We start from the raw sequence: 288,358 nt of genomic DNA on the forward strand, positions 1-288,358 counted from the left end.
ATGCACCATCGCATCGAGCCACGATTATAACCGAATTTAAAGCCAAAAGTACTATCGACAACCACCGTATTACCAGATTTAGCTCCGTGTGATTTTTTCTTGTTCTCCAAACTGAAATTGCCGCTCCTAAGAACCCGTTTTCAGCCGATCGAAGATTATCTATTTGACAAAATTCGCTGAAAGAGCTGAAGGCCATCCCAAAAAGTGCTTATGGCAAGTGCTTCGAGGACTGGAAAAATCGTTGTCATAAGTTTAAATATTTTGGGTTTTATTTACAAAGTCCAGGTACTTTTTTGTCTCAGAAAAAACTTAAAAGAAAATGACTGCAATACAAAAACCAAACATACGTCATCTACGTCCATTTCACACTGGGTAAGTACAATTTCTTCCCCCTTATTCAAAATTCCACTACCAAAACGTTCCACAACAAAAAGCAGCAACACTGTTCTCATATTTTCGTGTTTCATTTTCTGCTCGCGCAGCAGAGCCTCTCTTTGTTTATCGTGCGCGGCCGCCTCTCATTTGTTGTTTGTCTCTCATCGCAGTTGGTAGTTTGTGTTGATTGCGCCGCTGTTTGTTGGCGCTACGCGTTTTCAATAATTTGTTTTCAGCGACTCCTTTTAGCCAAATGCCGTTAGTGTTACACTAATTACAATGTGCAAAAGCGAAATAGTACAAAATAAATTGGAAAACAAGAACAAAACATAAATACATATTTTAATTTCGATATACAAAAACAAAGTAGTGCGATAAAAGTCGATGAGAGTGGTGAAAATAAAAACGAAAATCATAGTAATTTATAGCGGTAACCGATCGCGTTCACCTGCGCCAGCAGAAGTACACGCTCATTAGCTGCTTTCGCCGTCTTTCGGCGCAATCCTGTCATTTGCGAAGATTTGTGTGTTTTTGTAAATACTTTTTGTTTGAAATAATTATTTTTTGAAATAATTTTTTTGTTTTTGAGAATTGTTAAATATTTGCAAGCAAGAAAACAGACGAACTGCATTGTTTGGCTTAACTAAATAAAAAGGTGAGAAATGCAGAACGAGTGCAAAACAAAGTGAAAAACAAATTGAAAAGTAATACTCAGTGTTTATTAATAATTTCGCAGTCATACGCGGTGTTATAAAAATTAATTATCAACTGCTGCAAAACATACGCGCTGATAAACAGATAAAAAAGTGAACGGTATTAGGTACAGTGTGAAGAGTTGAGGCAGCCGCGTGTTGGCAGTGCGAAACCATAACGCTCGACGGCCTGATTGCTGTCGCCAATGGCAACAAAAAACAATAACATTACTTTATTATAATGAAAAAGTAAATAGTTGAAAACAGTAAAGAAATTAACTGTGCTCAACAAGTGTAACGAACGAGTCAATGCGCACCCTCAACACACTTGGCCTAAAAGCGGTTAAATAAACGACTTTACATTGTTTGCGCATATACTCAGATACGTACATATAATCTCACAAACATACATATATACTCATATGTTTATGTGTGCGTAGTATATACAAATTCGAAGCGATCGCGCAATAGAACGGAAACGGAAATTTGAGTTCCTTCCAAAGTGCTGCTGGTGTGTAAGGGAATTTTCGAACGATTCCTGAAAATAAATAAGCTCGTGTGACTTCTCAAACACTGAGCACGAATTTTTAATTGTAAAATATTTTACTGCATTTTACGTCTCTGCGACCGCTGTTACTCACCACCGACTTGTTTTGGCAGGCGCCGAACTGGTTTACTCCATTAAACTACGCTGAGAACTGCTCCCAAACAGTTTCATTCACAGAAAACCTGCAAATCACACAACAAAACTAAAAGAACAACAACACTGTGTGATCAACACCGCGATAAATGCTAATTGGTAAGCTGTCACACCTTGGCTGTTGTTGCAGCGCCGCCAGCGGGGAGAGCCAGAGCCCTTGATGTCTGTAAGTACAGTAGCTGCCAAAATAAATGAATCGCAGTTAGCAAGAATGCCAGCGTAAGTTATAAAAAATAAATACTACGCATAAATCAGCAACAACAAAATAAAGTGTAAAAGTAAACTAAAAATAAATATTTAAATAAATTCGCATAACAAATCGTCCAATGTATGCGCTTATAGTAATGCAACATGTGGCAATATGCTGATCTTGGCTTTATCGCCGTCATTCTAGCGTCGCGCTCGTTTCCCTCCCCGTCGTCGTCGTTGCCGTGCGCGTCGGTTTTGTTTTCGTTCGAGTCGTCAAATGACAAGAGTCGCGTACGCGTCCCGGTCTTCCGCGCCTAGTTTGTGCTTGCGAATCAGACGTTCCGCTGGATCGCTCAGCGCTAGCAAAATTTAGCAACAACTACAACAAAACCAACGTAAATTAACAACAAACACTGCAATTAGTTGTAGATAGGGAGCTGCGCCGTTATCGTTGTCGTCGCGGCGCCACGCTTGATCGAGCCACGCAAGGCAAGAAATTGAGCCCAGTTCTTTGTTGGCAGCAAAACGTAAATAAAAATACAACATAAATATAATAATAATAATAATAATAATAAAATGCAACAAATGCAGTGAATTTGAACGTGCATGCAACGAATAAGAAATATTTCGCGAAGTTCATATGAAATTGTGTCTATAAAATATTTGAATCAGTTATATTTGATGCGAAAAATATTAATAAAAGGCTCTGGTGTTTAAAAATTGTGTGTATTAGTGTAAAGCATACAGTGCAAAGCTTTGAGTAAAAAAATATTTTCTTAAAATAAAATAAAGTCGCGCAATTTCACCGTCTTCGTACGAAATGAAGATCAACACAGCGCAACACTCTCACAGCCACGTGATCATGTGGCTGACACTGGGATTATTCCTTTTGATTGCTGTCCCAGGCAGCGAGGGATCCATCACTGCTGGTTATGTAGATCATGGCGATATGAAAGGTGAGTGCGGGTGTGGTTGAATAGACACATATCAGTTAGAACAAAATAAGCAAAATATGAAACTTGGCTTATTGTCTATCAAATAGACAATTTAGAAAAATAGTTATAACAAATTTGATAGAAAATATTAGAAAATTCAGCTGTGGGAGGGTACTCACACAGAATATAGAAAATCATTTGGACCTTAGGAACAATAATAAGTAAACCTTAACAAGAAATTATCTTTGTAGTTAAATTTTATATTTACGTTCCTCTTCTTGGTCTATAGAGTTTTATATCTCAAGGATGGTATACATGTGTATATAGTTATTAAGTTTGACACGAAGTTTGTAACACTTACAATCCGAAGAAGTGTTGGGAACTTTAAAAAATATAAATGATCAGCATAATGAGCTGGGTTGATTTTGTCATGCCCTGCGGTCCGTTCGTCAATCCATTTTTATATACGCGAATTAGTCCATCCCTTCTTGAGATATCGATCTGAAATCTTGCACATTTCCTGTTATTCCCCAAAAAACTGCTCCTTTTTTGGAACCGGCGATAGGATATAGCTGTCATACAAACTGATCTACCAAAATCAAGTTATTCTATGAAGAACTGTTTTATTTGATATAATACATATCTTCATGAAATAGTGTTGTTGTTGTAATGGGTACTCAATTCTTTCTTTAGGATGGTAAGGAATATATAGACGTCACGGGGTCGCAACAAAGCGAGAGAGGTGTTAGATGAGTAGGGTTAGTGCGGTATGCAAAGAGGTGGAAAATGTGCGGAAAGTCATTGCACGCTGGACATACTATATATAAGATATATAGGGGTCTATTCTGGATAAGTAGGAGTTTAACCTGCTACGATATCTAGAACGAAGCTGTGCAAGGGTCACTCTCGTTTCTTGCGGCAACTCTAGCTTTTCGTCTGCAATGGGTCGAGGTTTAACTCCAAGTACGCCATTCACTGAAAGGTAGTCGGTCAAAATGTTGATGACTCCATTGCTGTTGATGACACAACAGCCGGTTCTACGTAACCGATCCTGGATGTTATCCGGCCAAGGGCTGTTAATTTGGAGAACCCCGATTAGATGAGTAAGTCATGAAATATTGTGTAACGGAAGGCTACAATCTTCGAACTTCGAAGATCGAACTTCCATAGCATAAACTGTCATACAAACTGAACAATCAAAATTGCGAAAAAAGGCTTTTTATACCTTTTGAAGGGATAAGGTACGCACCTATGAAAGGTGTTATAGCTAAAATTGCAGCGTAAGTTTTTATTATTATAAGGTAAAGTCTGATGGTTACGAGTATTCTTAAGACGAAAAGTGTAAATAAAAAGTACATTTTTTTTCTAAACCAATTTTATTAAAAACATCTTGCGCGTTACGATTGATATTTACTGCTCTTAAGTCTCTTGGTGATATGCTTTCTTAATGTTTTCCAACCGAAGAAACAGCCAAATTGCATAGCTCATATGATCATTACACAGTACTGACTTTAATACCAACCCAGTTATTACAAATCTCTGGTGAACATGCTTATTTTAATCAAAATTGTTTCCGTTCAAATCAAATTTCTTACTAATTATTTGGAAAAACTCATTAACTATACGTGAGTGCACTGTGTGAGATCCTTGCAACACACCCAAATCTTCTGCAGCATGCAAGAAGCAAAAAATTTAATATTTCTGATCTTTTCATGCCTATCTACACTGTTGCATGCCTCACAATCCCTTGCGATTGCGTGATTTCTCTAAACACTTCCGTATCTCTAAGCATCATCAACAACGTTTGGACAAATTGGAGGAAACCCGAACAACCCAATTTATGGATTTGTGTATCTTCAACGAAATCACCATTTTTATTGGAGAACACTGCACTTACATTCAGTACATGCATACGCAATCGATCGATCGTTTCGCCCGACAACCGTTGAAGATGAGCGACAGACGGCTGCATGCATGCGGCTTTTCTTCTAGTTACGAAAATTCATCATTAAGATGAACAGATCAGCAGATCATCGGATAAAAACTCAAGCTGTGAAAGGAAAATCTCACAATAGCAACAAAATCACGATGTGAGCAATCTCCTTCGGGTAAAAAAAGAAATTTGAAGAAAAATATCGATCTCGAAAAATACGAAATATCATAATGGCAAGGGTATGGCATCTGTTCCACTAACAATCTGCTGCATTTACCTTGCTTTGTTACGCTCCTTTTATTGCCATGTTGTGGCTCACCTGTGGCAGCAGCAGCGCAATACACACGAAAGGAACAGAGGGAGGACGATCGCAACTGCTTTCATAAACCAATAACAATGTAAATAGCAACCACCTTCAATACACGTACATTTGTTTGATCGCATGTGCGTTTGTTTGTATATGTGCAAGGGTACGCTGATTTCCCCTTCGTGCGCAGGTATGATTTACCTGTTCGCTGTACAAATTCTGGAATTTCTGTGCACACTGCAACGCACAGGTAGTTGTTGACCGAGTTGTTGTTGTATTTCGTTACTCGAAACAAACAGGATAATCGGCATTTTCACATTTACTTTTTACTTCTTCAATCTTTTTTCCGACTCATTTTTGTATATTTGCATTTTACTTTGTGGTCATTCGCCGGCTCGTTGATTTTCTAGTTTTTTTTGTTGGCTTTGTAAATGTGTGGGCTCATTCATGACTGCCTTGACTTGGGTTTTGAGCTCTATCGGCATTTGTATACACACTAGTTATTTGCTATGGGCATTTCTTTGAATGTGTTTGTACACACACACACACGCACATGGCTTGAAAGGAAAGTGTAAGGTAATTCATTATGTCGCTTGAAGTCTGCTGCCAACTGGATATTTATTCATTCATAGATCGCCACTTGTAGTCAACTTGCTTATTTAGTATTCCGCTCTCTATTTCGGATGCTCTTCGTGTTGGACCGTGGAGCTCCGGTTTGGTGTTTAGAGAATTTCAATTTCAGGGAAATTATAATAAGGAGTAGAAAGGGGAAAAACGTAGGAATTTCAAAAAAATAAAAATAAAAAAAAAATATAAATAAAAATTGCATATGTACAGTTAGTAGAAAAAAATTATTATTATAGTAAATTATATTTTTTTAATAATTAATTATGATATTATTTTTGGTAGTAAAAATATCTTTGATATATAGATGAAGGGATTACTAAATCAGTTTTCGAGATATCGATCTGAAATTTTGCACACATTCTTTTCTCCTCAATAAGCTGCTTTCCTGTTGGAAGCATCGATATCGGACCACTATATGACGTAGTTGCCATATAAAATGGTCGATCCAAATTAGTTCTTATATGAAAAACTTTTGTATTTAGTACGGTATCACAATGAAATTTGGTACAAATTATTACCTTATACAAAGCTATAATATTTCAAAAACTTTTTTAGATCGGTTCACTATAGCATATAGCTGTCATACAAACTGACCCTTGGAAATCAAGTTCTTGTAGGAAAAAGTTTGTTGTATAGTGAGATATCTTCTCAAAATTTGGCACAAGTTATTGTCTAAAGCTGCGCTATAATCTCCAATAAAATTGTTCCATTCGAATTACTATAGCATATAGTTGCAGTACAAACTGACCCATCAAAATTAAGTTCTTGTAAGGAAAACTTGCTTATTTGACAAGATATCTCCAGGAAATTTGGCATGAGTTATTGCCTAATACTACGCTGTAATAATTGAAAAAATTTTCTAGATTGAATCACTATAGCATATAGCTGTCATACAAACTGATCAATCAAAATTAAGTTCTTGTAGGATAAACTTGCTTATTTGACGAGATATCTTTACGAAATTTGGTATAGATTATTGCCCAGAAAGATCATACAATATCCAAACAAATTGATCAGATCAAATTAATATAGCATATAGCCACCATACAAACTGATTGATCAAAATGAAGATACACATATTTTTTACACTTTTTTGATGTATGAAATGCTGCTGCGAAGGGTTAACTACTGTTTTTTCTTGTCTTTTAATATATTGAATACATTTTTCTAATTTATATAATTTTTTTTCTATAAAAATCAAGTCCGTTAAGATTAAATATGACACACTTGGTCGTAGTCCGTTGGCTGATATGAAAGAAATTACTACCAAAAACTATTGGTTATAAATCAAATTAGTCACATTTCTAAGTATAACTGATTTGGTTTGTGTATTTGGTATATACATATATTTTTATTATTATTATATTTTATATTCATTTATATAATAAAGGGTGATTTTTTAAGAGCTTGATAACTTTTTTTTTAAAAAAAAACGCATAAAATTTGCAAAATCTCATCGGTTCTTTATTTGAAACGTTAGATTGGTTCATGTCATTTACTTCTTGAAGATAATTTCATTTAAATGTTGACCGCGGCTGCGTCTTAGGTGGTACATTCGGAAAGTCCAATTTTGGGCAACTTTTTCGAGCATTTCGGCCGGAATAGCCCGAATTTCTTCGGAAATGTTGTCTTCCAAAGCTGGAATAGTTGCTGGCTTATTTCTGTAGACTTTAGACTTGACGTAGCCCCACAAAAAATAGTCTAAAGGCGTTAAATCGCATGATCTTGGTGGCCAACCCATGGGTCCATTTCTTGAGATGAATTGTTGTCCGAAGTTTTCCCTCAAAATGGCCATAGAATCGCGAGCTGTGTGGCATGTAGCGCCATCTTGTTGAAACCACATGTCAACCAAGTTCAGTTCTTCCATTTTTGGCAACAAAAAGTTTGTTAGCATCGAACGATAGCGATCGCCATTCACCGTAACGTTGCGTCCAACAGCATCTTTGAAAAAATACGGTCCAATGATTCCACCAGCGTACAAACCACACCAAACAGTGCATTTTTCGGGATGCATGGGCAGTTCTTGAACGGCTTCTGGTTGCTCTTCACCCCAAATGCGGCAATTTTGCTTATTTACGTAGCCATTCAACCAGAAATGAGCCTCATCGCTGAACAAAATTTGTCGATAAAAAAGCGCGAAACACATTTCGAACCGAACACTGATTTTGGTAATAAAATTCAATGATTTGCAAGCGTTGCTCGTTAGTAAGTCTATTCATGATGAAATGTCAAAGCATACTGAGCATCTTTCTCTTTGACACCATGTCTGAAATCCCACGTGATCTGTCAAATACTAATGCATGAAAATCCTAACCTCAAAAAAATCACCCGTTATAATAGGTCACCATGCAATGACTCCTTTTTAGTCAACACGACAAAGTCAATACAACCTGGAGACACTAGTATATAAACAAATAATATTAAAGTCAAGCATTTAGGTACATTTTATATATGTATGTATGTAGCCGTGTGCACCTCGAGCTTATCATTCGTCTTCATATTAAGTAAATGCATGATAACACTGTTTACTTTTTATATGATACTTAAGCTAACACTTTTGTTGTTGCTCCCTCAACTGTTTTATTGGCCTCGTTAAGAGTTCGCGCGGTGAGTCAGCGCCGACTAGCAAGAAAGAAACTAAAAGCAGTAAGCAAACAGTTAGCAAGAAAGGGGAGAACAAACCAAGCGACAACAATGCTTCGTCTATATACGAGTATATATTTTTTAGCACAAAAGTAGACATATTTGCGCGGTGCCTTAATGCTGCCGACATAGATTTCACTTGCAACGTCTGCTGTGGCCCACCATATGATCTCGAGCGATATTCGAGTGGCGAAGTCAAAAACATAGCAGCACACATCGGAGAAAGCCACCTACTTGCCTTGGCAGCAGCGCGCTCGTATTTACAAAGTAAACTACTTATTGCGCTCATTAGGGTCGTCAGCGCTAACGTGACGCCGTGGCGGTTGCAGAATCAGTTCAGCTGCTGCTGGGCGACCGATCGTTTGCACTCTTCATAAATTTTGCAAAAGCGAAGCAGAAAGCAAAAACACACCAACAACCAACCGGCAGTAGTGACAGCACCTGCCCTGTGTTGTTGTTGTTGTTGCTGTATTTCATTCTGTTGTCACTGTGTTCGCATCTCACGGTTCACCTGCCGCGCCGCTGCCGCAGCAGCATGCAACACGATCGCTTTGCAACACACTCACGTACACGTCTGCCTCGTATGCGTTTGTTTTTGTTTTCTTTGTGTGTATGAGTGTGTGTGCATTTACACTTTTGCAAGACTACTTAGTCAAGCTGCAAACGCATTTAGGCTATGCTTTGCCGCATGTTGCAGTTGCATTGCGCCACCTGTGGCATGCTACATTCGTGTAATGTCATATGTAAGTAGTTGCAGCGTAGCCAACCCGCAACCCTGGCACCGCCACCTTCTCTGTTGCACGGTCTTTGCACGACGCCTCTCGCTTTTTGGGCGAACTTTGCATAGTCGGACGGACGGAGGGTCGGTTGTTTGAGCGCTTGAGTGCTTTGCTCAGCTGGCTTTTGAGTTGAGAGTGCCTCGCCACTGCTGGTAGCACTATCCGTTAGGGCATTGTTACCACTTATCGAGCTGTGGTTGTTGATACAAGCCATGCAACGAAACCCGTTCTTGCAAACAGAAACGTATACAATTTTATGTTTTGTTGTTGCTTTTGGTAAATCATCGTTTATTTCCAGCGTTTCGCAACAATAACAACACGCGACATTTAATAGACGATAAGATGTGACCAACAATTAGTTGTGTATTTATATACTGTGCAATAGCTTTGATCAACTGTTATCAAAGTTCTTGGTAAAATTTGTCGGTGAGAAAAATACTCTAAGTAATCTAGTAGCGAACAAAGTTATAAATAAATAGAAATCAATCCATTATTTTTGCATTAAATCGAAAGTCCACCGTTTCGATAACATATTGTCATTTTGAAGGTAATTTTATAATTCGACTCTTCTAGAAAATCTCGTCCTCATTGGCGAAAACTGGCATTGCGGTTTAATAAGCCCAATTTATACCAAAAAATCATTCGCCATAAATAGAAACAGCTCGTAAACACTACGTTCCAAATCCAAACTATAAGGCGGATGTGTAGAAATACGCCAATCGAGTTTCCGGCGTCTCTGGTGTGTTACTGTCTATGTGTGTGGCCTGGCGTTGTTCTGATGGAACACAATTCTTCTCTTATTGACATCTATTCACTCTTAGACGATAGCTTATTTCAGGCAGTTCAATGATTGATAGTTGAGCTGCAAATTTGCCAATCCCTCTTTCCCCGAGCCGATGTTCGACCATGACCGATTTAGTTTGACGTTGTCATAAATGACTATCCGTTACAGAAGTGGACCGATTTTGTTGCGTTTCAGAACGATTCCTTAATGAAAATTCAATCTATGAGGACTTTTGGTTTGACTCGTGATTCAAAAATCGAACTTCTTTTTATATCTTCTTCAAGTGGTACCTAACTGTGGAAAGGAAAGAAGATCCGACGTTTTCGAGCCAAATTTTGTTCCGCAATGAGTGATTTCTGGCTCACAGGATATGTAAACAAACAAAATTGCCGAATTTGGGACGAGGAGCAACTTAAAGACATTCAAGAGCTTTCATTTCATCTAGGAAAAACAACGGTTTGGTGTTGTTTGTGAATAATCGGTACATATTTCTTCAAAAATGCTGCCGGTAAGAACGTATCTGATGTCTGGAGTTGAAAATCGTGATCTCGGCGACATTTGGTTTCATCAAGACTGCGCCGCTTCCTGCACTTTGCATCAATCAATGAATTTATTGGAAGAACACTTTGTTGAACAGATAATTTCGCGTTTTGAGCCGGTATATTGACCACCCAGATCATGTAATATCTCACCGTTCAACTTTTTACTGTGGGTATATGAAAAGTCTAAGGTCTATTCGGACAATCCCTCTTCGATTCAGGATTCAGTTATTCCCTGTAACTAAGGATTTACTACAAAATAACTAAGGTTCTTAAAACCGATGTTAGTTACAATCAGTTTAAGAGAAGCTGGACTGGATTTAGTAATGTCGACAGTTTCAATTTAATTGTTTTCAGTATTGTTTTTCAGAAAAAAAAAACAACTCTTAAAAAATTCAGACGAAATTTGACAGGTGCATAAATTTGCCTGCACATTCCTTCACCTTTATTTGAGAGAACTAAAAAGAACAAATAAACAGTGACAGTTATTCTGCGATATTTTCGAATTTTGTGTACTTTTACCTCTGAATGCTCTAAAAACTATCAAATTACTGCGTGAAGAACCGACACTAGACTTTATCTATGGCTAGTGCGCCCAAGCCACCTTAATCTAGGCTGGCGAGTTATCATATTAACACAGTAATGCAATGAAACTCTAAGGAATGTGCAAGCCAAGATTTATCAGTTGCAAAATAAGCATTTCTATCTAAAAACAAATGCATAGATATTATTTTGGGTTCTTTAGCGACAGCAATAAACATATTTCATTTGGCACGTCCGTCTCTGTCCATACGCTAGCATTTTCGACGACTTGCAATTAATGCAATCTGATCGCAAGTCATTTACTGTAGAAAGGAATGAGGAAACTGAAACACTTTTCGTAATAAGCACTCTAAGTGTCTGCAGCTGATGAGTGGCCACTTCAAATGCCTTGCGGTGTGCACTTGTGCCTATTCCAAGTATTTTTTTTTACTAATGCGAGAGTACTAAAAGAAACTGACTTTCTTGGCCAGCAGGTACACGTACTCTGATTGCTCTTTTTTCCGCTTCATTACCATGCGGTGGTGTTCTTTTTCAGATTTTTACTCCAGCTGCTGTCCTTTTGGTGAAGAGTCGCCGGCAAAATGGCAAATTTCTGGTAGTACTTAGCAACGCAATGCGAAGGTGTGTGAGAATTATGAAAGATATCCAATTTCATTTCATATTTTCGGGTGAGGAGCGCTGAGCAATGAGTGCCAAGTCAGCAAGCCTGCGCTTAAGTAAGTATGCTTCTTCGCTACGCTGCCAGTCTGTGATTTACATACACACTCCTGTATGTTTGTCACTTCGTTGCGCCGTGTGTCCTTTTTGCAGGCGGATGTCTTGTCAACAATGAGACATCGTCCTGTTTTCTTCCTATCGGAGCGATTGTTTTTCTTTCGCCTTAAAAAATATGTCTGCCACATTTAGCTCTGCTATAAGCATAGTCAATGCATAAGCAGTTAGTCAGTGCGCTGGAATGCAGCACAGACCGGTAAATAGCGTCTTGCGTACTTAGTATACCGGAATGCGTGTCCTTTCAAATTATGCTTGCGCCACTTAAAAATCATGTTTCCTGCGTTGAAGTGCGCCTGAAGTGTCTGCAGCGAGAGGAAACAGAAAAAACAAAGCGCATGCTTGGGAACAGAGGGAGGAAAGCGAAGTGCTTGAGCATGTTGCATCAATTCTATTGAAAATATCCAAACACTCATGCACATCACAGCATGTTCGGTTTATTTGTTGTTGTTTCTGGCCTTCCTTGGCTATCTCCCCGTTTAATCGAATTATGATAAATAATTAAAAATCCGTAGATACCGCTGTGGCAAGCGCTCACCAACAGAAATCTAGAAATCTGCGAAACTCATTTCAAAACAAAAATCTGCCGCCGCATATAAACAAATATGTAAACGTCGAGATTTTCTTGAAAAAATCGAGAAAAAAAACAAAATTTTTACGCTCCATTTGCAGATTGGTACCATTTGTCTTCCCATTTTACCCCAATTGCTTTCAACACGTTTCGTTTTTTACGCTAAACACCCTCCCCAACGTCCATACGGATGCTGATCTATCAGTAATAGCACTTTTACAAAAACAAACAATTTGCTGACAAAGAAACTGAAATCGCATTCGCACAAATTAAACAATAGCGCAAAGAGAGAAGTAAGAAATAATAATAATTAAAAAACTACAACAACTATGACAGTGCACAACAAATAACACAAATGAAAGATACGTGAGAAACATATGCACACATATACCACATACATGTACATATGGTACATATGAGGACTTTTATTTTCGTAGCATCTTCAGCGCTACCATCAACCGCACTTCATCTTTGAGCAGCACACCAACGCCAATCGGAGATCGTTTGCAGCTGGCGCTTCGGCTGAACGAATTGAGCACAAGTACCCCAGTGAAGCGAAATGTTCTGAAGAAGAATTTTAGAATTAAGCGTGTTTTGAAAATTCTTAAGAAGAAGCCAATTTTAAGGGTCACACCTGGTGTGAAATTTGCGTTTTCAACTTTTTTGAAAAAAAAAAAAATCTTAAAGAATCGATATCTCAAATAGTCTCTAAGGAGTTACATGGGTTTCCACAGGTAATAAATAGCATTTTTCAAATTTTTTTTCTCATTTAAAGACTGAAATATTTTATTAGAATTTTTTATCGTTACAAACATACACTATTAACAAAGAAATTATGAAATTTTTTGAAAAAAAAAATATTTTAAACCCGGCCATTTCCGGTGACCCCTCGGAAAAAATGCGCCCTCGTTGGCAGCATAACTCTTTACAGAATCATAAAAATAAAAAGTGAAAAATACGTGTTTTATTTAAAACCTAAACTTAGAACTTGGGCGAAGGAAAAAAGGGACTAAAACTTGTATTTTTGGCAGAAATTTTTGCAAAAAATGAAAATTTCAGTAAAAATTTCGCGGCATTTTTTTTTCTAATAGTTCTAATCGAAAAAAGTCCATCATTCAAGTCTTTAAGAATTGTATCGCAAAGACCTGTGTAAAATTTCATGAAGATCGGTTGAGTAGTGCTCGAGGAGTCTTGACAGCGATTTCAAAAACACAGTTTCGAGAAAAACGCATGTAACCCGTTAAGAGACATACCTGGTGTGAGATTTTCGATTTATAACTTTTCTGAAACATACTAAGAGGTTAATCGATATTTCAAATAGTATTTAAGGTACAGCCTTCTAAAGCGTGACCGTTCAGTTCTGCCAGACCCATCAGTTTAACTTTAGAAACATTTCCAACAAATTTCCTTCAGTGATTACTTGGACGGCTATCTACAGCAATAAACAGAGAAAGTTAGAAGAATACTTGGACACAAATAATTTTAGGATAAATGAGAAGTGATATACTTCAAATGAGATCCGCATTGTCTTTGGAAATATGTTTATATTTTATCAGACCCCGCAAATATAATAATTTGGCATCAAACTAATAAAAACAATTTTATATTTCAATATATATTTTTTACATTTTTCTAAATATCCATAATTGTGATCGCTGTATGAGCATTTATACAAAAATCAGATTCTCCACAACCTGATTTATGGTTTACTGGGCAATGCCTTGAAATTTACACTCGAATAAACTGTAGTCAACACTGGCGGCAATACGCAAGCACGCACACTCCCACAAGTTTCTCCTACAAATATGATGCTTCTTTCGTCTCTGCGGCTGAGTGATCGTGTGAACGCCCCTCGTCCCCATCGCCACCTGGTGCACATACAAAATCAAGAGCCATAAATTGTTCAGGCCGAACGCATATGCTTACGAACCTATTGACCAATCGCAGCGGATCGTCTGCGGTATGGAGATCAATGCAAGTGCGCTGCAGCATTGGCGAACACGATCATTAACATTAGATATGCACATTATCTAACTAATATATACATACAGAAGCAGATATACATATATTTATAGCGATATGCATACGAATGCGAAGAGTTCTTCTAAAAAATGTGGCGCTGACAAAGCATGTGTTGGCGTTGGAACACACACACACACACACATGCGCACCCATACAGACGCTACCAGCAGCTGATTTGTGGGCCACTTGAGAACGCCAGTGGTCGGCTTCAATTGAGTGCACGATCTCTGGCAGCCAACCAAAGTCAGCATACATGCACACATGCACACGTATAAAGTGCGGTTGTATGCGTGTGTGAATTGATGTGCGTGTATGCATGCTTTGCAGCACAGCTGTGATGTGTTCTGAGCACATGTCTGTCTGAATTCGCGAATTTTTATCAATTGAAATAAATTAAAATATTTATACAAATATCTTCGAACATTGTTGTGTATGTGTGTATTTATGCAATTGTTGTTGTTGTTGCAAAGCTGGTATGCAAATAATTTTTATATTGGAATGCATAAATATGTTAATGATATTTTATTACTTAATATTGCTAAGCTCGAGCTCTCATGTGTGGCATGTTCGAATGTACTTTGTATGAATTAATAAGCGAATAAAATTAAAAAAAATAATACAAATTTACTTGCTCACGTATTTCAATGTCCTCATATCAATAGTTGGAACTATTTTCAGTAAATTGTTTTCTGTAATAAATGCTATAAGTACAAAATATGTTCCATTTACATTCACTTCTCTCGATTACATTTGCCAGTATGTACTTTTCTCTGTGTACATTCACAACTTAACACCCTTTTGTTCTTTTCTTGCTTTGTTACTTGTTATTTTTGCATAATATGTGCCTTTTTCTTATGACCTTTGGTTATTTGTCATTTCACTGATTTTTCTATGGAAAAGAAAATTTGTGTTGATAATTAACTGCCTCAGCGAAATATTAAGTGATATGTATTTACCTTCATGCACACGTTCATGATTTTTTAAGCATGATTTTATAAGGGCAGATCTGGAATATACTTATGTATACTCCAGTAACGATATCGAAAGGTTTGAGTCAGCAACCGATTTCTAGCTAATACTGTGTTTGAAGGGCATAAATTACCTTTTTTAATTAAAAAAAATTTCGTTATAAATTTGTATTACAAAAGAACTTCTAAGATCGTATTTCTATATGTAACATCCAACCTAAACAATTCCATATATAAAATGTCAATTGAATCATAGCCTCGGCCTACAAAAGTATGTCTATATATTTACCCGTGAGTGTTTATTTATACATACATAATAGTCATTTGAAAAGGGCCCGGCCTCCCATAGTAAAACGAATTCCTTTCAAAAGTGATACATTGATTATAGCGAGCCTCCAGCTTTTCGATAGCATTTTTGTAGTATGATTTGTCCTGTGCTCAAAATAAGTACCAGTTTCGGCGATCACCGCTTCGTTCGACGAAAACTTCTTTCCAGCGAGCATTCTTTTGAGATCTGAAAGCACAAAAGAGTCATTCAAGGCCAGATATGGAGAATACAAAGAATAAAGAAGCAATTCGAGGCACAATTCGTGAGTTTTTACCATTGCTTTTACTAACTTATGACACGGTGCATTGTCTTGGCGAAATAGTGCTGTATTTTTCTTCAACTGCGGCCGTTTTTTCGGCGAATTCGTCCTTCGATTAACGCTATGTAATAATCGCCGTTGATGTTCCTTCTATTTCACGGTAGCAAATAAAAATAACTCCAAGCGCTTTCAAACGCCATAACCTTTCAGCCAACTGTTGCGTTTTTCCATGTTTTGAATCGGGTTCATCGGAGTTAAATACTGAAGTCATATTTCTTCCATTCTCATATATGAACGCAAAAACCAGTAAAATTCTGCGGAGATGATAGTCCTGGGATGGATAAAAATTCGTGTCCGGTCCAGTTACGTAGACCCGACTCTCATGGAAACGACTCGACAACTCGTCGTTGTTTTTGGTCAAAAGTGAGCTCGCGAGGCACCCATTTTACACAGACCTTTCTTTTACCCAAACATTCCCGAGTGTCTGCAATCTCGATCAACTTCACTTTACGGTCACACAAAAAATTTTAGAGGCTTTTCCGATTTTTCGTCGGTAACAGCGTCTTTAGACTACCAGACCACTGTCTACATCGCCCTCGGTGCTCATTTCGCCTCGTTCAAACTCAGCAAACCACTTATAACGATTGATTTCTCTAGTGCAGAGTTCAGATAATGTTGAGCAATCCAAACCTTGGTTTCAACAGTATTTTTCCCTTACAAAAAGCTGGATTTTATCAACACGCGAAATTCATTTTTATCCATTTTTTCCCACATGACAAAAGTGGCTACACTGAAAATGATATAAAACACAAAATAAAGATCCGAAAGCTGTCTAATTTAGACACCTTTTTCAAGGTTAGGGCTAACTAAAAATCACATGGATTCATGTCTCAATTGGCTATTGCTAAAAGATATAAACTAAAGAAGTACAACCTTTTCCTCAAACTCTAGTAGGCTTCCTCTCTGGATTCATATGTGACCAGCAGCCAAAAATATTGACATAAACATCAAACTTTTAAACTCCTAATATACATACATATTTATGTCTAATTAGCATAGAGTAAAGTATGGAAGGTACTCGGCTATAAGCGGTGTCTACGCCAATAAAGAAGAAGAAAGTGTGGAAGGAAATTGTCGTTAGCATAATTAAAATGTTTTACAAACTAAAAACAATAGTGCATCTCGAGCTCAGCATTGATTTCATTAACTCACGGGTTACACCAACAAAGAGCACAAACGATTAATCTTTAATTAGTTCTATCTGCTAGCATCTTAAAATTTTCTATAATTTATGTATCCCTCTTTGATAGCCATTTCCTCCATTTGTATTCGTTGGTAAGCAGAAACCAACAGCAAGTTCAAAAAGTAAAAAAAAAATTTAAAATTGAAAAACAAAAACAAAATGTTAGAGCACACGTAATACACCGATAATAATCAAATAAAGCGTATCGTTATCGAAAATCGCCGAAATGTGTGTCGAATTCGATTGGCGCTGATGCAACAGATAAATGTGAACCGCGCCATAACGCAACACCAACAACAAGCAAACCGAATTACGTTGCCAAGTGTGCGAGTATTATCAAACACACTGAGAAAAAGCCGAAAACGACGAAAAAACGAAAGAAACGAGAGAGTTGTGCTATTGCGCTTCATTGCAACGAAATCGAGTTCAATAATAAATTTTTAATTGTTATTAATTTGATGTGAACTCGCTTCTGAATGGCGCAGGAACTGCTATATGGTTACTATATATACAGTTTATATGTACGAGTATGTGTGTTTGTATGTTTATGTCCACTCGCATTTCAGTATTTCGCTCACTTGTCAGCTTGTTAGCTTGTTTGAATGCTTTTTTCTTGTTTTTGTTTTTAAACATTTTGTTAGATACTTTCAACCGGTTTCGTTTCTCATGATTTCTCATGATTCACAATCACCATCATCATCCTCCTCATTATTATCAGCATCATATGATTGTCATTATATTTCTTTGATGTTGATAAAGAGGCTGTGGCTAGCAGTTTTGTTTTTGTTCTGAGTTGCCGGTGTTAGTAAGCTAGGATTATGATTTAACTAGTTAGTTAGCTGGTTGAGTGCCAGTATATCTATGTACGTATGTATGTATGTAAATATAGATGTATTCTCAGATATATTTAGCTAAACAAACGACTTCCTACCGGTGGGCCTATAATTGCTTGGCTGTTAAGCAAGCTACTTTGCAAATAGGCCTGAGTTGTCATTGTAAGTTGGATTTCAGGGTTTTGGTTCTAGCACTTGTGGGCTCCTTTTGTTGTAAGTGAGGCATAATCAGACCACTTTATACCTTGAATTTAGTATATCAAGTTTGGCACGAAGCTTGTAATACTCAAAAGAAAAGTCGGAGAACCTATCTTCTTCTTTATTGGCATCCCCTTCTCACGTTAGCTCGCCTTCAAACGGATGTTTTTTGGCTACCCAGAGATACTTGGTCTAAAACCGTAGGTCCTGACCTGCTTGAGCCATATGTCCTTTCTGACCACTTCCAAGTGAATGGCGCTCAGAGAACTTTCCTTCCTTGTGAGAACTTCGACATATGGCTCCATCCATCTTCCTATATGTAAAGGATTATCGTGCCCTGCCTAGCCAATTTAGCTATCCGTATCTCTGTATATAGGCGAACTAGTCTCTCAGTTTTTGAGAAATCGATCCGAAATTTTGCCCATGCCCTTTTCTCTCCAAGAATCTGCGCATTCATCGGATATCGAGCCGCTATACCATCTATCAAGTTCTTGTATGGCAAACTCTTTTGTTCGTGAAGCTTCGGTATTCTTTTCTAAATGAGAAGCTCTTTATAACTATATTTAATTTTAATATTCTAACTACTTTATTATTAATTGCTGCTCTGCAACACATTTATTATTTTCTATAGTTTATATTGTCAAATTTATTTTCACTTAATGCAACTAGCATTCGCAGGAAGTGTGTTCCATTAATTTTTATATGCGCTTACTCGTCGTAATAAATATGATATGACATGCAATTATTTTAAGTAAAACGTCATACTAAAATATAGAGAACAAATTCATTAAAACTATCCACCCATACAACGGTCTAGCACATATACACCCGCACTTATTCCACGACAGTCACTGAAATGCCTGCTACACACGGAGAGGAGGATCAGCACACGTGTTGCACAAATGAACATGAAATTTCACGGGCACACGTGCTAACGTTGTCATTTGTTTCAAGTTTTAACTGAACTGCGTTAAAATTTAGTGTGCTATGAGCATAGTATATGATCTAGAGTCAAAAATTCCGCCGTTGGGGTCGCTCCTTCTTTACGCGCTTGATATATGACGTGCGTGGTACGATCATTGTTGCCACGGTGGACGCCACGAAACAAAACTGTTGCGCTTGTTATGCAATGCTTCACTGAGTTTTGAGTTGGGTTTTAGCACCCATGTGATTACCCTTCCTTTGTTGTTCACAGTTTTCGTAATATATTTTTCATAGCAATAAGTGCTTTATATTTGGGGGATTTTATAGGTTACTGTATGGTTTCCAGATTGTCAAAAAAATGTTATCCAAAATTTTTTTCTAAAATTGTAAAACGATCTGAAATGGTATTAAGAGAAATAGTCAATAATTTTGTTTTGTGAAAACTGAGCACAACATCTCTACAAACTTTTTTAAGGCAAAATTTAATGGCAAAATTTGATTTTACCTTTCGTTGGTCGACTAGCTTCGGAAGGAGAATACTACGGAAGTAGATTTAGACAAATTTATGACTTTACAAAGATGAAATATAAGAACTAAGCGTTCAAAGTCTGTCAACTTCGCTTTAATTTTTTTGCGTCTACTTATCTAATGAACTAGTTGCTTTAAGCAAAGTTCATTTTACTGCAATCATTGGAGTTTTTACTTGTCGCTCAATAGGCGTACCCCCGGTAAGGCTGAAAATCTTGTCGGACCCAAATTGTTTGGAAGAAGGTGGGATGAAAATAATCAGGCACTTTTCCCACCTTTCCTCTGCCTTTGCCAGACTGAGATTGAAACACCACGATAGTCCAAACTTAGACAAACCAGGAGGTTTTGCGGAAACTGATATTAGCCACCTCAGCAGAATTGTCTACCACAAATTTATAGTCTTTTATCGATTTATGAGGGTCTTTATGATAAACTTGGCGTTGACGGTTCGTACAGGAGGAACAAATTCAGGGTGGATGGTGCTTTGATGTCAAAAAAGACAATGAGCATCGTTTTTCCTTTGGATTTGCTCATTCTTTCAGTCTTGACCATTGCAATTCGGAAAACTGTTTCTACTAGAAAACCAAATCACTTAGAGATAACATTTCTAATAAAAACTTTAAATTTTCTTATCTAAAAGATTCTCACATTAACAAAAAGTTCCAATTGGAATCATTCCAACTCAACACCGCTATAAGATTGACCCTGCGCTCACTCCCGCCAATTGTTGGCATTGGCTAAAAGCAGCGCTCGTTTAACTTAAAATATTCCCAGCCATAATTCAGCTGTGACAACAATAAAAGCTTTAAGCAGCAGCAGGAGAAAAAAGGCGATAATAACAAACGGCAATTGCGGCGACGCTGAAAAAATGTCAAAAATCAAACTTGCACTTGTGAGCTTGTCAGCTTGTGGCACGTTGAACAGCGCAATTCCACTAAATAAATTTATGAATGTATATACATACATACATATGTAGTGTTGTTGTTGGTCAGCGTTAACGTTAACGCTAACTGGTTGATTATATTGTTACCAAAGTGTTCGCAGTTGGCGGCTACATTGCCAGGGAGCTGGGCTTGATTGCATGGTCGGCGGCATGGCGGGCTGTCAGTCAGCGAGTTTGCCTTTCAACGCTACGCCGTTGTCATTATTCGCATTGTGTTGGCTGTCTTTTTATGTAGGCACGTTTCCACCAGGCTACTATATATTTGTTGTTGTAGTTGTTGTTGGCGTTGCTACTGAATATGCTAATCAGTTTTGTTAAGCAGTTTCTCTTTACTGTATTTAAATGTTTATCGCTTTTGCTTGGCGTTGTTGTTGTTGTTGCTCTTGTTGTTGGTTTTCAAAAACGCCTTGAATGGTGAGAATAAATATGAGACTGTTCACTCTGACGCTTTTGTTGAACTTGTACTTGCTTGTTGTTGCTGCTTTGAGCGCAGTTTGCTGCTTGCCTGTGAGATTGTGGAAAAAACTGTCAACGACATGCCTTCACAAACGGGCAATAACAACAACGCAAGCGCACATATTTCTTGCTATGAAAGTTGTTAATGTATTTTTGTTGCTGCTGTTGTTGTTTTCGATGTTTTTGATAAATGTTTAATGGCGTATAGATCGCGCGTCTGTCTATTCTTGTCATTACTGTGCTCGAGCCATTGCCATAAAACGCTCAACACCGACCATATAACCAAAGCTGCATTTAACATGCAACCAACAACAACAACAATGGTAATAACAGCACAATATGCGTTCATGCCACACGCTCGTTATTTGCTGATCGTTGACAAGCTAGCGCTGTTGTAGCGCTTTTATTAATAAAGCCTGTTGCAGCAAGAGAAAATGATATCAAATGTGTGCTTGAGTATCATTTTTGTTGTAAATGAACACTCACACACTTACATGCTACGATCATGTGTGAGCTCAGACCCAGCAGGACATCGGAAACACCATAATTAATGAAACTTGTTCAACTGGCGATGTGGAGAGGAGCTGAGTTTGTGGTCAACACTCGTTGAAATCTTGGAGAGTTGTTAATCGAACAAGCAACTGTCATAACTCAATTGAAAGTAGAACAAAAACTGGATAAATCAGTTGGCACATATTGGAATCCATATTTTTGACTAGCGGGACCGGCTCAAATAAAACTTGGAAGACAAAAATTACATAATTTTCATTAATTCACTATCAGAGAGTGGTGAATCGAACAAACTACCTTGCAACGCTGCACTCAAACATTCTCTGAAACATACGTCATGTTGCAATTATTTCTGTGATAAAGAAATTCTTTTTTCTAAAAAAAAAAATATTTTAGCAATCTCTTCTGAGTTTCGAGACTTCAATTTTCTTTGAAGAAGCGATAACTTACAGTTAACTCTTTAAAATCGAAAAACAAAAATATTTTTGAGAGACAATTTGAATCGAAGGTAAAATAAATTTGACTGTCGATAATCTGCTTAATAACTCTAATTTAGCATAAGCTTGCATTTCCTACAGGGCTTAAACGTGCCAACGTTGTGTGTGTTCGTTTGTGGTATTACCGTAATTGAACCTTCCCGGCGAGCGATGCACCCTTTTCTACTGCACAACATTTATATATTGTAACTTTTCAGCAGCACCAACAACAACCACACTGCACACTGCGGCGGCTGCACGCAGCTGTTGCATGCAACAACAAACCAACAACAGTAAAAAAGCATAAATATGTGCGTATGTATAGGAAATAATGCTATCAACATGAAAGCATCAGTGACAGCAGCAGCAACAACAGCAACAACAACAACAATAGCAATAAGTAATAGCAACAATGAAAATCACTGACCATAAAGAGTTGGCTGCCGGCAGATTGCCAAGCGGAAAGCAGTATCTGTGAGACCACATTTTCGTACTCATAGGTTCAATGCCAGTGCGGGTGATCGCACAACCACCACACACACACACACCGGCGAACACATATGAGTGCATGCACATATTAAGTTACTTGTTTCATTTTATGCGTTTTTTTTCTTGCTTCTTGCTTCTAAATTGCCAACATTCGATTAATCGCGATTCGCTGAGTGGCAGCTTACTTGCACGCTGCCTTGTTGTTGTCGGCCGATCAGCGCAGAAGATTTCTCGTATGTCAAAACTGTCGCCCATATGTCATGTTTTTACCATTTTTGGTGCCAGCACTTGAACTACACAGCGAACAACAACAGCAACAACACTTGCTCTGGTTATTTGCGCTTGTACAACCGAGATCGTAGTTGGGATTTGAGCTCCCATAATAGCCATACGCATGCGCACATACAAATATTCTCAGTTTATACATGCATATATGAGTTATAACTACTCGCCAGCGCTTGGTATTGTAGTCTGCGGTGCGATCGAGTTTCATGTGAGCCGCTTTGGTTGCACAACGATCACAGTTGTGTGTGAACTGTTACTCGTTGGCATCAACTGCTATGTTGCAAAGCCTTTATGCGCTCTTATGGACTTATACATTTATGCAGTGGCGATATGCTGCAAGTATTGCTTGTTAAGCGGCAGTTATGAGGCACACAAAATGGCTGAAATTACCGAAACAAATGTGATAACCGAATTGTCATATTAATAAAGCAAACGAGCATTCGCAAGACAGCAAAAACTTGAGGAATGGCTGAGAGAGTTGAGTCTGAGTAAGGTTACTTCCCAGAGAGAATAAGTCACCCTTGACCGCCAGGGTTGGCTTAAAAACGTTCAGGTCTCGGAATAGTATATTTTTTTGTAGCGACAAGATATATCTCTGAAGTAATTTGGAGGAATGTTGCCGAGATGACTGTTCTTGACCGGTTAAGAACTGGGAACTCTCCGGTTACATAGATCCGAATGTCGTGTGAGAGACTGGGCCAGACAACTCGTAGCAGTATAATCGACTAGATATTGAAAGCTCGGAGTACCACAGACCATTTATACTCATTACTCTTCGGAATTTGACCATCTACAATCGAGAAACCAAGGGTTTGAGATGAGAGGATCACTATTAATGTTTACTCGACCTTATACAATTGAGTCAGAGAGGAACTGAACTGAGGAGAACACGTCTAAGTTTTACTCAACCGTGCAAAATTAAGACACTGAAGGCCTGAATTGGTGAGAACCTGCTCAATTTTACCCGACCTTGCAAATTGAAACGTTGAGTGTCTTCTGCCAACCGTGGGACCATAGGCTTATATCTCAGAAACCTCAAAATCTAAAATTAGCTAAGTAAAGACAAAAACACAAAATCTTGCAACATTCACTTCAATAAATACTTGACATAAAGCTTATGTGATGCAGTAAGCAACTTCCAAGTTTGTCCGTCGCATATTAGAATAATTTGTTACTGTGCGCTTATTGTTTGATTGCCTGTGTAGTGTGTGGGGCTACCTAGGTCAGCCGCCTGATCGATGAATCATAACTGGCGTTTCATCAGACTCATGCACAAATAATTGTACCAACAACAAGATGAATGTGGATCAAATGTGTGATGGTGAGTGATGCTATTGCTGTTGCTGATGCTCGTGCGACGCGTCATGCATGTAAGTGACCCCATCGACGAGGGGTTAAATGCCTGAGTTTTATGAAATATCTAATAAAATGCAAGTTTGCGTTTGTGTGTGTGAGTTATTTGTATTGCCACTGCGCCCCACCGTTGTAAGCATGCGACACTCGCGCCATGTCAGCGGCGCGCTGTTGTTTTCTTAAAGCGCTTGTGATCTGTCAGCGCTGCTGTTTGCACGCATTTACGCATCGTTGAGAATGTGAAAACTTTTTATTATTCTAATTTTCATCGAGCTTAAATTGTGTTTATTTTGTGCTGGCGTGTGTGTGCGTTCGCCTATTTTACATTTTTAATAGCCTCCACTCTTGCTATCTTTGGCGCGCTGCTTTTGTCACTGTTATTGTAATTATGCAAGATCATTGCCACGATCTGTCAACGCGCTGTTGTCGCAGCGCTCTGACTGTCTGTCTGACTAATAGCCTTTGAACCGACACTGTTTGGTCTGCTGCTAAGCCGCGCGTTGCTTGAGCATACATGCGCCCGTTCGGTGGTGGCAAGAAGAAGCTGAGCATTGACCTTCCGCATTAAAGAAATTTACCTTGCCTTTTGACTACGCAGCGCATTAGCCCAGGTGGAGATGCGCTGAGTAATATAATTTTTTTGTAAAGCCTGCAAACACCTTCCGGTAAATGGTGGGCAAAAAAGTGTGAACAGCTATAGCGGATACCGCGCCACTGAGGAAGTGGAAGAACCAGCCGTCAGTGCCACCAACTAGCAGCAACCAGTTCTTGTCACTGCCACAGTGTTAGGAATTATTATTATATTTACGCAAATGTGTGCGTTACAGGCTTAAAAAGTCATCAGTGGTGCGCATACGTCCGGCTCGGTTGCGTTGGGTTCGGCTGAGTGGGGCGCGCGGTGCGAGGCGGCTTGTTTGTGCCTTGCCGCTTGGTCGCGGGATCAAGTTGGCCGCATAGGGGATTTTCATGCGGCGTTTGGCGCTTCTTGCCTCACTGGCGTATCAGTCTGCAACTTTGGCTTTTTTGTTGACATCGCGTCGCTGAGTTGTTTGTCGACAGCCAGTCAATATGCTTTTGCTTTTGCTATTCCGTCTTTTTTGTTACTCACACATCTTTTCGTTCTTTAAAAATGTGTTTAATTTGAATGCTAAGCGTTTGATTAATATTTTTGGCGGCCGAATATTGCGCAGAGCAGTCTAATGACATATTCTCATAGTCAAGTCTTCAGCGTTGAGATTATAGATTTTTTATGTTCTCAGGCTTAATTCTTTGATATTTTCTTCAAAAAAACTATGTTTCACATGACACATAAGACTGATCTGTGATTTTGATTTGAGTAGCAGTTGAGTGAGCGGAGAAGAGCGAAGGATTATTTTCGGCTTGAGTGATGGGTGTGAGTTTTTGCAGATACATACATTTTTTAACAGAAATTTTACATTTTTTTGCTAAATATTGAAATTAACTGTACTTTTTGGTTATGTATAAAGATCAGTTTTACTGCGAGTTAAGCGATCAAGTGGTTCTCCGTACTTAGGATAACTCTTGGAGGGATAGACTTTAATTTTTCTTCGTCTTGTGTCTTACATATATATCTTGATTGCTTGGGTATTGAGGATTAGATAAATAAAAGAGGATAGCATCACGACCCAAGGTCTATTGTACCTTTTCCTAAGTTACAACGACTCACCTAGCCCCAACGAATTGATAAATTCCAATATTTTGCTGGGTGCTATTGATGTGATGTGATCCCTATTTGGAAACATTGAACTCAGGCGTATATACTGCTCCTACAGACTTAGGTCGGGTTGTTTTTGTGGGGTGGGGATAGAGGACTGGGTGCATATAATAGCAGAATGCCCGATCTACTCCTACAATAAGGATCTGGGAAGTATGGGGACTAGCTAGACAGATGGCCGATAGTGTAATCTCCACTAGTCGGAATACCGAACAGTTAGGAACCAGAGACTTAATTTTAGTACCACGGGGGGCAGGAGCCCTTGGAGATCGCTCCAAACTGCTCTTGCGGACTGGTCCCTTGGTGAGTATCGTGGTGATTGAGGTTAAAACCCAAATACGCGAAGAACTGACACTTTATCAGTTGAATGTGGCAATGCAACTTGCAACCGGTTGCTGGACCCAAAGTACGGCAAAGGTTTTATATGGGCCTCGAACCCTACCAAGATGGTTAGTGAGCGAATTCCACACTGTCAGTTGGTACTGAAAATGCCTGGCTGTGCGTTTGAGCGCCGTGGGATAAGGTACCCACGTTAAACACATCAGTCGACACAGACTGCTGTGTAGTCAATTAGTAGGTGTTCTGGAGTTTCATACTCCAAGTCGGAGAACCGGCTATTCGCACCAGAAGCTAGACCCATGTTATATAAGTGTTTCTTGAGCTTACAAGGGCCAGTGTAGAAGGCGACAAGTAGCCTGAGCTTATCCCTTGGGACGTTTAAAACACTTAAAGTTATAAAAATGTATTGAGAATACTAACAACCGAAAATACGAAATAATTCTTCTGTGCTGTCGCAGACCTAATTGTTCTCTCGTAAACTTCCTTGTAGACAAGAAAATTAACGACAAATCAACGCCTAGGCTGAGTATAAATGGTTTATCACTTTTTCTGCGAAATAATTACTAGTTTGATGATAAAAAATGACACAATCGCTTATTGAAGCTTAACTTGCCACAAACCGTTATGTACGTCAGCCCGCGCTGAGGAAAGAAATTTTATACGGAATTTTGAGCAAAGTCAATAAAATTAAATATTTGCTTGAAAACACTCACCCAACTCACACAGATGAGCAGTGATCGAGGCGATCGAGACCAGCGTGACACACACACACACATGCATACACAAATGCAAACACAACAACAAATATGGTGCGCATGAGTGCTGTATTAATTAAAAGCAATTAAGTGGCAGGGCAGGCGTGTCATGATGCTGCTGCCGTTGATGGCGTAACAAACATTCGACAACAACAACAAAAACACTTACAACAAATAGTGAATAAAAAGCTGCAAACACCAAATTAACTGAAACATATCATAAACATAAATGCTCGAAAGCGGCTGGCGGCTGGCGTGGCCCAGTTAAATGCGGCGCTGCTGGTGTTTGTTTCGGTGTTTCGGACCATGCGACAAAAAGACGAAACTTAATAAAAGTGGGTGTCGCTTACAGTTGTGACGCGCAGCGCAGCGCCGCAATAAGCGTCAGGCGCGAATGCATGTGTATGACGTTATTTGTTGCATGCCACATGCGAACGAGCGCGCATTGGCAAAGTGAGCGCAACTTGGCGCATTTTATTTGTTTTTTTAAGCATGCAATGCGCCTGCGCATCAGTTATTTTGAAAGTTTTCCTCTTTCCGCGCGCTCAATAATACGAAGCGGCAACAACAATTTACAGCGAAACAGCAAAAAATACGAAGCTGCGGCGAGTGGCGTATGAAATTGTTGACAGCGGCGGCGGCGGCGTACATAACAATTTTCAATTGGTTCCGACGCGTTGGGCGAAATCCATGAATGGCTAAGCCGAATGGGTTGCCGTCAGCGTCGTTCGGTTGCCGCGTGGCCGAATGCAGTCGGTTAGTTGCGCCATTCACGCCGTTACAAATATGGTTTTAATTGCGGTTAATTGGGATTAACCGTCACTGACTGACTGGCGGACTAGCGGACAGGCGGACTTGGCTGGATGGGTGCTTGCTTGGCGGCGCGCTTAGTTGACTGCAAATAGTGTGGCACGTATTCGACATGCAACATTATTTGCGCGCAACATTTGTCTGTAATTTCTTTCATATTTCTTTTTTTATTTTATTTCAGCTCTTTGAAGTTATGCTTCGTGGAATTTTGAAAACTGATAAGGGTCGTGAAGTTGTATCCTTTCGCTGCAGCCTTCGTTCCTCTGTTGCAGGCGCAGTTGATTTGTTGCCTCCTCTTTCCGTTGCGTTAACTGTTACTTTTCATTTTAATAAATTATCAGCATAGTCGCCCTCTCATCTACTCATCAATTTCAGCGAGAATGTATTTTTATTGCAGAAAATGATTTGCTGCCGCACTTTGACCCAGTCTTCTGCGGTTTTACGGTTTTACGAAGTCGGTGTATTTATTTTTTGCTTGGTTCCTACGTTGTGTCCTTCAAAAAGTGTTTTTGCCTTACAAATAACAACAAAATACCAGCGCTTTCTGCTTTAGCAACTACTGAAGCGGGGTTCGCCCTAAACTTCTATCTACATACATACTTACATATAATTAAAAGCAAAATGTGGCTTGCTGTTACCGATGGACCGTCCGGTTTATTGCTCATTTTTTTGTTGCTTTTTCTTATTTTGCTGTTGTTTTTGCTTGCTCTGCTTTCTTCCTTTTCATATATATTTTCCTTTGGTTTATTTCAGTTCTCGTTTTACTTTCGTTGAGTGTTTTTCTGTGTTGTCTTACTCACCTTGTTTTCTTTTGAAACATACTTTTCGTTTTGGCATCGCTTTGCTTTGTTTGTTGTATGCGTACCTTTTTGCAGCCGGTTCGATTTCCTGTTGACGATCACAAAGCGCTGCGAGGATCGCACCGTGGCAGGTTTGCTTACCTTTTCATGGTTCGTACTCAATTCTTTCACTATGCAAACGTAAGGTAAAGATAAAGGTTGAATATATGTATGTACGGATGTGAAGATGTATATGAAAGTATTCGGTTTATGTGTTAAGAACTTTTTTTTTTGATATATCCGCATAAAATATATGAGTTTCAAAATATATTCATAAAAAGATATAGTTTATATATTTATTCCTTATGATCTTGGTTTTGTTAAACCTCTTAGTATACTTGGTTCAGATTTGTTCTCAAGAGCTTTTACTTTCTATTATAATTATGTTGAAACTAAATGTAGCCGAGATCGCGAGCATCAGCTTCAGGCATCAAATAATCGGTTCTCATTGTGCGGTAACGGTCGTTTTTGATGGTTACGATCTCACCGGCATCATTTTTGAAGAAATATAGATCGATGATTCCACCGGCCCACAAACCATCATTTCTGGATGAAATGAGAGCTCTTGAATCTCTTCAGGTTACTCTTCGGCCCGAATTGTTTACATACTTTTTGGGCCAAAAATTAGCCTTATTGCGAAACGAAATTTGGACCAAAACCGTCTTATATTCTTGGAACTATTCAAGAGCTCATAGAGCGAAGCGATGTCACTTAGAAAAATTTTTGATATCAGAAGCGATATTCTTAATTCTTTGTAAGTAAGTTTTTATCTGGACTTGAACTTGAAGAAACTTGGAACTTGAGGTCTACACTTAATACACTTGATTACAGCTTTAGCAAGGTATCGTATTTAGACCATTAATTGTATTAACATATTCTTAACCAGAAAACCACTAACGATCTTCAGCAGTCGCCATTCGGGGTTCTAAGTTTGAAGTTAGTTAGTTAATGCCCCACTGTGGCGAGCCTGAGACGCATTTGCTGCTATCGCCCACTTAAAATACCAAACAATTTGTCACCAACTGGCATTTTAATAGCATACATACATTATACAACAAAAACAGCAACAAGAGAGCTGGACTAAATCAGTTGCTGCTGGCTTTGTGCAACAATCTCTAACAGCAACTCACCTAATTATGTTGTATGCCACAACGGTGCAACCGGAAGCGTTATGAATGAATATGACACAGACACATACATGCACATATGCCAAAGATAACCAACGACAAGAATGGTTGCATTATAAAAAGCGCTCATTCACAAATACGCACACATACAGTTTAATGGCGTTGCGTGGAACGTGCAACACGTTTTACTACAAATTCTTTTTCTTTTGCATGTTTTTTCCACAAACACCGCTATTAGATATTCTGTTTTTTGTTTTTGTCATCGGCTGCTCAACAATAAGTTAACTGCGCCGGTGAGTGGCCAGCATCCGGCCAACACGCTGATGACCCAACAACCGGCCTCTCGTCGCGGCTCCTGTCAGCGCCGCTCACCGTTGCCGCACTGAAAATGTTAAAACGCGCCAGCAATGTTGGACAACCCGTGGCCTGTAGTCTGGGTGTCGGAAACACGTTTCTATTGAAAATCAAATTGACAAATAAATGTGGCAGCTTTGCATGTGTTGCATGTGTGCACGCATAGACCGGCCTAAACTCGTGTTTCTATGCGCTCTAACTTTGCATCCAAACTATGGCTTTGCGAACTGGCTGGCTGGTGGGCTGACTAACTGCCTCGCTGTTTCCTTCTGTTGGCTGCAAGCCCGCTTATGTAATTTGTGCGCCAAGTGCGAGCGGCCAGCAAAGCGATTAGTGTTGCCAGGCTGGTCATGATGACTACGCGAGGATGATGATCGGCACAAATACCACCACATATTTTTATAGACATGTGTCTGCGTGTGTTTGTGCCGAGTGCATGCCTTCAAATATGTTGTTTTGTTGCTGCTAATGATTATTTTGTGGTTTCTAGTGTGAATGCGCATGCGCAATTTATAACCCTTTCACTGTGTGGTTGTTGTTATTGGCTGTGTTGTTTTTCAATAAACCTAGATTTTTGTGGCGGATGTAATTTGAGGTTGGCGCGGATGTGCACACGCACATTTACTTATGCTTTTTAAAACACACATACTCACACATACAAATACATCTCTGTTGGCTGGCTGGTTGCTGTTGAACTGGGTGCCGCTTAGTTGCCCATTGCTTGGCTGGCTGCTTTAGGAAAGTGAACAGCAATTTTAGAAAAATGTGGCAGGAACTCTTCCGTTTCTAATTTTACTATATATTGTGGGTGTGCCCATCGGAGGAAATGGAGTATTAAGTTGTTTCTTTAAAGAAAATTGGAGTGATTATTATCACTGTCATTATATTAATATAATAATTATATCAATATGTATATTCTGTTTATAAAAGCTATTATTATAGTTACAGTTGAAGTTAGTGAAATTTAGGCTTCAATCCGAAAGCCTATAAAGATTTCATTACAAAATTTTACAAAATTTTTTAAAAATTACACAACTAATGTTACATGTTCTTTCTTTACAGGTGAGTCTTGCAATATTACACTCAGCAGATGCTAAAATTGGACTATGTATGTATGTCATTTTCTCTAAAAATATTTAAGATGGCTGCTTGTTATAAATATATAGATATATTTGCAGTGAAATGAAAGGTTAACTATATTCGATCATCCTAATAAAAAATTATAAAAAGTAAAAATTATTTTACAGAAGTTGATGGCGTTTTATCAAAGATCAGAACCTTAAATTTTGATTTTTAAGTTGTTTAACCATAAGTTTCACCAAAAACTAGAAGGTTATGTAAATTCATTCGGTCGATATGGGAGCGATGATTTTTTCGCCATAATAACTGGTGGAAGTAGTTTCTCATGATATAAATGATATAAAGGGTGATGCATAAAGAAAAAAACACAGAAACTTCAAATTTAATGGATAATGCTTATAATCATTCCAAAGAACATTCTTTGGAATTTATTTTCTGAAGATTATGTCTTTCAATTGTTGGCCGCGGCTACGTCTCAGATAGTCCATCCATTGAGTGCAGATTTCGATGACTCGTTCGAGCATTAAGACTGGTTTCTGGGGAATTATGCGATTGATGGTTTGCTCCAAAGGTTGAATCGAAGCGGGATTGCCCGTACACACTTAAGATTTAACATAACCCCACAGGAAAAAGTCTAACGGTCTAATATCACATGATCTTGGTGGCCAATCGACGGACCCAAAACGTAAAATTATCTGTTTACCGAAGTCCCAATAAATGATTCTGTCAATAGATCCATTGATTGATGCAATTTGTAGGAAGTGGCGCTCTCTTGTTGAAACCAAATGTCGCATAGATCATGAGCTTGAATTTCAGACATCAAACAGTCGGTTGTCATAGCGCGATAACGGTGCCCATTGACAGTTACGTTCTCACCGGCATCAGTTTTTGAAGAAGTATGGACCCATGATTCCACCGGCTTACATACAACACCAAACTGTGCTTTTTTCTGGATGAAATGGCAACTCTTGAATCTTTTCAGGTTGCTTTTCATCCTAGATGCAGGAATTTTGCTTGTTTACATATCCTTTGAGCCAGAAATGGACTTCATCGCTGAACAAAATTTGGCTCGAAAACGTTGGATCTTCTTAAAACCTTTCACCATAGAGCAAAGCGATGTTACTTGGGAAGATCAAGTTCTTCAGTTCTTGCAAAAACTATATTCTGTGTACTTTAAATTTAAGATCAATAAATAAATATATAAGTTCTTATTTAATTTTTTATACTTCATTAACTGCCAAACATGCTTATTTTCTATAACTCAGCTATTTTATTGATTTTATGTTCGTTTACCAGTAATTTTGACCAATTTTTAACAAATAATTTAAAAAATTGCTGGCATTGCTGGTAGACAAAATTGCTTTGTTTAATTTTCAATCGAAATTTCGGTTTTCCTAGGTACCCCAGTTTTTTCATCAAATTATTTGCAGCTGCAGAATTGATTAGGCAATCCGTAAGCAGCAAAAAACTTCCAAAGTTGCATTAGCAAAAACAAATTTTCATTTGTTTTTTAGCAAAGTCATGTGTGTCACATGGCATCTAGGTTGGCAACAACAAAAACAACACATAAATGTAATTGTAGCCGCGCCAGCAACACCAAGCGCTGCGCTGCAAATTACAATAATTACGGAATTTGTATTCGCTTTGTCTTTGCTTATTGTTGTTGTTGCTGCTGTTATTATATTGTTTTTGTTGAAATGTTGGTTATTTTGTATAAATGCGCGCAATACTGGAAAATTCGAAGCGTTGACACTTTTTACTGTTGTGACAGTTAATTTTGAATGTGTGTTCGTGTTTTTGTTGCGAATTGCAATTTTCACAAATTTCAATGTGATTGCGAAATGGGAGGTTATTAATGTGTTATTGTTTGATTGTGTTAGTTTCTATAGTTTCTAAATTAAAAACTGCTGGAATATTAAAAGTAAAAAAATCATAATTTCTTTTTTTTTATTTTTTTTAGAGATTATTATTTTAAATTAAATTAATTAATTATCAATTAATAAAAATTATAATATTTTTTTAACTGTTTTTTTAATTAAATTAATTTCATTATTATTAATAATTGGTTAATTTAATTAAATAAATAAAATCAAAGAAAATTGTTTAGAATTTTTTTTTAATTACATTAGTTATAAATTAAAATGATTAATTATTGAAAATTATAATTATTTTTTAATAATTAAAAAATATTAAAATTTAATTTAATTTAATTAATTATAATTAATTTTTTAATTATTTAATAAAAATTATAATCATTTTTTAGAAAATGTTTTAAATTAATCTAAAAAAATTATCATAATTTTAATTAATTTTTTAAATTAATTTAATTACAATTAATAATTAGTTAATTTAATCAAGAAAACCGTTTCTAAAAAAATTATTATATTTTTTAATAAATAATTAAAAAATTAATTATAATTAATTTGTAATAAAAATGTATATAAAATTTGTAAATTTCAAACCAGTTATATTTTCTATAGAAAAGGATTTCAGCATTACCATTTGCAATTTGCATGATTTCTGTTGCGATAAAAATAATTTAAATACATTTCATTGCGCTTTCATAGCTTAAAATTTCATAAAGTGCAGCTTTATTGTTTGTTTTTGTATATTTTTACACTGATCAATTTGTTTTTGCAGTAACTTTGTTTAATTTTCCATTTACGTTGACGATTTAGGCAATTTCCGTGGCGCTGTGCACAACCAACGCCGCAGCTGCATACAAAGACAGTTATATAAGCATACTCATAAGCGCACATATTGCTGCCAACCACTTAAACGTAGCAAAACCTGGCTTAATTCACAAGCCCAGCTTACTGACACGTCCACTTTATTATAAATGTATGTACATACATACATATATATTTTGCCGCTTTTGCGATTGCTCACATACTAACTTATAAACTTACTCTTGCCAACTTCACCTCTTCCCCCCTCATTTCGTTAATCACAATATTTCTTTTAACTTTTTGGCTTCTCTGGCTTTTGACTTCGCTAACTTGACTTTTCGCCTTTAGTTATGCGCTTTCGTTTCATTTCGTTTTCGCTTTACATTCGACAAGCGCGGGAATGCGTGTCTGCGTGTGTGTGTGTGTGGCTTTGTGTGGTTTTACCGCATCCACCATCCATCCGTCCAGGGTTAGTGCGCCGCCTGGTCAAGTTGTTGTGGTCAGCAGGGCATTGGTGGCGGCCGGAAGAAAACCGCCAGCAACAAGGCATGACACAGCACGGACCCGCATTCATTGCCGTCCGTCACTAACCTTTCAACTCCGCACATCATAACTTGATGAATAACCGACACAAATGCACACACAAATTATATTTCTATTTTGCTGAAGTATGTGTGCGAATGTGTACATGTGTGTGTGTAATGAGCACCGAACCGCACGCACGTTTTCCATCAGCTGCCAAAGCGCTTTTTCTTCTCATTCGCCGCGAATTAAAACCGCCATGTAATAAAAGCATAAGCGTACATGTGTACATATGTATGTAGTTGTTTGTTGTTGCAATAAAAAAATTCCTAAATAGCGGTAAGCAATCAACATTAACTGAAAATTACATCAATTCTCAGTTAATAAAAATATTAATACTTTTTGTCTGTATTCGCTCGAAAGCCAACCGAAGTTTAATATTTTTGAAATGTACTGTATACCCATTACATTTGTAACTGACGTTGTTACAGTAATAAAGACAGTTAGAAAGCTTTAACTAAATTGAAAGCCTTACTGTGTTTTTACTCTAGTAAAAATTCTCTCTGGAGATTTATTTGTGAGAAATTTTAGGGGAAACGCGTAAAGAGAGTATACTATCTGAATGAGGATGAGGTTTATTGCTTTAAGCTGATTTCGAAAGAGAAAAGGCTCAGTCTGTCACATTTTAAAACTTCAGTCTCAATGCAGTGAGAGCAACAAGCTATACTTGTTAAAATTCTTACCATAATACTGCCATCCTATAGAATACTTGTATTATTAAGTCAGAGTGTGATATATCTAAGCTCGTCCATTCCGCAGCTTCCACTAACATGGTACGACCTGAATTAACTGGTGTGAGTCGCCATATCATAAAGAAGTTGTCCTGCAAGGAAAAAGGAGTAGGCATTGGCAAGTTGGTTAGGGGGGGCAGGTTAAAATATGCTATTTACCGCCCTAGGGATAAACTCAGACTACTGGTCGCATTTTACACTGGGCACAGCAAGTTAAAGAAGCATTTTCACAATAATAGACTGCACAACAGTCTTTAGACGCAGGCTTAAGGCCCATGAATCCATGTTCTCAAATAGGGATCACATCGCTTCGCTAGCACCCATCTCTAGCTAGCTATCTCTAAAGTATCTATGCTGAATTAGGAATAGAGAACCATTATTCCATAAAACAACTCTTTATATGACTTCACGGGATCATTGAAGACATGCCCCGTTCTGTACGACTTTCGACCTCTTCAGTTGATGAAAATATTAAAAAGTGAAGGATGGTGCTTGAAAATCGTTACGCAAATGTTAGAGAGATGGCAAGATTGCTCGACATTCGTCACAGTATATTAGATGTCTTCGAACAAACAGAACTGTATTGTGGTTATTACTTTGATGGCGAACTCTTCTCTTTTCGTCATAGAAGGTTTTCCCAACATTTAGGTTTTGTTTTCTAGCAGCGATTTTAACCCTTAAGTTTCCGAAAAAAAAAATATTTTTTCATTTGTGATTATGTCAAAGCGCAAGGATAGGGAGCAGAGAAATGGCGAATCGAAGATAGCCCTCATCAGAGGCAAATGGAAATGATTTCGGTTGATTTCGTATGTACGAGTATTAGGCTGTCAAAAATATTTTTCACTCAAAGTTATACAAAAATCTCTTCAAACTGTCTTGAAAACTATAATCAATAGGAAGCGTGTGTGAGTTAGTGGCAACATTACTGAGACATATTTAATTTTTATTAATTTTAAGAATTTTCTTCGCGAGTTTGTATAGCAAGTTGTCCGATTTTTATCACTTAATGTTATGTCAACAAAATTATTATCTGTTCAACTTATGCCCACCATCAAATTAAGTGTTTCCAATTAGTTGCACATTACTGTTTCTATTGAAATTGGTTAATAAGTATTAATTACAAACACATTTAATAAGCAAACTATAAAGTGCAGTCATTTGTTCTGGAATGTTTTAATAACACACATTTGTTGCTTGCCACCAATAGCAACAACAACAAGAGTAGTGAAATTCGCTTAAATTACTTAGAAACCGCAAAGTGGTTGCATAGAATTTAGCGCATTTTAGCGTTTGACAGCTGCAATGTGGCCGCAATTAAAACAACAACAAACTGAAAACAACAACAACAATGCGCGTGTATCTGTGTGCTCGCGTATAATGATAATCATAACCGCATTAACCGCATTTGCACTCAGATAAAAGCCAAATTCATATGCAACGAAGAGGCGTGCGGCGCTCGGCAGCAACAACAATCGCTGGGTACGTCAGTTAATTTGGCCAATGAACTGCGCAGCCGTTTGTGCGTTCAACGTACACTGCTATGCGCGCTCCCAGGTGACTCTTGGCCAACAACAACAAAAAAATCAACAACAATAACAACAGTGGACGATTAGGTTAACAAACATTTTCGTGTTGATTAGAATTCAAGATAAAAAGCGGCGCATGACAAGTGGGCATTAAATAAACAAGTGAAATACTTGTAAAGAAATATTTTATATAGATAAGCACAAATGTATGCAGATAAAGATAGGTGGACTAAAGATACATATATACCTACATAAATACATATATGTATGCGCATGAGTATTACTCTCGAATCTAGCACAGCTTTTGAGTACACGCTGAGGCCTATAAATTTCAAATGCAACTGCATAAATCTTCCATTTCAACATTTTGTTGACAGTTGGCAACTCTATTGCGCACATGACACATGTAAAGACGCACACACACACACACAGAGTAGTAGGTGTGCAGCGTTCCGCCATTGGCCACTACCGCACGTCGCTGCGAGTGAATAAAATGCTCGCTGGCTGGTGCGCCGCAATCGGGCGGCACTTTGGAATTTGTCATGTCGATCACGTCGCCGAGCGCGCTGTTCGGCAGCTATCGGTAGTGATGGCGGTGGCGGCGGCAGTGGCAGCGGCATTGTCCAGCGCTCAGCGCCCCCAAACGAACAAATCGTATCAGCAGCAACAACAACGGCAACAAACAAAAATTCATGTAAAACTCACCTGGGACACAGTCGTCGGTTGAATGATTGCTGCCTGACGCTTATTGCTGTTCTGATTGCTTTGCTTGTTTTTGTAATTTTTTTCATGTTGTACAAAGTGCACTTTTTGATTTGTAATTCTTCGCTGCATTCATAAAATACTTAAAGTCAGAGATTTTGGACTGATTGCGCGGCATGTCAGTTGCGCATGCGCAGCGGCTGTTTGGCTTTTTTTTATTTCTTGTAATTTTTTCGGGTGAATTACCTTATGTGTGCGCGGTAGGCGGGTTTTCGGGGTATTTAAAGTTGCTATATGTTAATATAGGTTGACAATATATTATATACATTGCTGAGTGGTTTTCTTTATCAAATGCAATATTTTATATGAGCGAAATATATTTTTGCCTCTCCTTAGCAAAATATGCATACTTTTATGTATTTTCCTACACAAACTCACTGCAAACTCACTTTTTTGCTAATTTGCATTTTTCGCTTACAAATATGGTTAACTGTAACGTGCAGCAGAAGTCGATGTTGATGGCTATATATTTTTATATTTTTATTTATGGTCATTCATTTATTTTAAGTATCTTACCCATAAATACAGTTGTGGGGAACTTAATAAGAATGCTTTGATACAAATTTTAAATAGGACTTTAAAAATGTGTTACCTGATTCCTTATATGAAGAATTTAAAAAAAAAATTCATTATTCTCAACTTTAACTATGTTATAGTCATAACCTACATTTTTCGTCCAAGTTCTTAAGAATTATATCTCAAAGATCCCTGGTTCAAGTCTTTAAGAATTGTATCTCAAAGAGCTGTGTAAAATTTCATGAAGATCGGTTCAGTGATACTCGAGAAATCTCGCCAAACGACTTCAAAAACACAGTTTCGAGAACAACACGTTTAAAGACGGCGCACTTAACCTTGCTAGGCTCGAGCGAACGAATTCTCAAGGAAAAAACTACAAAACCGAATTAATATTACGACTATTTCTCGAATCAACTTGAAAACTTAGAACAATATTCTAAAGGTTTTATAGAATTTAATAAGACAATAAAAAAATCGATTTTTTAAAAGCCGTAAACCCATGTAGCTCCTAAAGAATACTGCCGAGTTTAAAATAGAGGTTCCGATTATATGAACCCGACTGTTGTAAGAACGTGCAGTATTTTCATCTCTTTTCCCACCATTCCTAGTGAATATCAATATTATACATTTTCATAAAATCACAAAAAAATATTGCTATACCCTGAACATGATGACGCCGAAGACGGTATAAAGTATATAAAAATGAACAGCGTAACAAAGCGAAATAGTCTCTCAAATTTTGAGATTTCGAGCTGAAATTTTGTGGATTTCATTTTGTCCCCAAGAAACTGTTCCTTTGTTGGAATCGCCTATATTGGCCCACCATAGCATATAGCTCTCATACAAACTGACCAATTTAAATCAAGTTCTTGTATGGGAAACTTTTTTGTTTGTCAGGAAATCTTCAAACAATTTGACATAAATTGTTGTCGGCGACAGTGCAATAATCTCCGAACATATCGTTCAGGTCGAGTCACTATGGCATATATGTAGTTGCCATACAAACTGACCGATCAAAGTGAAGTTCTTGTACAGAAAATTTTTTTATTTGTGAGAAATTAACAATTTGTCTTGTTTTTAGCGAGTTATTGTCAATTTGATGTCATAATTATAGCGCTGTTCTTATTCAGAATACCGCCATTGTACTTCTACCTTGTGCCATACATGTTCATTACGCTTCAACTAAATTACGCGACTTTATTGCACTTCTCCGCTGAGTTTGGACACACTCATTTATTTATTTACGTTTATTCTTCTATTTTATATTCCTTGAAGAAATCAAATACAGCTACATACATATACAAAAGTATATGTAATATACAGGCATATATTTGAGCCTTAGGCTGGGCTCCATTTACACGCTTATCGCGCGCTGAGACACAGTTTTGATTAAAAATTCTGCCGCATGAGCAAAATTTTGTTATTTTCAACAAGTTTTGTTATTGTTGTTATTTTATGTATTTTTTGACAATTTATGTTATGTGTGTTTGTTGTTATAATGTTGGCTTTGTTTTGGCTGCGCTGACGCATGTTGCATACATTTTTATGTAATTAGAGTGTGGAATTTAATTGAATCACACAAAAAACGCAGAGTCAAGTTGATTTTTGTATATATATATGTGTGTGTAATCGGTATGAAATACGTAGATACATATGTACGTACGCGTGTGCGCTCATAAAATGAGCACCACAGCAATTATGTTATGAGGTGTGTACGATACTGCGGTTAATATGGAAAAGCGTCTCTTGCATACTTATTACAAGCCCTGGTCCACAGCGACGCCGGCGAATAAGAACAGCAAAATAAATACGCAATAATTATATGTAAATGTGTGTGCGTGTGTGTGTGGGTATGTACATACGTGTGTTAATATTTGCTGGACTCACACCAATTGCGAGAGAGAGTCATTAAGAAATCCAGTGATGTCTTCAGCATGGCATAATTAAATAATTTTCGAAATGATTTATTAAATGTGTTGAAAGAAAAAAAAAACAACATTTCACTTGAAAATTAAAACACACCAACCTTTATTAAATTAGCTGCTTTCAATTGCTCTTTTAGGTTCCTCATGCTTTTATTCCATATTTGCGAAGCTGGATTAGAAGTAAGAACAAATTCGCGATTTTTTTTGGAAATACGTGCATATGTAAGCACTATATTATAACGGTAAAAACCTAAGTTCAATATTCTTTTGTGGCCTTCGCAAATTTAGCTTTGTATTTTGGCACCTTTGTTCACTAATGATGGTCAGAGTGATTAATGATATGGAAAATTAGTGATTTATTTAAAGTTTATTGTATTTAGGGAAAGAAACACTGTTGAAAAGATGACTAATAACACAAAGAAGGCATTAAGTCTTTGACACTCTGGGGCTTTGCTTTTTCAGGTGCTCTTAATTTTTCACTAAAAAGTTCAAAGCCGGCGAGTATTTCCATTGCTTATATAATTACTGATTTAATATTGGGTAGTCGAAAAAGTCTTTTCGTATTTTGTCAATAGATGTCATGGCAGTTGTACATCTCCAATATCTCTACGAGCTACTCCAGCCCGGTCGACCAACTGATTGTATATTGTACTGTCAACAACCGATGAGATTGAAGCAAGCAATCGAAAAAACGACCAGAACTGACTGGAAAGATGGCAAAAAGTTATTGACCAAAATGGAACATATTTGGTTCATTAAAGTTCATTATAAATATAAAAAAAAATAAGCTGAAGTTTGATTAGAAATACGAAACGACTTTTTCGACTACCCTTTTAGCTTTGTTTTCCTGACTGAGCTGATCCATCGAGTCGAGTTTTCTTATTATAGTTAGCATTGCTTATCTTATAATTTAAAATACCTCACCTTCATATAAAATGTTTCTCTGATTTTTCCTCAAAAATATGACAAATTACTCACTTCCAGCTTGTGTGGCGCATGCAACAGACTCATTAAGTTTTCGAAATGTGAAATTTTCTCCAACTGCCAGCAAAAAGCTACATTTAAATTAGAGCTCCTTAACACACAGCAAGTAGCTTGTAGTGTTTTGCTGCGCACCGCTACGAAAACCAGCAGCCAACTCGTTCCAAACCAATTACGGATGTGTCCACTTTGTTGCAGCTGAAGCTGTTGCTGTTTCTTGTTGCTGCCGTTGCTTTTACCTGTTACCTGTTCATATTCCCACGTATATGGTCTGGCAGCTTGTCATCATGCCGCATATAGTCACTCAGTCTGAGCGGCGGCTCCCGTTGGTGTTGCTGTCGCTGCTATCGTCGCGGCTGTTTGGCTGTGGCAGCAACTGTTGTCATGTCCTGCTGTCACCACGCTGCCATTTATTTATGTGGCATGTTGCTATTGCGGTAGCTATTGCCTTACCGGGCGCATGGTGCGGATACTCGCTAGGATCGCTGCTGTGGGCCACTTTTCACTTTTTTGGTGCGCGCATGCAGGCCAAGAAATATGACTGGACGAATTTGGTAATGCGCGCTGGCAACAACATCGATCGCAATCGCCTGCAATAGAGGCACGTCAATGGCGATCTCAATGAACGGGTGATAGCAGCAGCGATGCGTTTGGCGTTCGGCGATTGCGGCTGTGGCAGACGCTGACATCTTGGGAAATGGCGTTGTCAGCGTTGCTAGTCATTGATGAGCGATCTGCTGAACACATACATGTTGTATATACATATGTATAGAATCATATATACCGATCGATGCATGCTTTGCCTGCTTGCCATTTTCCCAGTTCTACTTCAGTGCCATACGCGATGATAGTTTGTTTGGCTTACACTCCCCACTTCTGACGTGCGTGGAAAGTTTTCAACGAATTGTCGCCGAGCGTTTGCCACAAAAACAATACCCTGGCTGCAACCACAACCGCTGTAGTTTTAATAGCCATCACCGCTATCAAAACACAGCAAATGAAACCATATAAGACGCTTGTGGCCGTTTTGTATTGCCACATTTAGAAAGTGGTTTGAAATGTTGCGTTTTTAATTAAGTACAATGAATTACGAAAAGAAAAAAAGCATCAGAAACAATGTGGCGGAGAAAAGCGTCGAAGCAAGTGGCAAGCGACAATGAAGATTTGCAACGATGAAGAGCAGTTGCGTTGATTTGCAACGCCTTTTAATGAAGAAAGTCACAGCGCACACTGCGGCGCGGGCAAATGGCAGGGTTTGAGGAGTGATGTGGAGTGCATAGGCGCGCGGGTGGCGGCCAGTGCTTTGTTGACGTCAATTGAAATGCGAGATTGTGCGAAACGAGGCAAGCAGTCGATAACGGTCACAGGCGGAGGCATACGCTCAAAGGTCTGTTGATTACTTCGAGCTGAAAAATAATAAAAAAGCAGCGAATGTGTGCTGTGAGCGCGGCCACAGAGCACATGAGTTGAAGAAATGAGTGCTGCAATGTAGTAGAGTGAGGAATAGGAATGTAAAGAAAATTTATCAATATTGAAAACTGTCTTTTGTTGAAAATTCTTCTAAAATTAGGTTCTTGTTAATGTATATCATTATCCGGCGTTCTAAGCTATCCAAGTGAGATCCCTGTTAGCATCGATCTCTTCATCTAACCTAAACTAATCTATGTTATAGTCTATAGCGAGTTCCAGAGTTAAAGCTAGGTTGAACTTATTGATTCATGCAGTTAAAAACTAATAACAGGAAGCGATAACTTTCTTCGCCAGAAATAGATCAATCAGTATTTCTCTGAAATCTTGACCGATCGCTTTCATGCAACGAATATTATATTTGTTATAAATTTGTTATAAATAACCTGTTTCATAATTTACATTTGCGCAAATTCTCTTTAAATTTGTAATTATAAACAACTGTGAATTTCTTGTTAAAAATCAACAAATTTGCAATCAATTTTTCATCGAATGATTGCTGCTTCTTAGAATCCGTGCAAACTCGTGCAAGCTCGTGCAAAACACATTGAACTGTAGGTGCTTAAAGAATACCCGCGTCGATGCATATGTATTAATGTCGCCAACTGATATTTATGAGTAAATCAGCTTTATTATTTATTTGCATAAAAAAAAAGGAAAATAAAAAACAATAAATTATATATATGTAACGCAAGTGATACGAGCCGTCTCCGAGATTTGGCAATTTGTGTACTTATTTCTGGAATATCTGAGATGTCGTAAATTATTTTGGACCTTATCTCGCATTAGGCGTTGTGCGTCAAGTCACGAAGCGAGCAGAAATCGACGAAAAAAATTCAACAGCGACAAATTTGACTGATTATAGAACAAAAATACAAATTTTGCTAAAAAAATATGAAAGATATTCCACATCATCCAAAAAATGAGAAGTTGATTCCGCTATCCCAAATTCCTTTTAAAAAGTAATGAATAAGTGGCGGCTCTCATAAGAAAAGGATATTACACCACTTTTGTAACACCTACAAGGAAGCTTAGGTATGTGAATGATGAGTGTGACAAGTTGAGTCTGTAGGAAAGTCCGTCTGTCTATTTGTTTATACTCTCAGCTTTCGTGATATCGATCTTAAATTTTGCACACATTTTTTCCCAAGAATCTTTCACATATTGCCCGTAGACATCGTCGGTAGGTGTATGGCTGCGAAAGTTGTAATCAGACTCATAGAATCTGGGTTGCTAAGAGAACACGAGTCTGAAAACTCGGAAATCCTCACCGCTCTGGATTCAAACCGGATCACTGGATCATGGAGTCGCCAAACCAAACACTGGAGGCTTCTTCTCTGCCTATGTACCTGCGAGGGATTTGTGGGTGGGAAGAAGCCGTTGGAAGAGAGGGACAGAGAGCTTTTTAAAGGATGGTTCAAAGCTTGAGGGGAAGGTTGGTGGAGAGATTTACTATCAGAAGCTTTCTATCAACTCCAGCTTTAGACTTCCTGACTATTGCAGTGTTTTCCAGGTAGAGGTAGCAGCCATTAAATTAGCAGTAGATTTATTGCTACAGAGTACAACCTCCTTCAGAGAAGTGACAATACTAGCTTTGAACTCATTAACAGTGCATTCAGTGCTAGTCAAGGAGTGCCTAACCTCGCTATCAATAACATCGAGTGTCTTTGTGATAAGACTAATAAGGGTGCCAGGCCACAGCGGAGCCGCAGGACATTGTAAAGCTGATGAGCTAGCAAGAAACGGATCCCTAGAACCGCTATCGGTAGAATGGGAGTGGGTCGATGCTCCCGTATCCTCTTGTGTTCTACTGCTAGATAGCTGGGCTTTACGGAAGCTTGGACAGCGCTGGGCCACCATCGTTAAATGCGTTGTCGCAAAAGTCTTTTGGCTCATCGATCGCTTAGTGACCTCTTTGCCCTGAGTAAGGCTAGTCTCTCTCTAGTTGTGAAGTGTGCAGAAGCTGTATGGAGGAAGATGAGGTGGAAATAATTCAACACTTCTATTTTGACTGTCCCGCGTTTGGGAAGCCAAGACTCAAGCACTTGAGAGCGTATTTGTTGTATGAGTATATATTGATTCAAATAGTGTTCATTTGACATACAAAAGTTCATTTAGTTAACTGGCAATCTGAGCTTTAATAAAGCATTTTTTTACAACTTAATAAAATATTATCAACGAAAATATAAAAATCAGAGTAACGAAAAGTCAGCAGTCTCATTAAAAGTAAAAAATATGAGAAGTATAGTTATAATCGAAAATATTTATATGTTTGTACTAAAAACTGAATAACATAATTATATAGTACTAATTAATATACATATATATATTTTTAATAAAAAATAATTTGTTGTTTTTCAAAATTTTCAAGCAAAATTAAGAAATTAAAGTAGAGCGCATGCCACAGCGGCGTGTTTACTCGCTGCTGAGCACAAAATATGCACGCATCACTGGCGCACGATCGCTGTACATTATCTGCGCTGCGATTTTGATGAGCTTGTTTGTACGTACTGGATCTGTCAGAGGTTATCAGCAGCGCCAGCAATGCCAGGAATGCTGTGCATGCACAGAATATTCGAATTTCATTTATTTTTATGTTTCTATATTTTGAAATAATCGCTGACTGATTACAAGAAAATTAAAGAGAAATGTTATTTTGTGCTGAAGCTGACGAAAATAAGCATGTTTTGTTATTGCAAAGCGTGTGTTAAAGTTACTTAACCCGATGACGCGGCAATAAATTGCTCAAGGCAGTTAAGCAACAATATTGTTGAAATATAAAAACAAATATGCAGCAGAGATAGCTGTAGTAATTACTGTATTTAAGCGAGCGCGGACATACCCTTACAAGCTTATACATTTCCATGTACTATATGTACAAACATATATTTACTATCACGTCAAGTTTTTACACCACCTTTGGAATCAATCACTTGCACTTGTCGTGTTTTCAAAACTATGTTTTGACTTTTCCAATTTGACGGCTAGAAATCGGGCAACGCTGATCAACAGCTAACGATCAGTGTCTTGTCATTTGTCAAAAAGTATATATAGGGTTTTTCTATAGGGCACTACAAAAATAGACCGATAGGGCAGCAAACAACACCATATATTTTCCTGGTCCTTTGGCATTCCTCTTCAGTAAGATTTGCTATTTCATCTTGGAAAGATAAACGATCCAACAAGGAATCGAAATTATTAAAATTTAATACTGAATTTCAGTGTCAGTGGCCTCAACCTTAAGAGCGTTACGTCCAATTTTTGGTCGAAAAATCGTTCTATCCGATCAACAATTGAGCAACTAGCGGAAAAATTTGAATCCACAGGCACAGTACATAATGTTCCCGTGAGAATATTACTGCCGCTAGCGTATCAATTGAGGAAGACCCAAATTAGTCTCTCACATGTCGTTCTCCGTGAATCGCTATCGCTCAATGATAACCGAGTATTTTTGGACCAAATTGGATAATATGCACTTGGACAATATGTGGCTCCAACAGAACGAAAACAAGCCACTCAGCGAATGTCAAAATCGATTTCTTGAAAACCAAGTGGGACTATCTATCCAGCAATATCGGCCGATTTATGCTTGAAAATCTTCGAATATTGAGTTCAGCGTCTGGTCTGGTCGAGTTCCATACATATTACACTTAATATTGTACAGTTAATGCAAAAATATTAGCAAAACCACAACAACCACTCATACCCTCACTCAAGCTCTGAAGAACTATGAAAGCGTGAGCATTCAACCACATACATATATACATATATGTACGTAGACAAAAGAAATATAACTTGATGAAGACGCACAGCAATTTTTATTGATTAAATGGAAGACATTGCGTCCTTTTGGAGCCGCGTTAATCATGCAACTGAATGACTTGGTGCATTGCAATTTTAAAGCAGCAACAAATAAGAGAAAAGGGTGCAAGCTCCAGAGTCCAAGTTGAAAATCAATCAAACGGCAGCGATTCGCTATCAGCCACGAATGGCAGTGGAACTCGTATTTTCCCAATTACACGATCACCGATCGCCCTACCCTGTTGGCGGCCAGGAAGCAGCAGTGGTGTGACCAAGGGACGTTGAAGCGATTGTGCATTTGCAATGACATTAATGACCAAGCAATTCATTAGCATTGTGGCGCTCTCTTGAGGCCGCAATGAAAGAACGCTTTTGTCTGCCGATCAGCATGCGCGCTATTGCTTGAGCCTCAAGTGTTTGCCATGTTGCAGTCCATAGGCGTATAATTGAAAAAATCTTTGCCATCGAGTTAGTTGCTTGGGCGAGTTCAATCAACTGTAACTAAGCTCAGCTGGGTGTTGCATTGACGCACATTAGCTGCTGCGTGCACAAGTGGCGTGTGTGTTTGCGTGCAACATGAGTTAACAATATCTATGCGCATAATTTGTGGCAACTTAATTACTACTTTTTCTGCATGGAATTCCTCAATGGAAGTTGCTGTTTTCACGATCATAGACAAAGACGCCTTCTTAGTGTGATCCTGCTGGCTTAATGTGCTGCCATTTAATCTCCATGAGTTGACGTTTTAATCTAAGCGCTTTGTGGAAACATAAACCCATCATTCTGTTGTTAGAAAAACCTAGAAATGTAATTGATAATTCATGGAAGACAATAAGCTCAATTCTTCTGGATAGCCAACTATAGCAATAGCTTGAATATTCAAGCAGAGAAGATGAATAGATATTCTGGCATCAATCATATTTAAAAAGTTTCAAAATAGGCTCCTTGTGCGTCGATGCAGCGCTGCCAGCGCGATTTTTAAGCATTGATGGCGTCACGGAAGGCATTCTCCGGAGCATGCTGCTTGGATCCCCTCTGTCATATCGAAATGCTTGCCTTTCATCGGCCTTTTCAGGCGAGGAAACAAAAAAGTCCGGGGGCCCACATCAGGGTTGGAGGACGGATACGGAAGCGTTGGGGTGCCGGCCTTGGTTAGGTAGCTGTTCACAAGAAAGGCGGTATGAGCCGGGTTGTTGTCGTGATGCAACTTCTAATCGGCTGCGATGTCTTGTCGGACCCGATTGACCTTTCGTTTGGGTATCTTCAGAACTTCCACGTAAAACGTTGCGTTGACGGTTTGTCCAGGAGGAACAAATTCTTGGTGGACGATGCCTTTGATGTTAAAAGAGACAATGGGCATCGTTTTCACTTTGGATTTGCTCAATCTTCCCTCTTTGGGCGAGGAGACGCCGGCGTGTAGTTCAGTGGATTAGGAGACAGCGGCTACGCTGGCAAAGTCATGTCGTTTGAATGGATGAAAACGCTCCAGCTCTAAAAGTATTCGGCGCAGTATCCGTCGGGGTAAGCAGAGGAAAAGAAAGGCCTCCACTCCGTTGAAAAGACGAGGTAGAGACGGACCTGGCTACACTTCCAATCTCCAATTTGAAGAACGATTGGCGCGCCTACGACAGTCGGGTCTACGTAACCGGAACGGACCCGTACCAATAAGACCAAGGACTGTCAACTCGGTAGCATTCTGCCGCTACAACAACAACAACAACTATTGGCGCGCTGTTGTAAACTCGGCTATAACCGTATAAGCAGAGTCTACGTCAATAAAAAAACGCGACCAAAGCCAGATTTACATTCCTTATCCCTAGATGATCCATAGTAAGAATCTCTGTTTCGAGGCTAATAAAATCAGTTCCCATTCTAAATTCTTTTGAAAGAAAAGTTGTTGCTGAATCACAGTACAACTTCTTCATTCCTCTTCGTTTATCAGTATTTAGTAAGGCTGGGTCTCAAGTATTTTTAAGTACCTTAGTTAGTAATTGCTCATAACCTATATATATACAGATGCAAAGGAAGAAAAGTGATTAAAGTCAATAGCAAATAATATACAGTTACACTAAATAATGGTACATACATATGTTCTTCCGCTTCTCTTATTCATCAAACAGAAAATATGCGTAAAGAGAGTTGCGTGGGAAATTCTTGCGCCAGATGATCAAATATTTGTCACACAAAAGGAAGAAACAGAAAGTATCTAACCAAATATGATGGCAAGGAACTAGGCAAATAGAGACATGCACTCACAAATCTACATATTTGAGTGCCAATTTACATACAGAAGAATTTCAAGAAGTCAAACGGCGGAGGCATTGAAGTGCCGGCAGGATAACCGAGGCCATCATTCATGCAACATGCACACATATTCAAGCACACATGCCGTTTCTATTGTACTTATGCGCCACTCGGCGAGCACTTCAAAGTGTGTAGGCACTTAAGTGGCGCATATGTATGGCGTTCTGTGCGCATATGTGCGCTTCTGATTGCATACGCTGTAGTTGTAGTTGTTTGTGCACTTTCGAAAGGAAATTCGAACACAGTAGGCAGCATTGAGACAGAGCGCGCCTCGCCTCCCTCGCCCGTACAAATCTTATCAATTTGCTTTCTTTCTGGATTTGTTTACCATGTGTTTGCACATCGCCGTGTGTGTACTTATGCATGCGCAAGAATCTCGTATGCAACATGCCTTCGCTTGCAGGAAAATATGTGGAAGTTGACGCTGGTGTTGCAAGCAGCCGTCGTCAGGCAATAGCTGTTTGGGAAATTCTCACGCTCTGCTAGCGGGCCACGCAATTTCGGTGCAACATATCTGCATTGCTGCAAGGCATATTCATTGATGCAGCGACGTGGTAGCTTCCTCAGTTCCGTTGTCTCTGTTGTGATTTTTGTTGGTACTTCTTTTGCTCACTTTTTATGCTGCCTTTTATCTGTAGCGGTTTTTTGTGGCATATGTTATTAGTCTGCGTGTTGCATGCTTCCCATGCCTACATACATATGCATGTGGATAATCGTTGCATTTTGTTATGCACCATATTGTTGCATGCCGCCTTTCTGCTGCGGTGGGTTGCATACAGCAGGCAAATTCTTGTAGAATTATTGTGTTTAATATTTTTTGTAAATTTTCTTTGTGCCTCGCTGGCACTCGGCGGCCACTTTCAGCTGGGGTGCGTCACTTTTTCGACGTGCTCGAAATATTTAATTAATAAATTCCAACAACAACAATGAAAAAATGAAAGATCAACAAATTCTTTGAAACTGTGCAGCTTTCGGCGCTCGTATGGCAACAATTTGTCGGCTGCTCGCTCTCGGCATGGCCAATGTGTAATTGATCGCTTTCAGATAAATATGTCAGCACCGCTCCCAACCACCCCTTTATCCGCAGTCGCAGTCGCATACCGTAACACCCTACTCGGCGAACGCTTGGCAAACTATTGAATTGTCTTATTGTTATTGTTATTGCTTTTCTGCTCTTTCGTTAACTTTTTATAATGCCATAAATTGTGTAATTCTTTCAATTGTTGCTTTGGTATTTCTGAAACTGTTATTAAGCCGCTCTTAAGTATAGATGTGTGTGCCTACACAGCAGAAAACATCAACGGGCCACCACCGCCCAGCTTAAAGCGACTTGGCCCAACCCAAAATCCGAGTCAAGCGCAGATCATCTTGAGCGTTGTAAAGAAAAGGGGCCGACGCCGACACCCTTCTTTCACTGTTTGTTTGCGCAGAGTGTGCGCGCGCCCGGCAACAACAACAACAATGGTGTATGGCACCAGCAACACAAATGATTTTAATAACAATTTGAGTATTTAATACAATTAAAAGTCATTTGGACGCAGGCGGCCTGCATGCACACGCCGCACCGCGCCACGACGCCCAGCACTGCGTGCGAAATGACGGCCAAAGTGTTGGCTTCACGCGCCCATCAAATTGAAATTATTTGAAAGATAAACACACACATACAAACATATCTGTGTTCAGCTTTAGTTTTCTTCGTCGAGTGTGTAGCAGCGCGCAACGCGTGCAACATGCGGCAAATTAGCTGCTCGACGCTTTATGCGAAGCTCTCGCCTGAACATTTTTGCGGTATAACCTTTGTTGTTGCGCAGCGCCTGAAAGTGTAAACAAAAGTTGTTGCCACCATGGGCTTGCGCCCAAGTGTAGCAGCCACACTTAAGCCGCTTACATTTGCTGCGGCGACTAGGCGTATTTTCCGCACACACTCATACTCATGTACATACAAGTATGAGGGTTATGCTTTTTTACGCCTATCGATATCAAAATGATTCCTTTCAGCTAGATCATACTCATATTTGAAGGGGTTTGAGATGGTGCCACAGTTTCTTTGTACGTAGATACATGCAAGTATGTACGAGTATGTTACTGTGAATTTATAGCGAAACAAATGGCGCAATATGTTTCACACCCCTTCCAAAAGAAAATTGTAAAAATAAAAACTTCAATTAGTTTCTAGAAATCAATGAATGAAAATTGATGGCCGTCAAATTCCATAAAGTATTTTAATAAGCGCAGGACAAACACAACTGAAAAGAATAATTATTAATGCCAGTAATATTGTTTAATTTGTATAAATTATATAAATATCCATAAACAATAAAAAAATCAGAATTCAAACTCCGAAAATTAATAAAAAATTTATTTTCGAAGAATAATTCGTACCAATTGTTGAAAAATAATCTCACTAGGGCTCTCTGTAGTAAATGGTAGTCATGGTTATATTAAATGCAAAGAAATTTATCATAAAAAATTCGAGAATCGTTGTCATATACATATGTATAATAACCAATATATAACCATTTTATAACCAAAACTCAAATTTGTTTTTATATGAATTTTATAGTAACCATATATGTACATAAGTATAACCATTTTATAACCAAAACTCAAATTGTGTTTCAATATGAGTGTATGATACAACCTTTTACTAACCGAAACTTAAACTTTGTTTCAATATGAGTTTATTATAACCAGTATATAACCATTTTATACCAAAAATATGAGTTTATGCTAACCAATATGTAACCATTTTATAACCAAAACTCAACTTTTTTCATTATGAGTGGTTTCTATTATAACATTATCAAAAATATAAAGAATCTTAAAGCGCCGTCGTTTTACAAGATCGATGAAAATCGCTAAACGAGCTAAAGATTCAATTAGCGGTATCATACCAAAACGTCATAGCCATAACCAAAATTCAATTGATAGGTATGGTTATGGTTATGGCCATGACGTTATAGTAGGACACCACTAATTGGAAACAGTGTTGTCCGTAAAGTTCGTTCGATATCGTTATGGTTAATGGCATCTATAATTGAACTAAATATAAAGGCTATCCCAAAAATCGGGTTTGAGTAGTGTTTCGACCATGAAAAGAAACGCTGGCATAAGTGCATTATATCGAATGGGGACTACATTAAAAGCGATTAATGTAGAGAAATGAATAAATATTATTTCAAAAAACGAAATTTCTGTTATTTTTTGAACACCCTTAGTATTTTTTAACTTAGTAAAATCGGCTGTTAAAATTTAAATGCGTTTTTTTCGTACCGCTGTTTTCAGAGTCGGTGAGAAAAACTTCTTCGAAAAGGCTGGATCAATGACCAAAAATATTCACACGGCCTTCTTAGAGGAAATCGAAGGAACACGATTTTAATAATATTGTCGTTTTTCTTAAATCATTGTGACGTGTAAATTTTTTGTCATAATGATAATTTTATAAGGATGTATATTTCTCCTTGAAATGGTTACCGGATACCTGCTTTCTAATGTAAAGTATATACAAATAACATTTCTTATCAATGATTAATGTTTAAAAATTAAAATTAAAAAAAATATAATTCAGAGCAAATGAAGTCATAATATTTATGATTTCAGCTGAACTTTGCGACAAAAAAATATATTTTTAAAAAATTTAATTTCGAATAAAATTTTGCTGAGTATTCAATTTAATTATGTTTGCAAAATAAATTGGCAATTTTTCACACCTTTGATGACCTCAACAGCCAACGCTGTTTACTGCTAAATGGCTGTGCGATAATTTCATATTAATCAAATTTTTTGCAATTAAAACATATGGCAACACATACACACACTCAAACACAACGCTAAACACAGAGTTAAATTGTTTGCAGTCTGCTGCTTTTTTATGATTCTTTTTTTAATTTTTGATTATAATAAATGGTGGGTAAAATTTCCGTACTCATCACATTGCTTTGTTATCATTAACATTTTTAATGACTTGCACGCGTTTAATTTGTGGCAGCAGCAAATTGATTGCATTTAAAAGGCACTAAAATTAGTCGATCCTTTGGGAGAGACACCCTTTATTCTGAAAACCCTTCAATTATTAGTTTTTTGTGTTTAATGAAAGTATCTGCAGTTAATAATTTCGCTGTATAGTAAAAAGAAATTATGTTTTCAGTTATTAATTGATTTTCAGGGTTCTTTAATTGACACACATTTTTGCTGTCGCTGTAGTAGTAATAAAAAGGCACACATTTATTATATTTTGATCCAAATGTATGTGTGTATGTTAATGTACATATTTGAAGAGGCCTAACAAAAAATATTTGTGTTATTAATTAATCTACGCACACAAACATATACATACATATATTCACACACGCACTCATGTAAGTTAACCATGAACGAAAACACAGCCGCAGAAGTCGCGTAATTGTATTGCCGCAAGTTTATTGTTGTTTATATTTTCTCGATAAAATATTCGTTTTTAAATTTTTCTCGATTTTTTTTATGATTGTTATTATTTTTTTAGTATATTTTCTTATCCCGATTCGTACTTTCTTAGTCTGAGTTTACACACGGACACGAGTGTGGCTCATTATCAGGAAATTCGCTCAAAGCAGACAATTTTCTGCATTCCATTTCATATTTTAATCGCAAATTCTTGTACTTTTCATTATCGCGGACCATAAAAATTTTTTTATACCCAGAACAGGGTGTATTAAGTTTGTCACGAAGTTGCTTTTTCCCAAAGGGAGTCCCTGTCAGGGAGTTGATTTAGTTATGCGCGAACTAGTCTCTCAGTTTTCAAAATATCTGTCTAAAATTTCGCACACGTCCTTTTCTCGCCAAGAAACTGCTCAGTTATCGAAACAGCCGATATAGGAAGACTATAACAGATAGCTGCCATACAAACTGAACAATCGGAATCAAGTACTTGTATGGAAAACTTCTTCATTTGATGAGATATTTTCACGAAATTTGGCTTGGATTTTTATACAAAGCTTCGCTATAATACTCGAAGAAATTGTTTAGATCGAACGACTATAATATATATCTGCCATACAAACTGATCGATCAAAATCGAGATAAAGAATTTTTACACCGTTTTATGCTATAAAAAGAGCACCTGTAAAGAGTATTCTAGTTTAATATACGAGTTTGGGCAACAAAAGTCGTCGTGTGTGAACGCGCACTGACGAATCATCATATATGTATGTATGTACAGTAACAACTGTTGCCACTTTTTGGCTTTACGTTTTCCTCGTTGATGTTTTAATTTCGTGCACTCTCGTGTGACTTTATCGCTTCTGCAGCTTCTGTTTACTTCTCCGCCGCAGTTGTGTTGTTGCTTTGTTGCTGCAACATTGCTCTTGCCACGCTGTGGTGGCCCCAAAAAGCAGTGCGAAAATTATGCGACATAATTGCCTATTTCGCACTTGTTGCTTTTTGTTGTTGCATGGGGATGCTGTTATGATTGTTGTTGTTGCTCGCTTTCGGCTGTGTGCCCGTGTGAACTTGGCTGAGCTGTGTGCTTCTGGTTTTCTTCTTTTTTTTTGTATTTTTTTTGTGAGCGTGTGAATTCGCGCACTGTCGCAATGTATGTGTGATTCTCATCGTTGCTCGTGTGTGTGTACTAAATCTATATATGTGAAAGTGTTACATATGTTTGTTTGTATGTATAAAAGAATTTGCATTTTTGCTGCTGAGCATGTGTTGCTTGGGGTGAAGTGGGTACCAGCTGTTATTTGTTTTCATTGTTCGGTAATTTTGTGGGTGTGTTGAAAATCTACTGGAACACATTCATATATACATACAAATTTGAATGATTAAGCAGATATGTGCTAAAAAATATGTCATTAGAATGTGATATTTTTAATCAAAACGAGAGAAAAATACTCAATCGCTCAGAAGAGAGTGTAATTTTGGAGTATTTGGAGGCTTTCTGGAAGTATTTCTGGAATTTTATTAAAAGTTTTATACAAATTATATCAAAAAATTCAAAAATTATGCAGGCGATTGCAATCCATCGACCCCGCCGCTTTGCTGTTCTTTAGACGAGTAATTGCTATTCGAACTTCTTCATGGTCGGGCAATGGAACTTCTGCTCCATCGTCATCGATTGTGGAATCGGGTTCGCCATTTCCTAGTGTAATGTTCTCTCTGCCATTCAGCAGGCTGGAGTAGTGTTCCCTTCATAATTTTAGTATGCTCTGAGCATCCAGATCTCCTTTGGAGGTTCTACAAGAGTATACTCCGGTCTTGAAACCTTCTGTTGCATCTCTTCGTGAAATTTTCGAGAATTACCCCTGTTGGCCAGCTTGTCAAGCTGTTCATACTCACCCATTTCAGCCTCATTTGGAGCTGTACGTAATGAGCTTGAAATTCCGTCCCACAGTTCCCTCATATCGAGTTGTTAACGAGTGCAGGAGTGGTAGTCGAGTAAAAAATCGTTCGGCTGTCTGTTACGATTGCAGCTTTTGGATGTCGAACATTCCTTACGCACGTCTAAAACACTGTATGCGTGTCTCTCGTCTATCATAACATGTTCGATCTGGTTGGTGGCTTTTCGATCCGGATCCAGGAAGCTTGATGAATTTTTCTTGCTGGAATCTAGTACTACACATAACCATGTTTCGGGCCCCGGCGAAGTCGATTAGCCTCAAAACATTGGGGGATGTTTCATCATGGAGGCTGAATTTACCGACCGTTGTGCCAAAATACCGTCTTTGCCCACCCTGGCGTTAAAGTCGCCAAGCACGATTTTGATATGGAGGCGGGGCAGCTCTCAAAGGTGCGCTCCAAGCGCTCATAGAAGATGAAGTTTATAAAGGGAAACATTGGATATCTTATCAAATATATGTACATACATATATGTTAGTTAATAAATGGTCGGTGTGATGAGCTGAGTCGTTTTAGCCATGTCCGTCAACCGTCTGTATATAAGCAAAATCAAGTCCTTGTATGAAAAAGTCTTTAGTTTGAAAAGACATCTTACCCGACATGGATTACTTTTCAAGCTAGCACCATAATATCCGAACATATTGTTCAGATCGGATAATTGTAACATTTACGTAGCTCCCATGTATTCTTGTATGAATGCTTCTTGTATGAAGAACTCTTTTATTTAAAAAGATATCTTCACGAAATTTGACAAATGTTATCATTCAAAACAACCGCATAACCTCTGAACGAGTTTCTCAGATCAGAGTACTATAGCTTATAGCTGCAATACAAACCGACCTATCAAAACCAAGATAAAATCATTTTATGAACATCAAGCCATAATAAATGCTCCTGTGGAGGGTATTATGTAGGTGAATTGAACGTTTTACTAGTTTTTATATTGTAATAAATTGAAAATTATATTTTAATACGTTTTATTTTATTATATTGTAGATAGTAAATATAAGTATAGTTTATATTAGTATTTGCATTCTAAGCCAATTATTAATAAACATTTTTTCTTGTTCTTTCTTTCAGGTAAGTCTTCCAAAAAGCTTCTCATGTACACTGTTGTGCAAAATTACAATTGGCGGGAGTTTTGCGCAGATAATATAGTCATCTAAACCCAGCTACATACAAATGTAAGTAAAATAGCACATCGCGCAATTACACACACACACACCTACATTCCCTTAAAAAGCGTAAAAAAAGACTTGCATAAATTTGTATAATGAAGTAAATAAACCTTTGGCCTTACCTACTTACACGGCGGCGCGCTTTAGCGATTTCCACAGAATTTCACTGCTGACTGTGATTTATTCGGCGATTCTCGCTTTGCTGCCATTCTCATTTCGTCTGATTCGGCATCATTTTACAAAAATTGTTATTTGCAATTTTCACTATAGTTTGCATAGTTCCGCGCATAGCTAGTGCTCATTACTGTTGTCATACATACCTACACATACCAACATATATACCTGTGCCGGCCAATGAACCACATTTCGCTGTAATCGACATTGTTGCCTCCCAAGCAATGTCCATATGAGTTCATATGTGTTTTAGGCAAGCGCTCGCTTTTAGCTAACATCGCATGTGTGTGTGTGTACTTATGTATTGTGTACATGCATGGCATCTGCTGCCGCTGACTGGCTGGCTGGCGTGTATGCTACCATTTTTTCACTTTATTATGGTCGCCTGCTTTTCGCACAATTATGGCCACGTGCGCGAATACGGCTCGACTTTTGATGCGGCAACAAATAAAGCAAAGCTACAACAACAACCACACCAACAACTAATACGCGATCTGCTGTAATGACAGCGGCAGCAACAATTAAAATAAGCGGCGCAACACCGATTTCATGAGTGGCGTTGTTGTTGCCGGCGTCCCGAACTCCACATTCACACTCACACACATACATTTAAAATATATATGCACTAACAACAAAAAGCAATTAATATTAAGCTCCAGCACTTAGAAAGCATTAAAAAATGATTTAGTGACGGTTGTGGCAAATGAATTGGAAGTTCAAGAGCACAATCGTTTGCCACGGATGTTGGCCAGGTTGCATATGGGGAATTTGCTAGGGGAAAAGCATTCAAATCACTGACTTATTATATACATACAGATGCATATACATACATATGTATGTATATCTACATATAAGAAAATATTTATTTTCATTAATTTTCTGGATATTCCGATTAGGTTAGGTTACAGTAACTAGTCCACATATAACTAGTAAGACCCGCTAAATATTGAATTTTCAGCATTTTCACGTATTTTAATAAAAATTATCGCCTTCAAAATAGGCTCCTTTTAAACTAACACAACACTTTTTACTAATAACCCTCGGCTGAGATGGTATTCAGTACCTTCAGCGAATTTTGGTTTATTCAGTTTTGGTTAATTTTTGTAGCGCCATTCTCTTCGTTGCTGGAACGTTTCGACGTAATACTCATACAAGTACAACTAAGAACGTATGATGCGTTGGCTGGATGTAGAGTTCTCAGCATCTCTTCTGTAACCACAGCTTGATGTCAGTTTTAGAAAATATAACGGTCTTTTGGTTCGAGACCATACCCGAAACTTTAATATTAAGGTCTTTAGGTCTGAGACTATACGCGAAACTTTAACCAAAATGTATATAGGCAATCCATATGGGTTGTTGAGATCCTTGCTATCTCGCTGATGTCAACCCGAAGTGTTTCAAGCACGATTTCTTTAACTATTGCAATGTTATCGAAACCTTTGTTGGAATCGCTCAAATGAAACAAATTTTCAATGACTTCAGTGTTAAGTTACTTTATGTTTCAATTCATTCAGTAAACTCGGTTCACATTACCTTGCGCCCCATTCCACCTGCTTTGGCCCACAATGCTTTCTCTACTCAGCAAGTCAGTACTTTAATTTAATTGTTGGATATTCCACGAAAAATCTACAAGCCGTAATGGATACATAAACAAGGGTATAATAAAATGCTCAAGCATTGCAAACACCTATAGATGTACATATGTATGTACATCAGAACACTTGAGTGATAGATGCACACAGACAGACATTTTTGGATACAAAGTATATATTTCGCTGATGAGTTTTACGTTTCGTTGCACAAGAACAGAACTTTCAGCAAATAGTCATACACACACAAATGGTTAAGTACATGGAATTAAGAAGGAGGCAACATTTGTTGGTTTAGTTCGGTAAACTCAGCGGGAAGCCATCTCAGGGAAACACACATATCTGCAAAAGAAGCAATTGCGGTTGGTGAAATGGCTTGTTTAGAAGGAAAACTACTAGATTTGAGAACACAGAAATACCTAATAAAAATATATACATTTTTTTTACCAAATAATTTGAAACTAGTTCATTTTAGACCACATTGTAACTAGTTATTTTCTAACTAGTTGTTTGAAAAGTGTTTAAATCACTATTTTATGAAAAAAATACAAATAGTATTTTTTGAACCACATTGTAACTAGTTATTTTTGGACTAGTTGTGTAAAAAGTGTTTAAATAGCTATTTATGAAAAAAATACAAATAGTATTTTTTGAACCACATTGTTACTAGTTATTTTTGGATTAGTTGTTGAAAAAGTGTTTAAATATTCATTTTGAGGAAAAATTCAAATCTTTGGTCTTTATACATGAAATACTTCATCGTTCAGAATTCCATCGAGCGGAGGTTATAGAGAAAACAAGCAGTGTTCGAAACTTTACTTTAAGAATAATGTTTGCTGGCTTGATTCTGTTATATTTTTTATGTAAACACCTTGTTTGACACATTTTAGTTGAAATGTTTCTGTAGATTTCCTTGCTTGATCGCTTTGTATTGCGCACACGTGCGCAGGCGCAAAGCTTCAAAGATCTTTGGCAGTCGAAGCTTACATATTTGCACTTTCCAAATACAACGCGCCACGAATTTCACTATAAACAATATTCGAAAAAGATTTTCTCACTCTAGTAAATACTACAAATATAAAAGTGGATAAATATTTGAAAAAATGATTTAAATGTTTCGGTTTGTATCATTTTCCATGTGCCTTCGGTAACCACAACAAAGCGTGGCAACGATAACAATCCATTGACACCTCTGCGGCTCAGTAAACTTGTATGAGTTCTCGCTTAAATAAAGAGTCATGTACCAGAATGTTTGCATATGCAACACAAAGGCATTTACTGTTCAGCGCTTTTTTGGTCGAAAGTTGACAACAAAAAAATTTTGTAAAAATGTCATCCTCCATCTTCTGCTCTCTGACACTTTTGTCTGATTTTTGACGCAGGCTTTCGTTTGTCGCTATTCTCTCGTATGCATATTGAACGCATTCGTTTTACTTCGGCATATGTATTTGTTGTCAATAAGCGTGTGCTTATTTATTTATTTGCTTAAATATATGTAAATGCATATGTACATACATATATACATATATATACTTATTTATACATTCTATATAATCTTTGAAACAATACTTCTGCGCTCAATCACACAATTCTGCAATATTGGCTGTTTTAAACAATAGGTACTGCATCACGTTGCATGCCACATGCCTTTTCTTTCAAGAACTGGAGACATCATTAACTTCGGCTGCACCGAACCGATAATACCCTTCACAAGTGCATTTCTTATAGCATAAAAGGGTACAAAAAAATGTTTAACTTGGTTATGATAGTTCAGTTTGTATGACAGCTATATGTTATAGTTATTCGATCTTAAGAATTTCTTCAGGGACTAAACGGTGTCCTTGTATAATAATAATGGCCAACTTTCATGAGGATATCTTGTCAAATAAAAAAGTTTTCCATACAAGCACTTGGTTTTGATCGTTCAGTTTGTATGACAGCTATATGCTATAGTGGTGCTATATTGGTGATTTTCACATATATACGGCCTTTTAAAGAAAAAAGAAAGTATTCAAAATTTCAGAACGATAACTCAAAAACTAAGGGACAAGTTCTCATAAACTCAAGCATAACTGAATAAACTCAAATCGTCGCGGTGATCGTTTATTTATATATTTGATGGGGTCTCCAACGTTTCATGCTGGAGGCAGCAAACTCAAAACACCCCATTCGGGGCATAAAAGGAATTAAAGCAACTCCCTGTGAGAAAATTTTCTTGTGACGAAATTTGAGTCCTGAGTTTCGAATTTCTCTGCGGGCAGGAAAGTTAGGTTCTTGCAACAATATTTGTCTAAAGTGCTAAGAATAACAATTTTGTTGCATTCATAATAATTTTCAATTATAAAATGCTTACTTTGGCCTCTTTGAGAATAATTAGAATAATTCAGTTGACAGTCATAATTTGAAATATTTGCTGGGGCACTACTATTTTTTGTCTTTTGTCAGTATATTGTTTGTGTTGACAGATAAATATTGTTGTGAGTGATCACTGTGCACCGGTGTCAATCAAATGCAAATATCAATTTTTTTTGCTGCCTCATAGGTGCCGTAGAGATTATATACTTACGCTTTGTACCTATATATTAGCCGTACCCACATGAATAGAACGTTTTCTGAGGGAGTGGCCGCATTGTAAATTCGAATTTGCACGCGATCATGAGCGCACAAGGCCAAACAAACGCCAACAAAGACAGCAAAGCAAGGGGAAAAAATAAAAATAAAAATAAAATAAAATAAAAGTGGCAATAGTGAAGTATGATTGGCGGCAGCGAAAAAAAGAGGCAAAAATCGCTAATAATTCAATAAAGAAATTAATAAAATCGAAAACAAGAAATTTAAAGAAAACAATCAATGGAAATCAAAGCTAATGTAAACAAAATCAAATGAAGGAAAATAAAAAAAAAAGTTGCGGCACAGCCAAGTGATGGTTAAAATGCATGATATTAAAGAAATGTTGACGCTCCGGGCCAAACTGCGATCAATCAAAAATGCCGAAATGCCAACACTCAACGCAAGCCAAGCGCTTACACATACATACTTACATATGCATGAATATGAACATATGCATGTGTGTGTCTAATCGCTACCAGCTAAGCTGGACAAGCCACTGTGTGCTCATGAATGAACAGAAAACTTTCCAAGTCTCAAGTCATGCGCCCGCAGCAAAACTATTCATTCAGCGGCGCGCCTTTGCATTGCGCTGCGCGACGACAGCTTCTTAGCCAAATCGATGGCTGATTGAGTGCTGTCTTAGCCAGCCCTGCTTGCTGCTCATGCTCGTAGCTGCCGCCGATATTAAGTGTGGCGGTTGACGACTATCAAACGGGCAGCACATTTGTGATTTTCAACGGTCGTCGGTGAAGGATATTGATGCTGATGCGCTGCTACTTGGTGGCAGCATCATTGTCTAAGCGGCGGCATGCATATACTTACATGTATGCATGTGGCAACATAAAAATAGTGTTGGCCATAATAAATAGTTCATTGTTGTTGTTGGTGTTTCAGAAACTGGTATTTGCTTAGATGCTGCGTCTACAGAGAGCCCGCTGACCGCTGTAATGACCGGAAGCTATTTAATACAGCGATTTTATTATTACATACTTCAAAAGTACTAACCTGTCGTGTGCGCCTGCGCGGTTGCTTGTGTGCTCTGCTCGTGTGTATGTGCGTTTATGACTCTTCCATTCAGTTAGTCACACATACACACAAACACACGGTAATACTTTGGCTCTTTATTAGCTGGTATTCCTGTTTTCCACGCGCTTTTCCACAGAAATAAATAAATGGCTTAGGTACGAGGGCGACTGTGCGTGTTGTGATATTAATGCTAAGGCAAAGATCATGATCATTTCGACGACAAAGTAAAGAAAACCCTTTAACATCGGTTGCCTCGAAGTTAGAATACCCTTCACAAATAAAGAAGTTTTCTTTAAAGAACTTGATTTCCACCGCTCAGTTTGTATGGCAGCTATATTTCAGATTTGTCCGATTCGTTCAATTTCTTCGGATATTACATCGATAACGTTGGCAATACTTCCTGCCAAATTTCATCAAGATATCTTGTCAAACAAAAAGTTCCATACAAGCTCTTGATTCCGAGCTTACAGTTTGTATGGCAACTATATACTATAGCGGACCGATCTTGACGATTCTGATAAATGAACACCTTATTGAGGAGAAAAGGATGTGTGCAATATTTCAGATCGATATCTTAAAAACTGTGGGAATTGTTCGCTCCTATACAGACAGAAGGACGTGGTTAACCTATTCAGCTCGTCACCATAATCATTTATAAATCTATTTTATAGTGTCCGCGACGTTCCTATGTGGTATTACAAACTTCGTGGCAAACTAAATATACAAAGTATGATAAATGTAATTGAAAGTATTGTTGAATCTAAAGCGCCTCTTTCCATTATGGAAACAAGTCAATGGCTTAGACTTCAAAAATAAGTAGTCACCCTCGTAAATACATATATTTATGTACTTGTATCCCTGTGTTACTGGTATTTTAAAGATTAAGAATTCCGTATACATATTTATAAACCTTTTAAGGTGTTATGTCAGCTCATAAAACGCTTTACCACCATTCACCTGTTGTTCTTAATATATTTTTGTGTTTGCTGCTGTTTAACTGTCATTGTCAGCTTTCGAACCTTTCTCCCATAGAAACCCATAGAAAAAATAATGCTTAGAACTTATTTGAAATAAAATGAGCTGAGAACCAAAAACTCATAAATTATAAAATATTTTTGTGCTGGCTGCTGCTCGCGACGCAGGCCAAAGGTAATCGCCGTCAACGATTATAGCTGAATCGAAGGAATTATGAGTGTGTTGATAAGCATACTGCGGCGTTGGAATTTTGAACAAAAAAATACTAAAATTAAACAGTGTTGAAAATAATAAATTGAAGCACATAAATTCTAGTAGAAGCTGATAAATAACTGTAGACAGTGTACAGTTAACACATTGACAATCGGCTCATCTGCAACTATATCATTAAAGCTAGACAGAGGGGTCAATACAGTCGCTCGCACTAATGCCAACATATTTACACGTCCCGTACTTTAAAACGCTCCATCAGCTGATACGCAGCGCTGAGCCCACGTAATATTGCCAGCGACTGGCCAATCTGTTTTTAGGCTGCGTGTTTATATATGTAATTGTGATGTTTTCAATTTTTTATACGCGCAGCATTAATCGTTCATATAAATACATATGCTTGTATGTGTGTATGTCTGTTTGTATTTTATGATTTTTTAATATTCAGAAATGATGATGCTCATATTTTCCATAAAATAACTATAAGAAGTTGCTGATTATTTTAATTGGCTGCACGAACTTATACACTTATGTATGTATATAGTATTAGGCATATCATACGCGCATATCTATAATATTTTTTTTTTTTTTTGGGAACTAAAAACTTCATTATTGATATTTTTGATTTTTTTTTGAACTGTGATCTTAAAAGAAAGCTTCAAACGAGCTCTAACTCTATTATCAAATTACCAGCATGCAAGCAACTTTGAGAGCAATCATTAAAAAATCATAAATTACAAAACCCATAATCATAAAATATTTACGCACTATTCAACTTATCGATAAATAAAAAACATACGAAAAAAATTTAAAAAAATTAAAAAAAAAAAATAATAAAATAAAATAAACTATTAAAAATATAATATAAAAATTTTGTTTACAATTAAACCCCGTTTCAGTCTCAATTCAGTTTTTAGTTTTTTTTTTCATTTATTATCAATTTTTTTTTTAATTTTTAACTCATGTAAACAAGCTGATACTAAATTGTTCCTGTTTGCGTAAATGGTGTAGAATTTTTATGTTTTCTTTTTATGAGTGCAAGGCATTTTTGATAAGAACTTAATAGTCGCATCTCAAAAGTAGTGAACTTTGGAAGAGGTTATATATTTTATGATTTTTCGAAAGGGTTATTTTTAAAGTAACCTAAGCTATTTCTCAGAACTGATTTTACTTGATTTGTTAAGGTTATGTAAATCAAATTTAATGGTTTTTGAGATGTTTGGAGAATAGTCTTATCTGAAGCTTTATATTTATTTAACGATAAAGATAAAATCGATGCTTTTTAACAAGTTTAAAAATTTTAGTTCTCGAGAAATTTTACCAATCGACTTCAAAAACACAGTTTCGAGAAAAACGCATTTAAAGACGGCGCACTTTGCCTAGCAAACCTCGAGCGAATGAGCTCTCAAGGCTGTATATCCGAAACTATTACTCGGATCAACTTGAAAATTTAGGACAATATTCTAGAGGTGCTGAAGTGTTTAATTAGACAATAAATTTTGAAACCCGTAACCCTTGTAATCCCTTATTAGATTACATACAGCTATGGACACATAAATAGCACACATCTGAATCCCATATTAATTCTAATTTTTTTAATCCTAAAGTAGCTGAACAATAAAAATTTGGTATGTATCTACTTGTCACTGTTAACATGAGCTTTTGGAACTGTTTAAAGCTGAATGTCCAAGACTATTACTCAGATCAACTTGAGAATTAAAAAGAATATCCCAGTGATGTTAAAGAATTAAAGAAAATAATAAAAAAAAAATATTTCTTTGAAGCCGCGAAACCCAAAGTCTGGTCCATTTTCTCAATGCCTGGTTAGCCGCCATCTGTCAGTTAAATTCTGGTTAACTTAACCAAGGCCCCTACGTTTGATAAAGAACATTTTTTTTAAACCAGAACTTAACTGAGCGATGGTTGCTATGCAGATCTAAGTCCTTTGGCAGTGAATAATAATCAATTTTGATAACTATTCATTCCATAATAACATCTAATACTTTATTGTGTTTGCTCTACACTTTCAAAATCACGCCAGTCAGTAGTATTCCGGCTTCCAGATACATTTAATCACTTGTCAGCATAAATTTCATATCTGCTCATTGAACAGTACTCATCAGATTAGCAACAATTTGAATCAAACAGTTTGAAAACTCTGGATATAATATTCAATGCGCACAATTATTAACTTAGCCAAGACAGACGCCTTTAATACAGTACCTCTAAAACATAGCAGCGATCGTTCCGAAGCAAGGTTGACTCGCTGAGTTAGCAAATGTCTACACCGCTTTTCGGAGTACTTATGGCGAACAAAGCTCTCAAACTGTAATTATATTTCCGTTGCAAGCGATCACAATTTCTCTTCATTTTTCACGATCTAAATACTGGCATTTTCAACATGTGTTTTCAAACTGTTAATAGAGAGGACAGTTGACAATAGTTTCCAACTGCTTGGCGGTTGTCTTTGCTAGAGAACTTCGAATAAAACTAGTGTCAGAGAATGCTAATAAATCATGTAAATAATCATTAACATTCTCTGCTAGTGTTGCTGTTATATTTGAAGAAAATGTAACATGAATACGCTATAATTTTTACAGTTAGTACTCGGTAGTTGCATTTAATATATAGGGAAGTTTCTTTTATCGATTTTAGACGCAATTTATTAGCAACTATTATTTTTTTCTTTAGCGTAAGTCTTACGCGTTGACTTCTTTTTACATTTATATAAAAAAGCGAGTAATTCATTCACATTGTACCTGGTCCGAAATTAGTCCAAATTTAATTATTATTTATTTTTGTATGGAGTCTCTAACGCATCTAGTTGTGGAATTCGGTAACATTGATGTTAATTTAGCGTCCATTATTTTTAGTTTGTGGCATAAATCGACCGTATGATCCCCCAACTCGTTGCATGTTGCAACAAATACCACACTTATTTGCTTTTATCCCATCTGCCTCTTGCAACACCTTTATTCCTTTGCTTCTCAGCCTCAATATGGCAACGTTTCTATGTACAGTGTTTGTTGTTGCACACGCGAATCACGATTTGTATCTACACAAACACAAGTGTTTGCTAGCCACAATAAAAGCAACAGCAACCATTTCGCACAAACACATGCGCACTCATGCCACTTTACTGAAGTCAAAATGGTTGTTGATAAAGTGCATTTGCTTAGAGTTCACGAAGTGAGCGAGTAAGTGCTGGCTCAGCACTGAAGTTGCTGCTAAAGCCGTGCACACACTGTTATGCACACATATAGTGTATGTATGTATGTACATGTAACCATAGAATGTATTTACCGTCAGTTCGTTATCAGTTGTGGCAGCCAGCGGCGGAGTATGGAGACTTCATAGTTGTGTTTGCCACTAAGCGTCAACAGCGATCAGAACGAGCGAAAGGAGTGACGAAACGACGACAACTTTCAAAAGTTCAGCGAGTACATACAAGCAATACCCAGTGGAAAACTGAAAGTGGCTCCAGATTGTCAAGAAACCTTATGTAGTAATTATTGTCAAAATTTATTTGAAGACATAGCATAAATTTGGGAGATTGGAACAATTAGGTTCGGAATATATTATTTCCAGTACTTCTTCAATAGCATCTGTTAAATTGTGTAGTATACATCTTGGCGCAAAATCTTATTTTTTCTCATACGAATGGAATTTAGGAAAGTATTGATTCTATTTCAAAGCATGCCTTTAGGAGTACTTTTTTTATTTATGAAATCTTCATTTCAGTATTCATATTTTATATACATCTTGGCGCAAAAGCTTATTTTTTCTGATACTTAAAAATGAAATCTTCTATAGAGTTGATTCTATTTCATAGCATACTTTTGGGGATAATTTTAATTTTTTTTTTAACTTGACAATATCTTCATTTCAGTATTCATATTTTATATTACTGTCTCCACACGGCTGGCCCATCGAAATACTTCTACTTATTTGAGAGTATGGACTTATCCACTTAATAAAGATAAAGTCTTTCAAAAGGTTGATATGTCACACCACAATTTTCTGTTGGGTTTAACAATTATTCACAGAATTCGCTTCGTGGCTTAACGAAAAGCCACATGCAGTCACGAATTGCAAATGTTCTTTGAAATCATTACCTCTGCGCTCGCCGCCAGGTCTGCCGCTGCAACTGTAGCATTAGCGCTCACTTTATTTCACATCAACGACAACGAACGCGTCGTGCGCACCTGGAATTCGGCTCCGACTTCGGCCTCATCTGCGGCTTATGTATAAGTCTAAACGCGGCTCAGCGCAGCATTAACGACGAAATCTGTGTGCGGATGCTGTGGTGGTGAACGCGCTGAAGTGGCTAACAAACACTTGAGATCAAGTAGATATAGAGAATTACGAAAAAGAAGAAACGACGTAACAAAGTAGAAAGAGAAAACAAAAATAAACCAAAATAAAAGCATGTGAGTGTATGTGTGAGCTGCTTGCTGTTACCATTTTCGGAGTGCAGTCAAGCATCTTGACCAAAATGAGCAACAATGGGGCGGAGAGCCGCTGACGCTCGGCTAGTGAGAGTAAATTCCGATGAAAGGTTGGTTGGCGCTCCGCTGGAAAGTTATGGGTATCTGTTCACTTCCAACGCCTCACAGTCGGTGCATTGGTATTAGTGTTAGATAAATGCACACACACACACACACGTTTCAGAATACAAAGACACACAGATACTCCCCACTCATTTTTACATATATTTGTGTTCACGCTCACGCACACACACATGCGTACATACAAACGGCAAGCCAAGTTGTTTTGACTTTTCAAACGAACGAAAACCGGTTTCGATTTCAGTTAAAAATACAAATAATCAGTTCCACAGAAAAGTACTAGTGAGCAAAAGTCAACAACAATAACAACACCAACAACAAGACTGGATAGAAATTGAGATTATTCAGCCTATCTCAGAGATATAAAGCGGGTTTTGTCTTGTTGTTGTAGTTCAGACCACGCGAGAGCGTTGGCTGGGATGAGCGTGCGTGGTGTGGCTCGGGTGGGTTTAGCAGAGGCGGAGGGGCAGTGGCTGCACGATATGGCAGCATCAGCAATAAGCACAACAGCAATAACAATAATAAACCAAACAACAACACATATGACGGTATGCTACTTATCCACACACACACACACTCAGGCCCAATAATTATATGTCTACCAAAAAATCGCAGTTATAAATATTAGCGATCTCCACGGCTTGCCCGGCGGCAGCGCAGACCAAGAGGACGGACAAGGATACAAGCAAGTACCCATCATACAAAGGCAGACACATACGTATGTACATATGTACGAGTATGCAGTTATGTATGTGCGTTCCTCATTTGGGTGTGTTGATGGAATCAGCAGTATGTTTTCGCCGAGAAAACAACAATCGAGCGCCAGCAGCAATCGCGCAATAATGTCGTATAAATTGTTGCAATATTTAAGGTTTTTTGTTTCCCCGTCTTGAAGGTGTTTGTATGAAGCATAAAAGCCCTGATATGGCAGAGAAGTATCTGTGCTTATAACTGCAGCAACATTAATAAAAAAATAGCAGTAATGTCTTGTTGTTGGCGGCGACAAAGGCGCAAAAGTGTCCAGCGCAACTAAGTTACGTATGAAGACGGGCAGGTAAGTAGGTAGAACAAAAAGATCGTGCCGCCGCCGCTAAAACCGAACTGTTTGTTTGGCGAGCGTGGACGCGAGATGGACAGTGGACAAAAATAGAGAAGTTATTGGCAGCAGTTTTTATTTGAAAATACATATGTTTTATTTTATAATTTGAAGAGCAAGAAGAAGAGATCAGCCTGTCTGTAACGTGTTTTTCTAAGCATTAAAAACGTCCGTCCTTTTAGAACCGCATATTGTCCAAGTCCTTTTCATCCAATTCGGTCCAAAAATACTCGATTCTCATTGAGCGGTAGCGATTCCTATTCATAGAAATGTGACGGTCTTGATCATCATGAAAGAGTACGGCCCAATGACGCCGCCGGCCCATAAACTACACCAAATCGTAATTTTTTCGGTATGCAATAATGACTAATGGAATTCGTGTGGATTGTTGCCTGACCAATTATCTAATGCATATTTTGCTTATTGACCAAGCCATTCAGCCAGCCTCATCGCTGAAGATGATTTTTTGATGAAAATCCGGATCATTTTCCAGTGGTTGCTCAGCTCAATTCACGAACATACGACGATTCTGGTGGTCAAGCGGCTTCAGTTCTTCCCTCAATTTGATTTTTTTTCGGATTTAGGACTAGGTCTTTTCGCAAAATTTGCCACAAAGATGTCACAGAGATGCCCAACGCTTGAGAACGACGTGTGTGGGACCTATGTGGGTCTTCCTCAATGGATGCGCTAGCGGTAGCAATATTCTCGACACTACAGGCACTTATTTTTCTCACGGCAGCCTGCAAATTCAAATTCTTCCACTAGACGCTTAATTGTTGATCTGACAGGAATTTGATGACCATAAATTGGATGTAGCGCTCTTAAAGTTGAGGCCACTGACCCCGAATTTCGGTAGAAAATTTTAATAATTTCGACTCTTTGTTGGATCGTATGTATTTACACGATGAAATGGCAAACCTTGCTGAATAGAAATGTCAAAAGAGCGGGGAAAAATGTGGAAAAAATATGCCGTCGTTTATTGTCCCTATCGGTCTACTTTTGTACCTCCCTATTGAAAAACCCTATACTACAAGTATAAGAAAAAAACTTTTCTTCGAATTTTTTTAAATATATTTACGAAATTTCTTTTGTTAAACCATTCTCAAAATACCTTTAATCTAAAATAGTTGCGTTCCAAGAATGTTTTTTTGGACCACTGTGCCTTCGTGATCAAATGTTTGTTGTTATTGTTGCAAGCGCATCATATATTTTTATTTGTACGTACTTAAACGTGTAATGATTGTGTAGACAGCACTTTGGGTGGAAGAAAAATAAACACGAAGGAAGACAATTTAAGAAGCAGATATGTAAGAGAGGATCTCCACATATCTTTGAACAAATTAAGTAAGGAAAAGAGCAAAATGATATACTTAACTTGAAGATTCATATGAATAAATGTTTGCATGTAGCAAACGCAATATTTGTACTAGGATTATGAGTCCATTTTGATGAACTGAAAAACATAAAAAACTAAAATTATCAGCTTTACAAATACGAAAATTTTTCTCCTCTTGCAATTGAATTATGTTAATTTCTTAAAATCATATTTAAATCGGTATTAGTTTTCGCCTCAGTCACCAACATGCATACATGTATGTAGGTGTTAAAATGTTTAGGTATTTTCCGCGAGTATTTTAACGTCAGACTGTAAAGGTTTTGGAAGACAAGTCGGTTGTCCAGATTTTACATTCTAATGATGCTGCATTCAAATATATAAATTTTATACCAAAGTCGTATGAAAGATCTTACTGAGATCAAACTATTCTTCAATAATACTAGCAATCATCGCTTCCATCAGTTTTCGCGCAGCTAAACCCTAATGACACAGGCCGTAGAACTAGACTGCGCACTCAGCAGCTTTCCCTACTATTATGCTTGTGTGTGTATGTATATGTGTCAGCGCCTTGATTTTTTCAACTCGGCGTAACTGCCAACAGTGTATTGTGCAACAGTAGCACAGAGCGGGTAATCAAAACTCGAATAAGAAGTCATAAATGCACACACTAACACACACAAAAGCACAACTAAAACATACAATCACACAACTGCGCATTTCATTGCTGTTGCATTGCGTTGCTCTGCGTACTTGTGAAGGCCGTCTAGTGCTTTGTTGTTGCTGCCACAATGCTACAGTGTAACACACAATCGATCCTTGGTACTCGCGGCCGCAGATCATAGTCCGTTGATTGCCTATGATGAGTTGATTTGAATGCGTGTGCATGTGTGTGTGTGTTTGGTTGTGATACAACTGAATATATGTACGTATGTAAATATGTTTCCATACATTTGTAAGTTAAAAGATCTTCATAGGTATCACCTATAGTGCTGTCGGCTCTAAAGCGCTTGGCGCATGCCGCAGAAGCACACAGAACTCGACAAACTTCCAACCAAATGTATTCTTACTTACATATATGTACATATGGATGTATGCATGTGTGTGTGCTGCACGTGTAGAAGACATTTACATTTGTATGCCTTGTTGTTGCGCACGTAATTATAAGCCGATTTGCATGGACTCAGCATGTAAATATACATATGCACATACATGAATGTTTTCGTATTTAGAAATCAGTAAGTAAATGATACAAGCTTCTTAAGCCCCCAGAGCCAGCTTACAAGACTTTGTAGATATGGCACATCTGGCTGGATTATAAAGAAGCATGCAGCCACCAATATATGTATGTACTTATGTGGCAGTTCAATCGTCTGAAGAGACGTCTGAGCTTAAGTTACGAATTTAAGAGGTCGGTCCTAACAGGGGCTTTTCTTGGACAACTTAGAACGTCGGTGCGTTATTGTACCTAAAACTGCCATAAATGTGATCAAAAGACCCATATACATAAAATCCGATAAAACGACAATCAGCCTAAGCGCTTTGAGTCTATACACTGTCTCTATCTTGAGATCTTCTGATTCGCCGAAGTTATGATTACCGAGGTTTTTCAACCTCTGGCTTGCAACTGTTGTACAATACTGATGATAATGTCTGAATAATTTAAAAACCTACAACTTTGAAACTTCCTCCACATAACTTTGGCAACATCCGGCAAGATTTTTAGCCTGTCCACATGAAAGCCTTTCCTAAGGGCAAGTAATTCATTAGATCTAAAATGCAGGGGATCTAGATCAGAAGGATCTCATAGCCACACAAAAACTGGTCGATGACCAAGCGCATGAGAGATCTATTGGTTCAGCGCTAGAACGCAGATGACAACGGAGATTCAACTCATACGAACTCCGATGTGAGTGGATAAGACATAGTTTTCAGTGGTTTTAACCTCATAATAGGATCCGCTACCTAAAAGAGCATAACATATCATGTATGTATGTTCCAAGCAAAGCTTTTAAAGGCAAATTTTTCATCTCACACACTCTGCCTCTGCTCCGCCTAATTCTTATTTATATTTATTAACTATAATGTATTATTTTGCACGCTGCGGGGGTAATGCGCTCGGTCGAAGGATGTTGTGAAACTTTGAAAAATTTAAGCAACCAGACGTTGAACGAAGCAAGTTAGAGTCCAAGCTCAGCTAAGCGCGCATCCTCAAACTAAGCAGACTAATAAGCGCCCCGCGGACCACCGACGCAGACCATTTTCCCAACCGCAAGTAAACGCACCGGGCTTAATCGCAACAAATCCAAATTGATGACAATGCCCGCAGACAACCGAAATTATGCAAATATTTCACGCGAACTCCGCCAGCGATTTCATTGGAAACGCGCGAAGGAGGAGCCGCACGCGCAGAGCGCTCGAGGGGGTATGGACTTCATTGCTGGGAGTGGATGTCGGCGAAGACTGGCAGGCAGCAGAAAAGCATAAAGAGTAAAGCAGTGCTTTGATCAAGCATTAAAGATCGTACTGGACAGCGCCGCAAATGAACAACGAAAGCAAGGAAGAGAAGTGAGCAAGAGTGAAGCGCCTGAGGAGTGTGGCTGTAAAGCTGAACCAATTGAAGCGAAAAGCAACTGAAAAGAAACAGCGAAAACAGAAACGAGATGAAGACAAATGAAGCGATAAGTATGACGTACTGTATTATGGCAACGGCGGCAGTAAGGGAGGTTGGTGGTATGGCATGGTCAAGCCAATTTGTGGCATAAATCGTCATGCTTTTGCAGCGCCGTGTTGTTGGAGCTTCGGCTGAGCACCGCCATGCGCTGCTGGAACGGATTAAATCTACAGTGAGTGCAATTCGAAATGAAAGGTGTAATACATACATACAACCATACAAAAATGCATACAAACAAGCTGCGAGATGCTGAGGCTGAGCGGCGTCGCTGACGAAGGTACGGCTTGGGTTTTGCTTGGACTGCTGCTGGGTTATGTCGTAAGCTTATCGCGTTGCAAATCTCGTGTACAATTGAAAGCAACTTCAACAACACTTAAACAACTGCAACAACAGCAACAACAGCGCAAACAACAATCAGCGGCAGCAAACATCAAATAAAGCGCGACTACAACAAATACGAAGCAGCGTGCATAAGAAAATGGCTTATATATATGACAAAAACACGGTTTACACATACACACAGACACACACACACATGTACTTACAATTTACAGTGGTTGCCAAAAAGCGCGACAATGCTGGACTCGCTGCAGCTACGCGGCGTGTGCAACATGGCAAAACATATGAGCGTCTCAAGTTACTTACATATTTATGTATGTACATGTGAAGCAGGGCAGGTAAGCAAATAAAAAACTCGAAAGTTATAGCAAAACGAAATGCAGGGAACTTTAAAAACAAATAACAACGAATTGTGCCTGGACAAAACGAAGCAGCGAATAATAAAAACAATCAGAAATCGAATCGCGCGACAGAAAACAATGAAGCCAGCATAAGTATGTGTTATTTGTATGCATGTGTGTATGTATGAGCGCTGCATGTGTGTAGGATTAAATTGTAAAACACGTTGTAATTAGCGTATAAAGCGATTGTGCCACATTTCGTACAAGTTTTGTGCACTTCAGGGAATATACTTTTGTATGCAGTTAATATTTATGAGATAATACGCATAGATATATGTATATGTATGCATATCAATTTAATAAATTTAAGACAATTTAAATTCATACACAAAATGTAAGTTAGTTATTTCCGATTTTCCAACCTTTTTTAAAAGTAAAAAAATTGAAATAAAAAACACAAAAAAAAATATTTCTAAAATGTTTAAAAAATCAAAAATTAAAAAAGAAACTATATAAAAATACATTTATTAATTAAAAAAATTTATTAGAAGGAGCTTTAGTTTGTATTTTTGTATATACTGAGCAGCTTATTCGAGACTCGATATTCTACTTAATTTTAAGCCACACTTTGGAATCAGAAGCCTCAAATTACAATAAAATGTAGATAGTATTATACTTTTTTAAAAGTGTCGTTCATCCAGAAGGTCTTCAAAGACTGAGAAATAATTTTGCAGCACTCAGAGAGATATCCTCCAGAGGACCTATTGCTCGGGAAGTGAGCATCAAGGAGCATCTGAAGTGTATCTTCACTGCTTAGGGCCTCCTTCCTATATGGTTTCCTAAGAAAACCTTGGTAGACCGGGGTTCTTTGCGAGAATACATCTGAACCTTGAAGACTCATGATTACCTTACACTTTTTGGCATAAGCTTTTTCATGACGTCCTCTTATCCTTTCTTAACTCGTACTTGTATAGTGCAAGTTCCGTCTTATGCAATGTCCAGTCGTCAGTTGACCCACTCCTACGGGCCTTGTTGAATACTCGTCTGATTGCTTTGATTGGTTCGGGGGTCCACCAGTTAGGTGTTTCGGTGTTTTCAGTGATCTCGTGCTCTCCAGTGCAGTTTTACTATAAATGCCGATCTGGAGACTTCGATCCATTCATTCATCGTGTCGGCGGTGACCAATCTGTCTTCCCCGGGGCGTTGGAGAGTTTGTCGGAGCATCTTGCGGTGCATTTTCCACTTTGTATTCCTAAGGTTTCTAAAAGACTTTCTAGGTGGATATTTTCCGACTAGACTGTACTCGATATACCTATGATCAGTGGGGAAATTCCCTTTGAGTTCAGGTGAGGTCAAGAAAATCTTTCCTGCCTGCAGTTATAAATGTAGAAGAGTTTTCCCTATTACAAATGAACAAGCTTTGGCTAACAATAAAATCAAAGAGCGTCTTACCTCTGACGTTAGTGTTCGAGATGCCCCAGATTAATTGTCGGATCCTCTTCGGAACGTTTCAGCCAAGATCTTTCTCAACGATAAATGAAGCTGTAAATTGGCGAAGGCCGCCTTCGCATGTTGGAGATTAATCTGGAGGAAACTCATCCTTCAAATTCTCCTTCAGAAGCACTAGTTCAGCGCTCATGTCGTTGACGAACCGCTCCCAGAACTTGCTGTATCCGAGAGATCCGGGTCGTTCTCCAAGTTCCCTTTACCATCTCCACCTTTCATACCTATCGTATCTGCAGCTTGATCGCCATCAGCTTTGGCATCCGACGGGAGTATCTTAAAGACTACCCCTTCGAACCCATAGCGTATGGCTCCCTCGGGTTTGATGAAAGAAGCGCGAAGCGGAAGGTTATTAATCTTAGCTCTGTTCCTATTCCTAATAGTATTTAAAAAATATTATTAGTAACCCTTAAAGGAGCTTTTTCTCATTTCAATAATTATTCAATGCCCGAAGTGAGTCCTTATGAGCATCCACTTTCGTTCCAACGCTTCACTTGAAGCATTTGTCTTTTATTTTGACATCTTTTAATGATCGACACTTGGCACCCGAGGAAATTGGCGCATCTTTCGTTGATGCCTTCGTGCGCGCAATCAGCCCTGCAGTTAGTCACACCTATACTCAGGCTTGTGGTACTACACTGTGCCGAACTTGTTGTGTTAACGAACTTTTTTCGACAGAAATTCCAAAGAAATCACTGCCAAGCGCGTCAGTCGGACGAGTATTTGCCAAAAGGCGCAATTTGTTGCACCGCTGTTGTCACTGTCACTTTTTGTGTTGCCACAACATAACGATTTGCCACTGCAGCGCAGAATTGCAGAAACGAAAAGCGGCACAAATGGTTAATTATGATTTGTGCACGTAAAAGTTGGATGGACACTCGGACAAACGGACATTCGGCCGCTGAACTGCGTTGGTGATTGTCCGAGCAAAAGCGGTTGCGTCCAGTTGCTAGTGGGTCTCATTAGGCAACCAATTTCCAGTTTGTCACTGTCATTTGCAAACAACCCATGCCAATGGCCACCGGGTCGGTCGGTGTCTTAGTTGGAAAAAAATATAAAGCTTATCCCTTCTACTGGCTCCGCTGACCGCGGCCGAGGACACGGCGATTTGCAAATGTTCAATATGCCACGACGAGGTACGCAAGCGATAAGCGTACGGAGGTGCCAGTGTGCGGGTAAGTGGTGTCGTGAGTGGCATGCGGTGCGGTATGGCGGTTCAGTGTTTATTGTTTTAGTTGTTTTTGCAATTGTTTCGCTTGTGCTGTTACGTTGCGGCGGCGCATTTGCACGATTTCTCATTGTCTTTACTTCGTGCGGCATTGGATGCTTTGGAATGTGGCATCCCAGTCGCGTTGTTGCTGCTTTGCCTCCCCGCCTTATCAGCGGCCGGCATCACAATCGTCGTTATTGTCATGTCGAACTTCATGCTGGTACACATTGGCTACTTTGGTGTTGTTGTGATGATCGCCGATGCTGTCGCTTGTATTTTGGTGTTTGCGAATTTTTACTTTTTGAGTTGGCTCTTGTTCTCGTGGCGCATCTCGGGTGTTAAGCTTGTGCGAAATGCACAGTGGGCTCTGCTGGCAATGGAATTTGATAAAAAAAAGTTGTTAAAGACAAATTCTGGTTTTACTTTTTTACTGGAGGCTTAATAAGCCCCTATTCAACATGGATATATATATATATTTTTTTTTTTCAAATTATCAACTCTGCAACATACCTATGGAGCTGGAAACTCCGAAGTACCTACTCTAGACTGCGTAGAGATCTGCAGACGCTGGGTTAAGGCCTGGGATCCATATTTTCAAGCAGAGAGCACATTGCTTCAATAGTGCCTAGTAAGAGCATAAATTTTGTCAGAATACTAGACCTATGAGAGACTTGAAAGAAAGAAGGGCACGAATAACTTCAGAGTGCAGTGCCCTTCCTATATTATTATATATTCTATAGTCTAGGGAAGACGAGAAGTCGGTTTGGCAGTTTCATTCTCAACTTCAAACAGTTACTGTAGTTCTTGCTAAACTTCGATAAATGCTTATAACATTTCGTAGTATTGAAACAACGTCGGCATCAACGATTCGAAGGAAGCTTAGATTAGATTTTGCAAAAAATTAAGTTATCAGTGAAGGAACCCTTTAGCGTACGCCGACGACATTAATCATTGGCTTCAACAACCGCGCCGTTAGCTCTGCTTTCTCCAGACTGGATTAGGAAGCTAAGCATACGGGTCTGCTTGTGAAAGAGGACAAGACGGAATATACCCCGTCATCACACAAAGATACGTCGTATTCGCGACATGGCTCCCACGTCGCTGTTGACAGTCATAACTTCGAAGTCGTGAATAACTAAGTCTTTATTTAAACCAGCATTAACTACAACAACAACGTCAGTGTCGAAATCAACACAGAATAACAATTGAGAAGTAAACTCCTCTCCCGACGAACAAAAACCGAACTCTACAAGTCACTCATCACCCCCTCAAGCTATACGGTGCAGAGGCATGGACGATGACAACACCTGATGATTTTCGAGAGAAAAGTTCTGCTGGCCAGAACGGGTTGTCAGAGTGGATGAAAGCAATCCAGCTCTATGAGTATTCGACGCAGTACCTGCCGGAGGAAGTAGATGAAGAGGAAGACATCCACTCCGTTGGAAAGACAAGGTGGAGAAGGACAGGGCTACACTCGGAATCTCCAACTGGCGCCAAAGAGCGATAAGAAAGAACGACTGGCGCGTTGTTGTAAACTCGGAACCCTCTTCGTGCACTCTCGTCTCTTAATATCCAACAAACTTCCGAACTATTACTTTCGGAGTTTTACCTGACCCCAATTATTACAGAAAAGAATATTACTATAAAAAATATTTTTGAGTGATTTTCACTTTAAAATTTTAAGCCACTGTGCGTTGACCAGCCAGCATACCAGTGTGTGGTTCAAAGTTCCACAGCAGAAGATCCCAGCGTCTTTTGGCTGAGCGCAGAGAATCCTTACTAACGTCGGTCGGCATCGACGCAATGGAATGTTGCGGCTGCATTTTCTTGGGGCCACTAGTTGCTAACTTTGTCAATGTTGCTATGTTGCAATGCTGAAATGCTGGTGATGATGTTGCTGTTGCACGTTGTGGTCGTCTTGGGTTTCCGAAGCGCTGTCCATGTGGTGCGCTATCAATTGTTAAAGTCAAAGTGGCAAATCGAAGTGGAGAACACAGCTTTGTTGTGGTTGTTGTTGCTGTCGCTGTCGCCGTTGTGCCAAGCCGGGCCGTAGATAATGCTGGCTAAGCTGCAATTTATGGTGCGCAATCGCTCTTCGCTGCTGCAGGCATTCTACGCGCACATACACGTACGCGACATGGCACAGTCACAAGCCGCGCGCGTTTGTGTGTGTGTATGTGTTGCTGCTGCTTGTTTTGAGGCAAATGACTGCTGACTACCAACCTTTTTAGGGTCTCGCTGGTGCGTCCATAGTCCGGAGTGTTGGCAGTTGTTGTTTTTGCCTTAAATTGCAACGGCATCAACTTGTCCACAACGTAACAGCGCAGCCGCAGTAACTCTTCGCCGCTTCTGCGCAAATCCCCCCAGTGTCACAACACGTTCAACCATTTTCGTTTGTTTTTGCAGTTTTTGCAGCATCCTTGAGATTTCGTAATGCTTGATGGCAGCTTTAGCCGATTATCTTTTAACCAACACACTCGTGCATATACTAAGCAGTAAGTTTGTGTCTTGTTGTTGGCGTTTGCCGTTCATCAACATGTTACTGGCTGCGTTTATCTCCTCAGTGTTGTTGTAGTTGCCACCAATTCTCTTGCTGCCGTGTTAAATTCGTAAGGGCACCTACTTTGCTGCCAGTAAAGAACATACACGTGTAAGTGCTATGTGTCAGCCCTGCTGCTAAGCGCTAGCTTAAGCAAAAGCCAACAACGATGCCGTTGATGACAACGCTGTTGCAATAAGCGCACTGCAACACGTATTTACAACAATGCTTATATTGTATGCACTTAAAGTTATTAGTGTTGTTGCCTGTTTGCCATTTTGTACATGACCAAGTTAAATCGCAAATCGATGCGCCAAATGACGAGGCAGCCTGCAGCCAAGAGCGACGAAGCAGTGCAGTGAAGGGAGCTGCCTGGGTAGTTGGGCTGTGGAAAATGCAAAAGAATTCAGCATGAAATAAGCTTACAATGATAGCCATCGTTAGCTTCGTGTTGCTTTGTAATATATTTAGCTGAATTGGAATTTTATCTTATTTTATTCACACATAAATAATTGAAGAAAAAATTGTTGCTTCTTTTAAACAAATTTAACTTTAGAAAAATGCCTGCTGAATAGCATGGAGATTAAAAAATAAAAGAATAAAGAATGCATTTGGGTATATGATTATATGGCATTCGTTGCACTCAGTTATTCCTATAAAAAAAATTAATTGCGTAGCAGCTTAAGCCATAAGGTCATACTAATAGGCCCCAGTTTATAACGCCAGCTTTTCCTCTTCTTTTCAATATTCATAAACTCGTTATTCTCCGATCCGATTTATCTGGAATCGGCGTACATTACCACCTATTACCAGTTTACCACGATATATATTTTGGTTGAAAGCACTGGAAGTTGGCTTCAATGTTGTTAAATAAAATATATATATTTTATATTTATTTAAAAAAATATAATATATATATATATCCCTTCCAGAAAACTTACATTTTAATATTTTTTCACATCTCGACATATTTGACTTGCACTAAAGGCCACGCAATTAACTGCCGCTACTGTATGGATTTTTTTGAAATTCCCAGGGTATATTTTACACATGTCAAGAATAAAGGATAGGTTAAGTTAATCTGGTAGGCCAATAAGCCACGCATAGGCCAGTTTGGTCCTTTACGATACCAGATGAAGCTCACTTGCTAAGTCTAAGAGGAGGAGGTAGGTAGGTAGGTAGGAGTGCAGCCCTATCGGTTGGTTCTTTTCCTGTCACATGTCGGCCATAATTGTTTGGTTATGACGCATTTTGTAATGTTTTTCCACATGTTATTTGCAACTTGTTGAAATTGTCTATTTATCTCTCCTTTGATCGATCCTAGCGGGCTTGGTATTAGCTCCGCCTCAGATTCGTTGAGGAAAGCTCCTGCCTTTGCCAACTCGTCTGCTTTTTCGTTACCGAAAATGTTCCTGTGGTCGGGAACCCAGATCAAGTCTACTTGGAGCTTGTCTTTTATTGAGCTTAGTGCTCTCTTGCAGTTGTGAACTATGCTGGAATTTGTCATGGGTGAAGACAAGGCCAGGAGCGCCGCATGGCTATCCGTAAATGTAGTTGCTTTATGTATATTCCTGTGGTTTTCTAATAGAACTTCGCAGGCTTTTTCTATGCCTAGTACTTCTGCTTGGAAGATGCTATACGAGCTCGGTAGACGTATAGAGAGAGATATGCCTAGATCAGCGGGGAATACCCCCGTGCCTACTCCGCAGTCTATTTTGGACCCGTCGGTATAGACTGAGATGGTATCCTCCTTTCCTATTGAACCTCTTCTTCATTCTTGTCTATATGGTATCCTCACCTGGAAGTGTCTATTGAAGACCAGCTTTGGGATAATGTAGTCAGATTTATTAATGGTGGGCTTGTTTAGGATTACACTATATCCGTAGAGAAGTAGTCATCGTTTGGATGCCTGCGCTTGATTCGAATTTTAACAGACTCTGGGGCTTCCCTAGTAGATGTTGACTCTGGAGTTGCCTATAGGTGCATTAGATGCTAGCTCCGCGGCTCTCGCAATTGCAAAGACCTGAGCTTGAAATATACTGCAGTGATCCGGCAACTTAAAAGGTTGCCTTATGACTAACTATGGACAGAACATTCCCGCACTAGCTCCATCGTCCATTTTCGAGTCATCAGTACAGATGTTTAGGGTGTTGCGCCAGCTATCCTATCCTATGTTTACTTTGAACTTTCTTTCCCAGTCGAAAAGTTGGATCATGTAGTCGATGTTTGTACAACCGCCATTACCCACCGAGCTATGCCCCAAGGTTCTATATGTAAATTCTCCTGCAACCAGTAGTTCCGCCGATTTTGCTGCACAGTTCTCAGCTATAGACGTCAGGTGGTAGATATAGTTCAAGAGCCTACAAGTTCGTTGATTTTTCTTGTATAATCTAAAGACAAAATTCTGATGCAGAACTTAGGAGTAGATCTTGAAAGGATAGTACTTTTCTGAGCAAACATTCTTCAACTTTTATAAATTAAACTTTGCCACAACACAGCTGTGAAGTTCATTCCATCACAAATTTAACGCTTGAAGCGGAAAATTTGCCAACTCAGCACATGCAGGATCTCGGACAGAGCTGCACAGCTGCAGACGGAGCTAGACGATGAAACAAATATCACAGAAAGGCCAAAACAACATAAGTAGTAAACAACAGCAAACAACGAGCAAACACAGTCAGAGTGCCACACCAAAGCGCACACGAGCCATATTCATATACATATATCACTCATATATATACATATGTACAAATGTAAATACGTAAATAAGAAACAGCGAAAGCTAATTTCCTCATAACTCAGTCACTGTTTATCACCCTACCCGAGCGTTGTTTTTTGCCATTGTCCGGTCTTACTATACAATATTTACGTTGCTTGACTGTGTGCAGTCCCAATTGGCTCGTTCCCTGAGCAGTATGCCAAAAAGCAAAAACAAAATATTAATTTTCCGCGAATTCGTTGTGGTCCTGGATGCATTTTGCGCCTTCGTGACGACGTCTAAGCAGCGGCGGCGATCTACACCGGTGCTCGCCGATCGCTTGGCCGTACAGTTGCTGGTTGCCTTTTAGCGACGCATGCGCAAGAAACAAATTAGCGACTGCAATTGGGATGTCGTGTGGAATTCGAAGAAAACAGAAAAGCGATCTTCAGTGCAACGCTTAAGCGAAGAACAATAATACGGCTGTGCAACACAAAGCAGAAAGCTAAGCTGGGCGATAAACGCCTGGCTAAGTGCTGAGCTTGACAGCGATCCCCGGCAGCAGAAGAAGAAAAATAAGCGGTTGAACGCTGAGTGCTGATTGTTTCAGCATTTTGGGTGGCAGCTTTGTAGACACCACGAGTATGCTCGTGTAAACTTAATTGAGTTGGTTTGCCACGGTCACTGACTTCCATCCCAAGCAACTGCCATTAGAGCTTCTACAGCGAAAACGGCCATGACAATGTTGACGTTGGTCTTTGAAAGATCGCGCCCAATCAAGTCCAAAACTATTAAGAATAACTTACGAGGGAGTTGATGAGAGAACGGGATGATATTTTTGATTATTGAAGCATAATTATTTTGGCAAAAAAACTTAGAAAAAATGTCAGCCAAACATTTCAAAACTAATATGTACAGTCATTACTTGAACTCCATTGAAAATCAACAAATAATTTCGCGCAATTTTTCGGCGCTCAAAATAGAAAAAAAGAATAAGAAGCAGGCAATTGACTTCAGTTTCAGGAAAAAATAAGCTCATAACTGAATGAGCGGCTACAAATTATATCATTTTACGAGTGTTTATGTATGAAAGCGCAAAATGTTTAAATGTGCGATAAGACTCCCCCCATATATTGGTGCGCTCCGCCGTGGCTTGTCAATTAGCAATATAAACAACATAAAGCTTCAAGTTGCCGCGTGGTCTTGAGACAGGCCAACTGACTTTATGCGCGCTTTCCTCCTCATTGATTTTTTCTTCATATAACACCACGCAGAAAACTGACTTACTGATTAGCTTGTTATTTTTAGCGACAGCTGCGCATGCGCACGACTGTTTACACAAGTCGAGGAGGGTCCTAATAAAAAAACTGTTTGTTTTCGTTTAATATTTGCTCAATAACGCTTAGTTTGGCGGGAGTGTGGCTTTTAAAACCTTAGTATGTTCCGGATGTTTGTAAACTTCGCGTTGCGGGGTTGTTTGCTTTAGTTTAGATAGGGTTTATTGAACAAATCGTTGCAATTCTTTAAAAACTTTCAAAATAGACTCCTTCTGCGTCGATGCAGCGCTGTCTGCGTGAATTCCAAGCATTGAAGGCGTCTCGGAAGGAATTCTTCAACTGTCCACAAGAAAGGCGGTGTGAGCCGGGGCATTGTCGTGGTGCAACTTCCAATCGGCTGCGGTGTCTTGTCGGACCCGACTGACCCTTCGTTTGAATCTCATGAGGACTTCCACGTAAAAATTGGCGTTGACAAAAAAGACAGTAGGCATCGTTTTCACTTTGGATTTGCTCATTCTTCCAGTCATCTTCAGCGACCTTCTCCCGGCCCTCCAAAAAAGCTTGATGCCGCCTGAGCCATAGTCGTAAAGTCGACCATTCACTCGGTTTAAATATACTAGTTTTGTATCCGAAGACCTTCTGTCGCCTTTATGGCAAGTACTTTCTACCTTTTAATGTACTCTTGCTCTACACACTCCGCATTTTAAGGTCAATTGATTGTCGAGCAATTAGACCAACTGAAAATAATAAATTTTAGCAATCATACAAACTGACCGATTTGCCAGCGATACTCGTGACATATGGCCCGTCGTGCGCCTCATGTCTTCGCACTTTGCACAAACATTCAAAACGCTCATAAATAAGACAAATATCGGGTTGTTGCTTAGCAAAGTCAATAGCGTGACTTGGCGCTTTGCCGTCGAGTGGTCAGCATTTCCCTTTGTGCGTAGCATTCATTTGCTTTTGCTTGTTCTCGTCTTTTTTCATCGCTCAATTGAACGTTTTATTTTAGGCTTTACCCTTTGTCGAATTTGTGTTGTTGTCATTATGGTCAAAGGAAAATAAACAGACAAGAGATGAGGCGAAATTCTTGTGACAATTAAGTTTAGGCACTTTAAGCCGATTTGCCGAGCGCTTTGTCGTTACCGTTGTTGTCCAACGCGTTTGCTTACCGGCCCAATTGCCGACAGATTGGTAGCAAGGGCAACTAATTGAGCCAACACACCAACACCGCTGACAGGCCGCAGCGATCGAGCGACATTTCAGCGCTGAGTCCAATCTTCCGCTCGAGCGGTTGGACCACTTCGCTGGAAGTTGGCCGGCATCATAACCACACACGTACGTACATATGTTAGATGAGGTGTAATGATTACGTGTTGACATGTGCGACGTCGTTTATTTTATATTTTACTGTTGTTGACTGTAGTAGTGAGCGGGGTGCGAGTAAGAGAGGGCGCAGTTCTGTATTTGAACTTGATGCTATGTTTTTGTTGGCGAAGGGCTTTTGCCTTTGTTGTGGCGTCTTAGGCATGTGGCAGTAATGTTTAAGCCAATTATAAAGCTTAGCGCTGAGCCCTTAATTTTAGACCGTAGCACGTGCGTTTGTTTTGTTGTTAGATCATTCTTTGTTTTTTAGAAGGGAGTAAGAGCTCGATTCTTTTGCTTTGTAATGCCATTTGCTTGAAGGGAGAAAACTTAATTTTAGATACTGATTTTTGTTATAATAAGTGTGTGGTTCTTAAGAATAAACGGAAATGAAAACATTTTGCGTTTTGAAATAAATATTTTCCTTTCTTAAAATGGAGTCTGCACTTTTTGGCCCTTCATAAGGTTTTTAAAAACTTAGTTATATTCTTAAAGTAATTCATCTCACAATGAAGCTTAAATATCATACAAAGACCAAAAATTGGTATTCTGTTTACATATGAGAAGTAAAGTTCGCTTAGTTAGGATACGTCAACGGTCTTCTTTTCAAGAAGAGCTGGGTATTAATAACCAAAGAACCTTCTATGGCCACACTGCTTATTTATTGCTATAAGAATATACCTAAATATCGTGAACTAAAATGCAAAACAGCGTAACATCACTTTTCATAAGTTTACAGTCGAACGAAAAACGATTTAATAGAAAACACTCACATTGAAACAAAATTTGAGTTTTGGTTACCAAATTGGTTACATGTAGGTTATATACAGGTTATATAATGGTTCTATATAGGTTATATAATGTTTAATATTGGTTATATCTGACAGTGGAAGCAGAAAATTTGATGCTACATATAAAAACTCAATTTATATTTTTTGATGATATCTTGTTATGCAATTTAGATGACAATATGATCCGTACCATCGGCATAATCGTTGAGGTTATTTTATATTATCAAAAACTATTACTCTTGAATCTATTTTTGAGTGATTTATTCACAATAATATCGCCGAATCTTTTGTGAACTTATTTTCTTTTTTCCTCGAAGTTCAAATCAAATAAAAGGGTGAGTCCACCAATATTAGGTTGTTATATGATGAAAATCTCTAGCTTTCCAACAGATCTTAATCGACATTGGCACAGTATGAGATCGGAAAAAAGAATCTCAACGAAACAGTTTCATTGAGGAGCACTAAAGTAATCCGACTTGTCTTCTGGCTTATTAAAGCAGTCTTTGTACTTTTACGCCATGGATTTTTTTTTTATGAAAAGTGTGTTAAAAAATACTTTGAAGAATTCACAAACTGTGACACCTTCTTATTATTTTATTTAATAACTTCCGTTATAAGCATAATTTCCCATAGCGTTGCTAGATTTTTATGTAATATATATAAAGCGCGACCTTCAGCTCACAGAGAGATTCTCACAAGGATTTCAGCTGGTTCACGCCTGAAGGCACATCCGTATATAATTCCTTCATACCCAGCCTAAGAGACACTGGTATATCAATTACAGACGTTACATATTTGTAATCTCAACCAACAACTGTTTCGGCTTTTATGCTTCAAGAAGCAACTACAAGTTGGGCAACATCGACCAAATCCCCTGAAACAAACAAAAGTACTCTTCAAATTTGGTAATATTAAAGGAATGCTGGGATAGTTCAGTCCAAACAGTGGCTCAGCCTTCGAGTGTGGATTACACTTGCTTGCAGCTCATTACAGCATCCCTGCCGCTAGGGCGCTTAAGCTGAAGTGCAGATTTGCCAACCAGGGCAACTTCGAGTGGTTGCAGCGTCTACAGTGATTACATAAAGCAGCTTGTTCTTTTGGCAGTTGCACTTGTGTGTGGAGCGTTGTTTTGGCAAATGCCGCCATTGAAGTGCATCTTTTCACAAAACGTTTTGTGTTCGCCGTTTCTTCACTTCACTTTTTTTGCGTAGATTTTGTTGTTTTATGCACTCAACCTTCAAATTTTCATCGACCATATATCAGACTTGTAGCACATCGCGTCCATGAGTCCAATGCGCCAAGGCTGTGCGCAAGTGCATATGGTGCAACCACTGCAGTGCAGCTGAGGACCAAACAGCGGGATGATCTTTTGTTCAGTGCGCCGCTATTGTGTTCGCTGTTGTGCTGCCATTTTCGGCAACCTGCTCTATTGTTCGCCACGCCACCTTTAAGGATCTTTGAGGGACTCTATAAATTACTGCTTTCTACTCATTTTCGGTGTGACTCCTTTGCGTCTCAGTTTCGTGCGCAGATTTCTTCTAGATTTTCCAAAAACACACAAATGAAATAAAAGTCGAAATCGAAGTAAAAAATGTAATTTGTATGATATTGCGTTTCATGGAAAACCAAGCCAAAGCAGCTGTGTGTGTATATTGTATACTGCTCTACATATTTGTTGTTGCTGTCGGCCCTACCTTCACAATGCATACACATACATACATTTGTAGAAGTGCTCAATTGAGTACCTGAGGGAAAAATTCGTTCCAGCTTGATTTGATTGTTAGTTTCGGCTATTGTTGTTATTGTCTAACGGCTGCTGCTGCTCGTCCGGCGATCAGTGATGTTGATCAGCATGCCGATCAAGAATCAACGATCATCGGCGTTCAGCGCTACAAAATGCTTTACGCTTTCAAAGTTCTACAACCTTGATTGAAGCGTTTTCTGCTTTCTGCTGCGCCGTTTGTGGTATCGGGTTGCGCGTCACGGGCGTCACGGGCGCATAATGAGCTGCCTGTCTTAACCCCTACCGCCTACCCGACAATCTATTTTTCATGCCTAGCGTTTAGGCGGCTATTTGGTAGCTTGTTCTTTCATTTTTTTTGTGCTTGTAAGTTTTAAGTGGGGGTTTCTCTATCGATTTGCCTGCCCGCTGCTGTTGGTGGCATCCATCAAAATTTAGCCGAACAAAAAGAAATTCGACTCGAAATTGTTGTTACGCCTATGTATCTACACGGGCGCTTTGTGCTCGCAAATCAAAATCATTGCCTCAAAGGTTCAATTTATTACCACAACAACAGCCATGAACTGCACAGTCACGAGAGGAGAACACGATTTGATGGAGACTGTGATCGCAGCGTTCGCAGTTTGAAGTTGGTCCAGCGCTGCGCCGTCCGCAAGGCAGAGTCTGAGTGACTGTGGCGGTGCAAATGAAGCGCGACGTATCCACAAACAAACATATATATGTATGGTATGTACTTTCGATTGCCGATCGTGCGCGCTGATCGTGTCTTATTGACGAGAATGCTGAAGCCCGCCGCAGAGGCACACAATCGATTATGCAGCAAAGCTGAAAGGGAAGCCTTCGTTGATTTCGTCGCTGGCGTTGATGTGAAAGATCGTTAGTCAAAATTATGTAGGCATAAATGCATGTGTGTGTGTGTATGTATTGTTGCTCTATTGTATTGTCTTGCTCGCAGCAGATCGCGATTTGTTGTTTGTTGTAGTATTACATGGCTGTTGTTGGCTGTGTGTCGGCAAATGCGCGTTTCGAATGGAGTAAAGTTAAGTGGTTATCTGTTTGGAGTGGATCTGGCGCTGACTCTACAAGTATCTTCGTGTACAACGCTGCGTCGGCGCAAAGGTGAAGTATCAAGAGGCGCACAGCACGAGAGAGAGAGTGCTAGCGAGAGGGGGGAGTGGTGTGCGCGTTGTAGCGGAATCGGTGTTGCTAACACTTGTAACAATTGATTGCTGGAATGCGCGCATTGATTTGGGTCAACATTTAATTTTTCTTTTTTTATTTCTCCCAGCCACATTTTTATGCCTCAACTTGTTGTTGCTGTTTGTTATTACTTTTGTTTTTGGCTATGCGCTTGCTGTGTGTTGAAGTGTTGTTTGGTTTGGTTTGGTTCGATTACTCGCACTGCTGATTGTGTGTATTGCCAGACGCGTTGGATTTAAATGTTTTCAAAAAATTTATATTCATGATTAAATGCATATGTATGTAGGTTTTCATATATGTAAGTATGTCTGCTTGTGTGTTCAATATGTAGATGCAACATTTATGGCTCTATTGAGTTATATCGTGTGTGCCCACTTTGTGTTGTTGTGGTCGAGGTGGCAACAGTGATTTTGTTGTGGAAAAAGAAAAGTTGCCAGCTAAACGACTGGCAGTTGCTTTGTCTAAATTTTGAGCGGCATACAAAAATGTTAATGAGTATTCCAGAGAAATTATTTTTCGTATATTTCTACGGCTATTACTACAAGAATTTTCAAATTAATTTCCTTAATATACTATGAACGCCGTTCGCCTCACCGTTGATCATCGATTTTAATCAAGCATGGCTTGCAGTTAAGGCCAGTATTTTTTGATACAAATGGAGATTGTTTGAATTGAAGAGGGTTAGGTAAGAAATGTGAGTCTTGGATGGATGTCCACCGAACATATATACGTAGACCAAGAGCCAGATTTTGAAGTATTTTTAACATCCTTCATTTTCTTCCTACTGCCTGCTAAACGTGGGGCTTCAGCGACAGTCTTACAGTGGTTGAGGCCAAACATTGTATTATCTAAAGCTTTGCTCATCTGAAGCTTTAATATTTTGCCATCGTTCTGACAATTTGTGAGTTCCACCCCAGAGAAATGCGTCTGCTTGGCGGCAGAGAACGAAGAAAGTAAATTTTTGATACCCTGTTCTGATATGAACCGTTTTCCGGTAAAGCGGAACCAATAGTAGTCAGTAACCCAAACCCAGCGCATAACACCGGGGAGGGGATATTTCGCCTGCTCACCTTAGCTTGTCTCCAAACGGATGTTTTTTGACTACCCAGAGGATACATGGTCTAAAACCGGAAGTCGTGAGCTGCTTGAGCCATTAGTAAAATAATCGTTTCTGGCCACTCTCAAGTGAATGACGCTCAGACAACTCTTCTCACTTTCGGGAACTTTTACATATGGTTTCATCCATCCTGGATGAGAACGCTCCAACTCTGAAAGTATTCGACGTAGTAGTCGCCAGGGAAAGCAGAGGAAGTGGAAGACCTCCACTCCGTTGGAAAAGCCTGGTGGAGAAGGCTCAGGCTACTGTAGGAATCTCCAAGAACGATTGGGGTCATTGTAAACTCAGCTATAACCGCATAAGCTATGTCTACGCCAATTAAGAAGACGAAAAATGACAAGGTATGGTCTATATGATGAGTGAGGAAAAACTTTCCAGTCTCTGTTTCTCATCTAGTCTCATGCGATGGTGGAATGATTTTGTCTCGTTTATAGTCCCAAATTCCGCACAATTTTCGGCAATCGCTAGCTTTAATTTGAAGAGTTCCTGTCCGTAGAATTTTCCATTTATGGTTTCACTCGATTTTCGAAGCTCGCAATACAACACGCTGATTAGTCTGGTTGGCAAGATCTCGCGAATAATCTTTTAGCATCGTGATAGCATTGTTGTAATAAACTTCAAGTTCCTCACAGCCCAGGGCATTCTTTGACTTCTAAGCTGTACAGAGAGATTATTGATAAGTGTTTAGGTGAAGGCTCTTTTTGACTTCGATATTTGGTTCTTATTTCAATACCTACGTCATTGCTGTGGATTTTTGCTTGGATTTGGTTCAAGTGTAATCTTTACTAATAAAAACTTATACAAATTTGGTTAGAGATTTTTGTCCTCAACTATAGATTTTCAATCCTGAAATGATATGTGTTTAGTGAAAATTATCTTCACTCATATTACTTCTTCAATTCCGCAATATACATATTTTTTTTTGCACAGCCATTTAAGTGCAAACATTTCCCTTGTCAACCAGCAAGCACGGCGCCCAGTCGTTCAAGTTGTACGATTGCCTTTGTTGCCTCAAGTGCCGCACAATGCAAGTCCACTTCAAGTACAATGCCCAACTACTTATACACCAATTGCGCTCACTGCGCTTACTCGCCCATTAGAAGTTGTCAATTCGATTGCATTTTGTGCAACTAAATATGGTCAAAAGACATTAGAAAAAGTCACAGCCCGAACAATAGGCTGAGGATTAGAGGCCGTAAGACAATGCAACGCTTCTATGGGATGGCGCAGCATGTATGTAGATATGTATGCTGCATGCAACATGACATTGTACAACTTCACACCGCACGGCTGACACCTGCCGCGCGCTCTGCAACACAGCAACAGTTGCCTCGGCTGACGGCGGCGAGGTGAAGGCGTTGCCAATGTGTATGGTAACAAGCGTAAAATCAAGCAAAGAGCATTTTGACTTTTGTTAGCTGCGCAACAACAACAACAACAGTGACAGTATATCACAAACGAAAATATTCGCCTGCCTGTTGCCAGCAGTTGTTTCGGGAATCGTTGAGGATTTTCACGGAATTCGAATTGCACGTTATTAATTTTATGTTCATGGCTGAGTGCGTGGCTGTCGGAGCGAGTAGCGAGCGGCGTGGGACCGGCCTTTCAGCGGGTGGTAAGTCGCCGCGCCTGCCTACCTGACCGACGCTACGCAGCTCTGACTGTCTGTCATTCCGCATTTGGTCGCTTCACCGCCTGTTGCTGGCGACGCTGCGTGCGCATCGATTTGTGGCAACCCATGTTCGACGGCGGACAGGTGAAGGTTGTCATCTTTCGTTTCGTGGCTTTTATTATCGCGCTGCATGGCTTTGGCGATTGTAAGCAGAAGTGCCGATGAAATTTGATTCCCGCACATAACTTTTCGGCGCAGCATCTGAGCGAATGTCGCGCGTGTAGATTTTTAATTTAATTTGTAGTCTTTAAGAACGGCTCGTGGAAAGATGCGAGTTCAGTACTTATGTTTGTATATGCACATACCTGCCGCTACTTTCGGCGACAGTCGCTGTTAAGCTCGCTTCGTCACATTAAACTGCCCCGGGCGTGCTTGCGCGGCTGCGTAGCTGCTATCCACTTATGGAATGTTCATAATTATTCATTATTTATTAGTTATTTATTATCTGTTTGTAATGTTTTATTCATTTCTTTTCGTCTCTCTGTCATTTCAGGTAAGAGATGCAAATTGCTGATGTGAGTTCTGTGGTATTGAATATCTCTTCGTGCTAATCGCTGGCATGCAGTTGCCTTTATATGTGAGTATGCAAGTGTTTGTGTATTTCTGCAGGATATTTATCACTTGAAGTGAGTTGTCCTTTTCGTTTCGTGTGTCATATGAATAAATACCGATGTTTGTTTGCTTATAGGTAGACTGGCGTCAGTCTGATTGTCCTCGAAATGCTATGCAAACAAGTATCTATTTAAGATAAGTTTTGGTGTAGTCATATGTTTTAAATCAATAATGGATGCCGAGATAGTATTATGTATAAATAAAGTATCGTAAGTGATTATGGAAATATATCTTTATTGGTTTGGGTATGATAGGTCTTTCCTCTGCCGGAGTTTTGTACAAGATGGTAAGCTTGTGAAAAATTTCACTCAAATAGTGAGCTCTGTTTCAAAATTCAAATTAAAGCTAATAATATTATTAATATTCCAACTTTGATCTCACATATCGAGCATAACTGAATCAAAGATGATAGACTGTGGAGAGCGCAGAAGAAGAAAAGGCCTTAAAACTACTCTAGTTTAAGAGGTTCTGACTTTTGAAGGGACTAACAATCTAGAGAGTACATCTTTCTAGGCCTTAGGTGGAAATGTGTCGTTTTTTGTGATATTTTCAAGAGAGGCCATGCTAATAGCAGTACATATTGGGTAGTCGAAAAAGATTTTTCGTATTTCTAATCAAACTTCAACTTAATTTTTTTACATTTGTACTAATAAATAAATACACAACATCATTTAGGTCGACTACTTTTTGCTATTTTTCCGCTAGAGACACTATTCCATCAGTGTAAAACTTTTCTTGTTCCTCAGCGAAAAACTGCGGCAAGTAATTTTCACAGGCTTTTATTGAAGCCAACTTTACTCCATTAAGGGAGTTCTGCATTTACTAAAACAAATGATAGTTCGATGGTGCAAGGTCAGTGCTATATAATGGATGCATCAAAACTTCCCAGCTAAGCTCTCTCAGTTTTTGCCGAGTTACCAAAGATGTGTGTGGTCTAGCGTTGTCCCGATGGAAGACGATGCCCTTTATGTTGATCAGTTCTGGCCGTTTTTTCGATTGTTTGCTTCAATTTTATCAGTTGTTAGCAGTAAAATGTAGAATCAATCATTTGACCAGGCTGAAGCAACTCATAGTGGATGATTCCTTTCCAATCCCACCAATCACTCAGCATAACTTTTCAAGGCGTCAATCCTAGCATGGTAACCATTTGTTGAGCTTTGGTCTGCGGCAAAATTCGCTTCAGAAATGGTTCGATTTCATTTCGTTTCAGCAAAGAATCGCTAATTTAGTTCATTAAATTTTCGAATTTCCTCATTATTTTCACTCATTTTTGAGCAGCTGTAACTTTTTTTAGACTTCACCGAATTTAACTTTTTTTCGGTTAAATGAAGCTTAAAATCTCATCTCACCAACACTTTATGTTATGATACAAAGTGATTGGCAGCATTGGAGATATACGACTGCAACGACATATATTGACAAAATACGAAAAGACTTTTTCGACTACCGAATAAAAAGTCTAAAATGGCGTTGTAGCTAAATTTTCCTAATGTTTTTCGAGATACTTTATGTTTCAGCTGAATATTAGTTTCATTACATTAAAAATAAGCCATAACCAAGTGCTTAGTACAACGAAGTGTAAAGCACCTAAATCCGTAAAAATAAAAAAATATAAATAAAAACTCATGAAAATCGAAAACCCACGCGCCTAACGAACGCACCAACTGGCAAAACACCTCAACTTATAAGGCGAGAACTTCAAGATCGAGCAAATGTCTTTGGGATTGTCTGCAACACAGACGCGCACACATAGACACGTGTGCTTGGTTGTATATGGTTTTCTTGCACAATACGCGCAACCGTGAACTCAAGCATGCCATGTGTACTCAACTGGCGCTCAGGTGAGCGACGCTCAATCACGCAACACCTGAGCGCGCTCAGCGTCACCAATTTCGCCGCTTCGCCGGCATGATCGTATTTGTTTTTGTTTTGTGATGTGATCTTCGTATTGAGCCCACTCTCTAATGCAAAGGTTGTTTTCCATAACGATTTGCGCTTCTTTGCTGTGTATTCCAAATCGGAGGTATCTTCCTTAGTTTATTGCCGCAGCAAAGCCGGCGTTGTTGTCGATCGCGGCGAATACTACAGCTGCTTTGGCGTGTATATTTTTTGTTGCCTTCCTACCTGCTTTGGACGGTTGCGCCTTCATATTTGAGTTACCTGTATTTTCAATACGTGTACGTGAGTGTGTTGGTGAGTATCTGTGTGAGTTGGTCTGAATTCGCCTCATTTCTGGTATTGTTGGCTAACGAACCGAACTTTTGGAATGATTTCCAACTTCAGTTGAGAGTAAAACGTTTTGTCGCGCAGAGGCCGAAACGCACGCGGACGGTGTTTTGATAAATTTTCTGCTGAAAAAAAAAATATTGGAAAAAAGTTTTTAAATAACAAAAAAAAATTGAGTGAAGCGCATTTTGTTTGGCGGGTTGTTGATGTTGTTGTTACAAATTCGAATTCGTGTGTTGGCGGGTGTGTGTTTACAAGCTTTGAAATTAGTTAAATTTTGTAAATGTTTTCGAGAAATCGGAGAAGTGTGATTTGTGACGAGTTTTTTACGCCTTTCCAAACTGAAATTATCGAGCGAAGCGAGTTATCTTGCATGTAAAATTCTAAGAAAAGTAAAAAATCGTAACTGTAACTAATTGGAACGCGCATTATTTGTTGCAAAAATTAATTTGCAAAACAAACAAAAGATACGCGATCGGCGGCGGCACAGAGCCACACACAAAGAACTCAAATAAACCGAATCGAAAAAGAAGAAGCGCCGCGGTAAAGGGTGCCTGTGTGTGTACATAGTGTATGCGCCAACCACTGCCCAGCCAAACGAGCATACAGCAACTCCGCGCGGAGTCACTTGGCTGCTCGTGAAACTCGTTTAGAGCGCAACAAAAGTTTGCAAAAAGCCCGAAACGCCGCGCCAGTGCGACACTGACGACGTACGAACGAAAAGCGAAACCTTCGCGCCGCGCTTTGCTGTCGCAGCCACTTGCAATCAAACGAAACCAGCGACAAATGTGCACACGAAGTTTGCGCCGTGTAGTGTAGTTGACTGCAAACGGCGCGCACGCGCAAATCCAGTAACCAAATATTCGCCTTCCTGTTGGCAAATGTGTGTGTGTTCGCTTAAATAAGCGCGCGACTAATTATAAAGTGCAATATAAGTATTAAAAATTATATAAAATTAGGAATCGTGAAAGCAAATATCGTTCTTTGATGCTAAAAAAGGCTGGAAATTAAACGAGAAGCCAAAATATTGAAACAAATTCAACTTCTACGTCGTCAACACTTCGCGCTGGATTACGCGTCTCTGTAGAATGCCGTTGCAGTGTCAGCGCTCCTGCTGTCGTAGTCGTTGTTGTTGTTGTTGAGCATAAAATGCAAGTACTTACGCTGGAGAGATTGACGCCACTGCTGCTGCTGTTGCTGCACTTCTCCGGCTGCGTCGTCGAGACGGCGCTAGCGGCGCGCAACCCCCGACAGGGTGGTGGCGGTGGCGGTAAAAATGGCCGGGCGGAACGCTATCGCGGCTCGCAGCAAGCGGCGCGCAAGCGTCACAACAGCATGGGCGGCAATGGTGTGGGTGGCGTTAACGGCGCAACGGCGCTTGCGCAAAACCATGAGAACAATCATACGGAGTTCGTGAAGGGAAAAAGTAAGTTTGCTTAAGCTCCAAAATATACATGAAATTCCAAAAAAGAAGAAGTGAAAAAACTTTATTTCATAATTTATTGTTTTTATGTGTTTCTCGCTGACACCTCGTTTCAGTTTGTGGAAAAGATTTCACTTGTCAAGTCATAAATAAGTAAAGCCAATTTATGCGTTGTCAAGCGCAAATCAATATTATTCCGCAATTTTTTTGTTGCCTATCTTACGCTCCGGTGGCTTCTGTCATTAAATGCACACATACACACACAACTGCGCGCTTCACATGAACTGTCTACTGGCTGTCTGACTGCTGGTATGCCCGCAAGTAGTCAGCGCCAATACTTTAAACAAGCTAAATGCTTACATATTTACATACAGCTTTCGGCCAATTCGCTATAGAAAAATGCAAAATCAATACAATCATCAATAGCTACTCATATCTACAAACACACACTCACACAAGTGTGCGCTTGCGCGTCGGCTAATTGGTATGCAAGCGCTGGTGTCCATAGTTCACTCCGTTTCGTACGTGCAACGCATACTGACGTCACCTAATGGCTGTTGCGGCTCAAACATTTCGTTTTAATATGTGAACCGTACCATAAATGGGGTTTTCTATTTTTATGTGCCTTCTTTTTTTACTGCTTTTTAATTTTTATTTTTGGTTAACTGACTTTTGTGTTTTTGTTATTCTTTTCTGCCGCGGTATGCGGCACTGTTTGGCGCTCATTTGGAATTTTCGCGCCAACAAATGCAATCAATCTTGTCTGTTCTAAATGTGCGTAGCTACCAGAACGGCAGTGCAGTAATAGTGAAATGTATGGCTACAACAATAGCAAAGCAGCTCATATGCATATGGGGAATTTCGCCGCTTTTATGGCAAGTAACTTTTAACTTTTGTGGAAATTTAGGCACGAAGGCAACTCATATGTCTTACTTAGCGACTCAGCTGTATTGTGGGTGTTGGAAGATGTTATTGTTGTCTTTAGACGGAGCTTAAATGCTTCCTTATGCATATATAGGTAGATATATAATAAATAATGTGTGCATATGTATACATATTCTATCTGTATATAAAATAAGAAAAAATATTGCGTGGAAGTTATAATACCCTTCACAAATAAATAAGTTTTCCTTGAAAGTATGTGAATTTGATGGATCGGTTTGTATGGCAGCCATATGTTATCGTGGTCCAATCTGAACAATTTGTATGCAAATTGCACTGATCCTTTAGGCAATAATTCTTGTAAACAAATAAAAAAGTTTTCCATACAAGTACTTCATTTTGTTCGCGCAGTTTGTATGGCAGCTGTATGTTATATTTGTCCGATCTGCATAATTTCTTTGCAAATTGCACCGATCCTTTTGGCAATAATTCTTGCCAAATTTCGTGCAGTTATCTTGACAAATGAAAAAGTTTTCCATAAAAGTACTTGATTTGGATCGTTCAGTTTGTATGGCAGCTATATGTTATAGTTGTCCGATATCGGCGATTCCGACAAATGAGCAGCTGTTTGAAGAGAGAAAAATGTGCGCAAAATTTCACATCGATATCTCAACAATTGTGGAACCCATACGCATATACTTACATATACAGATATAATCGACTCAGCTTGTCATGATGATACTAACATATATCTGAAAGGATTACCATCATTTCCTTCTGGGAGCTGAAAATTTCGTGAAAAACTTAATACTCTCAATTCAGGGTATAAGAACTTAAGAACTCTTACCTTGCATTTCTTTATCTTATCAGCATCACGCCGCAGTTCGGCAGCTAGCGATTCGCTGCCTATCACTCGCTCTCGCTACCAAATTGTACGGCTGCCCGCCATCGCTGCTTAATATTTTATTTGTTTTTATTTAAAACGTTGTATTTGTATTGTTTAACGGTGTGCATTTTGTTTACCTTCTCTGTGGTATCTTATTTGCTTGCATTTGTTAGGGTTCAGTTTATGGGGCAGATTCGAACGCTGTCACAGCCATTTTCGGCTATCGTAAATTTTGTGTGCTCCAGTGGAATATACTACATATACTTGTATAAATGTGTGTAGACACGGATATACAAACGAAAATAGTCAGCGCTGTGTGCACAGCACTTACTAAGCGCGATAAGTGCAAGCAGTTAATACCCTTTACTAACAATCACCCGCAACTTAATCGCTGTATAGCAGTGTAGGTGTGTGTGTGCGACACTTTGATTGCACTTCACCACCTGTAGCCGCAGTGAACATTTTTATTATGTTTTTGTTTATTATTTATTATTTGCTTATGATTTTATGCTCGAAATTCGTGCCGCAAATGCTGTAATGCTTATTTACTTTGCCACAAACTTGCATGTAACTGTACAAATAATGACATTTATGTTAAAAATAGCGCAAGTAATTAATTAAATTTCTTTGTTTACTTTTTTTATATATTTTATTAAGTAGTCGATATTTTAAAGCTTTATTTGGCAATGTGTAAAGTTGAAATTTAGGTTAATCGATTTGGGGTCTCAAGGCAACTCAAAAGAATGGGTACAATAGGTAGTTGTTTTTATAAATATATATTTCTTTTTAATCAAGAATAGCTTGTTATTCTTGTAAATATTAAAAATATTATTTAAAAATAAAGTATTTTAGGATACATTTTTAAGTAGGGCAATGAAAGCAAAAATAGTTTGTAGTACAATTATTATTTTAAATTTATTTAAATGAAATTGAACATTTTTGGGGTTTGAAAAAAATTGTTTTATTTATATACAATTTGAAAAAATATCCTTCAGATATGTATATTCTGAAGTCTCACAAATCTACCCTTATTGTCATAGGGTCTCATTATAAATACACCAAGTTCTCAAAATAAAATCCATGTGAACTGAAACTTCCCAGAATGTAATACTGTATACATATATAAGTATAAGAAAGGGTGCCTACAAATATCCCCAGCACACAAATCAAAAACTAGCCTAACCATCAGCGAACTTCGAGCCTTTTTCTAAACAAAAAATGTGAATTGTTAGATTCGAAATACACCAGTCTCATACTAGTTCATCACATTACCAAATTAACTCAGCTCGTCATCACTTTTCATAAGTTTACAGGTGAAGGAAAAACGATATAATTAAATCCACTCATATTGAAACAAAATTTTGATATTGGTTATGAAATGGTTATATCTTGGTTATAAAATGGTTATAACTTACTTATATATTGGTTACATCTTGGTTATATCGATTATATTATATCAATTTTTTTTGTAAAACATTGTATTGCATTTGAGGTGACGATACACTCTGTCGGATCTTTGACGTTTCTTCTAGGTGTTACAATTTTTACTATTCGACTATAAAAATACCGATTTGTCGATGTAACTCTCAACTCTGTCTGAGTAAAATTTGTAAAAATTAAAATAAAGCTGATGAATTTCAGAGCAGTTCATTTTTTACAAGGAGATTCTGGTAGTTAACTGGTATATAACCTAATAGGTTCGATGTTTCAATGCAGAGCTCCTGCAGTTCTTCATAAATACATAAATACGACATACATGTACATACGTATGTATTTGTGTTTTTAACATTGTCTGTTTGATTACTTTTATTCCGTATCATTTTTTAATAAATTCTGTGTTTGCTCTGTTTTTTATTCTGAGCGTGTGTCTGCTCTGCTGGCTCTGATGTCAAAAGTGGAACATTTAATTCGACAAAACCAGTAAAAATCGGAGCTCTACATACACACAAACATGTACATTAATAAATAAATATGTGTGCATGTTGTTATTGACTCAAGTGTTAACCGAAGAAAGTTAAATAAATATGAAGCAAAAACAAATACAATAAATATGAAAAACAAAAATAATAAAAATATATGAAGGTAGATATTTTACCTGGTCGCCGCTTGTAAACTGGATAAGCATCAGATTCGCCGCTTGAAATATTTATAACTGCATGTGTGTATGACTTCTGCATGAGTGTCTGTATGTGTGTGGATGAATGTGTGCGCCTTTCATATCTCATTGCTTGTTTATGAGCGCTGCTTTATGAGTGCATATCAAGCAAGTTGTCGAAAAACGCATGCTTAACTCTAAAACACACACGCGGCATACAAATATATATACACAACCATACACACATATGTAACTTTTGGTAGAATGCAGTGAAGTCATGCCTGCAGCCACACACACAATCGCAAGCAAACAACTTGAAGTGCATTTCTGACATTACTGTATTGCTGTAATATCAGCGGCATGCTCCGGCGTTGAGATTTATGTTTGTATGTATGTGTTTGTGCATGTGCTGGGTACGCGGGTGGAGCACATGGACGCGTTATGCTGATAAAGCGTAAAATTTTTCTGATTACATCGCATTGTTTACACTTACTTATTGGAGTTTTGGAGTCATATTTTTCAGTGCTTGCAGGCCATATTGTGTTTTGGCATAACGCGGACTTAGTCGCTCGTAAATAAACTTGCAGGCGTAGCAAGACTAAGCATATGAGTATGTAGTTAAGCATAAGCTCACGCATGTGGTGCACGACTGTCAAACTTGTTATTGTATTTTGTAGTTAATTTAAGTATTTTTTAACTTTAGGACAGCACTTGCTTGAACCGACTTTCGAGGGTGCTTTATTTTCAATGCGCAATTATTCATTCGTTGCCTGCTTATTGAGATTGAGCATAGTTGAATAAGCGACTTCATTGTTGTGCACCCCAACTAAGTTTGTGTTATCAGTTTATCGTTCATCGCATCGTGTCACTTTCTGCAATTTATCGGAAAAAATTTCAAATAAAATGTTCAATAAAAATTCATATATAACTGCTAAAATGCTTACATTTAGAACTGGGTCAGTTAAATAGACATTAGACATTAAAGCTTAATCAGATTTCATTAATAATTTTTATGAAGATGAATCGGCGCTGATATAAAAGCAAATTGTGAAAGAGTAGTATAAACAAAAAGCATTGACTTCGGTTGCATTGAAACTATATTACGCTTCACAGGTGCATTTCTTATGGTTTAAAAGTGTATAAAAGAATTTTTATCTTGAGTTTGATCGTACAGCGTGTGTGACAGCTATATGCTATAGTAGGCCGATCTGAACAATTTTTTCGGAGATTGTAGCTTTGCTTTGGATAATACTCTACGTTAAAGTTCGTAAAAATATCTTTTAAAATAAAAAAGGTTTCCATACAGGCACTTCATTTCTATCGTTCAGTTTGTATGACAGCTATAACTTATATAGGTCCGATATAGATGGTTTCGACAAATGAGTAGCTTCTTAAAGAGAAAATGACGTGTGCACAATTTCAGATCAATAGCTCACAAACTATGCCAATAAATATTCAATTGAAACTGCCTACTGGAATTCCTACATACTTGCTAATGTGCCAAATTTTTTGAACTATTCAATAATTTGGGGAAAATATGATTTATTTGTTTTTTTTTTTTATTAACTTAGTGAGTTAAAATTGAGAATTCCCAATAAATTCATTATCTACGCGATTAAGCGGTATCTTCATTGAGCAATTTCAGCTGCGCAATAGCACAATCGGCAGCAATTCTCATGCATACATGCTTATATAACTAGCAACATATGTAAATAATAAATATATTTGCACCTAATTGAAAAAAACCACTGAGAAAAGCAAATAGAGCGTTCGTTGAAAATAGCTTGAAAAAATGTGCCTGCTTTGAGGGGCTTGCAAGAAAGGAACTAACCATAAGTATGTTTAAGATACGAGTACTGAGCGTCCTTTATACCTTTCTATCAGTATGAACACATACTCATATACTATAAATTGTTATCAGCGGTATCTGCAATTATTCCGATTTCTCGCTTCACTTATCAGAGACTTTATTACCATGGGGCAACAGGAGCTCAGTTTTGGCAAGCAGCTGCCTGCCAGGTATAAGGCACATACATACATATACCTATATATGAGCACTTCTGTGTATGTTTTCTAAACCAATTTGAAATATTTTTTATAATTTTGTTGATTTAAGGGCCACTCGCTGCCTGCTTGAAAACTTGCTGAGTTGCTAATATGCTGCTAACCGTGTGTTTGTAGACCATTTTGCGCGCTCAAATATTAAAAATGTCAATATCAATATTAATATATTCAAACAACGCCAGCAATATACTTATATGGACATATATAAATACATACATATATACATGTGTATGTGCATATCTACGAAAACTCACATGGCGAGCGTTTAGGCAAATGCGCAATCAATAAAAATGTTTGTTGAAATTATTTTAGGGATTTTTTTTTTTCAATTAGCTTTGGCACTATTTTTTATTTGCTATTTTGTTTTTGCTCTTTTTTTAATTTTTTTGCATTGCTTGGTATATTTTGATATATTTTAATATTTTTTGCTATTTTTTTCTAATTTATTTTGCTTTTTTTTCCGTTTTTTTGCCGTTTTTTTATTTTCCCACTATTTTTATTATTATTTTTTTTTTTGCGTTTTTTTAAGTTTTTTTTTTTACCCCAAGAATGTTAGCACTTTGTGTCTGCTTGTGGTGTCGTCTTTTGATTTGTTGCTTGATTTTATCTGTGCGTTTGCGCACATTATATATATTTGTTTTATTTGCTTGGCTATGAAGCTTGATAGTTCACAGGAAATTTATCAAACTTATGAGCACAGTTGTGCAAATAGTGAGACGTTAAAATGTATAAGCAAAGGTAGGCTTAAAGGGGTTTATATGAGTCCAAGTGAGGGAATGCCTTACGTGCTAGAAGTTAACTTGTTATAAAATGTAGTTTTCTCTATTTATATTATTTTTAGTCAGCTATAGTGATAAGTGAAAATCTCATATCCTTTTTTGTTAATTTTTGAAAATATAAAAGAAGTATGTTTATATCAAAATGCTTATATCTGGACTTCCAGTGAATTTTTACACAACTATTTTGCTCTGAAATTCCTTAAAAGCTCTCAAATCTTAAAAAAATAGTTCACTATAAATTCAAATATAAAAAATTTTATTTGCAAGGCATAGTCGGTTCTCACTTAGATAAGAATTTTATTATTGTGGCACACCACGTAACCATTTGCATGGCCTTTAGGCATTTGTTTGCACAAAATTCGATTTTTCCTTTTTAATAAGCTGTGCAAACATGCGTATGCAAACAAGCTACTGTGCATATTTTCTACGAAATTCATATTTTTTTTTAATTTTTTGTTATCAATTTCATATTTCGCAACTCTTTTGCATTGAGAAATTTTTCTACGGTGGTTTCTCCTTATCTCAACCGGATGTGTGTCTTACAGACGGAGGAAGAAATCGCATTTGAATATATCTATGTGTTTATATATATGTATGTATGTATGTAGGCGGATGTGTTTAATATAACTTGAGAATCAGCTTGTTTGTGGATATATATTTGTCTAAATCGTCGTATGCAATATGTTAAAGGGTATCAAGTAGCACTCGACTATAGATTTTAAATGAAAATTTTTGGAAAAAATATTATTTCTAAAATATGTTTATGAAGCATAAACTGAAGAAAAAGTAATAAATTTATATAAAAAGTTAGTTATAGATTTTAAATGGAAAATTTTAAGTTTTTTTTATTTCCAAAATATGTAAACTGAAGATAAAAGCACAAATTTATATAAAAGTTAGGATAGTTATGATTCAATTAATCTTAGTTGGACCAATTAGAGCAGATTATTTTGTATTATAGTATTTAAAGTCACAATAATTATAAAAACGCTTTCAAATTTAAAAAAAAAATTAGAATAAAGCCGATACCACAACTCATCAATCAAACCTAAAATGAAGCTACTTCAAGGAAAAATATTTTAATAATTAGTATTAGAAAATTTATTATTAGAAAATGCTACTCAATATACTATAATACGATTATTTAAATATATTCAAAAATATAATTTATTCAACATTAAAAACATCTTCGAATATATATTTTTTTATTTCTTCACTTCACTAAAGCTTTGATTGATTAACAAAAGCAACCAAACTATACACAAACCAATGCAAATGCAATTAAAATAACAAATATTCAGTGAAATTCTGCTCGCTGCTCATTAAAACTTACACTAATTAATTATATATACATCCAAAACAGCAACACCCAAAACGACATGCATGTCTGTACGCTATAACTGTTCAGTATTAATTTCTGATCAAAATCAACAAGCAGACTGCCGCAAGCATTTCAATGCTTCAAAGATAATATTATAGCCAAAGCAACTGTCTGGCTGACAAAGGCCAGGTGATGATGATGATGGTCTAACAACCGTACAACCCACTGACCACCAGATGAGCGGCTCATCATTATGCGACATGCTTGATTCAGGGCCAGATAATGAAAGTAGCCAGCAATGCATACAAACCGATGTCGAGATCTTTCGATACATACACACATACATACAGACGCACCAGCGTTTAGTGGTTTAGTGAAAAACATGCATATTTAATAAGCAAGTTGAGAAAAAATTATTATTAATCGCTTTAATGGGTAATATATAATGCGAGGCGGTGTAGTGGCGCAGCAAACAAATCACAGCGAAAACAAATAACCATAAAATAATATGAAAATGAAGTGTAGAATACTACAAAACACGCAAAAGTAGTATATTTGAAGGGGAATTAAAGACAAAGTAAGCAGACATAAAAAGTAATAAGCCGCGCTCGAACGCTGGCGACGAATTAGTCAGTCGTTTTGGGGGATTTAGGCAGCGGTACGTAACTGGTTTTCGTTTTCAATTTTCATAAATAATATTCTTGCTAATTTACGTCTGACGAGGAATGCGCAAATTTTGAAAAAAATCGCATATAAATAATTGGCTAAAGCAGGAGAAATATTATGATGAGAAATAATATTCTTTTAACTTATTGCTAGAGCAGAGTGTTTGTTGTTTTTTAAAGCAGAAAAACTATTAAAAAATTTTTTTTTAATTTTTAGCGGTTTTAGACATCAAACTCGGCTATAACATTGTAAGCGGTGTCCACGCCAATAAAGAAGAAGAAGACTTCAAACTTCAATCTCTTTGAAAAATTTCTTACCTAACTTCTGCTTAGAATCTTTTTTCCCTAAAACTCGCTTCCACCTGACCTAACATTCTCTTGAAATCTTCGAAAATTGCGCCATAAACAACAACTCGAAATCGATATCCACGAGTAGCTTTATCGCAGCATCTCTCGGCTGCTACTTGAACCACTTTATAACGCCAGCATCAGTTCTAAAAAGAATCAAGAAAAAAATCGTTATAATTAAAGCAGTAAATTCCGAGAAATACCCGCCAACAAAAAGTAATCAAGAAAGCAAAGCGAAGCGTAGCGTAGAAAGAAATCAAAGCAATAAACCAAAAATTAGAAACTTTACGAATTAAAATCGAGTCATTATCTATGCTCAACGATCTCGGTGACGGCAATAATGAGACATTTCAGAAAAGGTCAAAAGCAGAAAAAGAATATGTATACAAATACATATACTCATATATATAAGATTTGGTTTAATAAATAAATTTTATTTTATTTTATTTTATTTTATTTTTTTCTTCTCAAATATTCATGCCGCCAGGTGTACAATCCCGTAAAAGAGTTCGTTAGCATATACGAAATTCTTTCAGCCACTTTCATAATTAATTCGCTCGGTCGTCTGTTCGTGCTTTTCGAATTTAGTAACTAGTTTTCTTGATTCATCTTAGAATTTTAAGCTAAGCCTACGCTAAACGCAAGCTTGTGTGTGTGTGTGTGTGAAGGCCCAATATAGCATCAGCCAGTAGTCAGCAGCTAAGAGCCAGCATCTAGCATCTAACAGAAACGAATGTGCACAAAAATCTCCACACATACAAACACACGCTCAAGCTTTTACGCAACTAGAAGTCGCTGACTGCTACAACAGCTACAACACAGACTTAGCTCGAATGCTTTTTCGCTATTTTTATTGACCACTTCTCGAGTCACTAGCTAGCTTCGGTTTCAGCGTCATCGTCGGTGCCGGCGCAGCGCAGCGTCCACATTCCATTCCAGCGATTTTCCTGTGTTCAACTTTTTCTACTTTACCGTTTAATTTGTTTTCTATTTTTTTTTCTCAACCATTTTCCAACTAACAGTTTGACTTTTGGCCGCTGTGAGCCAACTATTTTGGGTGCAGAAGTCAGCGTTGCTGTGTGCAGTGTTACTTTCAGGTTTCTTCTACTTCTCCAAAGTGTCAGTGTGAGTGTCAGGGTGTGTGTGTGTGTTAATTCTGCTTCAACAGCCTCAAACAGGTAACTCACACAGCTGCAGCGACAATGGCAGACGTAGGCTCTTGGTCTCTTGCCACTTGGCGGTGCTGCAACATAACGTAATTCCATGGAATTCCGAAGCCAGCAGCAAATGGCAAGAAAAATCATAAAGAACGAACGGAAAAGTGAAGGAGTGGTGAAGTAATGTGTTCGCTGTCTGTGTACCAACACATATTCAGTTTTATATGTATGTATACAAATACAAAGATCTACTGGCATTTGCGCAGCGTTTGTAACAAAAGGTGTAGAACACAGTCTCTACTGCTTGACTTTCTAACCAAAAAACGAAAATACGAATACAAAAACAAAACGAAAATAAAGTCAAATTGCAACACACGGTCAAGCTGAGACAAGAAATTCGAGTTGAGGGAAATTTTGAAGAAAAGAAATAATAAAATGTTACAAAAATAAAAATTTGTGTTGAGGAAAATGCAGTGCGGAGCGTCAAAAAGAGCGGATAATGAGGGTTAGAGACAATAGCAAAAAGTTAGAGAGAGAGTGGGTCTAGGGTAGCGCTGCTAAGAAGTTAAACAGTTTCCAGTAACACTTGAGCAGAGCGGTGTAACAAATTGTTGCTGAGCGTTACCTGATGCACAGCAGCAGCTCACTAGCAGACACATACGCTCTGTATAATAGTGAAGTTTTTAGCTAGCTGCATTTGTAGAGATGTTTAAAAGACTTGGCACTTAGCTCAATACATTCTAACTCTAAGTTGTGATTTAACAACAACTATTTGTTGTTTGTGTACAGCAACCATAACCTCAATAATACAGAGCGCAACTCAAAGAGCGCGTTACTCTAGCCACCGAGAGCGCATTTCAGCTGTTTGTGTTGGCGTTGCTTGCAGTTAAAACTCATAATAACAACATGAGGAAAACTAAGAAGCACTTACATGTTATTTGTTGCAACAAAATCGGTGAATCCAACAGCAAAGGCAGCTTACAACAGGTTTTCCTTGGCACAAACACACACTCACATAACCGCTTGCAAGCTGAAAATGCACATAGATAAGCACACACACATTGACAAGTCGTTGACTGCATTATATTTTTTTCGAGCACCGTGAGTGCAACGCGCAGAGTTTTGCGTCTCGAAATTTCGCTCTCTTAGCCAACACTTATGCATGAGTATGTTTGTTATTGACATTTCTAATTCATATTTGTGTGTACTAGTTGACTTTTTATGAGTTTGTTTTTATTTTTGCTAATCTTTTCGCAAATTTTGTTTTTGCTGCTGTCTACTTGCATTCGAAAGAGTTCAAGAGGTCATTGGTGAGAAGTTAGAAGTTGGAAGAATAGTTTGGAAATATTTTGTGTCTTAAGAAGATGATAATCCCGCTTAGGTGGAGTTTATATTTTATAAATTCAATTTGTAATTTTTAATGTGATTTTATATAATATGTAATTTTTATACCGTTTCTATGCCATTTTTGTTCTTAGCTTAATTTTGAAGCGTATTTTTATAAAAAAAAAATTTTAATGTATTTGTTTTCTTTAAAATTTAAGTTTTTTAATAAAAATAAAGTTGTATTTTCATTAAAAAAATATTTTTTTTTTTTATATTTTTATTATTATATTATATTGTTCATAAAAAATCATTTTTTTTTTAATTTTTTTCTGAAAATTAAAATAATGTAACAAAAAAATTAAGCTTTTTTATACAAATTTATATTAAAAAAAAATATTTTTTTTTTAAATAAAAATACAGCTTAGTTAAATTTAAATAAAAAAAAATAAATTATTATATTATTTTTTTATGTAAATTATTTTATTTTTCATTTTATAAAAAATAAGTTTTTTTATAACAAAAAATTTATAAAACTTTAATTTTTTTATAAAAATACAGCTTCAAGAAAAATCTAACAACAAAAATGGTATAGAAAATTTTTTTGCTCTTTTAAAATTTTCATTGTAAGTTTTTTTGCTTTCATTTTAAGATTTTCTGTGATTTAAGTTTTTTTTTCTCACTGTCGATTAAGTGTGCCAGTCACCAACCTAAAAACGACGATTTTTGAAGATTAAAAAAAAAGTACTTTAGCAATTGTTTTGAAGTTGTTAGGATATATTTATAAATATTTTATGAAGGAAAAAAATTATTAAAGATTTTGAAGAAAAAATTAAATATTTTTCTAGTTATATGCATTCACTGGCGTCACTAAGAAAAGATTGTTGTTGTTGTTGTTGCGGCATAAAACAGTCCTGAATTAATTTCGGTGCCGAGTTGACAGTCTTTGACCGGACAAAAAATGGTTCCGTTCCGGTTACTTAGATCCGACTGTCGTAGGAACGGACTAAACAAAGGTGCTTCACTGCTGCGTTGATTTCGACCTTCTCTCGTGTTCTAAAAAACTTATATAACTAGTAGATATTATTAGCTAAGGTCGAAAAAAACTTAAAAATTGGCATACGGTTTAAAGAAAACTTCAATTTCAGCAGCGTTTTAGCATCTAAAAATTCGATTTTTGATAAAATTTGACTTTTTAAATAAAATAAAAATGATTTCTTTTAACAAAAATTCCCTAGAAAAACTCATAGAAACATACTGAATAGAACTTTATTCGAAACAATGCAAAGCGAGAGACTTCTGATATCATTTTAGAAAGTTGAAATAGCAAGCTACTCAAAACTAACACCAACAAAAGTGTCAACCAAAAAATATAAACTAAACAAATTAATTGTAGACAATTCGCAGAAATGTAATAAACGAAACCATAAATTAAAACAAAACACTAATAAAAGCAAAATCAGCAGAAAAGAGTGAATTTCACAGAAAACCATCAACCGCTGAGTGGGCGTAGATTGTCTCAAAATCACTACACAACCGCAATCGATTTGGCTACCACACATTTTGCAAAATAAAAACAACAATCATAACAAACAACAACAAAAAACAATAACAATACAGCAAACAACAAGCAACAACACCACAACAAACAACAACACAGCCACCCACAGCCAACGCTTTACGGTGTTGCTTTGTCGTTGCAACATCAGCGACCCACCTAATAGTTTTTGTCTTCCTCCATTGCCGGGTTCTCCCTGATTATTGCGCTACTTTTGTATTTCTCTTATTTTACTGTTGATGTGCTTTGCTGACAACAATGAGGACGCAAGTAAATGCAGAAAATATACAATGAAAAGTGTGTAGAAGCAGCGGAGAATGATGTGAAGAACAACGCGCAAAGCAAATACAGAAAACACTGTGTAAACATATGCTAAACAAAAGACTCAAGCAGCGAACCTGGTGGGCTGCTGCCACACAAATACGCATACACTTTTCTACCAACACATACTAACGCGTAATGCTGATACATACACATAAATAGATAAACATAAAAACACACCCGCTTGCGCACATAAATTTATTTATTTATATAATTTCAAAATCACATAATCTGTACTCGATAAGTTGCCAGCGTCGACCGAGCTGCCCACTTGCAATTAACGCGCCCAGCCTCACGGGCTGCGCCGACGACATTGGCTGCCGCCGCGCCAGTTGCGCGCGTTGGCGGCGCTTAAAGGGGGCAACTATTAGCAGACAGCACAACATTATGAGTTTCATTTTGGTTTTTGTCTCATGTGGTTTCGTACTTGAAAATCGTATATTCGAAATGCAAGTTCAAATGCTGACAACTTCCGCTGGCTACCGGCTATGCGCTCAGGTTGGCGTGCCTGAAATTGCATTCAGTTCATTAAAGCACAAGGTTCTCATGTCTCTAATGAAATAAATGCAGATAATTAGTGAATATATTGGAAATATTTAAAGCGGAGTATCAAGTTCATAGTTGAGAATAACCAAATTTTGAATAAATATGAAAATTAATTTCCATTCATTCGCGCAATATTACCGAGCACATACACTTACGTTACCGTTTTGCTTTTCTTATTGAATTTGTGACTATTTTTGGCACTATTTTTAACGAATTCTCGCTGCCCATGCTCTTTGATCTTCCAGCGGTGGCACTGCTTCGGCCTGCGCTTCAGTATACGCCAATTATTGTTAAGGCTATGTTATAATTCTGAAATCGTGATACGGAAATTTTATTTTATTATGCTATTCGTTGGTGTGATTTGTTGCTATTGTTATACTACCACCTTCAAGTAACCTTCATCCCAGCAAATAGCTTTGGCTTGCAACGAGAAGCAGCGAGTATGGCGTCAACTGATTGCTTATTGCCGCAAGACATTCTAGAGGAAGCGCGGAAGGATCTGTTGCGAGATAATGTAGCAAAGCACGAGTGTTGCACAAATACTTTCTACGCAAAGCGCTGCAAATATTTTTTAAAAATTTCATGTCTTTGTGGGCAACAAAATGATGCTGCTATCTTTTTTTATTGTTGCGGTTGTTGTAAAAGAATATTTTCTGGTTTTTATTGTTGTTGTTGTTGCAAAAACACATTTTCGGCAGCACAGTCTGCCGCAGCGCGTTTCGACGTACTTTCCTACCAACACCAAAGCGCTCAGCACTGAGCACTTTGATAATTGTGCAGCCGTAAGGAACGACGCAATCATCGAAATGTGCAGCGTCATTACAATCATCGTGATTATTAACAGCAACGCGCTGGAAAGTAGACACACTTGCACACACACACTGCGAGTGCACAGCCTTTAGTCTTTCTCCAACGTCCTCTGCATGTTGCTGTTGCTGTTGCTGCTGCCAACATCGCCCGAGTGGTTGTCGTGATTACCCGCAACATTCCGCGCCACATTATTATCGACAACATCAATTGACGTCCCGCCATTGCACAGCGTTTGAGCGCTGGCTGAGAGTGAGTTGCCGTCCATACGAATTTACTGCCGCCCGCAGCTAAACCCTGCACCATAAATGAAGAAACGCGGCAACAAAGTGTTGCATGCTCAAGTAAATGCCGTGTGCCGCCTTCAATTTATCCACTGCAGTGCCGTCTTCATGTAAAGCCCTCAGATGCACACGACTTGAAGTTGAAACATTCGATTTGGGGGAGGCGGCGCAAGAGTCTGCTGAAAAAATACTGGTCAGATTTGAACGGTGGCGCCACAAAGACGCCATGCGCACTAGCGTCAATAGCATGACAGGCGCTGCAGCTGAGCGCATCTTCAACTGCGCAGGCTACGGAGTTCATGTAAAAGACAATAGACAAAGCGTAGTGGATGGCTTAAATAAAGGCGAAAAAAGAGGGAAGGAGAGTAAGTGAGGAAAGGCAATGCTTTTGAGCATATGCTGAAAGTTAAGCTTTGTTGATGAAATCTTTGGTATGTTGCAAGCATAAGAGAAGGTTTATAAAGTGTTGTAGCATGCAATATAAACCTTATATTCTCTGAAGTTTCGGAGATTTTTCGCTATGGAAATAGAATTAAGCAAACGCAGTTACCTTCAATTAAAGCTGGTCCACTTGTTGTTGGCCCACTTGTTTATCGGCGTTTGACTGACTTAGACGCACAGCGTCGCTTGGCGCCACAATCATTTCGCAAGCTTGTCGGTGTGTATTGACCTGTTTCTAACTGCTGACTGCAGGCGAGCGTTTAGCAACAGCGCCTGATATGAAATCAGCTAGCGCAGCAGCTTTGTAGCGCCACATAAATGCCAAGCACGTAAACAGCCTGCGGCGCATAGTGAGCAATAATACAAAAACCAGCAACAACAAAGGCGCTACTGTGCCGGCGGCTCTACAAATAAGTTTGGTTCAGTGTGACAACAAGCGACGCACGTGCTGTCTCATTGGCGTCATCAATGTCTACCACACTTTCTTTACACAGGAGATCATAGCATAGATTTGAAACGCCACTAGACATGAGGCTTTATAAATATATATATTAGTGATGAAAATATCAGTATATTATTTATATAATGTTTATCTATGATTATGCCACATTATGAAGGCAATCGGAGAGATATGAAGGTAGAAATCAGCATGAAGTTCAATAGCAAAATTTCAAAATTGATATGGTGGCCACATTATTTTAGGAAGAATAGAAAAAATACTCATATCGCATATAACAAATTTCTAAAAACATATATTTATCATTTCATTTCAGCAATTTGCTCCCACATCAATAATAATGAAGTTAATTTTCTCATAGTTTCTTGCCTACCACAGAGCTTTACCACTTCCTTAGACACCTTAGCTACAGTCACTATACAATTTAGGTCAACAGATGCCTCTAAAAAGCATTTTATTTTCAAATCTGTCGTTTACCCCTTCAATCGACATGAAAATACCCACCTCTCCATCAATCTGGTCGAGAGCGCTGGTTTGCAAAACCAATCACTTCATGCCCCATTTATATCACAACTCCTTCGATTGCTTTTATTTGCCACTTATTGAACTATGTATTTCTGCACCGTGGCGCCGCAACAATAAATATAATTTATAAAAATACAATAACAGCAACAAAATAATTAATACCCATAATAGAATTGAGCGCGTGTTCGCCATTAAGTAATCGTCTAACTAAAATTGTCACACAGCGGCGGCACAACTGAGATAATATGGCCAGAGCTACCGTAATATTAATAGAAGGATCAGTGGCCGTTAACGACATATACAAGTAAATGAATGCAGCTACAACAAAAATAAATAAAGTATTATGAATTATTTATTGCACGGCGAGCAAAGCTCAAGCGGCTGGCTAAGCGGCTGGCGTGCAAGCGTGCGTCCAACCGGTCGTCGACTGGCAATTGGGAAATGCCGTTACAGACATACCTACACACACGCGTGCATAAACACAAACGAGCGTGTATAATAAACCACATCGGATTTCTATTTGATGGCATTAGCTGAGCTGCTGTGTTACTTTCACCGCAACGAGCAGCGAGCAACGAGCGAGAATTGTAGCAGCAAACCACAATTGCTATAGATTGCCTTGCTAGCATTAGCAGTCAGCGCGCACACATGCATATATATGAGTGTGGCGTTGTATTTATAACTATTTTTCCCCCATTTGGTCGCTTGCTGGTGACGAGCGCACGCGCCAAAGAATGCCCCGAATGCTGCGCGTTTGCATAATGCATATGTATGAGTGTCAATTTGAGTGCATATTTGTGTGGCGCATAGCGGTGTGCAGCATTGTTTACATTGTGGCATGCGCGTGTTGCATTGCAGATTCAAAAAATATTTTTTAAACGATTTTAAATATTTATGAGAGAGACAATAATTGATTGCAAAATGCGGTAATTAACGTTTTTGTTTGTGAATATTACAAAAGACTGCTATTTGTGGGGTTTTTCATATCTAAAAAAATATATTTAATAAAAAAAAAATATTTTAATTATAAAAACCGAACGGTACAAGCGATTTTTATGTTAAAAATTAATATCATTGCAGCCCTTCGCATATTTGTATTTTTTTTTTAACATTTTTTTTTTGGTTCTTTTTTAATATTTATTTATGATTTTTTTTCATTTTTGGTTTTCTTGTTATTTTTAATTTTTTTATTTTTTCATTTTTGTTTTTGTATTTTTTTATGTTTTTATAATTTTTTATTTTTTTTTTTAATTTTTCCATTTTTTATTTTTTATTTTTTTTTTCCAATAACTATGACTTTAACAATCTCTAAAAAATCTAAGAAATCAGCATTTGTCGCCAGTCACTCCAAGTAAATCTATCAGCCGTCTAATACGTTAGTCACGCCAGCTGACAAGCGCTGACAAACTTGCAATGAAAACGCAAACTACAACACCGCAGTATATAACAACACCAAAGCAATTAAGAATGTGCTAATAATACCAACAACTATAACAGCGACAGCGAAAACGTGACAAATTGCGTACCTTACTTACCAGTATTTGAAGGTAAATTGCTGCAAAAACGCAAACTAATAAAATACTGAAAGTAATGCTGTGCTGCACCTTTATATGCCGTTGTAACAGCAATGCAAATAATTAAATTGGTGAAAAACATATGCAACTTAAGTAATTCGCGCACAGCAGTGCAACGCCAGTCGCCTAGGAACACTATGCAAATCGAGTTCGTTGCTTAAGTCTAATGTACGGTGTGACTGCCAAGCTGGCTTGCTGGCTTGTCGCGGCTGCCAATCCATTTTCCATTTTGCCACTTTGTGTGCTATTTTCAGCACGCACACATGCGTATATGTACGTAGCTGGTTTGTGGCGCGTACGCTGACGGCTGCCACATAATGTGGCAATTAAGTATTTTGCATAGAGTCCAAGCGGCGACAAGGCTTGTGCGTACAGTCGCATATATGGGTGAGAAGTACGCACTGTTGTTGCGCATGGCATGGCACATATATTGTTGTTGCTATTGATTTTGTGCTGCTGCCAGCAAAAGCTTAGAGCATGACATGCCGTAGCAGTAGTTTAAAGTTGTCTAGAAAATGCAGTTTGAGAAGGATTTTTTGTTGTTAATTTGCGTGTTTTTTGTTGTTGTTTTTTTTAAGAATATTTGAATGCACTCAGCTACATAATTCGTGTGGACACCTTAGTAACTCTTGTTAGGCGTTAAGTAAGAAGACAATCTAGTAGAATTTTGATAAGATTTTAGAGCTATGAAATATAAAATTAGAATGGCTTGTTCTCTATTTGAGTCACTGAGTATCCATTATTCATCAAATTGCTTTCTAGGAGAGGTAACTCAGCTTACGAGACATACAGCAAAAAAATTTTTTCTTATAAAAAGTCTTCCTGGTGTCATCCAGCACAAAAATTCGTAACAACCTTGTGTGAAACATGTTTCCAACAACGTCCTAGTTTTCCAAACCGCACCACTACCACCTACACAACTCTCCACAACCACACTTTATTTTTATTGGCCACCACGACACATTCCGCCTCCCACGAACTCTGCGCGCGGCAATGAAAAATTATTGATGATTTGTCTATTGTGTGTAAAGAAAGTGCTTGTCAAACAACTGGCCACAGCGCGCATCCTACACCCACTTTCCAGCGCTTCAAGCTGCCAGCTGGAGGTCACTGCAACACAACTACCAACCGAAATCAAGAAATCAAACACAGCGTTAGTTGTTGTTTATTTTTTATTGCTGTGGGTGGAAGTGCATTAAGCAACCGAAAATGCATTTTGCTGGAACCGAAATTAATTTAAATTTTTTATGATTATTGCCTTAACGCTTTATGGCGGTATTTCGAGGAAGCGCTCGAAATCAGTTAAATATAAAATTGAAGTTGCAATAAAAGCTGAAACACAACACTTTTTTTCACTTCGCATTGTCACTTCCCAGAACTGGTGCACCTGCAGTAAATTAGTGAGCGTCAAGCACTCACGAGCGGTGTAGCGATGAGCACTCACTGAGCAATCTGTATGTGTGTGTTCTGCAGTAGAGTGTTAAATGAAATGCAATTAATTTTATTGCCACAAACCGTTTGATCGCCTGTAGGTGGGTGCTGTTGTGGCTGCTGCTGCTGCGGCTGCTGTTACGGTCAAACTTAATTCGTGCTGTTTGAGCGACGCAGCGTGAGCAATGCCAGCAAATGCAGCTACCAACTTTAGCTTTGCTGCATAAATTAAAAATTATTTATTTGTTTTTAGTTTCTTGCGATAATTAAATTAAATTTCGAGTTTTCGATGCAAGCACAGCGAGCGCAATGAAGCAAGGCGGTTAGGAAGATTTTGCGTTGGCGTTAATCTCACTTAAAGCGAGTGGGTGTTAGTTAAGGGAAATATTTGAATATCTTTTGAAAATTGCAGGAAATAGGAAATAAAAGAGTAGGGAAAATGATTTTTAAAATATTTTTTTGTCATTCTTAAAAACTTTAATTGGCTGTTAGAGATTTTTAGAGAAAATAGTATTATAAGAAAATAAGGGCTTTTTAAAAAAATAGTTTAGGTTTAAGTATGATATAGCTCAAAATTTATAAAGAAATGCATCAAAAAGTACATATATGTATTAGGGTGGGTTAGAAAAGAAAATTTTTGTTTTTCGCTTAACGTTGCAATTAAGAGCTCATAATTGGAGTGGTTTTCTTAGAGATGCCTTAAAATCAATTTTTTTGGTTACAAAGGAAGAAAATTTCTTTTTTTTACCCACCCTAATGTACAGTTTTCAATTGTTCTCCAATAATTTCAGGTTTTCTTAGAAATGTCCAAGAATCAATTTTTTGGAGTACCAAGCGAAGAAATTTTCTTTTTTTTGACCCACCCTAATAAGAAATTTTCAATTATTGTCCAGATATTTCCAAAAAAACTTCTAAAAGCATATTTCTGATGAAAAAAATTTGCGAAACTTCTTGAATTTAAATCTTTTACCGAAAAAATATCAAATAGTCATTGCTATTTATTCTTTCTATAGCATCAAAAAAAATGTTTGCTTCGTTTCTACATTTGCCACTTGCAAGTTGGACTTTGTCCTCACAAAGAAGCTATGCACACTGAACATACTCACACAACAAAGTTGAAGAGCCATTAGTAGCGAATCTGCTTGCATTCAAGTTGGCTTATCCCGGTCAAACAGGAGTGTTTGCTTGCTCGAACATGCAATCGCGCGAGCATGAACAAAGTGAAATGCATGTGCTATAAAAAAATAAAACGATAATAAAAAAAATTAAAAAAAAAAAATTAATTTAAAAAATTTAAAAATTTAAAAAAAAATTTAAAAAAAAATTAGGAAAAATTAAAAAAAAAAATTTAATTAAAAAATAAAAACTAATTAAACTAACTAAACTAAAATAAAAAAATTAAATTAAAAACTTATACAAAAAATGAAATAATAATTAATTACATAGAATTCAAAAAAATAACAAATTGCAACAAAAATCATGAAATTGCATTTAGAAATTGCTTTAAAATGCTTTTGATGTCATTGCAAAGATGCAAATGTTGAATTCAGCTAACTTGGATCGTAAAATGGCAATCGAGTTCGTTGCTTAAGTCTTTCTATTTTCTCACATATGCAATTCTATACAACTAGCTTTGAGCAATATACTATATTCCCACTAGAAATAACCAACACAAAAAGTCTTGATGTGAGACAGAAGTCATGCTTTCTTAAAGTAATTTTACTTGTTCCTTAATACTTTGCCATTTCTCGCTTTGGACTCACATAACACACATAGCTTTTGTTTGACTTGCTCTCATTGCGCTTAGCATAAATCAAATTTCGAAATGGGCTGAGCGACAGCAAAGTAATGACAAAAGTTGGAGAAGAAAGAAATGCAAAAATAAACAACAAAAGTTTACGGACGATAAAGAGCAAATTGTGGAAGCGAGCAACGGCTGAGGCGCGGCCAAACAAATGAGCGTACAACAAGTGGGCGCCAGCTTGAAAAATAACAAAGAAAACACTCTAGCACACACATGTATGCGTTTAAAGCGAAAAATTCAGTTGGTGTATTCAATAATTAGCAGCCCACGCATTTTGCGGACTATCGCCGTGTATCCACTATCGAATGCTAATAATAAATATATATATGCAAGCGCTTGGATGTGCGGCCAGCAATTTGCCGCTTAGTGCGCGCCTTGTCGCCTCGTCTCACCTTTGAAGGCCTTTGCTTTAGCTGCTGCGCAACGCGGAGGCGTTGGCTGGTGCTGTTATCATTAGTCAGCAGCAGTCGCCAGTCAACCTGCTCTAGTCATTAATATTAAAATTTTACACAAACTGTTTAGCATTTCATAAATGAGTTCTTCGGAATTTCGCCCCAGTGCACCAGCTTTTTGAATGTGCTTTGTTGTTGGTGTTGTGTTATGCTTTTCAAACAAATCAAATCCGTTTGAAATTCGTTAGTCATTTCATTTGTCATTGCAGAACGGAAACGGAAAGCGGGTTAGCGAGCGAGTGAGCGCATAGTCTGGCTTTAAATGTTGTTGGGTTTTTGGTTCATCCATCTGACGTCCGCTCCGTAAATTAGCATGTAAACAAAAGCTCCAGCACACACGATTATATGAGGCTGTTGATGATGCTCCGCGCGCATGCGTGTGGGCTGTACGCTGATGGCACACTCTGACCCCCACACCATTCGGCAGCGAAGCGCACGCTCGTGGCTCGCGGCATTTCGGTGAACCATTAATTGTTAGGAAATGAATTGAGATGAATTGATGCCAATGCTGCGATTGCGACTGTGACGGCTTACATACATACATACATACATACATATGTAAATATGCCTTGCGCTCGCTTATAATAAAGGCATATGCATCTACTAAATTATTTATGCTTGCATTTCTGTGTGGGTATGTCTGTCCGGCTGTATTCGCTTTTATTGCGTGCATGTTGTTGTTGTTGTTGTAATTTTCGACATTGCCGACATTTTTTCCGTTGAATTAATGATTTTTCTTTGTCAATGCTGCATGAATAACAAAAACAACTTTGAAGTGTCGATGCCAAAGGAAATCATTAGCGAGATATATGCAGGCAGATGTGGGCCGCATTATCACTTAGCGCGCACGCACGTGCTATCTAGCCGAAAGGTAGCTGAATGTGTATATATTTGCATATGAATTCGAAGTGATGTTTATTGGGAAAGCGAAACATATTGACATTGATGAATTATGAATACTCGTGCTTTGCTTTATACAATTTATTTACCTTGAAAAGGGTATATTAAGTTTACCACGAAGTTTGGAACATCCAGAAGTAGACGTCGGATACCATATCATATAACTTCTGTCTGTTTGCAGGAAAATTGGTCCCTCAGTAGTTGAAGTATCTATCTCTGTACACGTTTTTTTCTTCCTTAGAAGCTTTTAATTTGTTCGAATCGCCAATATCGGATCACTACAGAACATAGCTACCATACAAAATGGGCGATGAAAATCTAGTGCTTATATGGAAAACTTTTTTATTTGACAAGATATCTCCACGAAATTTGGCATAGATTATTCCGTTATTAAACGTTATAATCCCCGAAGAAATTGTTCATGTCCGCGAACTATGGCATATAGCTGCCATACAAACTGAACGATTGGATGAAAGTGCTTGTATGGAAAATTTTTTTGTTTGAAGAGTTATTTTCATGAAATTTCGCTTGGGTTATTTTTTAAAACAATAGAGTAATATTCGAAGAAATTGTTCATATCGGCCAACTATATCATATAGCTGCCATACAAACTGAACGATCGTAATCAAGTGCTTGTATGAAAAAGTTTTTTATTTGACAAGATATCTTAACGAAATTTGGCATAGATTATTCCACTATTAAACGTTACAATCTCCGAGGAAATTGTTTAGATCGGATAACTATAGCATAAGGCTGCCATACAAACTGATCGAACAAAATTTAGTTCCGGCAAGGATTTTTAGTATTTTGATATTTGGAAGGGTGTTATAGCTTCAATACAACTGAAACTTTGTTTTTTTGTTGTATATAAATGTGTTATTTAGAAGCGATGATGAAACCTGCTTGGTTCCTAGAAATTGAAAATTAACTTGAAATTTCTTTTCATATTCTCTTTCCGCTCTTTTTGGCATGTGGATTCTGCAAATATCTCTTCTTCAAATATTTTGAAAGTATTTTTGTGGCAACAATTTCCACATTTCTTTGCAATTATTAAAAACAATTATGACTGCGAGCGAACAAAGGCTAACAGAGCTTGAACGCATGCGACACATATTTTTCGGTTGCAAAAATGCAAAGCAAAAATGCTGTGAGTGAGTAAAAAGTCGCAAGCAAGAACACAAAAGTACGAAATGAAATTTCTTATTGCTAAGAAGCTGTATCTATAATAATAATGTAAACAACAACAACAACTGGCTTCAGCAATAAAGACAAATAAATTGAAAACAAATAATTTTAAGCAAACAGCAATTTGGGCATAACTGCCAAACCAGCCGTGTCGCTGACTGCCATAAATAACACAACACAGTCACACGCACACACACACGCATGCGCACGCGTACCAACACAAAACAACGTGCAATCAAGTCGATAAACTGCGGCAGCGCAAACATTTTATAAGACAAAAAAACGCTGACGTACCTCTGCAGCTTCGGCTTCGTGCTGGAAGACGTCTGCAAAATATTCCAGAAATAAATGTGAAGAATTCTGTCATTTTGTTGGAATTTCTGCACATAAACCAACACCGACAAAAGCACAGCAAAGCGGACCAAACGCTATGCTTGAGCTGGCCCTTCTTCTTATTATGCGCCACGTTGGCTTTACAGCTTCAACTGCTGGCACTGCTCTTACCACGGTCGCAGTGTTGCCGAAGGGGCGCAAATCAGGCTGAATATTGAAAGGCTTCACTGCTGATTGCGCCGGCTCTTTGACTGCTGATGTATGCTGACTGTTTGTTTTATTATTGTTTTTGTTATTTTTGTTTCTGCATTATTGGTGTAGTTATGTGAGTGCCGTGGGCAGTTGGCATGCAGACGGCAGATTCTCACGTTGACGGAAATTTGAAGGACATACGTGTACATACATATGTATGTATGCATGTGCGCTGATAAGGAGCGCTTGGTGTCTTCTTCAAAAATAATTTGCAGTAGCGCAGCTTTTAATATTTCTTCTTTCGTAATTTGTTTTTGGCACTTACGTACACAAGCGGTTCGTAACCCATTTACGGATAATTGACAGCAAGTATTCAGTTTGTAAATACTGTCAATAAACTTTTGAAAGTCCATATTCAGCCCAAGAAATGTGTTCTTTTTTATTATTAAAGTATTTTTTTGTATTAAAATTTAATTTTATTTCTTTTGTATTAAAAAATCCCCCAGTCTTTGAAAAAACGATAAATAGAAAATATTCGCAGAAATCTATATTTTCTCTTTTAACACCTTAATTTTTCCTGTGAAATCAATGAACGCCGTAAAAATAGCGATTTCCAAACATTTCGCAGTAAATATCGAAAAATCGCACACAAATACACTTTTTGCACCTTTTGCGCCAATCAAGCCAGGCGACGATTTATTGCAACTAGAGATATCGAAAAACTTTGCAAAACTGCAATTGTGATTTATCTGCATGTGTGTGTTGTGTGTGTATGCGAGTCACGCTTGCAACACTTTGTGGCAAACGTAATATGCCGCCGCACCTCGTTGGCGTTAGCTGTGAACGTGCCGCATTGAACGAAACGACGACGAATTGACATCAGCGGTATGCGAGTCAGAAGTGGCACACAAAAGGCACTAATTGAGCGATAATTTTTTGCTCAATTACATGCATACATACATGCGCTGTTAGTGCATATGTGTTTCCATTACTGTGTATGTGCATGTAAAAAACGTTGGTGCAAAGAAAAAAACCCAAAAGTACTGAAACTGAAAAGTGATGTAATTGTAATAGTTCATACTTAAATATATATGTATGTGCATTAGGGTGGGTCGAAAAAAACGTTTAATTTTCTTTCCTTACATACAGTAAAAATATCGCTTAAATGTTAAATAAAATAAAAATAATTTTTTTAGGTTCACCTTAACATACATAACATAACATACATATAACAAAAAAAAAATTCATTTTCTTTCCTTGGATACGGTGAAAATATTGTCGGAAAGCAATTAAATTACTTTAAAAATATTTAGGTCCTCCTTAATGTATGCCTACATAACCGAAACACTTTTAATTTTGTTCTTATATGATGAAAATATCGTTCCAAATTATTTTAATAAACAAATAAAAAATAGATACACCCTAATGCATACTATATAGCAAAAAAAATTTTATTTTATTTCCTTAGATACAGGAAAAATATCGTCTGGAATGAATTAACTTATTTAAAAAAAATTAGGTCATCCCTAATGCAGATACATATGTATATAAAACCAAAACCTTTTATTTTTCTTTCTTAGATGATGAAAGTATCGTTTGAAATTAGTTGAATAAATAAATAACAAAATAGATCCACCCTAACGTATTTATAACCAATAAATTTTAATCTTCTTTTCTCAAATACAGCGAACGTGTCGTCTGAAATAAGTTTAAAAAACATTTTTGTTATTTTAAGGAATAAATAAAATATTGATGCACCCTAATGTCTATATTTAGCACAAAAACTTTTCACTTGCTTTTGTTAGATACAGAGAAAATATATTCTGAAAAGAATTAAATGATTAAAAAAAATTAGGTTCGCCCTAATGAATGAATTTACATATATCCAAAAACTTTTAATATTATTTTGTTAGACTATGAAAATATGGTTTGATTTTTTTTAGTAAAAACAATTAGATCCACCCTAATGTATAACCAAAAAAATTTAACTCTTTTTACTTAGAAACATATATGTATATGCAGAAATAAATGTAAAAAATATATTTTTTTTCGCCCACCCTAATGTTGAAATAACCTTTACTTTTGAAATATGTATTACCTAAGAAATATTGTGTTAATACAACGACTGCAACTTAAGACACTTTTTGTCAGCACAAGACTTCAGTTCACATGTGCATGTACATATATCCAAACACACACATACACATATCTGTAGCCATCTCTGTTTGCTTTGGTGCATCTGCATGCTGTTCTCTGATTTTTGTGTGCGCCTTTATGATGCACTTAACAGCTAATGAAGCACATAAATGCGTCAGTTGTAAGGCCATTTCTGAGACAACTTCTTTACAAAAGACAAACAAGCACGAAGAAGAAGAAAAGAACGATGCCATACAAATTTTAATTTACGCTGCGCCAGTACCCTGCCACAGGCCGCAGCCAGCTCAGCTATTATACGCCACACATACCAACTTTGCGCTGCGCTCAGCATCACAGCTGTGTCTGCAACCTTATCGCCGTCAATTTATCTCGAATGCATTCCTTTTGTTCCAGCACAGCTAACTCTACCCACAAGGTTGCATATAAACTCACTACTTATACTCATACACACGCTTGCGCGCAGATCATCTCCGCGTAGCAATCGTTTTCATCTTACGCTTTATCCAAGCATGCTGTCTTCTTTATATTCTTTCATAAGGTTTATGTGATTTTTTATTGTTTGCCGCCATTAAAAATATAAAAATTTGATTTACAACATTTTTTCCACACACAAGCCATTGGTCACTCTAACGCCGCGAATTAATGCGTGCCACGCCTGTTGCGTCGACCACGAACACACGTTTGAAGATTGTCTTCTCCACGCCTCATCACACAGCTAATCTTGATGCATCAGCGAAGCTGTGACCTTTAAAAGGGTCAGTCATAAGCCTCACTCGCCTACGAACGCTAAGCAAATAACTACCGGCTACGCTGACAGACCGATAGAACAACAGAACATCAGAACATTATGAATATCTATTATAAAGTGTAAAAAACAAAGATCTTACAGCTAGCTGGTTCTCGAAATTATTTGCTCAAAAACGTAGAGGGGAAAGGGGGGAAAAACAAGTATTTAATTTTTGACAGGCAGCACGAGAAAAATAGAAATAATGGTTATAATTAAATATAAAAATGCCCGCGGTTGGTACATGCGCGTTCGCGCTTTTCTTTTCTTCGCTTGTTTGGGCATTTTGTTAGAAACAAAAGACTTAAGCGACGAACGCGCGTTCATTTTGTAGCACAAAAGTGGACTAAGAATCCAAGCTATGCTGGCGCAGCCATTCGCCAGTGGTCAACAGGCACACACACACACACACTAGCACACATAAATACATGGTACATGTTGTTTTGTTTGCTTGTTGCGCCGTTGTTGTTTGTTTTTTCCTTGCGACGTCAAACACTTCAGCCAAGCAATCGAGCCGTCTGTCGGCCAAGCAGCAAGTCACTCAGGCGACAGGCACTCGATCGTGCTGATTGATGGCCGACAAGATTCGAATGTTAGTTCACTACGCTCCGCTTTGACTCGTTTCTCGCTTTTCCTTCTAAATATAATTTTTCGATTTTTTTTTAATTTTTTTCATTTTATATATCTTTTTTATTATATTTTTTTCATTTTTGACACAAAAACATTATAAACGCTTGTATGTGTATATTTACATGCCTGTGTGTAACTACTAGTTTATGTGCTGTTGGGTGTGTGGGTATGTGTGTGGTTTTATTTGCTTGCCTCGCCTGCGGTCACAGCCTGCTCAGCGCCTTTTCGAGCGTTTGTTTGCTTTTGACGCGCAAATTAATGCTTTTCAAAAAGAAATCACAACTATTTAAACAACAGCGTCCGCTAAGCGTATGCAAATAACCACAAACACACACACGTAAGAAATGGTTTTACAGACCACATGTGCCAGTCGACACATTCGTGGCTCATTGCTCGGCTGGTAGTGGAAATCTTTGCCAGCCGTCTAACAAGTATTCACTTACATAAGTATTTTATTGCACACAATTACACGCGCATGTATTTTTACTTAAATCTCGCTTATACGCGACAGCAAACCAGCGTTAGAGCCGCAACGTCAAGCCGCAGCCAGTGGAGGCATATAGGCAATTAGCGCGGTTGCCACGGAGGAAAAGCTCGGTTTTCGATTGCTGTGGCATTCCACAGCTGATAACACGCAAATCACGGCATACGGATATAAGCGTACAATAACAACAATGACATTGATTGGTATCTGTGGAATTCAGCAGAAACTTTCTAAAGCATTTGCAAGTCATTTCGCTTACATACACACACACAGATGTACATTTACAAAAGTGAGCGATGAGTTGGCAAATTTATGAGGAGGCTATGGAAATCTGCTTTTGGTTATATACATGTCAAATCCAATAAAAAATATTTTAAAAACTCCGGTTTGGTTTTCTTTAGAGTGAAAGGTGTTCTTCTGCATTCATCAAAGCAGCGGCGAATCTAAAGCGCTTTGTTTATATTAAAAAAATATCTAATACTTTGAAAAAAGTTTAATATTGGATAGTCGAAGAACTCTTTTTGCATTTTGTCAATAGATGTGGAAGCAGTCGTATGTCTCCAGTGCCACCAATCACACTATGTCATACCATATAGTATTGGAGACTTTAGAATTTAAAGCTTCATCATAAGTTGAAGTTTGATTAGAAATACGAAAACACTTTTTCGACTACCCAATATCTTTACAAAGCAACCCTTTTACTTTAATCGTTATTTCAGATAAATTTTTCACAATATTTGATCGATAATTATGCTTCCTACATTTTCAATATCTCAACAATTTAGCAGCCAATCTCTTTCCTAATCTTCTTTCTCTATCTTCTATCAACAATTCTCTATCAAAATCTTCTTTATCTATCTTCTATCCAAATATTCCATACATTTTCAACTCCTCAATAATTTAGTGAGCAAATCTCCATCCCAATCATCTTCTCATCAATCTGCGCAATCAGCAAGAAGCTAACTTTTAAGTATTTCTGCCACAACTCACTTATGAAAAATCATTTTCCACTGCATAAGCCACAACAGCAGCACCCGCGGCTGCAAAACAAATGCTCGCAATAGTCGCTTGCAACACTGCATGTACTCTACCAACAAAGCAGCGCATCTGCCCAACACCCCACTCAAATTTGTATGTAAAGTTCCCTTCCTTCACTTCAAGCCCAATCGCCTCAGCCTGTTACCACCAGCAGTAGCAACACTAACAACAACGGCCAGTTACTTAAATTACAGCATGCCAACAATAATTTGCGCAGCCATTGTTGTTGTACCATAACTTTGGTGTTTTATGTTTCACATCATGTTTGTTGTCTCGAAAGCGATTACCCTCGTGCACCCGCGTTGCCTGAAGCCGGTTTATAAAGTTAGCTTAGCCGCACAGCCACACAGTTCTCGGTTTCAACAGCTGTATACGGATATGTGCAAAATTTGTTGTTGCCATTTGTTTTCTTCATTGTTGTTGCGTCCTTTTCGTGCTTCTCTTCATGTTGGCTTGTTTGCACTTTATTGTCTCCTTCAGTTGTGCTTTTTGAACATTCATTCTGGCAGCATGAGTTCTTTTTGCTGTTTTGCTGTTGTTATTGTGGTTGTTTGTTGCCTTTCGTGGAATCGTCTCAGTTATCGTTTGCTGGCTGTTAACTATTTTGCTGCTGGTTTTTGGAATTCGCTGTTTTCGTAAACCGTTTTATGGTTCTTTATTTTGTTTTTGTAGCGACTAAATGTTGCTGCTGTTTTATGCTTTTGGCGACAGTCAACCATTTAGTAGATCTAGTTGTTGGTTTTATAGTTGCTGAAAAGGTTTATACTTTAGTTATTTCCGGGTTCCTTAATGCTCTGTATGTTTGTGTTTTGTAAGCTTCATTAATGTTCCGTCGATTATTTAGCTTTGAGCTATTTAGGAAACTTAATAGGCCTACAAATAAATAAAAAATTAAAAAAAAAATATATTGCCTTCGACATATAGGTTTATGTATTAATAATGTTCTTCAACTTTGGTAGACAAAGCTAATACGTCGAGACCTTTTCGAACAAAAGCCGCTTTATCATAAAAACCATGAGATATATAAGTTCTTCAGGCTATATCCTTCAAGTTCAAGTAAATTGAATACACTTAGATAAAATTAGCAATTTGGTGAAATTAGTGAGCTCTCTTTAGAGTCTATTAGACGTACTCGGTATGAAACTTAGTTTTAGCAGAGACACACACCTTTGAATAAGGAGAAGTGAGCTCTCTATAGGGGTATTAGCCATACGTAGTTGGTATGAAACTAAGATTTTATCCGAGATACACACCTTTGGATGCGAAGAAGTTCAACAAACATTCAATATTTTAAAAAATTGTTTAAAAACAACTATTCATCAAACTAATATCTAATCAAAACTTAGAACACACAAAGATCTTTCACATTAAAAAATAAAAATAGAGAATCTCACTTCTTCAATAAGCCAGCATGAAAACGTCAAGCCATTCTCACTTATTGCAACATGAAAATGCTGTTATTCAGCGCCATAACCAAATTCCTCTGCACATCGCTACTTAAACGCCAAACTTAGAATTACCATTTACCGTTAGAAGTGCTTGCACTTTGGAGCCATGAATCTCAACATGGCATACTGGCTCGCTGCCACCTGAAAAGTTAAAGCATGCAACTCGCCATTTACTAAAAACACAGCACAACAAGCAGAACAATAACAACTGAAGCACTAAATAGCGAGCGTCGCGCAGCTCGTGTTGGCGTGCACATGACGCTGCTTGTTGTGGTGTGGTGACGTAGTCGCTGCCAACGTAGTCGTCGTCGACGCTAAACGGAGCGTGAATGCGGAGCTTATGACGCATTAGCTTGACGCGCTAGCTGCGCAGCTCTAAGTGCCGGGGAACATGCGGCGAACTGTGAGCTGCCATTTGTATGCAGCGCTCAATGCTCACATGCTCGCCGCGTTCCAAGTAATCCACTGTACAAACTTGGCTAACCAGTTGGTGCGCGCTGCTCGCCGCGCTCTGACTTTCCACTGCACGCTGTCATATAGCGAAGCAAGCGTCGTAGTGTTTGTATGTGTGTGTGTGTGTTCGACTTAACAACTTTGCTCTTTAATATTTAATACTAAAAATTCAATTATTATATTATTATAATCTCACTACAGCAACAGCACGTTGGCGCCTGTAAACGCTTGCCTCAGACACATAAGTCTACTTACATAACTCAACTATGACGTACGATTGCGCTTTGTCTTAAACTAGTGCGATTCTATATTCATATATAGGCATATTGATTTTGTTTATTTGGAAAATTATCAACTACACATGCACATGTGCCAGTGGTGGCGACCAGCGTTAGTGTTGTTGCCCATTTTATTTAGCCTGCAGCGCCTAATATGGGCATAGCTTGTCTAACAATAGTTGATCTTCGACTTGGACAACTTTGTTGGCAATTATATGCGAACACATGAGCACTTTTGTAATAAATATGTTTGAATCCGCATTCGCGTCTGAGGAAACACTCACGCCAAATATGGCATTTTCCAGCCTTTATTTTTGCGTGCTTTTCCTTTTCAACGTTTAGCAAAAGAGTTTTCGCAGTCAGCTGCTTCAGCGTGTATGAAAAAATAAAGTATATTTTTATATATTAATAATACAATTATTTTATCTAAATTCAGCTATGACGCATGCCTGCCTTTTAGTTTGCAAAAAATATATTAAATAATAAATTTTTTGTTCGTTTTATTTGCAGTTTGCATTGGCACCAAGTCCCGTTTGTCGGTGCCTTCGAATCGTGAACATCATTACCGAAATTTACGCGATCGCTACAACAATTGCACCTATGTGGATGGCAATTTGGAGTTGACCTGGTTGCAGGAACCCGATATGGATCTGAGCTTTTTGGAGAACATTCGCGAAGTGACCGGCTACATACTCATCAGTCATGTGGACATACAAACTGTCGTATTTCCAAGGTAATTTGCACAGCAAACAAACTTAGCTTTGGACGAGAGAATCTTAGTAAATATCTAACTACACAGTAGTAACAAAAACTAAAATATTCGAGCCATGTTATTTAGCTCACAAAATTTCAAGTAGTAAAGCTCGCTGATCTCACATCAATATCTTGCATTTCATTTATTCCAGACTACAAATCATCCGTGGCCGCACTTTGTTCAATCTCAATGTGCAAGATCAACAATATGCCCTGTTCACTGCCTACTCGAAAATGTTCACACTTGAAATGCCTGCACTCAGAGACATACTACAAGGCTCTGTGGGTTTCTTCAATAACTTCAATTTGTGTCATATCAAATTGATCGAATGGAAGGAGATCATCTCCGGTGAGTAGCGACGCTCCGGCGTCTCATAATTCATTCTTACACACTAAATCATATTGCGTTTCTTCCAAATTAGGACCCGATGATCGCTTCACCTATGTGTATAATTTTACGCCACCGGAGCGTCAGTGTCCCAAGTGTCATGAGTCGTGCGAGCGCGGTTGCTGGGGCGAAGGTCCCAACAATTGTCAGAAGTTCAGCAAGATAAATTGTTCGCCACAATGTGCGCAGGGTCGTTGCTTCGGCTCGCGTCCGCGTGAGTGTTGCCATCTCTTCTGTGCCGGCGGTTGTACGGGACCCACACAGCGTGAATGTATTGCTTGTAAGAATTTCTACGATGATGGTGTTTGCAAGGAAGAATGTCCGCCTATGCAGAAGTATAATCCAACCAATTATTTGTGGGAGGTGAATCCGGAAGGCAAATATGCTTATGGTGCCACCTGTGTGAAAGAATGTCCCGAGCATTTGCTCAAGGATAATGGCGCATGTGTGCGTAGTTGTCCGGCGGAGAAGATGGCTAGGGATGGTGAGTGTGTGCCATGTAATGGCCCTTGTCCCAAGACATGTCCCGGCACACCGGCACTACACTCGGGCAATATTGACACATATAAAGGTTGCACAGTGATCGAAGGCTCAGTACGTGTTTTGGATCAGACCTTCTTCGGCTATCAGCACATTTACTCCAATAACTCGTTTGGTCCACGCTTTATTGCCATGCATCCCGATCGTTTGGAGGTGTTCTCCACGGTGAAAGAAATTACTGGTTATTTGGATATTGAAGGTGCACATCCGGCATTCAAAAACCTTTCGTACTTCCGTAATTTGGAGGTCATACATGGACGTCAGCTAATGGAGAGCTACTTTGCTTCTTTATCGATTGTGCGCTCTTCTCTGGAAAGTTTGGAGCTGCGCAGTTTGAAGCGCATCAACTCTGGCGCCGTGGTTATCCAGCAGAACGACAACATTTGCTTTGTTAGCGACATCGATTGGCAGAAGGTGCAAAAGTCGGTGGACCATGGTGTAGTGATCGCACGGAATCGCAACGAAACCGAATGCAGTAAGTTGAGAAACTCCATCGCGGCTTTGGCTGCTTATTTTCTAGATATTTGTGTGTAATTCAACGCTTTTCTCTTCTTTTCTATAGAATCAGAGGGCCTTGTATGCTCGGATCAGTGCAACAAGTCTGGTTGCTGGGGTAAAGGTCCAGACCAGTGTCTGGAATGTAAGAACTTCGCCTTCAATGGCACCTGCATTGCCGATTGTCATAATATAACAAAGTAAGTCCACAAATCGCAATACCTAATTTGTCAAGCTTTACTTATATTGTGTTTATTTTTCCCGCATAGCGCTTATCAATTCGATAACAAGACCTGCAAAGAGTGTCACCCCGAGTGTCGCACTTGTTCGGGTCCAGGCGCCGACCACTGCGAGGAGTGTGTGCATGTACGCGATGAGAAACGTTGTGTCACTGTGTGTCCGGACACCAAATACTCCGATTATGGCATATGTCGTACATGTCATGAAACTTGTGAGGGTTGCACCGGACCCAAGGACACCATCGGACCGGGCGGTTGCAAAACATGTAATCTCGCCATCATCAACAGTGATACGACAGTCGAACGTTGCTTGCTTAAGAACGATAAATGTCCGGATGGTTATTACTGGGAATATGTGAATCCTCAAGAACAAGGCAATCTGAAACCATTGGCCGGTAAAGCCATTTGCCGCAAATGTCATCCACGTTGTGAGCTCTGCAATGGCTACGGTTTCCATGAGCAAGTGTGCTCCAAGTGCGCCGGTTACAAACGTGGCGAGCAATGTGAAGACGAATGCCCTCCCGATCATTATGCTGATGAAACTCGTCGTGAGTGCTTCGAATGTCACCCCGAGTGCAAGGGTTGCACCGGACCAAGCGCGGAGGATTGCATCGCTTGTCGCAGCTTCAAAGTCTTCGGCTTTGGGGATCCCAATGATAACACAACCATCTTTAACTGCACGTCTAAATGTCCAACCGAGTATCCATATGTGATTTATCAATCAACAGATATTGGCACATATTGCTCGGAAGTCCCTGGTAAAGGCACTAAACTCACCGCCGGTGTCGACAGCTATATCTTCATTATCGTGGCGTTCATTGTCTTTGTGGTTATGTTTTGCATGTGCATCGTCTGTTATGTCTGTCGTCAGCGCACTAAAGCCGAGAAGGAGGCGGTTAAAATGACACGTGTGCTTAGTGGTTGTGAAGACGCCGAACCGCTGCGCCCATCGAATATCTCACCGAATCTATCGAAATTAAGAATCGTCAAGGACGCGGAGTTGCGCAAAGGCGGTGTGCTTGGCATGGGCGCATTTGGTCGTGTGTTCAAGGGTGTTTGGGTGCCTGAGGGCGAGAATGTCAAAATACCTGTGGCCATTAAAGAGCTGCTGAAGGCTTCCGGCGCCGAATCCAGTGAAGAATTTCTGCGCGAGGCATATATCATGGCATCGGTTGAACATCCAAATCTGCTCAAATTACTCGCTGTTTGCATGACCTCACAAATGATGCTGATCACACAGCTTATGCCACTTGGCTGTCTGCTCGATTATGTGCGCAACAATCGCGATAAGATCGGTTCTAAGGCGCTGCTTAACTGGTCCACACAAATCGCAAAGGGTATGTCGTACTTGGAGGAGAAGCGACTGGTGCATCGCGATCTGGCAGCACGTAATGTGCTGGTACAAACGCCTTCCATTGTTAAGATCACCGATTTTGGTCTGGCAAAACTGCTTAGCAGTGACTCGAATGAGTACAAAGCGGCTGGCGGAAAGATGCCCATCAAGTGGCTGGCACTGGAGTGCATCAGACATCGTGTCTTCACCAGCAAGTCGGATGTTTGGGCTTTTGGCGTAACCATTTGGGAACTATTGACTTTTGGACAACGTCCACATGAGAATATACCTGCCAAAGATATACCCGATCTCATCGAAGTTGGTCTGAAATTAGAGCAACCCGCCATTTGTTCGCTCGATATCTATTGCACATTGCTATCCTGCTGGCATTTGGACGCCGAAATGCGTCCATCATTCAAACAGCTGGTGAATGTATTCTCCGAGTTTGCACGCGATCCCGGTCGTTATTTGGTCATACCAGGTGACAAATTTACACGTCTACCCGCCTATACAAGTCAAGATGAGAAGGATCTAATCAGAAAGTTGGCGCCCACAACTGAAGGCCCAGAAGCTATGGTCGAGGCAGAGGACTACTTGCAACCAAAGGCCCCGCCCGGACCCAGTGGTACGGAAGACACGGACGAGGTGCCTAAACTTAATCGTTACTGCAAAGATCCGATGAATAAGAACTCATCGTCTGGTGGTGACGATGAGACCGACTCGAACGCACGTGAGGTTGGTGTCGGCAACTTGCGACTCGATCTCCCGGTCGACGAGGATGATTATCTTATGCCCACCTGTCAGTCCACCACGCCCAATGGTACAACCGGCAGCAATAACAACACCATCAAAGCGAATGGCCATCCCAACGGTGGTATGGTTATTGGCGGTGGCGGTTACATGGATCTAATCGGTGTGCCCGCAAGCGTTGATAACCCCGAATATCTGCTCAACCCGCAAGCGCTGAGCGTCGACGATGCGCCTATACCCACGCAGACGATCGGCATACCAGTGATGATGAACCGCAACGGCGGCAACACCGTGCTGACCGGCGGCAATGGCAGCGTGTTAAGCGGCCATCATCACGCACACCACACACCCACATCGGCGGCGGCAGCAGCGGCGGCGGCAAACACAATAGCCGCTCTAACCGCGATGCACGATATGAATGTGGCAGCCATGGTGGCGGGCAATGGCGGCTCGGAGCCGACCAGCTCGGACCATGAGTACTACAACGACACGCAGCGTGAGTTGCAGCCACTGCATCGCAGCGAGACGCGCGTCTAACCGACAAAGCGTCCATTGGTCGTCGGTAACGCGTCGGTGACTCGTTGGGTTGCGCGATCAGATGTAGCCAAAGCGAATGCGGCACGCCTACAAAGCGAAGGGTGGGATGGTCGATGGTGAAGGTAGAGGTAGAGGGAAGCAGAAAAAGACTGCAACACTGCCTACGTGAACTTAACTTGCCACAAGAACTTGCAACGTGCCTCATTTACATACATACATACAACAAACGAGTATGTATGTGTGCCACTACGTAACGTAACTGTAAATACATATTTAAGCAAACACAAAGCGAATGCAGCGAAATCGAGCGACTTTCGAACGCAGCAAAAGCCGCACACACGAAACGAAGCAAAACAAACAGACAAACTAATTATAGCCACACTACAAATACAATACACAATACATACAAATGCCACTAAAAGTCACATACGCAACGGCCTAGGCTAGCGCGGGCCCGCTGCGTATGGACATAGCCCAAGCAAATCCACTTTTAGCATTAGGCAATTAGCGTTTAACTGTACATACATACATACGCACATTTAAGTATAATCCGTAGTAGATATGTAGTACCTAAATTGTTGTTGTATACTGTAGTACTTACCGTTTAAAGCGTGAACAATTGTAAATCTTCAACCAACAGTGCATTTGACTTGAGCGAGGATCGGCGCGGCAGCGGCTGGCAGCTAAACGCTTGGTGTGTAAAAATTTCATAAGCCAGCTGACCGCCGCCTATCTTCAAGCAAATTAGTTTGTAGCGCATAAGAGATAGGCTTTTAAAATAGCTTAGGTTTCGATATTTTTAAAATGTTTTATTTTTAAGTAAATTTCGGTTTTATTCATAACCACCTGTGATAACGTAAATTAAGTACGAATACGAAAAAATGGAAAAAAAATTAGAAAAAAAAGAAAAGAAAAACAACACAAATGTAAAATAATGAACAAAATGAACAAAAACTTAACAAAATGGCAACAACAAACAATCACTAATATATATTTATTAAGGAAATTTTTACAAAATGTTAACATTAATGATGCAACTTTCGCGTAACGGTAAAAATTAAATTTTTTAAACAATTTATTATGGCATTCACTACAAATTTTGAAAAACCGATGTTTTATAAACATAATTTTGGGCGGCCTTTTGACACGCGAGTGGAAAAATTAATTGTAAATTTTAATTATTTTTTATTGTTAGTAATCATTTTGAGATTGTGCATAGATAGTGTTTGCGTAACGGATTTGTTAAACAAAAATCAAAAAGCATATATTATTGTAACAATATTTGTTTGTTAGGATTTCTATACTAACTGCACAACTGCTAGGTCTTTGGTATTGACTATGAGTGAGATGACGGTTTATATTTGAATTTAATGCTGAAAAAAGAACACAACAACAACAAGTGCAAAAAGGGCATTTTATGCAGTTTAATTTAAATTTTCTAAAAACACTAAAATCAAAAAAATAATATTTTGCCGAAATTTAGTATTGAAAAAATTTCAAAAATTAAAATTTTAAAAAGCAAAATTACAAAGTTCAATTTTGTAAAATTAAAAAAAATAAATTAATTTTTTTAAATTAAATTATTATTTTTCTTAATTTTTTAAATTAAATTAATATTTTTCTTAATTATTTTTATTAAACAATTTTTTTTTTTAATTTTTGTAATATTTTTTTGAATTATATTAATTTTTTTTTAATTTTTAAAATAAATTATTTTTTTTAATTAAATTAATTTTTTATATTTTTTTTGAATTAAAATATTGTTTTTCATTGTTTAAAATTTAAATTACTTTATTTAATATTTTTAATTTGAATTATGTGACTTATAAAAACGAAATCCGAAACGGAAACCGAAGTTTAAATTTTAAATTGTTTGTGTTAAAAATTTTAAATAAGAAATTTAAAAGATCTTAATTAATTAATTTTTCTTTATTTTAAATTAAAATTCATTTAAATTAATTTAAATAAAAAAAATTAAAATAATTAAATTAAATTAATTAAATTAATTTTTTAAGTAAAAAAAATCATTTATTTAATTTTTTAAAATGAAATCTTAATTAATTTAATTTTTTTAATAAAAAAAAATTTTAAAAATTAACTTAATTAAATTATTATTTTTTAAATTAAAATCTGAATTTAATTTAATTATTTTAATTTTTTTTTATTTAAATAAATTTTTTTTATTTAAGATGCATCTCTCATTACTCAGCTCTCACTCATTGCTCAAGGCATACCAAGTGGAAATTATACATATAAAAAAATATATAATCTAACACACACATACAAACCTATTAATACTGCATTATAAAAAGTAATGTAAAGAACTAAAAAAGTGCCATTCACTCACATTGTCGAATAGAGAAAGCCGAGACAAGTCTACGTCTCAGCTGAATTGCACTTAAACACACTTACACACACTTACAAAGAAACACGAAAAAATAGAAATAAATAAATTTTAACGTGAGTATCGCCACTTTGGTTCAAAATTCTGCAAGCTTGCTTGTATTTGTACAATCATGAGGCACTGCTGATATTTCTTAAAAATATTTGGCGATGGCTTCAGTTCGTAGAGCACACTGCTGCTTGAATGCAAACACAAGTTAAGCCAAGAATGCTACACTTCTGCGTGGAAAACAGCAATTTCAAATATACTTACATATATACATTTATGTACATACACTAACGCACTGACATGCTCACATTCTTATACGATTATTTATGTTTTATTACGCGACGTTTTGAATGAAAGCCAGTTTAGCTGCTTAGTAATACTGTTTATTTAATTTATGTTTAGCTGGGAACCCATCAACTAAGGCAACAAACAAACCACTAAATGTACTAAATACATACATACATATACGCTGCTTTATATTTATCGACTATTTGTACGCATATAATTATGTAATCATGTAATATTCGTAGTTTATTCCGTATGAAATACACGCTGTAAGAAAAATAGTTAATTGTTTTTGTAAACGCATAAAACTTAATAATTGAAAATTGCATAAAACATAATTATTAACGGTAATTATAATCGCGCTTGTGTTAAATAATTTGTATGTATTTATTGTATATGAAGAAATTATGAATAAGTTGTAAGTACTACTTAGCTGAATACTTTTAGTTTCTTATATTAAGTAAAAAATTAAAATAAATATATTAAAAATAAATAAATAAGTGTTATTTTTACTTAAGAAGTGACAAGATCGGAACTTAATTTGTATTGGAGAAAAGTAACACATGATCAAATTTGACCCGGACTGGTCCATTTAAACTGCGCACGCAAAGCGCGAAAAGTTTGAAAAATTTTCCCAGCTCCTTTTCGTTCTGTCAAAAGCAGCTTTGAAATGGAGGAAGAGGTGGTGTGTATCGATCCTTTTTCACGATTTGGCGCATGGTCAATATTTCGGTTGATTTTCCAGGCCTAAAGCCACACTGATAAGGTCCAATCAATTTGACTACGTTAATCTTTCACACAATACGCTTACCCCAAGGTAGTTGGCGCAGATTTTGGGGTCTCCCTTTTTATGGATTGGGTAGGGCTCACTCAAATTCCAATCGTCGTGGGCATGCTTTCGTCCGACCATATTTTACAAAAGAAGCTGACGAATGCTTCTTGTCCATCGGCCCAGGTCGCTTTGTTGTTCTTTATACGGGTAATCGCTATTAGAACTTCTTTATGGTCAGGCAATGGAACATCCACTCCATCGTCTTCGATTGTGGAATCGAGTTCACCATCTCCTGGTGTTAAGATTTCACAGCTGTTCAGCAAGCTGTAGAAGTGTTCTCACCATAATTTCAATATGCTCTGGGCATCAGTCACTAAATTACTTCTGAGGGGTTCTACAAGAGTATGCTCCGGTCTACTGGACGTTTGTTTACAGGGGTGATTGCAGGACTAAGCAACTGATAACCATGCTGTGTTATTGGTTCATTTAAAGCGTATTGTTCTACTTACAAATATCTTATTATTCAATTTCAGGGAACTTTGCTTAAATCTAACATAACTGTGGAGATGTCGCACTAGACAACTTTTTCTCCTTTTCCTGGAGTTAAAGCACCGCAATCACTAAAACCACACACTTAATATGTATAAATCTTTTTTATGAGCTCGAATTTTACTTCAAAAACTTTATTTACTAAAAGAAATTTCAGTATTTCAACACAAACAGAAATCAAATATAAATTTCACTTGTAAATTGTAATAGATCGTTACAGCATTATTCGAAGAGCGTAAATAAGTTACAGAGAACGTATATCGTATATGACTTACGTTCTCTGCAAATTGTCGCCGCGTGGTTTGTGTACAGGCTAAATTTTACCAAATATCGTATATTTTACGATCTTTGATTGGATTATCTTCAGTGGCCACGAAATTATATTGCATACCTTTAGGCGCTCAATTCAGTGACAAATTTCTATAAGTGCTGCGAAACTGGCGGATTTAAGGTGGCTAAGAATGTGGCAGCTTTGTTATTGAGATGAGGTTACATAATGAGTTTATGAAATATTATTTGCAATCAACTCAAACATTGAAATCCGCAAATAAAAATTGTTAAAATATGTGAAGCTTGGTTTTCGATTGCACGCTTGACTTGTTATGTCGGTGTTGTTGCTTTGAGCCTGAAACAACCGATTAGAGCAAGTAAGGAAGGGTTAATTTCGGTTGTAAACGAACATTTCATAATCTGGAAACTTCCAAGGATTAAAAGCAGCGAAATACCATCAGGTACATAATGCTTGTTAGACATATAGGGTCTAGAGCCAGTTTTCCCACGATGTTATTCACTTTAAGCGCAAATATGCACCGTTATAAGAAACACACATTTTATAAAAAAATTCACATAATGGCTGGTACATGCGGTACAGAGTCACCTCTCTTGGAATTTCGAAAATCCTTATATTAGGTAACTGATTTTTGACATAAAGACATATTAGTATTACGGAAGAGTTTTCTCTGAATTTCAATTCCATGTCTCACACATTGACCGATGATATTTTCTGTCAAAAGTAAGCTATAGGTACCGGCGTCCACATATTGAGTACCTAGGGGCTTGAACAGTTTCGGTTCGATTCGAAAAATGATTGGTCATGAGATGGCACACCTCAAAGATACTATACGTACTAAGTTTTATCCTGATATACTGATTTATGTTTTGTCATCGTTCATTTTTGACCTCGGTTAATTTAAAGGCTTCTGATACCATTTAATGTCTTAGGAGATATATACACCACCACCTACACCATATTAAAGTTCTATGAATTAAACACTTAATACTGTATTGACCAATTATGTTTTTGCCACAAAACCACGACTTAGCTCTTTTTGAAGTATGATTTGCGCCATTAACTTGCTGGTAGATTCATCGCAAAGACATCTCCTCTTCGGCAGGTATTAAAGGACGTCTTCCAGAACAATATTAACATAATAAATGGCGTCTATATTCACGGTAGTCGTTAATAAAGGCATAACATATGTCCAAAGAAGGGCATTGAAGGCTGATAAGGGGTCGTCTAAAATATCGTATTTCCTTACCAGAGTCAAATTAGGCAATCTTTCTTTCATCGGTTCACGGAATGAAGGTCAAACTGTTCCAAGTTCGTTTATAAATTTGCACGTAATTTCAAGTTGCCGTTTTATGGGCATACTTTTGAAAAAAAGATCCTCTTATTTTTTAGCTGCCTTCAAATAATAAACAGGACTTCCTTTTTGCAAGTATTTTATTTTTCAATAAAGTATATTAATATCCTCTAATTATGCATATTATTTTAACTGCGAATTATTTTTAAGCACATAATAATAATCTTTCGTCACATTAAACATCTTACATCATTAATTATCTCTTTCGTATTGATTTCATTAATACACACGTATCGCGTAAACCATCAAATTAAGTTTTCCTTATTAAAGTCAAAACTCAAATCAAGAGCGCGACAAACCCAACAGGTGCAGCAGCAGTAGCATCAATTGACATTTGCCTCTTGGCCAATACAAAGATGCCAAATTGTAAACTGTCCGTGAGTCTCCTGTTCAGACAGCTGTCGGCAGCAGCACGAAATCACCATTACGAGCAAATTCAGCAAAATTATGAGGTGTTAAAAGCGAGCGGACTCAGTGCGTGCGCGCTCCTGTCGGGTGTGCGAAAAGTGAAAGCCTTTCATCGCTGGGGGGCAACAAGTCGGCGAGATAGCGCGTGTGCCCAACAATTAACGGCAATCAACTTTTATGATTTTAATTAAATAACCCACGGCGATAACGTTGCCACGACATGTTACATCACAAAGCACGACAAACAAATAAGTAACGGAAAGGACATGCAACAACAAAGCGTCAGGACACCAGCAAACATAAATTAGAGAATGCCAACGCTCCATTTAGCGAGTGCTGTGTTGCGCATGCGCAAGCTGTGCTCATGCGCTCGCAGCAAACTTTTTGCCACTGCTGCAACAACAAACATGCATTGTTGTCCTGCTTTCAATTTTGGCTTATCATTGAGGGCGCGACGACGTGCGCAAATAATTTGACAATTTAATGTCAGAAGCGACGCGCATTAGCCGGGGCCAGCCGCCTGCACGCTGTCCACACATTCATCAATTTATTAGCAACGAAGGCGCTTTGCCGTTTTCATGTTGCTGCAACATGTCATGCACACTATAATTATAATTCCATTATGCGTCGCTGTGTGGTTGTTGCAACAGCGCACAGGTGAGTGCGCAATGCGAGCAGAGTAGCAGAGTAGCGGAGTCGACAGGCGCAGAGCCGAGGAAAATAAATGCGATTTGAAAGGTGCAACGCGCCAAAACTGCTGCACGCTGTCCCCTACCAAAGTGACGGCAGTGCGGCGCATCCTGCTGCCTAGAATCAGGATACGCGCACTCCACCAAATTACAACTCAGAATTGCACGTGCCACAGCGGCAAGCAGAAAGCAAAGAAATTCACTATCCAAAGGACACAGCGAAATTCGTCTTAGCGGAAATTACATCAAAGACACAAAAACGTTGGTAATTACTGCACAGCCAAAGAAGTGGCACTGCCACATACACACTCACACATGTGCTCGGTCGCGCAGCGCTTGAGTGATTGGCACTTGTCGGCGCGTTGTGTTGGCGCAGCGAATGGCAATGTGAGCGCGGTGGCGGGTAGATGAGATAAATGTGAGTGGGCACGCGCATCTTCGTTGCGACTGCGCATGCGCCGCCACACTCTAAGGCTCTAAGGATAATGCGCGTCGATTTCGCTAATATGCAACGGTTGCCGGTTGCCGGGTGTGCGCTGCAGGTGCGTTACGGCCACATTTATTTGTATTCCGCTAATGCGGAAGTATGCGTATTTTTCTCGGCCAACTGAAGTGGTTGCCTTGTTCCTTCTCCTTTTTTTGTTTTGGTGTCAGTTCTTAATGACACTGTTGCATTTGATGAAATCATTAAATTGATGGACTTCGCAGTGTAAACGCCGAAGCGGAAGCATGTTTTTTGTTTTTATTTGAATGTATGTGTGTGACTGTAAATAAAAGTAAACAAATTGTAGTTAATGTAAATTATCTTTCCATCAGTGTTGCGGTGTTGTTTTTGGTCTTTTAAGGGATATTTAAAATGTAGTAATTTTCGGTTGAAAGATTTTGCGCAACATTTATTATAATAGTCAGAAGTGTGTAGGTGCCGTCGAAAATCAAAAAGTTGAAAACATGGAAGGAAACTAAGTAATCAGCTATCAGAACGAAAGAAACGATCTCTGGAAGGCAGTTACAGAAATATTGATAACTATAAGGATCGGAGGGTGTCCGACGTTTACTCAGTTTCGAGCTTATCATTCACATTATTGACAAGCTTTAGCTCTGGAGTAGCGGTGGAGGTAGCAAAGCAATACTGAAGAGCTGGTACCCTCTTACATAGTAGCATCGAAGAAAATAAAGCCTCAGGTGCTTTGGTATTTCATTTTGTGAATTTTCGGTGTAGTTACAGTGGAACCAGATGTATCCATCGGATATGAAATTTATGTTGATCATAGGGTGTCTAAGTTTAAGTCTAAGTCTAAGTCTAAGTCTAAGTATAAGTATAAGTATAAGTATAAGTATAAGTCTAAATCTAAGTCTAAGTCTAAGTCTAAGTCTAAGTCTAAGTTTAAGTCTAAGTCTAAGTCTAAGTTTAAGTCTAAGTTTAAGTCTAAGTCTAAGTCTAAGTATAAGTCTAAGTCTAAGTCTAAGTCTAAGTATAAGCATAAGTATAAGTATAAGTCTAAGTATAAGTTTAAGTCTAAGTCTAAGTTTAAGTCTAAGTCTAAGTATAAGCATAAGTATAAGTATAAGTCTAAGTATAAGTCTAAGTCTAAGTCTAAGTATAAGTTTAAGTATAAGTATAAGTATAAGTATAAGTATAAGTATAAGTATAAGTATAAGTATAAGTATAAGTATAAGTATAAGTATAAGTATAAGTATAAGTATAAGTATAAGTATAAGTATAAGTATAAGTATAAGTATAAGTATAAGTATAAGTATAAGTATAAGTATAAGTATAAGTATAAGTATAAGTATAAGTCTAAGTATAAGTCTAAGTCTAAGTCTAAGTATAAGTATAAGTATAAGTATAAGTATAAGTATAAGTATAAGTATAAGTATAAGTATAAGTATAAGTATAAGTATAAGTATAAGTATAAGTATAAGTATAAGTATAAGTATAAGTATAAGTATAAGTATAAGTATAAGTATAAGTATAAGTATAAGTATAAGTATAAGTATAAGTATAAGTATAAGTATAAGTATAAGTATAAGTATAAGTATAAGTATAAGTATAAGTATAAGTATAAGTATAAGTATAAGTATAAGTATAAGTATAAGTATAAGTATAAGTATAAGTATAAGTATAAGTATAAGTATAAGTATAAGTATAAGTATAAGTATAAGTATAAGTATAAGTATAAGTATAAGTATAAGTATAAGTATAAGTATAAGTATAAGTATAAGTATAAGTATAAGTATAAGTATAAGTATAAGTATAAGTATAAGTATATGCATCAGCCTAAGTTATAAAAGTTCAGTTTCGAAGATCAGCGTCTTTGTGCATTACCTCTTCAATTTTATTCCCTCACTGCAGCCTCATGCCAAGTGATTTCCATGCAGAATTACATATGTATATACATAAGAAATATGAATTATGTTTAAATTTCAAAAAACCTTCTATGGAAGTCATAACACAGGAGAGAACAGTTGACTTTAATATAAAACAGACGCCATCTTTCACTTCTAGCAGCACCAGGGTCCAGGGACCTTTTATACAGAGCTCAAGTTGCCAGTAATTGTTTTTGTAGAATAAATGAAATTAAGCAACAACAATTGAAGCAATGCAAAACAATAATGGCTTTCCAACAACTAGACACGAGACGAAGCTCAACTTAAGCTCAGACTACAATCAAAGTGCGTGGAGGGAATGAAAGCGTACGGCTCGACGGCGGTAATTATACATTTGTGTACAGTAGTCCATGCAGTTAGATATCTTCATGTGCACATTTGAGTGCGTGTTTAACGTAATGATGGACCGTTAAAGCCGGCTGTGTTGTGGTTTTGATTTTAATCGCAATTTAAATAAAAGTCGAAAAGACAACTAAACCGTTCCGTGCAAAGTGTGCTCTTGATGTTGATGTGGCGGTGGAGGGGTGGGATTCGGACAGCCAGTGAACTTTATGGCCAACAAGTGGTCACCACTGCGTTGTTTCATGGTGCAAGTAGTGTGGGACATTACAGTGGGTTTTTTGAGAAATAAACTTCATTTCAGTAGAAAAGTAAAAGAATCAAACAAGATGATGTGATTTATATGATTCTGTCATGATCAGCAGGTTGAAAACTCGAGTTGAGACAATTCTCCTCATGATAAATTCGTCATTTTTGTTATCCATAAGCTCAAAAAAGGCTCACCAACAGATCTTTATCCATCAAGGAATCGTTTTATGTTTACCAAAAAATTATTAAGGCTGTAAACATCAATCCCAGCAACTACGGTCGCGAAAGGTGTGTCTATCGAGATATTTCAATCTCAGTTTGGCAAAAGCTGCTCAATACAAGTAGAGGATGAAGTTACAAAATGATTCCACTCCATACAGCTTTGGTAAAGAGTGTGAATTAATCAAGAGCAGGTGGTTCTGATGAGCTCTTATGAATCTCCAAAAGCATCTCACAGTTGCACAAGTTCTGGATGTTGATTCGCGCTTGCCAAGCTCTCGGAAGGTTCATAGATCCAGCGCTAGAGAGCAAGAGAACAATACAGTACCGACTTGATTCCATGCGGAAGATGGTTCTGAAGTGCAGAGTTCTAGGATGGAAGAGATACAACCGAAAAAGTGAAGAATTTCAGTGTATCCCTGCTCATATATTGCGTTTCTCTAAGTCTAATAGTAGCCGTCGCCGCAAAGCACCTACCGGCTGTGTCTACAGATACAACATGTAGAATAGCTCAGTTTTGTTTGGATTTATTTCCTGTGTTTATTTCAGATTATTTTTTATCAAGAAACTTGACTTAAGTTCATTTTTTCAATTCATCACGTAGCAACTTGATTTTGACAAAAAATCGATTCGATCGATTCTCAAATTCAAAATTCATTAGCTTTTTCAAGTTAAAGTTGCTTCGACAAACTTATACCGCTCAGCATGTTGCACACACAGTACTTGCAGAAAATTTTGTGCGACTGTTTGTTGTCCGTTGAAGCATTTTATTGCGCAATAAGATGAGTATGTCATAACACAAAAGCGCAATTAACTATGAGAAATCAATTTGGTTGCGTGTAGAAGCCACACGGTCGCTTGTAGGCTGACCAGCGAGTGATGCGTGCAACAGCAGCCGCGCAATGGCTCAGTGGGTATGCGGTGGCCGTTGCACCTCATTCAGCGTAGCGTAAATTTGCATGATGCCAAATGGTAAAAACGCTAGCATACGATGCTCCACTGCAGTTGGTGTGGCAGTTAAGGTTCAACGGTAATGGCGCCTAACAAGCTTCCTGCCGCGTTCCACAAATCTCGACGACACAGCAGAAATCCATCAAAATCACAAGCCGGCACTGTTGCTGGCGTAACTTTTACGGCTTCTTTCGTTTGACGTTTGATCGAATAGCTGTTTTTGGTAGCTGATAGCTGGTAGCTGGCGTCAAGGTGCAGGAACGCGCCCGAGAACGAACATTCTGTCGTGCTGTGCATGAGCGCAAACAAGCAGCGCTTCAACTACATGCATCCAGCATTAGTATTATATGTGCGCAATTACGCATAAATACACACAAGCGAATGCATAAATATATTTTATTTTATGTATTTACATTCAAAGTTTATTGCCACAAATGTGTTGGTACTAAATGCTCATGCTAGTGGCTCTTAAAGCAGAACATTTCCCCGAGCGCGCCACATTAAATGGCGTTTTTATTGTTTTAGAGTCGCCTTTTTGGTGATTAAAAGCGCCTCCTGATATGCGGCAGCTCCTGCGGCGGTGCGGGCTGCATGCTACTTCGCCGCTGCATCACGGAAGCCAGAAGCATTTCAACGCTATTACATAAGTGCCAACGTACATTATCCTCATTCTGATTTCAAGTATCAAAGCGAGTGCAATGAAGTGATTTCCACTTAATTTAATTAATGTATTGAGCAGAGCATAAAACGAATATAACGAAAGACTTAAGCGACGAACTCGTTTGATAAACGAACGGTGATAGTTTCATTAATGATGGGCATTCGGTGGGTAAAGCGGAAAAATTAGCTGGAAAAGCAATTTTTATTGTAAAAAGAGTTGTTTTTTTAATCAGATAACGATGGTTTTGAACAAATGATGTTTTGTGACCAAGAACGTTTTAGAGAAATTTCTGATAATACACCTAGACCTAAAATTGTTTTAGTGCAAACGAACATAGTTTAGAGTAAACGACTCAGTGATTCATGTATTTATACCTGCTGATCGAAATAGAAAGGTAGAGCTTTGGTGGCATATTTCCAATTTTATTATTTTGTTTGTATAAGTGCATATTCAAAGATATATAATATATACATCGATTTAAGATATATATATTCAGTTCATAGGCAAAACTATTCCTTTAAGTGGTATATTAAATTTTTACAGTAAAACAATAGGTTACTAATGCTTATGAATTTTTCGCTACTAGTTATTTGAAAAATATATAAAGGCAAAAAACAGTTAATAAAATTCAATAAAATTTACATCATACATTGCATCAGGAGACAAATTTAAATTTAATAGAATATATTTCGACAATTTATAACTCAGCTCCACAAAAATCAAATGTTTTTGTGACCCTGTATATTATATCAAATGTTGATGCTTTCAAGTGTCCATATTATGATCTTATTAATGACAATGTTGAATGCGCTGTTGTGTATAAGATAATTATATATCTAATATATTGATAAACATCGCTTTTTTAGGAAGAAAATTTTATTTTTCCAATCATCTTTTTGATCCTGGGCTCCTTTTTCGCTTATACAAACATCACGTAATCCCCACTCTTAGACTCCTTATCAAAAAAAAGGGATACGTTTTAAGGTTTCTATATCAATGGAGGAGATATCTAGAATTATAGTCTACAAAATGTCCTGCTTTACTCAATGAAAATCTCGTTTTTGCTTCGCATGGACTACTCAGAAACAACGATGTCACCAAATACCCAGATATCGGTTCAGTCTACCAATCGATGTTGATAAAATGTTGTTAATAACAGGGATGAAAAATCTACAGCATACTTGTAGCTACGTATTTTCTTAAAATATACTCAGTGTTTTAATACGTGATGAAGTTAGGAATGATAAAGCAACTTGACAAAGCATGGGGCGTCGAAAGATATTGCTTTGATAATAAATATTTGTAAGAATAAATGGAAGCCTAGTATGGCAAAGTCGAAATATGGAATATTTTACGGTTATGAGAAACAAGAAGATTCAGATTATATCAAGGTTATGACTATTCCGGAAATTGAATCTTTGAAAAGTTTTGTGTTGATAGTCGAAAATGTCCTAAGCAACCAGAAACAAAATATGTGCAATTTATGCTGACCAACTGCAGCTATCGCTGGAAGCATATTTGAGTATTAAGTTAAACCATCTTTGTAATAATCTGAATAAGTTTGTGAATAGTTTTGGAAATTATAGTCAGAAAGGGAGAGCGGTTCAACTAAGAAATAAAAGTGATGGAAAATGTGATCGTCAAATGATAGCAGAATACTAATAGTTCTTATAGACGAATTGTCGACTGACAAGTATTAGCCTGATTCAATACATTTTTGACATATAGATATGCCATTGTCAGGTGAGGATTATCCCAGAATTTTAATTATACTATATCTCTTACATTTACATATATTTGCGGTAAAAAGTTATAGTTAAGTTAATAAGTACTGGAGTCCAAATATTCGGTGCCTAGGATTTTGAACAGTATTTGTTGGATTTTGCCCGGAAATTGCAAATAAAATCTACAATATTTAATTATCTATCAATATTTATCGAATTCAAAGTAATCATCACCAGATGTAATACACTTATGCTAACGATTTTTCCAGTCCTCAAAACACTTTTTATAAGCGTCTTTTGGCCTTCAGCTAATTTTGTTTCAACGAGTTCCATAGAACAGCAATTTCTGTTCAGAAAACAAGAAAAAATCACACGGAGCCCAATCTGATGAATACGGTGGTTGACTGATGATATTTAAATTCGACCATAATCGTACTCTTTTTGTTAAAAGTTCAGCTTTATAGGGACAAGTAGAGTAAGAACGCGTTTCATTCCGTACATTTCCACCAAAATCATTTGAACATTCATGCGAGAGATGTCCAGATCTCTTGTCATATCTCTAACACTTGCTTGACGATTTTCAAACATCATATTCAGCACATTTTTAATATTTTCATCAGCTCAAAGAACGAGGCATGCCTTTAACGATCTCTTGACCTTCTTTGAAGGCTTTCTACCACTCGTAGCTTTGTGTTTTTGTTAAAACTAAATCAACGTAAGCCTTTTCTAGCATTCCGATTGATTCTGCATACGAAATTTGATTAGAAATATAAAATTTTAGACAAATTATTTTTTCGATATTTTTATATAATGTAATAATCGAAACGCACTACTAAGGTGTACCGAACTAAGCAATTGCTCTAAACAAACTGGTTGACAGATAGCATTAATATTTGATTTAGTAATTAAGGACAAACCTACCAACTATTTTATTATTTCTAAGTAATACGAACACCGCTAGGTAATATTTCGGCAATTTGGAATCATAGGCTTATGGCTGTATAAGTTTGAATCGGAAACAGTGTGCATATAATTTTTTTTTAATTAAACCTTTAAGATTTTAAAACATTTGATGGTGTAGTTTTTTTTAGTTCAAAAATGCCAACAATTTCAGGCTGCTCCACTATGTTTTGTACTAATTTTGTAAAACAAAAATCGCTAGGCGCAGAAAAATGGATCAAACCTAAATCTTTTTGAAATTGTAATTGTCGTATTTTCAACGGAAGCATTTCCTGTAAAGTTCTGCTTATAAATTAAGGTTCTACTTTCTTTCTTTATCGCTGTAGCAAGAGCTATCTCTTGAAAATTAGTCTAATCACATTTTCGCATCAATAGTCATTTTGTTGATTAAGAGCTGATAAAGTTTACAGTTATATCTGCATAAATTTATTGTAATGAAAGCATAAAGTGAGAATAGTCGATTTAAAAGTATCTCAGTAGTGCTACTTCCGTTCATTCTTCCGCTAGAAGGTAAAGCGTCCACGAAAGCTTCAATCGACCAAATTTGCCGTGAAAACCAAACAAATACTTTTTTGATAGCTTTGGATGAGCATATAGGTGTGTATGTATGTGTGAATTGTCCGTTATCTTTTGATAATTTTTTATTGTTTTGTGACAAACGTTAATGTCGCCGCCACGTTTGATTTTAATTATGAGACAGCTACCTATAAATGAAGTAAAACACACGCACACACACACACATGTGCACAGATGCTGGATGTATGTTTTCGATGATTGTCGATTTCGTGGGATCTGAATAGCTAAGTGGAAGCGATTTAACATTTTAGCGTTTCCTCTAAAAATCAATAATAAAATTTAATTATGTAAATATCTATCACTGGAACCCAACGCAAGTACCCGCTGTGACAATATGGCTACTGTACGCAAACGAACGTTCGTGGCGAGTAGATTGGTGTCTTGGTCGCTGGATAGTTTGAGCAGCGCAATCAACTTCGGTCTCGGCCGTGTTTTCGACATCTCCATTGCATACATATGCGATCAAGATCATCAGCAGCACCCGCGGAGAAATCATAGCGCAATAGCGGTGGCAAATAGCACATCTTCCATAGCGGTAAAGTCACCTCAATGGAGACAAAAATCACATTTAATGACCTCAAATAAAAATGCGCGCAAACACAGAATGACACAGAATGCGGGGTTTGAGTGCAGGTGCGGCGCATAGCAGTGTAGCAGTGTTTTATTAGAAGGTGATGGCACAAACGTGATGGCCGAAGACAGTTTTATTAGTCGGCCACATGTTTAGCTGCATGAGATCTGGCTTAGCTCTGCTGGCGAGTAGCAGCCTGAAAAGTGATTTAAATTAGAACATAACTGCCTTCCAATTAACCTCGCTGTAGTGCCACACCAAGCAAACGCCGCTGGAGTGACATGCCAGCAACAACAACAAGTGTAATATTGTAATAGCAAAAGGGTTAGTAACGCTACACACACACAGGCAGCGGCAAGTGCCTCAATTGTCTTCGCGTTCGCGTTGAAGATTCAGTTTTCCGTTTTAATTGCATTGAGAAATCAATCTTGGCGACTAAACGACTGCTGAACTGCAGCCGCATTGAGCCATGTGAGGTGAAGCGTTGACGGACGAGCAACACATACACATACACACCGAGTTTTAAAAGCGACACACACACACACCCAAGCGCGAGTGAGTGACTCTGGGCATTTCTTATGCTAGCACAACTCTACTTGCTTCCTCTCCTGCCCCGCGCGGTCGCGGTGGAAATCAACGTCAGCAACGGCGCACACGCTTTGGCTGTTTAAGGCGATCCGTTGTGTCTAAATTGACCATAAAAAATTGCTTAATTTACCAACTTGAACAAAACAACCACACCGATATGAAAGAGATATGCCGCTAGTGCAGCAACAAAAACAACCAAAGGCAATAACATTTAAAAAACAAACAAACAGATAAGAAATGGAATGACGTGAAATGAAAAAAGACTAAAACGGCTTCAAGCAGCGACAGAAACAGGTAGAACGGATTGAGTTGTTCAACATGGAGCACCTTCCGGGGTGCAAGGTCGCGATTGCCGACGACGGTCATGACTTCTGCGCAACGCCAACGCGGTGAAAATTAGAAATTAGGAAAGTTTCGGACACCCGAAATTTCACTGAACCCTCTGGCATAAGTACAGTTCGTTTGTGCTAGAGATCACGGTAACAGTTTTAACTGTTTCAATGACTTTCGAACCCGCTGTAATTCGCAAAACAGTTTGGCTAATAGTGCAAGACCTGTTGCAAGTTCTTTCGAAATGTTGAAATTTAGCAAATGAAGCACATTTCGAGTCCAAAAAAGGTGAGGGTGACTGCGAAGTGTGCACTCGAATTTGCGCCAAATGGCATTCGATATTTTTACACATAGTAAATATACTCCAGCATGGCAGTGGTGGCTTCATAAAATCACCAATTTATTTCATTATCGTGTTCATCAGCTCACTGTCTGTCATTTGCGCTTAGACTCACGCCGGTATTTCCCTTGTCTACTTTTTACATTTCGCCTTTGCGAGATTTTTTTCGCTTTCCTCCTTTGCCGCGTGACATTCGTATGCAATGTCAAAACATTCGTCCTGCTAATCGCGTAAAACATAACACCATTACCGCCATAAAATAAATTTTCTGCCATGATATCTGTCCACCGCCAAGAATGGACATCTGTACGTGAGCAAAAAGGCAAACACACGTCAAGCGAAAGTGAGCAACCAAAGGCCGAGGTGTACACTGAACGGAAAAGGTGCAATAAAAGAGGAATAAAAGAGAAAATCAAGCACAGATTTTACAAGAAAATTATTGTAAGAAGAAACCAAGATTCAACAAGATTCCTGACATCATAAAAGCGAGTCACATAATCCCTCAAATCATTCTCTAAACAGCGATATATTAGAAAAACACCAGAAATATGTATTTATATGAAATAATTAACTGTGAGCAGGTGGTCTAAACTGAACTCAGGATATTCGATAAAAATCATCTAGGTACTCAGCTATATAGGATAAGAGGAAAACGAAAATACAGACCGGATGGTCCGCCCTGTGGCGGCCGGGAATACACTTCCCTTGAACTGCAATAAACAATTCCGCTTCTTCAAGGGTTCTTGAAGCAATAGACTTCAGAGGAACACAACAGCCCTTAGAACACTGGTAATACAGCGCCTACCATAAAGTTGTTTTTAGATAGTGTTGATGATTGGCAAAGCAAAAATTTTCTACTTTTAGGCAGAAGCAAACTGCTTAAGAAACATTATATGGATTATCACAGGGCACCTACTTTTAAGATCCCACTTCCAGAAACTTGGTGAAGTGGAATCGGCCGAGGGCTGAACAAACACGGAGGAAGATGATATGTTGGATCGTTATCGTTGCACATGCGTAGCCCTCAGCCGGTTAAGACTTGATAACAGATTTATTCAATCCTTTGAAAGTACAATTGATGTCACTATGTATGGAACTCGATTTCTTTTGCATGGCCAGCATAGGCACGCTTGCAGGAGTTCAGACGCTGAACCCCATTTACGACGGTTTTCAAGCATAAATTGGCCTATACTGCTGTAATTTCACGTTCCATATTCGTAAAAAGTTCATCAATCGTAGCTGGCTTATTGGCATAGACCATAGATTTGACGTAGCCCCACAGGAAATAGTCTAATGGCGTCAAATTGCATGACCGAAGCGGCCATTGACTGAGTCATTTCGTGAAATAACACGTTCACCAAACTTGGTTTTCAATAAATCGATTGAGACATTCGCTGTGTGGCTTGTGGCGCCGTTCTGTTGGAACCACAAATTTTGCATGTCAATATCTTCCAATTCGGGACAAAAATATTCGGTTGTCATTGAGCGGTAGCGATTCTCCTTCACAGTAAGGTCTTGATCACCACGAAAGGAGTACGGATCAATGACGCCGCTAGCCCAAAAACCGTACCAAACCCTAATGTTTTCGGGATGCAATGGTGACTCATAAAGTACGTGTGTATTGCTGACCAATAAGGCAATCGGCTAAACTTGAGCCTCATCGCTCAGGATGATTTTTTTGAAGAAAATCCGGATCATTTTCAAGTTGTTGTTCAACCTAATTCACGAAGCGGCTCCAGTTCTTGCGTTAATTTGATCTTGTAAAGATGTAGGCCAAGATATTTTCGCAAAATTCGTCACAACGACGTCACAGAGATCCCAACGCTTGAGAACGACGTATGAGTGTGTGATTTGGGTCTTCCTCAATTGATGCGGCAGCAATATTCTCGACACCACGGGCATTTCTTTGTCTCACTGGCCTTGGAACATTTTGTACTATGTCTGTGGGTTCAAATTTTTCCTATAGACGTTCAATTGTTGGCCTGTTAGGATGAATATGACGAGATGAATTTTTACGGTGTAACCGCATCTTTGATAAACGATTAAGAAAAAATTAATAAAAGCAGTGCATATTAATTTGATTTATTCCGCATACAAACACATGCTCACATGCTCGTAAAAGCATATTTATAAGATACTATAAACATAAGAACTGGTCCCATACACACGCATACCAAAGAACATACTCTAAAGGGTAACGTAGTAAAAACGCTGATCAAACATCTACAGCGGGACGAAACAATGTTCGACGAAATCAAAAAAGTGGCGAAGAAAAATTGCCAGCAGACGAAAAGCAGAGCTCTCCGAGCGCACACCGAAAAACCACAACCCAAGCCAAAGCCGCTACATTTCTTATTCGCATACGCAACCTCGAACAGTCGCTCGGTTGATCATCTTCTGAGAGACCTGTTAAATGCAGAGCAGAAAAACTTGTCGAGTTCCAAATCTAATGTGCAGCAAATGAAGCGGCGGCCCTTGCCGCATATGCGCGTAGAGAAGAGAGTTTTTCTGCCGCCGGCACTGACATGTTGTTGCCACTGTTAAACGCATAAAAAGCATGTTGCTGTGCGATGCTCATTGATATTTCGATCGCGACCGTATAAAAATATTCTGTTGCCGATATGTGCTGGCAGGGCGACTGCGACTGCGGCAAAGCGCGTACCGGCACAGAGGCACAGCGTGATACGGCACGGTTGCACACAGACCCACACTGCAACGCTTGTTGCCGCAGCAAAACGAGTAGCAAACACGAGAAAAAATTCTATAATGTTTCGCATGAATTCAGAGTGTGTGCGTGCATGTATGTGTCTGGTCCGCGACAGCTGAGCGTGTTGGCGCAAAAGTGTCGCCTGGCAGCGCTGGCGTGGCTGCGCGATCAATGCAAGCGCGAATTGTGAAGATTCACACTGCCGTGGCAGGCAGGCAGCAAGAGTGTCACCAAAGGATCAAATGCCAAGAGTTTTTGCGCGCCTGCGCGTAAAATCTCCGCGACACAGAGTTGCGCGATCGCATCAGCATCAGCATCAGCAACGGCTGCAGAGATCAGTGATGAGCTCGCCTCGCAGATCGGCGCATATCGTCATTCACATCGCTGCATGTACGCACGTTTGTCGTTGCGATCGCTCCCTGTCAGTCATGGAATTTTGTTTTCGCAACGCATCACAACGCATTGGATTGCGAATTGCAACGGATGCGTTGCATTCCCTACGTTGTTGGATCATTCAACGACACTCGATCGCCGGTCAGTTGTGCGATGTGCTCGTGTCGCGACATTGATGATGGCGAACTTTGATGCGGTTGTTTTGGTTTGGCAGTTGCGGGCGCTGTCAGTCAGCGTCAACCAGCGCGTCAAAAACTAACACACACTCATGCGCACACACGAGCATTTATAAATAATCGAGACGGTGGAATTGAGATGCTGTCGAAGTTTATGAACTGCGCACAGGATGCGCACGCAACGCAGTTACACACATATACACGGCCTCACAGGCAACATGAAGGGTGCGTAGAGTGTGGCCAAGTAAACAGTTATGTCGAAGTTTCTGCTCGAAGCAGGAGAGAATAGTAAGCTGGCATCGTATCCGTTAGGACTAGGCTAGGTTCTGTTAGGACGTAGGACTTAGACTGGCGCCAATAGTAGAGATGGATATTACTGGAATGGTTATGAATTTTAATCTTTTGTGATCCAAAAAACTCAGTTCAGAGAACAGAGAACCTATTATTGTTCATTCTGGGTCAGAAGGATATCGCAGCTGCATAAGTTCTGGGTATTGACTCGCACTTACCGAGCTCACGGGAGGTCTATAGAGCTATTGATGAAGCACATGAAAAGAATGGAATACCGACGCGGGTTACAATTCTTTATAAGCTTTCAAAATAGGCTCCTTCTGCGTCGATGCAGCACTGCCAGCGCAATTTCAAAGCGTTGAAAGCGCCACGAAAGGCTTCTCTAGAATATCCGATGCATGCTGCTTGGATTCTCTCTGTGTCTCAAAGTGGTTGCCTTTAATCGGCCTTTTCAGGCAATGAAACAGAAAAAGTCCGTGGGCCACATCTGGGCTGTAGGCCGCCTGCGGAATCGTTGGGATGCCGGCCTTGGTTAGGTAGCTGTTCACAAGAAAGGCGGTGTGTGCCGGTGCGTTGTTGTGGTGCAACTTCCAATCGCTTGCGATGTCTTGTCGGACCCGATTGACCCTTCGTTTGAGTCACTTGAGGAGTTCCACGTAAAACTTGGCTTAGTCGACGGTCTGAGTTCAAAACTTTGCGAATACGAGTCACATTGTGGGTGTTTGTCGAATTCGTAGGTCTCCCAGCACGGTCTTCATCAGCGACCTCTTCCCGACCTTCCAAAAAGGCCAGAAGCCACCGAGACACACTATTTCTTCCATTACTGTTACAGCAACATCTGTGTAATCGTGCTTGATCATATCAAACGTCTCTATCGCAGATTTACTGAGTTTGACACAGAATTTAATTGCGTACCTCTGCGCTAATGAACGCTGCATTTTCGGCTTGCACCACTCACAGAAGCACGTTGAGCGAAAATGTTTGTCCTGACTCTCCAGGTGTTCGGAGACAAGGAGACAACTGACCAGTCGCTCGTTCGTTAGCTAGGACGCCCTATACCGAATCCAGTAGCAGCGCGAGTCGAAGCGAATCCGAATCCGTACAGTCGCGGCGGAAGAAAATCAGGCCTATTACTTTCCAAACAAACCCTGTAGAGTACTGACTCGATTTCATTCGTTAGAAATTGGAGTAAGGTTGCTTTGCCTAGCAAGCTCATCGGCTTTGAAGTTCCCGGCGATTCCACTGTGATGATGAGGTCGTGCACTCTTTGACCAGCATTGAGCGCATAGTCACCGAGGTATAGTTGCTCCACTATCCGATTGAAGGAACACCTCTCTAAAGATAGCTGCACTTCGAGGCAGTACATCTACTGCTACTTTGCTGGTAGCCATCTACGCTTGAAAGACAGTACAGTCGTCTGGTAACATTACGCTAGAAGTGATGAAAAGCTCCGGACAGAAGATTCTGTCTGCCACTTTGCCTCGTAGCTTCGAACAATCTATAGGATCTCTCTCATTTCGTTGATGAACCAGTGTTGGGTGATGATCCCTTCTTTATCTCCTTTCTAGTCCATTAAGGGACGAAGTATAAGCTAATTTACTTATAGAGTTGTCCGAAACAAGTTTCTGGTCTTCTCAGCTGAGTAACACCTCTCATCTCACTATAAGACAGTCTCTTTGTTATTTACTGGGTTTCCTTTTCTATATATTTATAACAGTGCAAAAATTCAATTTTTTTCTCCCTGCTTACCGTTGTCTTGCACGTGATACAATTATAGCAAGTTTTTGCTAATTTTGAATTATTTAAAAAGGAGCTGCCAGCCAGCAGCGCGTTGAATGTTTTTGCCTGTCACAGACAACATAAAAATGCAACATCCGTGCAACGCTCTGCTTCGGAAGCTGTGGAGCTGCGAAATATACGAGTTTCGAATATTTAACACGATCGCGTAGAATCTCGAAAAGCTCAAGTGGCAGTAAGTGATTTTTCGCACAAAAAAAAAAGCACGAAAATATGCGCAGAGCAAAGAGAAACGGCCAAGCACACATTGCAGTCATTGCGCTAATTTTCGGTTTGCAGTCGAACAGCGTTGCTTTTTCGTTATTTCCACTGCATTGTTGTTTTTGCTTTGTCCAAAACAAATATTCGGCGCACAAAAACCAAGCAACCACAGTGAGTGCGATTCAATAAGTCGCGCTTAACGCGACGACAAGCAGTCGTTGCTCGGTGCGGCGAGTGGCCGCTATGCTTGGCGGCAATCATTGATCAATCATTGAACGCTCGCCGTTGGCCGTTTTGATTTTCTGCTTTTCTGCGATTGTGCGTTTTTGGCTAACAAATATTTATTCATGTTTACACTTGACTGATTGCAATTAAATCGCCACAGGTTACCATTGCCAATACGATCATATATAAGTATTAGTTGAGAGATGTATACATATATATACAAGTATATATAGATATGTGACAGATATGTGTGTATAAGTGCGTGCTTTGCAAACGCCAATTATCGCTATAACTCCCCGGTGACGCGTTTCCGTTTGTGCTCACGTCGCCATTCCTTATCAGTGGCTCTCCTCAAATGGCCACCGCCAAGCTAAGCACATGTGTTGTATATTGCCGTTGCATGGGGTTGTAGGTGGCCTCTTTCTCAATGAAGTACTAGCAATAAGTCATCCAAAAGCGTGGGAATTTAGTTACTAAAATTTCAGTCATGACCGCATAGCTTCAGTAGTGGGTTTTCGGTTAACATGGGGGTTATATGTCTTGCTTTTTCACTCTCATTTATTGAAAGACTTTTTACTTATGTCTGAATATTTTAAATTTCCGGTCAAACATTTTATATATACACTTCGAAATCCTGTCTCCCATTTTACATTGTTGCGGTCATGGAGAGTAGACTTCATACCTTTTGGCAATACTTCCACAGACTAAATTTGTTCATAGAACAATTGCTAACTTATTTCTATCGAGAAATCCAGTATTTTTTTCATTAAAGTGAGGGTTTTATTTAAAGATTTATTCAAAGATAGATTTATGCACCATATTCTTCTATAACTTCTTGGCAATTTGAAAGTAATTTCTTGATAATTTCTTTCCTCGGAACCCTCACTCCTATTGACAAACAAAAAATTTGAAAAATTCCCTTGTGGCGAATTTTACACTAGGATAGGCAGTGATCACTTTGTGCCAGGTTGGACTATAAGGTGTATGAGAAACAATATCCTTCCTATTGATCAAAGCTGGCCAATTTTTGGGGATTGCCCTGTTAGCACCGGCTTACTGCAATTCGACCACGACCGTTTTCGCTCGACGTTGACGTAAGTGACTCATTTTTTTACACCAGAAATTAGCTCTTTAAAAATGGTTCGGTTGAGCGACTTAGCTGCTATTCGGAGATGTTAATTCAGTCCATGAGATTTATTTATGTTAACTCGTGTTGCACCGATTCATAGAGCATATTTTTACATCCAACTTTGATGCCAACAGTTTTTTTGTGCTATGGGCAATCGAATGGATGCTTTCATGGCGTTCGGACTCGATTGTTTCCATTATTTTCTCCATATTTCGGCAATTGGTGTTGCAAAGCATTGGCGTCTTTGACATCAAAATTACCAAGCTTAGCCAAATCCTTCTCCACTTAGTCTTTCCAACGGAGTGGATGTCTTCCTCTGCTTCCTGTACTTTATGGAATACCCGCAGGGCTGGAATGTTTTAATTTTTCGGACGATATGACCTAGCCAGTTTAGCAGCTGTCTTTTAATTCGCTGAACTATGTCAATGTCGTCGTATATCTTAAACAGCTCATCGTTCCATCGAATACTGCGAATACCGCAACCAATGCGCAAATGACGTCTACTCATCAGATATTGTCATCGTCCATGACTCTGCAACGTATAGTTGGACGGGGATGATAAGTGACTTGTAGACTTTGACCTTTGCCCATCGAGAGAGTACTTTACTTCTCAATTGTCTACTTAGTCCGAAGTAGCACCTGTTGGCGAGAGTTATTCTGAGTTGGAATTCGGCCTTGAGCTTATTGTTGGTGTTAATGCTAATTAATAGGTCTTTGTATTGCTCAACGTCAGTTTACACAGCTTTTTTCACGGGTTGATTTTACAGGCCTAAAGCCTCACTAATAACGTCCAATCAGTTTGTTGACGGCGGGCTTTAATCTTTCACACACACAGTACGCTCGGTAGGATGCATATAAGATTGAGTTTTCTGACTGGTGATTCTTATTCGGATTACTTCTTGGTTGGGCAATGGAACGTCTGCTCCATCATCATCGATTGGGGAATTGAATTTACAATCACTTACTGTTATGCTTTCACTCTCATATATACCGTGAAAAAAAGAAAGGTTAGCACCTTGAAATTAATCTCAGTTAGATGGAATGCACTTTTTTCAACGCCCTTTCCAGTACTCGAAACGGGCATAATTTATCCGGCATAGTGCTCAAAACCTTCTTCTATTCCGTTTTTACCTCCTCGATCGGTTCAAAACGGCATCCCCGTATATGCGTTTTGAGTTTGTTGGAGCCAAATCAGCGAATAGGGTGGTTGCGGGACGATATGTGTCGATTTTTGACAACAGAGTCGCGAATAGCCAGTAAGGTGTACGTAGTGCATTGCCGTGATGAATAAACCAAAAGTTGTTCGCCCATAACTCCGACCGTTTCAGTTCAAGGAATTGAGGAATTGATATCGCGCCACACCACGATAATCACTTCACCTTACTTACCGATGTGATTGTCGTTTGTTATTCTTTAACTTTGACGATTATTGCTAAATTGACTAGTCTTTCCAGGTTATGAAACTAGGTCCGTTACGGTTACATAGAGCCCCATTTAGCGGTACAAATAAGTATACATACTACGATTATGATAGTTTTCACATATCTACCCTCTAGAGTGCGATTTACAATTTTTCTCGCGCCAATTCTGCACCAACACAGACTCTTACACTCCATAATTGTTATTGTAATATAGTTAAAGTTAGAGTTGTCAAAGTGCAAATTGACTGCAACGCTTCAATATTTTTTTCTCACCAATCCAAACAGTGTTTGCCACTCGTTGCTGCTACTGCTACTGCCGCTGCTGCTATTAGTATTTGCTTAGCGAAATCCATTTGTACGAAGATGGTGCGCTTGGACAGTAAATCTCAACCTTCTTCGGAAACTGATGAACTGCCTACACACTGCGAAATGAGCGACCAAAGCCAAATGTGAAAAGCGTCAACTGAGCGTTCGTTATTTCGCTGGACGATACACCAAGCCCGCCATGGTTGGCCGCCTGGGAAAATTAAGTTTTTGCCCCAACGCCATTGAGTCCAAAGAAGAAGCTGCACACAGGCAGGTACGTGTGGTTAGGTATGCACTCGCGTATGCTGTGGCAAGCAGCGGACAGCAAGCGGTGTGGTTGTGTTGCAGGCGTCAGGAATGCAACAACATTTCACGAGTATTTCGCACCTTCGTTGACAGCGCGCGCATGAAAATGCACGATGCGACGAGAAAATGACGAGCGATGCGCGGTATGTGCGCAACTACAGCCATACACACATACTCAATGCTATAGGCGTGTATTCGCGCGATGACAAGACGCCTTGCGTCGCACGCACGAGGAAGGACCGCGGACTTGGCAAGTCCAAAGCGTCGTGGCTGGGAGAGGTTCGCGCCGGCGCGGTGTAGTGTCTTTATCGATTATGAATTCCACACACGCGTTCGTGGTCGTCTGCAAAACTTGGGCATGCAGCAACAGCAACAACAACAATAAAAACAAATGCTTCAATTACCAACTGCTGGCCGGGTGTCAATGCGACTCTGTGCACCACTCGCCGGTTGTACTGTTGTTGCTCGTAGCACGGCCGCGGCCACGGCGTGTAAATTATGTGTTGTGTGTTTAGTTGTTGTTGCTGCTGTTGCTTGTAGATAGTTAGTTTTATTAATATGACTGCGTTTTCGTTGACACCTCGTTGTTGTAGTTTGTATGGTTGTTATTGTATTGCGCCATAAGAACGTTCAACAGTGTGGTTGTTGTAAGTTTTTACTGTTCCACCATGGTTGTTGTTACAATTGCACTTGCTGCACTGGCTGTTGTTGTTATTGTCATCAGTCAGCGCAGTTGTCGTCGCTGGCACTTTCCTCTGACACTTCATTGGCGCGCGAGTTAATTAAACGGCACTGCTGATTGGAACGTTTTCATGGCGTGCGCACGCTGACTGCCGCGGCGGTGCGCACTCGCCGGTCCCCTCCGCCCAGCTGCGGTGCGCTCGCCGTCGTTTATTCAACGCTTTACAACACTGCACTGCCCGTCGTTGCTGGAGCGCGTCGCGTCTTGGTTGCTGGCGCGCTGATTTATTCAGTGTGGCAGCTACTGGTGTGAGACCACCAGCCGCGCGCCAGCTCCATCAGCTCCACCAGCACCATACTACAGTAGACTGCAGCAGTTGTAGCAGCGGTTTAACAGCAGTGTCCGCAAAAAGTCGTTGCTGAATGTTGCACGCACGTGTTCATGCGGGTATGTGTGCATGTGTGCGCGTTTATCGGCTTGTTCGTCTGCTGGCTGTGAAATAAGTTGTGCAGCAAAGTGTTGAATGTAATGCACTTTTTCATTTGCTTAAATTTTTTCTCAAAGTTTACACCAGATTTGCACAATTCTCAGGCATTTTAATGATTCGTATCGCTTCCATAGAAAACCAATACGCACATACATGCATGTATATATACATAATAATAGCGCATACTTATTCATAGCGACTTCTATGGGAGTGGCCGCAGAGAGGCGCTGCTTTGGACTATTGATTCAAGGTGAAATGGAAAGTCATATTTAAGTATTATAAGCATGTGCTGGCGAGTGTATGTGCGCCTGTGAATATTCCGCGATATAAATTCTTTAGTTATGCATTTTAAGATTTACCTAATCGAGATCCGCTTAAAAGTCTAACACTGGAGAGTGAAGAATTCTATTGTTGGTTTTATTTGGACTGTTCCCGATGCTTCTCTACACATGTGTATATTTGTGTGCTCATTATTTGAATTAAAGAAATAACAGCTGTGGGAAAATAAAAAATATGTTCATACATTTTCAGTGAGGCAGGCCAGCTCCTCATCTGAAACTTTACCGGTTATACTTGGTATAGCAATCAATGTCTGCTTCTTCGATGGGAATGAACGAATGGCGTTCAATAGATATTAGTTATGTGCGAGCCTATGTCAACACTTTTTGGTTTCCCATCTACTTTGTTATAGAATTATGGTAGAAAGGCGAGGGCCGAGGCTGTTGTGTCGTTTTCATTGGTGGTCTTTTTTTACGTGGCGGGGAGGGATGTTTCGCCATCTCACTTTAGCTCGTCTGTTTTTTGGCTATCCAGAGGATAGTTGTTCTATGTAAACGAATCGATTCTGGCCACTCTCAAGTGAATGACGCTCAGAGAACTTTTCTTACTTACGTGAACTTTTACACAGGGCTCCATCCTCCGAAAACTTCGTTAAGGTCGGGAAGGACTTTCGCGACTTGCACCCACATCAATGTTGACATTCATAACTTCGAAGTCGTAGATAATTTGCCCTATTTTGAAACCCGCCTTAACACCAACAATATCGTCAGTCTCAAAATCCAACGCTGAATAACTCTTGCCAACAGGGGCTACCTCGGACTTAATAAGGAACTGAGAAGTAAAGTCCTCTATCGATGAACAAAGTCTAAAGAAAGGTTCTGCGGAAGGTTTATGGTCCTTTAATAAATATTAGCGATGGCGAATATCGTATTCGATGGAACGATGAGCTGTACGAGATTTGACATAGTTCAGCGTATTGAGAGACAGCGAACACTAGCTTAGTCATGTCGTCCATATGGATGAAAAACCCCCAGTTCTGAGAGTACCCGCAGTACCCACCGGGGGAAGAAGAGGAAGGGAAGACCTCCATTCGCTTGGAAAGACCAAGTGGAGAAGGACCTGGCTACACTTGGAATCTCCAATTGGTGCCGAACAGCGAAAAGAAAGAACGGCCTTTTAAGTAAGGCTTTATAGAATTTTTATAGATGGTATGTATTAAAAAACCTATGAAAATTGCATCCAGCCTTCCTTAAAAAGCTGAATAACTCGAGAAGTATTAATGTTAGCGATTTTGTCATTGGATCTTTTTTATAGCAAATAAAATTTCCTACAAATTTGGCATTTAAATTTTTTCTATAGCCATTTACGAGATATAATATATACAAAAAAATGCTAAATTCTTGAAAAAATCGGGTTTAGAGCACCGTACCACCTCGCCGGTGTGAGTTACGACTTTGTTGCACTGGGCACTTTTGTAGAGTGAACAATTCAGAGAAATATGCATCTAAAGTCAAAGCGATGCCATAAAATATCTCTGATCTGTAGGAATTTAAAGATAAAAACTCACGATTGTAATATGGAAATTTTTACATGTTAATATTAAGGGATAAAATTTTCAGGGAATTTTTTCTATGGTATTTCCAAGGAAATTTCGTGACGGGATTGAAAAAATTAATAGTTCAATAAAAAAACACCCTAATATACATGCTCGTCAAGAACTCTTGGCCACCAAAAGTTTTTTCTAAAATAAATAACGAAATTAGAATGGCTACTGATTTTGACAATTATCTCTTCCCGTATTTATTGAAATCTGGCATTTTATGATGTCATATAACAAAAAAAAACAACACTTCGTATACACGGGTACATATTCCACTGTACGGGAAGTATGAGCAAAATCGAGGTTTGTCTTGATACCGTAAGAAATGTACACTAGGTTAGAGTCTATCTTGCTCTGGTTACGACAAAAATAAACTTGTGATTGCAAACTGGACTTAGCATTAGCGAGTGTTTGGTTAATATTTTGGGTGCAATAGCCGCCACATTTTACACAAGAGCACAGAAAATCTTTAAAATGAACGGAAAGTAAGTTATTGTTCTTCTGGTATGTTGAACAAAAATTACTACATAGCTTCCTCATTAGCCAGATTTGATTTCCTGGGACTCTTTTATGTTTCCGAAACTCAAAAATTTGTGCCTGAGCAAGTACAAAGACTCTATTAAAGATCCTGAACTGGCTCAAAAGAAACAAATTTGGAATGTATTGACATGGTTTTCTACAACAATAAACGCCAACAGAGCTAGAAAGTTATAGATGCGGGGAGCTAACTGCTCATTAATGCTTGTTCAATTATACGAAAACTCCTTCCATTTATTTTCATAATTTCCATTTTCAAACCAAACTAAAAAAAAAATACTTTTCAATCAAATAAAAATTATTTAATTTTAAATTATGTATGTTTATTTGGGAATCCATTCACAAAATTAAGCACAAATAAGCGTTTAACTACACAGCTAATTTAACTATATAGCGCTCTTTCATTTCAATACTATCTTTAAGATACACAATTGAGTTCATTTACACATTTAATTTAATAATATTACAATTTGTCTTTGATTTAATTACAATTAATATTTCAATAAATACTTTAGATTACACTCTAACGCCTCACTTAATATTCCCCTCCTTTCTCTCTATCTCTCTCTCTCTCAATTAGTCAAGTTAGTTCACAACCTCTACATTATCATTGCAGTCGTCAGCGGCCAGTGTTTCGTTCTGTTGACTGCGCGTCTCATCTGAGCTGTCATCACAACAACTGCTGCGGCTACTGGCGCTCGAACTGACGCTGCTGCCACTTGATTCGTCCTCCTTGCGCGGACTCGCACCTTGCAAGCGCATGCGCTTCTCCGGCTTCTTCAACAATTCCTCGATGGAGTAGGGATTGCGTTTGCGGCAGTTGGTCACGCTGCCCTGCGCTGACTCTCTTCCGCTTAGGGAGCTAGCTGTGGGTGCCGCGTTTAGCGACGTCGCCGGCGAGGATTTACCCGAATCGCAGTCGCTGAGCGCATCGCTGGCGCTGTGTGACACCAAATCGATGGTGCCCTCGATGCTAAGTGCGCTGCCAATACCGCTGCTGCTGCTACCACTACCGCCGGCATGGAAATAGGCTGGGCACTGAGCTTGCGCGTAGGGTAAAAATTGACTGGCGGCCTGCGCGTGCTGTGTGGAGTAGTATAGCAGCGAGGGATGCCACAGCCAGTGTTTGTGCAGTGCTGTATAGGTGAGATCCTGTGCGCTGAGTTGACCCGATACGGCCGAAGTAACTGTGGCTGAGAGTTGTGCCAGTGTCGAACTGCTACTGCCAGCGGCGTTTATTGCGGCCATATGCGCGGCACCTGGATGCTTAGGCGCTGGTTTTATGGGCATATCGCCAATCGTTCCCGTAACGCTGGTGGTTGCCATTAAGCGTGCCTCTTGCGTTGCGTTGACATTTCCTCTAGCATGCTCATTGGCGGCTACCGCTGCAGCGGCGGCAGCAGCAGCTGCGGCAGAGCTATAGCGAAACTGTGCGGACAAACTGAGCGGATGTGGTGTGTGGCCGACATGCGGATGAGCGTTCATAGCAGCGAGGTGGGAAGAAGCATGTGCATGGTGGGCTGAGCCCAAAGGCGGTAGAGCTGAGCGATGTACTAAAGTGGCTGTGGGCACTCTGGCACCGTCGGCTGTGGGTGAACAGCCGGGAGCATTACTGCTGCCAGCAGCAGCGGCAGCGGCAGCGGCCGCGCTATTCGCATAGAGATGAGCTTGCGTTGAATAGGCAACAGATGACATTTGCTGCGAGGCTGCTGCGGCTGCCGCAGCATTTTGCTGACTTGATGTCATCTCATCGGTCCAGAGGCCACTATTTCGCAAGATTCTGTTGATGGAGCTGATCGAGGGCACCGAGGAGGGATCACAAATGCGTTGCTGCTGCAATTGCTCGCGAATTTCCCAAGCAAACATGCCGCTATTCTCCTCCTTCAAGCGGATGATTTTCTTGACCACGGTAGGCGTGGCGACTTGCTGCAAAGAAAAAAGAGAAATTTGTATTATTTATAACTTGCGCAGAGTTGCTTATGTGTTATGTGGCTCTTGTAACAAAACATTCAATTAAATACCGTGAAATTAAATTGTGTAATGCAACACATGCAAAGTGTTAAGCTCAGGTGCAACACGCAATTCGCGACAAAACTCATATCGAACTGCTTCAAGTGCCCTTTCAAGTCGGCCTGTACAGGATTTCCGCAATGGCAGCGCAACAATAGTCAAGTGCTAAGCGGCCACGCCTCAAACGAGGTCATGACGAATAGCAACGGAAATGCGCAAATATTTGCAAATCAATGCGCTTTCGTATAAGCGGGTGCATTCTACGATATATGTGGTATATTTATATATGTATGAATGCATTATGCAAAACTGTGTTCATAAACAGTGCCTCCCCACCGACTTAAGTGTCTTGGGTTGTCCCTTACGTGTCAGAGGACAATTCATTAAAAATTCATAAAGCGACAGTCAGCATGGGGCTCTACGCCTACTAGCGCCCCTATACAAGTTTAGCTATCAGCACTACCCCCACACTTCCATGCTAACGCGATAATTTCCTTCCCCTAAAATTACAGTCGTTGCTGTTCGCTTCGTTGGCGATACTTATCAGCGTCCGAACACGCTAGTCTAGCGCCCTTTTATAGTCGCTGCTATGCACGTGTTTAACCTGGTCCTGCTTGTATTATAACCTAACATAATGCAACAACAATGCACAAGGCTTCAATCAACATTCAATTGAGGTGTTAAACGCGTACTTTGTCCGACCATTGTTGTCGACATGTCATGGGGGGTGGCGAGCAAATAAGAAGTCAGCGAGTAAATAATGAGTGCGCTACTGTGGCGGTAATTTCACCGCCGATTCCTCTAATAAACCATATTATAAACTAATACGTTATTGTTCGTACAATAAAAGTTTACTAAAAGCATTTCCTTTATTGAATTGTAATTGCTTTGCGTGAATCCCAGTAGAGTTCCGGGACTAATCGTGGAACTTTGGAAATTATGTTCGCTGCGCTATTAATTAGGGTTGCTTGGTTTCTTTGTTTGATGGTGTTATCGAAGGTGTTGATCACATACTCACATGGTATATCAGGTTATAGTATTGAAGTTGTAGTAGGAACTGTTGAAAATATTGTGGGTTAGTTTGAGAATTGCTGATGGTGATAAAGTAGTTTTAGAGTATCGGTTGGAGTAAGAATACTTAACATTTTTATTTGGTTATATGATATACTTGATTCAGTTCTAACCTCGCTAAGGGATTGCAGCTAAACTCTAGGGTTAAGGATAACAACAGATTTAATAAAATTATAAACGTTTGGAATATTAGTTTTCCCGATTTTCCATTTTACTGCCATTACAACTTAGTCCCTTGTGAAAAAATTGACATGTGAGAACAACAAGATAGGTAGCAAATTGAATTCTAGACTATGTCCTTATGCCTCTTCTTTAGTATATGCCAATCAGTTAATGCTGCTCCGCAAATATTTCAAACTTTGTACCTAAAAAATTGTTTTTGCGAGAAGTTCTTCTTTATTACTTCAAACTTAAGAAAACCTCAGTCAAAGGTCATCATATTTTGTTGAAAGTTCATAGTGAACATACTATTGCTAAGCGAACGTGCGCAAAAGTGATTTGCATTATTTAAAAGAGGTGATTTTCACTTGGAAGGCGAGGAACTTCCTGGGCGGCCAAAAAATGTGAAAATGAGGAACTGGAAGCATCGGGGCGAATTGTTGCAAAAATAAGAAGACTTCAGAGAGTCTTTGAAAGTATACATTTCAAAACGTTGAAAAGTAGCAGTTTACACTTAAAAGTAAGGAAATTAAGTTCTAAATGAATTATATTCAACAGGCGATGTTGCATGTCAGAAACGCTGCTTGAACGCTATGAACATAAGTTGATTTGCATCAGATTGTGACCAATAATGAAAAATGGATCTTTTATTAGAATTTTAAAAAAAGTCATTTGTGTAACCTGCAAAACCACCCAAATCAATGACAATGTCGAATTACATTAAGGTATTTTCAGTATGCTGTATTATGAACTGCTAAGTCCTGATGAACTTATAAACTGGCAACGCTACTGAAAAGAACTCGCCAAATTTAAACTAGCGATTTCCAAACAAACTCTAGGATTTCCGACTAGACACGAGGTAATAGTCAGGGCAAAGGTCGGTTTCATGCTGAAAGACCGGCTAAAAACTATTTCGGAAACAGCGACTGGGAAGTTTTTCCTCACTCACGTTATAGCTCAGACTTTGCCTCTTCCGATTTTCATATATTCCGTTCGATGCAGAACACCCTCATACTATTCCCTTCTGAGCGGAGTATCAAAAATCGACTTGATTCAATCTTGGCCGCTAAGCCTGTGCAGTTCTTTTGGCATGGAATCTGAAAATTTCCAGAAGGATGGCAAGACGTTATGGCTTCAGATGCGTAATACTTGGAGTAAAACTATTGTACACTGTTTTAACAAATAAGCGACCGAATTTCGAAAAAAAAATATCGCATGAATAAACCCCCATATATTATTTTCAAAAAAGTACTAAGTTAAGGATCCTGCTCAGGGAGAAGGGATGAATAATATTTTATATTATATTTATCAGAAAATATAAATTATGCCGTTAGAATTGAGAGTATGTTTGAGCAGCTCGTATAATGGGTATTTTTTGAGACTTGTAGTTTCAATATACCAATAATTTTTTTTCAGAGTTAGTGTCCTTGACAGTAGTTACTAGTTCGATTTGCCATTTCTTAATGAAGAGACTCATAATGTTTGCAAATCGTGCAAACTTATTAACAAAATAATGAATCGGTTTTCGAAGTACTACTAGGCGACTAATGTTTGATTGAATGGGTTCGTAAATAAACAAAATTGTTGCATTCGTATTGATCATAATCTACAAGCTATTGCTGAGTGAACGTTATAGTCTCAAAACATTCTCACTCTTTGGTCCTCATTTCTTCAAAAATGAAGCCGGACATAATGTTATAGTCAGTGAGGAACGCTATAGAGCCATGATTAATGACTTTTTCGTACCTGAGGTGAATAATGTTTATGTGGACGACCTTTGGTTAACACAAAACGGCGCTACATACAATACAGCCAACGAAACAATCGATTTATTGAAGGAAATTTATCCTGAGTGCATTATTTGCCATCGTGGGTCTGTGGCGTGATCTCAAAGATCGTGTAATGTAACACTTCTTGAATATTTTTATGGGGTAATGTGAAGTCCATAAGACACTCATTATTCCCGTCCTGCTATATGGTGCAGAGGAATAAACGATGACAACATCTGACGAGTCGACGTTACGATTTTTTGAGAGAAAGGTTCTGTGGAAGATTTATGGTCCTTTGCGCATTGGCCACGGTGAATATCGCATTTGATGGAGCTATGAGCTGTACGATTTATACGACGACGTTGACATAGTTCACCGAATTAAAAGACAGCGGCTATGCTGGCTAGGTCACGTCGTACGTTTGGACGAAAACATATCAGCATTTGGGGCGCTGGCGCGATGTTGTTAATTCGGCTATAACCGTGTAAGCGGTGTCTAAGCCAGTGAAGAAGAAGAGTGTGAAGCCGTTTGTTTACGCAGATAAGCCTGAGATAATAGAAGTCTTTAAAAAATACCTTTTAGTTTTTTCGATTTGTCATTATTTAACGAGCGCCGAATGAAAAGCAAATTATATTCATCTAAGACATAAACTTGTTTGATAAATCCTTCAGTATTTGATAGACTAAAGAGCTTGCTGTTCTGAAATTACTTAATTCTTTAATTCTTTTGAATCAATGTTACAAATCTATGCATGTGGAGGTATATATGTACCATACTCCTAACCATAAAATAACCACAAATTATCTGAGATAATTTATGTGCGCCTATGATATGGATATTTGTCCTCACACATGTAAGTATGAAAACAAATTTACGAAAAAATCCGTGAATTACCTCATCACACTACATAATCTGCCAATAAAGCACTGCACAGTTAGACAACAACCGTTGTTGGGCAAATTCATGGGCAGCGACATTAGGAAACATTGTCGTCAATACAAATCGGGGGCGGTTGCGCCCGTTCTCATTGCGGTGGCTCATGGTGGACTTTGGCGTTGCCAAGTACATATAATTATTAGCTTATCACGGCGTTGTCAGATTACAGGTAGCAAAACAGTAGCGAATAGCTAATAGCTAAGTGCGACTGACACGATCGTAAATGGTGCGTTTCGTGGAGATTACGCTTGTCATAATTTACACACTTCGACGGCAGTGTGTGTGCTGTTTGCTTATTGTTGTTTGCACCGAGTAAGCGTACTTGAAGCGGGCGTGTGAACCGAAACGCTCAAGTGCAGCTGTTGAACAGGATTCGCTTGCTAATTGCGGCGCGTTATCGCGTTTAATAAACGAGATTGATTTGTAACAGTTATTGAGTACATAAAACAACAACAACAATAGCACAACGGTGCAAATGCCCTGCCTGACGGGTGGTGGTCGAGGCCGCGCTGGTCGGGATGTTCGTGCGTATGTGTGCGTACTATTGTGCCTGTGACGCGAGCAGTTGGCACTTGAGGGCGCAGCGCGTAAGATCTCCGCGCTTTATGGCGGCCACTAAATGTTTTATATTCTATTATGTGTTAGCATGTTAGCATGTCATGTCAGAACGTACAAATGTAAATAAATATAAACTACTTTGCGCATTAATTTGGCCGCGGAGTGATTTGTAAGCGTTGTCTGTGTCGCAGTCGCAGCCAAAACAACATTCATCAACTCTCGACAGGCGGCCATTAAAATTTCGAATCAATATTTGTACGCGGCTGAGGAAAGTGCAGGTTGTAAATGCGATATAGATGGATGTGTGTACATTGTGTTGTCTTTAAATAGGTGTGAGTGTGTGTGTGCGTTGATATAAATACGTCAGCAATCGAATTGTTCCTTCCTCTTGATAACGGTACTAACCGAAATTCGGTTTTTATCAATATTTTCATTGAGTTCTGGCTTACCTTGGTTTTACTGCCGCCAATCGAACCCGGTCGTATGGAACCAGTTTCATAGAACCGCGTCAAAATTTTCGAAACGCAACCTGTTAGGAAGAAAATAAAAGAATATAATTGTGAATTAATTTCGAGTAACATATATGTATGTATATAGTCAAACTTATAATAGCAATATTACATTATCTTCTCTTCTATCTGGATGTCAGTACTTGTGCTACTATGAGAAAAAAATAGTTAGACTTTGCTCGTAATTTTAAATTCTTAATTTATTCTTCACAATCTATCTCATCCCCTTCAAAGTAATCTCCATTGACGCCAATACACTTGTGCTAACGTTTTTTCCAATTCTCGAAACAGTTACTAATTCGGGAATAGTCTTCAATGCGTGTAGCTCTTCATGTGCAATGTCTTCAATTGACTCAAAGTGCTTACCCCGGAATGGCCCTCTGAGTTTGCTGATTAGCCAGAAGTAACACGGAGCTAAATCAGACGAATACGATGGTTGTGGCACATATATATATTGCTTGAAAACTTGTCGAAAAACTCGCGAAGTATAAATGCAATATGCGACGGTCCTTTATCGTAATGCAACAACCAAGAGTTGTTGGCCATAATTTTGGCCTCTTTTTACCAATATCTCCGCGTAAACGACGCATAACACTCAAATAGTATTCCTTGTTGAAGTTTTGGCCGATGGGAACAGATTCGATATGCATCATAAGTCGATAATCAAAGGAAACTGTCAAGATAGCCTTGATTTTTGACCTGCTTTGACGTATTTTTTTCGGCTTTGCCACGATACTCGGTCGACTGATCGTCTGTTTCCGGGTCGTAAGCATAGATCCAAGACTCATCGCCATTAATAATATATTTCGTGGCCTCCTGCAATCGAAAAGCATTGTTTCACGCATAGCTAATTTTTGGAAAAACACTGAGTGTTTTAGAAACTACTTTGCTTATACTTTTCTTGGGCACAAATAATCTTTCAAAATGGTTTTTACTGATCCTTCCGATATTCCAACGATGCCAATAAGAAGTTTGATTGTTAACGGTCGATTCTCGGACACCAATTCCATTATTTACTGATGTGTTTATCATCAATTGATGTTGATGGCCATCTTGGACGTGGTTCGTCGTCAACGCGTTCTCTCTCTCTTTAAATAGTTTCTATCAATCTAAAATGCAATGGTCGCGACAAAGAATTATCACCAAAGAGTTTTCCCAACATTCCAAACGTTTTAGCACCAGAAATTTTATTCCGTACACAAAATTTAACATTTTTCATTAATTGCACTCTATATACTTCAGAAAAACCGCGTATTCTAAACACTAATAATTATTTTGGTCATATCAGGAAAAAATTTCTATGAATGAGTTTTCACGCGAAGTTTAAATTAAAAAGTCTTACTATATTTTGCCCTTAATATAGCCTTATTCACCCTTACTTCTACGGAAATGATACAAATTTATTCGACAATTAATCTTTCCATAGCACTAACTCATGTCTTAGTATCTTCTTAACTAAACCGCAGGAGCTAGTTTCGATGACATTGACTTATAATAATGAATCAAATTCGATATGAATCATTACATTTAATTCCTTTTGTTCTCATCACGTTCTTCTCTAAAAAGTGTACCTCAAGACTCATATAGAAAGCTATTTTTTTTTAATTTGGGTTTAGTAATAAATACTATACATGACTTACCATGTGAGACCAGCAATTGCCTTGATATGTCACAGGGTCGTACGCCACACAGGGCCAACTCGACAATGCGACGGCGCACACAATCGGGCAGTGGTCGGCCATTGACGAAAACGCCGCCCAGTTGATTAACGCCAGCTTGTCCTGTAAAGAAAAACAATAATAATAATTTAGAAAATAGCAACCAATAAAGAAGATTTCCTATATTAAAATCAATTTATTTAAAAAATATTTTAAACTTATTTTTATATTTATTCTTATATTATAATATAGTATTATACTATTTTAAATAAAAAGTTGTTCAATCTGCTGAATTCTATTTAGCTCTATTATTCAATTTCAGGCTTTGTGGGTTTGATGTGGGTTAGTGTAAATATTGTTAGACACCTTAAAATGGAGGTGGGCACTCATTGTCAAAATTCTTCACTTTTTATCATACCATTATGTTTCCTAGTTTTCAACGACCCTTTAAAGTATTTCTGAAAACAAAAGTTTCGCATCTAAACGCCTTTTAAGCTTCTTTATTATAATTCAAACCTATTTTTTCCAGAAAGAAACATTTCACGGTTTTTTATTATCAACATTATTTTCTGTAATTTCAGAGCAGCAAAAATTTCCGCGATTTTTCAAATTCCTCCATTTTAACACCTAAACTAATATGGCCACAAATAAGTTCAATATGATCTACCAAATAACAAGAATCATTTTGAAAACATTGGTAAAGTTGAATGCCTGATTTGCATATACATGTGTACATAGTTTTTGTGTTATGTTGTTGTTTTTGGTACAAGCATATTGTGACGGTGCTGAAAGCGGTAATTGATTATGGGTAATTTTTCAAAAATTAGCGGCGCTGTGGTAGCGAGTGCACGTCAGCGATAAGCCACTTTTTTCATGGCAGATTTAGAAAGAGATTGTGCGCGATAAGCAGCAGGTAGACCAGGCCAGACAATCGACAAACATACCATACAATGGTATACAACATATACTTCTAACATACAAAGGAAGGAGTGAATAAATTACCCAAACATTTCTACTAAAACGACAACAAATCGCCGAAAATACTAAAAGTCCACAGCCGAGCAAAGAATAGAGTTGTCTAAACGCAAACTAATTTTTAAAATGATAGCGACTGATTTCCAAACTGATAAAATCATTAATGATGTTGTCGCCATTACAACAAAGCTCTTTGTTGCAGGAGTTTTCTGTTTTGCTTTTGTCTCCGAGCCATATTTGTTAGAGCAGGTGCTGTCCGCTGTTATGCCTCGGGTGCTAATCGTTTTTATCTTATTATTAAAGTCCGCTATTTAAACAAATTTTTATTATGTTAATAGTTTCAAATGTGTCGCGATAACGATCTGACATGTCAACCGTGGAGGCCGAAGTGGTTGGTGGCTGCCGCAGTGGCAACGGTTTTAGAGACAACACAGGTGGCTTCGTAGCTTACTTTGTGGCTGAAAGAGTTGAGATGGAGCGTTAATTGCGCTTAATTGCTGACGATTCATGTCTCGTGTCATAAGTCATGCCGAGCTTATCAGCTAGTTATCAACACTTCTTGGCTGCCGCTGAGGAGATACGCTTACGCTATAAAGCTGGTTTCAAGCGTTAAAAACTGGAAAATTGGGTTGGATATTTTAAAATTGACGAGAAAATGCCATGGAAAAGATGTGAATGATTTGAGATACCAAAACTCAACTCAACTCTTAGATATTATCTGTTTTAAATATTTTCCCAATAAAATAAGATTCACCGAGGAAAGGAAATGTTTTTGAAAGAAACAAGTTCCATTACATTTTGTGTGTGGAACCCAATTTTTGGTGTCGGAACGTTCAGAATATTGGAAAAGGCATTCTGTGATAATTGTTTATCACGAGCATGTGTTTTTTGTTTGGTACAAGTTATTCAAAGAGGTTCGAGAATGCGTTGACGACGAGCCACGTCCTGGACCACCATCAACTGATGGTCAATACGTCATTGAAATAAAGAAATTGGTGTTTGAGAATCCACGATTAACAGTCAGAGAACTTACTGACATCGTTGGAATATCGGAAGGATCAGTGAAATTCGTTTTGAGACATCATTTAGGCCTAAGTAAAGGGGAAGCATAATTGGTTGCAAAATCACTAAATTTTTTTCGAAAACAGCATTGCGTTAACGTCTGCAAAACAATGTCTTCCGACTACCAGGATGTCTTGAAATGTATCATTCCTAGCAATAAGACTTGAATTTATGCCTACGGCCCGAAAACAGACGATCAGTTGGCCGAATATCATGGCAAAAGTGGGCAGAAGCCGAAAGAACACGTCAAAGCAGGTCAAAAATCAGGGTTATATTGAAAGCTTTCTTCGATTATCGAGGTGTGGTGCACTACGAATACCTTCCGACCAGCCAAAATGTCAACAAGGAATACGATTTGAGTATTATAAGTCGTTTGGGCGAAGCTATTCGTAAAAGGAAGCCGGAGATATGAACCGAGAACTCACTACGACAGTTTTAAATTTCGGTAATTGTGTATTCTCCGTTAGCGTTATGTAAGAATTTGTAAGCCAAAAGTGGTAAGTAAAGAGCTTTTTGAATGCAAAACCTTTCAATCACACCGTTTTTTGTTTTTTGTCCGTTTTTTGGTTTTTGAAAGGCAATCGACTTCTGCACTCCAAGACAAAATTAAACACTGAGCATTGTGTTCGGGAGTTTTCAATACATTTTTATGGTGAGTGACCCAAGCTGACCCCGTAGGCGCATTCGCTTAATTTTACAACTTCCCTACGATGAGCGCAATTCAAAAGCATTCCCCTACAACAAAAGTAGATACAGAAGCGTTGCAAAAACCGTGCCACCCCCCGCTGAGTAGCGCATTCCGGTGTAAAGCAATTTTTGTAAGAGCATATGTAACACCTCCGAGGTGAATGCACAAAGGCAGCAAAGTGAATTAGTCGCCGCCGAGTCGAGCGCGGTTAAGTTGGGAGTGTCTGCTTGGTGTGAAGTAACTTAAATGCTTCCTGTCGCTATTTCAACTTTTACGGTAGTTTTTGCTCTTTTCAATTTTAATTTTTTATGCCTACATACTTAGCCTTTAACTTCGCTGTTTTCGCCATAATATGCGTTATGTTTTTAGAGCAGCAGTTTGTTGTATCGTAAAAATTTTTCGCTCGAGCTATTTTTTAAGGCTTCCTTCTTCACCTTGCGCCCCGCTAACTGGAAGGCGACTTGTTCTGGTGATCGTAAAACAAAAAGCAACAACCGGCAGCAATACATCAGCACCAAAGCTGCGTAACTTTTGTTGTTATTGTTGTATTTGTCAGTAATGCTGCTTCAGCGCAGTTCGCGCCACTTTTATTATACGAGCAACTTGCGGGACGAAGAAAAACTACGCGCTGGATCTTAAATACATATAAGTTTGTATAAATATATAAGTATACAAATATACGCAGAGTTGCCTTCAACGCATAATAACATTTTTGTTGTTTTTTGTGTATTTTATTACACTCGCCGTGCAATCTATAAACGCTGCTTGATCGTTCCTCACTCACGACGGCTGCCGTCTTACAGTCACTTACTGAATGCTGCTCGCGCCAACAACCACATCAATAACAATAACAAAAACAGTTACAACAATACTCATAAAGCCAGTTAAAACAACAACACTGCAGTAACCACGCACAGTAATGACACGAAGAATGCGCTTCGCATCAATAAAACTAATAACCGTGAAAGCAAATTTGAAGGAGGATCTCCACTGCGCTTTTGCATTTTGCGTCTCCGCTTTGATCTTTGAACAGCAAAAAACAATAACAATTTCATGTTTCAGAACTCCGTCAAGGTAAAAAAACAATATTATATTAACACCTTGCCGTTGGCTCCGATGTGGGTGCAGCTGGTTCATAAGCTTGCATAGAAACGATGAAGGTGAGTTTGGTTCAACGAAGTGAGTATTTCAATAGGAAATTTTCAATAATTTCTGAATTTTTCTTAACCGATAATCTAAAAGCTTTGCAGTCGATAAAAGGAAAGGACGAAGAAGTACAGACTTGACCTATGTATTGCAGTCGATGGCGTTAAAATTACGACTGTCAATAACCCTAAGAATTTAGATGTAACATTCGACAGCTTGTGCTTCTTCCCTCCTTACACGGCCGCGATTATTGTTAAAGGACAGAGTATTTTACAAAGTAAAGTACTTGAATTATCAAGTCGCTTGCCGGCAGCACAAGGGGAAAAGACAAACAATCGTTGTTGGCAACATAAACGGAAATCGGCTGACCGGTCCTTAACTACGCCGCACCAATATGGTCGCCTGGATGTAGCAATACATACGAGGGAGCTTCAAACATGTCAGAACACTGTACTCCGGACTACTCGTATAATGGGATACCTCTTGAAGTTTCCGCTGCTTTCGTAACCATCTGCTTGAAGCGGAATAACCGCTTAGGAGCATGAAGAGGACCTTTTTCCATTACGGCAACGACATAAGAGAATATGTCGACCAGACTTTCGATGTAACTAACTTAAGACATCCACTGACCGTCTTTTGTAGTGGAGCCATAAACACCTTCGTCGACTTTCTCTCAGTGAATGGCGTATTTAAAGTCATACCACCACCCATTGCAGACGATGAGCTCGAGTTACCGCGAAAATCGGATACTGTAGCTGGTTAAACTCCTACATATCCAGAATCGACCCTGACATATCAAAAATATGTCCAGCGTTCAACGAGTCCTCGCATGACTCTAACCACCTCTTTGCATAGCCATCTAATCCTACACATTTGACATGATATTTTGTAAAAAAGAAGAGTTTTCCCTACAAAGATATGTGTTTGTATGGCAGCTAAATGTTATCGGGGTCCGATCTGATAGAGTAGCTAGGAGCTTAAAGCGTCGGAGTGTGCAAAAATACAAGCCAAATTTTGTGAAGTTAAATAGTCAAATAAAGTTTTTTTCTATACAGGACGTGATTTTGAGAAGCCAGTTTGTATGGCCACTGTTTACAATAGTTATCCGATATCGGCAGTTTCCGCAAATAAGTATCTCTTTTGTCATATATTTCAACATACGAACCAAAAGCCATAGCTGAACTGACTCATCACATCACCTGATTTATATATACATATATGATTTATATACATACATATATAATATATAATTTTTAGGCCATCCAAGGCATCTGTCTGGGTATTAAAAATATCTGTTCAGGGTATAAAAATAAAATATAAGCCACAAAATAAAAAGACAAGGTTGAAATCTGATATGCGAGTATAACAGAAAGACATGTAATAGCGGTCTTTATATCTTTTCCACCGAAACTTGTGTTTCCTACGCCACTCACACACAATCGATCAATCAATTGAGGCACCAACACTAGTAATTATTTTGAGTTCCAGTAACTCACAACTTCACGAAAGTGATAACAAACTAATTAGAAGCGTGTAAGTTACTTGAATAGCTCAGCTTCGAGGGTGGCCTCAGGCAGTGCAACACGCCGATGAAAGTTGGACAAAGTAGCTTCCCATAGTACGAGTATATGTACACAATACTAAAGTTAAATAAATAAAAAATCAAAAATTATAAGGAAAAAGAGAAAGAGAAAGAGTTTGCATGCTTAATTTTTAATTTAGTCGATTTTAATTATCACTAAATCAACCAGAAAACGGCGCAAGTTTCAAATTTCAATACTAATTTTGTTCGCCTCACAAATTTAAATCACAGATCAGCAGTAACAGCTAAACAACAACTTTGGATGGCATAAAATACAACACGTTTTGTATTTCATGCTTGTTGGTTTGTGTTTTTGTAATACCATATATGTGTGTATATAGCTTCTCGTACTAAATAGATTAATGAAGCAACAAAGTCAGTGAGTTGCTGGCGGCAATTATCGCGTTGTCTACTTCATATCCGACAACGATGCGTGGCAAATGAAAGAGTTAAGACACAAACTTGTTGTATCGACAGCGACTAGTATGGCCAATCACTTGTTTGTGATAATGCGATTTTGCATGGTGAATTATGTTTACAAAATTTCGGGATTATTTTATTTCTTTTAATTGAAATTTAAATGAATTTCTTTGAAATTTAATTGAATTGCTGCGGTCACTGCTACGGCTAATTGGATTTGACGTTTCGGAAATGAATAGCTAATAAGAGCGTAAATAATATTAAGGCGGTCGTGCCTATACCGTAACCAGGGAAAAGGAAGCATAGGATACCCTATGAAGTATATATACTAAAGTCAGAATAACGAGTCGATTTAATAATACCCACGAACTAATCCCTCAGTTTTTGAGATATCAATCTGAAAATTGTCACACGTCGTTTTCGCACAAAGCACTCGCTCAATTGTCGTTACTGCCGAAATCGGACCATTCAAACATATAGTTGCCATATAACTTGACCCATCTAAATCAGGTCCTTATATGAACAACTTTTTTGTTTCACAAGATATCTTAACGAAATTTGGCCCGAAAAATTTTTAGAAGCAATGCTTCAATCTCTGAAGAAATCGCTCAAATCGGATTTCTATAGTCTATAGCTACCATTCAAACTGACTGATCAAAATCATGTTCTTGTATGGAATATTGTTTAAAGCAATTTTATTTCGCTCTACTTTCGTCTTGAATACTACAGTTTTTAATTCAATAAAGAAACTCCTCCACTTAAAACCTTATAGAGGGTGTTTTGAAAGCAATGCAACTATGCATATGAAATATAAGCAAAACATAACACTCATTTACCTGTATGTGGCATATTTCGCGTATTTATGCCCAGCGGTATCTCAGTCCAGCGACTAATGTTTCGGCCTCCACTGCCGCCCACACCACCAGCACCAGCAGCTGCGGCGCCACCAGCACTACCACCACGTCCACGTCTTTGCACCGCGGCTTGCGTCAATGCGTCGCTGCAGCTGATTGACAGCAGCGTATCCAGCGTTTGTACAATCACTCACGCGCTCACCACCAACACAACAACACCAGCAACAACAGCGCTCGCCAGCTACTTCTATTTCGGGCCAGTGGTTATACTTTTAATGGCCGCTTATCGCTACGCTTTAATCACTCGCGCAATAAAATTAGAGCTGAACTATTTTCTTCTTCTTTTTTCACTATTTTGGTTTTTAATCGCCCAATTTCGTTTTCCGTGTTTTGTAAACTTCTTAACGTTTATTACAGTATGGCGTCGTCGCTGAGATTTATTTACACACACGCATTCACAGTTGAGCTATGAAAAAGTGCTGGGCGCGTGGTGTTAGAGCGTCTAATGTGCGACTGAAAAGTCGTTGGTTTATCAGTTAATTTGCAGGCCTTCTAGTTGCTGCTCACTGTTGCTTGGGTGCGGTCACTGCTTGGCGTTTTGTCTCGGGGCAAGTGTCTCCAGAATCCAGCGCGCAATCTCGCTTCACTCTAATATTGCAGTTAACAAATTTTTTACGCGTTCCACGAACTCATTTAATGTGCTGTAATTGGAAATTAGTGCGTTAGTTAGGCGTATTCTAGATTACACGGCTGATATTACATATGTATATGTATGTGTTTAGATTTTTTGTTGCGTCATAGTATGAAGTAGTTTTGTGACTTGAGAGTTTTTGTTATAAAAATGCTAAACTTCTACTGATTTTTGGTAAATGTTCTTCTAAACTCTGTGGCTGCTGATTAGTCATGGATATGCGTACTTAGTGCCATTAGCAGCAATTTGGACTCGCCCGTTCGCCGCCAGAAAATGCATTTTTTACTGCAGCATAGCAGCTTCAACAAACACATTTATTGCTCGTTAGTTTTTGTTCTTATTAAAGTCGTTCTAAAATGCACTGAGTTTTATTGGAAGTTTAAAATCGACTATTTGCTAGCCACTGGCTGCAATAGTCATATTCTAATCGTACTACATGAGGCTAAAGTGCCTTATTTTTTAAATCTTTGACATGACTAAATTTTTTACTTAATGTGCTGTTAACTTTTTCATTAATAGAGTTCTTATACTATTAGTGTTTGGAAATTATCTGGCAAAGCGGCGTCAAGAGCCACACATTTGTGAATGCAAGCATCTTGATAACTACTAATATTGAAATAGTATTTTTCAATTTACTCATTTAAAAACCCAAAATCCAGCCTACTTTTATCTTTATAAATATATTATATAGAAAAAAGTAAGTATCTTAGTCAAATGACCGAAAATAATTACGCCATTGCCACTTTCAGTTCTTACAGCTCCAAAGATGATTATCGAAGCTGGAGACAATATGTGACTCATATCGATATTTGCATTTAAAACAGAATTGTTTAACTAAATTACATAGCTCGAAAAACTTGTGTAAATGTGATTCTAAGAGTTAAAGAAGAGCGGACTGACACAAAGTAGCCTTCTTCTAGTGATGTGGAAAGCCTGATTGCTGAAATATGTATGAAGAAGAGCTATTTGTTATTAATTTTTTATATTTTTCTCTTCTGTAACTATAGAAACTAATTAACTGTGGACTAAAGGTAGTAAGTAAATAAACATAAAAAAACTTTGTGCGTTAAGAAGCTCTTTTTAAGAGGTACTCCTTGTTATTCTCTTAAAAATGGTAAAATTATGTATATTTTGTTGAAAAGTTAAAAGTCGCTTTCATCTTATTAACACAATTTACCCCATGAACCAATATTAAAACCCTTATGTGTATCCGTATCTGACGATTCACTCTTAAATAACCGGTTATAATCGCAGCGTAATCATCCAAATTCAGACTCGGAACATTTTCATAGAACGAATATTAGCACTGACAGTTTCCTTCTCACCAGCATCATTTTCGAAGAAATATGGACAGATGATTCCACCGGTTCACAACCCACATCAAACCCTTATTTTTTCTGGATGAAATGGCACTCTTGAATCTCTTCAGCTGATTCTTCCTCCCATATTCAACAATTTTGATTTTTTTTATATACCCATTGAGCCAGAAATTGTTCTCATCGCCGAACAAAATTTGTCTCGAAAACGTCGAATATTCTTAGAGCTTTCCGAACGTCTTCAGTTCTGACACAATTTGTATTTTGTACGATTTCAATTTAAGATCTCGACATAAAATGCGAAAAGTCGCTCCATACGATAGTCCAAGTTGCTGCGAACGGTGCCACAGTCTTGGTGTATACTCTCAGTTACGGCTGCTATATTTTCTTCTCGGAATATTATCCAATAATGAATGCTGGGACTCAAGATGGTTGGGATGTTGCGAATAGTACGCTCAGTAGGTCTATTATGTTGACAATAAGATGAGCGTAGCGTGCGAAACACGTTCTTTACAGAATGTGAATTTTCGTAAAAAAGATGAACGATTTGTAAACGTTGTTCAGGCGTAAGTATTTCCATGATGAAATACCAAACAATACTGACCAAAAATAACATGACAACTTGACACGACTCACACGTGATCTGTCAAAAAAAGACCATTGAAATAGTACCTACTAGGATCACCCGTTATTTCCTCTCTTATAAATAAATTTTAGCCTTAACTCCTGAGATATAAAAATATTTTTCACGTCTATCGTTATCAACCTCTGACAAAAAAATTACGTAACACAAATCTTTATTATCGCCTTTAAGCTAATAAGCTCTTTTTGAGCCAATACAAGAAAACCAAGGCTTAATCCAATTTTCCAAACAATAATCCTCGCCTTCGATAACTTTTAATTGCTTCAATGGACTCGTGGCTCGTTCTTCGAAGTGATTGTTCAATTTTGAAAAACAAAAAAAGTTACAAGGTGTCAATGAAGGTGAGTACTATAACTGAAAGATGACTCTGCGTGATGGAATTTGACGACGCATTACTGTGGAGCACAATTCATTAACTTTCTGCACATAAACCCAGCAGTTCACGTCGAATTTCCTTCACATAGACATCTCAAAATGGTTCCTGTTTGACCGTTCGACCCTGGAACGAAGTAATGGTGAACCACAATGATGTAATCAAAGAAAACGATGTCCATTATCTTGATCGACCAAATTTGATGTGGTTTTTTAAAATTCGATACTTATTCTAGCATCTTTGACTAAATCGTTGGTGTTCGACGTGATATTCGTAAACCCAAGTCTCATCACCAATAATGATGTGTTGGATGAATGTGGGGTGCTCAGTTATGTGGTTAATCATCTTTTTTGCGACTTCTGATCGACGTCGTTTTGCAGAAGGTGTTATGGTACGAATCTGGCATGTCATTTCCTTCATATTCAAGACATTAACCAAACTGTGTTAAGTCGATCCATTAGATATGTTGAGTTCTTTTGCTATCTCTCTGATGCCAAAAAGCCTATTTTAAGTATAGTTTCCTTAACTATTTCGATGTTATCTTTCTTAGCAAGTTTTCGATTAAAATTCATTTCAGATTTATGGACATATACAAAAAATGTTATCAAAAGATAGAATTTGAAATCACTAACAAAATATATTTTTAATTGTTACCAAACAAAAGGGATCGTACCTAAACAACAAGAAAATAAGAAATAAATGGAGCTGATTCTAAAACATTAATGATTAAATGAAGAGCTCAACTTGTTGTTCCAACTAAATTATTATGGAGTTTGACTAATTTCTCGTGATCTGGTCAAGTAGTCAACACGCACAACTTGCGATACGGTTTCTAATGCTCTGCGGCGGTCCGACGAAAGTTAATTGATTTGTCATTTCGTGAAGCATATTAAGATACAGTATCTACAAACACATATGTAAATGTGTGTATGTGTGCATATTGATGAAGGTTCACAGCTGGGGCCACAGCTTAGCAGCAATTTGGGGTCAACTTACTCAAAATAAAAACTTAGCGAGCAGCAGGTACTCCAACCAAACAGAAGATCCAAACTTCGTTTTGTTATTGTTATTGCTGCTATTGCCGTTGATGTGGTGAAATGCGGGTTTTTGTGAATGAATAATATTAATGCGTATAATTGTGTATAATTTCATTCCACTTTGCTCTGCTTTGGTGCGTTTCATACGCCACGCTCGGCGCTCAAACGCCCCGACGCTTCAGCGCTTATTACCGTAACGAAGCTGCTGCCGCGTGCAGCGCCTTCTTCACAACAGGTAGTGGAGCTCCCACTTTTTTAGACGCGCTTATGTAGACATAACAACAAACAAATTAACCGCTTAATCACAATATTTTAGATTAAAAGTTAATTTTTAACTGCGCACCGCTTGGGAAGCGGCCATTTAACAGCTATGGCATTATAAGTAGTAAGGTAAAAGCAACTACTTGAGAAGCAGAAAATATTTTCATGCTCAGTTTTTTATATTTGTTCGCATGTGATGCTGTCTCTGACCGTAAATGATGGCAAGTGAAGAGACGAACGTTGAGTTGGGAACTCTCATGACTTGTTTGTCGTCGCAGCGCTTCTAGCGGTTTAAAACTGTCAGCCTTATGAATATGTGTGTGTGCAAATGTGCCTGATTTAGCCCTAACTTTTGTGTTTTTCAATAATTCATTTCTAACTTTGCGTGCATTTAAATACCGAATAAATCCAATATTCCGAAAAGCCGCAGCAAAAAAACAAGTCCAACTTAATACATTATTCAAAGCAACAATTAACTCACTGAGTGATGGTGGAAATTAATTATGGCCTTTCAATGGGTATTACTATCATATTCGACAGATGTTGTTTGGGTTTTGAGATTTTTTGAATTTTTTTTTGCGATTACTCATGAATTGCAAATGCAGTGAGAAGAGACAGTGTTGTATTTGCAACGTATAAATGTGTGTATGTTGGCAATCAAAAATTTAATTAATAATGGAACTAGGTAGATGTCAGTGGGGATGATTTCGCTTTGTGTTCTGTTTTGCAAATCTCTTTGGTGAGTTTTTACATGAAGATTACTTTACTGACTCTTAAGATATTTGACGAAAAATTTTGCCAACCTCTTAGATTTCTGTGTATGGAATAGAGGTTTCTTATCAAGATTGTGTTTTAAGAAAGTGTTTGTTGCCCCTTCTGACTAACATTTGTTCTAGTCGATACAGAACGCTCTCTCTTCTGTTCAGCCTAAAACAGTGAATATAAAAATGACTTGTTTCATTTTTGACCGACAAGCCGACGCATGTTTTAGAGGAAAAATCAAAAATTGCTAGAAAGCTGGGAATATGTAACAGCTTCAAATGGTTGATACTTAGAATAGAACTATTGAAAAGTTTTAAAAGCTATGTTAACTTAACATACACGTGAATAAGTCTAAAACTGAACTGGAACCATAATCAAAGCAATCATATTTCATTGAATAGATCTAAGTATATATCGTCACCTAAAATGCAAAACAACGTATTATCAAAAAAATCGAAATAGAATTTTTACTGCTTACGACCCACTACATCATATTACATACATTTAAATACAATAAAATTTTTAGCTACCGCTGTCAGATATAACCAATATGTAACCAATAATATAACCCTTTATTAACCACACCTAAAAAATTGAGTGGTTTCAATCATAACCTTTTTCCTTCGCCTGTGAATTTATAAAAAATGATGTTATGTTATTTTGCATTTTAGGTGACGGTAAGAAGGGAAGCAGAGGAAGAGGAAGACCTCCACTCCGTTGGAAGGACCAAGTGGAGAAGGACCTGGCTTCGCTTGGAATATCCAATTGGCGCCACGTAGCGAAGAGAAGAAACGACTGGCGCGCTGTTGTTGACTCGGCTATAATCGCGTAAGCGGTGTCTACGCCAGTAAAGAAGAAGAAGAAGAAGGGCTTATGGTAGAGAAAATCACGAACTGGAGCTATTGCTGTGGAAAATTTGAGTACATATTGAGTAGTCGAGAAGGTCTTTTCGTATTTCTAATAAAACTTCAACTTATTTTTTTTTACTTCTAATAATTAAGTCAATTAGTAAAACTACATATCTTCCAATCGATTCCGTAAACATTCTAGAGCGGACAATGCTCCAATTAAATTCAAACCGACGACTTCAAATTTCCATAAATAATACTTGAACTACAAATTTATGCCTGACTTCAATATTTCACACCAGTATTAGCAATTTTAACACCTTCTTAAGCAGCTAATGGCTCCATTTAAATACAGATACAACAAGTAATCAAGCATATAGATTACCTCATTGGTGCAAACAAACGCCCACATCAAATCATACACTATTCGAGAATGAATAAAAAGACTCGATACATCGAAATGAGCGCTTTGGGAACTCGGTGGTAACAAAAGCGCCACAACAGATTGAGCTATAACATTACAGCGATCATAAAAGCATAAAAGAATTATACAATAAAAGCAAAGACGTTGAAATGACTTGTTGATGACAACAAAACTACAAAAAACCAAATATATTTTCGAAAACTTTAGTTCACAGCCAAAACATGATGGCAAACGATCGATGGCGAAGAGAAAAGCATCGACTGCAGCAGCTACTTTATGGAAATATTGCTCTGTCGCTTGCTGCTTTAATATCACCGCTGCCGTGGCGTTGCCTGCCGCAATGCGTCAAAAGCTATTATTTGCATAAATTAAACGCTGTCGCATTTAAGCGATCAAACGATCGTCGAACGGAACGAAAATGAGCGAAGCAAGCGATTAGATATCGAATATTCGTTTTCTTTCTGCCTGCAGCACAATAGACGCTGCGCTCATATAAAGCATATGGTGGGATCGGTGGTCGATCGATTATGAAGCGCGGGCCGTGGGAAAAGCTTTCACGCGCCAGCCAAGCGACAGGTTGAAACGCTGCCACTGTTTTGGCTCGTTGCGCTGGGGCAGCTACCGTGGCCTCTTTTTAGATGATATTCCGAAATTATTATAAACGTTTTGGTCAATGGCCGAGTTCATCGTATCGCTTGACATAAAGCAAAGATATAAATTAAAGAAATAAGTATTTTTGTAGTTGTTCTTTGTGGTTGCTGTAGCTGTAGCAAGTGGCTAATTAATTAGTGATTCGCTATTCATAAAATTTCATTATAATCACTTGGGGTTTTTGGCCCTTCCTTCCATTCAAACTGTCACAAATAAATGTTGCATTGAATTGCAAATCATTTCATTAAATTTGTCGTTCGACAAAACAAACAAATCGTATTGCTAACAAAGGCGAACAGCAATAATAATAATGTAGTAACAACTAACAACTAAATTGACAACGAGGATGGCGAACGAATGCAAATTATTGAGATTTATGAAGTTTCCGGTGGACTAGCTACAGGGTGTGCGCGATGCTGCAGAGCTCGGTAAGACTTAGCTAAAATAGGTACTGAGCTAAATTAAAATGGCAATGAAAGTGAGAAGAGATGACTAAAAAACAGAATTATACACAAATCGTCACTTTTAAGTTCTTCTTTTGTAGTAGAGTGGTTATAGCCGAGTTAACAACAGCGCGCCAGTCGTTTTTGCTTTTCGCTACTTGGCGTCAATTGGAGATATCAAATATAGACAGGTCCTCAAAGTCACCATTGATGCGTTCTCTGATCAAGTTTGACCCGGATTGACAAAAAAAAGCTTAATCGAAAATTTCTATATATTTCTCATGAGCCTCGGTTGAGATGATCTTCAGTGCCTTCCTCTACTTTTGGGTTCTCCGGTTTCGGCTATTTTTTGCGCCATTAGCTATATTTTTAGTTTGCGCGATATTTTTATAGATCAACGTCTCGTCACCTGTAATAATATGTTTGATAAATCTGGGTTCCACAACTGCGTTGACAATTATCTCTTTTCCGACTTCTTCTCGCCATTGGTTTTGCCAAAGATTGAGATCCTTTGGTATAAGGCTAACATTGACAAAAAATTAACAAAAATGTGTCAATGAGATCCATAAGGTTCGGAGAATCTTTGGTTATTGCTCTGATACCAAAAAGAAAATGTTAAGTACTGTTTGTTTAACTTTTTCTCTGATCTTTTCCATGTTATCATTAACAGAGGTGTATGCCCGACTCGAATGAGGTAAGTTTTTGATGACTTCAATGCTTTGTTCCACTGAAATACTTGTTTTGGTAAATAAGTAGACTTTCTGCAACATTTTCGAAGCAGTGATGCTATTGGAAAGACCAAATTTCAAGAAAACTCGTAGACCAGTTTTTTCCTTTAGTTATTAATCAAATTTGATGGTATAATATCTAATAAGGCATACTACTTATTATATTTTAAGTAACAATTATTTTCTTGAAACAACATAGGATCTTATATAAAAAAATACTAAATTTTTGTGAAAAAGATAAATTTTGGCCAAACACCTCCAGAACTACATTGACCTATTTTATTTTCATAATTTCGGCATTTTTTTTTTATTTTGTTTGAGAAAATAAATAATAACTATAAAAAAGTCAGTTAAAGTCTATTGTGAAATTTAAAGGTTCAAAGGCTTCATACCTCTTTGAAAATTAGAAAAATTCTGAAGTTAGAGTACCTACTTTTCAAGATTCTACAATGTATTACTAACATTATTTTGGAAATTAAATGTTCGCAGTTTTTCATAATTTTTACTATAGTTTTAAATTACTGTTCAATATTCTATACTTCTGTACATTTTCCAAAAAATCATCCAGCTTCCCAAGATATATTCTTTATACATTCATGTACATTTTTGTATGTAAATCTTTCAATTTTTTTTTGCTTTATCTTACACTTTACTTCACCTTTTCACTTCCCTCCACCTCTCCCTAAATGTGAACTCGAACATAAGTCTTATCAGCTCTATAATTGGCTTAAACTATACTACTTTCACGATTAATGGCAATCGTTGCACTGCCCGGTTGGTGTTTTCAAGCTTTTGTGCTCACGTTTTGGCTTTGGCTACCATAAATTTCCAAGTTTGTTTATTGATTCGTTTTCATGGTGACTTTTCGTTCATTCCGCCGCCGCTGGAGAGGAACAACTTAATTTGCCGTTTGTCGCAGCCAATTCATAAAAATGTTTCCGTGCTCGTAATTGCATTGCTTTTATGAGCCGAAAATCTCGCCAGTAGATTTCTTACCTCCAAATCCATAGATTATAGAGTATATTGTACAGCTGCATAATTTATTTTATTGCTGCATATATTTTCATACACTGAAAAAACTGTGTCCTCAGTTAAGCGTTATGGGACTCTTGGTGATTTACGTGCTTTGTTTCAACGTCGTTATATTTCAAGATTAATAAAAGTAACTTTTGTTTGCGTTAGATTTTCATAAATCAAAATTTTGGGTAGTCGAAAAAGTCTTTTCGTATTTATAATAAAACTTCAACTTATTGTTTTTATATGGCTTTGCGACAATCTGTTGAGCTTCACCACGGTTGGACCATGATATTTTCAGAACATTATTATTGTATTTGATCCACTTTACATCTCCTGTTAACATTCGTCTTAGAAATGGTTTGATTTCATTTCGTTTCAGCAAAGAATCGCAGATGTTAACTCAATTTGTTAAAATTTTCACAGACAATTCATGTGGTACCCAAACATCCAACATCTTTTTGTAGCCAGCCTTTTGTAAATGGTTGAAAACCGTTTACTGATGAATGTTAAGTTCCTTAGTGATGTCATGGTTGCTTATATTTTTTCAACGGCAGGCGAGCGAACGATTGTTGTGTTATGCGAACTGATACAGCATCGTCTCCGTAAACTTTACCAATTTTCTTTGATGGCAGCGAGGCTTAAAAAATCGAAATTATTATCAAAAATCTTTCTCCTTCCAACAGTACTTGATAAATATATCTAGGAATATTTTAAGTTGATCAGACCAGCCCTTTTGGAGAAAGTTTCCTCACCGACTTCGAAAACCGTATTTCAAAAAAAACAAAAAACGTTTTTAAAGCTTTTGCGACCGATTATAAGGGGTATATCCTTCAAAACAAACAAATATTAAAAACAAATTGTTTAGTTTTTCTCAGTGTATTTTCGGCCAAAATTTAGCGTAGAAAACCCCTCAACGCAGGACAAAAGGCACTTAGATATATTACTCATTTCAAATGTTTTATGAAAAGCATTTAAAAACATACTTAAACAATCTAATTATAGACGCCAAAAGCCGTGGTCCCCTTTGCTCCTGATAATGAAATGCTTAGCTCCGAATTAGGATTTAATTTATACGGTTCGGCTTTTTCATGCCTACTGACAGGCGATTTAGCGCTACTGGTCAGCGGCAGTCAACCGGCCAATACGCACCAACGCAAACATACATGCAGACATACATACATATGTATGTGTATATGTGTGTGCACCGCATAATTATATTTGAAGCTTTCGCTGCCAAACGAAACAGTTAACACATTTCAGCGGCAGGAAGTGGTGCAAGGAATTATCCGATGTAGGGGGCACAGCGCTGCTGCCCTTATATAAGCATAATGTGTGGTTGCACATTCAACACATTAGCATATTGGCAAGTGCCGAGCAATTCTCCGTGTTTTGCTGCGGGGCAAAATGAACGATTGGCTTCGCGTTTAATTGCCGCTGTGCTCGCGCAACCATTAAGCTTTGTTGCAAGTTACTCCAAGCAGGCACATATGTATGTACATACATTTGTATGCATGATGTAGATGTTATGTAGGCGATTGCTCTTACAACATTCCACACATATTTACACCAACAATGTGGAGGCTTGTTTTTATTGTCGTTTTGTGCGATAAGTGATCAAAGTGGCCCATTGTCATTAGCATATTTACCGGCGCTTGGCGTCCAAATTTCTCAGTTGTCGAAAAATATTTTTCGCCGACATGCAACTGGAAGAGTTGCACGCCATTCGGTGTACCCCTGCTGGATGAAAATTCTTAATAAGCGCATGTGTGTGTGTAAGTACAACAATTACATAGTGCTCATAATAATCAACTGCTTAGCAATTTAGTCAATCTGTCAAAGAGTTAAGGTAATCTCGTTAGGTGACCCATTGAGGTTATTGAGTTCGGTAATTTCACGAGTGCACGCAGCGTCAATTGTGCCGCTTATGAATGCGACCGCGTTAAGTACCGATAAGCCAAGCAAATCATGAGGTTTGACAAGCGCGCAATACTTTGTTTCTTTCTTTTTCGCCGCATTCCCCGAAATTACTCAAGTTAGGAATTCTTTAGCTTCAACTCAATAAATTAGTCGCGATTATAACGAATGCAAGCTCATGTCAACTAAATACTCGGTTGAAGATTAGTTCACTTCATTCGGTATCGGCTATACGATTATATGCTTATACTGTATAATAAATTAATAAGCTGTTTAGATATATCCTTCTACTTCTAAATTCTTGGTATTTTGGCTTGTGAGCAAAGTTATGTGCTACGTAATAAAAAAAAAAATCAGTCAAATCGGTTGCATGCAACCTATTCATGCTCATTTTCATTTATGTTATTAAGTCCAAGATTAGGATATTATAAAGATAAGTAAATAAATTTTTGTATTAGAAAATACAACTAAAAGTTGCTATAATAATCAATTTCAAAAGAGCTAAAAAGTGCAAAATCGAACAAACCTGAACTCAATAGGAAATTTTAAAGTTTGGAGTTGCCACTTTAAAGATTTGCTATATTAGGTCTATAACTGTACTCAAAATTTGGAAAGTTTATTTAAAAAACCACGTACAATATTATGATTGAAAGTTTCCCAAACTATATACTATATCTGAAGCTTTAACATTTTCTAATCTTTCCAACAAGTCATTTTTTAAGCCCTGCTATGATTTGAATCGTATTTCAGTTTAGGCGTTCTACATGACCGGAATAAATGGTAGTCAGAAGAGGCAAGATCTGGGCTTTAATGCTAGTGGAGAAAACTTTCCCAGTCGATCTTTCTCAAATAGTTTTTAACTGGTGTTGCAACATGGGACCGAGAGTTGCCATCATAGAAAATTATTGTCTCCTGTCTAAGCGCAAATTATCGGCGTTTTACCAATCGCTCGCTTCAGTTTGACGAGTTGTTGGCGGTAGCGTCCCAAGTAAACGGTTTCATCCGGTTTCAGAAGCTCATAAAAAAGCACGTCCTGTTGATCAAACCAAGTAAAGTATCTTAGCGTCGTTGATTTGGCTGGTCGGTCAGGTTCCACATATGATCTCTCCCATTTAGTGTTGTTGTAATGAAACTAGTTTTTAACACCATTCATGATCCAATGCTAAGATTACTTCGTTTTGTATCTTTCAGACAACATTTCTGATAAGCAACGGTTTCAATTGTTTGCTTTTGACAGCCGGTTACAGCTTTTCTTCGTTTGGAAATGGCTGCTTGAGTGACTCTCAAAAATTCTGTGAGTTCTTCTTGTGTTTTTTAACAATCGAGTAATGCTACCAGTTCCTCATCTTCACATTCTTTTGGCCGTCCAAGACGTTCTTCGTCTTCCCAACCAAACCCCCCACTTTTAAATCGTGCAAGTCATTTTCAGTTTGTGCGCTCAACTGGAATATATTCACCATAACTTCCACCAAAAGACGTTGACGTCCCACCAAGGTTTTCTTCTTATTAAAGTAGTGGAGAAGAACTCCTCTCTTCTCTCTTTTGTAAGCAAAAAGCGTCACCAATAACAAAGATGTGATTTTGATAGCTCATGGCGGCCATGTTTGTTTACGGATATGTGTAAAATGCTATCATTTCTTCCCGCCGCATTTCACTTTGGCGCAGCACTTGAAAATTGTCCAAGATTGTGTAAGAGCTGTTCGCGCAAAAAATTATCTTCTCAGACACTTCTGGCTTAACGAATTCGTCAGTAGACATAATTATCGCTAAGATGAGTCAAATCCTCGCGGAGTTCAGCAAACGTAATTGCTTCTCCAAAAACTTACCGTTTGGTGCGAATTGTGGGACGGCGGCATCATTGGGCCTTACATATTTGTTTCGAAAAGAGACAAGAAATTCTAACAAGAGGAAGCGCAGCCTTGTGTTTTACTTATAAATATGGACATATTTCGCACAGAATTTGGCTACTCGTTACTATCGATAAATGGTCCTGTAAAATGGCCGCCAAGATCATGTGATTGAACAAGATGTTGTTTACGTTTCAAATGAATGACTTAGTATACCTCAAGGACAGAAGCTTTCTAACCCATGTTCGGAATATTGGAACAATGAACGAAAGAAATGAAGTTTTCCGAAAACTTTTCAGTATTGTTCTGCGGCTATTTAGCGAATGAAGCCCGCAAATTTTTTTGAAAATAAAGTGCACATCTACAAAACATTTAATGTACAGCAAGAACAACTCATTTTCATCAACTCATTTCACAGTTATGACTAAAATTTAATACGAAAATATAAGATCATGAACCATTAACAATTTTTGAACCAATTTGGTGGGTGAAACACACAGCTTTTCCACAAGCCATAGATGGAATTTAAAATGAAAGTGGCATAGCTAGAGATAGTAATTTATCTTCCCTTCTTTCATTTGGAATAACAGTGATACGATCTACATACATATATTTTTTGATAGGTGTGTGACTAAGCTTCGTATTTTGCAAATACACACTGATTTGTACATTACAAGTATCTTGGACTCCGTCGGAAAGTATAATATTTCAAACTGTTGAGTCTAAGGCTTAACATTCCGAAAAGGAAAAATTATAGTTGTAATATATAATGATTAATTTTGGAGCTCAATACATTTTATATTCTAATTTATGCATTTAATTAATTAAAAAAAGTGTAGTTTCTCATTTCTGAGCAAGATTTCTTTAATAGAGTATTGGAAAGTGAATTTCAAATATAGATTTGGACCGACTAGAGTTTATAATCATAAAAATCATTAAAAGTAACTACGCCTATGTACAAATGAGTAAAAAGTTTTTGAAAAAGTCGATGAAAGTGTAACTTTTTCTTACCATTTGATGCTGAAAATTTATGTATCCTGATGCTGTATATAAAGTGTTTTGAAACACTGTATGGAATTTGGTTTGTAAAACTTTTTTTAATATATTTTTGCCACCAAAACACAGTCAAGTTTAGTTTCAAACCAATGTGTGATTAACTATTGTCTCTATTAATATGGGTTGTTAGTCAAAATCACACTTTATTCACTTCAATTATCACATCACTTACAAGAGATCCTCTCAATAACTTTATATGCAATTTTGAAGCTGAGCAAAAATCGTTTCTTCACAAAAGGAATCAAATAATTTAGCAAATAAGCACCGACAATTCGAAACGCATGGAGCAGAAAAAAACTGTTGCCGTTCCGAAACGCACCCTGTCACTCGACCGTCAAAATATCAACTAATGACTTGGCATCGCTCAATCAGACAAACAGCGCCACCAACCAACCGCACCACCAACAGCCAACAGCGAACAGCGAAACGTAAAACAAAATAAACAACAAAAATCTTCCACGCGCTGTGTCTCGCTTTGCCAGCGCCCGCAACAACAACGACGTTATCCACCAGCACCAATACAAACAACACATAGTGCCGTCCACCGTTCATGGAGCCCAAAACCACTGTCACCCAACAGCACCACACAGTCAACACTCAAACACACACACACACTCATTCAAAGGCGAGCGCGCATTTGTGTTAGTGCTAGCGCTAGTGTAACCGCCGACCGTTGCGAATGCCAAGCAACGTAAAATGCCGTAACGCCAAGCAGAAGAGGCACCAAAAGCAATCCACGATCACTCACACACGCACGCGAACACAACTGCAAGGAGGAGGCGTATCAAAACCGCAACGAAAAGGCTACGCTCTGAGCAAGTCAAAGCGGTGCGGACAGCGGCGACCAACCGGTTCCACCAGTTTGCTTCGCAGCTAGCGCGTATTGCGAAACCGGTATGCGACCAACCAGCAATGCCCGGGCGAATGCGCCCCATCTTCATCGTCCGACACGCGCGCTGATTGGCTGCAATGCTGGCGTGATGGGCGTAGCAGAGAAGCGCTTCGCTATGGTGGTGTACGGAGTGCCAGCTCAGCCACAGGCTGGTGTGTGTGTGTGTGTGTGTATAGCGCACACTCGCATACACTGTTGTTGTTGTGCTCTGAAAGCAGGTGGGGCGGAGTGTGAGTGCAGGATGAGAATATGGCGTTGTGTGAGTGTGTGTGTGTGAAAATTATAATTGGTTGTGTTGTTGCGTTCATTATAAGGTGAAATATTGCACGCTTGGCGACAGTGGGCTAGTGAAACTAATAATGTTAATAAAGTAGTGAACATTTGTGAACTTTTGAGAGAGTTTTATTGAGTATTTTGAACAATTGTAATAAATATTTTTGTCTCAAAGGTATTAATTAAATAAAATAAATGTAAATAACGAACATTATACACAATTTAAGGGGTAATATGGGGTTTCTCGAATAAAAAACGGAACTTTTTCAAAAAAAAGTCTTTTCGTATTTTGTCAATAGATGTCGTTGCAGTATATATCTCCAGTGGAAAGGAATCCTCCGCTATGAACTGCTCCAGCCTATTCGAACTATCGATTCTACATTTTACTGTTAAAAACCTCATTGAAGCGAGAAATCGAAAAAAACGTTCAGAACTAATCAACAGAAAGGGCTTCGTTTTCCATTAGGACAACGCTAGATCACACTCATCGTTGTGACTCGGCAAAAACTGGGAGAGCTTGGCTGGGAAGCTTTGATGCATCCACCATATATGTAGCCCTGACCTTGCACCTTCGGACTATCATTTGTTGCTGTCACTGCAGATCTCCCTTAATGGAATAAAGTTGGCTTCAAGAGAAGCCTGTGGACATTACTGTCGCAGGCTTTCACCGAGAAACCAGAAAAGTTTTACACTGATGAAATAATTTCTCTAGCGGAAAAATGACAAAAAGTGGTCGACCAAAATCGTAGATATTTAGTTTATTAAAGTTTATTATAAAAAAAAAAATAATAAATTGAAGTTTGGAATAGGAAAAGACTTTTTCGACTACACAATATAAGATTCAAAACAAAAAATTTAAAATGTATATTAATTTTTGCCAATATTTTAATATTAAATTTAGCTCTTTGCTCCACTGTGCTACACAAATATTCCGCATTGAATAGCACGGAATCAATAACTGAGCAGTGTAGTGGTAGTCTTTCCCACCGAATTACAAAATAAAAGCAAACCAATTCGAACAATAAAACTGGAAATGAATTCTCACTCTCCAAACATGGAATGAGCAGTTAAACGACGCGCTGTTACACCATCCCAAAAAGGTCAGAACTATAAGGTGGCAACGAAGTACATACATACATATTGTATAAATATGCGTTTGTAGTTGGGGTAGAACATTAAACCGTTGCTGCAGCATAACTTTTGCGTAACTGTTTCACCCACGTTACGGCCAATCGGCGATGCCAGAACAGAAGAGAACGATGCCTCGCAGCTGCAATTTCTACCCGAGCCAGAGCCATAGCCATAGTCACAGCCAGAGCCAGAGGCGAAGCCATGGAATGCTATGCCACGCCACGCCACGCCACGCCAAGGCCACAAGCCGTGGCATGAAACGTGTCTCTTTCTACTCTGCGCTCTGCCTTTCACATTATGCTCCGCTATAAGCGATACCGCGCCATTTTGTTGTTGTTAGAAAAGTAAGAATCCTATTGCATACGTCTGCAAGCATGAGTGGGAGTGGGTGTGGAAGGTGCCGGTGGGCGTTAAGCGAACGCTCCATAGAACAGACTGAGGCGGTGGTTCAACACAAAACATTAATTGAAAATGACACAATTGTTCATCGCTTCGTGGTCTACATTCATGTGAGTGTGTATGTGTGTTTGAAAGAATAAATGAGACTTTATGCTTTTGTGTAGCATTTCAATGGCGAAAGCCATTTGAAAGCCTGCAGCGAGTGCCGCTGCCAGATAAAAGCAGTTTGAGCCCGGGCTAATACTTTGTGCGCTTGGGCGGAGATGGGGTAGGGATGGTGTATGGTTGGCAGATTTGGTGTTAATTGAATGTTGAAATTGTTAAATCAAGATAAGCTAATACTCAATGGATTCGAGTGCGTTACTATGAAAGGCTTCAAGCTGTGGGTTTATTTTTTTTTAATTTTTTATAGAATATAAAAAATCGATTAAAGCTGCGGAGACTGAGTTGAAATTATTATATATATATATGTACATAACCTTGCAGTATATAATATACATATATTGGTGCCAGTATAATTTTAAGTAAATAAACCTTTTCGTTATGACTTTGTGAGAAAAAAGAACTAATCCAAGAGCATGTACTCATTTAAGAATATAGCCTTGATAGGCTGGACAATCCTTCCGATTCAGCTTTAGCCTTAGACTAAATAAATACTAATACCGCGTTTTCGCGCTTCTAAAGTGTCTATTTTGAATATCCTTCATACATGTGAATAAAATCTTTTACCTATCTTACATGCAAAGCAGATTCATATAAAAGCAGCGTGATGTTATAAAAATCCTCTTTATGCTTGATTTTCAAAAAAAAAAAATTTTTTTATGTACATGGGTAAAAAAATATGATATATTTTACATGTCCTTCTAACCAAAAACATTTGCCAACAGCAAAAGTTCAAATATCCCTGAAAGGCCAACATAGTCTTGTGGGCGACCATCTCTTGCATATGCAAAACCCTAATCATTAATGCAAATACACATACATTTGTTGTATGTTTGCTCATTGGTTAGTTTACTCCTACATCTAGAAGGTTTACCATAAATTTTGTTCGAAATAATACAAGGGTGGGCAAAGTTCGGGTGCAATCGAACATTTTACACTCAAGCAACTTGCCAGAATCAAAGCCAGTGTAATCATATGGAGTAAAGGCAGAAGGATGTTTGAAAATCCTGATATTATTTATATGGAGACTACGTCAAGTATTCGCCCAATTTTATCCACAAAAATTTTCTGTATTAAGTTATATACGCTCTCTCCTTTTCATTGAGATAACTCATATATTGGCCGATATGTGCGGTATAAAGTCACTCGGAAGTTCGAAGATCTTTATATTAGGTATATGGGCGCTCAGGAAAATATTGACTCGATTTTAAACATGTTGGAGACACAGACGTGCTATTATCAGGAAAATATTTTCTTAATTTCAGTTATATATCTCACACATTGACAGACATTTTCAATCAAAAGTTAAGTATAGGAAACGGGGTTTAAATATTCGGCACCTAGCCGCTTAAATAGTTTTTATTGGATTTGAATAATTTTTGGTCTTAAGGCGGCACATTCCAAGGATATTATTCATGCAAATTTGTATTCCGTTATATTAATTGCTTCTTGATTTGTGTACTGAAAACTGAACGAATCAACTGGAATTTAAAATTGTGCTATATGGGAAGTAGGCGTGGTTAATATCGGATTTCATCCATTTTCACAAAATTTACATAAGAATGTGAGAAAAATTTTGCGTATTAAATTTTGTCGAAATCGGTTAGTTAGGTCCCGAGATATGGGATTTTACCAAAAAGTGTGCAGTGCCACGCCCACCGTCCATTTTTCATACCACTCAGTGCTAATTTTTAATGTCTCAGGCGTATTTAGTTATTGATTTATCGCGATTTTACTAGTTTTTAGCAGTACCGTTAAATGGGAAGTGAGCAGGTTTATCATCCGATTTCATCCATTTTCACACTATCGCTAGAAGTTCTTATAAGATTTGTACTCAGCAAATTTGGTTGTTGTAGCTTAAGTGGTTTAGGAGATATGTACGTTAAAGTTGTTAGAAGGCGGGGTCACACCCACTTTTTCAAAATCGTTATTGGCGTTTTGTGAACACGGCAGGGTTCCGATTACTCCCATCTGCGAACTAGTAATTTTTTTACGAAACCCGCATACAAAGTTTCGTCGAGTTATTTCAAGCTTGCGCGGACAGCCAGACAGATAGTCACCCGGAGATGAACTCGCCTCGTCATCCTGATCATATATAAAACCCTTTATCTATCTCGACTAGTTTTAGGTAATACGTACAACCGTTAAGTATACAAAACTATTATACTCTGTAGCAACAGGTTTCACGAGCATACGATTTGGAAAGTGGCACAGTGAAACTTTGCATAGAAAATACGATAGGAAAAATAAATTATGGGTGTCCGATAGGAGACAGACAGGACCTTTAGATATATTAAATACAGCTAGGTGGCCCCAGATACCATGAGCTAGTTTTGGTCGTTTACATTATTTTATTTTTGGATAATGGGTAGCATGTTTCAGACGTTATAATTATGTATATCCTTCAGATCTGCTTCCTATGGCATAAAATGGTATGAAAAGTCTTATATTTGTTTTGATCGCTTAGTTTGTATGACAGCTATTTGCTGTCGTGATCCGATATGTGCAGATATTGTAGTCTTTTCTTGAGCAGCAATCTGTGCCAAGTTTTGTGAAGACACCTTGACAAATTAAAATATTTTCAAAACAAGGATTTGAGTTTGATCTGTCAGTTTGAAGGCAGCTATATTCTATAGATAAAAAATAAAGAAAAGAATGTGTGCAAAATTTCGGATCGATATCTCAAAAACTGAGGGACTAGTTTGCTTAATACATGCTGACGGACGGATTGACAGACGGACATGGCTAAATCAACGAAACTTGTAACGCTGATCATTAATATATGTACATACATATTTCATAGAGACTACGACCTTCTTTCTGGATGTTACAAACTCCGTGGCAAGCTTACTACACCCTATTCAGTATTTAATAAATATTCCTAAATATACAACATGAATAGTGCAAAACTTGATACACTGTTCTGTGTATTTACATATTTTATGTACAAAAGTGTGAATACATGTGAAACTTTAGGCTACACTCGTGGGAGGTAAGGACGCAAGGATCTGCAACTGAACTGATAACACACAGAACACAACACCTATTTACAAACGCCTTCAGAACTCGACCTTTGAACACCAACCCGCAAGACAGACATACACAACTACCATTGGCGGCGGTGTGCCCGCCCACTTGGCAAGCCTGCATGTTTTGCCTACACTTCAGAGACGCTCTATGTCAGCCAGAACTTTTCCCATTCACCGAAGCGCAGCGTAATAAGATCAACTGCTGTCACTGTCAACTTTGGCGACCTCCGAGCTCAACGCGGCAGCTGTCCGCCCACTTTGTCAACGCGCCCAATACAGGCAATCACCGAAGCCTAACTGTTCGCTGGTATGTATAATATGTACGCAGACTTGTGTGGGTATCGTTGACGCATTATGTGTAAGCCACTTTGACTTTAGCGATGCTGCTTGACTTCCTAACTTCTCAGCCGTAAAGGAGGTGGTGTTTTGCATTTCCAAGCTGCTGCAACCCTCATTACGCTTCTCTTGCCATAATCACTGCTATCTACGGGTCTTTACTCACTCACATATGTACTTGTGAACTAAAGAAGTGCGGCGGCAACTCACGCGGGATAATCGACACCCAATGTATCCGCTTAACAAGCAATTACAGCACAAATCTGTGTGGGAAGTCCTTTTGACGCGCGATCTCGATATGCGAGCGTGTGCTGCTCTGTTGAGTGGTCAAACCGGGGTAGAGTTAAGTGCCTTAACAGCTTGGCGGCTGGTAATCCGTTGTTGTAATCAGCGCATTAATTTTGTATGAGTGTTTGCTGTTGTTGTAGCTTATTGTGTGTTTACTTTTTCATAAGTGTTACAATATGTCAGCACACACTCATAAAGTACTTGCTGTTATTGCATTTGTAGCTGTTTAAAAATCAATCTCTTTGTGAGGGTTGCGCTTTTTATTCTTTTTTTTTGTTTGCTAAAAATTTTCCCACTTGCTTTCATATTTGCTGCCACGCGTCACTCCGTTGCACGACTTTAACCACCGTCGTTTCCTTCCTCCCTCCGCTTTTGTTATTATAATTAATTTTCCAATTGGATAATTTTGTTTCTCGATTTCATATTTTGATTATCTCGTTTAGCGTCCTTTCTATATTGTTGTTGTACTACTTGAGTGGCTTAGCTATCCCTCAAACATTGGTGTATAGCAAGTACTTGAGCGCTGTTGTGCCCAAATAAGCTAGCCATAATAGTTTTTTTATAGACGTGAATAGTTTTGACTTTACATTTATCTCAAAAATTATCAACACTATTTTGTAGAACACTATATAAAAATGCTGTTATTTGAATCACATATTATTAATTATGGAGTTCCCACGTAGTCGACGCATTTTAGTGTGTAATGTCTGCCAAAACCTTATTAATTGTTTAGTTTAATACCTTATAGGACCACAGAGAACGTATTGACCGACTTTTCCATTATCAAATTAACCTTAAGCCTTCTATTTTAATTCCATTTTTTTCTATAATATTTTTTCTATTTCAATATAATTTTATCGAAAAATGTGACACATTTTGTGAGGTGCTAAATGTAAAGGGTGATCCATTTCCAAGTTCCCTACTTTTTTACAGAAAAAAGCACAGAAACTTTGAATTAATTATCATTCGAAAGAGGTCAGCATAGACTTTGGACTTTACATACCAGCACAGGAAAAGGTTTAACGGTGTAATATCACACAATCTTGGTGGCGAATCGACGGCTAAAAACGTGAAATTATTTGCTCACTGAAGTGTTCTCTCAAAAGATTCAATTCAATTTCAGGCATCAAATAATCGGTGATGATGGCGCGATAACGGCCGGTTACGTTCCCACCAGCATTATTTTTGAATAAATACGGGCCGATAATTCCATTGGCCAGTTGTTTTTTCTGTATGAAATGACAGCACTTGAATCTCAGTTATTGGCCGAGATGCCATCTCATAAAATATAACCGCCCATATATGTATTTGGCAACTGTTTTTTTACGATGCGAAAGGTTAGACTGGCGATTTTTGCAATGGAAAATAATCTAAGAAGTTTTTAAATAAGTTTGCTTGCTTTTGTGTTTCTAATGTAATACCGGCTAAGGACTCGGAAATTGTTGCAGAAGTATTTAAGGAAGCCTGTTTTATCATAAACAAAATAAACATAGAACAGATCAAAGAAACAGTGCTTGAAATTCGTCGGGTTAGCATCAGAGATATAGGGTCTCATAATATCTTATGAATCAACTCAGCTAATTTTCATTGAAGCAAGCAAGCAAAGCTCATGTCAAAAAATCTGAATTTTTGCTTCACAACGTCGCTGGGAATCCTACATTCATTAAACGCAACATTATTGGAAAACTGTCCAACATTGTAATGGCACTCCAAAAATGAGTCGAAACCGAACAAAAATTCATTAGTGGCATTGAAGGATCTGAAGCGTATAACAACTGCATGGGAAATTGAATTAATTATTATCATATTGTATTGGATTAGGAGTCTATTTTGAAAATGACACAATCCGGGTCAAATTTGATCAAATGGTTTACGGTATGAGTACAACAAAAAATACCTCAAATTCGGATTTTGCTGACAATGTGTAGATATAAACCAATTTCAATATGCGTTAAATTTTATTTTAAGTATGGAAGGTGGACGTGGTTATGACCCTGCTTCAATCATCTTCACTTTGTAGTATGAAGCAGGGAAATGTATTTACTATTCTCGCAGATTTCTATTAAAATAGCTCGAATGTTTGAAGAATTTGGGTCCTGTTAAATCACACGCTCCACTAAAAGCTTCTTGATGCAAAGTTTCATTATCGCGGCATGATTTTCAACCGTATTTTTTAATAGTACTGAGATATATGTTATACATACGGTCGTACAAACGACATCTTGAATTCTGTTCGTCACAGTTTACTGAACTATACAGTAGTTTCTTTTATTAATTTTTTTTCTTAGGCTATATCTTTTCGAAGTTGTGTGATATTATTCGTACATGATGTATCCCTAGTAATCTCTTTACATTTTCTGCCACAGTTACCTCTAATGTCTTTCCACCGGGTTCTTATTGACAGATCTACTTACAATTTCTAAGTCGAAAAATCGCTATTTTCAAATTTCAGAGAAAAAATCTATTATTCCAAATTCTTAATGTGTGGTTTTGGAAAACCCTCCAATTGTTATGTTTATAATCTAAATTATCTCATGAGTTAACAGCAGATTCATGATGCTCACTTGCTTTACGCATTTTCCAACAAAAGTCCACTTTCTTACCACACACTAATTGGTCATCCTCATTGAGCATCGATGATTTCAGGCACAGACCACAGCAGACAAGTAACGACACTTGGACACTGACGTGCAACTGATTTGCATAAAACTGAATTTGCAGAAGGATGAGCAAATTATAGGCAGAGTTACAACTTTTTTATAGTCTCTCAATTACGAAACCTAATTAAAAACGCACGAAATCGAAGGTGAACAGTCAAGTGCCATGAGGTCTGCTTTGGCCATGGGCACTTAGGACGCATGCGTGATTTTTGGCAATTACCGTGAAGAAGCTGCCTCAGGATTCGCAGCGAAGCAAACAAAAAACAACAAAGCGCGCCTCCGTGTACACGTTGACGCTGATGACGGTCGCGTGGTAATGTTTGCAGCGTCAATCAGCGCCTGAGCAGTACGTCAAACACCGACGCTACCGGCTATACATGTCTGCGAATTCGGACCGCAGGCTAAAAACTGCAAAATTTCATGGTCATTAACGAAATTTGGCCAACAGAGACCAGTGAAGATCCAGATTGTGTTGTGTGTGTGCGCTGGTAGTGGCTGGCCTGAGGCTGCTTAACTGGACCGCAGTCGCGCTACCATAGCATTAAAATCGATTGGCGCGGCTACTGTAGACGCGCCCATGGCTTAAGCATACGCTAGCGTGGTGGAATGCGTAAATTATGGAATGGCTTGCCAAATTCTGAGTTTCTTCAACCGTGATTGCGAGGGTGCAGTACCCGTGATATGCGTCGGCGGCATATATTTACGGTGCGCTGACACCGTCTCATCGACGTGGCACGCAAGCAAAATTATTGCTTTGAATTTTAGAAAATTAGGTGCACACAGACTGTAATTCAGCAGGAATTTCGGAGTATTATTTAGAAATTCCGTAACTCGGAGAGTGTAAGAAAAAACGTCCGGTGTTTTCTTGCTTTTTTGCATTCGACACAGGCGAGCGAGGCATAATTGAAGGGGCGGGCTAATTACTGGTTCAGCGGCAGCGTGCACGCTAGGCAGATGCAAGCGCAACGCTGCACCATCAAAGCAGTTTATTGCGTCTTTGGCAATTGACGTCGGTTTGATTGACTGATACTCTCTGACAAAGTGGCTGACGTGGCAGAGCCGGCCGTTGAGAAGCGTTGAAAAACATCAAAAATTGGCGCGCGTTGTGGCAGCACCAGCGCAGGCGCATGCGAATGCAACGCCAACACAACAAAATGCGTGTTTGATTGAAGCCAAAAATGAGATACCTACAAGTGCATGGCCGAAAATGTTGTAGCCTGCAGTGCGTGCAACGCGATCGCAACAACAACAGTGTACGTTGCTATAATTGTGTAATGCATTTGGTGGCAGGTATTGTAAAAATTTTGCTCTGCAGTGTGCAAACGACGGTGACACAGGCATGTTGGAAGTGCAATCTCAAGGAAGGGAAAGGGAAAAGTAGGAGTTTGCGCTTAGACAATGGCAAAGCGAAATTATGAAGAAAAAAAAATAAAATTAAGAAAATTGGCCGAGAAATCACCTGCAAACATTGTTACACCTTGTCACCTGTTCGGCGAATGCGGCACACTTCAATACTGGCCGAAATGCAGTGACCACTTTCGTTATCTGTCATTTACGTAATCGTAATTGCAGTCAATAAAATCCGACACACAGTGCTGCTTTGAGGGTAAAGGCAGGATATGAGATGTGTAAGATGCCTTTTTCCTAAGGGAACTCTAAGCAAGTGTTTATTAGTTTTTATCTGTTTATCGGAGTGCAGTAATATAAGTGTATACATGTAGTACAAGACAAATAAAGCGCTACGATGAGCACTTCGAGGGTACAGATCATTTTCTGAATGGTTTTTATACGTGATATCGCAAGTTTTGTTTGCCGGTTTGTATAAGAAATTTGCAGAGGTTTTGTAGAAATTCGGAAGAAATTTCAATTTGTATACTTTTTAAGACGTAATCTGTTAGTACCAGGTAGAGCTTACAAAAGTTTATATTAAATAAATTTACTTTGGTTCATCCGAAACAAATGATAATGTCATACTATCTGAACAAATGAAAAAAAATTTAATTTCGACGGCCGTCAGTGCTTTCAGCGAAGTTTTGGTTTTTCGATTTCATCTCTTCTTAGAGAATCATTCGCTAGATTATGGAACAGTTTCGACATCATATTCACAAACCCACGTTTCGTGACTATTTAATTAATGTAAGTTCCTCAGCGATGTTGACCAAAATCTTTTTTGTGACCTCTACTCGATATCGATTTTGCAAAATACTTTAGTCTCTTCGTAGGAGTCTACCATTGACATGCTTCCTACCCAATACATTACCCAAAAAGGCTAGATTGATCCATAACAGATGTTGATGTCAGATACCTCTTCTGCCAAAGCAGTCATTTTCAAGCACTTTTTCTTTAATTTTTTAAATATTTTTTATATGTTATTATTAACAGAGTTTGATTGACGACTCGCTTGAGGCAAGGCAAGCTTTCGATGACCTAGCAACCTTTACTAAATGCTTTATGCCGCTCAAGTACTTGTGTTCGTGATAAAGTAGACTCCCCTAATTCCTTCTGCAAAACTACCAACATTTCTATAACTATGGTTATGGTACATTGGAAACACAAAATTTCAAGCGAACTCGTACAATTTTTTTATCAAGCTAAAAATCACATAATAAGCAAACAGCAATTATACCGTATTCACCCGATATGGCACCGTGCGACTTCTTCCTTTTCGAAAAATGCATATGCCCATGAAAGGAAAGCGTTATGCTGACGTAGAGACCATTCAAAAGGCTTGCACCGGCATACTGGTAGCCATACCGGCCGCTGGCTAAAACACTCGTTCGACATGCTTTTGGACCTTGCAAAAAGCTATTTTGAATAAAATAAATTGATTTTGCCGAAAAAACCCATTCGTTCTGTGTTTTTTTTTAAGTTCTGTTCACTTTGGAACACACCGTGCATACCAATATGGTAAGATTAGAAGAGAATGCACCTACTGATAAATTATTAAGCGGTTATGTTCGTTTGAAGGCCGAAAAATGCATATTTGCACCAAATTTTTCAAATAGTAGGAACAACTCCTTATTTGTGAACTTCTTTTGAACGAACATTTTATTTAATAAAAAAACATTTGCAGATTTAAATACACCCTAATAATCGGTTTTTAATTTTGGAAATTTTGGATTCCCTTGATCCCGTAGCCAGTCTTTAGGAGGACCTCCGAAAAATGGTGTCTGATGATGAGGAAGCTGGAAATTATTTATAATGCAAAAACGAAAAAATTATCATTTTTACTGATCAAAGAACTATTTAAAATATTGATTTTGACGAAACAATGGCTTCTTAAAAAGTCCGTTTTTGTGAAAGAAATTGTGGGAAAATTTATTTCGATCAGTCCAACATTTTCAAAAACTTCGCTTATTGCTTCTGGAAACAGAATTATAGGATTTACCGGATCTACTACAAATTCTTGGCTCACACTTATGAAAGATTATTGGAAATCGAGAAGTTGATACAATCCTTTAAATATATATAAATTATATTTAATACTTATATCTATCACTTTCACTTCAGGGTTTTACCAATCCATGAATCCGTGAGTCCACATCTCGTCTACAAACATTAAAGAACCATTCAATTTACAAAAAGTCTATCAGTTAAGAAACTACTCTGATCTACAAATTTTAATCAAGATCTATAGTATTTCGAAAAAGGTGGGTGAAATTTATTTATTGCATCTTTAGAAGAAGACAAATGTGAGTTGTAAGAAGTTTATGTGTTGAGGAAATTTTTATTAATTGAATATAAAAGTAAACACTTACATAAGTAATTTATATGACATTCTTTACAACTTGTTTTAACAGCCTCATAGTAATACAAGTATGTGCAACGCCACTCGGAAAATGCCAGCCTTCTACGAATGTCACGAGTGGTTGGCGTTTGACGCGTGTCTGCGCCACATAAAGGACAAAACGAGAGCGCACGCACCCGAAAAAAGCAACAAAACAACAAAAAGGTACTAAATATGACCCAATTAATAAGTGCAATTAAGTGAACAAAAAATATACCAACAAATACATGTGAATGTGTGCTAGTGCGTTGGTAGACGAAGGGACACTCAGGTGATGGGCGCACACTTGATATATTTACGAACTGCCCAAATTGCCGAACGGTACCGTAATGCCCGTAATGAGTGCATTGTCCGCCTGGCGCACGCCACTGGCAGCGCCGCAAACACCTGCAACACAGTGCAGGCGGGTCGTGACCAAAGGAGCGCCGGGCACAGGACATTGCGTAGTTGGCAAGATGCTCATCAAGATAATGTCGGCCAATTACATTATGTAGTAACATTTTCTCACATTGTACACACGAAGCCCGGCAGGTTTGCCGCCGCCTGTTCAGTCGTAGGATTCGCACGATGTGAGCGACAATCGTGAACTACAATCTGGCAGCGAAGAAAGGACGACACATAAAGGACGCCACGACAGCCAAAACGGTCGACCCAGAATGCAATAATTCGAGAATTATTGGCGACGTGGCAGTAGCGCTGGCGCAAGTCAAGCAGCGCGCCGGCAGAACAAAACACACATACTCACATACGTGTATTTGAACTGACATTTTCGAAAAGGACACTGTCAAAAGGTAAATAATAGTTTGCGTGCAACCGAATCGCAGCAATAATTCGAGCCGTGGCTCTGGCAGCCGGCGAATTGTGGCGAGCGCGTCGAGTTTCTTGCAAAAGCGATAAATTAAATGACTGACATAATTATTAGGAAATTGAAATAAACACTGCCGTGCATTTGTGTGCGTGCGTGTGTCTGTGCCAATAAAGAGGAACCGAAAAGGATGAGCCTGTCGAGTTGAATTGGCTGTGGCGGCAGCAGAAACAGCAATAAGACGTTTATTGAATGCGATAAAACCGAAAATTATTTGAGCAAACACAATAAAGTTGATGGCGGTGACAGGACAGCGGTAAGGATTTCAGGAGGACAGTGGTGAGCGGTTACATGCGGTACATACAGAAAAATATTCGCAGAACATGAGCACCTTAGAATGTGTTAAACTTTGGTGACTCCGGGCAATGGCAAGAGCAGCTATTATCTTTTTGAAGTAGGCATCGCATTGCGGCTTCATTTCTTAAGCAAACACTTCTGCCAATAAAATTATAAGCGACTTTGTATTTGAGTTTGGTGGGCAATAATAAAATTCCCTGTAAGAAATCTCGGATATTGGGAGACATTCTTCGGTTTGTCAAAAATGCACCGGAACATTGCCGTAGTGCAACTTCGAATCGACTGCGAGGTCTTGTCAGACCCGATGAACCCTTCGTTTGAGTCTCTTGAGGACTTCCACCTAAAACTTTGCGTTGACGGTTTGTAGCGGAGGAACAAATTCATGGTGGACGATGCCTTTGATGTCAAAAAAGACAATGATCATCATTTTCACTTTAGATTTGCTCATTCCTCCGGTCTTCATCAGCTACCTCTTGCGGACAAACCCTGTAGACATTATGGTCTCGAAATTGTGGAACAAATTTATTAAAATGCTTTCAACGATCAGTTATTGAGGAGTTTCTTAGTAGTTCTAGAAGCCCACTCTCTATGAAGAGTAGTATACATTTAATAAAAAGTCTCTGATAAATTCGGCATTGTGTTTCGAATTGATTTTGAATTTTCCGTTCTTAAAATTTTTTCGTTTTAATTGTTCCATCCAAGTCACTCCTCAATTATTCATTTATTTTAGCAGTTTAAAGACGACGTTATAGTCCAGCGATTGAGCTAGCTTTCCTACCGGACTTCGTGAAGTTGCGAAGGTGGGTCTGTTGACAACCTAATAATACGGCTGCCGTTAATTGGAGCACGAGTAAAAAGCTACTGCTTTGGAAAGGATTAGTGCTGCAAATTGCTACTATCGTGTCCCAAGAATGGTAGAAAGATGCGCATTATATAGTTTTGCGTTGTAAAATAGGATTTTAACGAAAAGATCATATTTTTGTACATATACTACTCATATGTATGTAATGAATTATCTGACGAAAAGAAAGTTTGTCAAATAATATCTGATTCGGGCGTTTTCCAATAGCACTAGTCGATTAAATCGATTAAATCGTTTTATATCGATCTTGGACATTTGTGTCAACATTAACCCAACAAAATAAGTTTTTGTAGAGATCTATTTGCATCCCACACTTATTCTCAACTGAAAATGTCACTTTTTGAGCCGAATTCTCGACATTTGCGGGAAATTTTGCTTTTCTTTTTTAATTACAAGAAAAGTGCGGCTGAGGACCCGTCCACGCTTTACTGAGGCTGACACATACATATATAATACTATGAGGTTTGACAATTAAGTAATGAGATAGATTTTATTGTCGTGCTTGTGGTAAACGTGTGACCTTGAAATTCCCTTTCTCTTTTTCAGGCATCCCTCCTCTCACCATTGATATATGTACCATCGCTCTAGCTTGTTTAGTTCGCCTGCTGCGTCAAGTTGAGTAGACGTGTGTTTGTAGTGCTCGTCACGAAAATGGAAAAACGAAATCAAGAGCAACGCGTCGCAATATATATATAATATTTAATCATTCCTCAATATTATTTTTTCGCCTTCAAAGTATTCCCCACCAATAATTTTTCCAGTCCTTGAAATACTTTTCATAAGCACTTTTTAGGATGGCCTTCAGCTTCTTCAGCGAATTTTGTTTTATTTATTCCATCGACTGAAAACAGGTTCCACGAAGCGGCAATTTCTGTTTGAGGAAGAAGAAAAAATCACACGAAGCAAAATCTAGTGAATTCGGTGGTTGATCGATGGTATTCATTGCATTTTTGGCTTTAAATTCGAGATGTCAATCTATGTTGCCATCTTTTTAACATTTTTCTGACGACTTTCACGCATCATTTCCTTCACTCTTTCAATGTTTTCATCAGTTGAAGAGGTTGAAGGTTGTCCAGAAAGAGGTATGTTTTCAACGATCTCTTGCCCTCTTTAAAGGCTTAGTACCATTCGTAAGCTTGTATCGTTGAATCACCGTAAGGCTAAAAATTTTAGATAAATTCTTCGCTCTATATTTGTGAAAGTCGTCACCCACTACTGATGTGTACTGACTTAAGCAGCTGCTGTAAAAAAACTGGTTGACAGATCGCGCTCATATTTGGCATGGTAATGAAGGACAAGGCTACCAACTTAGCAAAATGATTGAAGTATGAAAATTGAACCACGTTTTCTATGACTTCACGACCATCACTGAATGCTTTGTATCGCTAAAACAGGATAAAGTAGACTTTTAAAACAATTATGCAACAATTTCACCGATTCTGTTTATTAAATTGGCTTTTTTATGCCCTGAAGAGTATAATAAGTTTGTAGAAGAAGTGAATATCCTTTAAAATATATACATATGTAAATGATCAGCTTGACGAGTTGGAGTCTATTCAGCCAAGTCCGTCTGTCTATACTTCTGTCTGTCTTTACATATCGATTTTTAAGAAATCGATATAAATCGTCCTTTTCTTAGTAAGAAGCTGCTCATTTTTTGGAACCACAGGTATGGAACGTTTTAGAATAAAGCTATCTCACAATAGATCGAACCTAATCAAGATTTTGTTTTTTTTTGGAAAATTTTTTTATTTGTGAATGGCATAAAAGTTTCGGTGCAAACGAACTTCATTGTTTTTCCTGATTTTAAATTGTTTGAAACTTGTTTGTTGATTGTGATTGACTTGATTGTTCGAAGTAATTTTTAGCAGTATCTGACTGAAACTATTAAAAAGCTCGAATTCTTTATTGAATATTGATATTTTATGTAACTGTAATCATTTAATGATTTCGCGACAACAAACTTCATATTTGTACACAATTTCTGTAGATTAGTTTTCGATTAAGTTTTGTGAACGTGTCAAATTAATTTGACTTTACAAGAAATAAGTTTGCTTATGTGATATTTTAGCATTTCGTAACTCATTGTGGAAGCACAACGCCTGATATTTCTAGACAATGGTATTTTACTAGCTTTTAATTAAATTTGTTTTCCTTCTAACACCACCTAAGCGAGCTAAATTTAAAAAATGTTCAATTGTTATGAGCCACCAACCAACAGCCATTGTGGCGGCTACCGCTTTCGACATACTAGCCGAATTCATTGCCCAATTGTGCCGTTGACTAATTTGAGCGTCACATGCATAACCGGAAGATTTACGGCCACAAATGTGGAATGTGCTACTGCAACTGCAACTGCAAGCGGCATCGACACCTCGGCTATTGAAGAACACCTCGAACGCAGACGAAGCCCCAGCCGTCTAGGCGCAACTGAGCATGTAACAGCGCTCTCGAAGCTTTGGTATCGCCGACGGCGTGATCTTGCCACATACGAACTCATAGCTGCAATAATCGGCAGTCTGCGGCCAATTGCAATTTTTTTCAATTAGTAGAGCTACTGTATTTAGCTGGTCTATTAAATCTTGTTAACTGCCGACTTTTGCCATAAATAACTTGGAATATAAATTCTTTTCCGCTGGCAGCTATGCAAAAACAATCAACTCGACTGCGGCCTACACATCCCTCTGAAACAGCATTCATGTCTTTATGTGTGTATATGTGTATGTATACAGTAGCAGAAAGCTGCGCAGTTGAGTAGCACGCATAAATCCGGATGCGCATGCGCTCACACTTCTTCTCGCTGACGTTCGGCTGCTGATGGCGGTAGTTTAAGGTGAATGAGAATGCGAAGCTCGTAAAATCGCTATTGCGCCAGTGCGCAGTTTTTCGTTTTGGCGGTGGCCGGTCAGGTCAACGGTTAAAATCTCGGTTTAAGTTTATTTTAATGGTTCGCTGCAATCATTCGTACGCATGCTCATAAAAGGGTGCGAGCTTTTCATGCAGGAGATACACGTATCCTCAAGAAAATATTAACTGTTAAAATGCATTTAAAGCGGTGACTGACTAAGCTATTTAAATGTAGAAATAAATGAAATTAAATTTATAGATTCTTTTAATATATATTTGTTAGATAAGTGCCTACAACCAATGCTCATGCATTTGAGCAATTTATACTAAAAACTGGAAACTTAAATAATTTCTATGAATCCCATCGAATATTGTAAATCTTATTTTCACCGCCATCGTTTAAAGTTCGGTTATCGGCGTATCTGTTTTGGCTTGGCCTATTCCTCCAGGCTGCCTCATTTTAGGTGCATGAAGATGGACAGCCGTTAAATTGATTCGAATATTTTTAAATGTAAGCACAATAATTTCAGGTTATACATATGTATGTGTGTATGGTATTTATATAAGTATGTGTCTAAATAGTAGATTAGACAAACCAATTTGCTTATTGTTATGAAGTTTCATACTCTGTGTATATAAACTAATTAGAATCCCTAACCACATAACCAATAATAATTATTCTATAATACAATGGGTTCAATATGGATCCGAACTTGTCGATTTAAACTGCGCCCACAGCCTCAGTCGACAAAAAAATATAAATTTTTTATGTGCCTTGTAGACGATCCACCTCAAGGACGTCCAAAAAGCGCATTCAACAGAAATCATAGCCAAAATACAGAATATGGTTTTGGAAGATCGTCGATTGACTGAAAAGGATTTTATAGAAGCTCTACACATCTCATTAGGCACTGTGAGCCATATTTTAAGTGAAATTTTGGGTTTAGAAAGAAAGCACAAAACACATTCGAATGGGACTTTCTCAGCAACATTTGGGGCGCCTTAAAAAGGATAAAATGGCTTGCGTCGATTCATCGCTATGGATGAGACTTGAGTTTATCACCATGATCCTGAATCAAAACAAGAGGCTAAAGAGTGGTGTAAACGTGGTTGTTCGGCTTCAAAACGAGCTCATGTCCTGAAATGGCATCAGGTTTTTGGAATACGAGAGGAATCTTGTATGTGGATTACTCACAAACTGGTAAAACAATTAATTCTGAATACTATTACAACCTTTTGGACCAACTGAAGGAAAAATTAGTGAAAAAAGACTCAGTTTGCAGAAGAAAAAAATCATTTTTCATCAGGACAATGCACAATGTTACAAGAGCATTTTGACAATGGCTAAAATCCAGAAATTAAAGTCCCAATCGTTGGAACATCCACCGTATTCACCAGATTTGGCACCCAACGACTTCCATTTGTTTTCAGAACTCAAAAAATTTATGCGTGGCTTGCGTTTTTCATCAAATGAAGTGGTCATAACGGCTGTTGTAGCGCATTTTGCAGACTTTCCGGATTCTTACTTCAGAGATGGGATCCACAGATTGGAGGAGCGTTGGAGCTAGTGTAGTAATGTTCAGCGAGATTTTACAGAATAATAAAGTGTAACAACTGAATTATTGTGAGAAAAGTTTGAAGAACCGATTACTTCAAGAAATTGTGACCTTGAATAGCCTCCAAGAAGATATGACTAAACATCATCAGACTAGTTCTTGTGGGGTTATTTCAAGTTATTGGTATTTAGCATTAAACCAGACTCTCTTCAAGCTTAAGAAGTCAATATTGAAAATGCTTTCAGGACATATATACAACTTAGATTAGAGGGAAAAGTACTTAAAAATTGAGCTCATCATATTCGTTCCCGCAAAGAAGTTGTGGAGACCATTTCAATAATCTTATATACAGAAGTTAACTGTATTGATTTTACTGTACAATATTTAAAAACAAAAACATTTGAATTTCCTCAACAAAGTTTTTTTCTTATTGGAAGCCCCTGTATACATATGTTTATATTGTAAAGGTCTTAAAAAAGCCTCAATAGTATAAAGTTTCACAAATTTTCCAATCAAATTTAAGGTATTAAGTACTGGATGCATATTTAACTAATGGAAGTTCTAACCCAGAAAAAAAAATTCTCCGTACAAAAAAGAATGCACTTCACAATGAGGAAACAATTGAAGAGATTTTGTAAATACAAAGAAATATTATTGAAATGTAAGCGTCAAAAAAATTGGGGAAAAAGTTTCCGGAACGCATTTATGTCTTAAAGGTGCCATTTATTTATTTCCAGTGAACACTTGCCCAGCAACAGTGCCAAATCAAAATTAATGAATGGCCACTTCTCTGTTTATTTATTGCCGAATTTCTTATTCGCATGCGCGCGTTTCAGATGAAGTGGGCGTGACTCGAACGCGCATGCTTAAAGTGTGAGTTCGCTTACACCAATCAAACCAACAATCTGATCCATCCGGCAACGGCAGCCCAAACAGCTCATCGGAACCATCATAATGATTGGGTTGTCGTGTGGGCAAGCGCTGGCTACTTATGCTCACCTGCCGTTCAGTAAATGCAACTCTGCAATTTATTTTCGCCGATTGTGCTGCTCGGCCGTGTGCGGACACAATCAGAACCTTTAATTTTCCAAAAACGCAACCAACACCTTCGACGATTTACGCTTCATTCGCATTAAATTCGATCGCTGCATCAATCGATCGGCTGGTTGCGCAGAGTAATGGCCCACCGCCGGCCAATGTGCGGCGCGCACTTGCCAACCACGTTAACGTGACGATCTGTAATTAGTCTTCGAGTATTTGCATTGCAGCGCAACCCCGACATGCGAACCACAAGTGACTCGCTTCCAGCAATGATCGCATTGCGAACTGCACATTAACCGATCGCAATCTTTGGTGCAAAGCGTTAAAATGTCGATGAAGCTCGGTGATGGCGCTGGAAAAGGTAACGGGGAGTTAGTAAAGTTCAGTTAATATCTTGAGCAAGGCGCTGTAGTTTTTGTTGTTGTTCGTGTTGGCGGTGCCGAGGTGTGTAATCAATTTTTTGCCATCAGTTAATGTTTGCCTTAAGTGCCCTCTCGATTTTTGGTCGCACTTTTTTGAAATGCTTTTGTTGGTTTTCAGTCATCAGCTATTCTCCCCTACACCGAAAGGGTTACAAGCCCGGACATTCGTGGCACGCGTCCACTTGTTGTCCCCCTTAACTCTAATTATCTTGACTTTAATGATGTAAAAATTGCGATTACAAGGGACTTAAGAGTATTAACAAATTTGTTGAAATGTTTATGTTGCATGTTGGGTTAGTGGGGAGCTCCCTAACGGACAGATTGTTGTAATGACTTGCCAACTTCATTAATGTTTATATGAAAACATTGTATACGGGTACAAATGGGTAAAACTTATAAAGAGTGTACTCCATATACTGGTATTTAATATCGACAGAGTTCTTGCATATAAGGAATATGCTCTTGGAACATTTCTGGAGCGTTCAAAAACGTCTCTGCGGAATATATTCTGAGTATTGTCTAGACAATAGGTGTTGATCCTGCTAAACAACTCTGGATCAGAAGTCTTTTGTCCTCTAGAGTCTAGACGGATAAGAGCGATGCTAAAATTAGCAAGAAAGTCTGTAGAGGTACTCCCCAAGGTGGAGTGCTATCTCCGCTTCTATGGACATCAGTCGTGAATAAACTGCTAAAGAACTTGGATGGCAAAGTCCCTAAGATAGTGGCATGATCGGATATCATTGTCATCTTAATGACGGGAAGGTGTCTACAGACAGTGTAATGACTACCACTCTCAATACAGTCCAGTAAAGTTCACAAGAAAGTACAATATTCCTTTATGGAGGTTCACTTATATAAATGGGACACAACTTTCTCTCAAGTACCGGACTAAGTAACTTGTGGTAATCTTGGACAATAAACTGGTGTGGAAACACAACATGGAAGATAGAAAGAGGAAAGCCCGCAATGCTTTAAATGCGTGTAGGCAGATGCTCGGCACAACCAGGGGCCTCTCTACATCTCTCATGCACAGTTATTGTTAGACTAATTTTGCTCTACAATGCAGTAGTATGATGGACAGACGTACGGAAATCCACCTACCGGAAGCCAATAGAAAGGGTTCAGAGGCTCGCTGCGCTGTGCATAACGGGAGCTTTAAGGACAACTCCAACAGCGGCTCTTGAATTGCTACTAAATATGCCACCTAAAGACCTCTTCGCTGAAATCTGCCAGGCAAAATCGGCGGGACGACTACAGGCTGCAGGCGGTTTTACATATAGAACCTTTGGCCATAGCTCGGTGGGTAATGGCGGCTGGGAAAACACCGACTACATGATCCCACTTTTCAACTGCGGAAGAAGGTTCAAAGTAAATATAGGAAGAGTTAGGAATAAGGTAACTTTAAGTTGTCGGATCATTGCAGTATATCTTTGCTATTGCGAAAGTCCTAGAGGTGCCCTCTAATGCATCTGCAGTCAAATCCAGAGTCAACATAAACGTAGACAGCCAAGCAGAAATCCAGCAAAGTGTTGGCAGAAAGGTCCGAAAACGGGATCTACATTGGGAAACCTATTGACAGAAGCATGAACAAGAAAATAAAAACTCGATGGAACGAACTACCTGGGTGCAAAATTGACTTTTGCAATGTGCAATATGGTAGAAGGGAAGTACACAAAATTTCTATTGGCATGCGATAGAAAAGACTGTAGGAACACGATAGGAATAATATCTGGTCACTGTCTGGTGGCGACACACGCTCGCAGGGTGGGGGACAGATCGAGCAGAATGCTGAAAGCGGCCAGAGCAGAGCACCAGGCAAACAATAGAGAATCTCTTGTGCACTTGTCCTGTATTGAAAAGACTATGCTGTGAGCTTCTGGCGTCCCACCGGTATGAAACACTGGAGGAGGTATCGATAGTGAGGCCGCAGAGTCTGTTAAAAATTTTATCAAACACAAGCATCCTAAAGGATTACTTCTCTTCTTGGACCTAGCAACTAAACTCCATCTGGTAACGCAAAGGAACAAACTGGTCTATGCGTGCCTGTGCCCGATTTTAATTTCAACAAAATATCTTTCAAAATCCGAACTCGGTTATTCTTGAACCTCGATTATACTTTAAAAGATCTATATAGCGAACGTTCTACTAAATCTTCTTCGCTTTTTCTTACTTAATAGTCCCTGCAATGAGAGCCACAACACCCCACAGCCGACATATCCAACCTTTATGTTGCACCATTCGCAACACCATCGTCACTAAACACCCAATAATTAGTTGTCGGTCATTTAAACCGTTATCAGCGGGCCGCAGCGGCTGCAGGTTACGAGGAAATTAATCACAACATGTTCACAAATTCATTGTTTGTTAACCCATGATTTTGGGTAATAAAAAGGCAGGCAAAGCTCGCGGCCTGCGACTCTTTAGCAGCTGCAGCCAGCAATTTTGCATGTAACACGACAAGTGCTGACAAAAGGGGCAGAGCTCGAGGCATACCAAATTGCTGATGACAATGATCACTTAGAGAATTTTAACGAAATTTTTAATGGCTTTCAATGAGAAATCAATTTTATGGCTTAATATGTGCGGCAAGAGTGCTTGCGAAGGGGCGGCGGGCGCGGAAATGCATGCATCCAAAGCAGAGGCACACGCAAGTGGCGGACGGCAACCGACATGCGGCATGAATCTGCGTATATGTAGCGTGCAACAATTTTGGGTGGATGCTACGTGGCCAATATAATTAATAACAGTTATTAGCGAGCGAGTGGCGCAGTGGCTGCGGAGCTGCTTGCAACCGCGCGTTGTCCTTATCGGCGCATAAAAATCACGCGTTGTTGCGGTGTTTGTTGTGATTGCATGCGTTGAGGCGCTAAAATGCGTCGCAGTGTGGCAGTAATTACCGGCGGAAAGTACACAAAAACACATACACACCGGTACATGTGCTGATCATCGCTTGTCTTTATGGTTACATGCAACTGCCGGCGGCTACGCGGCACACACTATGCAAGGAGGCTGTGTAAATTTCGGCAAAAATGCTTAACTGCGCGGAAGCGTTTCGGTTGAACGAACTACTTGCATCCGAAGTGGCAAATTGGTAATTTATCTTCTCGGTGCTCGGCACACTTGCCACATGAGCGAGGTGTCTCATATTTTATCGAAATTTGCAACAGATTTACTAATATTCTGCACACTATTCTATTTCTTGTCTGCTTCATCATCGTGCAACATAAAGTGGCATGTTTATATTGGCGACACCTGTTTCGTTTGCAACTGCTGCGGCAGGAACCAGCGCGTGAAAATTCACACCTCATTGAATCGCCATTAAATTCGTGCCACACTCGCAAATTTATTCATCACTCATGCGTACGCAACGGATGCGTCTCTTGCAACACACCAGCTTAGATAGCGTATTAATGCCACGCTTGCGCAATGTAATCAGAAGCGGAGAATCCACCAAAGAGGGTCGCTAGGAAGCAGGAAGGACGATCGCTCAGCCTTTCACCGCTCCACAACCTCGTAAAGTGCCGAGTCGAAGCTATTGTCAAACAATGCCACACATTGTGGCACATGGACGTTGCAGTGCTGATTTATGATGCGGTTGCGGTGTGGCATATGTGTTTATGGTGACACTCTGTCTGTGAGAGGGGAGAAGGTCCTATGCAGGACACAGCAAACAAATAAAAAGGAAAGGCAGTTCCACAAACCACACACAAACACACATTGCAAAAACAAAAAGTGCTTGAGTTTGCCATTTGGAGGGGTTACACACAAACGAACACACAGGCGCTTTGGCAGTTAATTGTTTTCGCTCTTTTTGTGGTTGTTTTGATTGCTTTGCTATTGCGTTAATCTATTCTTGTCATTGTTGTTGTTGTAGTTTTGGTGTGATGACAATTTGATTATGTTGCCACCGCATTTATTGTACTTTCCTGTTGTTGTCATTGTTGTTTGATTGCCTTTGCCACAGCATAATATTTATGCCACTTGAGTAAGGTTAAAAGAGACAAACAAACACAACAACAACAACAATATACCCACCGCAAGCGCAGCACATTAGGATTCACAAATGTTTGCCAATAAAGTCGGACAGAATAAGTTATGCCACTTCGGCAACAACAACAACAATGCATAACATATATTTCATGGAAAGGGAAGAATCACAGGAAAACAATGAACTCACAAAAATGCGTTAATAAAGTTGCAACATGCTCACATATTGTCCGTGTGTCGTCGATAAGTGCCTTGTTTTGGTTTTGTTTTTGTTGTGTAATATATTTAGTCAATACATTTTGGTTGACACTTTGAATCTCATAAAACGATGAATGAGTGTAATATTCGGAGATTTGTCACAGGGGTCTCGCGAATGACCAGAACACCCAGATTGCATGCGTACACACTCTGCTCAGCTAGCTAGTAGCTACTTCACAACTGCACAGTAATTATATACGGCATGTAGTCTTTTATCCCTTATTAACCGTTGAGTTGACTAAGTTGTTAGGGTTCATGAGTTCTTAAAATATCTTAGATAAAAAACAGTCGAAAGGGAAATGTTTTTCTTTTAGAAAGATTGCGGATGATGGAGGACTAGTTATGTATTAAAGAGAGGGTCCTGAACGGGTCCTCATATCTGGTAAATTTTGTCCCGCTTTAAGGAAGATAACAAAATATATCTTGTCATTAGTACAAATAAGTATTACCGCTTTCAAAATAGTGCACACAGTCAATTCAAATGTGGGACAACAATTAATAAAATTTTTCATACACATCTTATAAGCCACGGCTGGGATTGTTTTCAGTACCTTCAGCAAATTTTTGGTTTTTTCGGTTTCGTCTCATATTTGGAGCACCATTCGGTAAATTGTTGTATAGATCCAACGTCGAGTTCATAAACCAACGTATCGTTGTCAGAAATTATCTACTTCATGACCGTATGATTCTCAGCTACGTTGTAAAGAATTTCTAATGCGACCTCTAGTAGACATCGTTTTTGCAAAATATTATGGCCTTTTGATACAAGTCTAGCATTGGCAGGCTTCAGTAACCAAAATATTAACCAAAATGGTTGAGTTGAGCTATATATTGAAATACTCAGCTATTTATTTGATGCCTGGCGATTTTCAAGCAAAGTTTCTTTAACTTATTGATGTTGTCATTAATATAGGTATATGGACGACTCGCATGAACGACATTCACTAAATGCTTTGTGGCACTCAAATACGTGTTCGTGGAAAAGTAAACTCCGAAAAATAGTCTGAGAAAAAAAAAAAGCGCTTAAAAGTGGCAAATGGAGGTGTACGGAATATAGGTAGGGATAAGCGACGCACAGGCCAGTTTTGGCTCTTTGCGATATCAGTTGAGTTCAGTTACTAGGTCCATGAGGAGTAGACACTCTTTAGGACTAACAATAAAATTTAAACTCAGTAAGGTAAGAAACGTTAAAAAATTCAAAAAAAAATTACTTTCATTTTACTTATTTTCCAAAAGCCATATATTTGTATTTTTATAGGTTCAGGTGACGCAGTCGCAGTAAGAGATGCTTAATAGCACCGAGCTCGATCAACATCTTGTGATATCACACCGTTCCTCTTTTTCCTGTGGGGATATATAAAGTCTGAGGTCTATGAGGACGATCCCGCTTCGATTCAAGCCTTGAAATTGAAAAGTGGAATCAACGGATGGATCATCTGAGACGTAGCAGTGACCAAATAGTGAAATAGATCATCTTCACGAAATAACTTCAAATAATGTTCTTTCGGATGATAATTAACACTCCTCTTTCTCGAAATGGAAGTTAAGTTTACACATAGCAAAAGGATTTACAACTAGTTATGAATATATTTGTAAGTTTTTTTTTAATAATAGAAAGTTTGTAATTTTAAGGTGATGTCATGGTTTCATAGACAACAAATATTTGAATAATAGTTGGTTGGAGAAAATAAGCAATGCAAAATCGAAAAACGTATGCTAGTAACGACATAATTTTATATCTGCATCAGATAAACATAGCAAACCCGCTAAACCTCACATATGATGATAATTGTTCTAAGGGAGTTCGAGGCAGTGATTTTGAGAAGAAACCGTTTCTTCAGTTTGGAAAGAATTCACGGCAAATATATGCTGCCTATGACATTTATTATCTGGTCCGATTTTAATATTTCGATTTTCTGACAATTTGTCAAATGAAGTAACACGATTGTTGAGAAGTTGACCAACAACGCTGAGGTGGTTACAATGCAGACAAAATTAACACTGCAACACCTTTTTCAAGTGCATTTTTTGTAGCATAAAAGCGAATAAAATGAACTTTAACTTGATTTTGTGGTGTAAGCGGAGACTCTTGCGTTGACTGGGCCAATAATTTACGCCAAATTTATTGAATGTATCATATATGGTTTACATTAATATATATTAAGAAAGTATTCCATACATTTTTGAGTCAGTCAGTCTATATGGCAGCTATGTTCTAGTGTTCGCTATCGACGATTCTGACAAATAAGCAGTTTCTTTGGTAGAAAAGGATGTGTGCAAAATTTCCGATCGTTATCTTAAAAACTAAGGGACTAGTTTGCGTATATGCAGACATAGAGACATACAGACGGATAGGGCTTAATCTACTCAGCTCGTTACACTGATCAATTATATGGTCTTTACAGGGTCTCCAATACTTACATAATGTGTTAAATTTTTAACATTTTATCTGGATCTTATTTAGTGTGATGTTAGCAATAAAATAATAAAACTATTCTATAAAATAAATAAATAAATATATAAATTAAATTAAATATTAATTATTTCTTACCAGCAAAGAAACTTGGCATAAGCTGCTTAAGTCTAGCAACACTATCCAAAGGACGAAGCAACATTTTGCTCATAAACCTAATCAACAATAGCTTCATTGCAACATGTTTATACTCCACAATCCACATTTGTATCGGGTGTTTAGCACAGACGCAAACCAATTGATTCCACATTCCATTTGTGGAATATACTTCTCAGCTTGTTTTGCCTCGTACTGTGTTTACTGTACGGATTAAAATATCTAAAAGCAACCAACTCAAGTTTTTCTCCACAGATGTCACAATGCGTTATGAGGGCATATATTTATTTAAATTCAAATTTTCTAGCTCTGGTTGTTCAAACGGATATTAAATATGTAACAATCAAGTTTTATTTTGTAAAGATAAAGGTTTACATATTCATATCCAAATATATATCTAGAAAAATACATGTGCTGTCTTTACAAAAATTTATTGTTGATTATAATATATGTAATATTCTCGTTGGTGGAAAGTCGATGATTGCTTACTATTTCCCCTAAAATTTCTGAAGGCATACAAACCTAGACCTTATTGAAGAGTAATAAATTTGAATGCTTTATAACAAATAGAAACATCTGTTAGTCTTTTAAATTCTTGTTTTATTAATTTTTCAGTAAACTTGTATTTTATGTCTTAAAAAATTTAATCGGAAGCTCGAGCAAGCATCACAGTACAAATAATTTATTTAATGTTAACTTTAAGTACACTTATTCTCTACAACCAAAAAATTCATAAATATGTTCCTACAATACATTACATAACACTAAAATATTTTACGCCAAATCATCGTTTTCATTTGCCTCACAGTCTTCGTGCAGTTTACTCAGACGCTTGATGACTTCATCCAGCTCATACTGTGAACTATAGACGCCCGCGGCGACCTCCATTGCGATCTGTGAATCGCGGCGCGCCACTTGCGCATTCGTTACACGTCGTCCGGTGCGGAAGTAGTTCTCAATTTCCAACAATGTACGGCCTTTCGTCTCAGGCACGAAGAAAATGATGAACACCAATCCGAGCAGTGAAATGAGAGCGAAGCCGGCAAAGCTATTCGGTGTACCTATCAGCGCCTCCACGCTGGGATACACTTTCACAACGGAGAATGAGAATGCGAGTCCCACGAACAGCGTGAAACCGTTGGCGCTGCCACGCACACGCTGTGGAAACACCTCGGAGATCATCAAGAATGGCAGTGTCAGCATTCCCAAAACGGAGAATACGATGTGCAGCACAATGCAAATAATTGGCAACAGTGGCAAGTATTCGCCGATGACTGGCCACCAGCCGTTAGCCGCCAGCAGAAACATGGTGACTGTCATGCCGGTCGCTGAGAGCATACCGGCTGGTCGACGACCCCAACGCTCGAAAATCGTGCCCATGAAAAAGGTGGTGGTGATGCGTGCCACACCGACGAAGATGGCTACGAGCATAGGATCTGCGGAGACACCGGCGCTGGTGGCAACTTGTGCAGCGAATACAATTACAATAACAATGCCCGAGAACTGTTGGAAGAAGAAGAAACCCATCATCATGATGAGTGGTTTATGCACCTCGGGTGAGCGTATGGCCTGTAAGAGTGATTCGCTTTCGGCAGCTTCTCGGCTCTGATCGGAATTCTTTTTAATCATTGCCAATTCCTTCTCGAACTCGTCATATGTAGTTTTGTCTAAGTAACATGAGAAATTGAATTTGCAGAAATGTATTACTTGAGTTTACTCTTCACAACTTACCATTCTCAGAGAGTCCACGGAAATACTTCAGCGATTTACGTGCCTTCTCCACAAGACCTTTCTGCATCAACCAGCTGGGCGATTCCGGCATTGGTAAAACACAGCAAAAGGCAATGAATTGATAAATCGCGGAAATGAGGCAAACCAGTTGAAATTGGTCCTGCAATAGAATTGATAAACAGTCTATAAATACCTTAAATATACTAAAAGTTAAGTAAGCTGAGCTCTTACACGTATCAGAAAACCCAGCACATACATCAGCAATATGCCCGTGGCTATGGCAATGGACGAGCCTAAAATCAGACGACCACGCATGAGCGGCAAACTGATTTCCGCCGCATAAGAGCCAATGGGCGACAGCGCTGCGCCCATCATAAGACCTATTTGAACGAAAGCAGAATTGAGTGAGTAAGTCATTCTGTCAATAAGTATTGGAGCAACTTTTGTTTACCTGACACAAAACGACCAATCAACATTTGTATGAAGAGAGCATCTCTGGAAGTTTGGTAGGGTGCCGTCGCTAACAAAGCCGAACCGATTACACCAACTACATTGGTAAGCAGCATTGTCTTCTTGCGGCCAAAGTGATCCATCAGATAACCAACAATCAAACCGCCAAATGGACAGGCCATACTATTGATGGATGCTGCAAGGAGAAGAGCAAATCTTAAGTGTTTTTACTTTTTTTCCTCAGTTAAAATATTATATGAACTACAAGTATAAAGTATCTGAGATTTTAAGAGAGCTAAGTTTTATAATTTTTTTTTTTTTTTGAGTTATTATTGGAATGAGCTGTTGTTCAAAGTGTGAGATATTATAAAGGCACTTTCACTAAAAATATCAAGTTATCTTGACAGTCATATGTCACTTAATCGGCGACTCTATTAATAAGCTAATTATGAGAGAAAACTAAATTACAAATTGCTACGATTATATTACTATTAATACTTTAAAACGTGGTCTCTGCTTACCAAACCAACTGCTTTCCTCGGTGCTGAGTTGATAAATATCATCTTTACTTGTTAGTTGACCCAATGAAACGGAGGGTAATGCTACCGACATGCCAGACGCCACCACACAGGTGTTTCCAAGCAACACCATCAGTTCCTGTAATTGACACAGAAAGTAATGTTAAGTAAAAATTTGAAATTTGGATGAATGATGAAATTACCTGTCGTCTCACGGCTTTCTTGCGTTCGCCCAGCGGTTTCGTCGGCTTCTTTTTCAGCGCTTTGGTAATGAGTGGTGAGAGCGCAAGCGTGCTGCCCTCTATCTTCGCTAATTCAGAATTCATTTTCTATGTTTTGTTCTGCTTACAATACTACTAATACTATCAATTATTTGGCTTCAATAAATTATATTTGATTAATATAATATAATGTTTATTCAGTTGTTGTGAGTGTTCGCTGCAAAATATAAATATTATAAAATCTTATCATGTCTGCAAATATGTCATTAAAATTTATAAACAATTATTCTAGTTGAATCAATTTAAAGTTTGTTGAACACAAATGGAGAAAATTTGTAGGCGTGTTTGATTATCACAAGGACAATCATTAGTCTTAGCCTTTTTAAATTAATATTGATGAAGGGTAGTTCGATTTATATCTAGTAATAAACCTTAATTAAGTACTTAACCAATTTAAGCTTTAGCAGCAACTCAGTAGATTTGGTAAAAAGCTGATGCTTTTCCAATCTTTGAAAGAGCTGAATGTATGGGTCAACTATGGATATTTGTGTCTTCAGCTGTTTCCGAGCGGGCCATCTCGTCTATCTTTTTATTTCCTTATATTCCTTTATGACCGGGTACCTAAATGATATTAACCGAGCTACAAGTATCTACCAAAACCCAGTTATTGTCCGTTTAATATAACGCAATGAAACTTAGTATTGACCTGCGGATGGCTCTATAGACTTGTTGGCTAAAAAATGAGCTCACTCAGCACCTTCTGTTATTCCAATTTCGGTTTCAAAGACTAAATCATTTAGTTTGAAGCTGTCTTCTGTGAGTGGCATACTACGCAAGAAGCGCGCTTCTGTCCCCTGTTGAGGATAAGTAATGATTTATTGTTTCAGAAGTAGACTACTTTCGGTTGCCTTAAAAGGTTTGAAACTACTAGACTCTTTGATAACCATTTCTTGGGTTAACACGAGACCGTCAGAATGTTTAGAAATATATAGAGTGTAATCTCTCATAAACAGACACTGAGGAACCAACCTTTCTGCCCAGTTATTACAGTTGTCATATATACCTGAACAGAAATATGTAGTGCGTATAATAATAATCAGCAAAACAAGTTTCGGAATTTCCCTTTTAAGCACCATACTTGTATGCTATACCGCGGCGCAATAGATAGCATATCGCAGTGCAAAACCTCAATCTTTATTATATATCTGTAATCTTTAGTATAGTATACTCGTATAATACTGAGACCCCTATGTCAAGCTTCTTGATATGACGTTCTAATATTGCTGTGTCACTAATGTTTGCTTTGGTTGCATAAATAAAAAAATGCATTTGTTTCAAGTATGAAGTAGCTTTATAGAAATTAATAAATAATTACAGAAATCATACATAGTTAAGTACTCGTAAATCTTATTAAATTCCTGAACAATTTCTTATCTCTTCATTTAGTGCGTGTTTATTTTCACACGTTTCGAAGAATTCTAATCGACTTCAAGCTCAGGTCGTGTGAGTTCAAAGTGATTTTTCATTTCAATAATCTCTGTCTGCGCGATTTCGGGTGACGTATGCTTTTAAAATTAACGACTTTGGTGTGTTTCTTGTGTCATAAAGCATCGAAGTGATCACTTTTGAGAGCAGTTTCTTTCAAGTGGCTTTGGAAATGCATATATTGAGTGCTCTTAAGACCAAGGCGATTTCTGATAAAAAATAGGTAGTCTTTTAGCTCTTAATCAATTGCCACTGAAAAACCAATTGCAAGAAATGCATAGTTTTTACCTGTCAAATCAAGGTTGTGAATTCTACTCCAATAGGTGTAGGTGTATTTTACACGGTCTCGTGCATTTCCTTTCATTATTATGATTAAAGAATGACGCAAATAATAATAAAAATCTTTTAATTATAATTTGCATTCCACATTTCTAGTGGCTGATAATGTCAAGATTAAAGTTTGAATGACATAAAGTAAGTAGATATCGAAACAGCCGGCATAACTAGAAAACGAGTAGTTAAAACCAAACAATTATGAAGGTAAAATTGAAAATTAAATCAAATTTACTGATAACTTTTCGACATACACAAGTGGTTGAAGAGACGAGAATCCCGCTAATATTGTAGGTAGCGAGAACTTGTATTCAATAACCCAATCGGAGTCAAGCGTAAGGAACGTAAGAAAAGTGCTTTTACTGTGGGTGTTCTGAATAATTAATATATATATATTTATTTATATATTTACTGCCCTATATGTGTATAAAAGGTGTTTCAGAATTAACTCAAGATTGAAAAGACCGCGATTTATTTAGTAACCCTAAAAAATATCAAATCTACAGCGGACAGTTCAGACCTAGTAAAAATGCAGTGTTACACGATAGAACAAGGTTTCTTCATTAATGATCAATTTTTCAAAAATAATGAGAGCTTAGCGGCCGCAGTTCGAAAATTTCACATAAAATTTGATCGAAACAGCTTTTTAACTTCGTGAACTGTGAAGACTAATTAAAATGGCGGCAAATTTAAAGTATATATATACATTGTGACTAAAAAGTACCCGGAAATTGTAAATAATATTTCAAATTCATCAATATTTATTTTATCGCCTTCAAAGTAACTTCAATATACTTATAAAACCGCTTTTTCTGCCTATCGAAACACTTTTCATAAGAGGTTGCTTTTTTGTCTCAATGTATGGTCATTTAAAATTCTTTTAAATTGTAATTGTTTAAATCGTAAACAACGCTGTTGGCATTATTTATTCATGTGAATGAAAATAATTGTACTTCAGACATAAGGTTGACACTTGAAAACCAATCAAAGCTGGTTGCATCTGATAACATTTCAATTTCAATTGTCATTCTTCATTGGAATACAATATATATAATATTACTGTAAATTATCTGTAAATTGTAATGCTAAGTAATTATAAATACATATGTATATATGCCCATATGCTACATGCACTACTTAAAGGTAGTTCCAGTAGCGGAAAAGTACTCAAGTAAATACGCACTCTAGTGCCAACGTCAGTTGGGAAATGAATTATATTTAATTATAAAAGTTAAGAGATTTTGAAATTTATAAATTATGAGGCTAAGAATTGATGTGGAAGCTGGAAGAACATAGAATAATTGGAAAATTTTACTCGAGAAATCAGATGTCGGCAAATGCTTTTGATATCTATCATCTAGAGATATTCTGAATCTAGTTTTCCTAAGTAGAACTCGATCACTAGCAGTGCCATTGAGAGAAGAAGCAAAAGTCGAAAATCAACAAGTTACCGACTACTGTATTGGAAACGTTTTCTTGGAGTATTCTGCACACTTCCTGTGACAAATTCGAGCTCTGAACGCTCTTTTTCGATACTTCGCCGCATCAGAACATGCTTGAAGATGTCACCCGTACGTCTATCATTTATAATGTGTTTTATCAATTCAGTAGGGTTTGATATTAGAAGGTTGATTTGAAATTTTTCCACCATGATATTAAACTGTATAAAGACTACTATTTCTGGATTCGCCCCTGCTATATGGGAACTAGTCCCTCACGTTTTAGATATCGCTATCTTTTCCAGAAAATACTGAATATAACCGTCATACAAACTGATAGATCAAAATCAAGTTTTTATAACGTTTTTCTTGTTTCATCAAAACTTTACTTAGAACGAAGTCTTAAAACACCAACAAACAGATCATTTTGGCAACATTGTCGTAGTTATCAATCGAAAACATATCGAAAAACTGACAAATTGTTGTGCAATAATTGGGTATTGGATTTCCTATTGGGTATTCTATATAATTGTTTTGTACAGAAATGGTGAAATTCATAGCTTGAGCTGCAGAGTGTGGAATATTGGAGTGTACATTTTTGGGTACTTCACTTAAATGCGATAAAAACATCAAAGCCCAACAGAAAAATGTGACGCCAGATGTTAATTATGTATATACAAGTATATAATATATATAAAATAAAAAAATATTTTACAAATATCGAAATAAGTGTGTGCACTTACCTGTTTAGGAGTTTTTGTTATTTGTTGTTTTCGTGTCAAATCCGCTGCAGTCAATTAATCCTAGTCCACGCTGTGATCAAGAGGCGTCTTGCTTTGGTTTCACTTAAAGGCACATTATATAATTTGATTTAAAAAAAGAGTCCTTTAGTTGCCTTTTTGGTACTTTGAATCGGTCGTCAGTATTGTTTAACAGACCAAACTTGACACTTCCATTCGTTGAGAAATTTATGCGTATTATTTGAAAAATAATTTCAAAACTGTATTAATATTTTATATAAATTTTTTGTATTTTCAATTTCACAACACCGTATCTAAAGAATTCTATAAAATTTCCGGCAGTTTTTAGCAACACTTGGCGAGGTAATTGTTTCTGATTAATAACGATTGATAAAGTATGAAAGCTTCTGCACAATTCTTCACGCCTGTGAGAGAACGTGTTTCGTCGGCGCGTCCGAACTCGCTGCTACCAGCTGTGGTTCTGAGTGACTGATTCTCATTTAGCAGCGAAGAAAGGCAAGCTTCGCCCGGTTGTTGTTCTATCAGCTAATACTTGATACTAATCGGTGAGCTGTTGTGTGATTTAGCGTTCTCTAATCAATATGGAAGTAGCGAGACGCAATAACTGTAACTGAACGGCACGCGCAGTGCCCGTGTGGCCAACTGACTCGCACTACCAAATTTAGCCGAAGTGTTTTGCTGTTATTTTGGTTTGCGCTAAAACTTTATCGCCGTCGACACTTGTTATTTACACGCTGTGTCCAACTGACCCAATGCGATGCTTTTGCTTGTCACCAACTCCGCCACTATCTCAGCGGTGTTGTGACGTCACGCAACAGATAATTAACGGCTACGGGTCGATTTGAAAGTGTGTTTGCTGAATGCTTCATAACTGGTAATGCTAATGCCGATACTGCAAGCCGCATTCGCGTTAAGCGTTGCGTGGTGTCGACCATGATGCGTAACCTTCGGAACGGACAACGATCACCTGCTCTCTTATCTCATTGTTTGCGAAACGTCACTTGGTCAGTCTGTTTTATAAATTCGTTGAAACATTTCACAAAAGCAGAATAATTTGACGACCTGAAGTGATTAGAGCGAGCAAATACTGTGTGTGTGTGGTAATTCGGTATCGGTGCCGGTATGTGCTTAGTCATGTTCGTTAATTTCGGCATTAGCACCGGCTTGTTCAAGTGATTTAACTTGAGTTATGGCAACAGCTGATCGAGGAAACAGTTTTTTACGCAAACTGTATTATATGATGTGGCGTGAGAGTCGCTCTTGTGTAGGTGTCTCTGCGCTTTCGTGGGGGCCGGAAGTGCACTTGAGAGTGGGAATACACAATATTGTCAATAATCAATTATTGGAAATTCCACAAATTCCACTTATTTAGATAACATTTGTAGCTGTTTTGTTTTGCGAATTTGCATAAATATTATCGCCTGTTTTCATATTCGTTTTCACAAAATATCTAATCTTGTAAACACATTTTTTCAGTTGTTTTATTGGGTTGTACATTTTTTTCTATTTGTATGTGGTATACACATCATATGTAATTAATCAATTTTAGATAAAATAAAGTATTAGCATATATAACGGGTGATTCAAAAGAGGTAGCCTTTTTTTAACACGTGACGCGATCGATCTTTCCAAGTGACATCACTTCGTTCTATGGGCTCTTGAAAAGTTTCAAAAAGATCCGACGTTTTCTAGCCGAATTTTGTTCATTCAAGAGCTATCATTCCATCTAGAAAAAAACAACGGTTTGGTGTGGTTTGTGGCCGGTGAAATCATAGGTTCATATTTCTCTAAAAATTAAGGTATCCATCAATGGTGATAACCAATTATTTGATGACTGAAATTGAAGCTCGTCGTCTCGGCGACATAAGACGGCACCACTCATAAAAGTATGCTTTAAAATTTTGATCGAATTATCATACTGCTTATGATATATTTATTAGTAGCACCGTCATAACGTCTCTGTTTGTTTACTCTTATTTTATATAGTACATATGTATATATATGTACGTGTTTATATTTATCAGCAAAGTCAGTTAACGCTTTATCTCTTGTAGAAGCTTTAGCAATCAATCAATCACGCATACGCTGTGCGGCTCTCAGTTAGTTTGCGATAAGGTTTCAATATTACCATTCGATTTATTCCATGATTCACATTTAAGTCTGTACAATAATTAATATGTCTGTCGCTACAATATTATTGGATCAATGTGCGATTTCCTCCCTATATATTGCTATATGACAAGCCGCATTTGTGACGAGGAGACAGTTATTTTTTAAATTGCTTAAAACACTCACTTCGACGCAACAAGTGTTTGAGATAAGCGTGAATGCGTGTATAAGTCGACGTATATATGTACGCATAGCATTACGATAATAGTGATCACTGATTCAAAACTTAATTGTTATTTGAAGTGTACACATTAATTGGTTTTATATTTCGTTTGTTATTATTTTTATTTTTTGAGTTTTTTGTTACTTGTTTTTCTGCTTTTAGAACGTCACTGATATTTTTTATCTATTTAATTAAAATAAAAATTTGTGTTTTGTTGAAGAGAGTGTGCAAAACGTGTTAAAGTTTTTTTGACAACCGGTGAACCACCATAACAACAGCTAATGGCAGCAATTAATTTCCGACTTAATTCTCAAACGTATTGTGGGTTTTCAGAATATGCAATCGTAGATCAAAGTGCTTTCCAAATGAAGTAGTTGACACGAGACAAAGTGGTTTCGTAATGTTTGTCTCGTATTTTATTTATATTTCATGAAATTTTGAATAGTCTGCTTTCTAGAATGTTTAATATATGTAAACATGTACACATTTCATAAACTACTCCAACTATATAAGCAAAATATGCGACATTATCACTTTGTTTCACTGTGTGATATTGATTGAAACGGGTATTAACTTTATTTACCATAGATCTACTAAAATATTGGTACACATATTTTCTTATACTCCTATTACCTCACTACTTTTTAACACTACTCAGTCAAATTAAAGTTAAAACAACTCTTCTACAGAAATTTTTTGGTATTACGAAATTAAACTACTTTCTGTCGAAGATTTAAAGGTGTTACAAACCTGAACCTAGTTGTGGGGCATTAAACAGACCATTGGCCTATCGGCGTCCATACTGTAAGGTTGCGAATCTTACCAGACGCCATCTGCAGAAGGTATATGAGAGAAGATGAGGTGGAAACAACTCAACACTTTCTTTTTGACTGTCCCGTGTTATGGATGTCAAGACCTAAGCATTTGGGAACGCATATCTTCGGACATCCCTGCGACTGGCTGAAATGGAAATTAAACACCTGTGCAAATTTATATTGGCTGCTAAGCGTTTTGATAATTTATAAGTTCGAGCACAGGAATTCTTTTTTTCTATTGCTTCGCATAGGATTACATATATTGTAGACTTCATATCGCACGTGATCTCTCTAGATTAGTCATCTAACCTAACCTAACCAACCTAAAAAATGAAGATTTGACAAATAAAACTACTCAACAAATCTGTAAGAAAAATTTGCTAAGAGGTCTGTGGGTTTTTTGTGACGTCCAGAAACTGAATTATAATATTTTTCGTCCTTTACACTTTTTTGTCATTTAAGAAAATGTTTTTGGTTTGAACCCTACACAAAAACCCCATCCATCCGTTAAGTCCAATTTTCGATGACTCGTTCGAGCATGACACGCGTCATGTTTTGCTCCAAGGCCTGAATCAAAGCGGGATTCTCCGTATAGGCTTTAGACATAACATATGCCCACAGGAAAAGTCTAACGGTGTGATATCACACGATCTGGGTGGTCAATCGACCGGCCTAAAATTTTAAATTATCTGCTCATCGAAGTGTTCTCTGAATAAATCCATTGATTAATACGATGAGTGGAAAGTGACACCGTCTTGTTGAAACCAAATATCGCCGAAATCACGAGCTTTACTTTCAGATATGAAATATTCGCTTATAATGACGCGATAACGGTCGCTATTCATGGTTACATTCCCACTGACATCATTTTTGAAGTTGTTTTTTTCCAGATGAAATGTCAGCTTTGAATCTCTCTATGTTTCTCTTCGTTTTTGAATTCCAAACTTCAACGAAAATGCAGTTGAGTTGAAATCCCTCTGCTTTACATTTTTACCATATTGAAGTGGACACAATTAATCTATCACAAATTTGAGTGTGATTCAAATCACCAGATAACTGCAAGTGTGTGCCCTAATTTCCACATTAAACAGTTAAGTTGCAAATGAATTCGGCGAAAATTAAGTGAATTCGGTTGCAAGCCACAAACACCACTATCAGCAATCCACGCATTGCTGGTGGGCTAGAGCCAGTGCACGATAACAGTAATGCATATACGGATGTAGGCCTTAAGTGGCATGTGCTTTAGAGCCACAGTTGACAGCTGCTGCACTAGCATAATAGCCACACATTTCGCGAATTGCAAGTTTTGCTTGCGTGCTTGGCAATCACGCATTCCCATATAGTTGGAAATAGTGTGACCCTGTAGGAAAAATAAAATAATGATATTAATATAATATATAAATGTTATTTAACAGAATATGAAAACTTTCGATTTAGTGTGCTATTGCATGCATTTAGACCGATTTCCGTTGTACATGCCACGGTCTATAATATATCTGACCAACTTTCTTCCTTCTTCTGAAAAGAAAGAATTTCTTCAATTCATATAAGTAAATTGCATGTAAACCAATTTTCCAGCAGCACCTTAGCTTTTGTGTGCATTTTTCAATACATGTAAGTGGCATTGTTATTGTTGTTGTTGCCCATCTGTGCGCGCATTGAGCGTTACGATTCCATTAGTGTTGGCAACAATTACATTAAAAGGCATCAAACTGGCATTAGCGTCAACTTATGTATATACCAGTATATACTGGCATGCCTGCACATTAACGAACAGTAATCACACGCATCTGTAATGCACTTTTAGCAGAAAATAGCCGCGTTGCATGGCTTCAATCACACCATTTGCCCATTGGCCCATTGCCTGCTAATGGTGGGTTCGCTTGCCCATCTAGTTGCCATTTTGCGTTGCCAGAGCATTGGAAAGTTTCAAACTGAAATGCATGGCTAGGCCCTCTCACTCGGCATTTCATAACATTAAAGCACTAAAAGCATTGGTTTGAGTTTCAGCGGCTTATGGTGTTTTAACTGCGAGTAGTTTTGGTGTATATTCTAAAGCTGAGATTTTGCGCTACTAAATTGAGAGTAATTAAGGCAATTAATTTGTAATCTAATATTTTTTATTGAAAAATAATATTGCTAGAGTTGTTGATGATATTTTTTTAGTTTTTTGAATAGTATGAGAATGGAATATTTCAGGCCAGAATTGACTAAGTTTTTATTCCATGCACCATAAAGGAAAACATGAAAACATATATATTCTACATACTGTAATGGAATACAATAAAATAATAAAAATAAAACCAAAAAAAATCATAGAAAAAACGTCTGCTGCATAAAGCTAGCTTGTGTTTTTTGAACAACGTTTACAAATCGTTTAACTCCATTACGAAAGTTTAAGTTCTGTAAAGAATGTGTAATCGGTCAAAATATAGTACAAAATATAGTTTATGCAAGAACGGAGGACGTTCGATCTTCTCAAGCGACATCGCTTCGCTTTATGTGCTCTTCGCAAAGTTCCAACAAGATTCGACGTTTTCGAGCCAATTTTGTTCAGCGATGAGGTCCACTTCTGGCTCAATGGTATGTAAATAAGCAAAATCGCCGCATTTAGGTCGAAGAGCAACCTGAAGAGATTCCAGAGCTGCCACAGTTTGGTGTTGTTTGAAGGCCGGTAGAATCAACGGTCCATATTTCTTCAAAAATGATATCAGGAAGGTAACCGTCAATGGCGCCGATAACCGACTGACAACCACCTGAAATTGAAGCTCGTGATTTCGGCGACCTTTCATTTCAAGTCTCGCTTCGATTCAGACCGTGGAGCAAAACATTACGCGTGTCGTTCGCCAGTTACCAGTCTTCAAAAAATAAAAGTCAAATACTGTTCTTTCGAATGATGTGAGTAATCTATGTCGAATTTAGTGAAGGTAGTTCCTCAAATAAAAAAGTTTTCTGTTTTCGGCTGGTTTGTATAGCAGCTTTATGCTATAGTGGTTCGATATCGACAGTTGTGAAAAATATGCAGTATCTTTATGTGGAAAGGAAGTGTGCAAAGTTCTAGATCGATATTCCAACCACTGAGGAACTACTTCACGTATATACAGAATCGTCTCAAATCATCACGCTGATACGAAATTTATCTCTGAGTGTTACAAATTTTAAGACAAACTTAATACATCCTGTACACGTTATAATAACCAATATGGCTGATTCCAAAAAAAATCGAAATTGATGTTCTTAATGATTTTTACTGACCGGGCTACGAGTATAAAATATACCTGAATTTTTTATTTCGAATACAAAGCTAGGAAGCTATTACCATATTTCAAAGAACTATTGACCATAACAGGAAATCAACAAAAGTATATTTAAAAATAAAAATTACAACAAAATTGTTTATATTTGCTAAAACTACCAAATATTCCAACGATATCAATGAACTGCAATGGAATTTGGGTAAATAAATGAAAAGATCTGTGTGTATGAGTACCAATAAAATAATAATTTTTATAGAAATAATATATTTATTTAAAAATATTTCGCTTTGAAATATTCCACACTCCAACTGTGTATGCAAATGCCTTTTAGAGAATATTTACACACTAAGTTTCTCAATTCAATTGCAGCCAAAGCTGATGAAGACCATTTATATATACATATATAGGTTTGTACACACAGAAATTTCATGCACGTGTATTTGTGGTTATTTGCATATTTTTTATAAATAAAAACATAGTATGCTTTGCACTTGCCTAACCTTCGCTTTGAATTTCCAATATGCAAATGAATAAAAATTTCAATTGCTCTTGGCTTGCGGCGGTGAATATGAATTAAATATTGGTGACATGCTCTATTTTCTAAAGCGATGAAAGCACTGCGATTGAATGGAAATTCTATATAGTTTAGAAATATAAAAAATAAAAAAATAAATAAAAGTATATCTGAATATCAAAGAATGGTAAGTGCTGTTCGCAAGAATGCTTGGCAATGGAAATATGTTTTCAAATTAAAGGTTACGTGAATGCATCGATGTGCTTGGAGGGATGCCAACAAGCGCCACAGTTAACCGCTACAAAAGTGTTTTATAAATATAAATTCAAATTAAAAAATATTTTTTTTTTATTATATTTTATTTAATTCACATGCCATTGTCTAGGAATAAGTTATAGCGATAAGATTTTTTTTCTAAAGAGGCCCAACATTATCTTTGTTTCCAGATGAGGAAAAGCAACGAGAAAAAACTAAGAATATTATGAGAAAATATCTGGTGGATCGCGCATGCTGTTTGGGAGAAATTTTCCACAGCGACTCGGAAAACAGTGTTTCGAAAATATCTCCGAAACTATTTACTGGATAAACTGCAACTTTATGCTGTAAAATGAATTCAAAATCTATATCCACCTTCAATCAAACGGATGGCCTTAGAGCTTTTTTCCTTCTTTCCTCGAACAGAAAGACACCATATAAATTGTTGTAACACTTTCAAATGTGTATAAAAATTCACAAGTGTGAAGAATAAAGATGAATAGCTCAATAGAGAAAATACATTGAGTAGAACACTTTCAACATTTCTGAGAGCTTTCACAAAATCGGTTGCACAATTTCATGCAACTATGCACCAATATATCAGCGAATAACTAAACAGATGTATGTGCGACTGAATTCAATCGAAGAAACTGGAGCGTAACATATTGGCAGATTCAATTGCCAATTCAATAGCGAAGTGATGCAGCAAAGAATTGAGATGAGCAGCCAAGGGCTATTCATTGCTCCACTCATTCATTCATGCACCAGTGAAAAGGAATTCTAAGAAAAAATAAATTCTTTTTCAAGCACATAAAAGAGCAAATTCGTCTGGCAAGCGGCATATGGAGAGCCTTAATACAAATTGCATATTTTTTGCCTTTGGACAGCTTCTAAAGGCATTTCAAACTCAGCTGGAAGCTAATAAAAATTTCTATCACAGCAAATTTTCGATTTATGTTATTTCCAAAAAAAATATTTTAAGTGAAAATTTTCGCTTTCTCAGTAGTAGTTTTATAGAAAAATATACAAAAACCTTAGAATAAAAATTATTTAGATCAGCGGGGTAGTTATTAGCGCAAATTACTTCGGCAACGGTAGAAATTGCGATCCTTGACCTTGGCTGCACGCATGCATGTAGCTTAGTTCAAAGTGACTAAACACACAACCACAATGGCGCTTTTTGCTTTCGATCATCTGACACAGAAATACTTCAATCCGAATGTGTTGGTCGGAAACTGGTTTGAGGAGCGTTGCGATCGCATGGTGGACAAGAAAGCCATCGTACCGGGTATCTATGGCAGCTCCAATTGCCCCGCAGAGCACAGTCTCTATGTTGAGACTTACCAGCAGCCAGCGCCGGACAAATGGAACTATCACGAATATAAAAGACAAGCCTTTGTCAATAGGCTCAACAGCATGGACACCCACTTCAGAACGAAAGATTCCGAAGAGTTTTTGAAGAACATGACAACAACATCGGACGTCATGTACAATATACGACCGGCTAAAGCGCGCGCCGAGGCTGCCAGTGGGCAGAAATTGCTCGAAAAAAGTGAAGAAATGTTGAGGAATTACAATCAGCCAACGAAGACTGGTATCATACATCGGCTGAACTGCGAACGTGCGCACGAGGCGTCATCTCGTGATATGAGCACATACATGAATGATTTTCAGCGAAAACGCAGTGAGTCACGAGAAGAGCGGTTGTTGTTGGAACGTTGCCGAAAATATAAAAAACCATCGCCATTGTACACGGAGGAATGATAGGCATACTTAGATTTTAAGGATAAGTGGGGAGTGCTCGGTGAATGGGGATACCACGAGCATTAGAAATAAACCTTAATGTAGTGTAGCAATACTCGTATATTCAAATTTAAAAATTGTGCCTCCTGTGGCCTAATAAGTACATGAAAAAAATGGAAATTTCGAAAACGAAAAAAGCTTCAAAATAAACGTATTAATATAATATCTGCTGAACGAAATTTAAACTTTGGAAGCTTTTTCTGGTAATATGGTTGAATTTTGCGTTATATATTTATCAAAATTACAGTTTTCACAACAATATTTCTAAAATAATAATTCCATTTAATAACAAGCTTTCACCTTGCTATTCGCTAAGCCGCTTTTCATGTCCAAAATGGCCATTCGAAATTGTACGCACGTGTGCAACTTATTTTGGTCACGTCTATTAAATTATGAATACAAGTAATAATTGTAAATATATACATAGCAATATGGTTATGCGCGCACGCCGTAAATATTTGAATGCCTGAGAAGAGAAAAAAATCACAGCATGAACTCCCACCCACTGCCAACGCGTGTTCGTCTAAACTGTAGGCGGCTACAAGCATTTGTCCCAGCAGGCAAGCTTAAAAACAACTCCCGAATTTAATTCATTTGAAGAAGGGAGACTGAAAAAGAAATACAGCTTTCCAGCTCTGCATAATAACCGATAGATTGGTTATGAATTTTATGAAGTTACAAACTACTGTGAGCAAAAAATAGTAAGACTTTGCTCATAATTTTAAAATTTCTAACTAATTCTTCAAAATCATCCCCCCAATACACTTGTGTCAACGTGTTTTCAGATTCATGAAACAGTTGTTGAAGTCTATTTCCGGAATCGCCTTCAATGCCTTCAATTTTTGCCCACATTAGTACACCCCTTCTGCACGAGCAGTCCTCCTTTTCCTGCAGGGTAGCGAGTAGGCGCTCATGGTTATTGTCTACCGGCCTGGCGACGCTGATCAACGGGACGTGCAAAGCCTGGCATACAAACACGCGTGGCGACCACGTACGCCGGGATATTTGTGGTTTTACTTTTTGTTTTTTATTTTGAATGTGAAAATAAGTAAAAGCAACTTCATTGTGGCATTTTATTTCGACTTGCTAAGTGTTTTGTTTTGCTTATCCAACGTTCTTTTTGGAATTTATGTTTATTGCGGAAGCGTGTGAAACAGAAGTCTCTATCTGCTGGGCCGTAGGCATTGTTATATGTGTGAATTTAGGCGCCGAAGCTTGGGAAATGCATGTGGTAGCTAACATGTTGCTGTACAGGGAGCGTTCAGTGGTCTGTTTTAGCGTGCTGTGCTTCCATAAACGTTTTAAATTGCGATTATCTTTATTGTGCTTGTTATTTCTTTACGCTTGTTTTTTTTTTTATCGTGTAACATGTTTTTATGTGCCTTTGCATCTTTTGTAGTAGCTTTTATTGCTCCCTATCTTATAATTATCAAAGATGTTTAAGTATTTTTATGTGCTTGTGGTTTTTATACGCATAAAAGCGCTTTATAACACCTTTATGTGAGACACTTATTAGCTTATATCTTAGCTTATATCTTTGCCACGTGGTAAAACATTAATACGTTTGAAAAAAGAGAACCTTCTTTTGAATTTTTAGTAGCAACGAAATAAGCTTATAACGAATGCTTATGCCATTACAAATTTTCACACGTGACTTGACATTTTAAAGCGCTCATTTTACAAGCATTTTCGGACTATGGTTTGGCAGCACAGTTTTAAATAAAAATCAATACTGTTCTCAAATGGTATAAAAGCAGTTCGTGTTATCTGGAGTTGTTCAGACGATTGGGTTGGTTAATTCGTTGTTAACTCAGCTGCAGGAATGTCTCTGGTATAAATTATTTTTTGTCAATGTCATTTTAATCTGTCAATATCTTTCGTAAATTTGCCACTTATATCTATCTTTCTGAGTTGCATAGAAAATAATTTTTGAATTTTTTTCGTTTAGAAAGAACCTGATTTAGATTTTATGGGAAAAATTGTTTACTAAAATATATCAGAGTAACTCTGGCAATGGAGGTAACGCATTCGATATTTGTAAATAGTATTTTTAATATATTAAATTTATTTCTAATTTAATTATATAACTCTTCTTAGTGCTTTTTATAGCTTTTATGTGTTTGGAAATATATTCAAATAGAAAAAATACTATTGTTTTAAATTTATTTCTTGGACTTTTCTGCGACAAATTACATTGCATGAGAGGACCACAGGGCGTATGATGAATGTGGCCATTTACAAAAGCATATTTCTGTATATGTGACTTATGGAGCAATTACGTGCATTGCATATGTGGTACTAAGTGCACGTATGTGTGTGTGTGCCAACATCTGGCCTCCTGGCGACGTCCGTTAATGTTGCATAATTTGTGTGCGCAAATTTTGAAATACACTTGTGGCCACGCAAACCTTACCACTTGAAATTTTCAAGTATTGTGCATATTTGACTACACTTTATAGCGGTAATTTTTGCGGTATTGAAATTTTTTATTTAGAAATAAGTTAATGACATGTTATTAATCAAAAATATTAAAAATTAAAAGCAAAACACACTCAGCTATAGATAAATCAATTGAAAGATAGTGAGCTTTACAAAATGAGCTCGAAATGTAAGAGACTGACATGCGATGAAAAAATTATATTTTTATTTATTTCATTTAATTTCATTTACACTATATTTGAAATTAATATTTTATTAATTTTTTTTTAATTGAAACACGAAGTTTAGTCGGTGTATCACTTTAAAAACAATAAAATCGGCCGCTTTTGTATAAGCACAGAAAAGCTAATTTGTGTTTTACTCATTAAATGTAATAAATTAAAAACTATAATTATAATTAGTTAAAATAAAAAAATTTGAAAAAAATTGCGAACGATCGATAAAGTCCGAAAAAAACGAAAGAAAGTATAGTGGTAAGGTTTGCATGTCCATGAGTGCACTTGGTGAGTGAAAAGTTTAGGTAATTACCATATTTGCTTTCATATATATTTTCCTCCAAATTGTGCAAAACCATGTATACATATATGTATGTCTACATATATACTTATAGAATTTTGGAATATTTTCCCACGTGGAGCTGGTCGCTTGTACCAATTAAAGTGGACTACCATATAACCTCCACATAAGTAATAATTTCTTACACTTGGTTTAAATTAGGCTCAGCTAACCCTAGCAATATTGTTAGTTTAATGACTACAGTTTTTTGTTTTAATCCTCTTTTATTAAGGCTAAACTACTATTAAGTAAGCGTTATGCTCTGCATTTGCTTTTGCATTCTTCACTTATCTTCGAGCTCACAGCCTGTGATATCGCGTGAAAGCTGGTTCAGTTAAACACTCAAAGGTATTACTCCTGGGGATAAATATTTGAGATAGCTGAAAAGAGCGCAAATGTGAGAGCTAATATGTGTAAATTTATCAATAAAAAACTTCGCCTATTTTTACTTAAGCACAGGCAATTATTTGAACAGTATTTAGCGCTAAAAAGTCAGAATAAACAATCTGGCGATAAAAAATCATAGAGAGAAAAATAAACAGTGAGATATTCAACAAAAGTACATTGATGAATAAAAAACAAGCATTGAAGTGCGACAATATCGGAAAATGCAAAACAACCTCACAGCAAATAAAATGACAGACATTTCATTGCAAAAATGTTAAGCCCTTCGGCACTGATAGCTTACGAAATAGTGAACAGATTTTACTTGAATGTGTAAATATATCAAAATATAGAATAGTAAGCATTCACGCGCACTGCTAAGTAAATAAAATGCCGTTAGACAAAAACTGCAGAGCCGGAACAGATTTTCCATGTGCCTTTAGTCATTTGTAGCTATAAATATTTTATGTAAAAATTGCAGCTAAAAATGGCTGCACTCAGTTTAATGAAATAAAGTTGAATAGTAAAAAATACAGGTAATCATACAAATGTACACACACACATAAGCATTCGAAAGCAATGAAAATCGCCAAAAGCGCAATTCTATAAAATGTTGAAAATTGTTGTTTGCTTGATGTAACCAAAGCCGGGGCGTAGTGTTTGCACTGAACACAATTAAAAAGCGAACGTAAATGGTCCAACAGATAAAAATCACAGCAGGCTTAAAAGGGCCATCAAAATATTTACTGAAGTCTGTGTGGGTTGTGCAATGCACAATTTTATTTTGTTACTTATTTGTATTTTTTATGTAAATTTCTTTACTTTTAGTAAGTGCAAATATATGTGAATCGAAAAATGATACCTGTTATTAAACTTAAATAATAATTAAATCTACATATATTAGTATTACATATGTATAAGAATTTTCTCAGCATAGCCGTAAATTAGCTTCAAGTAATATTGAATATTAATGGTTAGAGATACTTAATCAAGATTATAATAAAAATAAATTTGTGTAACTTAACGCAAGTTCTGAGCGAAAATTAAATTCACTTGCTTTCACTGCTGTACACCACTATATCATCCGATCAAATTTGATCCGGACTGAGAAACGAAAAAAAAATTTCAAGTATTTGAACTCAGATCTTTATTGTCGTCTTTAAAAGAGGTTTATTGGCCGACAAAAGCATGCCAACGCTTCATCCATTTTTGCATATACTTAATAAAGTCTTCGACTGGAATCGTCTTAACTAAATTTTGTTTTTTTTGGTCATATTCATAAGCCTTCAACTCAAACTGGTAAGAAAACTTTTGATGAATGTAGAGGCTCAGCCCTGTTGTTAAGCATTTCTTTGGCGGTTTTTACTCTTATCTAGTACAAAAATCAGACTTCCATATATTAATACTTAAAGTTTTAAATAAAGTACATATATTTATTTTAAGTTAACAAATGTATGCACGCTTCATTGCTCGCTTTTACTGGAAATTAAATTCGTTTTAATTCTCCTCATTCCGACAGCATGACAACATACTCGCTTCATTTGTCGCTTTATTAAAAATATTATTTTAGATTGAGAGAAATAAATTCTCAAAATGACAGGGATACAACGCTCGAAGCTATGATAAAAATTTACGAGCGTTCAGCTTCAACTAAGTCGAACATTTTTATTTGCAAATTGTCAAGCAAGATGAAAATTTGCGAAGAGCAAATAGAAAACTAAACGATACACTGGAAAAATAGATATTTATATAGACGTATAGGAAGAATTGTTGTTTTTCTAATTAATGAAAATTTTTATTTAAGAGTGAAAGCAATAAAAAACATGTAATGACTTTGAAAAATACCTCTCCCCAGCCTCTATAGCTTAAAGTTCACGATTAATTCATCAGCTTAGAAATAGTTTTGTTCATGAAGCGACTTATTGAACTGGGTTTGAAATAGTTTTTTTTATACAGCGAGACCATTCGAATGAATTTGACCACATCTGCCTTCGGAAGATACCTAAGGAAGTCGTCTTTTCGTGAATCATATAACATATATATCACAAACCAAGTGTATTTGAACCAATTTTGGCTCATATCATCCTCCAACTGCTCAGTGTATATTATATATTTTACGCGCGACAGTCGTGCTGCTGCAACGACATCCTTTAGTTTTGCACATCCTTGAAGTCGATGCGTTTTCCATGTGTTCGCACAATTTTCAGCTTCTTGTCGCTAAGGATAATATTTGCCAAGGAAGCGAGGCAACAAAAGAAAGGATATGCTGCAGCAAGCGAAAAACTGTCGTTCATATTTGCTTTACATACTGCATGAGCGGAGTGTACATATACATATGTATATGTATTTGAAAATAGAATTGTTTTACAAGTACCGAACACTGTTTTCCTTTCCGACAACTGAACGGAAGGAAGTGCCAGCGCTAGTGAGTCAGCTTGCAAAGGAGAGACTAAAGATGTGCACATGTTTCAAGAATTTCACAATTTGCCGCAGTAATTGCTAAGGCAGCAAATGTGCCGTAATAGGATTTGTAAATTTGCATTTAAAATAAATAATATGTGTGCTTGTTGGAACAATCATTCTGGGCTTGCTTTGGGTTGAGGAGAGTGGAAATTTCACACTTCTGCAAAAATAATACTATAAATTAAAATTATGAAATATTCTGACATAGCCATTAATTTTTAATAATATTTTGACTTATGTCATTCATCTTGTTTCCACAGATTTATTTTTTTTCATCCATCAATTGGGCATTTGTTGATTTTCGAATAAAATAATTATTTTTCGAATGGTTAACTGAGCACAATGACTCAATAAAGTTTGATTTTACTTTTTACCAATCATCTCATAGTATTTAGCATTTATTTTGAGTTTCAAATGAAAAGTATATCAATGCATTGTGGCAAATTCCACAATATCATTAGTTATACAAATTCTTACTATCAATTATGTCAGTATACAACAATTTCTTTCGATGTTTAAAGTATTAAAATCAAAAAGGGCTGCTGAACCAATAACTTATAACAACCTTCAGTTAACCCATGCGTTAACTTATCTTTCGTTATACCTACATCCATTGCCACATTGATTTATTAGTTCGCACTCTCAAAATATTCCATATATAGTGAATTTCTCTTGCAAATTCAAAGGATATTTTGTTGTAGCAACAATATGTATGAATACACGCTCTGCTCTTTTTCACACTGATACGCCTTTGGAAGAAAGCATCCGCTACTGTTCATCGAAGCGCTAACGTCATATAACAGCCACCCAATATCAATTGCCGCAAGCGTGGATATTTTCGATACAAGAACCATATTTTGCCTCAAACACACACACACACTTGTGAAGCAATGCAAAGCAATTGTAGACTGAAATTCAATAAAAATCAATAACAAATGCTCTTGTTACTGTCTTATTTTGCGCTGGAGTAGAACGGAAGTCGCCTTAGGCTCAACATCGCGAACACCTTTAGAGTCTCAGTACGGTTGTTTGTAAAGGCGATTTTATCGCAGCTTCGCGATGAGTGTTTCGTGCAGATAGTAGTACAACAATAAAACTGTCTTAAAATTAATTTATTACACGTTTTAAGTGGCAGCTGGAATAATTTAAGGGCATAATTTTTGAGTTTCGGAAAATTGAAAGCGATAACGTACATATTTCAAACCCAAAAGTATTCACATTAAGCGGATGAAAAAATTTAAATTAGTGGATTTGATTAAAAATGTTTTTCATATTTTTTATGTTAATACGATACCTGTATTATTGATTTGGGATGGTAAGGTTTAGGATGATGTGATGTGATTTTTCGTTCTGTGATAAAGGATGGTGTGATGTCACTATCGTTCACGCGATATCATATGGTTCGCCGTGATGCCTTGTGATATCATATGAAGTGATGTTAAGTCGTGATATCACTTGACATCAAACAATGTGATGTATCTTTAAGTCATGTGATATGAAAGCAAATCATATAGTGGTACAGGTGGTATAGTGGTATGTGATGAGTGTTTTGAGACTTTCATTCACGCGATATCATGTGGTATAATATAATACTACGTCAGTCACGTGATATCATATGATGTGATATTATGCCGTGATTTTACTTAATATGATCCGAAAGTGATGTATCTTTAAGTCACGTGGTATAATAATACGACGTGATCCCACGTGATATCATTTGATGTGATGTCACTTAATATGGTGTGAATATGATGTACCTTTAAGTCAAAACTAAAATTAATTGTAGAAAATTCATTGCTTACATCAGTTTTAGCCCAAAGGTACTTTAAGCTTTAATAGTCCACTCCTTTTACTGTCTCTTCTATAGCGTGCTTTCCAATAAAGACAAACTAATTTTCCAGCACAATGACTAACAAAGACAAACAAAATGCTTCCGGCAATCACTTTATAATTGCTTGGCTGAGACTACATGTAATGCCAAAAGACAATTTTTTGTGCTTGTATGACTATAGTAAACACTTCCACGTACAAGCAGCGTAACCAAAACAAAAACAAAATCAGTTCATATATGTACGTAATTCTACTGCTTGCCAGAGGAAACATCTTTGGTTTAGCATTCGCATATTATAAAATAAAAATCTTTTGTCGTAATTGGATTATGGGTTTAGTGGCACTTGAGTGGCAGCAATTCTATGATAGAATTAAAGAGTATATTTGTTTTTCATTTCATGAATGCAATTTCTATCAGCTTATGTGAGCTTAATGCAGTTTATAGTTTTATAAATTTGTAAGAGCATATGGATTACACGGCTTAAGTAAAATCAATATTATTTATCAAAAAGAGAAATTTTTAATCTTAGCAATACTTCGGCTACAGTAAGCTATTTGGTAAATAAGAAACAAAACTAAAACTTACTTCTAAAGTGTAAACTATTAATACTGTAAATAGTAGATCACGACCAATTCGCTACTAAAACCGAATTCAGTGTTTGTAATCAATTATAATTTTTTTTTTTCAAACCACCTTTCGTGCAGCGAGTGTCTTTTATATATTAAATTGTCTTACTTTTATAAGTTACCAAAATACTTTAGAGCTCCATGTCACTATAGAAATGTCGGTAATTGATATGTACGTAAAATTATTTATGCTTCAAGTATATGACTTCCATCAACATTCGGTGAAAGGCATTCAAATAAATCACTACAAAAGCTCCACGTCAGTAGTTACGAAAAGGCGTGACATAGCGATAAGTGCAGTTTCTGGATGTAACGACAGAGAAACGGTATAATTATCTAATTTATTTCCTAAACTTACTTACCCATCTCCCTAAAGTCCAAATTATTACTTGTGCCAAATTGAAATCCTTCAATATCATCACTCGTACATTGATATATTATATACATATGTATATCATTCAAAGGCAATAGTTTGCATTAAAGGTCAACGGATCACAGGAATGGCAATTTCTTATATACCCTTACATTTTATATCTGACCATATGTGCCTGGACGTCTTTGTGTTCCTCTTATATTTGCTTAGGTACGGTTATAAACCTCAGTTGGGTTGGCAGGCGTACGGTTTAAATCATAATCCCTTTGATCATACTACACGTGTATAAATATACTCTTGTGTAAGTCGTGAAATTTGATTCCGGATTATGCTTTGTTCCGAAATGCTGACGCCGTAAGTGGCTGCCATCAATAGAAATTTCGGTCATCAAATTTACATAAAAATTGATTCAAAGTTCAATGAAAAGACTTTTATGGAAATGTTATTTTAAATTTGCTTTGCTTTTTAGAGCTTTTAGTTCTTTGAGGGTATTTTTGACGTATATAAAATAATATTCATGCTAATGAGGCAAAACTTTTTGCTGTTGCTTGAAATAATAGTAAACTTGTGTATTTTTCTGGAATCTGAAATAACAGAAAGATGTATGTATAAAGAGATATTTGATATTTGCTTATAATATTTGAATATTATTCCAGTTTTGCAATGGTATGAGTTTGTAAGTCGATTAACTTGAAATGTATTTAATACAAAAATTTTGTAATGATAATTACTTCATTAAAACCCTTTTAGTTAATCTTCAAACAAGTTTTTTCTATATTTTTTGGATCAATATATGTAAATGCGGTGGGTTTGGGACCCACCACGTAAAAACCGTACCAACTGAAAACTAAACGACAGCCTTGCTGTTGTTAACTCGGCTATAATTGCGTAAGCGGTGTCTACGCCAGTATAGAAGAAGAAATAATATGTAAATGCTTATGTCTGTTTCCAAAACTTTTTATCGTTACGTGTTTGGAGTTGTCGTTTGTAAATTTTTAGATATTTGAATTGAAAAATTTATTCAAGAAAATTCTTAAAAATCATCAAGTCATTTAGAAGTAGTTCACCAACCAGAGAGATGTTTTCCTTTTCTTTGTTTTTTGATATTTTCTACCATTTACTTATCTTTACTTCAGTTTTCTACACAACACAAACGAATACTATACTGTAAGTACTCGCACATCACGACTCAAAAGTAAGTTCTAATTCTGTGGTATTATGTATACTTTCCAAATTCGTTTTCTAATGCACGAAAACGGTGACTACAACTCAACTACTGCTGCTTCGAGTTATCCACCATTTAATTCCACTTAACACGTTTTCCCGCAGTGAGGTGTATAGATGTGCAAGCAGTGTCTTCGAACTAGTATCTTGTTCGAGTAGGCGGCTTAAAGTTAGTCAATACTAGTTGCCGCAGAAATCAATTCACTTCTTGGCGAGCCGCAAGCAGCTTTGTGCCAATAGGTATAACAACTTAAGCTGTGGCCATATTGGCACTCACAACTATTAGTAGATATGTACGAGCCACTTGTGCAAACATGGTAAGCCTGCTACTGGTTGCACCTGGAAGCACATATTATATACTCACTCATTTACATATATACATATTCTGCATATATTTGTATTGTGAACTAAGGAGCAAGTTCCAAGTGTTTACACAGGACGAGTTGATATTTATTTAATTATTATTATGATGCAAGCAAACAGTAAAAGCGTGTTTCAGAAATTTTATTCTCTTGCAGGTACCAACATACTAAGGTATGGGTTAGGCCTACGATAATTCAAAAAATTTGTTTTGGTTCCCAGGTCCATAGTTGTAATTTGAAATAAATGTTGTACCTCATTCAGAAACCACCGGTGACATATCATCATCTTAAAATGATATAATATGTAAGTAAATGTTCTGCTCTGGTAAGATATGGAATAAACAATCCCTTGCATCCCTTTACGATCATACTCTTATGAAACAGTATGTTCTTTCCCTCGTATATGGCAAAAATTACCACTCTCTGCATATATGTACATATATACTTCGACTTTGCTCTCATAATTTTAAAACTTTGTTAATGTTATTTGAAAAACTTTGTTCTGCCTTTTTTTTATTATTTTAACGACATTCAAGTATGACATAAATTTTGCACCTTTCTTGCCGAAGAACAATGCTCCATGCCCACAAACCATTTTAAGGCCAAGAAAAAAATTTGCAGGCAACGTGAAAAATACATTTTCTGCATTTAATGTTATAATATAGATAAGATCTAATGCTTGAGTAAATACTTGCGCTTGTTCACAAGTAAATGATGAACGCATCTTATAAGACTAGCGAGCAAACTACAGACGATGGTGTGTGCAAGCTATAGCGAGCAAATCTGTTTTCTTTATTTATGGGTATCTAGTTAAAGTTTGAAATTTATGAACTTGTGGTCAAAATAAAATTTCTCGCGATTCGTGGCGTATGAACGTTCACTTTCCGAAGATTTAGTATCACACTGAGATTTCATTGCTATAAATTCTGATTAACGGAGCAATAAGTAGTAAAAATGGCTCAGCAGATATAAAATTATATATAGTATACATTTATGTAGAGTGGAATTCTATTCACGAACCATTCAAATTATAAGTAAGTAACTATTATTATTTTTAGGAGATTCCTCTTCATTTTCAAAAAATTTAAATTTAACGACATGCATACATTGTTTATAATATTCTTTGTCTGAAATGTCTAGCGTGTTACTGGATGTCTGCTAGAAGTACATTTTCTGTTTGTGGAAGCTAATGCTGACCTAAGTATAAGGATGTGTTTAACTTGAATTAAGTTCATATTATAAATATTTTTAGATAATTGCCACATTACCACTAGCTTAGATATTCTATTGCAATTTTAAACTCTTAGAGCTCGAGTTAATTACCTTATTATTTTAAAAAGCATTCCTTAAGCTTTTTTATAATACCTTTGAGGCAGTGAAAGAACACTTACCGTGGTGTGCTAACATAAAAAGTCAAAAATACAGTGACTAGACAAAAATTTGCAAACTAAGCTCATTAAATGTCGGCTTTATCGTCTACTTGCTGCTTTTTCGGTTTGTTGCACAGGGAGTGAGTGAACACAGATGAATTGGCGTTGCTTATACAGCAACTGCTGGTAGCCCTCGTGTAATTAAATAATAGATATAATACGTTCATGTTCTTGTCTACAAATTGCATACCATCACTTTCTTAAAATGTTGACGTTAATGAAAAAAGACACACAGATGCTGAAGAACGAATCTAGCATGGAAGTTCTTTTGCAGGGCTCTTTACTCTAAATTGTGTTGTAGACTTTATAGTAACGAAACTGGTAATTTAATATGTGAACTGCTAACTGTACAATTGTATAAAAAAATGTATCAAACTTAGTTAATTTTAAGAAGTAAACGATATACAAATATTTTAGTTCCACGCTTTTTAAATTTTAAGTTAGTTAAGTCATGCAAATAGCCTGGGAAAAGCATAAACAATTGAGTAATCAAAGTTAGTTATCTGCATAATCAACTATACCTGCTTGAACAAGAGGAAGTTAAGCAGAAATCTTGCTTCGATTTGTGCATTGCAATTTACCTTCGACATTTTATGCAAATGGTTTGCATAGCATTGCTTGGCTCAATTTTACAGTGCAAACGCCAGGATCACCAGCATCCATGTTGACCTTTCGCAAATTGCCAATCACTTCGTTAACATTTCGACACGCAAACTGATGGCCACCACTAGCAGTAGAATAGCCATTTCAATTCATAGCGATTGCTTACATCAATTTGGCGTTCAAGCTGTCGGTAACACCGTAAAAGAGAATAAGAACAAGGCGAGTGATGTTAAGTGAAAGAAAGCAATCGCGCTGACATTTTTTCTCCCACAAATTAATTGTTTATGCTTAGTTTAAAAATCAAGTTGATTAAAGAAAAGCGAAAGGCGCACCATTGATATAAATTCATGCAGTAGAATGCGTAAGTTTTAGTTATTGAATGTGGTTGATGTAATAATATCCACAGATCCACATATATACAAGTATATTAAGTTGAGTGCATAACTTCCAAAGATCTCAAATTAAAATTAACGAAGTCTGTAGCAACACTGTAATACGAACACGGGCTCAAGTAGAACACTAAGCATTTATTTATAGAAGCGCTAAGACCGTAAATTGTTGTCAGTATTGTTCGGCCTCTTCGATGTTCGTTAGAGAACAATTTGTTTCAGATTCCCACGGCATCAACTTTACAAATACATAAATAGTCTTGAACCAATTCTTCAACTTTGGCTTTTGTTGTTATTGCAACCAAAGCCAAAATGTCCAAATCAGATTCCTTTATTAACGTAGCCTTGCTTATAGCTGCCCTTTTATACACATAACTGAGAAATTTTCCCATGTGAGCACACAATAACAACGATAAAACGCAAACTTTCGAATATGCCTACTTCTGGGCGCTTAACATTTCCGCCTCTAACACTACAAACACAGAAAAATATACGTGCTGATTTATGTATGCCTAGGCTACCAGTTTGCATTTGCCCCTATTGTGTTATTTTGCCATTGTTGCTTTAACTGCGGGTCAGTTGGCTGAGTTCTGGTGGGCGGAACTGTTCTTTGTTTGTCGGTGCTCTGAATTCCTTGCAAAATGATTGAATTTCAGTGTCTGTTTTGAATCGTCGGTGTAACTTATCAGTGCGCATATGTTTCTGGCCTATTCGATAAAGGTTTGTTTTTCGCAGGCAAAAGCAAATTGTTATTCAATTTGTGGATACTCCATCAGTGCAGGCGATTACCCCCAAGTTATGGTCATTAGATTGGCGAGCTGCCAATCGACATTTTCTGTTGAACAATAAATGCTTAGTTAAGGGAGGCAGCAATCCGAGGGAACTTGCTGCCTGCGTATGAACGATAAAAGCATGTAGTGTCCTTCTAGTGGCGAATTTAATTTCAATCAATAATCTATAAAATCAGTAGAACTATTTCTTCTAACTGTGATAAGTCATGCAAGCAGTATTTAAAAGTAAAAAGATATTATTCCAAGAAGATAATGTTCAGTTTTGTTTATCAAATAAAATCAAAATTTGAAATTTTCCTCTTGTTGAAAAAATTTTGTATCTATTTTACTCTTACCATGCTAAAAAATTGGCAGGGATTATTGCTAAAAACAGCTCATTAACTTCCAAACAAAAAGTTTAGTCATAAGAATTGACTGATTCAAATCAAGTTGTTATTTTAAAAGATTTTTCTCTCTACCACTACTCTATCATTTTTTACACAAAATTAGTTATAGAACATATTTTTATTTGTATATACATATGTATACTTTGTACTAGCATTCTATTGTGATTGTTTCTATGGCGATAGCGAAAACTGCAACTGACCTCAGGCAATAATCGGACAAAATTTGTTTTTCAGTTTTAGCTGAACAAAATTCCTTTGTTTCATGAAATTTAACTTTCTATTTATGTTGAAACATTTTAGCAAATTATTTCGTTTTTATTTGCGTTAAAATCAAGTAAAAATTGTTAATTGGAAAGTTATGCTGCAATTAGTAAATTCGAGACAATGCAAGTGAAATCTGCATTTCACTGCTTTAAATGAGTAAATACACAATAAACTGAAATACAACAGAACAACATAGTACAAAAGTGAGTTTTGAATAAATGCTGTAAAACAGCTGATCCTTTTTAAATATAATTGACGCCTCTGAGATGCGGAAATCAATGGGAATGACGGTAGCTTCGTAAATCTCCATGAAAAAACATAATTTCAACAGAAAAATTTGTCGTTATAGTTCTAGATATACGAAAATTTCTAAACATTTAAAAATGAAAAATAAAATGCTATTTAAACCAATAAATAATAAACATGAGAGTAATGGGATTTAGTGCGAAGTGATTGACATTTTTATATATAACGGGTGATTTTTTTGAGGTTAGGATTTTCATGCATTAGTATTTGACAGATCACGTGGGATTTCAGACATGGTGTCAAAGAGAAAGATGCCTCAATATGCTTTGACATTTCATCATGAATAGACTTACTAACGAGCAACGCTTGCAAATCATTGAATTTTATTACCAAAATCAGTGTTCGGTTCGAAATGTGTTTCGCGCTTTTTTATCGACAAATTTTGTTAAGCGATGAGGCTCATTTCTGGTTGAATGGCTACGTAAATAAGCAAAATTGCCGCATTTGGGGTGAAGAGCAACCAGAAGCCGTTCAAGAACTGCCCATTCATCCCGAAATATGCACTGTTTGGTGTGGTTTGTACGCTGGTGGAATCATTGGACCGTATTTTTTCAAAGATGCTGTTGGACGCAACGTTACGGTGAATGGCGATCGCTATCGTTCGATGCTAACAAACTTTTTTTTGCCAAAAATGGAAGAACTGAACTTGGTTGACATGTGGTTTCAACAAGATGGCGCTACATGCCACACAGCTCGCGATTCTATGGCCATTTTGAGGGAAAACTTCGGACAACAATTCATCTCAAGAAATGGACCCGTAAGTTGGCCACCAAGATCATGCGATTTAACGCCTTTAGACTATTTTTTGTGGGGCTACGTCAAGTCTAAAGTCTACAGAAATAAGCCAGCAACTATTCCAGCTTTGGAAGACAACATTTCCGAAGAAATTCGGGCTATTCCGGCCGAAATGCTCGAAAAAAGTTGCCCAAAATTGGACTTTCCGAAATGGACCACCTAAGACGCAGCCGCGGTCAACATTTAAATGAAATTATCTTCAAAAAGTAAATGTGTCATGAACCAATCTAACGTTTCAAATAAAGAACCGATGAGATTTTGCAAATTTTATGCGTTTTTTTTTTTTTTAAAGTTATCAAGCTCTTAAAAAATCACCCTTTATAAATAATACATACATGAAGAACAGAAGAAAATTTTGGCAGGTGTATAAGCTAGCAGCACTTAGAACTGGCAAACGCATTGAGAAAGGAAAATTTAAATATTGAATAAACAAGTGAGTGATTCGGAACACGTACATAAATTAGTCAAGTTTTCGGATTTTTGAAGTTGTATATCAGTATTGCAGCCCGACATATGTTTTAGTGACATAAGAGAGGACTAATATGAGTTTAGTTTCTATATACATATATTGGAGCTAGCTTTTTCATGACGTGTTTATTCATGTCAAGCCGATTAGCTTTCCGGCTTCCTTTTTAGATCTCTGTGTGTGCTGTTTTCTCATTCTACCAACTATCCATCCTTTTGTCTAAGGTATGTGAATTCGTAGTTGACTGAATGAATACCTTGTGTCAATCAAAAGGAAGTTGTGAATTGCCGAATCGAAGTTTTAAAATGGTAGACACGATGTTAATTAATTTTAGCGCTGCTTGCAGTCATGTCAGTCTTGTAAGCACAGAATGAATCGTGCTATTATAACTCTGACTTGCTTCTATGAGGAGGAAAAAAACATTAAAAAAATCAAATTTATGGAAGAGAAAATCATAACACTACAAGGCAGAACTTTTTAAACATCATAATTTTGAACCGTTGAGATACAATTTACTAAAAAATCTTCCTCCAAGGTAAAATTTTTCCATTCACATATTCGTATTTTTAAAAGCTTCGCAAACTAAAAAGAAAATCAATATATGCAAGTCTGCACTGTAAGCATCTGGGGTTGCCACGGTATGAAAGACTGGAGGAGATATCAATACTGAGGCCACGGGTTTTGTTAAATCTAGCGTCAAGTGCAGGCATTCTGAAGGATGACTACTCTTAATGGATCTAGTAAGTGAGCTTCGCATTGTATCGCAGAGACCCAAAACTGGTGTATGCGTTGCCATTGGTCTACCAGACCAACCTAACCTAACTCTTCCGGTAGTGATGGCGTTCCTTGTTTGTTTTTAGTGAACCTATAATGTCGCCTAACAAGGTAAGCAAATAATTTCTCAATTGCAGTGTACCTTCACTCCATTTTTGTGCATGTATATGAAATACTTGTTTCGTGGTCACAAATGCAAATATTTATATGTAAATATACTTTTATCATTTTATTTATTACTAATCAATTGAACAATTTTACTTTAAACTTATTTTCACTATTTAATGTAATTGCATATCACATGCACATCTTATTTTTCATTTCAATATAATACAATTTGTTAAGAGCTTAACTAATTGAATTGTTAAATACTATTAAAGAAAATGCAATATATTAATTATTTAAGCCTGCGTTAATGAGTAAATTCCTTCACTACGTAGCTATTTAATCCCATTTGAATTCAATTTTTATTTATTTTGTGTACATTTGTTATTTAATTCTTTCAAACTTTCGATAATCGACCAATGCAAAAAGCACTTATTTATTTTAATTAATTTTACACTGATCGAGGCCTGCATATATTGAATGTCAATTACAGGCAAAATTCGTTACACATTTTAATACAATATAATAGGTCGCATGTCCTAAATACAGCAAGATAAATTAAAACATGCTAAAAATGAATATTTATTCAGAGGTTAAATAGATAATATTTTTTTAGATTTTTTAGTTTGGAGTAGTCTTGTCATCATATATTGTTATAATTGACAACCAGTTTAGTTTCAATTACGAAAAAGTCCTCAAACACAGATTCCTGTTTTTTTTCAGGTTTTGTATGCCGCTTCCAACTGATGCACCCTGTAAGTCATTATATTAAAAATATTTGCAAAATATTCTGCACAAAAGGTTGTTAATACATTTACAAGCATATGTTCAGTTATGCAGAATATTTATTTATTAATTTAATACCACGCACAACCACAATCAACACCGCAATTATTTCAGATTTATTACCGTGAAAAAGGTTGTGGTAAGTGGTATTCCAATTACATTCGAAAGCTTAAAGCCAAGTATAGCAGAATTTGCAGTTGAACAGCAAAGCTTAATTTATATAAATTCTGAAATATTTATTTTAACACAATACTCCTTATTTTCTGATGCTATACGGGAGCAAATAAGGGCTCATTTAACTTACAAACATAACCTGCATAAGCGTTTTGTATTTTTATAACCATAACAGTTCTGAATTTTATTTTAACAAAATATGTGTTTGAAAATCGCTGCAGTAACAATGCTTATATACTAACTATTAAAGGCCTACAGCTGGAAACACCACATACACATAATAAATGTGTGTTTGTAATTACTAAGTGGAATTTTCGATACCATTAACTTTTATTTCAAACCGTCATCAAACCATTTTATCAATTGATATTTTAATAATATGTTGACTTCAACCCATTTTTCTTTACATTCTATTCCACACAGCAGTTTATTGAAAGGTCAGTGGTGCGTATACGTAACTTAAGAGTGCTTATGTGTAACTTAACATTTTTTAATGTGGTATTATTTCCTGAAAAATAATTCTTATTTAATACAACTCAGTTAATTTGTGTCAAAAATATTTAAAAAAAATACATTTTGGTTGTATAAAATACTCTGTTGTGGAATGAAAAGAGCTTAAGTGGTTATTTTACATTCAGCGAGCCTTTTTTAATACGTAAAAATTCCTAGCAGATATGTGATAAAAAAGGTTTCAATTATGTATTTAAATATTTTTGATAACAACTTATTTAATACTGCCAATAGTTCTTAGTTTTATAAAGACAAAAATTTCGAAAGTAAGACGTGCCAAACCATATTTACACGTAAGCAGCCAGTCAATGGTAGTATATTCATTTCTTCTTTGTATCGGAAAAAGTATGAACCATATATTTTTCTTCAAAAATAGAAGTTGGCAACTTTGTCATGTGTTGCCGATAACATTGCTCTCACTTTATATTTCTCTTTAGCTCTTTATTGATATCTGCATTAGGTTGCTTTTCCGGTCGTTTGCGTTAGACTGTTCTACGTTTCTATTTTGGTTGTTGTAGTCTTGCTTCTCTTCTTCGAATTCATCATATATTACTTTTTGCGCAATTTCTGAACCCTTTCAATATTTTTCCAACGCTAGACTGGCCGTAATTTTTAATTAGTTAATAAGTTTCTTGTTTCGTTTGCACTTAAGCAAATGAACCCGATACTTAAACACTCCCTCCTTCGTTATGCAAGAGCTCACAGTAAAATAAAATAAAGAAGGGTTGAGATTTTTGTTCTTAAACAAAGTTTTTAAAAGCGCAGTATTAGATTAGACCGAAGTTCCTGTGGAGATGTTGCTGCTCATTTTGGACAAATGCCATCATAATATATTCGAAAATTATTTTGATTTCAGGAAATAATTTAATTTCCATATATAAATTGACATATAAAATTTTCATTATATATTTATATCATTTATATGTCCTTTGATCTCAGCTCTAGGGCTTCCTTCTATTTCATCATGAACTCGTGTTGGTTTCAATTAAGCCGTCACCTGCAACTTATTCTCGCTAACGTAACGTAAAGCTCTCAAGTACAACGCTAAGAACTTGGCAAACCTCGTCAACCGCAAAAGTCACTTAAGACCATTATGTTGTGCAACGTAAGAAATGAATTGTGTAACATGCAACAACTTGTGCAACATGCAACAACTTAAGTTCATTCAACATATGCACGTCTTGTTGCACTTAGTGAAGCTGTTAGCGAAAAAGGGTGTATAAGGCTTTTTGGCACACACCGCAGGGTAAGCACATAGCAATAACTTTCAAGAAGAGTTTCTTATAAGTAGTCTTATAAGTGCTAGTGTTGTTGTAATACTCCATGAGTAGGTGGTGCATAAAACTTGCAAGCTGTTGGTAATTTCTGCTTATTTAGTGCGGAAAGCAGCTCATTTAATGCGTCATTTTAGTTTTTCAAGTGTTTATTACATTCACAGTTGACTTCCTTTAGATGCACGCAAAGGGCAGGAGAGTGCTGCATATACACATTTGAGTAAGTGCACCTTGCCATGAAAAATAAAGAAAAGTAAAGCATATTTATTTGTAAAACATTGTGATTTTGCATCAAAATATATTCGTGATTTATGGGAAACTGGTTGACTTCCTGTGTGATTTTGAAATGATTTTCTGGGTATCAAAACATTATACATAAGTAAATTACTATTACACAATATTTTTAACAAAAATTGTAGCTTATCTTTTGAAATTTGTCAAGTATTTTCTTTATGTTGCTTTCAAATAAATCAGTAGCTGGCATTGTGTCAAAAATTTGGCAATTTTTAAGTCTTCTCTGCTCTTTTTTACTATGCATGGCAATCTTTGTCGTTGCTCTTTTTACCTTCCGATTTTTTACATTAATTTGAATACTTTTTGTCGCACATTTCTTGGCAAATCAGCCAAATTCTTTTTGAATACAACCGTATGTTTGCTATTTTTGGCAAAAATGTTCTTTCTTTCTCAGGCTTAATGTCAGCTTTTTTCTATTATTGCGTCGTAACAGTTCCAATAGTTACTTTCCACGACTCATGCTTTCGGTGTTTACATTTCCATTACTTTCAAATTAATTTATTTATTTCTTTCCTACGTTTTTTCCTGAAACTTAGTAAAATTGACTTGCTGAAAGGAAATAAGAAATTTGTGTAAAAGTTTTAAGGTTTTTCTTGCAAAAATTTTGTTAAAAAAGTTTGTCCAAAATTTACAACAAATTCAGTAATCTTAACGTAAATTAATTAAAGTACGTGACATAAAGAATTGAAGCCGAGCAACAGACTAAGTTTTCGTGTTGATTTAGTTTAGTCCTTTAGTTTTAGTATTTTCAGCTTTTATAAAATTGACACATTTTTATAGTCTACTTTCAATCTGCATAATAGTCTAGCGCACATGTCAATTCCTGTGACACGAAGGATGTCCTTGAGTATATTTTCACGTTGTAATTGTAACTTAATGCGAGCGTACCTGGTGCTTGTGTATATTTTAGTACTTGCGCTTAACTTAATTTGCAAGCAGCATGAGAGTGTTAAGTGTTTTCGACAGGTTTAAAATTCTTGCCTGCGTGAGTTTCAAGTGGTCGGGCCAACAAGTTGCGCATTTCCATTGAAATTATACGCTGCTGAAGTTCGTAGAAATTACTTCACTTAATTTCAAAGCAAATGCTTATGACATTTATTCGTTATTTCATAAAATATCGGGTAAGAGCAAGAGGAAGATAAAAATTTGTTTCAATTTGTAAAGATTTTGAAATATTCTTGATACTCATTATGCTTCCTTAAAGTTCTCTTTTCCTATTTAAATAACATTCGATTTGTTGACCAATTGCATAAAGTAAGTAAATCCACAACTTTGAAAAAAAGATTTTCTAATACAATTTTTTACACTATAAAGATTTATGATTTTTCTGCTTATTTTTATTGTTTTAAAAGCTGTAAAAAGTTGAATTTATGTACATTTGTCAAATATATTTACCAAACTTTAACTTTCATACAACAAGTGAATTGTAAATTCTATGTTACTCATACCACATGGTGTACTGTTCATCCCGATTTGAATAATGTATTAAGCATTAAAATGTGTAATTTGTAGGTGATAAATAAATTAATAGCATTAATGTATTTATTTTGTATGATAAAAGCTAATTATAAGTTGTAAATATGCAAAAACCGCGACTAATTCCCAATTAGACCGATATTTACTATTCAACGATGTTAGTATACACGTATACTCGTATACTCGTAAAGTGTATATGGAAAAAATAGAAATGTGGTATGAGTAAATTGTTTGTGTTTTTGCAATAAATTATTAACGAAAGCAACCACAAACAATTTAATATAAATTTCATTAAAACAATTTGCTTAATTGAAATGATGGCCTTCGTGCCATTGATGTTTGCGGTGAGTGGTGCAGACCATATAATGATCCAAAAATGTAGTAAGCGGAACAATTTTGTGGTCTATGTTATTGATTTAGCCATCAACAGTGGCGTAAGGTCACATGTTTGCATCTTAGGAAATAGGAAACGGTGTTGGCAGATTTCTATGCTTCAATGCTAAGTTTTCAGAAGATTTTCAAAAAAATCTTACGACAAATTATTATTATTTTTTTTTTTGTTTTTGAGTCCCATTACGTTTTTGCATTTTACAATGTACAAAAATACATGTTTTAATTTGGCTTAATTCAACAAATTATCTGCAATTGACCACAAAATTGCCGAAAATACCGCGAGAAGAAATGAGTATTATTAAATATCAAAATAACAGTCGGATGCAAAAGTTGCATTGTTTTTCTTAAAAGCCATTTACATATGGATATACGTCAATGTATAGTATATGTGATGGAGTATTAGTTGTTTTCTCAACATTATTTGTGGTTGCGCAAAAGCAAAAAAATTTGACTTAGCTGTTGCTGTTGTCTCTGTGGTTTTTTACGAGGTGGCAGCTCGGTTGAGGCTGCAGTTTCGGCGCAACCATAAACGTAAATAACTATGCGCCTAGTCTCAAACTTAAGCGCTTTTAGTCGCGGTTAGTATGTTAGCGTACATGATTAAAAAACTTTTCCACAACTTTGTTAAGCACTTCCACACATACATACATTTGGGTTTATGTGTCGCAGTCCGAATCACATGGGAGATTATGAGTTACAGACTAGCGGCTGTGACTTGCACATCGATGGCCTGGCAAGGAGACGAGAAAAGAAGGAAAAAATTATATCTTTCACGTGGAGCGTCAACTGTTCAACTCTTTTCGAACAAATTATTAAATACTAAAAGGTCTAAGTTATGAAATTTATACATTATATAATAATAATTTTTAATTTTATTTCGCTGTGAATGTCCGCCGAAACCCCACTATTGCTCCTGCAGAAATACTTTAAAATTACCAAATGATGCTTTTGTTGGAATGAGCAAGCCAACCAAAACCAAATTTATTTGTTTTCCTTTTTTTGTGGAATGAATCCAAACGAATTCGCTACAAATAAAGAAAGCAATTAAGTCAATGTCGCTTTGATTTGACAACGTGCAACAGACACATGCGATTTTTATTTTTCATGACTGCCATTGTCTGAAAACTGTCTGTGTATGGAATTAAGCAGCTGCAAAATTTTAAAATTCACCTTTATTTTAATTTACAGCTTTAGTAGCTGCTCCGTGCCATTCCTGATGCCAACATTGCCACCATGTCGGCGAGCGCCTCGTAAATCATGTGAGTTGTGACACATTTTGTTGCAAGGAAAAAGTTTTAAAATGATGTTATATAAGAAGAATGACAAATGCATGAAAAGATATGAACCACAAAGCATTACTGAATGTGCGCTGTGTTATATAGAATTTGTGATATTTCCGCGAATCGTTGGTTTCACCGTAACCCAAGCACCAACATTACGTTAAAGTGTGTTTAACGCAGAAAGTTGGATGTACCCAACTTCTTTAGGAATATACTAAACTTTTTTATTCAAAAGCAACAGCCAATTGACTTGTATAATATGTTCTCCTGTGATCTGACTAGTATTGTCGTGCTGCAGTAGAAAGAAATTCAAGCAGCATTTTATTTGTTCGTTCTATGTTGACCATGAAGAGACACGATGCTTTGAATTTAAAGATTGAAGAATTACTAGATACTTAGATTTGGTGCCAACTTAAGAAAGGAAAATACGACTGACTCGTTCAATATCGCTTAAGCAATACAGTCTTGTCAAGAAGAATACTGTTTCATATTTTCTTTACTTCTAATTTTCATAATTTTATTCCTTATATGTCCTTCTACCAAAATCGTAATAACTAATTAAGAACAGCGATATTGGTTCACATATTCTTAAAGCATTTGAAGGAGCACATGCCCGTCATGAAACTCGCTAAATTTCTCAATGAATTGAATTAATTATTCACTGCCTTGAACACAGCTGTGGTGCCATACAAGAAATTACAATACCCGAAAGCACAGACAACGCAGCACACGCACCAAATGTAATAATCATGACTAAGTACTAATATGTATGTGTATGTGTGTTGCATGAGCATCATCTGTGCTTATGTGTTCGCCTTATTTAATTAAATAGCCGAACGGCGATTGCTAAGCGCTGGTGCATTATGAATCCCTAATGTACTGTGGGGACTATGCGTGTGTGTTTTGGTTGAATATTAGTTAAAGAGCTTGCACTACTTCTCAAGCTTCACTAAATTTGGCTACCGCACACGAAATAAGCGAAGTTAGAGGAATAAGCTAAATGTACAAACAACGAAATTCAATATGGCTTAAACTTATTAAATCTTATATATAAAGCAGTGTGTGTTTAAAATATTAAAGATTTTGTGTTTGATGAAGCAGACTATTCACGATTTTTCACTTAGATCGGCTACTCTAACTCCAACATTTTGGCAAACTCATGATGTATTCAGCACAGTCCTTGCGTAGATTCTGTCTGATATTAGGAACAGTATTTTTTGCAATTTGGAAGTGATATTTATTTCATGGTCAAAAACCTGGACTTCTACAATCATGCTTTTACATATTTATCTCAAGTAATAATTAAATTTTAAAAATGTCCCAGTCTCAGTAGGCAAATAGTGAACAATGCTGAATAAGTATCATCAATGGACACCACTTGTTATTTTAATTGCTTGAGAGAAACTTCTTCCTCAGTGCATTTCTCTCACCTACTAACCTTAGAAGCATGTCATTAACAAGACTGTGATTCTATATCTGTTTCACAAACAAGCTTTGCTTTTCTGCAACTTTACCCTCGTTGATTGTGCAACTGTAGTGTTTGTAGCAATTGCAACTCTTGTTCACTTGAAGTGAAAATTTAATTGAATTTCATTGTGCTGTGTCGGTGCAAGGCTAGGAATAAATAGATTCTGGTATTAACGAGCAGATATATATATACATTTGTACGGTCTCCGACTTTTGCCTGGGAGGGAGTTTCTGTTTTCTACTAATTAATACTGCAAATAGAGGTACGAATATTTAAAATGGAATGCTAGTGTACAACTTTCGAGTTGACTTTGTTTATCATTCGGTTTGATATATTATGTTGCACTAACAGTGTCGTATGTAATTGTTTTTCGAACGAAAGTGATGTTATTGCTATTGGTTTTACAAATATTTATATAGCGACAGTGTACAGCTTAAACCTAGAGAAGCTCGGACTGCAGGTGTATGTTCGTATACAAAAATGATGTGACAACATATGGCCTTTTTAATTAAAAGCTTAATGTAAGTCACATTTGTTGTAATCGGATTATGCCAATAAAATCAGCATTAACTGCATCAAAACACACTGACTCCAAAGGACCAAGAACCCACATGCATCCAACTCGCTTTCGCCGCGAATGCATTTTATTTATATTATCTTTAGTAGATGTTGATTTTTGCGGACGAAAACAGTAGTGCGTACACAATTCATTGTGACAATTTCACTGAAAATTGTGGATTTCAATGTTTTACGTTTCGCTTTTTTTTTTAAATTAAACATACATATAGACGTATAAGTATTTGTAAGTGAGTGCAAAAGCAGATATAGTCTGCTGTATTTATTCCAACACGCCAATAATAATGAACTGTTGAGCTGCATATGTTTCTTATTAAAGTGTGATTTATAGTCTCGTCAACTTTGATTTATATTTCCCCTTGGCTACTTATATTTTCGTCGCGCACAATGCCAATTCATTTACGAAAGTACTGAGAGTGCCAAAATAACAACAAAAACACATTTAATATACATAAATTATAACATTTCATGCACACACACACATACTCTCTCCATATTTCATATTTGCTTCGCCAACATCTTATGATTATCTATTAAATTACAATAAATTCACACGCTTGACACGTGCCGCATGCTCACTCTTGACCACCCACGATGCGTTACAGGTCAAGGAAAGTAGTGACCCGCATCGTCTATCTATTCAAGTGTGAACATTCGCTTAGAATGTTAATAAATATGCTTGCCGATTATTACACACATTTAGCTTTATGTATACTATATATGTATTTGTGAAAGCACTTTCGTCCATGGAGACCATTCTCCATCCCCCGAAACCGGCAACACATGTTTTATTTTATTGTTATTGCTGGACATATGTAACTATTTATAACTGTTGCTTATTCGCCAGATCTGGGAAATGTATGCGGAATCACACATACATATTTTCTACGACAAATAGTTGGTGTGTACCAGAGTGACAGAAAGACCAACGCCAGTAAATATTACGGTCTTATAAACGATTTAGTTGCCAATTATCGTGATGCTACCGTCATTGTTAGTGATGTATCCTGAATGCTGCCCAATTTATGTTATTTTTTATGATGCTATTCGCAGTTAATTTAGAACAATGCTTTTTTCTTGCTTACTTTTCGATTCATATTAATACAATATTATGTGGAGTGTTCACAAATTATTTATCAGAGTGCTACTTGAGGTAGTTTGCTTACTCACACTATGAGAGTTTTCAATGCTTTATTTAAATGCTTTATTAAATGTAGCGAATCTAGTTTAGCAATTCTTTCCTTTATATGCTTGGTTATTTGTAAAAGCATTTTACCTAAAGAACTCACCCATTTGCTTGGCGGCCTTTGAAATCTCCTTTATCTGCATCTAGGTTTGTAATCGACACTGCCCTCAACCCGCGCGCTCTTCCTTAAACACAAATGTTTACCTCTCGAAGAGAGTGCATGTTTAAAGCGGCATTTAGAGGCTTAACCATGCGTGCAATAACATAGCGTTACATAGCTATAACAATAACATGTTCAACATGTTGCACTAAAACGCGCCTGCGACAACATTTTAATACCTGATGCAGGTTGCCCGCAAGCATGTGTGGCAAAAGCGTTGTACTCACACGCTTGCAAATGAAACGAAGCATGAAGCTCGCGTATGCAATGCAAGTCAAAACATCTGTTCACATTTGTGCAAAGCTAAGCAAGCACAAACTGCTATAAAACGTTATAGTTCGGGTAGTCTTCCATGTGGCAATGTTGCAACGACCCTTACCTCACTTAACTATGCATTACGATGGCAATTTGCAAAAGTGCAATAATTTTAACTTGTGTGGGTGTTACTGTGGATCTGCTCTTTCGTGAACCTGCCAGCTGCAATGTTTGTGGATTAATTGTACCAATGAAAGATATTAGAAGACAGGTAGCCGATTGCTTAGTGTCATTGTGGAACAAGTATATACTTTTTTAGTACAGAAAAGAGCTTTATAAAGAGATGAGAGATCGAATAAAATCAACCAAAAAAAAAAAAGAAAATTGTTCCAAAACACATCATATAAAATTCACAGGAACTGACACGTTTCCTTGTCTAATTTAGAAGAAAAATATTAATATGAGGTGTGTTCAAAAAGTATCGCGAATTTTGTGTTTTCTCAAAAATTATTTATTTATTCATGAATATCTATTTTATCCCCTTCAAAGTAATCCCCTGAGATAACATACACTTGTGCCAACGGTTTTTTCAATCTTCGAAGCACTTCAAAAAATCATTTTTTTTTATCTTCGTCAGCTCCTCCTTCGATGCCGTCTTTATCTCATCAAGAGAAGCGTAACGTCGTCCTTTCATGGGCCTCTTCAGTTTAGGGAACAAGAAAAAGTCACAGGGGGCCAGATCTGGGGAATATGGTGGCTGCGGCATCATTAGTGTGTTGTTTTTGGCCAAAAAGTCACGCACAAGTAACGATGTGTGAGCAGGGGCGTTATCGTGGTGCAAAAGCCAATTTTTGTTCTTCCACAAATCCGGGCGTTTCTGGCGGATTGCTTCGCGCAAATTGCGCATAACTTGCAGATAAGAACTCATGATGCACCACGCCCCTGCAATCGAAGAAACCTGTCAGTTACCATTCGCGATACTTTTTGAACACACCTCGTAGTAATACTAATAGTAAAACTTTAATAAAATGGCTACTAATCTTCTTTGATATAAGTTTATCAGTCATCCAGTATTACGTATCGTACTACCAAAAGAATATCAGTCGCCACTAATCCACAAATCAAAATGGAACTATTTTCTCATATACACAGTTTGCAGCTAGTCTGTACATCAATGCTCATTCGAGCTTACTTTATGCGATTTACTAGTAACTGCCAATGGAGAACTCGATAGAGGCCTATATGCTTACTGCCGATCGTACATATGTATACAAGCGTAGACATATAGCACCTGCTATTTTGCTGTTGTTCTTTGCTAAGAAAAAAATTTACTTGCATAAAATTTCCCAAAGAATCTTGAACGATGGCGTAGCGAATGTGGAAAAATTACAACATGGAAAAATGCAAATGTTATATGACGCAAGCGAACTGCGTTTGTAACTAAAATGTTTTCAATATCTACACTTCTGTACGGTTGTGGTATCCACGCACACATATAAAAGAACGGTGCATTTAAGCATGAAATGTCCGTGACTACAATTGGGTAGGCAAACATTCATTTCTCGTTCATTTATTTGTTGGCAGCTGCAAGTCGTGCAATTTTTCTTCTTTTCTTCTATTAAATTCTGCTACATGTTGTTTCATATGTAGATATATCTACGAGTTAGTTTACATTTGATTTAGTAAATCTTTTTTGTTTTGTTTTCATATTCTAATATCGATCGCTTTATAAAACTCGTGAATATAAAAACAAAAACTGCATTTCAACAAATATTACATTGTGCCAAAAATACCAAAAATGCTGAATTTCTACCACCCTAACTCCCGTATAATGTTTTGGTACTCACCAAAAGCACAAAGATCGAACTACAGTGTCTCGGTCTAGAAAACATAAAGTTTGAAAGTGTGCAAAATTTGTGCTTAATGAGTGCTCTGTAAAACTTAAATAATAATTACATTGCTTTTATTTTTGTAGTCTTGTTTTAATTACTATATAGGAAGTGCACGAATTTTATTTGACTTCCTTGTGTGTTGCTCTAATTTCTTTCTTAGAAATATACAAATTGCCATTTACCACCTCACTAAACCCACACTCCGCAAAAAGAACTAAAGTTTCATGTACAATTGGTCCGAACACGCGCTTTCAAAAAGCTTTAGCCATTACATTGCCTTTAATTGCATGGAACTTTGTCACCAATTTTAGATCAGAAAATGGAATGATGGTATTTCTGGTTAATTTCATTGCAACTACTTGCTTAAAAATATATGTATTTCCTAGAACGAGCTTCCGCTTAAATTAGTTAATCAGCTTAGCAGATTTGCAAACGAATAGCCCTGCAATTAGAAGATAAGCGCATTAAAGCAATTTCAAACCCACTTTAATACGGTTTTTCATACTCACACTCCCTCGACGATGGAAAGAACACAGATAAATGGATAAGCACTTGATTTAATAGGCTTATTATGCAAATATTCCCAGTTTGTAATACGGCCGCTAATTGACTTAATCACATAAGGACAGTATGAGCGGGTGACAGCAGAAATTTATTATATTTATTAAAGTTAAGTTAGTATGATTTAAGTGCATATTGAATACTTTATATTATATGCATATATTCTGAAGAAGGAAGAAATAACTATTTTCGCACATCCATTCGTATACAATTAAAAATAGAGACTATAGTACACAGTATTTGCATTTAAGTTATGCAACTTTTCAGCCAATTTGCAGTCACACCGGTGTGACTTTACTTCAGCCTGTATTTAAGTACCTCAGTGGATTGGTTCTCCTAATTTACTTGCTTTTTATGATGGTTGTGTAGGAAAAACTATCGTCAAAAATGTTAGGTGCACACACAGCGTAAAGTAAATTGTGAGATATTTGCATTTTATTCAACTATGCATATGTCCTAGTTGCCCAGGTTTATCATACGCCATGGTGACCCTTAGCGTAATTGATGTAATGTGTGCGCTAAAATGTTGAATTAATATTTGTGAGTAGTGAAGTAATTATTTTTTAATGTTATGGAACTTTTATATATACCTCAAAAGATCCATTATTTAATTTGCATGACGAATATGAAAACCACTCAATAACTTTCTTGAGTATTTAAATATAAGAAAGGGAAAATATGAGCATAATTCAGAAAAAAGTTATATGCAGTTGAAATAAGTTCACTTTCATTTGCAGCTGACTATGTTTGTAAGTTCTTTTCTTTACATTGTTAGGTTTTCTTCAAGCATAACTCGTTATTTAGTATAATGAGTTTAAGTCCACGCTTGAGTGAACTTTTATGGGATATTATTCTCATTATATTTTCCACATGAAGGTGGTAGGACTATTGAAAATTATTCATGTGAAGTAAGCGCTTCAGCAAAGCGTTTATGTAAAAGTACTTTTTGAAATAAATCCTTGCTTTGGTAAGTTAAATGTAAGTGCAAGTACTTTGTAACACATCGACGCCCAATATTAAAACCTAGCACAGGCATGTTTGAATAGTTTTGAAAAAGTCCTTCTCGAAAATAAAGCCTTTTTAGCTAGCCTTGCACACAACTATATTTCACTAATAGCTTCACTAAGTGCAACAAGATGCGCATGTTAAATGAGTCTAGGTTACTGTATGTGAAAAGGGTATATGAATGACTTTGGGGTCACTAATAAACACATTTATTACGCGAAGTGGATGTTGTAGTATGAAAATCTCAACCTTCTCTTTTCATTTGTTAAAGATTTATTGCTTTATTTATTTTACTCTGAGCAATTGCCCAGCGAAAGAGAGAATGATTAAGTATAGGTGTCAATCGTTTACAGGTGAACTAAACAAAAGCATTGCTAACTAATTACGAAATGGCGGCCAGCCAAATTTTCAGTAGGACTTGAAAATTCAAAATGCAGAAATCGCACAAAAAAAAGTAGAAGAATTCGAAGAAATGAAGGAAGAGTGGAACATGATGTACTAAAATGTACTATAAATGTAATAAAGCTGGAAGTAAACGACTGAAGAAGTAAACTGAAGCAAACTGTGGAAATGAAAAATGTGCTTGTGGCAGGGAGAAATACGTGCAATAACTATAAAATGCAAACTTTGTTTCCTTTAACAGCACTGACTCCAACGTTTACTACATTCACCTTTCGCTAACGCAAAGTGTAAGTTACAAAGTTGATTTTCACACATTGATGCTTTAACGCTTTTTTATGTTTATGTGAAACTTTTAGTATACTTGTTTTCAGTTCAGTTTAGGAAGTAATAGAAAAAGCAAGAAGAGTTCTCAAAAGGTATATGTACATACATATATACTAAATTCATTATCAAATACATTATTATTTTGATAAATAATAAATAATATATGTACATATTTTCGTTGTTACTCTTTATGTTTTAAAATTGATCAAAGGTTTCTTCCATCTACCTCTTTGATACTACAGTAAATTTAACGTAATGTCTGAAGATCGAAGTTTATCACACCACGAAATTCAATTATCCACCAAAACATCCCGGTAGCAATTTAAATCTTAATCAGCTTTGGTACACAAAGTCTTGTAGCGCTTAAGAAAAAGAAGAAGCGCAACTACTTAATAGGCTGGCTGTTGCCACAGACTCGTTTAATGGTTGCCGCAAACTGGCGTGTTTACTAATGCAATAAAACGAATCAAACAGGTGAGTTTCGAAAGACGTAAAAGGAGGCTGTGATATTAAACGCAAACGTTATGGTTTCATGCGTTTCATGTAGTGGTTGTTACAAACTTTTTATTGTTGGGCAATGTTGTGACTATCACAATGCAAATAATATAGGAACGACCTCAAAAAAAATCTTAAAGTTACAGTTATTTCATGTTATTGCCATAAAATGTAGGATCCAACTTTTCTTAAAAAAAGCTCTTTTTATTCTCACTATATTAGTTTAAGTTTTGTTTGAGGTCGTTCCTTTTTGACTACTAAATTTTAAAGAGAATCTCTTGAATAGCTCAGCTTTTTGTCATATTCTTTTCCATCATTCGATCATTAAAACAGTTTTTATATCCAAAATTTCAAAAAGCTCCGAAAAAATGTTCAATACTAACGATAAGGCGACTTGTTTTTAAAAGCACGTACGTATATGACACGTGCGAACTTCAAACATTTCATTGTTTTGCTTTCGTTTATGTCGCGTCCCGGAATGAATTTGGGCCAGTGCGAAAAAACTGAATTTTTTTCGACCAGCTCAGGTTGCACTGACAAGAGTAATCACCGCTAATCGAAGGTGCGCCTCTCTACACACAGACTCGTTTGGTGATCAAACAGCGGTCAAGCAATCTAAAGGAAGCTCTTTCACTGCCAGTTGTGTATTTCACATTTTAAGCACCTTTTCGCTGACCTTGCTTGTCGCTAGTTGGAAGTTTAATGTTCCTAGGTGCACACACCACTTTGGAGATGAGACCATTCGCTTTGAATGTTTCGTTTCCTAAAATGCAAAATAACGTAACATCGCTTTTCATAAGTTAACAGGCGAAGGAAAATCGATGTAATCGAAACCAGAATTGCCATGCTTCACCAAAAATATATTTTTCGATAAGAAACATACAAATATTAATCTAATAAAGATTACTTGTTAGGGTTGCCTACGCTCAATGCTTTATAATTAATCTCAAAGGCGCCGGGAATACGAAATATTTTATTTAGACTTATTTCCTGCAAGATCTTCTAATTTGAAATTGTTATAAAGTACTTAGTTCACGTTGTTTATGGCATATGTGGCACTCGCCGTCATCTACCAGTAAAATCTTCAGAAATCCTCAAAGTTTAACAGCTTAAAAAAGGCATTTTGCAACACGTGCTGCGCACTCACTGACGTACTCATATTTATGCATTCTTTCTACCTCAATGTTTACAGCTTAACAACGTGAGCAATAGGTGCCTTCACCGCAAATATGCACAACGTTCCGTCAAATAGTGCGGCGGTTGCATCAACTGCAAAAACATTTTTGTGCGCGCGTTCTGGTTGTTCGCGTGCATAAGTGGCGTTTCGCTGGTAAATAAAGCAACAACTTACGGTCGTCGTTTCGGTTTCACAACGCAAACTTGCTGACACCAATACAAGTGCACTTAAATCTACAAAATGTGTGTGTTTGAAAGCTGCTCCGGACTTTGCCGCTTTTAATTATTCACAGCGACGGTGATTTGCGTATTCAGATTTCCTTCTGATGCGCAAAGTCCGAGCTTCGGTACTATTTGGAAGCTAATTTGCGTTTGTTTGCGATAAGACGTAGAAGAATTACGAATCTGAGCGAAGTGTAAAAGGAACAAATCGACACGTTGCATGTTAATTTTTAAGCCAATTCTAATTAAAAAGTATTTGGCGACAGGAGCATGTTTTAAATATCTGCTTCATCCAGTTGATACATCATTGCAACGAATTCAAACTTTAGAAACATGCTCCGGATTATTAGCGGATTTGCAAATATATTTCACCAAAATAAAGTGTTGATGAAATTTTCTATATTTTGAGTCTAAAATTTCGAAAGCACGCGACCTTAAAATTTTCATTTTTACGTGAAATAACGGAAAAACGGCACATGTGCGCTCAAAATGCTTTCTTCATCGCATAATATAAATATGTATACAAGTAAAAGAGAAAGTAGTGTATGAATATAAACCGTATTAACTGCTCCACGCCCTCATATTCAGCATAATGATATACTCGTAATAATTATTATTAGAATCTACATATATTGCAGTATTACATTTCTGTATATACAATACAAATAAAGGGCACACAATTGCACTTTGATTTCCTCTAGTCAACTCTTCCATCAAAGAGTCCTCGATTTACTTGAGACAGAATAAATGTCAGCTCGATTGCTTCTTTCCTCCTTACATCGCTCTATACTGAAGCTTTTACAGTGTTGCTGACAGCTTGAACGCCAAATTGCTGTTAGCAATCGCTATGAATTGAATTGGCCATCCTACTCTTAGTGGCGGCCATCAGTTTGCGTGTCGACCGTTAACGAAGTGCTTGTCAATTTACGAAAGGTCAACATCGATGGTGGTGATCTTGGCGTGCGTATTGTAAAATGAAACCATAAAATACGTATACACCACAATTGTATAAATTGTCGAAGGTGAATTGCTTCTACAAATTGACTGGAAATTGCAGCTTGCCTTTATTATCCACTGCATACATGTATACATTGATACGACGATAATTAGTTCGAGTACTTTATTATACCTGGAAGATTACAGTGCCAGTTACAAGTGCCCTATAAGTACACATACATATGTACATATTTACGAGTATAAGAGATCACGGCGACGATTTGACCATGTCCTTCTGACTGTTGTATATATGCAAACAATTCCAACCGCTTTTGAGATTTGATCTGCTTCTCATTTATTGGCACCACTAATATCGAAGATAACATATATAGTAGTTACCATACAAACTGTTCGCTCAAAGTCAGGGAAGCAAGAAAAGTATTGATTTTGTCATAGTAAACAGCAAATTGAAGATAATCGGTACTTGAGGTCCAAAGTTGTATACTGAAAAGATCGGATGCACCTAGGCTCACGAGTGCAACTTTAGCATACTGCTTAAATTACAATCTTCTCCCATCTTAAAGCTTTGGTGCCCTACTAATCTTAATTGCCACAAGTAATTCTGCGAACTTGCTAAATTAGCGATAATTGAATGAAAGTTAAGGTTTTGTTCAGCTTTTGCTTCCAATCGCGGTAGGATATATTTTGCCGGAAAACTCCTAAGTTTTTAAACTTAATTAAAACCACCCAATGAAGAGAATAAATTAATTATCCATTACTTCACCCCTCCTAACCTCTCCATCTCATTAAATTTTATTTCCCTAACTTTTATGCGGTTCATTAAACATTTACTTGTGAATAAGTGAAAGCTTTTAGTTACTTACGTCTACATATATAAACTTAAGCTTACTTATGCCCTTACCTAAGAAGCAGAAAGTTTCTTTCCAAACTTAAATATAAAGTTTACTTTATAGCGTGAAAATGCTTTATGGTCATGGACTGTTGCTCTTCAGATAAGAAAGTGCAAGATTTATTTTTTACCTGAATAGGGGAGAGTAAGAAGTGTAACAAAAGCTCTTTAAACAAGATTGACAAAGTTTTAGAATTATGAGCGTGAAGCCAAGATTAAGTTTTATTTACAACTACAGTACTATATGACTAATCTATATAAATCTACATATATAAATAAAAATGAATCGCCAAAATGTATGTACGCTCATCACTTTCATACGACTGAACCAAAGTTGATAATTCTTTTTTTAAAATGTTCGTTGAGGTTCAGGGATGGTTTATGCGGAGAAAAAAACCCGAAAAATTGCCGGAAAACCCCTAAAAACGGCCCTTTTCTTTTTCCCATAGAAACGAATGAATGTTTGTTTATTAGTAACGCTAAGGGAACGACTGAGCCAATTTTGGTGAAATTTGCAGAAAATGTTCCATATGAATCGGGGAAGGTTTAGAAATAAAAAAACCTATATGCTTTTCGTGAGGAAAAGTCGGAAAATTGGATTATTCCAAAAGTTAATTTTTTCCATACAAATTTTTTTTCAATTTTTTTGTTTTGTTTTCAGTTATTTAAATCTTTCAAATTTGGCGTTTGCTTCAAAAATTTTTGAAAATTATTCAGTGAAAATATTATGTGTGTTGCAAACAAAGTGATCAATTACAGATTGAAATTTGTTACGGTGCCATGAAGAGGTCGCGCTAATATCGGTCGGCGTTCTTTTTGGCATCAACATACATTAGCAGCCCAAGGCACATGTACGAGTACTCCCGGGATGCGATGACATACATGCGGTATTATGGCAAGACTTTTCAAGCAACAGCTTCGATGGACTTTATCTTGAAAAAACGCATATATGGTGCTTTCAGATGCTAAATGTACTCTGTTGAGTGGCAAAAGAGAGGTTTGCCGCACGCACACATTCTTCTTTGGATGGTGGAAGGTGGTTACACCATATCAAATTGATGAAATCATTCAATAATGCGGCAATTCCTGATGCAAAGAAAGATCCAGTATTATACGAAGTGATGAAAAGCTATAAGGTTCATGGACCTTGCGGACACCACAACCCCACTTCGGTTTGAATGTCTGTCAATAAATGCACGAAACAGTATCCACGTACTTTTCTTTTGGAAACACAAACTAGAAATAATGGATATCCACTCTATCGGCGTTGCTCACCAGACGGCAATGGCAGAACATTTAGCCTTCAATTTAGAGGCGTGAGTATCGAAGTTGACAACACATGGAACGTACCATATTCGCCACTCGTGTCTAATTCACATTCAAAATTCATGTCAATGTTGAGTATTGCAGTTTGGTGTCACGTCACCAAAGGAAGCAACATGGCGATTATTGGTCTTGAACGATACGGTCGATACGTGAACTGCAATAAAGCGCTTTGTAGGATATTTAGTTTTGCAATTCATGAACGTTTTCCGACTGTTGTGCGTCTCGCAGTTAATTTGGAGAATGGCCAAAGAGTGTATTTCATCCCAGAGAATACAGTGTAGCCAGTGGAAACATCGCCAGCAACAAAATTAACATTGACGAGTTTTTTCTTAACTTTCGTCAGTGATGTGTTTGTGAGAACATTGCTCTATTCGGAAATACCTTGATATTATACATGGAATGCATCGTCGAAGAAATAGTTGCGCAGAAAGCAAGGCCAACCAGTAGATTGACATCCAGGTGTCTTATCAACTAATGCATTAGGACGAATTTACACAATCGGTTGCTATTGATTAATGTACGCGGTTCAACTTTATTTGAGCCATTGCTTACTGTGAATGGTTTATGGGAATATGTGCAAGTTTTGGAGAAGTAAGCCAGCAATTACAAATGCTGGAACACGCTAATCACTGGAATGAAAATTAAGTTCGCATACTTTTCGATATAAACCTCGACATTGTCAAAGACATTTTACATCGTCTTCGCTAAAAATTGGAAATGGTTCAATTTCGGCTGATACTTCCGGTGGTTAGATATCAATTCCATCTTTATCAATTCACGAAGGATGAACTCATCACAAATGTTCGGACATTGGCCAAATTATTATAACTACGATTCCTTAAGTGAACGCATAATGTTAGCTGCAAAAAATACCAATGTTGTTGACTTCAACTGGAAGATTCGAAGTCAAGTGCCGGGAGACTTGCGCTTATACAAATCGATCGATCGTCTTGACTATGAAGACGACGCCGTGAATTATCCAGTGGTATTCCTAAATTCTTTGGACAGGCTTGGTATGCCACCGCATCACTTGCGTCTCAAAGTAGGATCTGTCGTTATTATGTTTCCCAATCTTCATGCGCCGAAACTATGTAATGAAATGATAAATTTAACTTTCTTTTCATTTCAAACTACATAATTTCTCGCAGGACAACGGCTGCGGGGTCAGCTAGTTAGATTTCATAAATATGAATATCTAACAATTACTAAAGTTTATTTAAAGCATTTGATATCATTTAAAATGCGGGTACTGCATTTTTTCGTTTCAATACGTATATTAAATAATCTTTATAAGAAATTCCCCTATATATTTATCAGACACTCACTATCGGCGAGAAAATCTATAGACTTTGAAGACAAGATATCACATCGCATTTCGGCAAGTACTGAGGATTGTGGAAATATCATTACATTATGTTGTGCGGTCTCCTACTCAATATTGGTATCAATAATTGGGTAAATGTAAAACTTCTCTCCATACTCTTGTTTTGTTATTATATTGCCAATTTGTTCTTCCAAATCTGTGAGAGTGTATACTGTATTGAGTCCGTATGTCCTAATGTTAATATATGTATGTATATGTGATATATCGACTTTTAATTTGTCAGTATTTAAGCATTCATATATTTGTAAGTATGGATTTGTTTCCATACACCGTTATGCGGTTAGCGAACGAACTTTATATTCACAGAGATGTTCACGCTTCCTCTTGTTTACTTGGCGTACGAGGATTGTCAATGAAACTTTCTCATTTATTTCCGCCAACTACTAACTGTGTGCTGTGGTAGTTATAACTTCGATATGTACGTCAAAAATAGCGGAAGTTATTGCGTGGTGCTTCTTGCGGTTTACCAAGAAGTGAGCTGATTTCTGTGGTAACCACTCAGGGGGACAGGCAAACAACTTTGGGCACTTTTTACATACCGTTTTGCGCGCAGACGAGTGGCATGTGGCGTATTCAATTGAGTTAAACGGTGGATTTCGAGAAAGCAGTTGAAAAAGTTCGGGACTTCAGTGTCGATTGCAAATAGGTGTGAAATGGTTGGATAAATGTAAGAAAACATTATGTCCGGAAAGTGGCAATTCTTTGTAAATAAACTTATAATCTTTTCGTTATTTTATCGAGCTAAAGAATAATTACAAGCCTTGATTCCGATCGTTCGTTTTGTATGGCAGCTATGTGCTATAGTTAGCCGATCTGAACAATTTTTTTCGATATTACATTATTTTTATGAAGAATAACTCATACTAAATTTCGTGAAGATATATTGTCAAATGTGAAAGCTTTCCTTATAAAAACTTGATTTCGATCGTTCAGTTTATATGGCAGCTATATGTTATAATGTTCCGATATCGGCGGTTCCGACAAATGAGCAGCGTCTTGAACAACATACTGATCATTTATATATATACTTTATATGGTCTCCGAGGCTTCCTTCTGGGTGTTACAAACTTCGTTGCAAACTTAAAATACCATTTTTATTTAGGGTATAATTAAAGCTCTGCCAGGGTATGAAACTTTTATTATTTATGTTTAAAAAACACACAAACAATACTGAAACTATCGACGAAGCCCTTTTTGATAAAACAAATTATATATAGAAAGTCTTAAGCCATTGTTAAATTGGTGATCTAATGATAGAAGCCATTCAAAGTTATTCCTTCACACTTCGGTTCAAGACATAACCAGGAAGCAATAATCTTTTGCTGGTATATGCAACTATCGCACAGTTTTTAAGGACATATTTTGTTTATACATAATATGCTATGGTATGGTATGGTATGGTAAAAAGGGTCTATAGAAAAGTTTAAGTAAAGTTAAGAGCTTTTATATATATATATTCATAATTATATACAGCTAACATTTGAAGTTTTCTAATTCTATTATTCTAAACGTCAATATTTTAAAAAGTTTATATATATGCCGTTGCTGGCCGTCCATCGTACTTATATTACACACTTAAATGAAGGTATGCCTACTGGAACAGTTGATATATTTTATAACCGCATGCATGTAAGATCCCACAACAGCTGCTTAGAAGAGCAAACACACAAATTTTCCAAACTGGTTGTTGTTTTTGTTGGGTGATTTATTTTGAATACCCAGTGGAGTGCTTTTCACACGCTCGTCTAATATGCTCACAGAGCACAAATATTTTCAAAATATACAGCAATTACTTCAGCACACTACCTTGTATATAGTTATGTATGTATGTATGTACTCGTATAGCATTCCTCAGTATGTCCACAGAGTGTAGTTCTCGTCATATACGGAACATAAAACTCTTTAGTATTACTTACCACATGGCGCTCAGGTGCATGCAGCAAATGTGTGACCAAATTTTATTCGCAATTGACTTAGAACGGAAATTCGTAATTATCCTTAGCACAGTTGCAGTCATAAATTTCAAGGCATTCAAAGCAGGTGTCGAGAATATCGTAAATTTTACAAAGCACTTTGTTTCTGTGTGATTGCAATTAACTTCAATATGGCTCGAGTGTATTCCAACAACTCATGATTATGCGGATTAATCTGTGCGCACAGAGGTTATTCTTTAATGTATGTAAGTAACTAGAGTCCCTTTTGTTTGATTACATAAGACGGTTGTGATTGTTTCTAAACTACAGAGCAACTGAATAACAATGTCATTGTTATATCGGTTCGAGTTATTATGAGTTTATATCGAAAATTCACCCTCTTAATGTATGAAGTATGCGATTTTAAAAAATCTTTGAGACATTCGAAATTTAAAAAAAAAATTACCTTATTTATTTTGTCCTTAAATTTTATTATGTTATTTATCATATAACCATATTGTGTATATATACATATATACAATGTTGTATATGACAATGAGCAAACCATGCCATCATTGACTAAAAGATATAACCATAAAATAGATGAAGCGTGATCATAAAGAATTCATAACCGAATTATATTGAACTTATGATATACGCATTTGTCAAAAGCGCCAGCGAAAATGCCAATAAAAAGTCATGACCTGCACGCAAAAAATCTTCTTTTATTTATTTTTGTGTTTATCGAAATGCATAAAAATGCTCAAGGCGACGAGGGAGTGGCAGGAAATGTCCCGACGGCTAAACATGTGAATATAAATGTCAACATGACAAAATAAGTAAAGGAAGTGCTTGGCAAGCTTCAGACATTCTGTGATAGCAAGCAGTGGCATTTGATGATTCCTGTACGCCGTATGGAAGACGTGAGACATTATATAAGTACGAATAATGAGATGTGAAAAATCGTTGCCACAAGCGGGCTCTCGGCTATATTATTTTCGTATTTAGCAGCTTCTTCCTCACACTGAACTTTTCTCAGAAATACACATATATGCATTTTTATTGGTTAGGTACAAATGTACAAACAAAATGTGCAAATATGGAAAGTCATCATGAAAATGTGCTGCTCTGTTGCTATCGAAAAACTCACGAAGAATCATTGCAGTATATGACGGTGCATTGTCGTGGTGCAATAACTATGAGTTGAAAGACGCATAACACTCAAATAGTATTCCTGGTTGACAGTTTAGCCGGTCGGAAGAAATTCGGACTGCTCCACACCTCGATAGTCGAAGAAAACTGTCAACATAATCTTGATTTTAGACCTGCTTTGACGTGTTTTTTCCGCTTCGGCTCACCTTCGCCACGACATTCGGCAGATTGATCACACATTTTCAGGTCGTAAGCATAAATCCAAGATTCATCGCCAGTAATAATACGTTTCATGACATTCTTATAGTCGCAAACCATTGTTCACAGGCGTTAAAACGATCTTTCAAAATGCCAGTAAGATCTCTGATTGTTAATTGTCGATCCTCAAGAACCAATTCCTTTATTTTATTGACGTGTTTATCATCTGTTGATGTGGATGGCCATCCTGAGCGTAATTCGCCGTCAACACGTTCTCGACCCTTTTTGAATAATTTACCCTAATGATTATTTTGATGTGATATTTGGCACAGATGTCGGCATATTTGAAGCTTTCAATGTATTTTTCATTCACAAAATTAGTAAGATCACGTTAAAACAACAAAAATAGTTTTTGTATGTGACCAAAAATTTCTATTAATTTCATTATCAACAAAACCGAACAGCACCACCACAATTATATTTTTGACTCTATAGTCAAGTTGTGGCGGATAGAAATGTTTACTTACTTATAAAGCCAACACAAGAGAAGGGGAGCGCTCTATTAGAAATGGGCATTACTTCTCATTCTGTTCGCCAGTGGGAATTAATATCTACAGTTTCATATATACACATAAGTGAGACATTTGCATTTGTGTGGTATTCGACAAGAAAGCAACATTGATAGAAATTGCTTGAAAATGGAATAGTGTATAATTAGATTTTCGAAGTTATGCTTTACTAAACAAGGGTTGCCTCAGCAAGGGAAACTAAAACCAAAGGTTTGAATGCATTGTAAATTGAACTGTAATTTCCATCGTTGCCTGTGCATATGTGCAACATATAAATATTTACAAATGCGAATGTGAGGCAAGACCGGAAATAATTTATCCATAGACAAGATTGAAGTAGAAACTCGGTAAACATTCATGTTGTTTAGAGTTGTAGCACAGAAAATCCCTATATGTTTGTATATGCAAGTAAGGTTAAGAAAATGTATGTAAGCAAGTTCTAAGTTCAACCAATGAGTACATGATAGGTAAACAGCCTAAGAGGGGAATATGTGGAATATTATTCACACCATACTTGGCTTATGCTCTCCTTGTGGGTCAATATTATTTTGTTTGTGTTGTAGTCATCATGGTCAATAACTTGAAACCTGCAATGCACCATTGATTTTAATACAGTATGTAGAGTTTGCAACCATTGCTCGAAGGAGTGTGCTTTGCTAGCAATTTCAGATAACAGGATCACGCAATGTTTGGATAACTTTTCGTGCCTGCTCTGAATATTCCCTTGCTATTCACTGATTTTGTTGCCATTAACAAGTATTTGATAGTAGAATAAGTATAGAAACTTGCAAGTAACTGACATGACTAACATTATTGTAGTAAATGAGGTGCTAGTAATGAGATACAAGTATGTAGCAGAGAGTAGGTAAAAAAGTGTTTTAACAACCACAATTTGCAAAGCCAGTAAGTGCACTGCATGTTTGGTTTAAACTTTTTCAAAATTCTTTCAGCAGTTTTATATACGAGGTTTGTTCTAAAAGTATCACGAATTTTATCTTTCTTAACAAGTGTTTATTTATTAATGAATATCTTTTTTTTCAGTTTCAATGGTTCGTCACTAGTTATGACCCTCTGGAGCAGATCTAAGTCGTCGCGGACTGAGTACAACGTCTTCTAGTCATTTATGTCAGCAGGGTAGTCTTTGAATAAAGGAGAAAAGGTGACCATCTTAAGCAAATAATGGGTTAAACTTAATACATATGTATGTAAACAGTAGAGTTTGCACAAAATGTGCGAGTGTATGAAAGGGAGACTGGTGTTGCTGTCAAACTAACACATCGTGATTTTGCGTGATAAGATGCGAACAAACAAACAAATACATATATTTTCCCCGGCTTATAATACCATCACGTATAAATTTAACTTCCTTAGTTTCTATTTATACATACATATGTGTTTAGTTAGTAAACTAGTGTTTTGTAGTTTCACACGTGTCATTAGTCGAGTAAATATGAGTAGATTGCTAAAAGCGTCCGTGTTGATCTTTATGAAGCTGGTCTGATGTGAATCTTGTTCAGGCTAAATGGAGTTTATTTAAGTATGTTAAATATCTGAGTTACTATATTAAAAAAAGTACTGATTCTGTCATTTGTCAGTACATGTCATCCCATCATGTCAACATTTATTCACTCATACCAAGTGCTGATTCTAGCACATTTCCTAAATAATGGATTGTTCTATTGCCGTGTTATACAGCCAAAATAATTGCGGGCAATAAACTCGGAAAGCTGACTGACTGCTCAAATTACGACAGAATATCAGTTGAGCTTTTCAGCAATTTTCTTCCTTATGGTGACTGGTACAAAAGCACTGAATTCACCTTATTTTGCTATTTACGAAAAAGTGGATGAAGATGCCAAGAGGGGCATAAGTAGTAGATTTATGTACACAGTAATAGTAATGACTATTTTTAGGAAGAATAGCAGTAAGGCAGAAACACTTTCGGTATAATTTTGTTATTGTAGATACAACACATTTGATTTTGGTGATGAAGTTTCTAGAAATACCCTTATCATAGGATGCTTATGTTTTGTCTACTTGGTAAACGGTGAGCCATTCCTTCAGAAGTTAGCAAGCAAACATTAATTAGATGCATATGTGAACATAATGAATAGCCACATTGGGACAGCAACAACAAAGTCTATAATAAATTTTGCCAGCCCAATTCACTTGGGTTAACACACACATTTTGATAACTTTAGTTTAAGGAATTTTAAATTTATTACTAGGGTTAGAGTAAAAATGTGTTTGTAATAAATTTAAATATGTAAAAATGCAAGTTATGGTAATAATGACAATAGTCAAGGAGGCTAGTAGTAATGGCAACCTCCGGACAAGAAATGAAGAAGTGAAAAATGATATTTTCAACCAAAACCATAAATGCTGAGGGATTTGGAAACTCAGTGCTCAATTGCAGCAATCGGTCTACAACTTCATATTTTAGTAAATGTCACAGAAATTTGACACAAAACTCTTAATCAATTTTGTTTTGCTCTGCTTACGATATTCAAATCTCTTACACTGTGCATTGTTCTAATTTCCCTCCTCTATTTTGTGGCATACATTTATAGTACACTTTCAGAAGATTTACTGTCAAACCATCAGACCCACATATTATTTCCCTAAAATCCAGATTTACAAAACCTGTTACGTCGCATCTGCTGCCTCATGCATCATCTTAGATTTTCGCTGGAAAATTTTGAAATTCCTGAAAAGTCATATTTAGTGGTTCGGTTGGGAACTGAGTCAATGGTTCTAGCTCTTCCTCCTGCTCAGCTGAGAAAGATAGCAATATGCTCACATAAAATTGCTATTTTAACACATCTACACGGTTTTGTATTACGCAAATATGAACGACAGCTTTTCGCTTGATGCAGCACTTATACTTGTATAACAGCATATTTCGCTACTTCTGTATTTACCCAGGATGACGCTTATCCTTACCACTACTATACAATCATGATTTCTTTGCGTGCAACACGAAAACCATCTGCATTGCTATTGATGGAACGTGCTGACGAAGGAATTAAAACTTCTTCTTTCTATTCCCTTTATCACATCATTCCGTTGCAGCTAATCATGACACGACTAATCAGCAGTGTGGTTGAAATCTTCTGCATCTCTAAGCGGATTTACATGACTTGTTGCTGATATTTTATTTTCAGCGATTTAAAGTGCGGTTGGCGATGGTGAAACAGCTTATGCAGCATCTTTCTAAGCCGTTTTAAGTCCGCAATCAAAAGCAAGACTGCAGGCTACAGTAAAAATAAAGTCTTTTCACGCTTCCATGCCGCAGTTTTCTGGTATTCTCAGTTTGCTGTGAAAATATACTCTAAGCTGACTAATCTCGATAGTTAACTGACTGGTTGAATTTATAATCATAAACGAGAAGACCGCGCCACTAAGCTGCAGAACGAAACTATAGATAATTATGAGCAAAAGGCAATACAACAAAAGTAATGCTAAATATACGAAGATATGCGCAGAAATTCGTACTTAGTGCTCAAGAAGAAGTTCGAAAAAGCGGTTTTTGAAAACATTAGTGTACACAAACGAACCAATGTTGCCAACCAATCACAAACGATTGCTTGTTAATTTAGCGCAGAGTGAAAATGAAATGTTGAGACTTCTATGACTGAGACTGAAATACTGAATATGTTGATCAAAAAATTAATTAGGAAGCAATGAAAAAATCCCTTGTAATATTTTGTCGAATATGTTCCTGGTTGCGTGGATATTCATCGCAGAAATAGCTTCGCAAATATTCACTTCCATTTTGTAAAGTCGATCTGTTAGCTCCTCAACGATAATCTCTTATTCTACAGTAAAAACAGTTTATCCTTCAAAGGAAGTCAACTAGTGTACCTCTTGGATTTTCTGCTGGGAAGGCCTGTTCTTTAGTTCTCTGAAAACACAGATTCAACTCACCTAAATTCTTTTAATACTTGAGAGCCTGTATTTAGGAGCTGTAGCCAGTCCACCGATAAGACAGTCCGTTAAGATCAAACGATAATAGCTTCATAGGACTATTTTACGCCGGTAAATCATCAGATTAAGCTAAATCATTATGTCAAATTTCGTATTTGACAATTGCTACGTCAACTTAAGATCTTGAGAGAATTGCACGATGATTGGGCATATAAGCTTCGAAACACAATTCTGTAACAAACGATAAAAAGTGGATTTAAATATTTTTTCAAATGGCAAAAGTAAATTTCAAGTGCAACGCTCATTTCACAGTCAGTAGTTTGCCTCTTGATGAACTGCATCTACATCTACAAATATTATTTCCTTTCTTTCGAAAAAGTAATTGTGAGAACTTCTATTTTAGTTCCCTATGTTATTTTCGCAAAGTTCTTACTTGTTTTCAATTTGCAGTAGTCATTTGTTCCTGGAGCATTGTTTCAGTAAAGACAACGAAAAGTACAACGACTTTGTCTAAGTTGGAATGCTGTAAATATGCCTCCACCCTTCAGCCTGTTCTGTGTGAGTTGCGTGGCGCGAAGATTACGTCGCGCTATTATTGTATCACCGGCTAATATTCTACGCTGGAAGCACGCAGAAAGTGCCGTTCGACAGTAAGCACTCTGAGAAATGTCGGCTTTGTTAATAACGCAGTTGTAAGTGGAAAACTTTTATTTATTTATTTTATTTCTCTCTGGTTCTACCTGCATTTATTTATGAATATTTTTTACGAAGATTATTGTTCTTCTACATTCAGTTTTCACAACACTTCCCAGAAATTTCATTAGCATTCATGTTCTTATTTTAGAGAGCGCTGCGGAAATACATAACTTTTTAGTGATAATCAAGGAGTCAGTAGTTTCTATTTGAGTTGATGCTGTTGTGATGAACAAAGCAGCATTATTTTATATTTCTTCTTCTTTTCTTCAGTTAAGATTTGAAAAATAATAATGGAATGTACCTCCAACCATTTTAGTTTTGAAAACAATTTAGTATATATATTTTTCCTACAGATATCTAGAATATTTTACAATAATATTTACTAAAGAATATAATTTACTCTAACCAAAAGACAAATATACTGAATAGTGTGAACTGAGTTATTGCCAAGCGTTTTGCGCCAAACGTGAATCTGCTGCGAGCGTGTGACATATGACACGTACTGCGCATGTGATTTATAGTCACAGCCTGAAGTAATGGAAGAAATGAACAATGAATGCAAAAATCAGTATACAGCTTTACAGTCTTTTTCAAATTACGTATACGCGATGGCGCACATACGCTCCAGCGCGCGAGAGAGCATATAGTTTCAGTTTACATTGAGCTGACCGTTATTTACAAAAAAATTGATTTCTAATCTATAGATAATCGCGCGTGTTCTCCACTCTTTCTATAATATGACCGCAGGCGGTTGAAGAAAGTCGGGATAAATAGAAAGGATTACCTAATTTAATGGTAAGTCTATATCCTTCGCAAATGGTCACTGTATCCTATTGTATGAAGAGTCATTATAAATGCGAATTCGTTCTTATTGCATAGGAGAGACCTCAAAATTTTAGGAGATTTTAAATTTAGCATTCCTTTGGATCAACAAATTATTTATTAGATAGACAATTCACAGAAATATTAATTCCTAAAAGAACACAAGAAAAATATGATTGATTAGTTTGCAACTAAGCTATACTATAAATACAAACGATTTCTTACAAAAACTTGATTTTGATCAGACAAAGTTTGTCCAATTTGGTAAAGATATTTCCTTGAATTAAAAAGCTTTCCAAAATAGAACTAGTTTCTATATTGTTCCGATATCGGTGGTTTCATAAGTAGTTTTTCGGGGAGAAAATAACGTGTGTAATATTTCAGACTGAGAAACTAAGGATAAAATAAATATTTCTCAATCATGATATATCAAATGAAATCCATATTTTTAGTGATTTTCAACATAACCTTTGTATGGGAGGTGGGCGTTGTTATTATCCGATTTCTTCCATTTTTGAACTGAATATGGAAATGCCTGAAGGAAACGACTCTATAGAGTTTGGTTGACATAGCTATAGTAGTTTCCGAGATATGTACAAAAAACTTATTAGGGGGCGGGGCCACACCCACTTTTCCAAAAAAATTTCGTCCAAATATGCCCCTTCCTAATTCGATCCTTTAATAATATAAATATAAAAGTGAAATTTGGCTTCGTTATGACACTTCATAGGTTTTCGGTTTCCGCCATTTTGTGGGCGTGGCAGTGGGCCGATTTTGCCCATCTTCGAACTTAACCTTCTTATGGAGCCAAGAAATACACGTACCAAGTTTCATCATGATATCTCAATTTTTACTCAAGTTACAGCTTGCACGGGCGGACGGACGGACGGACAGACAGACATCCGGATTTCAACTCTACTCGTCACCCTGATCACTTTGGTATGTATAACCCTATACCTGACTCTTTTAGTTTTAGGACTTACAAACAACCGTTATGTGAACAAAACTATAATACTCTCCTTAGCAACTTTGTTGCGAGAGTATAAAAATTATATTAATAAATGAAGCGTTTTGAAAAAAAAAATAAAACATCTTATAAAGAGATCCTATTAAACTAAACAAATTCGAATGGTTGAAATAACTATTACAACAACAAGTACAATTATCCATTATCCTTAAATCAATGACTAAATATTGTCAGAGACATCCAATTTTACACTCAACTTGGTATGAGAGGCTTTTATGGTAGACGGGTTAAAAATTGGACGATGGGCTGGCACTGGCCACTTGTAGGTGAAATCACATTTTTCGGGACCCGACCGACCCATTTTGACTACGCTTTCCTGGTAAGAGTATCTCTGTGTATCCAAAATTGGTTGAATCAAACCATAACTTCCATTAGGTATCGAACTTCTAGGTGATTTCCTACCGCATATATCGGCAATGTGAGAGTTAACTTAATGAAAATGAGAGAGCGTATTTTATTCATAACAGTGCATCTTTGCGCCTAAAATAGATAAAATTGGGGAATAACTTGACCTTGTCCCATATAACTAATATCAGGATTTCGAACGTCCGGCTGGTTTTCCGTCATGTGATTGGTGATTATGTGTGAGGTACTTTATGAAACTCAGGGAATATTCTTTTAGTATGTAGTAGAAATAGTCCGCACCGCACGATCGCCTGCTTTTGGAGAATTCTTATATCATCTGATTGGATTTCACATAGCATAATATTTCCTATGTAAAGAATATATTATAAATAAGCACAAAATTCGTCTAATAAAAATATTAAAGACAGAATTTATATTTTATTTATTCTCTCTATGAATTGTTTACATGCGTGTTTCAGAAGAACTCGTAGTCAGCACACCTGCAGACGATTTAATTAATCGTGACAAGGTTAAATATATTTGTGTCAGTTTCATTGCTCCATTGTCATTGTATTGTCGCACCACTTCAGACAACTCAACTGGAGATCCCCCACAGCAAATCTGCAAGTAATACAAGCCTTTTGTTATTATTTTCTTTGCATTTGGAAACTCTCAGTTGTCACGCAACGTGTGATTGTTGGTATTTTCTACGTTGAAGTGGTAGACGACTTGCGCTTTCGCCCTTCTGAGACTATTGTTGTTGAGACAGTTTTTCATTCAATTGTCTGTCTGCGTAGTCGTTTCGTTGTTTGGGTGGCTTGTACGCTAGTCTGTGCATTTTGATGTCTGGACGTGTTCAGTTGCATTGGAGGTATCACATAACGACCTTTGCTGTCAGTCTAACATTTATTACAAGAATTAATTGTTCAGTAAAAGAGTAGAAATTTGATCTATGCCTTTTTGGGCATAAGTCCACTTAATCAGTAGAACGGTATACTTGTATAGTGACAATAGTAACAAATCAAGTTAGCTTGTCATTTACAATTAAACTCATGAACTTAGGACATATTTATTTCAAATAAGTCTGCAAGAGAGTACAATATGTGCAACAGGATTGGAGCGAGATACTGCAACGATTATGCCACGTCTGTTACGTGCGTATATAAAATATATATCCTAGTATTAAAGCGATTGTCACTGCTACAGGACTCATTTTATGGATAGCCACCAGGAGTACAAGAAAAATTCGCTTCTTTATTACATAACTTCACATTCTCTATTTTTATTACGAAGCAGAATGGAACCAGCGCAGCAGCTTGGATACAACTTGATTGCAGGCTCAAACGCTGGGCGTTCTCAGAATGCTGTGTTTTATTACTATCTTTATAGCTGCATTTTATATCATATTGCACATGCGAAATTGAAATGGAATAATGCAGCAATAAAGCGAAGAAATTGTCCGGCAGAGAAATGTTGTGTGAGAGATTCGAAAATGAGGTTAAAGTGAAAACGAAAGAAGAAAATAATATTTGTTGAATAATCTTACAATTTCCTTGGTGAGTGTGACTGTAGATTTACGAATCAGTGGGCAAAAGTTTTTCATTTTTTTTAACCAAAACTTTTCATATGTTGAAAATAGAATAGCGCCAATAGCTGATAGAATAGTGCCCTCACTCTTATGAATGTTAAACTGCACAACCGTATTCATGAAAATCCGAGCCCAGCTGAAAGCTATGAATTAGTAAGTCAAAGAAACTCGCATAATTACTTTTCATATTTATGTATATATTTACTTTGGAGTTGAATTATGCCAAATCAGGGCTTATAATAAGCTCACGCTTAGAAAATAATTTGGCTTTTTAATTTGATCAAAAGGGGGTCATGATTATAGAGAAACTAATGATGTTCAAACAACATTCATATGTGTATATACAAATTAATTTGCGTATGATGTAGTACGCGCCTTCCTCCCCACACTGTGAACTATTATTATTGGTGCAATTCTCTACATGAATACATAAGTTAACGTTTAATGAAATTGATTAAGGATTTTCAAGAATTTCACAATGCGTACGGCCTTTTCAAATACCAACAGTAATATACCTGCATATATACATACATACATGCATATGATATTACATAAAGACAGGAGTACATACAATCCTATAGCAAATGTGGAGTGACGTTCTGGGATACATATGGATGTATAGATATGTATTGAAGTCAGCAATAAATGATTTTACGTTCGTGCAATAATTACATTCGCTTTATGACGGAATGTCAGCAGCTTCTTATCAATAAAAAGCCATGAATTTCACTTTGAATGGCATTCCTGCTTACCAAATTATGGCATGCGTACTTATTTCCAATTATGAAATACTTGTAAGTATTTCATTTTGCGGTAGCTTTCTGCGTTTATATTTGCTCTTCTTTAAACTTCTTTTACATTCGTGGCCTGAGTAAATACACATGCCTTTGCGGCGGCAAAACAAACTGACCAATATGAGTGTGCCACTGGAGTATTTCTGCTATATTTTAAATAAGAAAAAACCAGAACTGCATATGTGCGAAATTCTAACAGGGTTGTATGTGAATATGCGGACATAATTTATTTTATGCCTTCTATTTGATATTACTTTCATGCACTTTCGTTTTGTGTGTTATTTTTTTGTCAAATATATCACATTTTGTATGATTTCCGCTCCGTCCAGTGTTGGAGTGAAAGAGTAAGTGTGAGTATTTGCCGGTTACTATTCCGAAAATAAATAGAAAACAAAATATTTATGCAATATTTAATACGTAAATTATTTACTGAACTAAGGAAAGCACAAAAAATCTAAAAACTTGTGTCTGTTGCACATGGTCAAATTAAAGCGAGAAAGGATTAATTTCTTTTAATTGCTTTGTTTATTTTTAGCGAAATTCAGAGAAATATGCTTCATAAAATAACAGCACACAATGAAGAAAGTTCGTAAGCTCTTTGCTTTGATCAGCATAAAATAATTGTTTGCCAATTTATTATTTCTAGAATAGCATTATTGGTGTAATTGAATATATTTCTTGAAATAAATTTTAACACACACACAAACAAGATTTAAGCGCTTTTCCAAAACGAAATAATAAAAGAAATTGCACTTTCCAAATTTTCTCAAAATTCTTTCGAAAATGTCAAACAAATTCTAATAAGTAACTCCGTCAATCAAAAAAAAAAAATACCTAATGATATAGACGAAAACAGATAGACAACTAAGTTCCATTCGTGTTATTTTGAAAAGCTATTTTGTGGGATGATCTTTTCGTTGTAGAAAGAGAAAAAAATAGTCTGGAACATTTCAGATTCAATGTTTTCTTTATTTTAAAACTGTAATCTCTAAGACATTACCGAAGAAATTAACATCGATCTCTAAAAACCTAAGTATTAAATTAAAAACCCTTAATATTTATAACATAAAAATTTTATTCTATTAAATACTACACATATAGTATGTATGTATATCATCAAGTTAAGCACCTAAAATTTCCCTTTGGAATTTAAATTCGTCTGGCTTGCAACGTTCTGGCCATGTTGGCGCATGTCATTATGATCAGCTCCCGAACCTCCATTTCCGAACAACCAAACCTTCGTTGAATACAGTAAATGGTATCGGACACTTTCTCAAAATCCAACGTTGGTTTCAACACACGGTCCTGCAAATGGAATGTGTGCGATAGCCTGTTGATGGTGTGGGTGGTCAAAGTCTGCTCGTCGAACAACAAAGTCAATAGATTGCGTGTGGCAAGTGCAGCGGAGAACCACTGTATCCGCTCAAAATCATTCACTTTCACAGTTGTGCCACTTGGTCCAATTATAACCAGGCTTTCAGCGGGTGTTATTGCTCTGGGCGCCTCTTCTTCTGTTGCAATTCCTTCTATGCGCTGATTTTTGGAGTCATTTAAATTTGCTTCGATTTCGTTGTGATGTTTTAATTCGGGGCTAGCCATGTAGTCATGAATATTTCCTGACATTTTTAATATGTGAATTCGGGAGCTGTTAACACGTTCGAAGATTGTGCGAGTATGGAAATGAAATGCAAAGGACCTCGGGTTTTATACCCTTGCCTCACTTCATTACGTGAAGTTCAGGTAGGTGAGAACAACAACTGTTGTTGCTGTAACTGCTTTAAAATGTTCGACCTTCAAACTACTTTAGAAGCAGGTAGTCGATTATTCATTTAACAATAACCCAGGATTTAAGATCTCTATTGTTTCAAAAAAAGGTTGAATAATATTTACAAACCATTTTCGAATGCAAAACCTTTCAGTTTTGAACTTTTTTGTCAAAATCATGAAAACAATTAAAGTTAATGAGGAAGTATTATTATTATACATTGAAAAGGATAATATAAGGTTTAATTATAACAGTACAAAAGTATCAGTTTTAGTGGCTAATAAATAATGAAGTAGTAGTTACACCCTGCTACGATAATTATATATTTTAAGTATATTTATAGTTTCAAAACAATGCAAGAATGATATTTAAATTTGCTGTAATAATTTGACCCCTTTTTTTACAAAAAAATGTTCACCCTGCAAAAACAATAATCCGACTTAACAAATTTTATACACAAATAGCCCGTGTTTGCAGCGAACCAACGGAATCCGCGGAAATATTCAAAATTAATATAACCAAATGATATAAATACCGCATAGCAGCCCAGCAAAAGCAGATGAATGGCTCTGTTTAACCTACGGCAATGTAACAACTGACCATACCGCAACTCATACAAATACGATAACAAATTTATTGCCACGCTCTCTCTCGTATTTGATGTTTACCTGAATATTCACCGTATTTGCGGTGAACGTATGTAACACAGGGCAAAAGTATTTGGAAAATTGTAACAAAATATTGCGTTGAAGAAGGAAAATCTGATCGAATTATCTGGAAAATTTCAATGATGGCCTTTCTACAATGATAGAAATATATGTGCCAACATTTTGTTAAATTCGCTATGAATAGGACAATTTAACATTTCAACTAAACTGGTTTAATTATAATCTTTCAATAACTTAAATAATTTAATAAACAAGATATTCTAAGATATTCTAAGAAAATTTAAGCGATTTCCAAAGATATGTAAAACACTTGTGTGAAAATGCACTAAAACTAATTTTCGCTACATAATACACATGTGCACTTACATATATGCATATGGGTACAAAGGCAGCAAGGTGTACAACATGTCGTATACGTAATTTTTACATGACAAAGGAAATCAATTCGCTTTTCAGTTGCTCCACGGTAAATAAATTCTCTAAGAAATTACTTCCTTGCAACTGCAATCGTGTAGAACGCAGCAAGTTACATACTCACTCATTTGTAGCACGTGAGTGTAAGAAGGCAATATTCAATCGGAGAATAAATTGCACACAAATTGCTTGCTTGCAAGTCGTTGAGAAAAGCAAGAAGCAGGTGAAGAAAATTAAATAAATTTGTAAAATTCGTAGTTTAATATATTTTCTCATGCAGTGACTTCAGAAGGAGGCAGAAAAGCAAATAAAATGTTGCTAAGGCATTGAAGATGCAAAAGCCTCGAACAAAAATAAAATAAGTTGTGTTTTTTTATATATGTTTATACATATTTACCTAGAAAGGTAGTCTTGAATAAGAACACCGACATACGTACCCATTATACAATATTTAGCTGAAATAAGTTTTATAATTTCAACTGTTAACATTTTTATAAGCCATAATAATAATAGTTTAACAGTTCCTCAAATTATTTTACGTTCTATAATAAATGTAGGAATTTCAGAAAATACTGTATTAATAGCGTATGTCGAGAGTTCAAATTACCAAACTTTTAGTGGATACTTTCAGGAAAAATAATAGGACTGAATTCCTTCCGCTGCGAATGTACTTTGAAGCGTACATGCACTGACTAGATTCGGTATTCTAGCTAACGAACGATCGGTTGGTCGGTTGTCTCCGAGCACTTGTATAGTCAGAACATAGATTTTCGCGCGACGTGTTTCTGTGAGTGGTGCATGCCGAGGTACGCGATTAAATTCTGTGTGAAACTTGCGCTAGCAGCGCTGCATCCACGCAGAAAAAGCCTATTTTGAAATCTTTTAAAGAATTGTAACGGTTGTTTCAATAAAATTTTGTAAATCGACTCAATCCTATTACTTGCCGGACAAACCATGTAGCTATCTTCTTCATTCGTGTGTGAGGAGCTTAATCAAAAGAGCTTAATGACACACATACATAAACAAATAACACATACTTTTGCTTTAGCACATTCATTTCTTGATTTGACAAAGAGGAAAGTTGTGAGTTGCTATGTAAAATTTAGTTTATCTTTGTAAGCTTCCACGTGTACAACGAAAGTTTCGCCTCTGCAGTGATGTTAGTTCAGTTATTTTATATTTCTTAGATGTTGGTTTTTGTTTGCAGAAACTTTGTTCACGAACTTGATATGCAGTCTCACCCACACTGCTTTATTTAATTAAAAAGTTTTTTTATGAAACAAGTGTGACAAATATTCTTGTACTACGTCCATCTAAGTACAGATTAATGTTAGCTACATTTGGCTGTTTGTGTAGAAAATAATATAAACGTGACAATAAATTACAATTTTGAAATCTTAGAGGGCAGATTCTGTCTTTCTAATGACAAATGTTTAGAATCTTTAAAGGTTAAAGGTGCTGCTACATCATCCCTTCCACTTAAACGGTGCACTATTTTATTTACTTTTTATAAAAGTTTCTACATCCATTTATATTTTTCTAAGGAATGCACTTACTTCCGAATACTCTGGAGCGCATAATGGCATACTTCAGTCCTTTAGCTCACTTTCTTACCCACCACTCATGGTCTGAGCTACAAACCCCCTACTTTATTCATAAGTTAATTTATTTCTTATTTTCCTTGGCTACAAATGACTAATACTTGTATGATAGCTAATGCATGGAGTACCCACAGACCAAAGCGAAATACTCCAAGCAGATAAGCGAACAAAGTAATACAAGAGGAAAAGAAAAATTTGATAGAATATACAAGTATGTGCAAGGATGACCACTCTTATTACAAGAAAGTAGCACACTAAAAGGGCTAAAGTACTTGAATGTATAAACGTGAAGCATTAGAAGTGGAAGTATCTGGTATTTTGTGAGTGAATTTTTTTTATTTTTATTATTGCAGAAATATTAACAGCTTGTGTTCACAATGAAATGAAGAAACGAAATGAAAAGCTTCAGGAGGATGGTAGAAGCTCAAGGTATATAAGAAAAAAAAAGTAAAAGTAAAGCAGCAAAGTTACATAATAAACACAAGTATACTGATTTTCACCAAACTCTTTTATGCAATACATTCTCATTGCTTCTACATTACATGCTACATTTATATGGTCACAAATTCAATATTCAATGGATAATGCGATGTCAATAAGAGTACGAAATAACAATAAGACCAACGAGATGCAAGCTATTTATGGGGGATTCCCACATGTATCCGACATTTCATGGAAAATATTTCACAACT

The 288,358-nt window shown here is 37.4% G+C and overlaps 3 protein-coding genes across 4 annotated transcripts; 1 reads left to right on the plus strand and 2 right to left on the minus strand.

The window, feature by feature from the left end:
• Nucleotides 1-514: 514 nt before the first annotated feature.
• Nucleotides 515-132,531, plus strand: LOC105222837 (epidermal growth factor receptor). 2 transcript variants are annotated; one of them, XM_011200355.4, is made up of 6 exons: nt 515-2,912; nt 126,478-126,700; nt 126,873-127,069; nt 127,143-128,123; nt 128,211-128,343; nt 128,413-132,530. In XM_011200355.4, the coding sequence occupies exons 1-6, from the start codon at nt 2,777-2,779 to the stop codon at nt 131,000-131,002; spliced, it is 4,260 nt and encodes a 1,419-aa protein (XP_011198657.2). In that variant the 5' UTR covers nt 515-2,776; the 3' UTR covers nt 131,003-132,530. The 2 variants fall into 2 exon arrangements, with proteins under 2 accessions (XP_011198657.2, XP_011198656.2); XM_011200354.4 differs by lacking the exon at nt 515-2,912 and adding an exon at nt 92,198-94,368 and having other exon boundaries at nt 128,413-132,531.
• Nucleotides 132,532-160,491: 27,960 nt separating this feature from the next.
• LOC105222852 (paired box pox-neuro protein) lies at nt 160,492-189,981 on the minus strand. Its single transcript, XM_011200374.4, has 5 exons — nt 189,537-189,981; nt 175,553-176,271; nt 168,826-168,966; nt 167,126-167,205; nt 160,492-162,099 (listed from the first exon to the last, which is right to left on the minus strand). Exons 2-5 carry the CDS (start codon nt 175,563-175,565, stop codon nt 160,759-160,761), a joined length of 1,575 nt encoding a protein of 524 aa, XP_011198676.2. The 5' UTR covers nt 175,566-176,271; nt 189,537-189,981; the 3' UTR covers nt 160,492-160,758.
• A 27,840-nt stretch (nt 189,982-217,821) lies between these two features.
• On the minus strand, nt 217,822-224,960 carry LOC105222836 (facilitated trehalose transporter Tret1-2 homolog). The gene is made up of 7 exons (XM_049451773.1): nt 224,163-224,960; nt 220,145-220,379; nt 219,945-220,080; nt 219,425-219,619; nt 219,205-219,353; nt 218,974-219,133; nt 217,822-218,909 (listed from the first exon to the last, which is right to left on the minus strand). The coding sequence occupies exons 2-7, from the start codon at nt 220,265-220,267 to the stop codon at nt 218,017-218,019; spliced, it is 1,656 nt and encodes a 551-aa protein (XP_049307730.1). The 5' UTR covers nt 220,268-220,379; nt 224,163-224,960; the 3' UTR covers nt 217,822-218,016.
• Between the last annotated feature and the right edge of the window lie 63,398 nt (nt 224,961-288,358).

Source organism: Bactrocera dorsalis, chromosome 3 (genome assembly GCF_023373825.1).
Source record: "Bactrocera dorsalis isolate Fly_Bdor chromosome 3, ASM2337382v1, whole genome shotgun sequence".
Taxonomy (NCBI): domain Eukaryota; kingdom Metazoa; phylum Arthropoda; class Insecta; order Diptera; family Tephritidae; genus Bactrocera; species Bactrocera dorsalis.

What these genes read in the sequence shown, in the direction of transcription:
- LOC105222837 (XM_011200354.4), top strand. Translation starts at nt 94,092, where the DNA reads ATGCAAGTACTTACGCTGGAGAGATTGACGCCACTGCTGCTGCTGTTG. An exon ending in ATGGAAGGAGATCATCTCCG is followed by an intron (nt 127,070 to 127,142) that starts GTGAGTAGCGAC and finishes CTTCCAAATTAG; the next exon opens with GACCCGATGATCGCTTCACC. An exon ending in TCGCAACGAAACCGAATGCA is followed by an intron (nt 128,124 to 128,210) that starts GTAAGTTGAGAA and finishes TCTTTTCTATAG; the next exon opens with AATCAGAGGGCCTTGTATGC.
- LOC105222852 (XM_011200374.4), bottom strand. An exon ending in GCAATTGCTGGTCTCACATG is followed by an intron (nt 167,206 to 168,825) that starts GTAAGTCATGTA and finishes TCTTCCTAACAG; the next exon opens with GTTGCGTTTCGAAAATTTTG. An exon ending in TTGGCGGCAGTAAAACCAAG is followed by an intron (nt 162,100 to 167,125) that starts GTAAGCCAGAAC and finishes TTTTCTTTGCAG; the next exon opens with CAAGTCGCCACGCCTACCGT.
- LOC105222836 (XM_049451773.1), bottom strand. Translation starts at nt 220,267, where the DNA reads ATGAATTCTGAATTAGCGAAGATAGAGGGCAGCACGCTTGCGCTCTCA. An exon ending in GATTGGTCGTTTTGTGTCAG is followed by an intron (nt 219,354 to 219,424) that starts GTAAACAAAAGT and finishes TCGTTCAAATAG; the next exon opens with GTCTTATGATGGGCGCAGCG. An exon ending in TGCTGGGTTTTCTGATACGT is followed by an intron (nt 219,134 to 219,204) that starts GTAAGAGCTCAG and finishes ATTCTATTGCAG; the next exon opens with GACCAATTTCAACTGGTTTG.